This window comes from Bos javanicus, chromosome 22, assembly GCF_032452875.1.
Source record: "Bos javanicus breed banteng chromosome 22, ARS-OSU_banteng_1.0, whole genome shotgun sequence".
NCBI lineage: Eukaryota > Metazoa > Chordata > Mammalia > Artiodactyla > Bovidae > Bos > Bos javanicus.
The window spans coordinates 37,463,699-37,752,056 of record NC_083889.1 but is presented as its reverse complement, the minus strand read 5'-3'; the positions used below and the strand labels follow the sequence as shown (position 1 = coordinate 37,752,056).

The window sequence follows — 288,358 nt, the reverse complement described above, 5'->3', positions numbered from 1 at the left end:
TCTTTGTTTTCTTTTTTTTTTAAACAACACACATTTGATGACTTTTTTAAAAAATAAAAATGTGAAAGCATCCCACCTCTTTCTGGAATCAGTAAGCTGTAGCTGTATAACAATCCAATGGCTTTGATCGACTCTCATTCACTGTTGCAGTTCTCATGTCTGAGGATGGATTAAAGGTTAGGCAATCTAGGCCGGCCTTAACTGGGCAGTTCTGCTCCTTTAACATAGGCTCATGCGTCTGTAGAAGTGCTGGGGGTCTTGCTTGAGGCTGGGCTTGGGCCGGGTGGGGCCGCTACAGGTGGTGCGTGGGTAAGGCGTGGAGGAAGTAACTGAAAGTCAGCCAAGATGTTCTCCCCTTCAAACCAGAAGAGAGCCACAGGACACACAGAGGTTCTGAAAGGGAAGATTTCACTTTTGGAGCTAAAGCTCATTGGACACCCCCCACCCCCCACCACAAGAGAGAATGAGACATTAATCAATAATTAATTGATGGCATGTCAATCAATTAACATGGCATGTCTCCCTGACCCCCAAAGACCTATGGAAGCATTGACATGGTCTTAAGGAAGGTCCTCTGTCTCTGAACAAAGGAAGCCCTGTTGTCATGAAAGGTGTGAACATCTGCTTCAGCTGTACCATCAGCCTAGCCGGGAGAGAGAGCAGTGGCTCCACCACGGTCTCAGAAAATTCCATAGCAACTTGAACTCAGCCCCAAAGCAAATAGAGAAAAATGACAAGCCCAAGGGACCCAAGAGCCCCAGGAAACCAGGAACCTTAAGGAAGAAGATATATTCAGAGCATACCTCTCTGAAATAGACAATTGCAGCATAAGAAGATAATAAGGTGACTTGGGTTCCATGAATAATGTGCATGTGTGCACACCTGCCCTACACACACACACACACACACACACACACACACACACAAACCCCTTTCTGGAACTAAAAATATGATTTTGAAACTTTTACAATTCAGTAGATTAGCTGAAACTGAGTGGTCACTGGTGAGACCCAAGTGACCCAGAAGATCAAGTGAAAAAAAATCTCTGAAACAGCAGAGCAATAATTCAATGTGTTAGAAATCATGAGCGGAAAAGAAGGGATTAGCTGCTAAATCCTGGAGACCTCACAGAAGAATAATCAATTTCACAAGTAGAAAAAGGCAGACAGAAGAGCAACAATAATTATACAAATCAAGGAAGAAAATATCCCAGGCAATGAGAAAGTTTCAAGTTGATTGGAAGCCTAGTTTCAAGTTGATTGGAAAGAAAAGCCTCAGACTTCTTATAAAACTCCAGAATAAAGTATTAAAAAATAAAATGAACGTCCTAAGTTCTCACCACCAGATAATACCTACTTACATTATTAAAAAAATAAAAATAACATGTAGAAGGTTAGAAAATTCAGTGGTTCATAAAACTATAAAACTAAGAAATTTCCTTCATCCTCTGCATTTCCTTCCCCCAGACTTTCTCTAAAACAAACAAACACTGGAGTTCCCTGTGATTTGTCACTGCCCCCTAAAGTTTTGGGGCATCCCAAGTGGTGCTAGTGGTAAAGAATCTCCTGCCAGTGCAGGAGACGCAAGAGGCACAGGTTTGATTCCTGGAGCAGGAAGATCCCCTGGAGTAGGAAGTAGCAGCCCACCAACATATGTATCTATACAGGTGCTTAATTTCTATATATGTATGTTAATAAGAATTCTGTAATTTGCCCAACTTTATCACTTTATGTATCTTCCATATCAGTATAGGCCTATTTCTTTTTAACAGCCACAACATACATTCTGTAATATGAATTTGAATACAACATGGTTTTCCCAACCAATGCCTTTTGAATGGACACTTTGATATTATTTGCATTTCTCTTACACACAATGCTACCACCAGTTGCCATCTCAAAAAAATGTTTTGTAGATCTTTTTTAAGTGTATCTATAAGAAAATTCCAATCAGTAAAAACTACCAGGTCAAAGGCATTTTTATTGATTTTTATTGATTAAAGGCTTTGAAACAATCCTAGCAGACAGTAGGTACTCAAATATTTTTTAAAGTATAATAGTCATACTGTTCACCAGAAAGAGTGTATCAATTTATATACACTGTATTAAAGACTTTTAAAATTATTGTCTTTTGTAGAATGATAACCCTCAAAGACATTTGTCCATGTTCTAATTTTCAGAACCTTTGAAGATGACCTTATTTGAAAAAAGTCTTTCCAGATGTGAGTAAGTTAAGGATCTAGAGACAGGAGATCAGCCTGGATTATCTGGCCAGGCCCTATATCCAATAACAAATGTGCTCAGAACAGTGAGTCTGGACAGAGTAGCACTAACATATGTTACTACCATGTATAAAATAGGTAGCTGGTAGGAAGCTGCTATATAGTAGTTCAGCTCGGTGCTCTGTGATGACTTAGAAGGGTTGGATGTGGGCGGTATGGGAGGCAGGCTCACAAGGGAGGGGATATATGTATGCGTAGAGCTGGGTTCACATTGCTGTACAGCAGAAACAGCACAACAGCGTAAGGCGATTATCCTCCAATTAAAAAAAGTGAGGCAGAAGGAAATTTGATAGATAACTAGAAGAGAAAGCAATATGAAGGCAGGCTCAGAGAGGACAGAGCTGCAGCCACAAAGCTAGGAAGGCCAGGGCAGCCCTCAGAAGCTGGAAGAGGCAAGAAAATAATGTTCCTCTGGAGCCTCCAGAGGGAAGAGGGCACTGCCAGCACTTCAGTTTTAAAATTGTAGCTTCCAGAACTGTGAGAGAATCAAGTTCTGTTGTTTTAAGCCACCATTTATTGGCAATTTGCTATGGAAGCCTTCAGCAAACTAATACAATCATTATTAAACCTCAGGAGAAAAGAACATCTCCAAGTTTGGAAGCAAGTTGATCTTGACCCAATAGAGATCTGGAACCCTCTGGTTCCAGAGTCGTTCCCCCTGAAAGCAGCCCTTTTTAGCTTCCTCCCAAACAACCCTCATCTTATGGTCACCACCTCGGACATTCTTTCTTGGCCATGTCTGAGTGGTAAACAGTTTGCCTACAGTGCAGGAGACCTGGGTTCGATCCCTGGGTCGGGAAGATCCCCAGGAGAAGGAAATGGCAACCCACTCCAGTATTCTTGCCTGGAAAATCCTATGGACAAAGGAGCCTGGCAGGCTACAGTCCATGGGGTTGTCAAAGAGTCAGACACAACTTAGTGACCAAACAACAGCTACCAGTCTGAAACTGAAACCCAAAACAGCTCAACAGAAGAAAGTAAAGACTCATCTTGCCATGTTCCAATATTTCTTGGTTTGGGCAGAGACAGATTAAGTACTAATTGATCCATTCCAGACTTTGAAAAGGAAGTTTATAAAGGCGTCTTCTTTTTCTCTTCAAAAATGCAGGTGATGGCAGATAGAGACTCACATATCTACTTCCATCTGAGCATAATTGATCCAGTGAGAGCCTTGCTGGAGAGGGGACGGCATTTTCCCAGGCAATCTTTGGTCTCTCCCCTGGTGAAGAATTATCATGCCATCTGGAACAAGGCAATATATTCCTTTCACAGAAGTTGTGGAGCTAATTATCAACCAATTCCAACATAGACTGGCTTAGAAACATGCAATGACCATCTCTGTATTCCAAGTCACTCCTCTCAGAGCAGCCAATTTTGACTTAATGAAATGATTGCTATTTTATACTTAAATAGTGCTTACAGTTCAAAAAGAGCTGCCAAATGTAGAATCTCAACTGTTTTATGTTGTTTCTCACAACAGAACTATGAGATTGAAATGGGCCAGGAATGACAGTTTACATTTTCTAAAAGAAGAAAAGCAAATTTGTAAGAGATGTGACTTGTCCAAGCTCCAGACTTCATATCCACTGGAGTCTTCCATACCAGCACCTCCTGAGGATCAACCCATTTGAGCTACGTAAGTAATTTATGAGCCTGTTTATCTTCAGGGACTCTCTCTTGTTGGGAAGTGAGGTATTCTTGTACTGAAAAGAAATCTTATGTGTGCACACGTGCAAAGGGGCATAAATACATATGAAGGCTGATATTTCTGATCATTCAAGCATCCATTATCCTCTGACTCAAATATGTATTAATTCTTTGCTCATGGGGGCTTCCCTGGTGGCTCAGATGGTAAAGAATCCATCTACAATGCAGGAGATCCAGGTTTGATCCCTAGGTGAGGAACATCCCCAGAGAAGGGACTGGCTACCCAATCCAGTATTCTTGCCTGGAGAATTCCATGGACACAGGAGCCTGGCAAGCTACAGTCCATGGGGTCTCAAAGAACTGGACATGACTGAGTGACTAACACTTTCTCTTTCTTTTGCTCTTGGTGTGCAGTGAGATTTGTTTTAAAACAGTTATCCCAACTTGAACTCTATTTTGGGTTAAGTGTGGATTTACCCTCTACCATCAACAATCTTTTCTTCTGTCACTGTGTCTTCTACAACTTTGGAGGATCATCAGAGAGTTCCTAGTATTTAAGAACTACCTGTCTAAGTGCGTAGCTCTCAAATGCCTGGATGCCAACAGTTCTTTGGCAAGTTATTAATAAGTAAAGTTTTCAGATGGTCCTTCTTCAGAGTGCTATAAAAAGAAAATTAAAAGCAAGATCAATTGTGCTTTTTAAAAATGCTGAGAAAAATCCTGCATTTTTTATGACTTCAGAAACCAAGAAAGGATAATTCCCATTTCTTTTCCATAGTCATAGAAGAAACAAGTAATGTGAATTAAACACAAGAATTTGAATTTATATATTCAAATGTATCTATTCACCATGTATTTGTAGAGGCCCCACTGTGTGCCAAGCATATGCTGGAGCTAAGCAGTGAGCAAAACAAAGTCTCTAGTCATAACAAGCATATCTTCCACTGGGCAAAGTCAGACAATGAACATGTATCAGTTTAGTCTCTAATTTCAGCAAAACATACTCAGAGACTCAAGGTTGACACCACCCCACCTGCCCTCCACTGCTGCCCTCAGTCAGCACTGAACTGGATGAGTATAGAAGGTTATAAACACAGACACCAAAAAAGCAATCATTCAGAGACACAGGAGAATGCTGCCCTTGCATAGGAATATTTAAGAATGAAGACTCCTCAGAAGGATGGGCCTCGGGGAGGCAGTATGTGTTTCCCAGGGCCCCCTCCTGGTGCCTGGGGGTGCTTCTTCCACTTTCTCACACCTATTCTGCTGTTATTCTCATACACATTCCCAGAAACTGTGGGGAGAAGGACTGCAAACAGATAAAGTGAATCATAATGAACTCGCAAAGCATTTATTCTTCCCACAAAGTCTACTGAGCTTTTGCTCTATAGCCAACCTAGTGATGAGTTGCTCATCTTCTCAAGTTTTGCTTTGCTACCAAAAGGAGAATTGGAAGGAAAACGTGAAGCAGCATGTGATTCCATATGCATTAAACATTGCCTCTTTTGTGCAAGAGAGCACTTTATGGTGAAGGAACAATTCTTTATCTTGACTATGGTCATAGTTAGTTAAATCTATATTGGTGATTAAATGTCATAGAACTATACTCAGAGACATATAAAAAATAGCTAGTGTTTCATGAATTTCAGTTGGGAAAGATGAAAAAAAATTCTGGATATGGACAGTGGTGCTGATTGCACAACAGTGTGAATGTACTTAATACCACAGAAATGTACACTTAAAATGGAAATTTGTATGTATATTTAACGGAATAAAAAATAGGTAGCTTAATAATTACCAAGTTCTTAAGAACAAGCCTAATACACTGAAAGTGCTAAAATAGGTGTTTGTTAAATAGTATTAATACCATTTTTAAAAATTTTAGATGGAAAGAAGAAATGGCATATAGTAATTTTTTATTATTTTTAGTGATAATAATAAAGAACAGAAGAAGAACCCAGAGGTCTGCTGCAGGCCACTCCGCCATTCTTGCACAACCCTCCACCCACTGTGGGCACGTGACAGTCTTTCCACGGTTCTTGTAGCCAAGTACCCACCTGTCTCCATCCATCTGCCTCTGTTTTACCACAGTTAAGATTCAGTCTCTGTTCCAGAAGCTCCACCAACTTTTCTCCTTCCTTTCTCTGAAAGGAAAGAAAGCTTTGTGAACCTTCACATATTCCCTAACCTCTCTGAGCCTCTGCTTCAATGTGCATAAAATAGACACACTACTTTGATGGAGTCGAGTAATAACCATGTCCCCCAAGTATCAGTTGCTATTGATGATTGAACGTACTGTCTTAGGAGGCCCCTTTAAGTCATTTATTTTACCTGCCTGGCCCTTGAATGATTTGCTTTAGGACAGAGTCCCATTATGCAAAGCCTAATGAATAATCCGTTCACACAGTTTTGCATCCAAATAGACAAAATGAGCTACACTCAAAAGATAACTCAAGCACCATACCTGGATCAACAGCTTCTCCATCAAATACAGTCTCATACACAATGGTTTCCTTTTAAAAAGCACAAAAGGTTAGCAATAAAGTCAACTTGATGAAATTAGTTTTGACATATATTGAGAACTTCGAGCAGATGATTAAATTACCTCATCTCTCTAGGGTATAGAAGGCTAGCAGCCTAGGATCCCCAAACTCCTTGCTCTTCTTCTCTTCTCCCAGGCCCAAATCCCACTCATTCTGCCCACCACACTCTCCCTGAACTCAGGTCTTTGTACTGATGTGAAGTCTTTTACTTGGATAGGAGGTGTTATGGGCCAAATTGGAGTCTCCTGAATTTCACATGTTCAAGCCCTCCCTCCAGTACATCACAATGTGGAGGCAGGACTTTAAAGAGGTGATTAAAGAAAAATGAGGCGACATGGATGAGGCTTAATCCAATATGATTGATATTGTTATAAGAACAGGAGATTAGGACAGAGACAACACAGATTAGGAAGAATAAATTGAGGACACAGGAAGAAAGCACCATCTTCAAGCCAAGGAGAGAGATCTTGAAAGATGCTAAACCTGCCAACACCTTCATCCTGGACCTCTAACCTCCGGAACTGAGAGAAGATAAATGTCCGCTGTGGAAGCACCCGGTGTGTGGTGCTTTATCATGGCAGCCTGAGTGAACTTATACAGGCCATCAGCTACAGATTTCCCCATCTGCTAAGGAACACCAGGGCTGAAGAACATACACAGCTCTGTGACATAAATAACCTATTTTTCAAATCTAAATCTTATTTTTAAGAAATGGTGGAAAAGGCTGGATTTCCATTTGTCTAGCGTTGTTTTTGCTGAATACACATAAAAAATGTGTATAGCAAATTTTGACCAAAGCCAAATTCTAAGACTGGATCTGAAATCCCAGGTTTTTAATACGCAGAGATCCAGCAGAAGCAGATGAATTGAAAGGATTGTATCTCGTTTCTATAATGCCTGAGTAGATTGACCATATGTTAATATGGAAGAACTTTCCATGGAGCCATGATTACAGAGACAATGTAGTGCTCTTTCTTCCTCTGGGCAGGGATCACAAAAATCTACTTACTGCTAACACTTCTAGTTTTTTATTTCTGTTTCCAGTAACAACCATTTCCTTTTGATTTCTGTCTCCTATTCAAAAGGTAAATAAATAAAGGGAAGTTATCAGACAAACGGCTTTTTTTAGAATCACACAATTCAAAATAATCTTGTGACAACTAGCAAGCTGGATCTTACCTGCCATATGCTTTATTTCTCTGTAGAAAAAGAAAATTTGACAAAACACCAGCTTCATTATGCTAACATGTGGCAAAAAAAAAGAATTTCAACTTTGCACAGCACATGACTATTATCCAGTCTTCTCCCACTCCCATTTTTTTTTAAATGCTCTATGGGAAATAATAAACGGATCTCATTAACCTTCTCTACCCTTGATACACACTCTGAATCATAAATTGTCTCTACTTATCTAATAAAAATTCATATCCAACTCTATTTTGAAGCCATGGCATTCTGCACCCTGAAGAACTATTTTCAGATGATGATGAAAGCAGCTGCATTTGTTATCCATTTCTTTGGCCTCTCTTCCCAGCTTCACATAGATTCAAAGCAAGTATAGAGAGGGTACCTGGCTTTATCACCGGCCTCTGAGCTAGTTCCCAGTGGTTGTCAACCACTGCCCATGTGTCAGCATAATCTGGGGAGTCGTTGGGTTCGTCTGCTCACAATTCATTTGTTTAAAATCTATTCTCATGGAAAATCTATTTCAGATGCTCTGAGATAGAACCCAAGACTATATTGTTGGCACTTTTTACAGAAAGCTCTCCAGCTGTTTCTGAGTATAGGTTTGAGTAATAGTGAAAGGGACCATTGAGTTTTGTACCCCAAATACTTCCTCTGCGTCCTTCAAAATTGGCAAAATTAGGCAGAAGCTTTTAGAGTAAGATTGCCAAACCCCAGATGATTCAACTCTTGACCACAGAAGCTTAGAAAGAAAAATCATCTACGTGGGTTTTGTCATAGAGACTTCCTTGCCCATTTTCTGACTGCATCATATAGCCTTTCCATACCTCCAAAGCAGGAAACATATCCAGGAAACTAACCCAGCAAAGAAAATAGCCATCAGACTGAAGACGAAGGGAATGTACCAGTCACTGGATTTGTATGTGTTGATAGCTGTGTACACAATGGTCAGACCTTTTCTTTGTTGGGAAAAATTATTTCAGAGAAAATGGAGCATTAGTCTCAGTTTTTAGAGAGCATCTGTTTACACATAATAGCATCAGTATAGAGTGATGGTCCTACAGACAGTAGGGTATTGACTCAGACACAAGGAATTTTTAAATACCACAGGCAATAGTATGAAAGACACATGCCTGGAGATAGCACCAATTTAAGCATCTAAAGACTGGGACTCAATGCAATGACTGCTCTGCAAACTTGAATAAAACCATCCCTCCTCTTTGACCTCAGTTCTCTCATCCGTAAAGTCAAGGAGTTGAACTAAATGACACCTGAGGTTCTTTACGCCTCTGTTACCCTCTGGATGCAGAATAAACCCTTTTGTGCAGCGTGAGAGAACGTGTTTTCTTGAAAATCAAATATCCTGGTGGAAAGATTTATCATCCATGTTGTTTTTAAAAATGCCTCTATTTCAAAGGCTTAGAAGACAGTAAAATATACTAACCATAAAGTCTTCTGAACAGACAGTATCCTTGGCTGACTGAGAAATCATTCTGGAGTTCTGCAGAGGCTTTATGTATCTATTTTTTTGAAACAACAAGCTACTGAAGGGTCTGCTCTACTTCATGGGGTTAGATTGAAGATTAGATGAGACAAAGAATATAAGCCCTGGAGCACAGTGCCAGGCACAGGATTGGTGCCCATTACTGTAAAAGACATGGCCCTAGAGAATAACATTTGAAAGTGCCCAGTTGGAGAGGTGTTTAACTGAGAGAATTCATTGACAAGTGGGTCTTTCTGGTGGGCAGGACTCTCGGCTCATTTAGATGCCATCCGTTGCATGCTTATGCTTCCCCAGTAATGAAACAAATTCTCTCTCCCCTACACAGTGGATTCTCAGAGATGCACATTCTAAAATGTGCCTGGTGGCTGGATGGGGTGGTGCCCCGGTGAAAAGGCCTAAGGATGGAGGCACTGCCTGAGTAGCCTTTTAGATGAAAGCTGAATTTGCAGTGGACATTTCCCACACACAGAGCCAGATTAAATTCCATAACTCCTTACTTCAGAGCTGGTGGTTGGAGGAGGTGGCATGTTGGCCCTTGTCACATAAATATCTATAATAGCAGTGCCTGTCTTGGGCTTTGCCGTTATTTCAGGTTGTCATCAATTATGTGCACTACAAGATGGTCAATTATGTGCACTACAAGATGGTACTGCCTCTGCAGTTTAGCTCCAGATTCAAAGTTAAAAGGATTCTTCACAGTTAATTTCAGAGTATTTGAACCCCGAGTTGGGTCAAATCCAAAATGATTGTTCACATTTCCTTTAAAAGGGAGAAATCGAAAATTAGAAGTATTTTAAGGTACATTGAAAGGTTTTCTCAGGCTACCTTACACAGCTTTTTTAAACACGGTAAATATGCTACTACTACTACTACTAAGTCGCTTCAGTCGTGTCCGGCTCTGTGCGACCCCATAGACGGCAGCCCACCAGGCTCCACCGTCCCTGGGATTCTCCGGGCAAGAACACTGGAGTGGGTTGCCATTTCCTTCTCCAATGCATGAAAGTGAAAAGTGAAAGTGAAGTCGCTCAGTCGTGTCCGACTCTTAGCGACCCCATGGACTGCAGCATACCAGGCTCCTCTGTCCATGGGATTTTCCAGGCAAAAAAGAGTACTGGAGTGGGGTGCCATTGCCTTCTTCGATGGTAAATATAAGTAAGTATAATTATATTATTTTCTGATTCCTTATACATATATAAGGGTTACAGTAAAATGAAAATCAAGTAAGCAGGAAATTCAGTTGGCTGGAAAAAAATTTGTTCTAAAGATTAATTAAGATCCTGAGTGTGATCCCCATATGTGGTCAGCAAGCTTCACACTATTATCAAATTATTCTGCCTAAATGTGTTCCTTTCCTTCATCTCCTACTCAGAGGATTTTATTCCCACTTTCAGGGTAGTATGGATCAATATCAAATAGGCCAGTCAGACCACAAATATCTATTGAGTGCCTACTACATTTTAAGTCAGGTGTCAGTGGTCCTGGAGACCCTGTTGTTAAGAAGATGCGCACTAGTAAGAGGAGCGACACTGAACCAGCCTGTACAGTTATTTGGGAACGTGAACCCATGTCCATGGGCCCATTCTTTCAGTTGCGTGACAGCAGGTCTGACCTCCATACTTTAAGTACTTCTTCTTATTCCCTCTCATGATACCCAGGAGTTTTCCTTAATAAAACTTGCCATGCTTTACAGTTCCGTAACTGTTGATGTTACTACTAGTTTAATGAACCATGAATTCCATGAATACAAGGTCCACATCTGTCTTGTACAATTCTGTGTACCTTCCTCCTGGCACATATTTGATCTTCAATAAATTTCTTCCATATGTCCCAAGACATGACTGAAGTTGACATGAATCTGTGAAAATCCAATAATAATGCAGGAGAAAACATCTATCCTGGTGGATCTGTATTAGCGTCACGTGGGAAATGGCTGCTATTTCCAGCCAGTACCATGAACAGTAGACCTAGTTACTTGTACCTTCATCTTGCTGATCCAAAGTCCCTTCATTATCAAGTATCATTGAAGTCATAAATTGTTCCACCATAGGAGGAATTAGATAGCACATATGGAAGTGAAAAAGATTCCTTGAGGACACCTAGCAGCATAGATAGGAAATAGTTTAATCTTTGTAAACATAGTTACTTCTAAGATTATGTTATTTATGTGAAAGAGGTTTTATCAATTCAACACATGCTCACGATCAAAAGAAAAAATAAAATGATTCACCAGAAACCATCTCAAAGCGCATTTCAAAATCCTGTGAATCTCTGTCATGACAGTTTAGTTGGAAACCGTTGACGTTTGTCCCAGCAACAACATTGTCAAAAATGACTGCCTGGTATACAGAAGGTGTCCAGACAGGAGCTTCATCATTCTTGTCTAAGATGTCAACCACGACCTGTCAGCAATGAGGGAGGAAGAAGCATCACATCCACGTCATGTGACTATTTATACACAGAATCAGTAAGAAGCATCTGGCTAGAGACAGATCATTTAGAATTATTAAATAAAGAGTCTAGGATTTGGAGTGTGAAGAAATGTTCCTCCAGATGTGGGTTCTGGCTGCCAATCAACTAGTCAGTTACCTTATTATTCCTGGGTCAACTGTGACATTCAGTGTGGCCATTAGGGAGAGTTTTGGGCTTGTTGGAAGAACCAGTGGAAAGCTCATGAGTTACATAAATGGTAAGAAAGGAAAGCTGGAGAATGATGCCTCTAAAAATTGTAATCCCTTGAATCTTTTAACTGAAGTCTCCTAATGGCAAACATAGCCTAAAAGGAGGAGAAGCTTCCTCCTTCTCAACTTAGGGGCCTCCTCTGCAGCATTCTCTCAGGCACAATATATTTTTTAGTAACAATATGATTGCTTCAAAATATGCTCTGACCTTAATTAGGGGCTGTTGTCAACCTTTTTCTTAATTAAAATACCATGAACTGGGAAACTGTGATTTACATGGGAAAAGATCAAAATATCAAGGATTTTAAAATGTCAGTGATCAAATGCCAGTCAGCCTAGAAAGGTTATCTGCCCACCTCTTAGATGAGTAATAACTTTCTCAGCAACATTCACAGAAGATTCTCTAGGGTGCTCCTATTTGCAAGCACTACCTTTTAAAAATGTTTTATGAAATGTTTTAACAACACAGCTAAATTCCTGGGGAACAATTCATTTTTAATGCTACTTCTATAAGTTGAATAAAGCTGTGTGTTCTATTTAATATGATTTTAGGAAGATTGCTGTATTATAATGCAAACCGCACAGAACTTGGAATCAGAACTCTTTATAAAAACCTTGGGCCTTCCAGTTGGCATATCTTTTTTTGATACAAGGGAGTAAAAGTCATTTTGCTCATCTGCAAAAGGGAGAGCTCCTTCCTCCACATCTAGGATTGTTGGGAGGATAAATTCATCCATTCATTGGATATTTATTTAACACTATGTGCTAAGCACTGGTCTAAACACAGAAAATACAAAGGTAAATCAAAGTCCCTCTCTATCACAATCGATATTCTAAGTTCAGTTCAGTTCAGTCACTCAGTCATGTCCGACTCTTTGCAACCCCATGAATCACAGCACGCCAGGCCTCCCTGTCCATCACCAACTCCCGGAGTTCACTCAGACTCACGTCCATCGAGTCAGTGATGCCATCCAGCCATCTCATCCTCTGTCGTCCCCTTCTCCTCCTGCCCCCAATCCCTCCCAGCATCAGAGTCTTTTCCAATGAGTCAGCTCTTCACATCAGGTGGCCAAAGGACTGGAGTTTCAGCTTTAGCATCATTCCTTCCAAAGAAATCCCAGGGCTGATCTCCTTCAGAATGGACTGGTTGGATCTCCTTGCAGTCCAAGGGACTCTCAAGAGTCTTCTCCAACACCACAGTTCAAAAGCATCAATTCTTTGGTGCTCAGCCTTCTTCACAGTCCAACTCTCACATCCATACATGACCACAGGAAAAACCATAGCCTTGACTAGATGGACCTTTGTTGGCAAAGTAATGTCTCTGCTTTTGAATATGCTATCTAGGTTGGATATAACTTTCCTTCCAAGGAGTAAGTGTCTTTTAATTTCATGGCTGCAGTCACCATCTGTAGTGATTTTGGAGCCCAGAAAAATAAAGTCTGACACTGTTTCCACTGTTTCCCCATCTATTTCCCATAAAGTGACAAGACCAGATGCCATGATCTTCATTTTCTGAATGTTGAGCTTTAAGCCAACTTTTTCACTCTCCTCTTTCACTTTCATCAAGAGGCTTTTGAGTTCCTCTTCACTTTCTGCCATAAGGGTGGTGTCATCTGCATATCTGAGGTTATTGATATTTCTCCCAGCAATCTTGATTCAAGCTTGTGCTTCTTCCAGTCCAGCATTTCTCATGATGTACTCTGCATATAAGTTAAATAAACAGGGTGACAATATACAGCCTTGATGTACTCCTTTTCCTATCTGGAACCAGTCTGTTGTTCCATGTCCAGTTCTAACTGTTGCTTCCTGACCTGCATACAGATTTCTCAAGAGACAGGTCAGGTGGTCTGGTATTCCCATCTCTTTCAGAATTTCCCACAGTTTATTGTGATCCACACAGTCAAAGGCTTTGGCATAGTCAATAAAGCAGAAATAGATGTTTTTCTGGAACTCTCTTGCTTTTTTCATGATCCAGTGAATGTTGGCAATTTGATCTCTGGTTCCTCTGCCTTTTCTAAAACCACCTTGAACATCAGAAAGTTGACGGTTCACATATTGCTGAAGCCTGGCTTGGAGAATCTTGAGCATTACTTTACTAGCGTGTGAGATGAGTGCAATTGTGCAGTAGTTTGAGTATTATTTGGCATTGCCTTTCTTTGGGATTGGAATGAAAACTGACCTTTTCCAGTCCTGTGGCCACTGCTGAGTTTTCCAAATTTGCTGGCATATTGAGTGCAGCACTTTCACAGCATCATCTTTCAGGATATTCTAAAGGAGGAGGTAAAACAATAAATAAGTAAACAAAACTGTATAGCAGGCACTGTCATATGGAAATTGGTGCTCTGCAGTTAAGGAGATAAGGAATAAGCCCAGTCCACTGCTTTATTACAACATTCTCATTAATGTCCTGTTTATTTGAGATTTTTCAAAGAAATTCCCTTCAGCACCCATCACAATAGTTTTATTTATACTCTTTATATCCTTTCAAAATGTTTCAAAATTGTCTTACATGCATTGATGTACATGATTCCCTAAGACAACAGACTACCAACCCAGATTATATCACCGCAAACCAAAATGGTGTTGATTTTACATCTATAACAATTTCCTTCATTTGTTTATGTCTATTCAGTGATTATAGCATCTGCGGGGGGGAAAAAATGTTTTCAGTCCTAGAGAAAAGTATACTCCTAAGCACAAACTTGATTTATTTAATTGACTTCTAAAAAAAAAGGAGATAGTGAATAGTTGATGGAACTATTTTAATAGAAGAAAGTCATGAAAGAAAGGCTTTCTTTGAACCCTCTATTTTCTTCCTTCTGCCCTATAATGGATACATGTCCTTAAGCAAGAATGTATCCTTGCAGCATGTTAGTGTTTGGTTACATGATTTTGATTTGCACAAATGATATTGTGCTAAAGATCTTTCCTGTTTCCTACTTTTCTCATTCAGTGCCATATTTTCTTGCTTTCTCTGTGTTGCTGCTTGTAGAATTAATTTACTATTTCTTTTTTTAGGGGGAAGGAGATCTGGTCTTTTTTTTTTTAATTTTTATTTACTTATTTATTTGTTTTTGGTTGTACCTGGTCTTTGTTGCTTCATACCAACTTTTCTCTAATTGTGGCGAGCAGGGGCTACTCTTCATTGCAGTGCATGGGCTTCTCACTGAGGTGGCTTCTCTTGTGCCAGAGCACAGGCTCTAGGCACAAGGCCTTCAGTACTTGCAGCTAGAGGGCTTAGCTACTCTAAAGCATGTGGACCAGAGATTGAACCCATGAGCCCTGCATTGTGAGCAAGCTACTTCAGAGCAAAAATAGGATTAAGGTAAGAATGTGAGTCACGTGGTTGGAAGACAAGCATTCCAGCCTGAGGCAAAGTCTGTGAGGTATAAACATTTCGGGTGTGTTGAAGACTCTGCAAGAAATTCACGAGTGGATTGAAGTAAGAGAGAAAGAGCTAGAGGAGCTGAACACAAAGATCTGGGGTCCAGATCACAAAGGGCACAGCAGACTTTGGAAGCAATCTTGGAGCTTTTGCCAAGTGTGATGGGAAGCCATTGGAGAGCTTTGAGGAAGAGGGTAAATTGCCTTTTGAAAGAATCATTCTGGCTGCTTTGTGAAGAGTAGATTGTAGAGCACAGGTGGAAGTGGGGATTCCAGTTAGGAGGCTACGGCCCTAGACCAGGAAAGGGACAATGGTGGCGCAACCAGACAGCATTCAGGATATGTTTTGAAAGTAGAGACAACAGGATTTGCTGATGGATCAGAGAGATAATTTAGGGTGCACAATAGTGGTTAGGTGCCCAGAATTAATCCTTCTCCCTCTTTCTAGCTGAATAAACTATACTTAACTTCTAAACCTTAGAAATAAAATTCTTCTGCCTATAAAGAGTAGTATCAGTAGCTACCTCATGGTTGGGATTGAGGCTAAACAAGATCTCACAGTCTTGCCTTTTATTGTGCATGCACGTTCAGTTGTATCTCACTCTTTGTGACCCCGTGGACTGTAGCCTGCCCGGCTCCTCTGCCTTTGGAATTTTCCAGGCAAGTATATTGGAGCAGATTGCCATTTCCTCCTCCAAGGGATCTTCCTGACCCAGGTATCCAACCCACGACTATTGTATCTTCTGCAATGGCAAGCAGATTCTTTACCACTGCACCTCCTGGGTAGGTTCTCAATAAATGGTGGGTGATGATAATGGTGATGACAACGATGATGACAGATTCCTATAATTTGGGATCTAAAGAACCATCTTCCTTTTCTGAACTCAAAAGTCACATTTGTCTATATCATCAATATACCAGTTCAGTTCAGTTGCTCAGTCGTGTCCGACTCTTTGCGATCCCATGAACTGCAGCATGCCAGGCTTCCCTGTCCATCACCAACTCCCAGAGTCCACCCAAACTCATGTCCATTGAGTCAGTGATGCCATCCAACCGTCTCATCCTCTGTTGTCCCCTTCTCCTCCTGCCCTCAATCTTTCCCAGCATCAGGGTCTTTTTCAATGAGTCAGCTCTTCACATCAGGTGGCCAAAGGACTGGAGTTTCAGCTTTAGCATCAGTCCTTCCAGTGAACACCCAGGACTGATCTCCTTTAGGATGGACTGGTTGTATCTCCTTGCAGTCCATGGAACTCTCAAGAGTCTTCTCCAACACGACAGTTCAAAAGCATCAATTCTTCTGCGCTCAGCTTTCTGCGCTCAACTCTCACATCCAAACATGACTACTGGAAAAACCATAGCCTTGACTAGACGGACCTTTGTTGACAAAGTAATGTCTCTGCTTTTTAATATGCTGTCTAGGTTGGTCAATCTACGTCAATATACATATACATGTATATTGAGGTATACATCACATCTACCTCAATATTCCTCAATCTACATCAATATTCCTGCTATATATAATTTAACTTTACCTGTGTTAAAAATTTAAGCTACCCGAAGCCATATATTGTCTGACATGTCTTTGCAACCCAGGAAATTGTGCACAGAGAAAACATTCAATAGATATTAGTTAAAAGAGGAAATGAAGAAGTTCCCGCTTTACCTTTAGTTAAATTAGAAACCGTGTTTGTAAGATCAGAGTCACTTGAAGTTGTTTTTTAATTATGTGCTTTCCCCTCTTATCATTTGTAATTAGTGGATGATAATTGCAAGTGAATGGCATCCTATACGATTTGAGGAGCTCATAAATTTCTACAGGAAAAACTACCACAGGTACCTAGGTCTAAAGATTATTCTCATAGGTACCTACCTGAGACAATCAAACCACTAAATCCTGTCCACATGACTGGAATTCAGTCCCTGTGAAAGTCATTCTGACTGTTGATGTCCGTAGACCTGGTGTTTTCCTCACAGTGACACACTCAGGAATCCTAATCACTACCTGAGCAGCAAGCCAGGGGGCTCTGTACAAAGAGGAAATAGACACTGAATCATCAGGCCAAATGAGGACCTAAAAACTCTTCAGTCCTACCTCTGTCTCTTCTCTGATGATAAAACCTCAGTCATTAAAAACACATTCCACATCATCAATACAGCACTATTCACTCTGAAGGTCTTTCAAGAGTCCTTTGATGTTGTGACAATAATTTAGAGCCCTACACTTCCTCCTGTTGTGATGTCGAAAAACACATTGTGGTTAATTACCTATGTTGTCAGCATCACCTCTTAATGAGAGGCAGCCTGAGTGTAAGTCCAGTTCTACAAGCCCTGTGTCATTTTACATAAGTTTCCCAAACTTTGTGCCCAAGTTTCCTCATCTATAGAGTAGAAATGATGGTAGTATTGTCTACTTTGAGGACTAAAGGTGAATATTAACTACATCAAGATATGAAATTACCTACAACAGGATCTGGCACAAGTGTTAGAGACATTCTGGCTATTATTATAATTCTTTAATCTCATGAGAATTATTGTTATTATTTGACAATTTCAATTGTAATAAATTAAAAGCTAACACATCATCTGTATTATATCAAAACATGGGACTTTCTAGAGATTGCCCTGGTGCTCCAGTGGCTAAGATTCTTTACTTCCACTTCAGGGGCCCAGATTTGATTCCCGGTCAGGGAACTAAGATATCACATGCCTTGCATATGGCACAGCCAAAAATAAATTTTTTTAACTGTTAAAAAAAAAGAAAAGAGAAAAACCTGGGACTTTCTACTTACCAGGGCCGTTGCTGTACAAGGATGAAATTTGTCACAGTCCACACCTTCCACAGTGAAGTATCAGTGAGGTTATCTTGCTTCACAGTCTTGTAGCCTGGCTGTGTGGTGAGTTCAGTCATTCCAGAGAGTGTGTAAATCCAGAATCTTTGTATAACCTGGATGTCAGCACTGCTTATCTTGTACGTCACACAGTTTGGTGGGTGGTCTTCATCAATGGCAGTCACTCTTACAACTTTGTAGAAAGCTGCCAATAATATTTATATTAAGATTCATTTTTGTCATACAGCTGCACCATTTTAAAAAGCTTAATGTGTCTTTGTCTACCAAATAGTATCATAGGTTTCTCAAAGGGTCCACCTGAATCTTTTTGGACAATGCAATGTGTTTGAAAAACAAAACTCTACATGTCAGAAAGTGGATTTATAGATGATCCACTTAAGCCACATGGCATGAGTGAGTTAACAATAACTTTTTAAAGATAATAGCTTGAAACATTGCATGTTTATTTTCTAACAGGCATTATGCTAAGATTAGCATCAGATAATGGTTCCCAGTACAGACTCTGAAACCAGACTGCCTAGGTTCTGAATCTCAGCTCTGACTCTCACCAGCTATAACTCATCAGAAAGTTCTAGAACCTCTCTGGGCCTCACAATCTTTATCTGCAAACTAGCAATAATAATAATATTATCTACCACATGGAATTATTGTGAGGATTAAATAAGTTAAAATACATAAGATACATAGAACACAGCCTGATGTATAGTAAATGTTACATAAGAATTAGGTATTATTTATACACATTATCTCATTATATCTCAACAGCCTTATGATGTATGTACTATCACTGTTCAAACGCTGTAGATAAGGAAACCACAGCCCAGCCGTACTCACTTGCCCAAGGTCACAGAGCTACTAAAGATAGAATCAGGATTCAAATCTGTACTTGCCAAATCTACACATTTTAAAAATTACTTGTTATAAGTCCAGTGTGTAGTTTTCCCAAATAGTCTTTTAGAAGAAACATGGGTGTGATATGTGGATTGCATTAATATGTTCAAATTCTTTACCATTCTCAAGTTCATGCTCTTGTACTGTATAACCTTATAGTGCCCTCCCACACGGCTTGTTTTGGCTGATGGAACAGAAGCAAACTGGCCACCAGCAAGTTTGAAAACCACTTGTGTACCCAGGCTTGCCTTACTCCTGCATCTCTTCTTCTGCCCTGAAAAGTGCTCAGATTAGCCTGTTCGAGGAGAGAGGAGCCAGATCATCCAGTCACTCCTACTGAACCAAGGTAGATCAGCAAAAAGCCAACAAATTCCCACAATTTTGAGCAAGCTCAGCCACAACCATAGGGACAGCCCAGCCAATTCTCAGACTCATGGGCTAAATAAATGTTCAGTTCAGTTCAGTTCAGTCGCTCAGTCCTGTCTGACTCTTTGCGACCCCGTAGACTGCAGCATTCAGGCCTCCTTCCCATCACCAACTCCTGGAGTTTACTCAAACTCATGTCCTTTGAGTAGGGGATGCCATCCAACCATCTCATCCTCTGTCGTCCCCTTCTCCTCCCTCCTTCAATCTTTTCCAGCATCGGGGTCTTTTCAAATGAGTCAGCTCTTCACATGAGGTGGCCAAAGTATTGAAGTTTCAGCTTTAGCATCAGCCCTTCCAATGAATATTCAGGATTGATTTCCTTTAAGATGAACTAGTTGGATCTCCTTGCAGTCCAAGGGACTCTCAAGAGTCTTCTCCAGCACGACAGTTCAAAAGCATCAATTCTTCGGCTCTCAGCTTTCTTTACAGTCCAACTCTCACATATACACATGACCATTGGAAAAACCATGGCCTTGACTAGATGGACCTTTCTTTGTTGGCAAAGTAATGTCTCTGCTTTTTAATATGCTGTCTAGGTTGGTCATAACTTTTCTTCCAAGGAGTCAGAGAAGCCCCAGCAGTACAGTAGGCACTGGAGCGGCAGCTGTGCAGCACTGGAGCAGCTGTGAGGAGATACACCACATCCAAGGGCAAAGGAGAAGCCCCAGCAAGACAGCAGGAGGGGCGAATTCACATTTAGAATCAAACCCCATTCCCACCAGAGACGCTCAGAGGGCTCAAACAAACCTTGTGCACCAGGACCCAGAGACCCCACAGAGACTGAGCCAGAACTGTGTTTGAGGGTCTCCTGTGGAGGTGTGGGTTGGCTCTGGGTGCAGCAGTCTTGATCATGGCATAAGCCCTCTTGGAGGAGGTCACCATTAACCCCACCATAGAGCTGCCAGAACTTACACAGGGCTGGGAAGTAGACTCTTGGAGGGCACAGAGAGAACCTTGTGTGTACCAGGGCCCAGGAGAAAGGAGCAGTGACCCCACAAGAGACTGACCCAGACTTGGCCGGGAATGTCCAGGAGTCTCCAGCGGAGGCGTGGGTCAGTGGTGGCCTGCTGCAAGGTTGGGGACACTGAGTGTAGCAGTGCATGCATGGGACCTTTTGAGGGAGTTACCGTTATCTTCATTACCTCCACCATCGTTTGGCCCCAGGTAAATAGCTGGAAGGGAACACAGCTCCACCCATCGACAGATAATTGGATTAAAGATTTACTGAGCATGGCCCCACCCATCAGAACAAGACCCAGTTTCCTCCTCAGGCAGTCTCTCCCATCAGGAAGCTTCCATAAGCCTCTTATCCTTCTCCATCACAGGGTAGACAGACTGAAAACCACAATCACAGAAAATAAATGTTCACTGTTGCTTTATTCTCCTTTTCTGTAGTTTTCATTATTCGGCACACTTTTAGCAATAGATAACTGATACAATGAGGTCTCCCCTGGTGGCTCAGTGGTAAAGAATCCCCCACAGTGCTGGAGATATGGGTTTGATACCTGGTCTGGGTGGTCTCCTGGTGGAGAAAATGGCAACCCACTCCAGTATTCTGGTCTGGAGAATCCCATGGACAAAGGAGCCTGAAGCGGTACAGTCCATGGGGTTGCAAAGGAGTCAGATACAATGACTAGGCTAGCCACACAATGACTGGGCTTAACAACATATATTATCTAGGACATTTGGGTTGCTGATAACCAAGAATGAAAATTAGGATGAAGAAATCATTTCATGTGCTGGGTCCCCACCCCCTTCAACCTCATGGGTTTTTTCTCTGTTTGCAACTTTGTTTACCAAGATTCATCAGCCTCTGAAAATGTGTCATTAAGCAGGCAATGAACATGACTCAGAATACCAAGAACAGAGAAAACACATTTGTGAAAAGGAACTTAATGTTTCATTATGACAAGTCCAGAATATAAAAAGTCCAACCTACTGTTTCTGTGAAAGCATCACTGTTAGAGAAGGGTGTTGTAACTGATACAGGACCATGTAAAATAGGTTACAGATGACCTTGCCATCTCCAGCCTACATTGCCGGGCAAAGAGGGTGCCATTTTCACATTTAACACCTGGCAAAGTATAATGGGAAGCTTATTTGTCTATAGGTGAAAAATTAACCTTTCAGTAAAACTAAAAGCTATCTTGAGCATCTTTAGCCAAGTTTAAAATAGAGAAATTATGAAACTGTAATTCTGCCAAACTTTCTCGTCAAAAAACTACTAGAAATCAAACATGTTTTTCTTCATGACTTGCAACCCATAGTGATTTAATTTTCATGTGTTTTCTCCTCAGTCATTTCTGATAGTTTTGATAAAGGATTTTTTTTTTTTTTTTGCCTATGCCTCCCTCTCTTCAGAATCTTTCTGTCAATGAGAGTTTCAGGTATTCATTACATATCAGAATTTTTTTTTTTTTACTTTAATGATGATAGGCTCTCATAATTTTTTTAAGCTGGAAAAAATGTAGTCCTCAAGGCACACTCAAATCCTCTGTGCTAATCAACACAGCATGGAAAAAGACCTCCACAGTAATAGATTTTTGATATCCTCAAGGTCTACAGGCTTAATGTTTGATATTCTGAGATGAGTTGATTTTCAGAGTAGTATTAATTTTCTAATTTCCTCCTCTAGAGCAAATTGCCACTGAGTTCTGAAAATTTTGTCTCCTGTAATGGGTATCACCTCAAAACACTAACCCTCTCCTAATTGTATTTATCATGGTAGGGAAGATCAAGGGACAATTTTAAAAAGCAAAGAAAAGGTTCTAGCACACTGTAGGCACTCAGTGAATTTTAATGGTTGTTTTTATTATTATTGGCAATGCTGTCATGGCTACTGTTAAGTATGTATCATGTAGTTTACATACCTACAATGATCAGTTTATCATCATCTCTACTCCATGATGTAATGACTACAATCTCCATTCTACCAATGAGAGCTCAAAAAGACTTGAAAGTTATGGGACTAGCCTGATACTTTTCAACTGTGGTGTTGGAAAAGACTCTTGAGAGTCCCTTGGACTGCAAGGAGATCCAACCAGTCCATTCTGAAGGAGATCAGCCCTGGGATTTCTTTGGAAGGAATGACACTAAAGCTGAAACTCCAGTACTTTGGCCACCTGATGCGAAGAGTTGACTCATTGGAAAAGACTCTGATGCTGGGAGGGATTGGGGGCAAGAGGAGAAGGGGACGACAGAGGATGAGATGGCTGGATGGCATCACTGACTCGATGGACGTGAGTCTGAGTGAACTCCGGGAGTTGGTGATGGACAGGGAGGCCTGGCGTGCTGCGATTCATGGGGTCGCAAAGAGTTGGACACGACTGAGCAACTGAACTGAACTGAACTGAAAGTCATTTAACTGACAATGGCTGATGAAGAATTTGAATCCAATTCTGTTTGGTATTTCTGTTACATCATGTTGCTTTCTTATGAAGACCTAGAAGTCTTCTCTCTGGTGGAGCAGGTCAGAAGCCAGCTATTTGGACAATAGTACACATACGAACGACTCATTTATCTTTTTGTATGAACTCTCAGCACTTGTTTTCAGACTTCTGGAGACCCCAGTCATCAAAATCCATCCCCAAAAGCAGCCTGGAATACTAAAGGGAGAACTGGACCAGGAAGTTGGAAGTCTGCGTTCAGCTATCACCTCTGCCACTCACTAGCTGTGTGACCCAATTCTCTCTCCAGCCTCGGTTTTCCGCATAGTAGAACAAAGAGGTTCAATTTTTCCAGCCCTCCTAAACCAGAGATGCTATAATTGAAAAACCTAAATCCTTCTCCTCAGCCATCATTAGGTATTAAACTTTCCTTAAGAAAATGTAGAAGTGTTCGATATGTTTAGAAAGTTTTACCTTCAAAATATACAATTACATTTCAGAAAAACTTTGGATAGTTAGAAGAGAAACTGACATAAAACAGTTGATCCCCATAAAGCAACTGTTTTTTTTTTCTTTTGAATTTTTTATTTTGTACTGGGGTATAGCCCATTAACAATGTTGTGATAGTTTCAGACTAACGGAGAAGGGACTTAGCCATACATATACATATCCATTCTCCCCCAGACTCCGCTCCCATCCAGGCTGCCACATAACACTGAGCAGAGAAGCAACTGTATTTTTAAATGCCAGTCTTAAAAGGCAAAACTATAGAGAATGATAAAAAAAGAGCAGAGGTTTTCAGGGTTTAGGGGAAAGGGAAGAATGACTAGTGCATAAGACTGTTGGGGCAGAGAAACTATTCTGTGTGATACCGTAATGGTAGATACATGTCATGATATGTTTGTTCAAACCCATGGAATGTGCAATGCCAACAGTGATCTTTAGTGTACACTCTGGACTTTGGGTGATAATGATGTGTCAATGCAGGTTCAACTGTAGTAAGTGTACCACTCTGGTGGGAGATACTGATGGTGAAGGAGTCTACGCCTGTATGAGGGTGGAGGGTATATGGGAAATCTCTTTACCTTCTGCTTAATTTTGTTGTCAACCTAAACTGCAATAAACTACAGTCTACTGTTTTAAAAATGCAAGTCTCTATTTTAAAATCTAGATTGATTGTCGTTAACTTTGGAGGATTATAGAATACATTTGATGGTTTCATGAAGGTGGATCTTTTCCCTCAGGGACCCTCAAAGCCAATGTTCAGACCCTCTGGTCCAGATTCACAATTTATAAGCTAAGAGATAATTAGAGAATTATCAACTATTTAGCTTCTGCATAAAGACCCATCATCATGTTCCATTAACTCTAGACCTCCCTAGAGCTAGAAGGCCACCACAGAATGGAGACAATGCAAAGAGAGGAAAGGAGCTATGGTAATGAGCCTCCCTCAGTGCTCAGAAATCAGTATTTTAGTACTTTTGAAAAAAGAGCAAAAGTCCATTGTGGGGAAACCAGGATCAATCCTGTGATAGTTTTATATGCATTTTTTTCTGAAATTGTCTGGTCATATATTGTAAGATACAACTGTGTTATATTTCTAGAACTAGAATATAAAAAGTGTGCATTTATTTTACAGAGAGGTTAAGGACTTGTCCAAAACTCCATGATGACACGAAGAACTGAAATCCAAATATGTGGGTTTTTTATTTCCTAGTCTCGCCTCAAAACAACTGTCTAATGAATGTATTTGCCTGCCAAGGAAATAAACTGGTTTGAAGTAGTGTGGGTTCCGCCCAATGATATGCTGGCGGATGTTTAACAACCAGCTCTCTGCGGAAAAAAAGAATAGAACGTTAAGTGTAATGTTAAGTGTTGTTAAGTGTATCTGTGAATATATATTCACATAAATACACGGACGTCTTACCTCCTGAAGTTTCTGGAATGGAGAATGAATAGTGCACAGCTTTGAATACAGGGCTGAAATCATTGGCAGGAGCAGTTTCTGCAATGATCGTCACTGTTACTGAAAAATTAAACAGTAAAAAAATGCTTTGCGGTGGTGGTGGCTTTATTCTAGACACTAGTCAAATGTGCCCCCAGGAACACGCTTCGGGGAAGATTTGAAATTATGGGGGGATGCTCCTTGCTCCCAGTTGATTCCTGTTTCCAGACTCTGCATTCTCAAGGAACATAAATGAGTTCTAGGCTAACCAAAGCAATTAGTTAAAGATATATAATGTGCTGCATGCCATGTTTTATTTTATAGGATAATGATAGATATATACATGTTATATATAATATATGAATGTTTAATTATACATTTTATTCAAGGGAGTTTATTATATCTATCATGTGTATGCTTTCTTCCATTAACGTTTGTTTGGGTGTTACTTTCAACCCAGCATATGACTTTCTACACTCTACATTTAATATATCCTAGGAGGTGAAATGGAAAAAGACTCAGAAAACCCATGTCCAGGGATTGGTTATGACATGCTGAATGGCCTTGAACTAGCTTAACTTCTCAGAGGCCCAGATTCTTCATCAGTTTCAATCTTCTATTTTGTAGTGTGTAAAAATGAGATCATGCCCAAGATTTTTTCCCATAATTGGTTAGTGAAATGTAGTTATTTAATTTTATTCCTCTCAGGCAGATGTTTGTATATTGCAGGTTATAGAAAAGGAACTCTATTTTTCAGACCAAGCTCAAACTAACCTATCAGAAAGTTGTCAAAAAAGAAGAAAAATATTCAAATACAAAAGCAAGGAAATTTCAAACCAGGAGATTTTTAGCATTAAAAATAAAGTAATAATTAACCTTTACTGTGCAAGGTGCTGACTCAGCAATAGTGTTAATGTCTCCATTTTACAGAAGAGAAAACTGAGGTTCACAGAGTCATGTTCTTTGCCAAAGGTCACAAATCCTAGTAAGTCACTGAGCAGGTATTGAATCGACTTGAGTCTGCCAACATCTCCCAAAATGTCTCTTCTGACATGCTAATATATCAAATGCAAAATGCCAAGTTAAACAAATATTAAAAGGTTTCCTTATGGCAAAACTTCTTAGGATTTCTCATATGTCATTCTGTATTTTGAATCTCCATCTATGCATTGCTTCTGTAGACTAAAAAAAAAAAAAGTGTACAACATGAAAGTTGTGAGGTAAGTTTTATTTGGGGCAGAATGAGGACTACAGCCTAGGAAACAGCACCTCAGATAGCTCTGAGAGACTACTCCAAAGAGGCAGGGGCAAGGTCAGTATAAATGTGATTTTGGTGAAGGGGGAGTGCATGCAATCAAGCACATTTTTTTTTTCCCCATAAGGTTTCTGCTAGTCTTGCGAAGCTTTTGCTAGTCCCAAGGAGTGGTTGTCACCATGAAGGATTTTAATGGTTTTCTAGATATGAGGAAATACAAGAATTGGGTTCTTAAAATCAGCTCTTGAAAATATCTATTGGAAGACTGTCCTGCCAGTTTTTCCCTGAGCACTGCTGCTGCTAAATCACTTCAGTCGTGTCTGACTCTGTGTGACCCCATAGACGGCAGCCCACCAGGCTCCCCCATCCCTGGGATTCTCCAGGCAAGAACACTGGAGTGAGTTGCCATTTCCTTCTCCAATGCATGAAAGTGAACAGTGAAAGTGAAGTCGCACAGTCGTGTCTGACTCTTAGCGACCCCATGGACTGCAGCCTCCCAGGCTCCTCCGTCCATGGGATTTTCCAGGCAAGAGTACTGGAGTGGGGTGCCATTGCCTTCTCCGTTCCCTGAGCACAGTGTACCTCATTTCTGCTTTCCACCCTGAACTCCTTTCAGGGTGTGTTGAAAATCAGCTTTAATCCTTATAGAGGTAGATGGCAGCTGCCAATGGCAAGTGCCAATTTGTAGTTGACACTTCCCAAATGTACTTGACCGTGGAGTTTTTTTCTAGTTGATCATCTTGTAGAAACTATGCTCTGAAGAATACTTGTATCTTGTCTCTCTTGAAAGTCTATGCTATGCATTTTCAAACAAGACAATTTAATCTGAGACCCATAGAATCTTGATTTCAGAGAATCTGTTTCATTCCTTATATTTTGGTATACATTATGTGTGTTTTCCTAGGTATAGGGTCTAGAGGTTTCTCAGCATCTCAAAGGTATGTGTGACCACCAAGAAAGAGTAAAAAGCACTTTGCATGGAGACAGGTGATTTATGTGAAAACCTCTATATTTCCCTCAATAAACTCCATTTATGTGCCTTAAGAACAGATGCCACTTATAGCTTTGCCATACTATGATTTTTATTGCACCCATAAAGACTCAAAATTGTGCTAATTGATTGGCCTATAAAAATAGACTGAACCACATGTGGGGTGTTACAAGCATTCTTTATGAGCAGCTGCTGGGAATATACTGGGGTGTGGGGACCAGAGAAGATGTGGATTTATTACCATGAGAGATTTTTTTTTCTCTTCTTCTTGGAAAAAGGCTCAACTCTGGTGAAAAGGGCAGATTCTATTTTGATTTGTGAGGCCATCAGGATGAGTAACTACAAGAAAAAGCATTTTTCCTAAAAGGTTTGTTGGGCTATGTTACAGGCTTTTGCATGAACCAATGAAACTCCACCAGTGGGGAGCAGAGAAGACCTAAGAAAACTTGTGGGCATACTGTCATGCTGTGTCTCTGTCCTGTACAGATCATTTATCCGCATAGTTGGATCACGTAAGTCTACAAATGACATTTGTAAACGGAATCCTATTAAAACTCTTACATCAGAGAGTCAAGAGGGATTAAAAGAGCTCTAGACCTGTTGCTGAACGTTCAGCAATAAATTTTTTTTGGTTGCAAAACATATGGATGCTGCCATGATGCCACCTGCTTAATTCCATAACACAGTGCTCTTTGCACTGCTTTCAGAGGCAACCTCAGAATCCTTCTCAATTCAATGATCCAGGCGACCACCACCAATTGCTTAGAGATGGCACAAGACATAAAACATGAAACACAAGCACTGTCCATGTTCCAGGCTCTCATTCTACTAGTAACCCTGTGTTCTCCACCCAAACACTCACTTCTTTTTGGACATCTTTGATGCCAACCCACCTCCTAGATCACTTATTACCATACTTTCCATATAAAATAGACGGCTGTCATTAATAATAGACATATCTGGAAACTTGTGCAACCTTATTTTCACAACTACCTCTACAGATACTAATTCACTCTTAAATGTGATAACATGTTGTTGAACACATAAATGACCTATTGAGCCACTTAATGCATGTTCTCATTTGTACAACAATTAGCAGAGAAGCAGGTGTCTGGTGATTGGCTAAGCTCATTTCACCAGCTAGGCACTCTGCTCTGGCTCCACAGCACACAATTTAAATCTGTGCCCGAGGGTGTTTTACAATTAGCAAAACCAGGACTCTTAAATCCACAAATGTCAAGGGACTCACAAAGGGAATGAGCTGTGGAATCTGGCACTGTCCCACCGTTTGCATTAAAAATGGCTCTACCTGTATCACGTAAAATAATGATACAGGCAACTCCCCCCCCCCAAAAAAAATCCTATTACTCATATGTGTGGACTACACGTGACCCAATATCTGGCTCTTTCCAAATAAGAGGTATTTGGCATTACTAAATGCTATGAACTGAATGTTTATGTTCCTCCAAAATTTATATACTAAAACCTATTCTCCCGCTGTGATGGTATTAGGATGGAGAGGGTCTTTGGTATGATGACATGTCATAAGGGTGGAACCCTCATGATGGGATTAATGCTCTTAAAAAGACACCCCAGAGAGTGCCTCTTGCCTATTCTTCCATGTGAAGTCACGGTGAGAAGACAAACATCTAAGAGCAGGATGCAGACCCTCTATAGACACCAAGTCTGACAGTGCCTTGATATGGACTTGCCAGGCTCCAGAAGAGTGAGAAAAAATTTTCTGTTACGTTTAAGTCCCCCAGTCTGAAGTGGAGACACTACTGACAGAAAATCGTTTCAGTAACAAGCATTAGGATTGGGCTCTCTGTGTCCCTAACACATCCCACTTCCAGCTCCAAGGATCTCTAGCCAGACTTGCATTTAAGAATTGTGTTTTGCATAAGGTGTGCTAAGAGATGAACAACACTCGCAGACCTAATGATAACTTCCAACATGAATCTAAGTCTCCCCTTTCTCCTTTGTCTAGTTTAACGAAACTGTCCCCAATATAATGAAGTTTTACATTTTAAAATCTAAAGTGCACAGTCTAAAGAAAAGACACTTAATGTTCCATGAAATTTATCAAGCTTACCTGTACGGAAGGGATGTAAGTCATCAAATACTGAAATTGTCATTTCATAGATATGGCCAGCTGGAACTATGTCTGGGTCCTCATAATCCAATTCTTTTACAACCTTGCAGAACAACATTATTTCAGAGAAAATTATTGACTTTTTGTTTAATGTACATATTTTAAGTAATAGATCATTCTGGAAAATGAAAGGGCACAGCCATTTTCATTTAATAATGATAGCATTAGAATATTCTTGAGACTGGTCAAAACTGACACACAGAAGTAGGCATTTTGGTGGAACAAAGGGACATCTTTGATCTTCCAAAGTAGCTTATTTTTGGAGAAAGCATCCTAGCATAGTAGAAGGGAAGCATGGGTCATGGCCTGTCTTTATCGCATGCTAATTGTATGATCTTGAGCGAAATATTTTAAAAGAGAAAATGTTTTGAAAGCACTTTGGAAGTGATAAAGCATACTAATAAATATAGCTACTCCTATTATGACAAGTCACTCACCATTTAAAAAATATTTACTATTAATTAAGTGCCAAGTACAATTGTAGGTATTAGGGATATAGCAATAAACAATATGATCCCACAACAGAGACTTGAAGACAGTCCTCATGTAATAGTATTGGCATGAATCTCAGCTGGCATTAATTGGAATTGGCCAACATGACATCAAGTACCTAGGTGTTCGGGACCCAGGTTAAAAATGTTTTAACTACATTTTTAAACTGAGTATCTCATTCATTAAATCATTCATTCATTCATTAAGTTATACTGAGTACCCACTATGCACCAAGCACTATGAAAGGTATTGAAACACAGAAATAAACGACTCAAAAACATATGTAAGAGAACTTAGCAGGTTCAAATAGTAAAAGAAAGCTTTCAGGAATGAATGACATTTAAGACCCAAAGGATAATTATGAAAATATAGAAATTAATGAGAGGTGGGCAACAGGTGGAAGGAGTTGTTCAGAAGCAGAGCAAGCATATGGAAAGGCTCAAATGTTAGCATTGTGTTTACAAAACTGCCATCTTTCTCCAAATTCTCTTTTTAAAATGATAGTTTTGCATTGCATTTCAAAATGAACATCAACTCAGGAAACCTCTTGGCTCAGTGGCTAATCTTAAAAATTCATAACATATGCAAACGCTCAACTTGTAACTTGTGGAGTTTTCCAGAAAATTTAGGGTGGGTTTGGACCCAAAAATGAGAAAGATCATCAGTGTCTTTCTCAGCCATGTCTTTTGGCTGAGAAGGAGTGTTTGGTGATGCTTTGGTTAAGGAACAATTATGCCAACCTAACCGGGATCAGTATTTTTTTTTTAGGGGTTGGAACTTTGAGGGAATAGAAAAAATAATAGAGCTGTGGAAATTAGAAGTTAGAAGGAGGATTCTCCCAAAGCACAACTCGATCTTGCAAAGGGGGAAAAAAAAACTTACTATGTCCCCCCTCTGTCAGTGGAAACTTTATGACCTCTTAAGGGTGGAGAAAGAAGCTGATCTCTCACTCCCAATGCCAGAAGGATGAGCCATCATCACACATGTAGTCAAACAGACTTATCTTTGAGAAAATCAGCATCTATTTTAGCCTCTGATTCATTTCCGCAGCTAAACAGGAAGTCAATTATTTTGTGCTAATGGTAAGATGATGGTGTCCGGTATCAAAATACTGAAGGACTTGCCCGAATGCCTTCCAGACCCTTCTCTGCTGTGTCCCAGCTCCCACTGCTGAATGCACCCACACCAACCACACTGTGGCCATGAAATGACTCCATCTCCTCGGGAAAATCCCTGGAGAAGCAGCACCTGGTGCTCACCTGGATGAAATTTCCAGCAGTTGGCACTTGCTCAAAGAGTTTTCCAGAACCAATTGGCCGCAAGCTCAGAGCATAATGTATTGTATCAGGAGGTTCATCAAGGTCATGACACTGGAGTTTTGCAACTACTGTGTCTTTTGCAATCATCTCTTGGCCTGTGTATCTGTTTTATCTTTTAAGGAGGGGGAAGAAAATGCTTTAGATGGATAGTCTTAAAGGTAATACTTTCCTCATAAACATCCACTAGTTCAGATAATGTACACGTGTGACAGCTCTACTTATCCTAGAACAGATGGTTCTGCTTTGGAGCATCATCTGGGAGTCATTTCCCAAAAGGTGCTATGAATGTGGTCTGACTGCTCATTTTCTGGGAGTATTTCTATTCTCCACCCAGATTGGTACTTGTTTGGAAGGCTATCAAGGACATCACCTCAGTGGAGAAGGCATGAGTTGGAATCAGATAATTCTTGAAGATTGTCCAAGTCTAGAGCATCTACATGATGTGGTCAAGAGAGACAATCTTTACCCAGTAGTTACACTGGACTTATTTCCATCTCTGTAAAGTTTCCCATGTCTTCACTGGGGCATCTGCCCCAGATGCTCACTGTTAAGCCTTCACCCTCTAAAATCCTAGTCATTCTTCACAGACTCAGGTATATCTCACCCCTTCAGGAAGCTCCCCCGAATGCTCTAGTCCTGCATATTCTTCTTTTAACAAGGAAAGCACCACACATATAACTTAATATTAAATTATCTTTTTTTTTTTTTGCTTTATATGTATTCACCATATCATCATAACAAGAGACAACCTTCTTACAGCTGAAGACCATAGCGAATACTCCATATCTCCAGGGACTATAGGACTGGATTCATCATAGGGTAGGTATTTGATTAATTAACTATGATCCTGGAGAAACAGGGTGGATAAGAAGGAGAAAGAAAAGGAAAAGGAAGGTATCATTTAGTGACTGCCAACCTCTGTACAGAACAAATTCTAAGCATTGCTATGAGGTAGGTGCAATTATCATTTTCATTTGAAAGGTAGAGTAATTGGGGCCCAAACTAAACCACATGAGTAGTAATTAGCAGAAACTAGGCTTTATTTATCATTAGATAATCAGAGATAAAGTTTAGGAAACAGGAGGTAGGCTGGGGGGCAACTGTCTCACATGTAGTTGAGAGTTTGATTGGGATAGGGGAGGGGAGACAAAGAAAGTCACAGAATTGTAGATTTGGAAACTGAGCTTCAAATAATAAAAATAGCCATACTGACAGAAACTCAACCCCATAATCCCATATCCAAATTCCAAAAGCCCGAAACAAGACTTTCTCATAATTTACTGAGATCATCAAAGCCTGACCTAACCTGACAAGCCAGATCTTTCTTTGTTCCACTTAGTTTGAGTATTTCTGTGTTTCACAGCAGAGATATTTATGAATTTGAATAGTGGGTAATTGCATAATATATGGTAGACACGCCATATTACCTTTCTAAAATTCAAAAGTCTTTGTCTTGAAATACAGCCAGAGCAAAAGGTTTTCAAATAAGGGATTACGAAACTGTGATAAACGGCATTTATGAAATTCACACCACATGCTCAGCACTATGCTGAGAATGTTATATAAATTATCCCATTTATTCTAAAGAGTACCCACCCTAAAGAGTAAGTAGTATTGTCATCCCATTTTATAAAGAAAGAAATTGAAGATGAGAAGGTTTCAGTAAATTACCCAAGATCACAGAGCTCTTGTGTGATAGAACCAGGAATCCAATCCAGGGCTGTGACTCCAAAACTTAAGCTTTTAACAACTTACTGTCAGATCCAGAAAACCTGGATTTCAACAAGTGATTTCTGAGAACCAGAATATGAGACTCAATAAGCATCAACGTGATGATCAACCATGGGTCTGGTTGAGCCAATAAACATAGCAATACAATACCTCTGCTCTCCACTCACTTGAAATTCTTACCTCAGCCACCTGTCTCAGCTCACCTAATCAGATACTGATCATAAAAAGGTGCATTGTCATTCATGCAACAGATAGACAGTCACCAGGATGGCCACACACTGCCAGTCACCGTCACAAGCTTTAATTGGAGAAGGACTGATCACGTGCAAACTCAGCTCTCTCCACATCAAGGCAAGACATGGTAACCACTGTTCCACGCTCTGCAACAAAACAGCACATCTTGCTGCAAACTGGCCTGTGTGTCATTTTCAAAATTACTTTATTACATAGCGATGGAAAAAATAAAGTGTGAATTATGCCCCACTCATTAGAATTAAGAAGCTGATTCAAAATGTAGACACAGTGTGTAATTGTTTATCACCAAAATACCCTCATTATTCTACTAGCAAGTAGCAAAACAAAGTTGTTTTGGGCTTAGGGAAACAGGGAAGATTTTCTAGAAGGGTGGTCTTTATTTTAGGCCTTGAAGGATATATCAGATAAGGAAAGAATGGTGAATGGAGATCATTCCCAGCAGAGAGAACATCATACATGAAAACACATTAAGGGGATCATAACTCATCAGACTTCTCCCACCCAGTCCATCCATCCATCCATTCAATTTGAACAAGCATATATGGAATGCCAGCTATCAGTTGGAAACTGTCTTGAATACTGGATGAGCCACAATTAAATCGCTTCCTTTACAGAATTTACAATCTGGGCTGAGAGGCCAACACTAAGCAAGTATAAACAAGAAAAGAATTTCAAATAGACGTTCTTAAGGAAATGAAAAAGAGTAGGACACAACTTAGCGATGGAACAACAACAAGGAAATGAAAACTGTGATGTGATTAAAAATAATGTCTAAGGGTGAGGTCCTGAAAATGCAAGGACAGAGATCCTAAGGCAGTCAGTCATTTGGCGGTAGTATAATAGACAAGGAGGACAAGGAACAGGATGAGGTTGGAGGGAGAGGCAGGGGCCAGGGAGAGCAAGGTCTTGGGGATGAAATCAGAAGTCTGGATTGCGTTCCAAGGGCAAAGGAAACTTACAGGATAATTTTGTATGATGTCATTTGACTTTTTCTTTTTCCTTCTTCTTTTTTTTTTTTTTTGGCTGTGCTGCATAGCATGTGGAATCTTTTTGTCCAGGGACTGAACCTGTACCCCCTGTAGGGGATGTCCAGCATCTTAACTACTGGACTGCCAGGGAAGTCCCCAGCTTGACTTTTAAACAAATTCACTGTAGCAGCTCTGCTCAGCAGAAGCCCAGTTAAGATATCTATGCAGAAATTCAGGTTGGAGGGGATGGTGCCTGCCCCCAGGAATAGAACCCAAGACGAGAATCTGAGTGCAAGTAGTTTATGTGGGAGCAGATCTGGAGCACTGGGGGATGGGCGAAGTGAGACAGGAAAGGAAAGGCTGCCAATAAAAAAGTTCAGTCATTACCAAGCAGGTTACCACTGTGGGCAACTTGCAGTTTAATACCACTGGGGAACTCTGTAAGCCAGTGAGAAGCATGCACTCAAAATTTTCCCTCCAGGGACTTCCCTAGTGGTCCAGTGGTTAAGACTTCACCTTCCAGTACAAGAGGTGTGGGTTTGATCCCTGGTGGGGAAGCCGAGATCCCACATGGCTCATGACCAATAAACCAAAACATAAAATAGCAGCAGTATTTTAACAAATTCAATAAAAACTTTAAAAATGGTCCACATCAGGAAAAAAAAAAAAAGAAAGAAAGGTTTCTCCAAGGGCAAAAAACGGGAGTATTTGTACACCAGTTCTCTTTAGTCATTGGTTGAAAGCTTGTGGGGATAGGTAGTGTTTTTTGAACATTTCCAACCTGCTCTTTGCAGAGGAGAAGGGCAGACCCCAGGCAAAGAAATCAAGCAAAGAAATGCAGATCCTGGCAGCTGGAACTCAGGCCACAAGAATGTTAAGGCCTGAAGAGACACAGACAGCATCTGCTATAATGGCTTAAGCTTGCAGATGTGCTAGAGACCACCTTTGTTATCTGTTCAGTCCCCAAAGAAGTCTTACATTCCCCATAACCTGATCTACCCACAACATGACTGGGCAAGAAGGGAATGATGGATTCTAGAAAGTCCAGAGAGATTCTCTCTCACAAAAATGTGACCATGGAGCAGAGAGGGAAGTGATTTCAGCCTAAAAAGATGCGCTAGAAGATCGAAAGAGTGGAGAGCTGGCCTTCTGTGGCAGCCATGAGGACCCATAACTTAGCTCACGAGTGGACAAAAGACAAGGTTTTCCCGAAAGTTATGCAAGAGATGCATATTAAGGTCTACCATGTGCTTCTGTAGGGGTTCTGAAAATGCAGACAATCTGATATCTACCCTCAAGGAATTCAGTCTTGCAAAGGAGACATAATACAAATGATAATAGTAGAAAATAAGGGAGAGAATTTAAGAACACTCAAACCTACCTTTGTCAACTGCAAAGTATGACTTCCTTGGATCTAGTTCGAAGGTTCAGTCACCCAAGTAATCTTTGGCTGCCTGGCAACCGTTTTCCCAGTTGGAATTTCCTCATCCAGTGTGATGTTGACTTCATTGGGCAGAGCTGAATTTGCAGAGGTAACACTCAAAATAGCATTTTCCATATTGAATGATCTTGATTTAAAAGAGAAGACTATCAGAGTGGCAATGGTTTGGTGTGTGTTGTTTTCCACTTGTTCTGGTGGTAGAGGGGTCGAGGCTAGAGGCAGTATGAGGGTGGAAAGTATGGACCTTGGAGTTAGCCCATTTATTGAATACTTGCCTAGAGTTTAGACTCAATGCTAAGCACTTTCCTTGTGTTTCCTCATTTATTCCTCATAGCAGTCCCAGGAAGTAGGTACCATTTTACAGATGTGGAAACAGATTTTAAGAAAGTAAGTAACTTTCAGAAGTAAATACCAAGGTGTCTAAGAGAGGATTTGACCCCAAGGCTATCTGGCTCTAGAGACTATGCTAAACCACTGAGCTCTTAGCTCCCTAGTGTAAGCACTAATTTTTTAGAAATGCTGTCCCTTCAGTATGGTTTTATAAAATTCTTGGTGATAATTATCACCAGAATTTTCCTTGAGAGCAATAAGAGAGAATTCAGCCAATCAGATATTAAGAATATTTTGCATTAATACCTAATTCTATTACAATTTCAATATGTTTTATACATTAAAAAACTACTTTGCCTTCAGCTGTTAAGAAAGCCAGTCCAGGTTCAATGCACGATACTGGATGCTTGGGGCTAGTGCACTGGGACGACCCAGAGGGATGGTATGGGGAGGGAGGAGGGAGGAGGGTTCAGGATGGGGAGCACATGTATACCTGTGATGGATTCATTTTGATATTTGGCAAAACTAATACAATTATGTAAAGTTTAAAAATAAAATAAAATTAAAATTACAAAAAAAAAAAAAAAGGGCACTCATGAGCAAAAAGAAAGCCTTTTCTTTGCAAACTTAAGAGATTGCTTACATCTGACTTTTTTTTCTTTTTTCTTTTCCTTCTCAGGGGAGAAAGAAAAGAAAAGCTATTTCATTCTAATGGAAATTTCATAATGAATTTCAGAGACTACATTTTCATATTCAATTTTCAAGACCAATTTAAAAGAATACATTTATTTCCTTACCTTCAGGTAAGAATGGGGTCCTTATTGTTGACATTGATGAGGAAAATCTTTAGATTTCCAGCAGTAAACAGTCCTCCAGGATCAACCACATTAATAACTAGTGAGAAACTGAAAGGGTAGCCACAGGAAAAACAGCTAAGATTTTATAGTAACTGACAGGCTTTCACAGAAATAGAATTTGTTTCGCTTTAACTGACCAGTGAAAACAATTGATTCATTTAGTTAAAATGTCAGTCAAACCAGTTATTTTAACAGTTGGCAGTGGTTAAGAATGAAATTAGTCAAATCCGTTGAAAAGACAGGCAGGAATTTAGATAAGTCTGTTAATCCCCATCAATAATAAAAAATTGAAGGGAATTCCTTAGTGTGATAGAGCAAACAGAGCTATGGGTGTGGGCTCTCACCTTGAAACACTGACGTTTCAATTGGGAAACTGACTGACAAATACAAAGAAGATGCTAAAAACACTTCAAAGCAACATAATGACTATGAGAAAAGAGTAGGCCGGTTACAGGATTAAAAGGTTTTTATCTCAGCAGAAATGTTTATGGATTTGAAGAATGAAAGTATGAAATGTATCCTAATGGAAAGATGAATGTTCACATTCATAGTCTGTTCTACAGTCACCAGTGGTCTCAGCTTACCCAGGACTATCCCCTGAAGGAGGAAATGGCAACCCACTCCAGTGTTCTTACAGGGAAAACCCCATGGACAGAAGAGCCTGGAAGGCTACAGTTTGTGGGTTCAGATATAACTGAGTGACTAAGCATGCAAGATCCAGTGTAGCATGAAAAGTCCTACACACACACACCCAGAAACTGCCCAGGCAAACCAGGACTGTTGGTCACCTTTCCAGGAAAAAAAAAAAACAAAACCCAACTATTCTAACTAGAAGTATACTGATAATTGAAACCAGAATTACTATTTTCCGTTTATTTATCCTAAAAATAAAAACAGTTCTTATTTCAAAACCTCTCCTACAATAAAATGATTATTTATGAGACAACTCGACAAAAATCATAAAGCCAATCCACTCATAAGAATAAAGACATTTCTTTAATAATTCTAGAAAGAATCGCTACAGGAATAGAAGGAATACGATGTGGGCAGGATTTCATTTGGTCTAGCCATGTGCTGAAGAGGAAGAAATGGGCCTTGTTAACTCTTTCATATGGATTTGAATAACTGATTTCACAGCCCGTATGTCTCCTTAAAGAGAGAGAATTGTTTAGATTACTTTGCCAATGAGGCATTCCGAAATTTCCTTTACTCTCATTTAATGATCTGTTCAGTCTGGGGAGGCCTTACAAATAGCTGTGAAAAGAAAAGAAGCAAAAAGCAAAGGAGAAAAGGAAAGATATAAGCATCTGAATGCTGAGTTCCAAAGAATACCAAGAAAGAGATAAGAAAGCCTTCTTCAGCCATCAATGCAAAGGAATAGAGGGAAACAACAGAGTGGGAAACACTGGAGATCTCTTCAAGAAAATTAGAGATACCAAGAGAACATTTCATGCAAAGATGGGCTCGATAAAGGACACAAATGGTATTGACCTAACAGAAGCAGAAGATATTAAGAAGAGGTGGCAAGAATACACAGAAGAATTGTACAAAAAAGATCTTCACAACCCAGATAATCACAATGGTGTGATCACTCACCTAGAGCCTGACATCCTGGAATGTGAAGTCAAGTGGACCTTAGAAAGAAAGTATCACCATGAACAAAGCTAGTGGAGGTGATGGAATTCCAGTTGAGCTATTTCAAATCCTGAAAGATGATGCTGTGAAAGTCCTGCACTCAATATGCCCGCACATTTGGAAAACTCAGCAGTGGCCACAGGACTGGAAAAGGTCAGTTTTCATTCCAATCCCAAAGAAAGGCAATGCCAAAGAATGCTCAAACTACTACACAATTGCACTCATCTCACATGCTAGTAAAGTCATGCTCAAAATTCTCCAAGCCAGGCTTCAGCAATACATGAACTGTGAACTTGCAGATGTTCAAGCTGGTTTTAGAAAAGGCAGAGGAACCAGAGATCAAATTGCCAACATCTGCTGGAACATCGAAAAAGCAAGAGAGTTCCAGAAAAACATCTATTTCTGCTTTGTTGACTATGCCAAAGCCTTTGACTGTGTGGATCACAATAAACCGTGGAAAATTCTGAAAGAGATGGGAATACCAGACCACCTGACCTGCCTCTTGAGAAACCTATATGCAGGTCAGGAAACAACAGTTAGAACTGGACATGGAACAACAGACTGGTTCCAAATAGGAAAAGGAGTACGTCAAGGCTGTATACTGTCACCGTGCTTATTTAACTTCTATGCAGAGTACATCATGAGAAATGCTGGGCTGGAAGAAGCACAAGCTGGAATCAAGATTCCCGGGAGAAATATCAATCACCTCAGATATGCAGATGACACCACCCTTATGGCAGAAAGTGAAGAGGAACTCAAAAGCCTCTTGATGAAAGTGAAAGAGGAGAGTGAAAAAGTTGGCTTAAAGCTCAACATTCAAAAAAGGAAGATCATGGCATCTGGTCTTGTCACTTCATGGGAAATAGATGGGGAAACAGTGGAAACAGTGTCAGACTTTATTTCTGGGGGCTCCAAAATCACTGCAGATGGTGATTGCAGCCATGAAATTAAAAGACGCTTACTCCTTGAAAGGAAAGTTATGACCGACCTAGATAACATATTGAAAAGCAAAGACATTACTTTGCCAACCAAGGTCCGTCTAGTCAAGGCTATGGTTTTCCCAGTGGTCATGTATGGATGTGAGAGTTGGACTGTGAAGAAAGCTGAGCACCAAAGAATTGATGCTTTTGAACTGTGGTGTTGGAGAAGACTCTTGAGAGTCCCTTGGACTGCAAGGAGATCCAACCAGTCCATTCTGAAGGAGATCAGCCCTGGGATTTCTTTGGAAGGAATGATGCTAAAGCTGAAACTCCAGTACTTTGGCCACCTCATGCAAAGAGTTGACTCATTGGAAAAGACTCTGATGCTGGGAGGGATTGGGGGCAGGAGGAGAAGGGGACGACAGAGGATGAGATGGCTGGATGGCATCACCAACTCGATGGACGTGAGTTTGAGTGAACTCCGGGAGTTGGTGATGGACAGGGAGGCCTGGCGTGCTGTGATTCATGGGGTTGCAAAGAGTTGGACATGACTGAGCGACTGAACTCAGTGACTATGGAAACTCTGGAGGTTGGAAAACTGAGGAGTAGTCTGCTTTCTGTAGAGTTGCAGTGAAAATACATTGCAAAACTTTAGCAAAAGAATTATTTATTCAGATTCTTCAAGCAGAGCCAAATTCTTTCAGTGCCAGATCCTCTGATATCAAAGATTCTGAGAAAAGGGAAAGCTTTAGTTTTCGCTTTTTGTTAAAGAGTTAATATCTTAAACTCTCGTTAATAATTTTACTCCCATTTTTAACAAGTCTTAAGATTTTTAAGTATCTTGGATATACATAATTATTTTTCCATGAATATACCAGGCCGACAAAAGAAAAAATGGAATCTGGTACAGGCATGATCCATTATTCCAAAACTATTTATGTGATCAGTTAAACATGGGGGCAGAGGATTTTGAGAGTAAGTTCAGTTCAGTCAGTTCAGTTGCTCAGTCGTGTCCGACACTTTGCGACCCCATGAACTGTAGCACACCAGGCCTCCCTGTCCATCACTAACTCCTGGAGTTCACTCAAACTCACGTCCATCGAGTCAGTGGTGCCATCCAGCCATCTCATCCTCTGTCGTCCCCTTTCCCTCCTGCCCCCAATCCCTCCCAGCATCAGAGTCTTTTCCAATGAGTCAACTCTTCGCATGAGGTGTCCAAAGTACTGGAGTTTCAGCTTTAGCATCATTCCTTCCAAAGAAATCCCAGGGCTGATCTCCTTGCAGTCCAAGGGACTCTCAAGAGTCTTCTCCAACACCACAGTTCAAAAGCCTCAATTCTTCAATGGATAAAGATTCTGGCAATTTCTACCTCCCAAATAACGATAAATACAAATTTAGGAGCATTCTTCTCCTGCTGACTTCAGTTACATCCTATTTTTAAACTTTTTTTTTAATATATTGGAGTACAGCCAATTAACAATGCTGTGATAGTTTCAGGTGGACGGCAGAGGAACTCAGCCGTACATATACGTGTATCCATTCTCCTCCAAACCCCTCTCCCATCCAGGCTGACACATAACATTGAGCAGAGTTCCCTGTGCTATACAGCAGGTCCTTGTTGGTTATCCATTTTTAACATAACAGTGTGTACTTGTTGATCCCAAACTCCCTAACTATCTCTCCCCCAACCTCACCCACTGGCAACCAAGTCTGTGAATCTCTTTCTCTTTTGTCAGTTCATTTGTGTACATATATACGGAACAATGACATCCCATTTTTGAATCCTCGATCTGTTTTACTGAAGATGCTAACCCAGGATATATTTCATCCTCAACTTTCATAATCATGAAGAATGTCCTTATGAGATTCAGGAGCAAGCTGACTAGAATGGTTTAAAGGTCTATTTCATTTCCCTGTAAAGCACTTTGATGCAGAACATAAGACTGAAAAGGGTGGTCATAAAAACCATTATAAAAATAGAAATAAGAGCTGTGAACCGACCCTCTAGGGCAGATGTGGAGGAAATCAGGAGAAAATGTCAGTCCATTAACTTTTCAGAGTTGCTGGATTACATTGGGAATGAATTCTGTGCCCCCAGCCATCCAGGGAGAAGTCCCCCCACTGCCTTCTGTGGCAGGTCACAAATGCCATCACTGAAATCACCTTGATGCCTGGCTTTGAAGAAAGTGGATGATGAAGAGAAGGGCCCTAATAGCCACAGCTAGTACCTAAACCAATAACTGTGCAATTACAGTTTAGATGATGATTTAATATCTAAGGCCATCCCAAAAGCATGTTCATTTGGGAGCACACTGAAGCCAGATGGGGTGAAATCCTCTCAAAAAGGGAACTGTGGACCAAAGGGTAGGCATTTTGAGTAAATGAAAAGCCGCTAGCAGTATTTACCTTCCAGCTTCACTCTCAAAATCAGAAACTGCTGATGTAGAAATATTCCAATGCTGTCGATTGTGAAGCTAGAGCCCTCCAGGGAAAGGAAGTACTGTTTATTGGACAGGATGAGAAAGCAAAATATTGCAGAGACACTGAAATAACCAGATGATATGCACCTCCAAGAACCAGTCTTGAAATCTCTCTGTCCTCTGGGCCACCCGCCTCCCACCCACCGTATGTGAACATGCTCATGTTTGCCTATGACGATGCTGATGAAATTGTACTCCATTCAACCAACTTCAAGCCAGTTCATTTGCCCCTAAGTATTAAAAATGGATTTTTCTAATCTGATATATTCAGTATGTTATTTGAACATGTATGTCTCACAACACTCCAACGAAAGCTAAAGTTGAATGAAAAGGAGTTACATTTAGAAAAGAATACTGATTGTTTAATGAAAACTTGACAGATTGATTTCTATTGACTTGGTGATGCTGAAGGTACACTTTTTTCAGGGAGGGCTGAGAGGACAGAGAGCTGTGGAGGGGGAAAACAGAAATATTGAAATGTCTATTCATCTACTTGTATGTGTGTGGGTACCACCAGGGGCTTTCCTGATGGCTCAGACAGTAAAGAATCTGCCTGCAATGCAGGAGACCCAGGTTCAAGCCCTGGGTCAGAAAGATCCTCTGGAAAAGGGAATGGCCTCCTACTCCAGTATTCTTGCCTGGAGGATTCCATGGACAGAGGAGCCTGGAGGGCTACAGTCCTTGAGGTCACAAAAAGTCAAACATGACTGAGCGACTAAGCACACGCAACACAGAGGTACAAGCAATACTTTAAGCTGTCTGTTTTCCTTGACTTTCATTTATATTATCTTCTAGTTTTCTGTTAAATGCTTCAATGCATTGTGTTTTAATGATCATAACAACTCTGCCATAGGTACTGATATTATTCCCCATTTCGCCAATAGGAACACTAAAGCTTAGAAAATTCAAGTGGCGTGCCTCTAGTCTAAGAGCTGAGCTTTTCATAATGCTTCTTTACTTACCACACTGCATGGGTTTTGGGGGGGGGCGGTTTGGTTGTTGTTGTTTTGTTTTGTTTTGCCAAAGAGGGTAGGTGAGGTTCAAGTTTCTGCAATAGGCAAGAAATTATTAGAAAAAGCTCAGGCAAATAATCCATGGGAGGATTAATACCAGGAGTTAATTAAACTGAGCACTACTGGCTTAATAATTGTGTAGACCCGGAGATAATTTAATAGAGAAGATTAAACCCAGAAGGATTACAAAGCAGCCTAAAAATCATTTGGAGAAATTTGTGACCTTTTAATTTATTGATTTTCTGATGCATCACGGTGTTCTGATTAATTTAAATTCATGCCATCCATTTCTACACACATAAATAAGATAGAATTGAGTTCTGCTTTTGCTGTAGAACAATGTGGTAGAAATTAGCATTCAGGAACTGCAGAAGAATCCATCACCTATCTACTTTTAGGGCAAACACAGGAATAATGATGCCCATTTCATGGTGGGAGGACGAAGGACGGCTGGTGGTTACATTACTTGAGGGTGCTCAAAAGCACTGGTTATATATTTTAAAAATATATGATTTTTTAAAAGACACCTACATTTATGTGCCTAACCACTCAAGAATTTGCAGTTCTCAATTCAGTTTCTGTATTAGAGTTGTCAGCCACTGTTTGGGAACAACATATATTGGGAAGCTGCATTTTTATGAGGTTTAATTTTTCATAAAATGAGATAGTCTTTAAAAAAATTGATGGCACTGATATGAACAACTCCTGCCGCTGTTCAGAGAAGGTTGGAGCTGATGGTTGCTAAGCAGCCAGGGCCATCACTGGGAAAACCGCCTAAATGAATGATCCCCAGAACAGGAAGGCAGTCCAAGGGATGAGAAATTAACTCTCTGTGGGACCAGGCAACTTAGATTCATTTCTCCCCATTTTATCTGTAATAACACCATCAACTAGTAAAGAAGTATCTTGGCTATAAGAATAACAATGGTAGCCTCACTCCTAAGTTGAGAATTATTTCAACAGCTCACAGGGGGAAGTGTGGCAAGGGGAGTTTTATGTCTTTCTGGGTGGACTTAGCTTCCAAATCCACTTTATTCTCTTCTCTGAAAGGCTTGTTCATGACTATTTGCTTTCAGAGATGCTTGGGAATCAGAAATGTCAGAACCCAGACTTCAGGCCAAACCCAGCAAGGAGAATTAGGGCTTCCATGCTTCAAGAGCAGTGACAGGGTTCTTCTGGATTTCTCCGTGTTCATGGAAACAACAGTGAGGGCTACCCTCTACTCTGACTCAGATTCTGTGCTTAGCCTTTTTCCGTGGACTGTCTCATTTAATCCTTAAAATGATGCTAAGAGATTGGTACTCTTCTCAGCCCCATCTTACAGATGAGGAAGCTGAGGCGTACAAATGTCGAGGAAATGATCCACGAACACATAACCATAGTCCATGGTTAACCTGAACCTCAAGCCCACATCTTTCTGACTTCAGACCATCATTTTATACTGCCTGTCTTCTATTGAGGCTTCCCTGGTGGTCCAGTGCTTAAGGCTTTGCCTTCCAATGCAGGGGTTGCACTTGCTATCCCTGGTCAGGGAGCTTAGATCCCACATGCATTGTGGCCAAAAAATCAAAACATGAAATGGTATGTAAACAGTATGGTAAAAAATTCAATGAAGACTTTAAAAATGGTCCACAACAACAAAATCTTTTTTAAAACATTATATTTAAACTTGTTTTTAAATATTTAGGGGGGGGGGATTTAGAGCGTTTACACAGATGAAGATACAGTGACAGTAGAGTTGGACCAGAAAGCTGAACCCAGAAGAATTGATGCTTTCAAACTGTGCTGCCGGAGAAGACTCTTGAAAGACCTTGGACAGCGAAGAGATCAAACCAGTCAATCCTAAAGGAAATCAACCTGAATATTCATTGGAAGGACTGATGCTGAAGCCAAAACTCCAATACTTTGGCCACCTGGTATGAAGAGCCACCTCTTTGGAAAAGACCCTGAGGTTGGATAGATTCCGGGCAGGAGAAGAAGGGGGCGACAGAGGATGAGATGGTTGGATGGCATCATCGACTCAGTGGACCTGAGTTTGAGCAAGCTCTGGGAGATAGTGAAGGACAGGGAAGCCTAGCATGCTGCAGTCCATGGGGTCACAAAGAGTTAAACTCGACTTAGCAAATGAATGGCAACAGCTCAGTGTTACTGTTTAAAGGGAAATAAGGGAGGGAAAGGAACAAGGGCAAGGGAAAACTAAGATGAAGCCCAGAAAAACATTGGAAGATCTAACAGAAGGAAGATGCTGCTGCTGCTAAGTCGCTTCAGTCGTGTCCGACTCTGTGCGACCCCATAGACGGCAGCCCAACAGGCTCCCCCGTCCCTGGGATTCTCCAGGCGAGAACACTGGAGTGGGTTGCCATTTCCTTCTCCAATGCAGGAAAGTGAAAAGTGAAAGTGAAGTCGCTCAGTCGTGTCCAACTCTTAGTGACCCCATGGACTGCAGCCTACCAGGCTCCTCCGTCCATGGGATTTTCCAGGCAAGAGTACTGGAGTGGGCTGAAGGAAGATGAGCAGGGATAGAAAATCAGAGTAGGCAGAAAGATAAGAGAAAAGCTCAAAGAGTTTATTATCAAAGAAGAATTCTAACATTATCTATTATTGAATACTATCTGTCAAGCACTGTTCTAAGGCCTTTGCAGGTATGACCTTATCTAATCTTCAGAATCACCCAGCAGTGAAAGTGAAGTCGCTCAGTTGTGTCCAACTCTTTGGGACCCCGTGGACTATAGCCCACCAGGCTCCTCTGTCCATGGGATTCTCAAAGCAAGAATACCGGAGTGGGTTGCCATTTCCTTCTCCAGGGGATCTTCCCAACCCAGGGATCGAACCCAGGTCTCCTGCATTGTAGGCAGACGCTTTAACCTCTGAGCCACCACATTAGATAATGTATGACCTTATCTAATCTTCAGAATCACCCTGAGGTAGGTCCTATTATTAACCTCATTACAAATCAACTGAGGCACAGAGAGGGTGAGATTTGCCAAAGGTCACAAAGCCAGAACATAGTAAAGCCTAAACATCCACCTAGGCTGTCTGACATTAGAATCTGAGCTCTTTGCTGAAAGACTAATTTGGTAGTTTGTCCTAAGCTGATACTTTCTTGAATGAAATGAGTACACAAGTATGATCTGTGATAAATATTTTCTACATAACAAGATATTCTCGATGTTCTTAAAGCACAAATCCTGGCTAATCACAGATCACCTGGGAAACCTTTCTATATGAGAGAGACATTTTCAGGAAAGTACTTTCAAACTATAAACACGGATCTAGACTAAACATTAATTATGTTAGTATGGTGTTAGTCGCTTCAGATGTGTCTGACTCTTTGCAACCCTGTGGACTGTAGCCCACCAGGCTCCTCTGCCCATGGGATTCTCCAGGCAAGAATACTAGAGTGGGTTGCCATGCCCTCCTCCAGGGGATCTCCCCAACCCAGGTATCAAACCCACGTCTCTTACGTCTCCTGCATTGGCAGGTGGGTTCTTTACCCCTAGTCACCTGAGATGATCCTGCATTTTAATCCTATTAGAGCATTCTGCTACATTCACTCTTATAAACAATGGGCATAGTTTGCTACCTATATAGTTATATTTGGCAGTTAGCACCCTCATTCTTTTTAAAATAAAGCCTATTAACCATGTATAATACACTGTCTCAGTGGCTAGCTAAAGATTAAAGACCTTTAATCAAGCACTAATCATAGTGTCTTTGCCGGCTGAACCTAGACTGCCTCAGAATCCTTCTTATCCATCAGAGAGGGTATGCAAGTTGAAACTGATCTGCCATCCCTGACCAAGTCAGACATTCCCAGTGGACTTAGCTAGGTATTTATTATATACCTGGTAGCAGTCACAGCATCTGAAAAGCTAACTTGACAACCAATCTGCAATGTTTCTCAACCTGTGGCTTAGAGAGCACCTAGACATTAAGAACCTCCATCCATGAGTCAATTATTGAAGCAAAGATTCAGTGAGTATTCATTACACTGTTCTTTCTACTTTTATATACAGATGAAATTTCCATAATTGTTTATTAGATACACAGACGTACTTGTTTCAGAATACTTGGGGCAGGGAAGCCTGGAAACGTGAATTTAAAGTAGGCTGACCAGAGGGAATTTTTGGTACTCTGAAGCTGGTTCTTTTAGGCTGTACAGTAGATTCACGTGGGGAGCTTGAAACACGCCAACGTCCAGACCACATCCCAGACTAATGAAATTACGATCACTAGGGGCGTCACCTTGGCATCTACATTATACAAAACTCTTCGGATAACTTCACTGTGCGACACACTGATACAGCACACCCTACCTCTTCTCACACATCAGTAGTCTATTCAGGTCCCACATTTTTCATAGACTGAAAGATACAAAGTTTTCCAAGGGGATCTGGGAAGATCAGGAATATTATCTCGTTGTTGTTGTCTAGTTGCTAAGTCATGTCCGACTCTGCAGCCCCATGAACTGCATCATGCCAGACAACACCCCTGTTCTTCATTATCTCCTGGAGTTTCCTCAAACTCATGTCAATTGAGTCCATGATGCCATCCAACCGTCTCATCTTCAGTCTCCCCCTTCTCTTCCTGCCCTCTATCTTTACCAGCATCAGGGTCTTTTTCCAATGAGTTGGCTCTTCTCATCAGATAGCCAAAGTATTGGAGCTTCAGCTTCAGCATCAGTCCTTCCAGTGAATATTCAGGGTTGATTTCCTTTAGGATTATCTCGTATTTGTCTCTAAATCTTCCTTTGTTACAGTAGCTGAAAACAGTTGTTGGGTTGACTTGTGCCAGAAAGCAGAGTTAGTTACCACCAAACTCTTTCACATGTTTCCACCAGCTGGGCTAACTCTGCATGATGCAAAGCCTGGTTTATAGAGCTGCTCTTAGAGCCTAGAGGTCTTAGGTTTCAGCCTCTGTTGCAGGGATTCCCCCAAAACTGACTCAGTATGAAGATTTCTGAGCCAGAGATTTATTAACTAAGTACTCCAGGAAAACTAAGGTGGAAGTGAGGGAAACAGAAGAGAGAAGGCGAGGAAGCCAAGCAAATTGCTCCCTCCAAAGCCCACAGAGGCAGTCTCAGGCTGATCCCCAGTGGGAGCTCCTGAGGGGACCTCACACCCCTGAGCTTTACCCTCTCCAAGAAAGGGAGATGGAGTTTTCCTGCTCTCTCTCCCTCTCGTTCTGTGGTTAAGGATTACCCCAGGGAGATGGAAATTTCCAGGCACTTTCAGCCCTTTGAAGTGCAAGAAAAGTCCAAGGACAGTCCTCCTCGTGTGGAAGGAAGCAAAAGCACATTGAAGTTGGCAGAAGCTGTAGAGCATCAGGCAGAAGAGGTACAAGGTTTCCAAGGAGATATGCTAAGTGTATGGATATTATGCCCTACAGTCTCTGAAATGTCCTTTGTTACAAGTAGCTGAAAACAGTTGTTTGGCTGACTCATGCTAGACAGTGGAGTTAGTTACCACATTAAGAAACCCATCTCCTTCGACGGAACAACTCACTCTGTCACATATCCTTTGATAACTGTGATATCAAGTAGGATTCATATCAACTCTGAATTGATTGGCAAGAGCTTCCCAGAGCATTTTTAAGACTGTGAACTCTGGTTGGAAAAGTGCCATATTTGATTAGTGATGCCTGCCACAAGCAAATGAGTACACAATTACAGTAGTTACTTAAAAAAATGTTTTAATGGTTTTGCTTACTTTTAAAAAATATTAAAATTTTTATTTCATGTGCTGTACCCATCTCATCTGTGGCACACAGGAGTTTTAGTTGTGGCATGTGAACCCTTAGTTGCCCCTTGTGGGGTCTAGTTCCCTGTCCAGGGATCAAACCCAGGCCCCCTGCATTGGGAGTACAGTCTCAGCCACTGGGCCAGCAGGGAAGTCCCTCCACAGTAGGAACTGCCAGAGAACTTTGACGTCTGAAGTATCACTGGAATGCCTGGGTAGGTTTTTAAAAAATGCTGATTCCTAGATCCCACCTCCAGAGATTCTAATTTAATCTGAGAAGAGAACCTGGCATCCCAAGTGCCCATATGATTTCCACAAAGGTAAAGAACCACAGTAATATTCAGATAAATCAACATGCTGCTTCGCAGTTGTCCCAGGAAATGTCCCAGGCATACTTCAAAATAATCAAATAAATTCTCCAAAAATGAAATATTTTATTCATAATTCCTTTCTTACTCTGATAAAAATTTCTTTCTTACTTTTCCAACATGAATAGCAGAACACTTTTGTTTGTTTTCTCTTGTCTTGAACCTTCAATACAGTGTGAACTTTGAATAGGCTAGTCATAGTCAGAACTTCGTTTGCCTTTTACACATGCTCCGAGCTAAGGTGCCTCGGTCGTGTTCGACTGTTTGTGCCTCCATGGAATGTACCCCCTCAGAGGTCCATGGGATTTCCCAGGAAAGAATACTAGAGTGGGTTGCCATTTCCTTCTCCAGAGGATCTTCCCAACCCAGGGACTGAATCCACGATTCCCACGTGGGCAGACAGGTTTTTTACCAGTGAGCCACCAGGGAAGCCCATAGACTTAAGATATTGATTTCTATTCATGCATATCTTTGAAAGGGAATGGTCTTTAGTTATAGAAAACATTGTTTGAATGTTTATATTTGCAATTTGTAAAGCGAAAAAAAAAAAAAAGAAAACTTATTCTGTAATGTGATTCGTTGTTATTGCTTGTTACAAGATCATTTCGCAAAACCAAAACTACTGGCTAAAGTATGTTAAAAAGTTGCATGCCATCTTCTGGAGAATGGTGCAAGTGGTATAATTACAAAATACTCCCAAAGAATATTTATTAAAGATATGATGGTGGTTTTCTCCAAACATCTGTCCTTAATGTGGAGAACTACAGACTTTTTCTAGGTAATTAAAACTTCTCTTAAAATCACTTTTCCCCGATTATATAAGTAAAATTATTCTTTAGCTTGAATAACCCAGATAATTGCCTCAAATTCATTTAGTATACGCCTAAACTAAATATTTCATCATATACAAGAACTTGACAAGAATCTCATAATGTAGGATTTAATTCTTTTCCCCCTTTCTCTTGGTGTCACAAAGAAGTGAATTTTAAGTTAGGATTAAAGACCAGGTCATTAGACCAACTCAGAAATAAATGTTTTGGATATATACCCTGAAGTGAGATGGCTAAATCATATGGTAGTTTACTTTTAATATTTTGAGGAGCTCCTGAACTGTTTCGCATAATGACCATATCATTGTGCGTTCCCATCCACAGCGTACAAGCTTTTCAGTTTCTCTGCATCCTTGCCAGCCCTTGTTGTCTTGGGTGTTTTGTTTTAAAAATAGCCACCTTGACTATTATTAGGTGATAATTGATTATGATTTTGATTTGCATTTCCCTGATCATTGGTGACATTGAGCATTTTGTTAAACATCTTTTGGCCATTTATATGTCTTTTTTGGAGAGATGTCTGTTCAAGTACTTAGCCCATTTTTAAATTGCATTATTAGGGGGTTTTTGCTATTGAGTTGTAGAAGTTCCATATATGTTTTGGAGATTAACCACTTATCAGGTATGTAGTTTGCAAATGTTTACTCCCATTCCATAGGCTGCCTTTTCACTTTGTTTCCTTTGCTGTGCAGATTTTTATTTTTATCAATAAAAATCTGTGAAGATTTCTATTGATAGCTTGATGTAGTCCTCACTGTCTATTTTTGCTTTTGTTGCTTATGTTTTGGTGTCACATCTATGAAATCATTGCTAAGATCAATGTCATGAAACTTTTCTACTATGTTCTCTTGTAGGAGTTTTACCATTTCAGTTTACATTTAAGTCTTCAATCAGTTTTGAGTTGATTTTTGTGTATGCTGTAAGAGTCCAGTTTCATTTTTTCCCAGCATCATTTGTTGAGGAAGCCTTTCTTTCCCTGTTGTGTATTCTTGGTACTCCTGTTGAATCTCAGCTGACTATGAATAGATTTACTTCTGGGCTGTCTGTTCTATTTTATTGGTCTACACATTGATGTTTATGTAGTACCATGTTATTTTAATTTTCTTTGTAATGAATTTTGAAATGAAGAAGTGAGATACTTGTAGCTTCATTCTTCCTTCTCAAGATTGTTTTGGCAATTCCTGGTCTTTTGCGGTTCCCTATGAAATTTTAGAATTATTTTTTTTATAAAAAGTACCACTGAGATTTTGATAGTGATTCCACTGAATCTGTAAAACTGAAATCAAGATATCAAAGAGATATCATCACTCTCAGACTGCAGCATTATTCACAATAGCTGAGATATAGAAATAAGCTAAATGTCCACTAACAGATAAAGAAAATGTGCTATATACATATAAAGGAAAATAATTTAATCTTTTAAAAGAAGAAAATCTGGCAGTATACAACAACATAGATATAACCCAAAGGCATGATGCTAAGTGAAATTAGCCAGTCACAGAAGGAAAAACACTGCATGATTCCTATTGGGTATCTAATCAAACTCATAAAAGCAGAGAGCGGGGTGGTGGTTACCAGAGATGGACAGGAGGGGAAAATGAAGAGTTGTTATTCCACAGTTTTAAAACTTCAGTCATACAAGATAAGTTCTAGAAAGGTGCTATACACCCTTGTGTCTATAGTTAATGATATTGTATTGTACACTTGAAAGTCCATTAAGAGAGTAGATCTCACATTAAGTGTTCTCGCACAATGAAATGAAAATTTTAAAGCAATAAAATGAATTTGTCAAGTTATCCTGCAAAATTTTTGAGAGTCCTCATGAATCAAGAACAGCCACTGCCTGTTTATATATAAAAAAGACACAAATGCAGATAATATGAGTACTGATACATCTATACTACCACAAACCAATTATGCAAAAGTCAGTCATTCCCTTGCTATCTTAATAATTGACTTCGAGCAGCCAGAAAAAGTTAGTTTTTCTATTAGGTGCAAAAGGATTTCCATTTTAATGAATTTGGGCTGAGATCTGTATAGAACAGCCATTATCCGGATAAAGTGATGTTAATTTCTGGTTAACTTTTCAAATATGAACAGCAAGAGGGTTTTTTGTTGTTGTTGTTTTATCTTGTTTTGTTGGATTTCAGTATGGCAGCTTTTTGTTCTGTGCTACTGCTACTGCTGCTAAGTCACTTCAGTCGTGTCCGACTCTGTGCGACCCCACGGACTGCAGCCTACCAGGCTCCTCCATCCATGGGATTTTCCAGGCAAGAGTACTAGAGTGGGGTGCCATTGCCTTCAATAGTCGTAAATTAGAGATTCTCAGGTGCTGGCTCCTGCCATGGTGTCCCCTCCCCAACCTTTTGACAAGAACCACGGCAGGTTTTAGAGTTCCTCCTGCTTCCAAAACTACAGCCACCCTTTTCCTCCCCTTAGGAGCTACCCTACCTATTAGATGTGTGCCCTCCTTCCACACACATGAAACTTAAAAAGTTGAAAGTGATGCCATTCAAAGGAAACATGGGCCTTTTCCCTAAAATAATTATACTTAAAAACAAGCCATTAAAAGCCTAATTGCCACCCCAAATTATAAAGCAAAATTTACATATTCTGGTTTCTCACTCAATAGGCTCATCTTTTTCTCCTCTTGAATGTTTGTTTTTACAGCTGAGTTATAAAATAGGAGTATATAATTAAAATCCTTAGGTCCATAATTATAAACTCGACTGCAGTATAATTGTTGCATCTTTTGATAATTCCGTCACTAATTATGCCTCTTAGAATATCCAAATATCTATCATAAAAATCTGATCATCGTCAGCTTTCAGTCAATACACTTGACTGAATGAAAAATATTGCTTATTTCCAGATAAAATCTGTGGCTTACAATGGTTCATTGCACATGTTTTATCAAAGAGGGAAAAATAACAAAACCATAGAAACAGACTTCTATTTATCATTAAGTGGTATATATTTTATCTTTCAAGGGTTACCAAACATCCAGAAATTATTCTTTATTGGAATTTTTTAAAAATCTTCCCAGCAAGTTATCAGAATGCTGGTTTATGTTAGCTGATCCTTTTCTTACTCTATTACATAATGCCCAAAAGAAAATAAAAGTTTACTAATGAAATGACAATATATATTTAAGGTCTGTATTCTAAGAGTTGTTATTAACTTTGGGATGCCTTTTACATGTAGCTGTCCAGTTTTCCCAGCATCATTTATTGAAGATGCTGTCTTTGCCCCATTGTATATTCTTGCCTCCTTTGTCAAAAATAAGGTACCCATAGGTGCATGGGTGTATTTCTGGGCTTTCTATCTTGTTCCATTGGTCTATATTTCTGTTTTTGTGCCAGTACTGTACTATCTTGATGACTGTAGCTTTGTAGTATAATCTGAAATCAGGAAGGTTGATTCCTCCAGCTCCATACTTCTTTTTCAAGAGTGCTTTGGCTATTTGGGGTCTTTTGTGTTTCCATATGAATTGTGAAAATTTTTGTTCTAGTTCTGTGGAAAATGCCACTGGTAATGTGATAGGGATCACATTGAATGTGTAGATTGTGTTTGGTAATATAGTCATTTTCACAATATTGATTCTTCCTACCCAGGAACATGGAATATCTCTCCATCTGTTTATGTCATCTTTGATTTATTTCATCAGTGTCTTATAATTTTCTGTGTACAGTTCTTTTGTCTCCTTAGGTAAGTTTATTCCTAGATATTTAATTCTTTTTGTTGCAATGGTGAATGGGCTCAACAAAATTTTAGCAAACAGAATTCAGCAACACATCAAAAAGCTTACAGACCATGATCAAGTTGGGTTTATTCCAGGAATGAAAGAATTCTTCAATATACACAAATCAGTCAATGTGGTACACCATATGAACAAACTGAAAGAGAAAAACCGTATAATAATCTCAATAGATGCAGAAAAAGCCTTTGACAAAATTCAGCACCCCTTTACGATTAAAACTCTTCAAAAAATGGGCGTAGAAGGAACCTACCTGAACATAGTAGAGGCCATATATAATAAGCCTACAGCAAACATTATTCTCATGGTGAGAAACTGAAAGCATTCCTCCTAAGATTAGGAACAAGACAAGGGTGTCCACTTTCACCACTATTATTCAACATAGTTCTGGAAGTTCTAGCTACAGCAATCAGGGAAGAAAAAGAAATAAAAGGAATCCAGTTCAGAAAAGAAGAAGTAAAGCTCTCACTGTTTGCAGGTGACATAATACTGTACATAGAAAACCCTAAAGATAGTATCAGAAAATTACTAGAGCTAATCAGTGAATTTAACAGAATTGTAGGATACAAACTCAATACCCAGAAATCACTTGCATTTATATATACTAACAATGAAAAATCAGAAAGAGAAATTAAGGAATCAATTCCATTCACCACTGGCATATCTTGAATGATATATTTTACATTCACATAGAGTGATTAAATCTTATGTCATGAAAATAGTCCCATTTTATCTTTCATCCTTCTCACCCTTAACCCTTCACTCATCTTACCTATGGTCCCATGGTTGCTTGTCCTCAAAGCCAGGACATATTTTTACAAGGTGCTAATTAACTGTTTTGATAGACAAGGCATAACAAGCTACTTTGAAAAGCAACTATGAGGGAGTACGTTCTTGAAGAAAGGAAAAGACTGAATACATATTGAGCAAGATAACTCTTCCTCCCCAACACGCTTCTTATTCATGACAGTCAACTGTCCCAGAAAGTAGGATTCTTAAGGCAGAATTAAACTGATATACTCTACACAGATGTCTAAAACTGCCTTTCAGTGTATTAACAATAGAGAAAGCCACATGCAACCCTCTTACCACCACTAGTCCCATCACCATGGAACCAGGAATGTTAAGATAGATGGAGGAGTGGTAATTTGGCTGGGATGACATGGAGAGTTGGGGTAGACCTGAAACCCAGGAAAGCATTGGAAAGACCTCTGAGGTGAGGAGTAGGTCAGCTTCAAGTCACCCAGGGATCTCATTACTGTGGGGTGGGGAAGAAGGGGCATCTTCTATCTGCAGTCATGTTTTTAATCATCCCTAGACAGACCCTAAATATGGCTGAGTTGCCCTTTATGGACATTCCATAGATGCCTACTCCCCATTTCCTGTTTGAAATTAATATAGCTTCTCCAGCTTTCCTGGTGGATCAGGTGGTAAAGAATCTGCCTGCCCTGCATCGCAGGAGACCTGAATTCAAACCCTGAATCAGGAAGATTCCCTGGAGGAAGGAATGGCAACCCACTCCAGTATTCTTGCCTGGATAACTCTATGGACAGAGGAGCCTGCGGGCTACAGTCCATGGGGTCGCAAAGAGTCAGACATAACTGAGCGACTAACACTTTCACTTTTTTTTCACTCCGGCTTTACAGGGATTGATGTCAATATGGTATCTTTTTCCCATTCCTTTTACTGTTAGCCTATTTTTGAGTTTTTATATTTAAAGTATGTTTCTTTCATACATCATATATTAATAGCTGGACCTTTTTTTTTTAATCTACTCACAATCTGTGTCTTTGAATTGATGCATTCAGACCATTTGTTTTAGTTGAATTAATATCTCCCACATTTGTAACTATTTTCTGTTCATTGCAACCTTTTTCCCCCTCTTTAATTGAATTGAATATTTTATATAATTCCATTTTGTCTCCTCTAGTAGCATATCAGTTTTATTTCTTCTTAATTTTTTTGTTGTTGCCTAAGAGTTTTCAGTGTACATTTTTGACTAATCTAAAGGTAGCTTCAAATAACACTATGTTGCTTTTTAGAGAGTATAGCAGTAACAGTATAGATAGTGTATAATAGAATAGTCCCAATTCCTCTCTTTTCCTACTTGTGGTATCACTGATATTCATTTCACTTAACGATATACTATAATCTTCTACTACATTGTTACTATTAAATAGAATTATTTTTATGTCAATTAAAAGTAAAAACTACTTTAAGTGTTTCTTCTCTTGTGCTCTTCCTTTCGGGATGCAGATCTGAGTTTTTACCTACCTTATTTACCCTCTTGCTGATGAACTTTAACATTTCTTGCAGGTCGGGTATGCTGGTGATTCATTTCCTCAGTTTGTGTTAGGCTGAAAAAGTCTTTATTCCTCCCTAGTTTTGGAAGGATAATTTCAAAGAATGCAGACTTCTTGATATTTTTCTTTCAATTTTAAAATTATTCTACTCTCTTTTTTGTTTGCATGGTTTCTAACGAGAAGCCTGCTTTATTTCTTATCCTTGTTCCCCTAGAGCTATGATGGTTTATTTCCCTAAGCATCTCTCAAGATTTTGTCTTTAGGTTTCTAAACCTTGAATATGATTTACATAGGAGCATGTGTGTGGGTGTTTGTATCCCAGATGAGGTAAGGTTCAGAAAAAGTCTTTTCCCCAAGAGCATAGGCTTTGTTAGGAGAAAGTTCTGGGTTTGTTTCACAAAGATTCTCTTCTTTCTCTCATTCTCCCCAAGACACAGGGCAATCTTTTTGGAATCTTCACTGTGAATACTTGTGAGTTCCTGGTGGTAAAAGCTATGAAAATATGGGATTCCCCTAAGACTGTGGCACCCAGCACTTTGTCTCAAAGTACTTCACATTCAACCTCCAGCAGTTCATCAAAATTACCATGGTATGTCTGTATACCTGCTTAGACTTCTAGCAGTTTCTGCTCCAAGTAAGCAGAACTTGGCTGTGACTCTCTATCTGTCCGGATTTTGGAGGACTGGTTTGTCCTCATGGTAAGTAAAGTCTTTGATTTTCAGCTTGTTCAGGATAAGAAATTTAACTTTTTCTTTCTCTAAGAATAACACATGAACCAGAGTTTCCAGGATCTTTGAACATGTACAGTAACATTCGTGGTCAAGCATGAAAAATCTTAGTCCTGGAAATTAGTGGGCTATTTAAGGATAAAATCAATTTTTGGTATATTATTTATTATGGGCCAGGACTTCATCTGAAATTTAATCTTTCATCATTGTAACAATGCCAGAGATATATGTCCAGTTTTATCAATATACCAGCAGGAGCTAGTATAATCTTTCTACCCTGTGGCATACTAGTTATGCATTACATGAAATGTTAACAGGTGTTACATTTCATATAAAAAGTGCTATGAACAAACAATTATAACAAATCTGATTAAACAAACATCTCTCTATTAGAGAACTCCTAAGGGAATTTAATATGCTGGGTGTTGTGAATTCAGAAGAGATAAGCAAACATCATTTCCCCAAATCATTTAATCATAGAATTTTTTATGTTTCTCTTGGAGCATCTGGTGGGACTTGTATTTTATGGAATACACTTTGGTCAGGTTTTGGTTGTATGAGAAGAAACACCCTGGCTTTAGAGCAAAAGGAACATGAGTTTGAATTTCAAGTACACTAATTGTTATTCAGGCAAATTGCTTAATCCTATTACCCTAATGGGCTTCATCTGTAAATTAAAGGCATAATACATTAGTTTATTGATCCATTACTTAATATCATTGTAGGCAATAGCTTCTACTTCAGTGATTAATATAGGGATTCAATGATAGGTGTGTGCCTATCATCCAGTAAAAACAGTTGTTTTTCTAAGCATAATTTTTAAAATGCATTTACTTCTTTTATTTTTGGCTATGTTGATTTTCATTGCTGTCCACAGGCTTGCTCTAGTTGTGGCGAGCCGGGGCTACTCTCCAGTTGCTCAGCAGTTGGGGCACACGTTTAGTTGCTCCATGGCATGTGGGGTTTTCCTGGACTAGGAACTGAACCCATATACCCTGCATTGGCAGGTGGATTCTTAGCCACTGGACCACCAGGGAAGTCCCTTAACAGTTATCCATGTCTTCATTATCATCATCCTACATCAGACTCCAAAGCAGTGGTGAGGTCTTTCCCAGATTGCAACCAGTTTTTCTCTGCATGAACGTGAAGTCAAATACAAAAGAAAGTTGTTGCCCAATCATGAATACTTGAATAACACATCTGGTCTGATCTCCTGTGTTAGAAGGATGTGTGTAGGAGTGGATCTAAATGTAAGTTTCCACAGCCGGTATCAATACTGAAATGTCATTCCATGTTTGGTAAAATTCACAAAGAACATTTCATGAGACTTCCAAATATGGCCCAGGAAACCAGTTCTCTTCTGAGAAAAGTATAGGGCCAGGACCAGAAACATTTAATCTCTATGAGCAAGCCTTTGGGAGTCTTTCCTTTGACATGAATTACTTGCATTAATTGGCTAGTAAGTCATTGTTGTTGCACATTAAAGTCACAGCTAAACCCTATTGGAACTGTGATGTGTTTTCCACCCTAAAAATGTCAACATGGTGGGTGAGCTGTCATAGAGAACAGCAAGGAAGCAATTGTGATATGATATCTGATACCCATGTGGTTGGAGTAGCTCAGTGCTGGATTCAATACTATAATCTTGAACATGTTGATTTGGAGCAGTATGCATGATTAGGTGGCTTAATTGCATGTTGTACAGGAAGCTGTGACCTTTCCAGTCCCATCCTGGATGTGGTATTGTGCTCTGGGGAGGAAGAGAAGACAACGTGTGTGGGGGTGCTTGACAATAGCAGTGTTCATTCATGTAATTACTTGTGTGTGTTCAATACCTTAAAAAACCACACGGATAAGGCCTCAGATACTAGTGGCCATCCATTGTTTAAAGACAATTTTATGAAAGTCAAGTCACCTTGGATAAAGACCCCGTAGTATCACTCGTGAAGTCGTAGAGTCACTCAGTCGTGTCTGACTCTTCGTGACCCCATGGACTGTAGCCCACCAGGCTCCTCCATCCATGGAATTTTCTAGGCAAGACTACTGGAGTGGGTTGCCATTTCCTTCTCCAGGGGATCTTCCCAACCCAAGGATTGAACCCAGGTCTCCCGCATTGCGGGCAGACGCTTTACCGTCTGAGCCATAGGGAATCGCTATAGTAATATCACTAGTACATTGTAAATGTTGAAAGTACAGCATCAGTATGGACAATTCTCTAATTTTTCACCAATTTGGAGAACTAATACAACATTCAAAATTAAAGGCCATGATATTCTTTTTTTTCTCCCCTCGGTGCACCAAGGCATGCAGGATTTTAGTCCCCAACCAGGAATCACGTGCCTCCTGCAACCACTAGACCACTAGGAAAGTTCAACGCCGTGACATTCTTGTCTGTCGATCCATTAGCTAAAAACGATAAAGCTGAATAATGTCATAACCAGTCTGGTGGTGGTGGTGGTTTAGTCACTTCAGTCCTGTCTGACTCTTTGTGATCCCCATGGATTGTAGCCCACTAGGCTCCTCTGTCCATGGGATTTTCCAGGCAAGAATACTGCAGTGGATTGCCATAACCAGTCTATATGGCATCAAAAATTCATACTGAAATGTAAATCCTGTCATTTGCAAGATATTTCACAATATAAAAACTGCTTTTTAAGTCCATTACAATATGAGAGAAAGCAGTATGAGAGAAAACAAAGCAGATGTCCTTTTTCCAACTTTACAGCTGAAACATAGAAGCAAGCATGGTAAAGGACTTACAGCAATAAAGCTGGGACTTAAATCCAAGCCTCTAGGGTCTAAATCCACAGTTTCCTCCCCCTCCCACACTCTCTAGACATATTCTAGAGAATACCTATTCTACATAAATGCATTCTTAGGGCTGTTATCAACCCTGAGGACCAGGCTTAGCATTTTCAAACAGCATTTGAAATCAATTCTGCCAGGAAGTTGTTGTGTTTGTCAACAGTATGTGTAGCCAAAATCCCCAAGAATGAACTAAAATGCTTGGCATCTTTTTTCAAAAGTTACGTAAGGATTAGGCTGGACCTGCATGCACAGAGTGGAATGTCCCAGAAAGGAAGTAATTGCCCAGACAACCCAGTTTTGAATCATCTTCACCTGCAGTGTCCTTATAATTGACGCAATAGGTATATCCAGAACCTGAATTGTGGATATAATTGACCTGATTATCTCCATGGCTTTATTTGTGAATGTAGTTGCACATAAAACTACCAGGCACTGACAGTCTCTGCCCTAACCATAAATTACCTCCAAAACAGCATCCTCTGGATCCTTAGCCACCGCTCTGTAAATGACTGTGTCAGGGGCAGTGTCTTCTAGGATATAAATCTCAGTAACTGCCAAAAAAATGTAAAATAGATGTGCTTGAATGAGTGTCACCATTATAAGGCCAGAAACTCCTCATTCAATCCTAGATCTTAGACAAAACTGAATGCATTATGCTTACTGTGTACAGATGTTTGTATAGGGTGATTCCCATTCATCATTATCATCATAATGGTAGACACCATTTATCTGTTTGTCATGTATCAGGTGTAGAGTTGATACATTTAGACAACAGTGATATTGAACATTTCCTGAGTGCTTTTAATTGCTAAGCACTCCAAATCATTGGTAATTAGTATTTCCATTTTACTGAGGATTAGAAAGAGAAACTAACTCAAGATTACACAGTTAATTACCTTACTAGTATCTGATTATTAATGCCTATCCTTTCCTGCAGCAAGGTATCATTACTTTTGTTATCATAATTCTCACTATCACTCTTAGAGCCATGATGCTATGAGAGGGCATGGCATCAACATACATGTGTCCACAGGGTCCTTCCTTTCCCAAAAGAAGAGCTCTGTACCTTGGTCTCCCTGAGCAAGGGATCCCATGAAGATGGGTGGTTCATTCACATCTTGAATCTGGATTAAAATGGTTTGTGATGCTGTTGCCTGTCTGTTATCTTTGGCGTAGATTACCAGGGAGTACAGAGCCACCATCTCAAAGTCCAGCTTGGGTACTCCAGTGGTGAATAATATTTTTTAAAATGCAGAATAATGGAATGAATGACTGGCATCCTAAGGATGTACACAGCATGTTTTATATTGATAATCCACAATATGAATCAGCATTTTTAAAAAAGACAGAAAAAAATCTCATACTTAAAAAGTGGAAGCAAGGTGATCTGATTTCTTAAAAAACCTACATGAACAGACAATTCACATATGTAGTATTAAATGATTTCCCCTTCATCCAGCCTGCTTTCCCACATTATTCTTTCAAACATCAAAGTTGATCATATCCCTTCTCTAATTTGTCATAGTTTATCCTACAGTTTAGTTAAGTTGCTCAGTTGTATCCAACTCTTTGTGAACCCATGGACTGCAGCACAGCTGGCTTCCCTGTCCATCACCAACTCCTGGAGCTTGCTCAAACTCATGTCCATCAAGTCGGTGATGCCATCCAACCATCTCCTCCTCTGTCATCCCCTTCTCCTTCCGCCTTCAATCTTTCCCAGCATCAGGGTGTTTTCCATGAGTCAATTCTTCATATCAGGTAGCCAAAGTACTGGAGTTTCAGTTTCAACATCAGTCCTTCCAGTGAATATTCAGGACTGATTTCCTTTAGGATGGATTGATTGGATCTCCTTGCAGTCCAAGGGACTATTAAGAGTCTTCTTCAACACCACAGTTTAAAAGTAACAATTCTTCGGGGGCTCAGCTTTCTCTACAGTCCAACTCTCGCAACCATACATGACTACTGGAAAAACCAATGCTTTGACTAGACAGACCTTTGTCAGCAAAGTAATGTCTCTGCTTTTTAATATGGTAAGCACTTTACGAATAGCTCATTCTGTCCTTGCTATGGGTGCTATTATTGGGTGCATCCTACACATGCAGAAATTGAGGCTTGTAGAGGTTAAACAGATTGGCCACATTTTCACAGAGAGAAATACAGACCCCATCTGATTTCACACTCATATTCCTGTTCTTAACCATTAGCCCAAACTGCCTAGCACCTCAAAATGGAAGAAAAATGAGCATAAGAGTCTTTTTTCATCCCCCATTCAGTCACCCCGAGCCTCCTATTGTATTTTCCATGGTTGTTTCATGCTGGTTTTTGAACTGCTCTCTTTAGGGATCCCCTAAAGTTGAAAAACAAGAAAATTGGATTCAAATCCATGTTCAGTAAGAAATGGCCCCAAGACTTCAACCACGACCCTTTAGGTCTCTAACTTGTGTTCCTTCACCCTCATATAAAAGCCTTGTATGTTCTGTTGTTCATGTCCTTTCCACGTCTGGCATGGTGTGAGTTGGTTGGGTAATTCTTGTTTCAAAAGCTTTTCTTGTTGGTAAAGTTACAGGGGGAAAAGGGGTTTTTTTGGGTAGCAAAACTCACTGGAAAGGTTGGCCACGTGTCTTTGGACATTCTGTGTTAAACCATGAACCCCTTACCCGTAATGATGATGGGTTCTAAGGCAATACTAATAGCTTAGTGTACTGAGCACTTACTCTGTACCAGCTGCAAATATTTAATTTGAATCATTTAACTCTGAAGAAAAAGTGTTATTGGTACTATTAGTATACCCAGTGGACAGATGAAGTAACTGAGGCTTAGAGAGGTCACCAAGCAAAGAACAGAGGCAAGATGTGAACTCAGGTTTTTTGCACCAAAGTCCGTACTCTTTAACCACAATGTTATGCTTCCAGTGGGTCTGCCTTCCCAGTAAGCGAATAACCAACCCTCAGAAGAAAGGATCATCATACTATCCTGGCAGCCTCATGCTAACAAGGGCTAACATTTATTGAGCACTTTTAATGCTCTTAGCTTCTTACATAATTTAAACATCAAAACAAACTCAGGAGGAAGATAATATCATTATCCCCATTTCACAGACGAGGCAACTGAAGTTTGGACTATATAATATACAGCTCGGAAAGTCATGCTACTGAAAGAGGCAGGACTTGGACCTGACCCTTGCCAATGTACCCCGGAGCTCTTGTACTGACCAACTCCGCCTCTGGCAGTAATACCTGAATGTTTTCCTCCCACTACCATGCTGCTGCTACTGACTACCATGAGACGTCAGTAATATATTCTTATTTGACACCACTCCTCTGCTGAACACTTATCACAGGCTGGACACTTTATCTTGTCAGTTCTCACAGTTACTCTGTGGAGCAAATGCTATTAACATCCTTATTCTACCAAAGAGGAAACTGAGGCTCTGAAGTTAGATGACCAAGGGAACATGGCTAGGAAGAGCTAAGATGTAAAGCTATAAAGTCTTCCTGACTCTAAAACCTGTTTTCTTTTCCTCACACTCAGATGCTTCCTGGTAAGTTAATACTTTATCCTGATTTGAAGATGCATAGTATTTTCAAGCTGCAGTTAAGCACAGTCTTGTTCTCAAGGACTCTCTTAACCAAGAAACATAGCCCTCGGCTCAGGCTGGCCCTCATGGGGTGGTACACTTTGCCTTGGAAGCCCTATGGAGGCATCAACTGTGTCCTTCTTACTCCTTAGCTCCTTCCACAGTGTTAGGCTCTTTAACAAATACTCGCTGAATTTTTAAAAATGCAAATGGTATTCTTTACACTTCACAATGGAAGAAGACAGGAAGATGGTTTAAGTGTTCCTCTGGTTGATTACTCCTGTCCAGAGAACAGAAAGTGCACACACAAAGGCTAACTTGAATTCCTTTTGCCATCCTGCCTATGTGACCCCACTTAGATTACTCAATGACAGGTAGCAATTTGAAGATTACATAACTGGAGAACACCTTGTCTCACTTCATTGATGTATCTATATAATCGGATCACTTCAAGCTTTGCTATTGTTTCTTCAGGAGATTAGTTTGGCACTGGATTTTTTTCCCCTCTCTTTTGGTTTGACTGCCTGCCCAGTTACCCCTCCCAAGCTCAGTCTTTTGCAAACCAAACAAGTATATATTCTGTAAGAAAGGAAGTTCAACAAAGGATAATGATTTGCTTAACCTGTAAAGAACAGTATATGCCTTCCTATACAGTGATACTGTCAAGACAGATATTAACTCATTTAGTTGTGTCTTTCTCTGTAGATTTACTTTCATGCTATGAAACTGTTTCATGATTGAAATGTTTCTAAAGCTATCTAGAGCTGGTCTATGACATAATTATGATAAATGACCACCTTTCTTATAGCTTTTTATTCTCTGTAATTTAATCACACTGTTGCTGAATGTTGAAGTATATTTATTTTAGTAACACGTCCAGTGTGTAAATTGCTCCTTATGGTCAAGCACTAAACAACATTTTGCATTTATTATCTCGTACGATCTTCTTACCAACTCCTGAGTGAGGTGGTGTTATTATTATTAGTCTCTTTGTACAGAATAGAAAAAGTGCAGAAAAGTCAAGTAACTTCCCCAAGGTCATATTGCTATTAACTGGAGGTACTGCAATGCAAACCTAGCATTCTCAGATCACAAAACCTATGCGGAGAACAGCTATGGTTCCTCTGATGCAGTGCCCTTTTCCTCGAGTTCTTTGGGAGGAATGTTAACACCTTAACAGAGCCTCCTCCTTGCTTTCTCAGTTTGGATTTCTATGTCAGTAGCTCTTTGTGTCAACCTCTATCTAGCCTGGATCACCATTATAAAAAGCATAACTAATACTGATACAGAACTGACTGACTACCAGGCACTGTTCAAGCACTTAATGGATTTAATACTGCCCATGAGGCAGCTGTTGTTCTTATCCATATTTTACAGATGACAAAAATCAGAACAGACAAGTTAATTCATTTGCTCAGAGTGATACAAAACCAGGATTTGAACACATGCAGTTTGGCTCCACAGTCTGCAGTCTTACCCTATCTCATCCTGCCTTTCCTGGTTCACCACAGCTGCCATCTAGCCATGTCTTCCCCCTACTGGTTTTCTGGCTCTGGTGGTAGGGAACCTGCTTGCCAATGCAGAAGACATAGAGTTGCAGGTTCAGTCCCTGGGTTTGGAAGAGCCCTTGGAGAAGGGCATGATAACCCACTCCAGTATTCTTGCCTAGAGAATCCCATGGACAGAGAAGCCTGGCGGGCTATAGTCCATAGGGTCACACAGAGTTGGACACGACTGAAGTGACTTAGCCCAGCACTCTCTCTTTTGGTTTCAGAATCTCTTAAAGCCTGGAGCCAATGCAGATTTCCCCAACATAAGGCTGTTTGGTAGAAATCATACATTGCTATTTAGGTGTTTATTACCCCCAGCCCAGCAAACAGCATGTGCTTCATGCTTTCCTATGGGCTCTCAAGTCCCATGGGAGCAATGCGGGGTGGGGGTGGGGGGGCAGGTGAATGTTGTGTGTGCAGTGGGTTTGCATCATATTTGAGGAATCTTGAGCTTTTCTTATAATCTTGTAAGTCTGCTTGAACTTTGCCCCAGAGGGGAATATTGGCTTTATTATACTGGATGGTAAGTAAGACTTGATAAGACAGCTCACAAACCCTGCAGGATCTAGCCCCCTACCCCCACCTCCTTTATAATCTACTCTCTCTCTCCACTCCCCCATTCAGCTCCTGCCACTTGAGCCACCTCCCAGGCCCTTCTCTTCACTGTATTTTTTCTTGCCACAGAGCCTTTGCACGCGTTGTTCTCTCTACCTGGAGTCCTCTCTCTCTCTCTCTCCGTCTATTTAGAAGATTGTTTCTCATGCTTCTCATGTTTCTCAGGGAAGCCTGACTCAGTCAAATGTCCCACTTAAGTGCTCTCACAGACCTGTGGGCCTGTCCTCCATGACTCCTATTATACTCGCCATGTTACACGTGTGTATTGACTTAAACAGTATCTCTCTACAAACCAGTAAACACCATGAAGGCAAGGACCATATTCCATGAGAGCCCCACTGCCTTGCCCTGTGTCTCAGGAGGTCCTCGATAGGTAACTGTGAGATAAGTGCATCTTGATGTCCACAAGGATTTTTAGAGCATCTGACACATAATGGAATCCCAGAGAGTAGGTGCGAGGTTAATAAGATACAGTGGAAGGTAAGAACGGAAATGGTGATGGGTTCCTTTTAGAACGCTTGTGGTACCAAGTGATGAGAGTTTGCCTGTGTACTTACTTCCCACTGATATGTAAGTCTGCAAGACAGCACAAACGCGTTGATGTTTACTGGATCTCCAATCAAAGAAGTGTGGGGTGAGACAGACAGTGATCATGGCAACCCATGTGTGTTCAGAAGCATTTTCGGGAAGAGGGCTGGCATTTTTGATGACAAAATTTGGAAAGGCTAGAACACCTTAGAGAAAACACAAAATTGAACTTTTTCTTATAAGGATTTCTGCAATGCTTCCCAACTTCTTTCATATTTTAAAACCACAAAGGAAAAAAAATAAATACGTACAGCTCCCTTTTTAGTGAAAAGTCCTAAAATCAGCTTTTCATTCCAATCTCCTATGTTGAAAAGGATATATCTTTTTTTTGGTGTTAGTTCTAGAAGGTCTTGTAGGTCTTCAGAGAACCAGTTAACTTCAGCTTCGTTGGCATTAGTGGTTGGAGCATAGACATGGATTACGGTGATGTTGAATGGTTTGCCTTGGAAATGAACAGAGATCATTGTGTCATTTTTGAGACTGCACCCAAGTAATGCATTTTGGACTCTTGTTGACTGTGAGGGCTACTCCGTTTCTTCTTAGGGATTCCTGCCCACGTAGTAGATCTCATGGTCATCCGAATTAAATTCACCCGTTCTCGTTCATTTTAGTTCACTGATCCCTACAGTGTCAATGTTCACTCTTGCCATCTCCTCCTTGATTCATGGACCTAACATTCCAAGTTCCTATGCGATATTGCTCTTTATAGCATCCATCAGACTTTACTTTCATCACCAGACACATCTGCAACTTAGCATCATTTCCACTTTGGCCCAGCCACTTCATTCTTTATGGAGCTATTAGTAATTGCCCTCTGCTCTTCCCCAGTAGCATATTGGTTAGGTCTCATATCAGTTAGGTAGACATGGTAGGATCACTAAGAGCCGTGAAGAATCTGAGAACTTAACCCTAGGTTCCCATATGGCAAGTTAAGTCTGCCATAGTTTCACAAATGCTGGCAGAGGACTCAAGACTCCTACATCAGGGACTGTGATGGTTAATGTAATGTGTCAACTTGACTGGGCTATAAGGTGCCCAACATTTGACCAAACATTAATCCGGATGTGTCTGAGTGAGATGAACATTTGAATTAAGGATCTTGAATTAGGGCGTAATGCAATGGACTGAATTGTGTGCTCCCAAAATTTGTATGTTGTAACTCCAATGTGACTACATCTGGATACAGGATCTTTAGGATGTAATTAAGGTTAGTGAGGTCATGAGGGTGGGGGCCCATATCCAATAAGACCATGGGCTTATCAGAAGAGGAAGAGATCTCTCTCTCTCTCTTTCTCTGACACATGAGGCCAGGAAGACAGCCTTCCCTAGAACCTGACCATGCTGACACCCTGATCTCAGATTTGCAGCCTCCAGAACTGTAAGAAAATCAATGTCTGTCATTGAAGCCACCCACTCTTTGGTACTTTGAGGTGGCAGCCTGAGCTGACTAATACAAAGACGTAGGACTTGGCTATTGATGGTACAACAAGCAGCATGCACTTAATGTTCACATCAATCTCCTTTGCTCCTGAAGCCCCAGGGGCAGCAAAGAGGGATCCAGGTGGACATGAGTGTGCACGAGGCTTATGACACAGTTGAGAAACCCCGTGCTCAGGGAACCCTAATCTTTAAAATGAGGCATAAGCCTGCCGATCATTGCCCTAGAGGGAGAAAATAGCTTTATTTTAGTCCATGATAAACAAACATTCTCTGCTCCACAGAGAGACACTGTCTGTATCACTGTTTAAACATCCTTGTGGAATGGTGAAACAGTGCATTCCTGGGATCAGAGAGAAATGAAGAAATGATGTCCCCTGGATTTTTTGTGCCTGTGAATGTTGCCATCACTGCCTGTGCTCTATTTTTGGTTACGAATGTTGGGGTTGCCACCTGCATTTAGGAGAAAATTGTGTTCCATGCTTTCCTGGTATCTTGTTCCAAGGTACTCTAGTTCTGTCTTTCAACCAGGAAAACAGACTTGTGGTGTTTCTTTTCTTGAACTTTTAACAGTCTCCTTAGTAAATACAGGTAGCTGAATGACTGTTCCAAAGTGCAACAGAGGGCAAGCTTCTTTTCTAGAAATAAGGCCTTTATTGACAACTTTGCCACGTATAACAGATCTTTTTTGTTGTTGTTATTGTTATTTTTACCCCCTGTGTTCTTCCAAACTTCTGCTTAGAGAAAAAGAAGAAAAAAAGGGGGGAATATATCTGAAGTCCATTGGTGTTAACTCCCTGTGACAGGGATGAAGGAAAATACTTTAATATTTAAAAGAATAACGCTGAAAGCTGTCCATGAGAGACTGAATGTAAATGTAAAAACATACATGGTTGTTTTTAAAAAAGGAATTTTTGAACATGTTTATTTTCTATGCACTTTTTAAATTAAGTGATAGTTTAATGAATAAACATGTCCAGCTTATTGCTGCAAAAAAACTTAAAAATAAATAAACATCATTGAAAACATAGTGCAGACACGGGCAGCCATTACCTTCACTCACAAGATGTACAACAAGGAGAGGGGTTGTGGAGAATCATCTACTAGGCAGGGTTGCTATTTGTGTTTCTTTCTTTTTGCTTCCAAACTTGTTTAGAAATGTTCACAGATGCTAAGGGCCCTGCCTCCGTTCGGTCCATACCCACTTCTCCATGCACAGGGCTACTTACTGAGAGCATTTCTAGTTCTGCCAGGTTGTCAGCGTGGCCCAAATTCAGGGTGACACAGAGGGCCAGAGAGTTCATGCTCCTGGAAGCAGCCCTCCACCGACGGCCAGCAGGGACCTGGTGGTTAAACAGCTCGACCTCCCCATCCTCAGTAACTCAAACTGTACCTCTCCGTTGGAGACCTGAGTCCCAGGGGGGTTGAGCTCCAGTCGCCCTCAGCACTCACATGCTTGATCACATGCCTTTTACTGGCTGGCTCCACTCCTCATTTCCATATCCCCTTATTGATGTTTTTCTGGAATCATCTCCCAAGTAAATCTGCTTGCACTGGAACCCTTCTGTTGGGCACTGCTTCCAGGAAAATCCAAACTAAGACCATATGATATAATCATTTTTTATAACATACATCAAAATGTAAAGATTATTGCAATGGTCGTTTTCTGTAAGAAAAGAGCATGAGGGCACAACACAGAGGGTCCTGTGAGGATGCTGTGCTTGCACAGTTCTTGTATTGAAAAGTAAAAGTGTTAAGTCGGGCACTTTCGTTGTGCCCGACTCTTTGCAACCCCAAGGACTGTAGCCTGCCAGGCTTCTCTGTCCATGGGATTTCCCAGGCAAGAATACTGGAATGGATAGCCATTCCCTTCTCCAGGGGATCTTGCCAACTGAGGGATCAAACCCAGGTCTCCTGCATTCCTCGCAATTTCTTTACCATCTGAGTCACCAGATCTCATATTACATTTGAACAACTCTCCTTACATTCTCTGTTCCAGTTATCCTGACCTGCTTTCCATTTCTCTTGACCATCTCTGGACAATTACATAAATTGTTTCTGAAACATTTTTTGATTCCCTCAAATTCTACCCATCCTTTGGTTGCCCCTTAAATATTACTTCCTTCAGAAAGCCTGCCCTGACCTACCCAGGCTGGATTAGATGCTTATTCTCAGTGTTTCCATGCCACCCCACCACACTAGACACATTATGTTCCAATTTCCTGTCACTCGTGTGACTCCCCTTGCACTTAAAGTTTGCAGAAAAGTACAAGAAATGTATCTATTCAGGACACTAAATAAGAATACCTGAGAGTATTTGCTGAATGAATAATAAATAATATTAATGACCATTTATAGGACACTCCTTCATAGAAATTTTGTAAGTCTTTCTTGAGTTTGTTACAATATTGCTTCTGTTGTGTATGTTCTGCATTTTTGGCTGCCAGGCATGCAGAATCTCAGCTGTCCGACCAGGGATTGAAACTGCACCCCCAGCATTGGAAGGCAAAGTCTCATGCACTGGACCACAGGGAAGTCCCATATGATTTTTTTGTTTAATCCTCACAACAGCGCTAGAACAAGGGGTAGGATTATCATCATGTCCCTGTGCACATAAGAAAACTAAGGCACAGAGAGACCAACTGGCCTAAAAGTACACAGCTAATAGGAGTATAAAGATTGGAACCTGAAATTTTGATGGAACCAAATCACATATTTTTAAATGATAGAGATGAGTTCATGATTCAGAGTAAAGTTCTTTGGGGTAGAAATTGGGAAAGACAAATGTCCTCAAATTTCAAATTTTGAGAAAGCCCTCACCAAAAAGCTCTAGTTCTAGGGAGAAAGGAGAAGGGACCACATCAGGAGTGGACTTTTAAACCAAGCAGACAGACCTTGACTCACATCCCAGGTCTGCCTCTTAACTGGGCGTGTGACCCTGGGCAAGCAACTCATCTTCTCTGAAGGTGGAAACCAACAGCTTCTCTGAAGCTGGAAACCAAGCTGTTTGATAAGAAGCTTCTTTGGCTAAACCAAGTCAGGGAGCAAATCACTGTATTTAAGAGATAAGTCATTTATTCTGTAAAGCAAGTATCCTTCAATAATAAATAAATAAATTTAAAACAATAAAAAACAAGGACAAGATAAAAAAAGAGAGATAAGTAAGTTAGATTATTGACAAAGATTTGCCATTCACTCATGAGAGATGTAGGATTTCTTTCACATTGATTCATAATGTTTTATTAGACATGATGCATGAAATGTGAACAAAAATAGTTTCCTAAATGACATTGTTTCACATGACTTCTATCTAACCCCTCAGTGCCAGGAAATTACTCAGTGCTCGAAATCACAGTACATTCAGAGACAAACGTCATTATACGCCCTACTGGGCCGACCTTCTTCAGCTCTGTTTTCCTATCTTTCCTTCTTTTCCTCCGTCCTGTGTGTTTTCTGCTGCCCTTGAATTTCAGCTGAGTCTCTTCTTAATGGTGAAGATTTTAGCTAAGGTGGACTAAGGATAGCCCCTGGAGGAGGGCATGGCAACCCACTCCAGTATTCTTGCCTGGAGAATCCCATAGACAAAGGAGCCTGTGGGCTACAGTTAATAGGGTCACACAGAGTCAAAACGACTGAGCACGCACGCACGCATGCAGACTAAGGATAGACTCAAACACTTTGCAAAGACAGTGCCCTGAATTCAGGTCCTGTTGCTTCTCCACTCTCAAATTAAAATTCTATTGCAGTTTACTTGGTCATTAATTATTAAGTGCTTAGCACAATTATTAAGTGCTAAGGAGGCAGGCCAGGTACTGTTGTAGTGTCATCTTTTGCAATGAGCAATAAAACTTAAAGGACATTCCAGTGGCCATTCACAGTAAGATAACATATATGTATATATATATATGCCCCTACACAGTGATGAATAGGGCCTTTTAACGGTTCTTCACTATCACCCCGGGCTCTCTCAGCCAGATAGAAGGTTTGCTGTTTCCAGGAGGAGGAAGGAGGCGGTTTCAATGCCCTGCCCGTTTCTTGGTTGCTTCTCACCATTTCAGTGCACGCAAGCCTAATTCCTTCCGTCAGCCCCTGCACCTTGTCTGATGGTGCCCTCTAGCGCCAAAGTGCTGGAGAATTAGTGTTTCTTTCTTTTGCTTTCTTTTTTCTTTTAATCTCCATCCAAGGAGACTTTCTTGACTCAGTTATTTCATGAACCTGTTTCTAAATATGTTTGCAGGCTTCCCTCCAGTCATTGATACTCCACTATCCTCTTTCCTATATTGACAAATTCTCTTCTGCTTTCAAAGGTGTCCTTCAGGCCACAATATAGGCCTCCCGTCTAAGAAATTATCTGAAAGTTTCTGAACCCTGAAATTCGTCGATGGAAAATTTTAATTTCTGCTCATTGATTTCCCTCTGGAACAGCATGTCAAAGTCTTACTCAATTTTTTCTCTATAGCTGAAATTTGCACTCCACAAGGGATGTATGTGTATCCTGGGGTGGGGACTGTGGTTGCTTAGCAAAATACAATGCTTGGGGTCTGGGATAGAATAATGACCCCACCCCACGGATACCCATTTCCTGATCCCCAGAACCTTTGAATATGTTACGTTACATAGCAAAAGTGGTTACATTGCCAACAAGATTAAGTTAGGGATCTTGAAATAGAGAGATGGACCTGGGTTATCTGGCTCAGATCCATGTAGGCAAAAGGATCCTTGAAAGTAGCAGAGGGAGACAGAAAAAGAGAATCAGGAGATAGGACGAAAGGTCAGAAAGACGTAAGTTGCTGGCTTTAACGTGGAGGAAGGGGGTGACCAGCGGAGGAAGGGGGTGGCCTCTAGAAACTAGAAGAGGTAAGGAAATGAGTACAGCCCTTGAGAGTCCAGAGGAAAATCCAGTCCTGCCAATACTTTAATTTTAGCCCAGTGAGACCCATGCCAGACTTCTAACTGGAGAACTGTAAAGTCATATATCTATGCTGTCTTAAGGCACTTCCAAGTTTGTGATAATTTGTTACAGCAGTCATGCTAATTCAGGGGTTCTTTGGGTTATGTTAGAAAATACCAACATGTACCTTTTACAGGATTGAGCAACTCGAAGTGGAGGTGACAACATGATAAAACTGAAGTCAGGTAACACCATGCTTTTTCTCAAAATCCTATGACAGCTTTTCATCTCACACAGAGTGAAAGCCAAGTTTATATGCTGGCCTCCAAGCCCCACAGGATAGATGAGTCTTCCTTCATTTATCTGGCTTCATATTCCTCCACTCTTGCCCTTACTCCCTCTGCTTGATCCACATAAACCTTTCTGTTCCCTAAACACATCAAGCAGGTCCTGCCTCGGGCCTTTGCCTTGACTGCACTCCCTGTCCAAATGCATCTTCCCTGGATCAACACAGCTCCTGTGGACTCATTTCCTTTTAGGACCCTGATATAATGTCCTCGTATCAGAGAGGTCTTCCCAGGCCAGCCTTGCACAAAAATAGCATTATGTCCTACCCCTGCAGGTGAAAAGTTTTAAATTTTATATATATTATTTCCTTATTTTTTGTCATATTATACATTTACTTTCAGCTTCCTCTCCCGCCACGTCAAATACAGGCTGCATGAATTTGGGGATTTTCATCTGTTAGATCCCTGCTATGTCACCAGGAAGAAGAACAGTGTCTGGCCATGGTAGGCACTTAAGAAATATTTGCTGAATGAATAAGTGAATAAATGTATGAAGAAAATGATTTAAAATTTGGATAATTAAATTTTAAATTCTTGAGTTTGATTTCTTAGTTTAATGTAATACATGCTCACTTAAAAAAAAAATAAAACAATATAAAGTATATAAAATGAGCATCTTTAAACCTTCTAGTTATTCCTCCTCATGTCTGCTGCTCTATCACCATTTTCAGTCCCAATCTCCAAAAACACATACTGTTAACTCTTTGGTGTATATTCTTCCAGTACATCCTATGCCAGCTTGCATGTGAATATAGTTGTTTTTTTTTTTAAAGAATCTTCTTGTAGTCACAGTTTTAGAACATCCTGTCTCCACTCCATAGTACACTGAATTATCTTTTTATTTGCACATCAGAACAGATCTGCCTCCTCCTTTTCATGGCTCCAATGGCCATATTATGTCTGTGTCTACAGACACAGTGTTTACTCTCCTATTGATGGCCATATAGGCTGCCTCTAGTTTTTGCTCTTACAAATAAACCTACATATATCTTTCCATCATTCTATGAGTATTTCTGTAGAATAAATTCCCAGAAGTAACACACTGGCTCTGAGACAATACAGACATCACATGCTGGTAGATGTTGCCAAACTGCCCTCCAAAGGACTTGTACCAGTCTACACTGATCTCAGCTGCATCTGAGAGGACATTTGAACTGAAACTGACTTTCTAATGGGGCACAGCCTAGAGTACTTGACAACTTCGCAAGAGTTCAAGTTATTAAAGACTGTCAAAGCAAACCAAATGTTTATCCTCAGAGGTACACGATGAGTCTAAAGTTACAGATACTTACCTGGGGCAGAAATCAATACAAAAAGCACCTGAAAAAAAGACATCCTTCCTTGAAAAGCCTCTTACCACTTCAGAGACACTATGCCCCAGCCCCAGCCTTCCCAGACCGCTAGGAAGTGGCAGCCTCTAGGTAAGGAGTCCTTGGGTGAAGCATTCTGTCTCTAGGTGCCCAGTATACACTTCCTTGTGGAACAGTACTTGCTAAGTGACCTGTAAAATGTTACCTTCTTCTCTCAAGTGGGCAAAAGCTCCAGTAAGGAGATGTGCTCAAGCAAAAAGGAAAATGTCCCCAATTCATATTTCTCTACATGAAAGACCTCCTAAGCCCTGGTCAGTCTTGGGTGAGTTGAGTGAGTGAGGACTCTTCACCTTATTAGAGCATTCATTTTCAAAGGGATTCCATTTTTAAATGACTCCACTAAGATAAAGGCTTCCCTCATACCTCAGTCAGTAAAGAATCTACCTGCAATGCAGGAGACCCAGGTTCAATCCCTGGGCATGATGATCCCCTAGAGGAGGGCGTGGCAACCCACTCCAGTACTCTTGCCGGGGGGAAATCCTGTGGACAGAGGAGCCTGCTGGGCTACAGTCCATGGGGTTGCAAGTGGAACACGACTTAGCGACTAAACCACAGCACCACTAAGTACATCATCCTGCCTGTTCTATGCGTTTCAGTTCAATTCACTTCAGTCACTCAGTCGTGTCCGACTCTTGTGACCCCATGGACTGCAGCACACCAGACTTCCCTGTCCATCACCAACTCCCGGAGCTTGCTCAAACTCATGTCCATAGAGTCAGTGATGCCATCCAACCATCTCATCCTCTGTCGTCCCCTTCTCCTCCATCTTCAATCTTTCCCAGCATCAGGGTCTTTTCAAATGAGTCAGTCCCTCTCATCAGGTGGCCAAAGTACTGGAGCTCCAGCTTCAGCATCAGTCCTTCCAATGAATATTCAGGACTGATTTGCTTTAGGATTGACTGGTTTGATCTCCTTACTGTCCAAGAGACTCTCAAAAGTCTCTGTGTTTATCACACCCAAATTTGAAGTAAGACCTGGAATCTCTGCTTACCAAGTTTTTGAGAATTTACACATTCATAGGTAAGTTTAGTACGAAACCAGATAGAGATGAGATGCAAAAACAATGCAATAACTAGCCCAAAGGCAATAGAATGCAAGTTAATACATTTAAGTTAAAACTTGGAGTGGGGGAAAAAAACTTGGAGGAGGATGGGAATCAGCTTTGGGACCACAGATAGGAAAGATCTGCCTGACTGAATGGAGAGTCTACATAAAAAGACCTTTGGAGTTAGCAAATAGGTGACCCACAAGCTAAATAGGACTTGCAGACCACATTTTTAAATGCTGGAAGAGCCTTAACAATTTGAAGTTCATTAGCATTTGATTGGTCCAGCATTCCACACTTTACCAAAGGTGCTTCCCCTCCTTGCTACACCCTGCAGCTTCTCACATTTACCTGCCTGACCACACAAGCTTCTCTTTTGCAACTGTTGTTATGGTTACCTAAATAGGATCATGTGATCTCAGATCTGTTAGAAGGATAGAATAGAAGGATAATGTTAAGAACAGGGAGATTGTGTTTCGACCAGGCTTTGCCCTGCTCTGGCTTTTGAAAGGGACGTTTACCAATGTCTAGGGAGTGATCCTGGGAGAAGGCAATGGCAACCCACTCCAGTTCTCTTGCCTGGAAAATCCCATGGGCGGAGGAGCCTGGTGGGCTGCAGTCCATGGGGTCTCGAAGAGTTGGACACGACTAAGCGACTTCACTTTCACTTTTCACTTTCATGCATTGGAGAAGGAAATGACAACCCACTCCAGTGTTCCTGCCTGGAGAATCCCAGGGACGGGGAGCCTGGTGGGCTGCCATCTATGGGGTCGCACAGAGTCGGACATGACTGAAGCGACTTAGCAGCAGCAGCAGGGAGTGATCCTATGGGTTTGATGCCAAGCCATATCCCAAGGACGGTTGGAAAGAAAAGTAGACTTATGGGGGACTCTTAAATCAGTGCACTTCTCTCTACCTCCATTACCCCTATTAAGTTAAACCACTCCAGGAACTTACCTGGCAGTCTAGTGGTTCAGACCCCATGTTTCCAAGGCAGGGGACACAGGTTTGATCCCTGGTTGGGGAACTGTAGATCCCACAAGCTGCACAGCACGGCCAAAAAAATTTTTTTAAGCCGCTCCAGTCTCAGACTTGAGCTACTGCAACAAGCTAACTTCCCAGTCTAGTTTTTCCTGCTGTCTACTCACCACCACTTGACATCGAGTTCATTTCAGTATGATACTTCCTAAATATTCCTTGAATCTCTGCACATCTGTCTCACTCTATGCCTAACCACCAGCATCTCCATCCTGGATCAATTGCCTCTTCAGCCATCATACTATTTTCCAGTGCACATTGCAAGTGGCACGCAGCAATCTTTTCTTTCTTCTTCTTTTTTCTTTAACTTCCTGACCATGCTACATGGCAGGCAGAATCTCAGTTTCCCAACAAGGGATCAAATCCACACCCTTGTCTTGAAAGTGCCGAGTCTTAAACACTGGACGGCCAGGGAAGCCCCAGCAATCTTTTTAAAAGCAGAAACATAAGGTTGCCTTCCTTTGTCATCTGAATTCCCACCACCGTGGTCTCCTTCCTGCCCTCCAATCTGACCTAGTGCCCACCCACCTCAGAACTTTTGCTCTGGTCATTTTTCATCTTTGGAATACTTTGCTTTAGAACACAGATCCGACCCTAGTTTATGTCCTTTCCAAGGTGAAATGTCTCACCTCAACTACCACTGCCTTGAGAGGTCTTTTTTGATCACCCTGGTAGAAGCAGTCACTTGCTACACTGTTTTCCTAGTTTTTTCCTAGCATTCCTTGTCGGTGTCTGAACGCTGTATCAGTTTACTAACAAGTCTGGCATCTGTGCCCTCCGCTAGAGTGTAAATCTTAGGCAGGGGTTCCAGTTGTTTTGTTCAACGCTGGATTCTCATTGCACAGAAGAAATACATATTGCCTAGCTCCTGTAACCCAGCAGGACCCTCTGAGGCCTTCCCAGAATAGTCCCCAAGCCACATCCTCCACCTGCCTTTTGTCTGTAGAAAAGCTTTAGTCAAAGAGTAAGTTCAATCACAGAAGTGAGAAAAATGCAGAAAGAAATGAAAACAGTCAAGCCAGACAAAATAATAATACTTTAGCCATTAAACAGGTCAGGAAACTTTATTTCTTCCCCAGGAACTATCGATAATATTCTCAGCTCAATCTTTTGAACTGTTTTGCAGGTACAGAAACCTCCACCGAGGTGAAGAAGGTAATTGTATACTGCCCACAAGCATGTAGACCCCAGACTGATTGGAACCAGAAGGCTGATGATGCTGACTCCCGGTTACCTCACCACCAACCATTCAGAAGAATGTCCAGGAGCTGATCATGCCCTGTCACTTTAACACTGTAAGACCCCTCTCTGCCCACTCCAGGGTGGGACAGTCTTATGAGTGCTAGCTTGCTGTGGCCTCCTTTGCTGGGCAAAGCAATAGAGAGCCCTTCTCTCCCAGTTCAAAATTCTGTCTCTGAGATTCAATTCAGCACTGGTACACAGAGGCTGGGTTTCAGCATCACTCCTCAAAAAGTGTCATCAAATTCATACAGACAGAGTGCAGCCATCTCTTGGACTGGATGTAGCAATAACATTTTTTTCATTGTTGAGAGCTGTTGAATTCAGTCATTATCCCAAGAACTAAAAAGAGTTGGTTCTGAATTCAATTCAGAAATCAAAAGTTTTGAAATTTACCCCCAAACAAAACAGAATTATCATTTGGCTTTATTTTTGCCCTTCAGTTATCTAATGTACGGGTTGGATGAATAAAGCATACACAGCTATAGGCTTTCTACTTACCTTCTGGGCTTGCATTAAAATGCTGTTCACCCTCATACCCTTCTCCTTAGCCCTTCCTATTTCTTATGCGCTCTTCTTCTGTACTGCAGACTTGTGTCCCTATTGTACAAAGAAATTGGGATATATATTTTCATGGTAATTCATTTTTGGAATTTTGTCACCTTATGTAGTGACTTCTTCCAAGATACTTTTTTCCAATTAAGAAAAATTCATGGAGACAGAGAAGTTATTAGGAGTTATTGTTTAATGGGTTTTCAATTTCAGTTTTGCAAGATAAAGTTCTGAAGATGCTGGTGGTGATGGTTGCACAACAATATGAACACACTTAAAAATGGTAAATTTTATATAATGTATTGGAGAAGGAAATGGCAACCCACTCCACTATTCTTGCCTGGAGAATCCTGTGGACAGAGGATCCTGGTGGGCTGCTGTCCATGGAATTGCACAGAGTTAGACACGATTGAAGCAACTTAGCATTCACGAATGCATTGGAAAATGAAATGGCAACCCACTCCAGTATTCTTACCTGGAGAATCCCAGGGATGGAGGAGCCTGGTGGGCTGCTGTCTATGGGATCACACAGAATTGAGCATGACTGAAGCGACTTAGCAGCATATAATATATATTTTACCACAATTAAAAATTTTTAATTTGTCTTTAATTTTAATGATTAAAAAACCCTCATCAGATCAGATCAGTCGCTCAGTTGTGTCCGACTGTTTGCAACCCCATGAATCGCAGCATGCCAGGCCTCCCTGTCCATCACCAACTCCCGGAGTTCACTCAGACTCACGTCCATCGAGTCAGTGATGCCATCCAGCCATCTCATCCTCTGTCGTCCCCTTCTCCTCTTGCCCCCAATCCCTCCCAGCATCAGAGTCTTTTCCAATGAGTCAACTCTTCACATGAGGTGGCCAAAGTACTGGAGTTCAACCCTCATAACTTTCCATTATTCTGAAGATCCAAAATAATGTTACAACTTTCAGTTGTTCTGTAGGATCCAGCCGGCTTGGCCCTGCCTGTCTCTTCAGCTTATCACATACATTGCCTCTTCGATGTAGCCACCCTGACTAAGTTTTCAAAGACATCAGACTCCTTCCACCTCAGGGCTCTGGTGCCTGCTGATTAATCTGCCAGGAGCAGACAAATCCTCATGCAAGTAACCCTTTTTTATTTTGTTGAGCTCTCTGGCCCACTGCAGAGAAGGCAATGGCATCCCACTCCAGTACTCTTGCCTGGAAAATCCCATGGACAGAGGAGCCTGGTGGGCTGCAGTCCATGGGGTCACTAAGAGTTGGACACGACTGAGCGACTTCACTTTCACTTTTCACGTTCATGCTTTGGAGAAGGAAATGGCAACCCACTCCAGTGTTCTTGCCTGGAGAATCCCAGGGACGGCAGAGCCTGGCGGGCTGCCGTCTATGGGGTCGCACAGAGTCGGACATGACTGAAGCGACTTAGCAGCAGCCCCAGCAGCAGCTGGCCCGATGACCTCATCAGGCAGAACTGCTGCAACAAAATCTGCATTTTAACAAGATCCCCAGGTAATTTGTGTACACATGAAAGTTTGAGAGTCCAGCTCCAGATGACTGATGAGTACAAACACAGAAAACAATAATCATTATATCCCCCAACACTTTTCAGGAGTTTTCCTTCTTAGCTTCTAGTTAGTTCAGACTGAAAAACTCAAAGGGCCAGAAGAGGATGGGAATAAACCCTAGTGTCTGCTGCCACCTTGTGGTGAGAAGTTCCAACCCAGCGAGAATTTGCTCTCCTCCAGGAAATAAAGTGAAGTCGCTCAGTCATGTCCGACTCTTAGCGACCCCATGGACAGCAGCCTACCAGGCTCCTCTGGCCATGGGATTTTCTAGGCAAGAGTACTGGAGTGGGGTGCCAGGAAATAAACCAAATGTCAAAAGGGAGGGGTGGGCTCAACTTTCTCAGCCATGTGTTTTGAGAGATCACTACAAAATAGCCCAAGGGGTGTACTGTGAGAAAGCCAAATAAAAACTGGACAGAGAGCATTCATCAGTTCCACATGAAAGATCTAACAAAAGCTGGGATCATTGGAATTAGTGTTGGTGGTCTCAGTTCTTCCCTCTTTGGAATGCAGACATGCACATTTGAATGTGATAATCAGTTGGTGTGTGATTATTTTATTACCAACCCAAATGGCAGTGGTTAGACAAGCAGGTCACCTATTCACATCTGCTTTGCCCTGGAGTCCGCAACACGACTGGGAATTTCCCACTGCTCTGTCAACTGCATCATTGATGACCTCTGTAAAGTGGTAAACAAGGCTGGTCCCACAAATGATGTCTGTAACACCTGGAAGGGAATAAGGAAGCACTTCCAAAAATTTTCCTACATACTTTACCCCCAAAGAGCCCAGGAGTTAAAAGCGCCTCGGTCACTGGATGATTTTGTTTTGTAGTTTGTGAGCCTAAGAGCTAAAGAAATTAACAACAGCTACTGCAGGTGAGGTTGACAGCAATGGATCGCCCTCACCTATGTACTCCAGAGCGCTTTAAGGTTGCTTACGAAAGAGCTGGCCAGTACCGAAGATTTCAGCAGCCCAGAAAGAGAAACGACTCATTCAAAAGGAAAGGGATTGAAAGGTAGGAAACTGGGACTCATTTTCTTCTCTCTTCAGTGAGATGCTTTGGATTTTGCATTAAACAATATTCACTGTGCTGATTAGAAAAAAGTAGCATGTTTTCAAGCACTGCATTTAGAAATGAAGGCTCCGTGTGGATTAGAGGGAGCAGAGACAGCATATATAGACAGCATATATACATTGGCTCAGGGAATCTAGTACCATGATGGAAGCCTCGTTTTGTGATCAAAAAAGTCTTCATTGTAATGGGAAAACCTTTCCTTTCTACCTGAACTTGAGATTTAATGTCACATATGATATTAAAATTAGTAGATACTAAGTTGATATTTCAGTCTCACAGTTTTAGACAGCAAATACTATTATTTTGAAAAATCAATAGTGCATTTTTCAAAATAAGTCCATGATCAGTGCTCTTTCCATTCCCTTTTCCAGCAATTTGGGCTGTTGTAATGTGTACTAATTATATTTTACCCATGTGCATGCTCTTTAATGTAACCTAAAAACTGTCTTATACCTCTTATTTCTTGTTAGTGGCAAAACCATGAAGACAAGCATGGAATACTCCAAATGTAATACATTTTAATTTGGAAAGGCAGTGAGATGATTGTTTTCCAATTTGGGGAGTATTCTTTTTTACCAGATTTATGAGCAATAGCTCAGATAGGTAGAAAAGAGTCGTTTTCATGAGGCCTGAAGTATCAAAGACCAGACTTCTGAACTTCCATGGGCAAAATGAAATTTTGCAGAGATTTCCACTTCCAATAAAAAATAGGGGTTAAAAGGAGAGGCAATACAACCAAATAAATTCATAACCAACCAAGATACTTAAAAGGTTAGGAAAGAAAAGATTCTTTTCATAACAGCAAATCATCTTATTAATTATGTTATAAATAGATTGGGAATGAGGGTGAGGGGATGGAACTAGGAGATACATTTTGGAGATTCAGAAACTGCTTAGAGCTGGGCTTTTTACTTGATGGGGGTTGCATGGATGACCTTGGGGGTTCCTGAGCCTCCTACATTGTATTCTCGTGTGTGTGTGCATTTATGGTAGTAGAAACTGATGGTTTTATTAAAAGTTCTCCTAAGAGTCCATGGGAGATTAATCCTAGCCCATAAATGATTTTTTATCTCGAAATAGAAGACTGGTTTTTAAAAATCCCTGGAATTTTATGGATATTATTGCTTTGGATGAAACTAACATCAAAATAGTTAATCAAGGAAGAATATTAGGTAAATAAGGGTATCATGGAACAGGTGATACTCACTTAGCACAGAAGCTAACAGAATAGACTTTGGGGTCAGATTATCTGGGCATAAGTTATTTAAGCTTTCCAAGTTTTAATTTCCTCATTTGTAAAATGGAGATAATAGTAAGAGGATTAAAATATGTAATACATATGAAAGAACTTAGATGAGTGTTTAGCACATAAAAGTCTACTAAGAAATATTACCTATTTTATTACTAAAATGATGAAGATATTATTTATTTGGAATTTTTGAAATATGCATTTATAATTACTTTCTCTAAATCAGTATTCTGCATAAAATGCAGCATTTATAGGACCTTGGAGAATATATTTTGTATTATCTACCTTAGCAGGCACTCTCATGTCTCATCACATTTGGAACCATATTTTGAAGTCCAGCAAAAAAGAAATCTCAAACTGTGATTGAAATGAGATCACCAATTTGCCAATATGAGGTAATATATTCTAACAGTCACAAACCAAGATTAAAATCTGCATTCTATACTCCATCAATTAAATTAATCTCTCTGTGTCCCAGCTTACTCATTAGTAAACTGAAGATAATAATATAAACTACCATCTCTGAGGATTAAATGAGATAGTGGCCAGAATGCACTTCTAGAGTTCAGCAACAAAATATCAAGTATTTGCTTTGGCTTTGGATGTGATGCTTGGTCTTCAGTTTTCTTTTTTGGAACTGTATAATTTGTTCACATTTGCAGTTGATTTTCATGATTCCAATGTTTCATTTTTAACTCTTCAATTTCCTTAACACAAATTATTTTTCCTTTGTTCAGATGGCATGAAGCTGTGTCTACCAACTTAGTAAACAAAATGTATTGGTCCCCAGAGAGGAGTCATCCAGTGTTAGTGACATGGAATTTCACAAGAGCCAGCAAAATCAGAAGAAAAATTTGGTGAGGAAAGTGAAGAGTGTTTGGGGGAGGATGCTGTCACACACGTACAGAAGCAAGCCAGCAAGTGTCAACGAAGAGGGTGCCCCTAACCACAAGGAAACCCTCCTTCCAAATACACAGAGCCTTCTTCTTAGAATTGTCAAGGAGCTTCCATCGCCCAAGTTATTTACCAAACCAAGAATGAGAAAGGTCTCCCAGAATGGTAATCCAAGTCAACATATGGTCCAATGTCAAGGCCAAGAGAGAAAATGAAATAGGACAGCTTTTGTTGCTACCCACAGAATAGCATTTCTGGGGAGCTTGTCTGAAATGCAGAAGTTAAGGCCCCCACGCAGGGCTACTGAGTCAGAATCTGCCTTTTAGAAAGATCCCCAGGTGATGTGTGTGTGTGTGTGTGTGTGTGTGTGTATACATCTTCAAAAACTCTGAATTAGATTACATTTGAGGTCACTCCCAGTCCAATTAATCAGTGGTCTCATCAGTCTAAAACTACTTTTCATTTAAATATTAAATGTGTACATAGGTGTGTGTGTATATATATACACACATACATATACACATATCTTAGAAAATCAAACCAAAGTGGAATTTTCTGGTTTTGTTTCTGGAGAAAGAAGTGAGGCAGATTTTCAAATGGCTGCTTCCAAAAGACGAAGGTGTGGGGAGAATTCTATTTTAAAAATGTATGATTGGTAAGTCGTAAAGGAAATTTTATTTTATTATATCTACTTCCCACATACTTTGTGAAGAATTGGCGTTTGAACTGTTGACAGTTTCTTCTGTGACATGGTAATGACGTTTGGTGGGGGGTCTTGTGAGTGACGACTACTATTTGCATTCTCCTTTTTAAAATTGATAGACTTTTTTGTAGAGCCGTTTTAGGTAAACTGGAAAAATTGAGTGGAAAATACAGAAATTTCCTCTATGCCTCCCTCTCCTTACCCCACCCACACAATTTCCTCTATTATGAACTTCTTGCCTTAGTACAGTACACTTGTTAGTCGATGAGCCAATATTAACATATTATTATTAACACTAGTCCATAGATTACGTATCACCGACTCGATGGCCGTGAGTCTGAGTGAACTCCGGGAGTTGGTGATGGACAGGGAGGCCTGGCGTGCTGCGATTCATGGGGTCGCAAAGAGTCAGACATGACTGAGCGGCTGAACTGAACTGAACTGATAGTTTACGCTGGGCTTCCCTGGTGGCTAAGTTGGTAAAGAATCCACCTGCGGTGCAGGAGACCCAGGTGTGATCCCTAACTTGGAGAAGAAATGGCAATCCACTCCAATATTCTTGCCTGGAGAATCCCATGGACAGAGGAGTCTGGCAGGCTACAGTCCATGGGGTCACAAGAGTTGGACACAACTTAGCGAGTACACAGCCACCATGGTTCACATTAGGATTCACTCTTTGCCCCCCACAGTTCCGTGGGTTTGAAAAACCCACCATGTAACGTGTCTCTCGTTACAATACCATACAGCAGAGCTTCAGTGCCATAAATACCCTTTGTATGTTCCTAGTGCCCTTTACAGTACAGCATTCAGAAATATATAGAATACTTACGTATATGTAGGTGATTCATACGTATCTTCAAATTTCACATCATGATAAGGCTGCACACCTGGTAGATACTTGTTCCAGGAAAAACAAAAACTGATGGCCTCCAGCTGACGCATTGCCCTTTCAAACAAAGTCTATCTTCTGGAAAAAAGACAACTAATACAAGCATCCAAGCATCTAGCAATTACCTGGCATAGACTGACCTGCCTGTTTCTGTTGAAAACAGCAAAGAGGGCACAGTCCTCTACGGACGGGGCTGGAGTTGGAGAGTCCAGTGGAAAACAGAGGACCAGAACCTGCTACCACGTCCCACGCGTTGGCTTATTTTTATCATAGCTGAAATAACAAATCTCTACACTAAGATTTCTCCAAGAAACTCACCCAGCTTTCAGGCTGCAGCTCAAACATTCTGATTCTCAACTGTGGCCGAAAGACAGTTGCTCGTCCCTGTTGATCCTCATTAGACTTTAAAACAAATATGTAGTAAATACTTACTATGCGGCAGCCACGCTGTAAGGGATAGAGCAGCAGACAGTATAGGCATGGTCTCTGCCCTCCTTGAGTTACAGAGGGCATGGAGGGGCTGCAGATATTTACCTCTGATGCAAAGAAAAAGCACAGGCTAGGGTGGGTACACGTCATCGATGCTGACTTTAGGGGAGGGGGCTCGAGAAAGCCTCCCTAACGAACGAACAACTCAGAAGAGACCGAAGGACAACTAGAGTTAGATAAGGAAAAAGTGGTGAGAACAGTTTTCCAGGAAGAGGGTAGAGCATGTTCAAGTTCCAACGTCAAGACAGCACTGGGCATAATTAAGGAATGAAAGTAATCCAGCCAGGGAGAGTCTGCTGAATAAGGTGATGAGGGTGTTTGTAAACCATGTTAAGAAATTTTAACTCTTCCTAAGGGTGGTGAGATACTTTCAAGCTGGGGATGTATATGATTTGAAGGGCATTTTTTAAAGGTAGCTCAGACTGCAGCGTAGAGACTGGATTGGAGGAGGGTAAGATCTGATGCAGGAGGAATAAACAGGCTCTTGCATTCATCCAAGGCAAGGGATAATTTTAGCTGGGGCTAGTCGTGGCAGTGCGGGTGGTGAGGTTGAAGAGGATGTTCAGTGGCAGGAGGTGCAAGATTTGGGCAAGAGCTGACAGTGGAGGGTGGGGGAGAAAGGAGCGTCCCCCTAGGTTGAGCATCCACTTTGAATTTAAAGCCACCAGTCCCTGAGCTGAGGAGCCATGGTTCCTCAATGCAGTTATCAAGTGGCCTGAAGCAGATTAAATTGATTTTAGGTGCTGTGCATAGCATGAAAACACTGAAACATAGACCATGCTGCACACCTCGCTTTTCCCAGTGCCTTTTTGACCCCTTTCACTACATCAAGGAAAAAGTCTCATCTCCTTCCCTTTTTCTATCTTAATAAAAAAGGGAGTAGCCTCAAGTTTGCTGCCTTCCGTTGGCAATAACATGATTTTGGTTTTACCATACTAGTCTCAGTGTCTATGATACTGGTTTTTGATTTATGACAGTGTTTTAAGTTTCCTTTATGTTTATTGTGTTAAGAACTGATTTTTTTTTTTTTAATGAAGATGCTTTTTTCCCTTATCTTTTGGCTGTGCCACATAGCCTGTGGGATCTTAGTTCCCTGACCAGGGATAGAACCCGAACCGCCTGCATTGGCAGCGAGGGCTCATAACACTGGACCACCAGAGAAGTCCCAAGAACTGAGCTGACAGAGAAAAATATTAAGGACTCTAGGATTCACAGGGCTCCTAGTATGTGGGAAAAACTGTTAAGAAGGTATATGAATGACTGAGCCTTGAGCCACTTTGCTGCAGAGTACGCTTAAACTTGTCTTCAGTCAACAGCAAGTAGTCGTTGGATTGTTTTCTATGTTAGAGGGTACATTTTCTAATTCCACAAGTTACAGGGAAAAACAACAGAGGGCAAAAGTGAAGTCTCAAAGACAGTTATCAACCACCTTGTCAAGATGGGTTGTGACTATGGAGGTCATGACCACAAGAAAAAGCCAAGTGTTCAAGAGAAAGTGTGAGATTCAGCAAAGCAAGTCCATTTTCAATTTTAACCCCGAAGAAAAAAAGCCACTGAAATCGCATGTGATGCTTGCTTTTCAGGAGACTTTCTAATAGAAAGCATATGTTTATTATTGTGATCCTTCACGACTGTCTGTTTTTTTCCCCCTCATTCCCTCTAAGCAACTACACAACTTGACGCTGTTGAAGCAGAGACAGAGGCGATAACCCAAGGAAGTACACTCCTCCGAGCCAGGAGAACCACCTAGCGTTTATCTGTGACATCATTCCTTCAGGAATGCAAAAGGTAAAATGCTAAAACAAACTTGCGTCTAAAGACTTACACGGAAGTCAACGTTCAGGGCTGTTGTAAAAACCAAGTTCTCTCCCGTTTAAAGCTGCCCTTTGTGTCTCCACTCCTAGCATTCAGGGCACAAGACGTGGACTTGCCAGGTCTGATTCCTCTACTTCTGAGCTCGAATGGTTCAGCTTCTGCTATAATCTGGGCAACAGTAGGGGTTGCAGCTTTAGATTGACTTGGTCAGCTGTTCAAATATCAAGTCGGTATATTAGCATCTGGCATATCATGCATGCTCTGTGGAAAGATATTCTCCAGACCAACCCCACAGAATTTCCACAAGGATGCAAACATTTGTCCACAACAGTAGCCATTAGCATGTGACTTTTAAGCCTTTGCATGTGGCTGGTTGTTGTTCAGTCCCTCAGTCATGTCCGACTCTTCACAAGCCTATGGACTGCAGCATGCCAGGCTCCTCTGTCCTTCACTGTCTCTGGGAGATTGCTCAAATTTATGTCCATTGAGTCCATGATGCTGCATAACCATCTCATCCTGTGTTACTCCCTCTCCTTTTGCCTTCAGTCTTTCCCAGCTAATGTGGCAGTATAACTGAGGAAGTGAATTTTACATTTCATTATAATTGAAATTAAAATACAAATAGAACGTGTGTATAGTATGACAGTGCAACACTTGATGATCCAGGACACTCCAGCCCAAAGCTTGTACTTATCTGTATTTAGATCAAGTTTGTGCCTAAATTGCCCATGCTATTTTTTAATAGAATCTGAAGTATTGTTTCTTCTGACATAATAAGCATTTATTAAAGCTGACTATGTTCCAAACCCTCTTCTAAGTGCTTTAAAAATATCAACTCAGATATTCCTTACAACAGCCCCGTAAAGTAGATAGCAATAGGTTACTACAATAAGTAGGATATGATTTTAGGGATGGCAATGAGAGGTTAAGTAATTGGCCCAGATAATCAGAAGAGCCGGGCTTCAAACCCAGGAAGATTTGACTCTACCAGTGCTTACTCCTAATTACTATGCTGTTCCTGCTGTGCTCAGTCGTGTTGACTTTTTCCGACCCCTTGGACTATAGCCCGCCAGGCTCTTTGGTCCATGGAATTCTCCAGGCAAGAATACTGGAGTGGGTTGTCATTTCCTTCTTCAGGTACTCTTCTCAACCCAGGGATTGAACCCAGGTCTCCTGTGTTTCTGCATTGAAGGCAGACTCTTTACTGCTGAGAAGAGTAAAGCCCTGGGAAGCCCACTAATTACTATGCTAGGTTCTAATTGTACTGTCTATTATGGTAGCCACAGAGAAGGCAATGGCACTCCACTCCAGTACTCTTGCCTGGAAAATCCCATGGACAGAGGAGCCTGGTGGGCTGCAGTTCATGGGGTCTCGAAGAGTTGGACACGACTAAGTGACTTCACTTTCACTTTTCACTTTCATGCATTGGAGAAGGAAATGGCAGCCCACTCCAGTGTTCTTGCCTGGAGAATCCCAGGGACGGGGGAGCCTGGTGGGCTGCAGTCCATGGGGTCGCACAGAGTCGGACACGACTGAAGCGACTTAGCAGCATTATGGTAGCCAATAGTCACATGTGACTATTTACATTAATTAAAACTAAATAAAAAGAACAGTCCATTCCCTTCACTGCACTAGCTACATTTCATGTGTTCAGTTAACACATATGGCCAGTGGCTATGGTATTTGACAGCACAGATAAAGAACACTTTCATTTTTGTGGGAAGTTCTATTAAACAGCGCTGCTCTAGTGCACTGCCAGAGTGTACCAGTATTAGTTTTGAATTTTGCCTCTTGAGTGCTAGGTTCATATTTATCATATTCCTAATATGTGCTGGGCAGTTTCTACGTTTGGGGGCTATAAAGGTGACCCAATGGCCCTTGTCCTGTTTCCATGGAACTTATAGTTTGATGGAGGAGACGGACATTAAACCATGGCACTGTTAGCTCTCAGAACATTCTCATATATTTGAATCAGTTGTCCACGTTTCGAAATTAGAATCGTTCAAACAAAAGTCTGGATTTTCAACTTCCTTTTGAAAAATAAGAGGATTTGGCAACATGGAGCCTGCAGCTCCTCCAGCAACAGCAGAGCTACACAGAGGCCACCCCCTTTGCGGGAGGCCCGTTCTCTCCAGTCCATGCCAGACCAACTGAGCCTGTTTCTCAAAACCTGCCTGACCCTTCAAGACATTTGACTTTTTAATAATGGTATTCAATACACAGAAATAACTTAAGTAATTACCAAGCTAGTGCTTAGTAGGAAAAAAAAAAACAAAACACTGGGTTTTATGAGAGAGAAACAAAAGGAGTTGTGCTTTGGTTAGATTGGGGAAGGTTCTGCAACTGACACTGGAGCCGGGGTGAGCTGGCAGGGCTTCCCAGATAAAGAATCTGCCTGCCAATGCAGGAGATGCAAGTTCCATCCCTGGGTCGGGAAGAACCCCTGGAGGAGGAACAGCAACCCACTCCAGTATTTTTGCCTGGGAAATCCCAAGGACAGAGGAGCCTGGCGGGCTATAGCCCACGGGGTCACAAAAGAGTCAGACATAATTGAGTGACTGAGCATGCATGCAGGAGCCAGCAGGGCAGAGTTTCCACAGACTCATTTGTAAACTCGGGCAAAGGGCAAGACCCAAATGTGACTGCACATCCCACTTTGTGTAGGTCTCACAGTAGTCCTCATGGTAATTACTAAACACAGGGGAAGGAAGAGTGAACCTAGTAAGACTAAAAAGGCCATATTAGCCAGGAGCCACGACCTAGGAATGAGTTTTAATAGCACAGGTACTTGTAACCAGCAAGCCAGGGACCATGGGAAGGGTATCAGGCATGCAATGAAAAGAACCCAGAGCTTTCTTTTTTATGTTTGGAAACATGTCTGCCATGAAAATAAGGAAACCTGCAGAAAAGACCAGATTAGCAACTGGATCCAGTGATAATGAGCTTTCTGGGGCACTCGTCTACAACAGCTCCACACTCTGGCTGTGCTCAGCGGCTACAGAGGCAATTTCTTCTTCTTCCCCTTACAAATGACCTGCTTTTTTTCCTGACACTGTATATTCTTTCAGAACCAGACAATCTCATTTCTCTGCACCCTATAGATCTCTTCAAAGAGAGCTCTGGGCACAAAGGAGATGCATGGGGCGTGGAGAATAATATGAATACAGCCTCCAGTCCAATGTTGTTATGTGGCAAATATTCAGTTTAAAAGAGGATGTCGCAAGGGTAAGAGTGTTCACTGAAGCACCGTCACAGAAATAATGGTGGCACTTCTTAATCTGATGTGTTTTTTACATTTTTATGATAGGTTCCATATTCATCAAAAAAGAGACCACACTTTCCGGTATTTAAAAGAAAGAAGCACAGCATGGAAAACATTCTCCAGAAACCAGATTTGACAGTGGGAAAGCTTCAAATGCAGGTAGTGGACAAAGGTTTTTACTTTGTGTTTCAAAAGCATCAGAGGCCTGGGCTCAACTGAACGCACAGCCCTGCTAGACAGCGTGGCTGTGGGACGAACTAATGATTAGCATGAAGGCATCCTGTTAGTGGGGGGCATTTGAGAGTGGCTACAGGATCGCTGAGGGCGCTGAGGATGATGCTGTGTGCCTACTAAATGTTAAAGTGAATTCAATTAAAATGAAGGCGCACACACACAAGGGTTTGAGAAGAAATGAGACTGTCTTTAGCACTGGGTGGTAAAGGCATGTTTTCAAGCTCTGTTTGCTGTGACTTGAATTAGAATAATACTTTGGGACTTGCAGACATCCACCAGTTCCTGAACTCATCCCTCAGGAAAAACAGCTCTCCCTTCGGTGTGGACAAGGCTTTCTAACACATGGCTTCGTTTCTTTGTTCTGGGCTGTTATAGGTGGATGACCTCATAGAAACAGTGACAGATAAATCCATGAAGTTATTGGCCCAAAGACATGCTGAACTTCAACACTGTGAGTTTCTAGGGGATGAAGTTCTTAAGTCTTCCAAGCAGTTCCAGAGGATGTCCAAACGAACCATGAGAAAGTATAAACTGAAAAATGTGTGTTTCCCATGTACCTGGTGCTGCTTCTGATTCTGTTTCTGATGGCATAAAAGTTATGTACATAGGGCTTCTTATCTTTTGGTACATAATCCTGAATAAATTTCTCTTAATCAATTGGGGGGGTGAGTTTAAAAATATTCTGCCCAACAGTCCTTATAAAAATATTTTGCCCAACAGTCTTTTTACAAAAATTGATTTTTAATTCTGAGTCAATATAAGCAATTTTTTGCTTCATAATTTTTACTAATAATGGAAAATAGAAATATTTACCAGGGCATACCAATTCTACAAAGAAATTTCTTCCATGATTTGCCAGATGAAATTATAGGAAGCACTTAAAGGTATTTTGACACTTTCACTGTGACTACTATTGAGCTAACTTTAAACCTTTGTTTTTAAAGAGAAGAGTTCTTATTAAAATTACAAAAACATAACATTATTAAGATATGATTCATGCAAAGAGTCATGTTTCTGAACTAAAATGAATGGATAAGGATGGAACCTAGCAAGTATTAGACATATAATTCAATCCTTAAAAAAAGTACATGTGATTCAGACTTAAATTTATAAAAAGATCATGAAATCCTTTCTTGCAAGACTCTTGAAAATTACTCCAACAGAAGAAAACAATAGAGAGAAAATGTTTTACCAAAACATTTACCAACCATATATCTCAAGTGTTAAGGACAGAGATCTAGAAAGTAATACACACTGATTGACTTTGCATCTTATACACCACAAACATTCTGTACATAATTTAACAAGTGTACAGCTCTCCTGAGAGCCTGTTCATGGTCTTCATTTTCAAAAGTGGTAACAATTTCCAAAAGTTGACTCATTTTCTCATGTACACTCCAGAAATGTCACCTTCTCACTATCTTCCATTTATTTTGTGAGCAAGTCAATGTTACCAATTAAAAACTATCTAGAATGCCAATGAGCACAAATATATTTGACTTAAAAACATTTTATTCAACATTTATTTTGGATGTTGCTTCCCACCTTTTAAATACAAAAAAGACATTTCAGTAAAAGCAAATATATAATGAAGTCATCTTCCTCTGTGTGAAGAAATATGAATGAACTCTACATTAACATTTAAAAGCAAAACAGTTCATTGCCAAAACTTTACATATCTCTAGAGCGCAACAAATTCTAAGCACACTGAGATCACACTGCTAATTCACCACTCTTGGGAATGGACAGTGATTACTGGTCTATGGTTTAGGATCAGTTTCCATGCTTGCTTCTTGAGCTTCTTCTACCTCTGAGAGCTTTTCATCATCTGCAGTTGAAAAAGAAACATAAAACTCTAATCAAATTTGCTTAAACTATATGTCTGATGAATATATGAAAACATTTTTGTCCTTTATAAGTGAATATATTTAAAGCAAAAATGGCAAAATGGCAGCCTATGATTGCAACTGACCCACACAAGGGGGTTTGGTTTTTAAAAGTTCTGCTTTGGTTGTTGTTATTAGTTGAATTCCTGGAGGAGGGAATGGCGGCCCACTTCAGTGTTCTTGCCTGGAGGGTCCCATGGACAGGGGAGGCTGGTGGGCTACAGTCTATGGGATCGCAAAGAGTCGGACATGACTGAGTGACTAAGCACACATTAGTTGAATCAAAATGCAAAATTTATGTAAGAGACTTCAATTTAAAAAGAAGTTCCCTTGGTCATTAAAATATCTACATAGGGACTTCCCTGGTGGTCCAGTGGCTAAGACTCTGTGCTCCCAAAGCACAGGAACTGGGTTTGATCCTTGGTTAGGGAACTAGATCCCTCAAGATGCAACTAAGAGTTGGCATGCTGCAACTAAGACCTGATGCAGTAAAATAAGTTCATCTTTAAAAAATAAAATCGACATGAACATTCATTTTACGGTCATGCTACTTACTTTCCAGTGTTTGCTGAAGTTCATGGATGGTACTAAGAAGAACATGAAACTGTTTCCGTCTCAATTCCAGCTGTGTTAGTAAGAAAAAAAATTAATACACAAATGACCTATAAACCAATACAGAACACAAAGACTAATACATATCACATGCAAATACCTTATCTTCAACACTTTCTTTAATATGTGAAAGATGTTCTAATTCTTTTCCCAGAGCCTCTAGTTCTCTGAAAAAAAAAGTGAAAGTGTTATATTTTGCTAATTGGGAGAAAAGAATTCATAATTAATATCTAACTTTTTAGTTACTAAATAATAGTATTTATTATAAAGGATAAGGAGTTCTAACGTCCATTATGATGAGACTTTTAAAACTAAGGGTGATTCCTTAGCTTCTAAATATGTACTAATTTTCATTAAAATTAAATTTTAGATAATTTTTAAAGTATAGGATAACTTGACAATAGGATATCAAACCCTTTTAACATTTTGTCATAATTCAAACTTTTTTTTGTGTGTGGGGGGGTGGGTAAATGTGCTAAATTGCAGAGGTTAAAGCGTCTGCCTGGAATGTGGAAGACCCAGGTTCGATCCCAGGGTCGGGAAGATCCCCTGGAGAAGGAAATGGCAACCCACTCCAGTACTCTTGCCTGGAGAATCTCATGGGTGGAGGAGCCTGGTAGGCTACAGTCCATGGGGTCACAAGAGTCGGACACCACTGATCGAATTCACTTTCACTTTCACTTTCATTTTCCTCTGAACCAGGCCTTTTTCCCTCCTCTACTTTCCATTCAGGCAATCCTTATATTATACCAATCCTTTTTTATGCATATATTTGTATCTCAATAATATACAGGATCAGTATAGAATATTTGGAGGGCTCTAAGTTTTATAAATGATTATTATTCTGTATATATTTCAGAAACTTAGTAATAATTTAAAGTTCATTATATATATCTTCTGTTTTCCTTTTCACTGATTGTTTTTTAAATTGGTGTTTGGAAAGTGTTTATTTCCAAATTCTCTATAACTCCTATTTAGTATTCTATATAAGTAGACCACGGAGAAGGCAATGGCACCCCACTCCAGTACTCTTGCCTGGAAAATCCCATGGACAGAGGAGCCTGGAAGGCTGCAGTCCATGAGGTTGCTAGGAGTCGGACACAACTGAGCGACTTCACTTTCACTTTTCACTTTCATGCATTGGAGAGGAAAATGGCAACCCACTCCAGTGTTCTTGCCTGGAGAATCCCAGGGACAGGGGAGCCTGGTGGGCTGCTGTCTATGGGATCGCACAGAGTCGGACACGACTGAAGCGACTTAGCGACTTAGTGATAAGTAGACCATATTCTGTTGCTGCTGCTGCTGCTAAGTTGCTTCAGTCATGTCCGACTCTGTGCGACCCCATAGACGGCAGCCCACCAGGCTCCCCCGTCCCTGGGATTCTCCAGGCAAGAACACTGGAGTGGGTTGCCATTTTCTTCTCCAATGCATGAAAGTGAAAAGTGAAAGGGAAGTCGCTCAGTTGTGTCCGACTCTTAGCGACCCCATGGACTGCAGCCCACCAGGCTCTTCCGTCCATGGGATTTTCCAGGCAAGAGTACTGGAGTAGGGGTGCCATTACCTTCTCTTATCTGTTTTTGTATTGATACATATTACATGCATTTATTTTAGAACTATAGGCAGCAAGGTTAGCAGAAGGAAAAATCTCATCAAGTGGTATTAGAATCTGTAATTTTTAAGGTTGACCCCTATTTTTTGAAACATATGATATATTCCCATAGAAACGGAACGTGTAGACTAGTATGTAAACATTTATGTATAAAGATTAGTTCTTTTCGGAGTAAAGCTCTAGACTTACTTTAATGTCTCATGCCTGTCTGGATGATGCTGGATCACTTTTGCCAGTGCATCATATTCTGAAAGATACAAAAATATTTACCAAAATAAGATATGTCAAACCTGGATATCAAAACAAAATGTCTAACATCACAAATCTCTCCTAATTATTTTCCTAGTAGATAAAGAAGTGGAAACATTGAAGGATATGCGGAGTATTGCCAGCTTCCTCTCATTCAATTATAACTGCAACAATTCATGACTTCAAAAGTATGTTCCAAACAAGGATTTTAGCTCCTACTCTGTTTCCATTTACGCATTCCTGGGTAGAATACAGGGGCTGGCATAAGAGAAAGTGAACTTAAGTCATTATTGATCATCAACTAGACTGAGTCTGAACATAAGAGAATCTTATTATTTGCCCAGCAAATAGAAGACCAAGAAAGTGAAAGTGAAGTCGCTCAGTTGTGTCCGACTCTTTGTGGCCCCATGGACTGTAGCCTACCAGGCTCCTCAGTTCACGGAATTTTCCAGGCAAGAGTACTAGAGTGGGTTACCATTTCCTTCTCCACAGGATCTTCCCGACCTAGGGATCGAACCCAGGTCTCCCGCACTGCGGGCAGACACTTTACTGTCTGAGCCACCAGGGAAGTCCAACAAGGTGATCTATAATTAATTAACAAGGTATCCTACAATTAGTTTCAAATCTTAGACAAGGGGAAATTATACTTCTCACTCATTTCAAAGGTAAAGATCTCATAAACTTAGAAATGATTTATAATTCAGGAACTTTGTTTCTGCTCCACTAAGACCTCCAAGGTAAGTCATGTATCTCTTGTTAACTTTTCCTATGAAATGATATATGGCAGCATTTACTTAAAAGCCTCATTAATCTACCAAAACACTGTAAAATTTTTTTTACAATTGATATTAGTTCTTAAATAAGTTGGTATATCCTGCTCTAAATTGGCCACTGCAACCTGACCACATGCATTTTAGACTGAATTAAAAAACCATCTTTTAAAAATAAGGAATTGAACATCATCTTAATTAACTCATTAAAAAGTAAAATTGTTTGTTGACAGTGTATTAATTCAATATAAGTGTGATTTTTAATAAAATATTTTTGGACTACAAAATAATACATGTTCAATATAAATAACAACAACAAAACCTAAATGATAAAACTCCACAACTCCAAAATAATCATTAACATTTTCTACATCTTTCATGTATATGTCACAGTTGTGACTTTACATTATATTTTTAATCTTCCTTTCAAATTACACTATAGGAGGAGCAATGCCTCTGCCATTAAAATTATTTTGAACTAGTTGATATGAACTAAAATAAGGCAGACCTTAATTAAGAACAAAAGAGATTGGAAGAAAACAACTTTAATCTTCCTATTCTAATAAAATCCAGGCAGACTGTAAATGTTTGCTTGCACAGTCCTTAATAAAAAAAAGTCACTGGGCTTATATTATTTCTTTTTTTTTTATGTAGTTCCATTAAACACACACAAAACACAAAGTCCTAAATCTAATGTACTTGTATAACATTATTTAGGCAAAGGGGTATGAGGGCAGTAAAAAAAAAAAAAATTGAATACTTAAAAACATACTTCTTTAATCAACACAGTCCAACTTTTTTTTTTTTTTACCATGGCCTTTCTTCTCTGCTATTTTAAACAATAATATAGTTTTAAAGAATTAAGTTTGTCTCCTAATTCTTTTTTATAATTTAGGTCGATTCTAGCTGAAGGTTTCATCTCACCACATTAAAAGCTGCATGAAAATACTAGTCAGTAATGAAGTATTTGCACACTACATCCCACAAAACCCTTACCTTGCCGATTTTTTCGTATTCGTTTTGCTTGAAGAATTTGCTTTTTGCACTCAGCAATTTTTTCATGGGCTCCAGCAATGCTACATTCTATATAAAAAGGTTTTTTTTAAGATACTTTATAACAACATGAATAATCTCCATTTTCAGTTTTAAAATGCGTTTTTAAATTTAGTTTCCTTGCTAATAAAACAGATGCTGGCATTAATACACAGCTGTAACTCAAAGAATAATATCATATTAGAACATAGTCTTTCTATTAATGTTATTATTCGACCACTAACCAGAGAAAAATGTTAGTAAATATTGTTTCCCTTAGCCCATAAAAATTAAAATTACAGACAGAAACAATTACTTTGTTTCCTTACCTATCTCTTTGTAAATTTTTTCATAATTTTCCATTTCTCTGAGATTCATATCATATACCAGCAAAGTTTTGCCCATTGAAAATTCACACTGGGACAGCGTGCTCAGCATACGTTGGTACTGGCTGTATCTAACATAAAAGAGAGAGAAAGAGAATAAACATTTTGTGGATTTCCAGCTGAATCATTACAATGCAGGCACACCTTTGTTAAGTTAATTATGCCAGGTTCTGAGAGAATATGCTTTATTTAAAATAATTTGAAATATCTGTCCCTTAGGTTTTCTTTTTCCAAATGTGGTTTACTTGAATTTATAAACTGTATTAGTTACAAATGTAAAGATGGGACTGTAGTTGTTAGCAATATAAGTTTAATTCAAACAACTATTTGTTGAATTTTGCTTAATAGCCTTTTTAAAATGTTTTAAGATAGTTTTTATTATCACAATTCTGTTCTCAATTTTTTCACTCTATTTATCTATGTGAAAAGCTAATTCAAATGATGAAAAAACTCTTTAAGTTAGAAATTTATCAAATATATAAAAGCTTGCAGCAACTTTATTAGTACATTTTTAAAAAATAGAGAAAATTTCATTTAAGTATTTTGTCTTACTACACATTTATCTGCTTTTAAAAGGGACCAAAGTAATAAGTCTGAATTTAACCCTCAATTCTTATCACTGCACCTTCTGCACATTTTAATAAACACAAAAGTAGCCTCTGAAGGGAAGGCCAGAAAAACCTACTCTGGACTCTGTTAATGAGTGAAAATATGAAAAACTGACAGCACTATATGTATGGTCTAAAAAAAAAATCACAGCAGGACATTAGTATAGAAACGGCAGCAACATGAAATACCCCTCTTCCTGAGATCCTGAGTTGCACCATTTAATGAAACTTTTCACCAGCAGATTAATTCTCCGATCATCTCCAGCACCATCTCCATCGATTAGGAGACGCTTCCGTATGACTTCGTCTGGAGGACAGAATAATGTGAATTAAAATGACTATCTGGTTCCTGTTCACTTTCAGGGACAAATAAGCAACACCACTACACATTCATTTATCTAGAAGAAAACTACTGAAATGTAAGTGTACTTGATGCCACTGAACTGTACATAAAAGACTGTTCTTAAAAGAATTAAAATGGTCAATTTTACGTTAGGTAGGTTTTAATATAATTTCCATATATATATATGGGAAGTTATTAAGTGTCTCATGTTAGGCACTGTTTTAGGGGCTGCGGTTATAGCAGGGAAAAGCCTTGCCCTCACAGAACGGACATTTTATTGTCAGGCTGTAGAGTAAAAATAATTTTCAGGTACTACCAAAGAAATAAGTCAATAATTCTTGGAGAAACTTTTTGGGCAAAACCTGTTCAGACAGAAGAAAGCCTGAAGCATTCATGTCGTTGAGTACTGTAAGGTACTAGTAAAAGGAACAGAGAGAAAAGATCGAAAGACATAGTGGGAGACTGGAAAAAGAGAATGAGGTGTGTCAGAGAAAAAGAAATTTTGGGGGGGTTGTAATTTAGTAATTGTAACGTTTCTTTCCTCGTGAGGACTTTTTTTTTTTTTTAATGTCTGTCTCCCTTTTGCTACAAGGAAAAGAAAAAGAGAAAAAAGAATAGAAAAGCAGTGCAGATGACAATGCTGAGTAAAAAGTAGGGCCGCAGTGGGCTTGCTTGGCAGCCCTGAGCTAGTGTTCCTCCTGGACAAGATAATGCTGGATCATAACAAGAGATGTGCAAGTTGAAACCACAGTAAGATATCATTTTCATCTTTCAGATTGGTAAAGATCAAAAGACCTGATAATAAGTGATGGTAAGTGTGTTGAGAAATCAAACTTACATACACTGATAGAATGTAAGTGGTGTGCTCTTTGCAAAGCAGCTGGACAATCAGATAATCTTCCAAATACATATAGCTTTTTGACCCCATTAGTCCAGTTCTAGGAAATCATCCTGTAGATGCATGTGCACCCATGCACCAAGATAAATGTAAAAGGATTGTTCTTAAGAGTGCTGCTTGTAGTAGGAAGACGGCAAACCTAAACATTCACCAGGAAGAGACTGGCTAAATATAAAACAGTTGTTAAGTGTAATAATATGCAGGGACTTCCCCAGCAGTCCAGTGGTTAAGATTCCATGCTACCATTGCAGGGGGCATGGGTTTGATTCCTGGTTGGGGAACTAAGATCCCACATGCCTCGCAAGGGGGCCAATAAAGAAACAGACATACATACATACATAGATAATTGCTGAATCACATGTTTTTAAAAAGAGGTAGTAAGATTCAGCCAAAAAAAAAAATAGTGTGGATGTATATATTAATATCATAAAAATCTCCTTAGCTATGTTAAGTAAAATGAAAATAACACAGGTGCAGAGAAGCACGTAGTTTGCTGCCATTTGTGTAGAAAACAAGGAGGCCAGCTGTGTATCGCCCATCACACACGCTGTGTGATGCGCCCATCACACACGTGTCTATGTATTCAGCAAATATCTTTGGAAGGATTCATAAGAAACTGGTAATAGTGGCTATTTCTGCTAAGAGGTATTACAGAGGATGAGATTTAATTTTTATGATTTTATAGGATTGTCTTTTTTTTTTTTTAACCATATGCAGGCATTTAAAAAATAATTTTTAAAGTGTGAATAATTCCTAGAGAACCTGCATGATGAATCAACAGCAAAATCTTGAAACAATAGTTCCTGTGTGTAGGTGGAAGTATTTTTGAGTGCAGGTGCAGTGGAGATAAACTTTGGAAGGCAGATGGGTCCAGTTTTTTTTTTTTTTCCCTAGTTTTAAAATCTATTCTGTGACAACATCAGATAAACATGTTTAGAATTGGGTTTTGTTCTCAGAGTCATGGCTGTGACAGACGGCTCAAGCTATGGATTCATCAAGTGTTTTAATTTTACACTGAAAGATATAAACTAATGGTTTCCTCTTTTAACCACCAATAATGTTATTTGAGGAGAAGGCAATGGCACCCCACTCCAGTACTCTTGCCTGGAAAATCCCATGGATGGAGGAGCCTGGTGGGCTGTAGTCCACGGGGTCGCTGAGAGTCGGACGCGACTGAGGGACTTCACTTTCACTTTTCACTTTCATGCATTGGAGAAGGAAATGGCAACCCACTCCAGCGTTCTTGCCTGGAGAATCCCAGGGACGGGGGAGCCTGGTGGGCTGCCGTCTATGGGGTCACACAGAGTCAGACATGACTGAAGTGACTTAGCAGCAGCAGCAGCAATGTTATTTGAGGAGACTGAGGCAAAACACAGTCCTGGCAGAGATTAAAATTCAGAAAATGAAATTGATTTTTTTATAAAGTCACAATTGTGTTTTAACTTTGTTAAAAGTAAACGTTCAGTGGGTGAGCAGTCCAGTGGTCAATTGATGCTATTTAGTTTATTTTTGATCTTCCTACCTCTACTCTTTCAAGCCCCCAAGAAACCCCATCTTCCTCCCAGATAACTAGGAACCCTCCTTTATGGAGGACAATGGATGTCAAATGTAAATGAATGTAGGAAACATGAAGTAGGGAAATTGAGGATTGAGTACCTAAAGTGAGAGGTTATGACCAGATCTGGTTTTTCAAGGGATTTTTAAAGTTTGGTGACTAACTGAAAATGTTTCCAGAACATTTTGTGATCTTTTCAGCTGTATACTTAAGATCTGTGCACTTGTTTTACATATGTATGTAATATCCCAATTACAAAAATTTTTGAAAAATGTTTAAAGCATTATACAGGCCAAATAAACTTGGGGAAAAGGTTCACTGGGACCCATCCTATGTCCTGTTCATTCTGTTTCCTCTTCAGTCTCTCACACTGTATCTTTACATTTCTGATGCTCAATAAATATTTTAAAATTGGATTTGTGGTGCCTGCCTGGGAACATCTGCCCTCCAAATAGCTTTGTCTCAATAAAACACTAACAAGGACAAACATGGAACCATCCTATCTTCAGGTCCATAGCAGAGATTTCCCTTCCTAGACAAAAGACATGAATATCTGATCAATGAGCAGCAGTGTCCATAGGTGCCAGCCTAACCTCTTGAGGACATGAAGTAAAGACAAGCGTTCCTTCACTCTAGCTGGAGACATAACACACAAAATGAATGCACACGCACGCAGAGGAGGCTGAGATAGTTAAGTGATACCGACACATGGCAGGAGATTAGGAGAGCTTCCTTTAGCTCGGGGGGAACAGGGAAAGAGGATTTTAAGCTGCTTTTCCCCCCCTTTTTTTGGCCCTCCCCCTTGGCTTGTGGGATCTTAGTTCCCTGACCAGGGACTGAACCCATTCCCTGGAAGCATGGAGACTTAACCACTAGACTGCCAGGGAAGTCCCTAAAGCTGCTCTTCTGATACATGACCATCATTGGTCAAAAAAAGAAAAAGCTAAAAGGCATTTTAACAGTATCTATTCTTTGACCCCCAAAATCCTAGATATACTTGCCCATATGCAATATGACATGCTCATCGGCAGCAGATTAAGTATATAAATTTTGGTATAAGAATATGATAAAATAATATAAAGTTATAAAAAACAAAGAATGAGGAAAACTGTGTATACTGAAAGGAAGACCACTTAATACAACCTGTTAAAAGAGCAAGGTGAAGAATCCTGTTTATGGCATGTTTCTTTTCATATAAAAGTAGGGAAATAAGTATATTCATATGTGCTGATGTTCACATAGATATACTGGAATGATATACAGGAAACTGCTATAAGGAGTTACCAAAGAATCGAGCAGTGTAAGTTGGGTAGCTGGAGGACAGGCTGGAAGATGTCTTATATTACTTGATTTTTGAACCAGGTCTTATATTTTTGAAAATATGTCTTATATTCATTTTTGAACCATATAGTACTCAAAATTTGTTAGTTGATGTTTGCAAAATAAAGAAAGCTATGACTGTGGTGATGGTATCATAGGTGTTTGTATCTGATAGCTCAGCTGGTAAAGAATCGCCTGCAATGCAAGAGACCCCAGTTCGATTCCTGGGTCAGGAAGATCCCCTGGAGGAGGGCATGGCAACCCACTCCAGTATTCTTGCCTGGAGAATCCCCATGGACAGAGGAGCCTAGCGGGCTATAGTCCATAGTGTTGCAAAGAGTCGGACACGCCTGAGTGGCTAAGCACAGCACACGACTGCATCAAATTATACACAACACATGTAGTTCTTAGTGTATCAATTATACTTCAACTAAAGTGGAAGGAAGGAAAAGAAAGCAAGCAACCTAAAATCATGTCTTTCTCCACCTCACCTACAACAGGCAGGGAGAAAGCTGTGAGCTAAGGCAGAGGTGGGGATTGCAAGGCTGGGTCTGGGATGTGAGCACTCTTCTAGGACACTAAGAAGTCTGGGGGCCTGGAGACTGATGTCAAGACCCAAGTGCATACAGGCAGTATGCGCTGACCTCTGGGTCAGATTGTGGAAGTCCACAGTAGTGAGTGACACACTGGTAGACTCAGATCCTATTGGCAGGCAACAAGTTGGAGTTGCTGGAGATTTGTGAAGGGAAAGCTAGGAGCTAGGGAAGGGAAAGCTAGAAAGCTAGGAGGATCAAGTGTACAAAATGGGGTGCAGCTGTGAAGCGCCCACAGGCAGGGAGGCTAGTTAGGAGGCTCCCAAAGCATATGCCCACCGAAGGAGCTAAAAGGGTGTGAATTAAAGCAGAGATCAGAGTCACGGGTCCTGGAAGGCAGACGAGGGCTCAACAGAGACTTGGTTAGGAAAAGGCAGGAGCCAGGACCAACTGGCTGGCACGAGCAGTGCAGGCTGATCAGTTCTGTAGCACAGGGGACGTGCTGTCCAGGCCCTCAAGGTCTCTCTCCTGCTGGAGCCTGATCCCTCTTTCGTCTACAGAACATTTCTTCACAGCCAGACCCCAAGTCCAAAACTGGGGCCAGTGTTCTGGTTAGTCCACAGTGTTTAGTTTGTGTGAGTGACCAACTTTTAACTTCATCTGTAAAAATGGGAATAAAACGATCCACTTCATAGGACTGCTGTGAAACCTTATGGAAATAAAGTATACAAGGGCCTGTTCACTATAGGAAAACAAAAAAGAAAAAAAGCAGTTATTCTTATCTTCATGTTAAATTTAATTCCCAAAGTAATGTGAAACAGTGAATAAATGCTGGAGCTGTATCTATAGATACACCTATGTACTGATACATAAGATGCATAGAAAGTTCTGCACAGTTATGACTTGTCACAAATTCGCTTGTCTCAAGCTTCATGCTGTAAGGTCACTGTATTTCTAGCTTAAACAGCATAAGTAGTTGCTGCCTAGGAAAGTCTGTGGGGATGAGGAGGACTGAAATTATATATATAAATATATATAAAAAGTACAGAGCATAGCTCCAACAGCAACAAATTAAAAGGGTAAGTTGCCTGTCTGAAATTTCTCTGCTCTTTTTAAATTTAAGGATGGCCAGCTGCTGATGGTTCCTGGCATGTATGACATGAGCATTGTTTAATTGTACCTCATCAGTTAGCTCTAGACTGGACACACTAAACATGTGTCCAGTCTAGAGCTAACTAAACTAAACATGTTCTGTTTACTATATGCATTGACTTCATAAATTATCATCATGCCTGAAGCTCTCTGTAATCAATCTGAATAGTAATATTAAATCAGGAGGCCCTTGGTGTACCTGTAAGAACAGTGAAGTTGGTTTAGAAATTATTTCAGTGGTGTTATCAACGTCATTCCTTAGTTGTCACGATCACTTTCTTTATTGAGTACAAGGATCAAAACCACCTCGGAAAAGCTTTTAACTCCAAACACCTAATGTCTGCTCCGAGAACGGTGGCCTTCCACTAGATTTTAGGCTTGTGTGAAGACTTCTTATTGGATTCAGTTATATGGGTACCATAAGTATACCCTGTAAAATGTCTGCCATTCAAAATCACTTTCAAATCAGTTATGACACAAGCATGATGATAAGCAAATATTTATTTGAAAAACTGGGATGGATTTTTTTAGACCCTTTTCTGTCTTATATCCCATCCTCTAACTAGAATACAAAGCTGCTTAACATGCTAAATAGGTCTCAAGAAAGCCATTTTACAGGGTTAGATTTTAATACCTAAGTCTTCATAAACAGGCTGGAAGCAATGACTCCTTTACAGTTATTAAACCCGCTCTCCATTTCCAAGCCTCTGGCTGACTGACACAGCCATCGCAGTTGTTTTCTCATTTTAGTGTGGAAAGGACAATCTCTCATAAACCCATACTAACACTGCTTTCACAAACTAATTGTTATTCCCTCAAAGTGGCTATTAAAACCTTGATTACAGAACAAGTTTTCATAGCCTCTTGGAGCAGATGTTCAAAAAAGGAAAGAAAAGGACAATTTGGAAGATAATAGTGGGCTAAGTTCCACAACTCTTGCTTTAGGGACAGGTCAAGGCTTGACAACAGGTAAGAGCCTGTCATTAACTTCCCCCTAGGGTTAAGTGAAGTCACTCAGTCGTGTCCGACTCATTGCACCTGATGGACTGTAGCCTGCCAGGTTCCTACGTCCATGGGATTCTCCAGGGAAGAATACTGGAGTGGGTTGCCATTTCCTTCTCCAGGGGATCTTTCCAACCCAGGGATTGAACCCAGGTCTCCTGCAATGCAGGCAGACGCTTTAACCTCTGAGCCACCAGGGAAGCTACTGTCAAATGTGCCTCCCAGTCTGCTAGACCTCACAGCTCCCAATCTCACCTGGTTTTCAGAAATAGCAATTCTGTGATCTCTCAGTGAGGATCAGCATTTCCTTTCTAAAGGCTCTTTAGCAAGATATTCTGAAAGTACACAAATGAACCGCTGGCTTTTTCTTAGTGTTCCTAAACACTCTGGATACAAACTGAAAACCACAGGAAGGGATAACTGGAGATAAGATTACAGAGGAAAAAACAGCTGGCTACTAGGAAACCAATGTAGCAATTTGTATTAAAAATACAGATACTTTTGAAACCTGTCTTCTAGAAGTGATTCCCACTGTGTACAAAGACAACTATGCAAATATCTCCACTGTCATACTATTTATAAAAGTTAAAAAAAAAAAAAGGAAAATAACAAAAAACATTTAGAAGGGGATTGATTAAAAAACTAGTAGAATATCACAAAAGAATAAGGTAGGAGGAGCCCCAAAAGGTATTAGAAAGAACTCAAAGATGTATCATTAATTATGGAAGTATAGTTCAGAACAGCATGCAAATATTTGTGTAAAACTTTACATATGCATACTGGTTCACCAACTAACTAATGCTTACAATATGCTCATTTAGTTTCACAAGAGCCCGAAGGGACTGGAAGTTACTTGTGCAAATTAAATGCCACAAGAAGTAGGAGTGGAGCTGGGACTCACACTCAGGAGTTTGACACCAGAGAAGATGCTTTTTACCTTTGATGGCATTTAATAATCATTCTGGAAGGGTACACAAGAAACACCTTACAGTAACTGCCACTGGGGGCTGGGCTGAGCTGTGGAAGGTGAAGAGGGGAAGGTTTTCACTGTCCCTTGGGGCATTTCTTCCTGGATTTCCTGACATGTACCACTTTTCTTCCTCACAGTATTAAGAGTCGTTATTTGATAGAGAACTTACTGGTCATTTTGAGGTGTTTTTCTTCATTTTTTCTGTATTGAAAATTCTCATCAGTGTTCTTTAGTAAATCTGTGACATGTTAACAACAAAAAAGAAACTGGTTTGATCTGACCTATTAACAAGAGGAGGGACTAAGCCATATCAAAACAACATGTGTGCAGATTCCTGTTATGTTCATCACTAGATCACCACGCCTTATGGATTATTAAGCTGCATTACGTATATCCCACTGCACTGGATTCCTCCTGGTGAAATAATACCGAGCCCCTCTTTTCAAGAAGCTTAAAATCATTAAAACAACTATGCCACCAATGTTAAGACACAAAAAAGTCAAGTGGATAGAGTAAGGTGCTTTGATTCATCCATGAAAACAGGGATCTCTCCAGAGACACTTAGGCCCAGTCTAAATAAATTCCTGATACCAAAGTAAATGACAAAAGCCACAATTACATTAAAAATGAAAAAAGAAAAGCAGAAAAATCAATGCTGAGGTCCTTTGTTTTTCTCTGTTGTCGCTATTCTGTCGCCAAGTCGTGTCCGCCTCTTTGCGACCCCATGGACTGCAACGTGCCAGGCTTCCCTGTCCCTCACCATTTCTGGTTTTTCTCTAAATATATTTAAATGTTTAGAATATGACCCTAATCAAATCACGGTTGAAACTCCAATCCCACTTTGAGATGCCTTTTATCTTGGCTAAAGAAATATTATTTAATATTTGAACTGCTTCAGTAACCCCTGTGCTGGGACCACAGAAGAGAGAACAAAGTGGGCAAATCCATTGGTACTTGTGGAAAAAAAAAAAAAGTCAAACAAACCCTTTGGCTACAAATGTTTAATTAACATTGGATCAACAACTGAAATCGGAACAGCAGCAGACACAGTGTTTGTACACTCCTATTTGATGACCATACCTCCTGCTTCCTTTCACTCTGAAAAGTGTCCTGGTTTGGACAATCAATTAAATGGCCACTCAACTTTGAAGTGCTTTACATATATTAATCACACTTCATCCATGGAAAAACCTAATGAAGTATGTATTATTATCTTCCTTTTACAGATGAAAAGTGTCATCTCTGTAGTTAGAGGAAAATATACACAACTACATTATTAGAAAGTCACAGTGGCATTCCGTTATTCTGTCATGTTGTTCACGGGCATGTTAAAAACCATTATTTCAAGTTTTAACAGGCATATTATCCATGCATTATACTTTCTAATTAAAAAAAAAAAAAGCAACACTTGTCAAAACCAACAAGCTCTATTAAACGGAGTGTACAGCCACATCCCGCTCCCCACTGCCCTTCTTATCATCCATCTGTTGCTCTGGCAGATCAAGACATATACCTAATGTTCTCTGTACTGCAAAAAGTGCTTCTGAAATGCCTTCTATTAGGTTCTAACACTGTTTAACACCCTTTAAATTAACATACAAAATACAAACTGTGAACATAGTTTACATTAACAGTGACAACATCTAAACTGTTTTTCCTGTTAGCCAAAATGCTGGGGTGGCAACAAGGAAGGAGAGAGAATGGCTTTGTGACGATAAGCCATTAACTTCCCGGGACCTCCACTTGTCCATGCACAGATGATGCTTCTAGGGATAACACTTATAGTTCAGTTGTTGCTGTTCAGTCACTAAGGTCACTAAGTCATGTCCAAACCTTTGCAACCTGGTGGCAGCAGCACGCCAGGCTTCCCTGGTCTTCAGTCTCCCAGAGCTCGCTCCAATTCATGTTCATTGAGTTGGTGATGCCATCTAAGTTCAGTATCTATAGATAACAATATAGTATCTCTTTCCTTCCCTTAGAGGAGGGCAGATTATTCCTCCAATTAACCATTGTGTCCTTGCACAGGATATAAAGACTTTCTCTTCCAAGAGCTCCCAGTCCACTTGGATAGGCAAACCCGGATGTAAGGATTACATGAAGGCACAGCACCTGACCAGGCACTCAGATTGGCGAGAGGACATCCGCCCTCCTCAAGTCTCCAGAAACAGGTACTGGAACTTCTCCAAGAACCCTTCAGGAGGCTGAGGATGTGGAGGCCACCACTCTCAGTCGTCCCCACTGCCATCATCCTAATCAGAGCCCACCTGGTTTCTCACTTGGACCACCTCTCCTTGGCCTCCCTGCTTCCATTCTTGCCTTCCTACAACTCATTCTCTACACAGAAACCTGGAATGATCCAAAAGATGACCACTTGAAACTCTCTGATCACTTCTAAGGCCCACCTTGTGAGGCATGTGGGATGTTAGTTCCCCAACCAGGGATCGAACCTGTGCCCCCTGCATTGGAAGTGTGGAATCTTAACCACCTGACTATCAGGGAAGACCCTATCATCCATTTATTTTAATGTTGTCTCATTATAATTAACTGCTTTAAATATTTTCTGGAACACACCATGTAAGTAAATTAAGTATATTGAGGGATATAGCAGAAATATAATAAGATAATGTGGTTAACAGGTGAAAGATCAACTGGTTTTTGAAAAGAGCAGAGAAGACTATTTGATATGGGTCCTGAAGAATAAATGGCCAGTCACCAGGCAGAAAAGGCAGGAAGGGGAAATCTACACAGATAAAGAATGGGAGAAGGCACAGTCCTCATCAAGGGAAAGTAGAGGAGAGGCAAGTAAACCAACTCTGACATTTAACAGCATTTACTGGACATTACTGTGTATCGGCCTCAGTGCAAAGCACTTCACAAATTCTGCTGCATCTAACTCTCAAAACCAGCCTGTGAAGTAGATTTTATTATCCACATTTACAAGGAATGAAACCGAGGCTCAAAGAGGTTAATTAACCTGCACAAGGTCAGACTGCTTATGAATGGAAGAGTGGGGATTCTGATGGTCTCTTTGGATATAGTGGGCACCTGACTGCATCAGTGCATTAGAACTCATCTTCCCCTTCACCTCCCTCTGACAAAAACATCTCTCTCCTTCGCCATTCTCTACCTCGATGAATAGAGCCCTAGCACTAATTAGCACAAAGTCACTCCAGTCAGAAACCTGGACTAATCCTTGGCCCTTCCTCTCATATCCACTCAATCTCCTGACATTCAACCTCATCAGTTTCTTTTCCACCTGTCTGCTTCTCTGCCATTCCTCTTGGTCTCAGTCCCCATCCTTTCTCTCTAGGAATCATGGCAGCTGGTCCTTTGGCTTTGAGCTCAGGTTCTATAACTTGCTACCTGTGCAACCCAGGGTTGAGTTAACCTCCTTGTGTTCCAGTGTCATCTGAAAAGTGGGGATGGTAATCAGAACATGCTTGGCATACTATCAATATGCTATAGATGTTAGAAAGGAGAGAGGCCAATTAACGCCTCACTTTCCCTTCCCTTCATTATTATTCAGAGTAGAGTGTGATTGTTGTTTTTAATGGCATCTGATAACATCACACCAATGCTAAAATCTTTCAACGGTGTCCCATAACCATCAAAAACGTCTGGCTCGTAACTTTCTAACTTCTAGCCAATACTTGTTATCTTTGAGTTTTCCAAAACCTTGTGACCTTTGCACAAGTGGTTCTCCACCTGGAATACTAATGCAACAATTAATACACCTACTTATCCTTCAAAAGTGAGATTAACAGTAACTGTTTCAGGGAGGTTTTCCGATCTCTGAGGATGGATGAACAATTTCTGTTATGTGTTTCTACAATTCCCAACCTTCTACTTCCTCTGTAGTAACATTTTCCACCATGAAAACTTATTATCTCATGTGTCTTTCCCACCAGACTGTGATCTCAGAGAAGGAAGAGGTCTTGCCTGTTAGCTCGGGGTTATAATCCCAAGATTTAGCCCAGATGGGATACACACCTACTGAAAAAAATTAACTGGAGTGAAGCTAAGCTTTAACTGGACCTTGAAGAGCCTCCATCTAACTACTTCCTGTCATGATCACAAATCTGGGCCTGTTAGTCTTCTGCCCATGGCCTGGTCCTTTCATGTGGAGACCTTGCCTACCTCCAATTTTTCAGAAATGGCCTCTATAGGCATCTACTGGCCACTCTTCACACAGACTCAGTGCCCCTAGATCTCCCCTTCCCAAATGTCAACGGACTTCTTTACTCTGTAACTGGATAGCTTCTTAGGTTTTCCCTCCAGTTGCCCATCATGCTTATGCCTGTCCACCTTCCCCAAGGTGTCATTCTAATTCTGCTCCCCTCCTTACATGGGTCCACCTTCCTAAACTGACCTCACAACTTGCCAGAAACTCAGCCCCTACCTCTCCCTCCCCACTCCATTTCAGGGGACAAACCACCCTCCCCAAGACATGCACACACAAATGAGTCTTCCACCCGAGGTGGCCCCATCCCTATACTGGCTCTTCTTTATCTCCTAGGCACAGTCCCTGGCAGTCTTCCAAACACTCCGTCCACATCCACTCTTTTTTGATATTATCCCCACTTCCCTCTCCCTACCCCCAATCCAGGGCTAGCTCCCAGGCCTCCGTGCGATCCACTGTCTAGGGGACCTTCCCAGACACTTTCCAGGTTTCACCCTCTGTACACCGACACCCCTGCAATACTGTCCGGAGACCTCTCCCAACTTTCCAACCTGGCGCGATCTCCACCCCACCCCCCGGCCACCTCTTCGGAGTTCGCACTCTTCTAACCCCTCCTTAGGTCCTCCGGACCCCCATCGGCAAGGCCTCCAGCCCTTCTTCCCCTTCGCCGCCCCTCGGACCCCAGCGCCCCCACCCAGTGCTCCCTCACCACATCCTCCGACAGCCTGGACCCCTTCCGGGTACCACCCTCCCGCGCATCGCTGGCTGCCAGCCTGCTCAGGCCCCCACGTGTGCTCGCGGCCCCCAGACGATCCTCCCGGCGCACCCGCCCCACGCCCCGCGCGATCTCGGGAGAGCCGGACGGGGAGCCCGAGGGGCGCTGTGGGGGGACAGGGAGGGCTCCGGGGAGAGGTTGAAGAGCTCGGGGGAAGCGGCCGGGAAAGCCCGGGTCTCCGAGGGACCCGGTCGGGGAAGCCGAGGGGCTCCCGGAAGCGGCGGGGGAGGCCGGGGGTCTCGAGGGAGGCGGCGGCGGGGGCCGGGGAAGCCGCGCGGCTCCAGGGAGCGGGCCGGGGCGGCGGCGAGCGGGCCTCACCGTCAGTCACGGCTCCCATGGCGTGCGCGGCGGCGGCGGCGGCGCAAGCAGAGGCGGCGGTTGGCGGCGGCGGAGGTCAAACTCCCACAATGCAGCCGGGTAAACAGCCATGGAGGAGGAGGCGGCGGCGCCCGCGGCCGCCCGCTCCACCGCCTGAGCCGCGCTGCGCCGCCGCCGCCGCGGGACCCGCGCTCCCCGCACTCCCCGGGGGCGGCCACGGCCAGCGCGTGTGGGGCCAGGCCAGGCGGGCGGCGGCGGCCCCGGTGCAACCCCGGCCCCCGCAGCCTGCCCCCCGCCCCCTGCCGCCCCCGCCCGGCCCACGCCCAGAGGCCGCCCCGGAGGCCGCCAGACGCCAGGTGAGCTCGCCCGGGCGCCGCCGGGGCGGCTGGAGCCACGCGGGGTCCGAACCCCCAGCGCTTCCTGGGGGACGGCGACCGCGGCCCCCGCCGCCCCATTCCCTCTGTCGCCGCTGGGGGTGGGCTCGCTCTCCTCGGGGGAGGCGCGGGGAGAGGGGGCGCCCGGCCCGGGTTGAGCCCGAGAGTCGAGGGACCCGGGGCACAGAAGGGGCGCCTCGCGGGGGGTCCCCGCGAACTTTAGCACCCACGCGCGCTTGGGCGGGTCTGGCACGCGGGCACTCGCGCGGGGCGCGGTCCTCGAGCGAAAAAGGCCCCGGGTTCCAGGTGGCGCGGATCCGGCCCGGGCGGTCGCCCCCTTCCCCTCTGGGCTCGGGCGGGTGCTGGAAAACGGGGACGGAGAAACTTAGCGACCTGCGGGCAGAGTTCGCTTAGCGCCAGGGTGCGGGGTGCCCGCCTTCCTCCCCGGGCGCCGGAATCCCCGTCGGCGACCGGGACGGGATGCTCTTATTTATTTCTCTCTCTCAGATTTTCAAAAACTGTCCCCATCTTAAGGGGAAGTCGAAAGTGAGGGGAGAGGGAGGTGCTCAATAAGAAACGTTGACTAGCGTGTAATTTCCGGAGCACACTGCCGGAGATACTGGCATCTCTTTCCAAAAGTCACTTTGATTCAACTTCTATGAGTTTCTCGCAAATGGCAACATTTCGATGGTGATGGGCGAGAGGAAACGGGCAGCAGTCCGGCTGATTTGATCTCCAGTGGGGTGGATTCAGTGAGCCCCAAGAAGCGGGTCTGAGTTTTCAATCCAGGTTTGATATTATTTTCCAATATTTCTGCCCACCCACACCCCCGCCCCAAGTACCTTGCTTCTTCGGGATGAAGCTCTTATGGAAGACGGATTTTGTTTCAGTTTCCTTAGTCAAATTGAGTTCTTTCTCCTGGTTTTCTGTGTTTCTGAGAGGAAGAGCTGTACATGCAAATATGTGACAGTGAAGGGTGTATCACCTCTAGCTGGAAGTCAGTGTGCATAAAATTTTATTCGCATATATGAAGTAAAAAACTTCAGTAATGCTCTTCAACAGTGCTCTAAAGAGTTAACACCTGTGACTTTTAACACAAAGGCCAAAAAAATAAAAAAAAGGAAGCAAGTTACCTTGAGTGAATATTTTGATGTATAACTTGCTCTCCCCCACAGTGCGAAATATCTCCAGGCTTTAATACTGGCATAAATTCTGACTGTGCATGAGTTGGTTCATTTTCTTGGTTTAGCGGGAGAGAAGACACTAACCACAAGAGGAATCACTTTAAATCTTAAGTGCTACAGATTGTAAATTTCAGGCATCAGTTACTTGTCTGTCTCCGGTGGCATTTTGGCAGTAATCATTGTTTAAAAAGTAACTGTCAAGTGGTGAAATGATGTTCTTTTTGAGTTACTTATTATTTGGCCTTATCATGATAACACTGATTTGGAAACAGTATCTAGTGACTTGAAGTAATCTTAACTGTTGTTTATGGGAAAGTATCTCTGCCCCCTGTAACTTAAGTTTTCAGGAGTCAGTGTATCCTTCAGTCATAGATGGAGTCCTAACTTAAGTTTTCAGGAGTCAGTGTATCCTTCAGTCATAGATGGAGTCCTGACCAAACACTTATTAAGTTTGTTTTGTATTTTGTTGGGCAGTGTTAGACATTTTCTGAATCAATCAGACCAAGAAAGATGGAAGGACTTTAGTTTGAGGTATACCTGAAACTAAACATTCCTGAACATTCTTATCTCAGGTGGTGGTACTTAAGCCTTTTTGAACTTCATGAGGCTGACCAGGCAGATTTTTTAACTTAACTGGCAATTGCATTGACACAGATCTTTTGTGTTGAACGTGTAAGAATTATTTTAACCAACTTTTCTTCATCTCATATATAGTGAGAGAACATCTTTTAATAAATCTTACAAGTGGTCTTCTTTAATACAATTTATTGTAAATTAACATATTCACGAGTGCTAAAGTCGAAGACACTCAAGCTCTAGTCCATACATTTCTTCCTTTCCAAAATCTCTATGAACAGAAAGAAGTTGTAGATTTTAAACTCTAACAAAACTGACGTAGACTTTGAACATATATGGCTTTAGGTTTGGGGCTTTACTTGAGTTATTAGGTTGGTTTTTTTGAGAGTATGAGAGTCTAGTTAAGAAAGTTTCTTCGAGTATTTATTTAATATTAGCCTCTGAAACTCTAAAAGATGATGAGAGAGCTAGCTATGTGGTCTCTACCCTGATCCTGTAAAATAGGGATTTCTGTGTTTTGCTTTCAGAGCAAGGATTATCCTGGGGTCTGTGACTCTCAAGGGGTCATGGATGGCGTTGAAGATATTCCTGAACCCCCTAGAGTTGTGACCTAAACTGTGTGTGTGTGTGTATTTTTCTGAGGAGGGGGCTAGAGTTGTTTTATAAGAGAGATCTTGAGCCCCCTAATTATAGATATGTTTTTTTATTAAATAAAGTGGGAGTTAGAACAAAAGAGAAAAAATAAAAACGTAGATCTTTCTGCTTAATACTTGCCTTTTAAGCTGTCTTTAACCTAGTCATGTGGTCTTAGAGGTACAAAAGCTCTGCCATTTTGTTCCCACAGCAAAGTGTTGTCTGTCAATTGATAAACCATGCACCGCAGAAAGGGCTTGACAGTGCTAGTCCTGGGTGCGTTGTGGCTGTTTTTAAATTATGTTTAAACGTTTAGACCGAATAGATGAATGGTGGATAAGCAGAGGCTTGAGCTCGACAACCAGCTCCTGGGGAGAGTGGTTCATTCAGCCCCTCTCTCTTACTGCTCTCAAGCAAAGATTTTGGAAGAAATGAATTGTATTTTTTCTTTAAACATTGATGGAAGAGAGTATTATGGGGGCGGGTGAATAAAATGCTCAATGACATAAAAAGGAACTTGCTTCCACTGTCCTGTGGTCTTTCCTCTTTCCTCTCATTTAGTCCTGGTGAGCATTTTTGTCCTGTGCTTTCAAGTTGGAGAGTGGTTGGAAACACAGGCTTTAGAGTGGAATCTGGATTTTTTTTTTTCCTTTTTTTAAAAAATTTTATTTTATTTTTAAACTTTACAATATTGTATTAGTTTTGCCAAATATCGAAATGAATCCTCCACAGGTATACATGTGTTCCCCATCCTGAACCCTGCTCTCTCCTCCCTCCCCATATATGGAACCTGGATTTGATTCCCATTTCCTGAGCCAACCAGCCTCTCTGAGTCTAGAGAAGATGACCATTCAGTGCGATAATAAAAGCAAAAGGCTTTGCTCAGTCCTAGGCTCCTAGTAAGTGCTCAAAGGTGGTAGCCATTTTGAGGATGGTTTTCTTCTCATCTGTAAGAGATAGCTAATACATTTGTTCAAAGAGAAAATCTTTAATCATACTCATTCCCACATAAACCTGGGACCATCCTACTTTCTGGCTTTCAACCAGAAAGCCTTGCACATCTTTCTGGTTACCGTGGGCAGTTACCTCTGCATCCATAGGACCTATTAGACCTGTCTGCTGTTCTTAACAATGGGGTTGCATTGTCTGTTAGGCTGGCAGGTTATGTCTAAATCCTGGGTATGTCACAGCCAAACTAATAGGCATGCACCAATGTTTAGAGCTGTGAACCATTCAAAAGCGACTGGACTTTATGGCCTAGAACAGAGATCAACAAACTTTCTGTAAAGGATGAGACAGAAGATGTTGCTGGCCACCTGGGTGCCTGTCACACCTACCACCTCCATCAGTTCATGGAGAAAGCAGCCATAGAAAAAAAGGAGTGGGCATGACTGTGTTCTGGTAAAACTTTGTGGACTCTGATGTTTGAATTTCGTATAATTTTTACATGCCATGAAATATTTTTAAAATTTTTCAACCGCTTAAATATGTTGTGTACTGGCAGTGGCTCATGGCATGTTCAGGCAGAGGCTGGATTTGACCTGTACAAGGGCCACAGTCTCCTGACCCCTTGCCTAGAAGAATGTTAGACCTGTAAGTCCTGTAGTTCTGTGGCGTCACCAAGCAGCCCTCCCCCCTGCCATTTACTTTCTCAAGAATTTAGTACTTTTGACATGGAGGCTTTATCTCCTGCCCCCATTGGCCTCATTAGCAAGAGACTCCGGTAGGTTGGTTGGTTGGTGTTAGTTACCATGTGTGGCCTTCCCGCCTTAGCACACACCTTGTATTCATCAGTAAATTATTTATTGCTAAAAATGTTCTCACGTTGCCCAGTAGAAATTGATGGTTGAGCCCTGTCTTGTGTGATGGTTTTGACGGGAATCAGTGCTTCTGGAGCTGTCTTAAGCCTCAAGTTCCTGTCACCCTCTCTGTGCCCTGGTTGTTGTTTAGTCGCTAAGTTTTGTCTGACTCTGCCACCCCATGAACTGCAGCATGCCAGGTTTCCCTGTTGCTCGCCATCTCCTGGAATTGGCTCAACCTCATGTCTTTTGAGTCTGTGACACTATCCAACCATTTCTTCCTCTGTCACCCACTTTCCCTGCCCTCAATCTTTCCCCAGTATCAGGGTCTTTTCCAATGAGTCGGCTTTCTCCGGAAAAGAGCAGACTGTGCCCTGGAGGGGAAGTAATTGATACGAGGCCCTCAGGCTGCTTAGGTGACACCCTTACCTGTAGGCGGCCTGCCCCACCCTCCTCTGCGTGATGTCTGGTTAAATCAAGCACACAAAGATTCCTCTTGTGTTCTAGCCCCTGGAGATAGCTCCAGGATTGGTGTGTTCTGCGCGTTTAGATGCATATGTCTGTGTGTAATTTCATCTGGCTGGCCCTGAAGCTCCGAGAGTTGCTTCTTCTAGTTTTTGCCTTTTCTCTCTCTTGACCCTTTTCCCTGGGCCTTTGTATAGGATGCAGAATTGGTGAATTGGTGGCTGCTGTAATTATTATTATTATTATTTTTGCTTCTCTTCCTGCCTTTTTTAGGATTCTCTACTAATTGCTTCTTTTACAGCAAATACGTTATTTTCAGAGTTTAACTTTTCAAAACAACACTATACTGAAAATAAAACACACATATTGGTTATTTTAGTGTTTTCCCCCTCCAGATGTAAACCTAATGCAATTTGATCAGAATTGACATTTTAGACATTTAGAGATAAATTGCAGTTTTAAAGTTTCTTGGCCATTCAATCTGAATATTAGAATTTTTACATTATTATTCTTAACATTTAAGGGTTTCCTTCTTTAAAAAAAAAAAAAAAGGTTAATTTGGTACGTATTTTCTGGATGACACTTGGGGCAGTGTAAATCCAGAGTCATGGAGTGGGAAGCTGAAGTGTAGGGATTTATCTTAAAACAAAGGTGCATAGATGCTTTTGTAATAGCAAAGCATAGAAAGCGATCTGAGTGCTTATTAATAAAGGCTTGATTAAGTCAGTTAGAGCCTACCCATACAGTAAGATACTGAGCAGTCTTTAAACAGGATGTGCGGGTTGATATTTATTGACGTGGGAATGATGTTTAAGAAAACAGAGAATAGCGTGAAAATATGTGTGATGTGTAATTTTTAAGGTGGACAAAAGCCCTGTGTATAGAAATCTAAAAGGATCTGGAAACACCAAATACTAATAGGAGTTGATTATCTCTAGGGAGTAATAATTGTGATGATCTCTTTCCTTTATGTTTTGTCATTTTTTTTTTTTTCTGGCTACCATGTGCTGCTTTTATAATTAGGAAAAAATGATAACATTATTATTAAAGAATAAACATGCAGATTAAAAACATCTCGTACTTGTGGCTGATTAAGGCCTCACTCCCCAAGATGACCTGTTGTATTAAATGAGAAGTGAACTAGGCTTTCTCATATGTCGTTAAAAATGTTTTCTATATTAGTAATAAGCAAGAATATTTTCCAGACTCTTCCAATAGGAAAGAAAAAAAATTCTGTACAGGACTAAATAAATATCAATTTCATAAGTAAGCCGTGTATGGAGGGAATATAGGCTGGTGGTTACAAGCATGAGCCTCAGTGCTTAGTGTGTTGCCTTTGTCCAGTTAGACCTCAGTCTCCTCATCTGTAAACTGTGCTAATACTTTGATAAGCTGTTGTGAAGGTTAAAAGAGGTAAGTGCTTAGCAGAGTGCCAGATACCTGGCAGTAACTGAGGAGGAAGAAGTGGTGGAAGGTGTAACAATCACAGGATGATAGTGATAATAGTGCTGCTGATAAGGACAGTATTAGCTGCTGGTGTTTCCCCCTTCTGAATATAGGTTTGCATGAGGGCAGAGCCTTGTTTGCCACATTCAGCAGCCTAAACCCTCTAACCAGACCAGGTGCCTTGACCAAGACAGGTATGTGGTCTAGTTTCATCCATTCATGCTCCCTCTATCCTCATATCACTATCAAAAAAGGAAGGGAAAAAAAAAGAGTGCTCAGAGGCTCACGGGCATAGAGTCGGTACTGTTTAAATATCAGTAGTTGTTGAACAGAAGGTGACCTAAAGCAAGCATTTTCTCTAGATAGTGTGTGGTGAACTTTTAAAGAAAGGTTTTGAAGTATGTGTGTGATGAAGGTACCTTTCAAGTATGTGGAAGGCAGATCCAGGCACTAACACTGGTAAAGGGAGAATACGTCTTGAGTTCTCTAGTTTTGAACGTAGCCATTTTGCTTCATCTTTCTTCTCTTAGTCACCTTCAGTTGCTGTGTCCTTGTGGTGTAGCTATGATAATTTGAGAAAATTTTCGCTTTATTTTCACTGGAGTCAGCTTGGCCATGGGTACATTCTGCCTCCTGCCTGAACCTCTGTGTTCCGGCTGAGGTGCATTTCATTGTTTCTGTGTAATCAGAAACACGGACCTGACTGCAAAATATGTAAGAAGTGTAAAACCACATCTAACTGTGACGCAGTTATTTGGAAACACTGGAGCGTTGAGTTCCTTCCTAGGAAACTTTAAGCTGTGCATGGAATAAAAGAATGTAGACATACTATGATTTATCTATTGGTGAGTAATAACAACCTACTCCAAAACTTGGTGGCTTAAAACAGTGATCATTGTTTTGCTCACAGTTAGGGCAGGGCTTCTTCCACAGGTCTTGCCTGGCCTGAGGTCAGATCCTGAAAGTTAAAGCAAGTTAATCTCTATATGGTGCTGCTAAATTCTGCATGAATTTTGTATTCTACTCCATGATTATGCCTTTGTTTTACCATAACATTAATAGTCTAAATTACTTGCCAGTCAAATTTTCTCTTCCAAATCTTTAAGAAAATTGATTCTTCTCAACTCAGAGTAATAACTAATCAGCTTAAAATCCTTGGCTGTAAGCAACAGAAACTAAATCTGGCCACTTTAAGAAAAAAAGGAGGTTGCTGGAGGATGCGGTGTAGCTCCCAGCATTGACAGTAGAGCTGAAGAACCAGGCCTTAGAATGGATCAGATCCAGGGCAGCCTCCGGGAGTTAGGTAGCAGAAGGACTCAGTGGAGAATGTCCGCAGGGTGCCAGGCTTCATAACTTCTCCAGTTGTTTTTAACCCGTCTCCCTACTGTATTGCTCAGGCTCAGACTGGGTGCTGGCGGGTGCCTTGGTTCCTGCCTCACCAAGAAAGTGCCTGTTGGGCCAGTTGTCACTGGGGACAGTCCAAACATTTGTGGGTCTCTCTGGGGGTTACTTTGTGCATTATCTATCACATTTCATATGTGCAACACTTCTCTCCCTCCCAACCGCATATGCCTCTTAAACCTCAGTTTGAGACCCAGTCTTGTGGCTGCACACCACCAGTTTCTGCTTCAGCTAATCAGCACTTACCTCTCTCTATAAGTGCAGCAGTAAATGTATCTATCCATTTCTTATGTGGTGATCTTCTATAAAACATACATTTCACTTGTGTTTTAGAAGGAAAGCACATGGACTGTCACTGAACCCTTCTTTGGTAACAGAGTCCCTGTTAAGAACGTTTTTACCCAGCGCACAGCGATCCCTTTAGGACACAGTGAGATATGTACTGTTATTCGCCTCTGCACTAAATGTTTCACACTGCCCTGTGTTTGTTTCTCTTCTTGAAGTGTCTAGCTGCTTTTACTGCATCCTTGCTAATACCTTAAACATTTTAGACCTTCCAGATAAGTTGAAGGCTCACCCTACAGTTATATAGCCTTTAGAATATGAGTTACACCATGCTTCAATCAGTAAAATGTGCAATACAAGGTGATTTTATTCAGAGCATTTTCACATATTTTCCTGTTTTGTACTGTAATATTTTGAAAGCAGAGAAGAGCATATGTCCCCCAATTTTTTATGAGAATATGGTTTAGAAAAGGTATACAGTTACCCCTGCTGTATATGACAGTTTGGGCAAGAGGACCCCTGTATGCTTTGACTACTTTGCCTTTGTGGAGGGTGGTGCTAGAATGGTGGTTTACCAACTGCAGCAGCCCTTTTTCTGGTTCTCCAAGGTCCCAGGCTGACCTGGAGACGGTGAACCTATGAGTGCCCACCGTTTTACTGTGGGGACACTGGTGTGTGGTGAAGGTACCTAATAGTCACCTTGCTCCCTTGCGGCTGTTTTTGTTTACTCTTGCTTTGGAGTCCCAGCATCTTTTTATTTCCCCATAGATAACCAGTCGAGGAGCCGATTTACCCCAGCTCTTCTTCCCATGATTAGCTGGTTTTGAAGTACCTCTTGGAGCCCTTCAGTCTGGCCTTTTTTCCTTCCTCAGGGTGTAATTACCACCTTTGGTGTAGTCACTTGTCCTCCTCCCAACCCCTGGACTCTTCTTTTAAGTGATCTGCTCTGTTTTCTGCTATTCAGGTCCAGCACTACGTGAAATTTTGAGAGGAGCCCTTGACCCTTTCATTTAATTAAGGTCTCCAGACTGTGTTCTGTTAACAGTCCGGCTGTATGTTAGGCCCTTTCCCCTCAGCATTAAAGTTTCATTGTCATCTGAACCATTAACATGATCATAATGGCAATATGGTGCTTTTTGTTTGGCCGGATCTTGTAAACTGATAAATCACAAGACTCTTCGTGGCTTTAGAATCTCATTTTAGCATTTAACACTAGTTTTTAAATTGTCTCTCTTTTTCCAGTTTGTTCAGATACTGATTTCTACAACTTCTAAACATACTCTGTTAGCGCTAGTCAAAAATGTAATTTGTCTCATGGTTTCATTTTTGCAAACATTTTGAACCTTTAGAATCCTTGAACTTAATTGTAAAGAGTGCTAGCAGAGTAATGCATTGAAAAAATGTATATTTTTTCATTTCTTTGTATTTTATTCTCTTAAAAAAAAAGTTTTAATATACTGAACACAAAAGGAGATTAAATATCCCCTCTTAGCTACTCTTAGTTGCTCTAAGAGGAAATATTTAAAACTCTATTCTCTCCTCCCTCCACTCCTCATCCTGTTGATTATTGTTGTCCTGGTAGTTATAACTATAAATCATTTGGAAATTGAAGTTAGAAAAGAGACCATTTACCATAACATCAGGACAGTTTAAAAGGAATCACTTGTTCAAATTTACTAGCTTCCTGAAGCTAGTAAAGATGTTTATGGTTTCTAAGATTCCTTGTTAATTTCAACCCTACAAGACACTGAATAACACATGTTTAGCCATTATAGATCATGAGAAAGGTAGCTCCTCGAAAAGCTAGTACACACTCTAGGTTTCTGTTTACAATGTAAGTGCCACTGAATTGAAAAATCAGTTGTCACAGTGAACAGCAGTCATGATGCAGTAGCAGGCAGGTTTCTGAGTGTGTCTGTTGCTTTAGCTAACTGCCAGCAATGATCAGCTTTCTTTTCCAGAGCTCTGGTGTCAAGTATTAATCAGCTGTAGACTGGAAAGTTTTTATTGGCTAGCATTTGTGGTGGAAGAAACACCAGTCTGTTTTTTATCTGTAGTCTCTTAGCCATATCATTGCATATGATATCGTCTGTATGGTATTCTTAAAAAAGAAACAGTTCCATTTTTCATCTGTATTAGGAGCACCACAGAGTATGAAAACAGTGAATTTTGAACTTGAATCTAAATTATCTCAGGTTGTGATGCGTCCCAGAAAAAAATTTGCGTGTTAAATGCAATTTCATGTGCTGGTGTTTATGTTGTGAACCAGTTCTTCATTTGAAAACATGGTTCATAAAATGATTGTACTATTGAAAGTCTTAAAATACACAAAAGCCCAGAAATGTCATTTGGATTTTGAGTTTCAATAATTACATAAACTTGATTCTTATGGAAAACTAAAATTCCAGAATCCATATAGGGTTTTTGTTTAATAATTTTTTTCAAGATCGCAGGAATCATAGGTGTTTGTAGAAATTTGGGGAATTTCTCAAATACACAGAAGGACATAGAAATTACTCACATTTCTACTACCTAGAGATACCATTTGATGTGTAGTCACATAGCTGCATAGAGAGTTTTCCAATAAAATGTTCTCTGACATGAACACCCAAGAGTAACAAATATTAGAAATGGATATACGTAGTGAGAACCAAGTTTTGTTCATCCCACTGCATTTCAGTGTTACTCTCAGGCTGAAGAGAGGGGCTTTCCCGCTGGGATGGGCCATGAGAACTATCTTGCTCTTTGGCCAGCCTGTCTTGAGGGGTACCAGAGCATCTTTTCCACAGTCTGTAGTGTATCTGCCTGTCTTTATCTTAGTAATTCTTGCCACCAGTTCTGAATGCCTGCTGGTTGCAGAGGGAGATGTTTGGAGTCTGTTGGAGTGCCTTGTTGACATAAGCCACATGGGTTCTTATCAACCTCTTAGAACAATTCTTTATTTTTTTTTTTAATTTTATTTTGTTTTTAAACTTTATATAATTGTATTAGTTTTGCCAAATATCAAAATGAATCCATCACAGGTATACATGTGCTCCCCATCCTGACCCCTCCTCCCTCCTGCCTCCCCATACCATCCCTCTGGGTCGTCCCAGTGCACTAGCCCCAAGCATCCAGTATTGTGCATTGAACCTGGACTGGCATCTCGTTTCATACATGATATTTTACATGTTTCAATGCCATTCTCCCAAATCTTCCCACCCTCTCCCTCTCCCGCAGAGTCCATAAGACTGTTCTATACATCAGTGTCTCTTTTGCTGTCTCGTACACAGGGTTATTGTTATCATCTTTCTAAATTCCATATATATGCATTAGTATACTGTATTGGTGTTTTTCCTTCTGGCTTACTTCACTCTGTATAATCGGCTCCAGTTTCATCCACCTCATTAGAACTGATTCAAATGAATTCTTTTTAATGGCTGAGTAATACTCCACTGTGTATATGTACCACAGCTTTCTTATCCATTCATCTGCTGATGGACATCTAGGTTGCTTCCATGTCCTGGCTATTATAAACAGTGCTGCGATGAACATTGGGGTACACGTGTCTCTTCAACTCTTGATTGATCAAAAGAACGCCCCAGTGTTTAGAAATACAGTAACCTCCAGGCTACTCATGCCAAGTGAAAGCAAGGTGGCATGTTTAGAGGCTCCTAGGTGATTTCAATTAACATCTAACCTCAAATCCAGTCGCCTTGGTAAAAGAAAAATCTGAAGGAGCTCAGAGCAGATTATGGTATAAACCTATGCCTGTCCTCTCCATTGGAAAAGAAAAGTGCTAATCTGGTCAGATCTGTTAAAGAGACAGGCGAGGCTGAGCAAAGCAGAATGTTCTCATTCGGCTTGTCTTTTGCCTAGTGCAGAAGAAAGATTTATCCTATGAAAGAAGGAAAGGTCACAGGCAGTGGCTAGTATTACAAGGTGGTTGGCTTGCTTTCTGTGTGCCTTGGCTAGTGGTAAAGCAGATCCTTTGGTCTGAGAAACTAGCAAAGTGAAGTGACACACAGGTCAACTTCCCCAGGCAGTGATACAGCTTCTAGGTATTTGGCGTGAAAATGCAGTGCTGACTTTGATTCCACACCCTCATCGAGAGGAAACCCAGGGAGAAATAGGAGGAAGCAGCATCTCTTTGTAAACATATTATTTTTGACATGCAGCACAGTCCTACCTAGAGAATGGTAAGTGTCACCACTCCATTCTGCCAGCTGTTTTCCAAGAGCACCCTTCCGTGTTCTCCTGCACTGACCAGTTTAAAAGGTGTCATTTCTGCCTGAGAAACATAAGAGCTTACAGGTAGTGCCTGGTGTGAAGGAATTGCTCTGGAAAATGAATAACCTTTGTGATAACTGCTCACATGCAGAGGAGGGAGATTGCTGGTTTTACAATTCTGTGGTTTGAATTCTTAGTTCTGGCAGGAAGTAGTCCAACTCTAATGGTTCAGGACTTGAATGAAGGGGTTATTTTCAGAGAGCGGAAAGAGTTAAGGGTGACAAGAGGTTCCCATCACCCAGAAATGATAACAGCAATGGGAAGCCTTTATCACTGCTAGGTCCAGAGGAGCAAAGAGAAGACATAGCTTTCATTCCTGGAGTCCAGTGAGGGAGCTGGAGCCAAAGAGGAGGGGCTGTCTGACAGGAGCTATAGTCCCGGAGGGATTTAGTCACTGCCAGAAAATGCATCCCAGACTAGGGAGGGAAGCGAGAAGCAATACTCCCCTCCCCCACATTCTTTCCTCCTCCTTTGATCTCCTTCCAGTGCCTTCTATTGGCCAAACCCACCTGGAAGCCTGTCTGCGTGAACCCAGTGATGCTACCCTTAGAGGTCAGCCTTTGGGGCACAGAGCAAGGTCAGAATGGTGGAAAATTTGTCTGGGGAAGGAAAAAGGATCAAAGAGAAAATTACTAGCACACTCTAGTAGCATATTCATAATCCCAGTTTCATCATTTTATCGTATCATCCTCATCCCCCGAAATCCCAAAATAAACCCTCAAGTATATGGACTATTGATTATGACTCAGTTCTGTCTTTTAATATAAATAGCCTAAACAGTTACCCTACCCTTATTAGAGTAATTAAATATTCAGAGAGAGAATCTGAACAATTTTCAGAAGAACTGGAAAATCACTGAAAGACCTTCTGTTGGGGCATTTTGTTCTTGGTTAAAATTAAACTAAGATTTTTTTTTTTAATGCATGTGAACTGTACAAGTGATTTATCCTGAAATATAAGAATTGTACTTTTAATCACACAGTAACAGAATGGATTTTTTATATTAAAATTATGCTTCAAAAGGAAAGCATAACTTTTTTTTTTCTTTTTTTAAGTCCTTGGCAATTATCCCTTCAGGTCTATTTCCCTAAGGTAGGATGAAGATTCTTACTCAGGCAATCGAGAAATGTCAGAGGAAATTTTTGGCTGTTAAAAGAGGATCTGTTTCAATCCATAACTGTTGATCATATGGCTTTGAGAGATAGAAAAATAAATAAGATATTTATTCTGCTTTCCAGAAACTTATGGCCAGACAATGAAAAGAGATCCATACCCATTTATGATAATCAGCGATAAGAACTTTAATAGAAGCATCAGCTGTGAAATTAGAAAGAGGGAGAAATGGTTTGTCTTTACCAAAGATTCTCTCATATGGCTCACAAATGTTTATCAGAAGTATATTTGCTGTGACCTAGAAGTACAGACCATAAAGAGATACCAAATGACCCTGACATCAAGGAGCTGGGGTTAGAATAAACATTTTACTACTGTTTCATTACAGGCAGCCAATCTTTTGGTGCCTTCCCATTGCTTCAGTGATGGATGACATCCAGTATCCTTACCATGTTCTGCTGTGGTCCTCTGATCTCGCCCCGCCTGCCTCACCAGCCTTTGCAGGTGCTCTGGCATCTTAGTTCCTCAAATATGCTTTAGAATCTTGTCTCTTGCCACCTCTTCATTTCATGGAAGCTTTCTCTGACCTTCCAGACGAATTCCAGGGATCTTATTACATGGGGTCAAACCCATTTGTATTCAGGCCCCCTGCTCTTACTCCTTCAAGCACCTTTCCACTTGTGTAAAGGTTCGGTGGCTGTCTTCCCTACCAGGAGGTAAGCATCAAGAGCAGGTACCTGTCCGTCTGTTTCACAGTTATGCTCTTATCGCCAGCCATGGTGCTTCAAATTGATGCTCAGCAGAGTTGGAAGGAAAAAGAACTGGTTTCAAGCCTGCCCCCTACCATTCACCAGCTTTCTGACCTTTGGTGTTTCACAACTCGGAGCCTCGATTGCTGATCTGTAGCACGGGAACAGTGGTGATGGTGGCACTTTGTCTGTGCCAGGCACTGCACGTTACTGCTCTCATCTCCATTAATCCCCAGTCGGGAGAGGTGAACTCACTTGCTTGAGGTCACACAGTTTGTAAGTAGAAACCGGATTTAAATCCTGGTCTGATTTCTAAAACTGATTGCTCTTCTCCATGCCTATGACTGTCCTAGCAGTAATTCCAGGAGGCAGGAGCCCTGGATACTAAGTAGCTGGGATGCTGACATCAGTGAGGAAGCCAGCTGGAGTGCTTTTACACCAGTTTAGGGAATCAGTAGTGGGATTAGCTCCATTTGGATGAAGAGGTAGTGACTTCTGAACTGAGCCCCAAAGAAGCTAGCTGGATTCAGAAGCAGGCCTGCAGTGTGAACGCTCTGAGGCCATCTCTGGGACTGAAGAGTGAATAGCCTTGCAAGCTGGGCGGGGGAGCGGCTTTCTGTAAAATGCTGCAGGGAGACTTCACTGGGTTTTTCTTATTAACTACATTTTGGAAGCAGCAAGTCTCAGTTTGGAGTTCTTTTGAGGGTAGAAGTGTTGGAAGCCCTCTCACTTTGGATCTCTGTAGCAAAGATACATTTTAGCTGATTCTTTCATTCCACTGTAGCACCCAGCGCAACAGTGTTTGAAAAGGGTAAGGGTCAGACGTTTACGTTCAGGTGTTTGTTATCACACTGTTGTTGTTTGTTCTGTTGTTTTTTGTAAGAGTAGGTTGCCTAGCCCAGATGCATGGCACCCATACATGAGTTCCTTCACCTCTCTAGCCTCAGTTTCTCATTTGGAAATTGTTCTGTTGCTAAGTAGTATCTGACTTTTTGGAATTAGGGACAGTTAAAATAACTATTTCATAGGCCTGTTGTGCTACATCTACATAGCATCTGGCACAAAATAAGCTTTCAGGAAATGTTAGCTGTGATTGTTGTTAATATTTCCTGTCATTCTGGTCCATGCCTCTTGGATGAATGGGCATTGTTTATTTATCAAAGACAGGTTAACTGGGGAATAGGGAATTGACTTTTTTTTTTTAAGATTACGATTTTAGGGTTTACAAAGATAGTAAAATCGGCAATGAAAACAGGTAATGGAATACTTCAGCTGGGCAGGCCTACTGTGTTTCTTAGACGCGAGTATGATGAAACGTGAAGCGTGAACACGAGCCAGTTCTTCCAGAATCTATCGTGTGAGCTTGGGCTGTGCTTCCCATGCATTCTCCTTGAGAAGTAGGTTTGATTATATCTGTTTTACAGATGGGAAGTTGTAATCTTTTCTAAGATGTTATCAGACAACTGCAGAAGTAGACGCTAAGCCATGTGCCCTCCAAACCATTTTGCACCTTCAGTATTGTCAAGGCCTGACTTATTTTTCAACAGCTTCAGCAGCGCAGCTGAGAGGGAATAGTGGGAACAGAGCTCTTAATTTTTTTTTTAATCCATTGGATTAATTGGAAGCACTAGGCATATTAGGCTGTGTAGTGCACAGAAGAGGCTAAAGAAATGTTTACTGAATATAAATCTTAATCAGATAGAGTGAGAAAACAATGACAGAGAAAAATCAGTATTAGGTCCTGGTACCAATCTATTTTCTATTTAAAAAAGAGGAGGAGGGGGAGTGAGGTCACCAAAGATTTTATTCACATAGTCTGTTTACACAGACTGATGGTTGGAGTCAGAGGTGAAGAATTTTTCTGTGTGTGTTGCATGGGATTAACTCCAGTTTGCGTGGTTCAGTTTTCAATGGATATATGTTTGTTTCCCACTAGGCGTCCCCACTGCAGAGTTCTGGCTCTGTCCTTGTGTTCCACTGATTAGTCTCAACGAAGATAAACTAAGTGTAACATTAAAGTATTCAGACCATAAATAGGAAGGTGTAGCTGCTGTCATAGGTCATCATCAATGTATTTCATAGCTAGATATGATATTTGTGTTTTCCTTTAGCTTAGGTAATTAAGAGCTCACATGAAGGAAGTAGCATTTAATGGTAATAAGGGCGAAAAGGAGGAGACCTTGCATAGAACAGAAAGCATGCCACATTTAATTCTAGATTTTTGTTCCCTGCCCCCAACCATGGAAAACAAACAACTCTATTCTCTTTCTTTCTCCACTTCTCCCAGCCCCCAGAAACTTCATTATAATAAGTCATTTATTGTCATATCAAACCTGAAAGTTTGGCCCGTCAGAAGGCAGTTTGATTACTAAGCATCCTCTTCATGATTTAGCATGTTATGCCGCAAAATGAAGGTATTAATATTTAATGAGATAATTGTGTTGATTTACTGTACAAGTAGTTCATGTAGAAATTTAGAAGTGTCAAACTTGAACAGAGTTTGATAAGCCCCAATTCCCCGATCTTGATTTCTAATACCATTTTCCAATAAAAGGAACCAGACATAATTCTACAGCTGGGGAAGGTAATAAGCAAGATGAGCCTGGAGCATATTTTAATGCCAGAAAGCAAGGAGTAACAAAAAAACCCACACAGATGCATAACACACATTGATGGGGTATGTCAAAGGGACACAGGAGCCTAAAAGGGCTGCCGGTGGTCACAGCTGGGATGATTGAACTAAATAATAGTTTTAAATTGTAACTCAAGATATAAAATAAATATAAATAAGATATACAATATACATATACTACATTCTAGTAAAATATATAAATAATAAGTAATATAGCAAAATAATAATATAAAACACATACCTTTAAGTCTATACTGATACAAATAAATGACTGAATAATAAGCAAATGAGAGAGACTAAATTTTCGATATGGAAGAGTTCCAAACAATTTTTGTCAATAATCTCCAGAAAGGAAGTGAAGCATAACTGCCCATCCCGTAAATGTGGGCTTTGCACAGTGACTTCCTTCCCCAGAATACAGTATGGAAAAGAGGGGGGGAACCTTTACAGTAGAGAAACCTGACAGATATTACATCTGGCAAATGATGAAGTTAACACAACCAGTGACAAATGAACACTTGATGTGAAGTAATGAGGGTTGCACTTCAGCTCTGTGGTCTGCCTCCCCCAATTCAATAATCTCATTATAATTGTGAGAAAAACACTGGACAAGCAATTCAACTCTTTCTCCAAAGTACTTTACCAATAGTCCTCAAGACTTTTGTCAAGGTTATCAGAAACGGAAAGTCTGAGAAACTGTCACAGTCTAGAGGAGTACAGGAAACGGGACAACTGAATGTAATGTCATATGGATGGGATCCTGGAGCAGGTAAAGGGCATTAGGCGAGAACTAAGGGAATCTGAATGAAATATGGACTTCAGTTAATAATAATGTGTCAATATTGATGCATTCGTTGTGACAAATGTGACGGTAAGAGATGAACGATGGGGAAACAGGCTGTGGGGGTATATAGGGATTCTCTGTTTAGTCTTTACAACTTCTCTGTAAATTTAAAATCACTCTAAAATTAATAGTTTCTTTTTTTAAAAAAAGGGTGTTGCAAAGATGTATCTATGGTTCAAGTTTAATTTTCATCATGCTGGGACCCTGAAGTAAATGAAACAGCCTATAGTGTCCTAGGCTGATTAGAGTGGAAAGTGGAGCAACTTCCTTGCTGTTGTCGTGTGAAGCCATGACAGTTTGTTTGCAGAATCAGAGAATGAAATATTTCTAAATGTTCTCTTGTGGAATTTCCTACCGACATGACTTTTTTCCCCCTTTGCTTCTGCCCAGTAGCAGTCCCTTGAGTGGCATTTGCTGTCCTAGTTAATCAGAGGGTAGGAGAAATGAAAAACTCTCCTCTTCCCCCTCCTACGAAGTTTCAATGGGCACTGGAAATGTAGGTCAAATTGCATCACTGTAGGAAGGAGCGAACAGGAAGGTATTTATGAAGCGCTGCCAACCTCTCTTTAGATTCCGAGTCATGATGAACCAGTGTTGAGCCAGCTTAGGTGTGAGATACAGGGAATCAGGGAGTCGTGTTTTTGATGTAGTCCCAGAATGTTACATTTTAATCGGTGATAAAAAGATCCCTGTCTAAAGCCCTAGTGAAAATAACTGACAGTGGCTTCGTTTAATTTGCATCTCCCACCTTCTGAAATTCTTTTTGTCTCTTATTTATTATCAGCATATTGCAGCAATTTATATTAATTTAGCCAGAGAGATGTTTGAATTGTAGAAATGATTGCCTTGTGTACATAAAAAATAAATTTCATATTTGATAATCACATACGTCTAAGAATACATTTTGCAAATTACATATAATCATATGCTCAATAGGATCTTGATTAGCATACAGAAATCACAAAATAGGTTAATAAGTTATATTTGAAGTATTATATTTGATGGCGCTCTCTCTCTCTCTTTTTTTTTTTTGGTGGCAGAATCTTACAGATTTTTAAAAAAGTCTTTAAATACATGTCCTTATTTTTTATATATTGTATACCACCTATATTGTAAGATATCTGGATGTTGACTGTCAGCGTGGTTCATGTTACTGACATTGACCTGAACAATAAGCATCCTGACAGCAACATCAATTCTAAAACCTACTCTATTGTCACTCTTTCCTAGGTTTTGTCAAGATAATCGGTAGTTCATTTGTATATAGAATGGAAAATTAAATGATGAAATATATTTGCATAGGCTTGGGCGTTATTTAATCTTTTAAGATGAATAAATTGCTCTATGAAATAGATTTAACTCCGACATTTAACTTTTTTTTTAAACAACTTTTATTTATTTTTTCACTGTGCTGGGTCTTCATTGCTGTGAGGACTTTGCTTCAGTTGGGATGAGCGGGGGCTACTCTTTGTTGCAGTGCACAGACTTCTCACTGTGGGGGCTTCTCTTGTTGCGGACCACGGACTCTAGGGCTTTTGGGCTTCAGTAGTTGCGGCTCCTGGCTGTAGAGCACAGACTTGATAGTTGTGGCTCACGGGCTTAGCAGTATGGGGGATCTTCCTGGATCTGGGATCAAACCCATGTCCCCTGCATTGGCAGGTGGGTTCTTTATTGCTGAACCACCAAGGAAGCTCTAGCTATTTTTCTTGTTTGTTTTAACTTGTAACTTTGAAATAATTCAAGATTCACAGGAAACTGTGAAGGTAGTACAGAGAGGTCCTGGTTGCTCTCCACCCAATTTCTCCCATTGATTACATCTTATCTAACTATAGTATGGTAGCAAAACCAGGAAATTGACATTGGTGTATAAAGTATGGGTATAGTTCTATGCTGGTTTATCCCGTGCAGAAGCATGTAACCACTGTAGTGATCAAGGTATGAAACTGTCCCATCACTGCAGAAATCTCCCTGTTCTACTTCTTTACAGTCACAGTCATTCCTGTTATCCTCACAATCACTAACTCCTAGCAACCACTAATCTGTTCTTCAACTCTATAATTTTGTCATTTTGGGAATGTTACATATATATGATCTTTTGAGACTGTTTTTTTTTTTTTTGGTCAGTTTTTTTTTTTTTATGCTTATAACTTTTATGGTTTCTTTTTTTTTTTTTTGGTTAATTTATTTATTTTAATTGGAGACTAATTACTTTACAATATTGTGGTAGTTTTTGCCATACATTGACATGAGTCAGCCAGGGTGTACATGTGTCCCCCATCCTGAACCCCCTCCCACCTCCCTCCCCATCCCATCCCTCTGGGTTGTCCCTGTGCACCAGCTTTGAGTGCCCTGTTTTCATACGTCAAACCTGGACTGGTGATCTATTTCACATATAGTAATATACATGTTTCAATGCTATTCACTCAAATCATCCCACCCTCGCCTTCTCCCAGAGTCCAAAAGTCTGTTCTTTATATCTGTATCTCTTTTGCTGTCTCGCATATAGGGTCATCGTTACCATCTTTCTAAATTCCATATATATGTGTTAATATACTGTATTGGTGTTTTTCTTTCTGTAGGTCAGTATTTTAAAAATAATTTTATTTTAAAAAGAATATATATGTTAAACGTCTGAGCGACTTCACTTTCACTTTTCACTTTCATGCATTGGAGAAGGAAAGGGCAACCCACTCCAGTGTTCTTGCCTGGAGAATCCTAGGGACGGAGGAGCCTGGTGGGCTGCTGTCTATGGAGTCGCACAGAGTCCGACGTGACTGAAGCGACTTAGCAGCAGCAGCAGCAGTTAAACGTCTTAAAGAAATATTTATTTTTAAAACAACTTGTGGGCTTCCCTCGTGGCTCAGCTGAGAATCTGCGTGCAATGCGAGAGACCTGAGTTCAATCCCTGGATTGGGAAGATCTCCTGGAGAAGGGAAAGGCTACCCACTCTAGTATTCTGGCCTGGAGAATTCCATGAACTGTATAGTTCATGGGGTCACAAAGAGTCAGACAAAAAAATTGACAAAAATAAAATAAAACAACTTGTTATCCAGAGTTTGATTCATGAATTTTCAAACCTGTGTTTTTCTAGCTTGGATGTTCTTTGCTCTGTGTTGCTATATTTGAACAGCGGCTAAAGTCGCATGTGCCGACCTAATAGCTGATTATAGCATTAACCTTATTGCCTACTGTTAAGGACGATACCGTGAAGTTAAAGGGAAAATTACCCTGGGAAAAGCCAATTCCATTGACAAAGTAAATACTACAGTTGATTACTGAGCGAGAGTAAGAAGCCCAAATATATACTTTAATTGTACCAAATAAAGTAAGTGACCCGCATCTGTATTCCATTTGATCCTGAAAGAACTCTTTAAAGGAGAGAGATTTTTTGGAACAGGGTATTTAAATAAACAACAGTTGAACTCTTCACATTAATTAACTAATGTAAAGATTGTTGTACAGGATTTTACTGTATGTGGTTAATGTGAGACGTCATCATAAGAAAGTCTGTGTCTGCATGATGTTAATAAGATTTTTTGGAAATGGACTCCTATGGGTGAGTGAAGGTGGGAACAAACAGCCTCAGAAGGAAGAAATCTTCCTCAGATGCCAGTGTGGTGTTTTCTAACAAAATGTAAAAAAAAAAAAAAAACTCCTCTGGGAGCTGTAGGAGGACAGCTTAGTGTTTGGCTACAGCTAACCATACCATGGCTGTAAGGAGCCCAACGTGGGGACTTACAGAACTGTAATTGAGCAAATAGAAGGTGGGTCCCAGGGCACCATTCTGAGCTCACCCTTGGTGAAGGAGTGAGCCTTGCTCCTCGGCTTGCATAGAGGTCCTGCTCCTGGACAGATATTTACAAATGGGATACTCATGTAACTGGCATTTGGTCTCCATTTGACTATAGCTCCTGGCATATTAGACAGTCTTCCTCCCAGATAGGAAAATATCCTTTGTAATTAAAATCAGCCTCTATTTACTGACGTTTTTCTTTTTTTCTTTTTTCCTTCAAGCAGCATATGACCCTACTTAAAGTAGCTGTTAGGATGGAAGAGAAGGGAACAATCATTTCTTGACCATTGAATATATGCCAGCCACTGTGCTATGTATGTACAGTCACATATGGAATTACAGTATGGAGAAACTGCATTCATGACACTCAGTAAGTGACGGGTCTGAAATAAGCAGCGTACTAGGTAACTCTTCAGAGCATATAGGCCTGTTTTCTTGGTCAGGTACATTTAAGAGGCAGTGGCCTGAAATACTATATATATAAATATATAAAAAATGTCATATATATATATATGAAACTTCATATATATATATAACTTCATATATATATATATATATAAAATATATATCCACTCCAGTATTCTTGCCTGGAGCATGGATAGAGGAGTCTCGCGAGCTACATTCCATGGGTCACAAAGAATCAGACACAACTAACACTTTGACTTTTTCACTTTCACACACATTGTATAGAGAGATAATTTAAAGAATATATATCTATTAATTAACTTAAATATTTATACAAAGTATGAAGTAATACAGAATTTAAAGATGTAAGATCTCACCTTCCTGTTAGCAGTTTTCTATCCAGGTGAGGAAAATAAATTATAAGTACAAGAAAAACCAACTAAGTACAGGAGTGAAAATTACTTAACCTATCAATACAATGTGTATAATAAGGCAATCTATAATTAATTACTTAATAAATCTTTCAGATTGTAAGTGCTGTAATTGTTCAGAGGTAATGATTATTCATCTCTGACCCTTGATTTTGTTACCTGTAACATGCATATAATACCTATGTCATAGTGAGAAATAAATAAAACAGGCATGTATTGCTCATTACTTAATGTGTGAAAGTGGTCATTGCTGTTTTATCTGACTCTTTGCGACCCCGTGGACTATAGTCTGCCAGGCTCCTCTGTCCATGGAATTCTCCAGGCTGGAGTACTAGAGTGGGTAGCCATTCCACTCCAGGGGATCTTCCCCACCCAGAAATCAAACCTGGGTCTCCTGCATTGCAGGCATATTCTTTACCATCTGAGCCACCAAGAAAGCCCATTACTTAGTGTACTTTAAATAAATTGTAGCTGTGCCATTGGCAAGGAAAATGCTGATGATGTAGTGACAACAATAATACTGTATCAGTGTAGGTTGACTGCTGTCACTACCCAAGACCTCGGTAGTTTAACACGACCCATGTTTATTTCTCACCCAAGTCACAGTTCTGTGTGTGTTGGCAAGGAGGCTGTCACTTTCCCGGTCACTCAGGGGTGAGATTTTGTGGCTTTGCTCACTTCTTGGTGCTTGGAACCCTCTCCATTTGACCAGCAGAGGGTATGAGAGATTGAGGATTAAGAAAAGGAGGTTTCTGTGGGCCAAGCCTAGAAGTGGCATCCAACATTTCTGTTCACGTTTTAGGACTCAATCATATGGTTATACCTTACTACAACGCGTATTGGGAAATTTAGTCTAACTGTGTGCTCAGGAGGAGGAGAATGTGAGTATAGGTGAGCATTGGCAATCTATCATAGATAATAATTAGAGTAGCTTAATAGAAGAGGAGGGATTTTTTTTCTGGATCTTTTAAAGAGAGATTTGTAATAGACTATTCAGCCTGCCTTTAGGTAGCATTATTTCAAGAGGAAGGATAGAACTTAAAAAGCCTGCAAGCATTGTTCATAAAAATTACGCTTTTGTCCCATTAGCCACTGCCTTTATTGTAGGCCATTTTGTAGTGACCTTGGACAAGCCATCTAACCATTTTAGACTCCTATTTCCTTCCATATTAATATTGTCCATAGGACTGCAGTGAAAATCAAATAAGACTGGGCCTGGCAGATACTTAGCACTGAGTCTAGCCCAGAGTAAACACTCAATGAAAGTTATTATTGATAATGTTAATATGTATGACCCCAGAACTAAATAGCTGCTAGCTGTTCATTTATCTTTCCTAAAGGACCACCTCGAGTAGCAAAGAATGACTTGACTGAGTTTATTTACATGAAGTTTAGAATTCTGGAACCCCAGTTTGGTAATAGGAGATTAATGTTCCCCTGGCAGAATATTAGAGGAGAAACCCTCTCTGTCTCCCCAGGCTTGCATCCTTCCATTTGACTTCACAGACTTTTTATTCCTCTCAGAAGAGGATAACAGGAGTATTGGGCTGTAATTTATTCCTCCTGCCTCCTTCCCAGATCTTCCTCAGCTCTATTGTGAATTTGTCTGGGAAGAGTGAGGTTAATGTCAGAAGAGCTACTTTTTGCTCAGGCCTGATGGCAAGTTCTTAGCAAGAGAAGAACATCCCTCCCAGGTCCGTGTTACTTTCAGTGGAGGGATAATTGTCAGAGCTTGTGGTTCCATTTAACCCAGTTCTATTCAGCAGGTATTTATTAATAGCCCTGGGGAAACAAGATTGAAATGTTGCAGACCTTGCCTCTAAGAAACCCCCTTAGGGAGGTGAGTTTCTTGAAAGGTAAGAAGAAAGGAATTCTAGGTGGCGGGAAGAGCAGGTCTGGAAGAATAGAGGTGGGAAGGGATGACACAGGCTCACCTCATGGATGCACCTGCCTCAGGTCTGCCCCTTGTTGGCCTCTCCTCACAAGCCTCAGTTTTCTCTCTGTTAAAGGAGTAGAGTAAAAGTTCCAACATCATAGACCTAGGAGGATCAAGTTAGATGACACACATAAGTGTTACTTGCTCAGTCATGTCCAGTTCTTGCCTGCCAGAGTCCTCTGTCCATGAAATTCTCCAGGCAAGAATACTGGGGTGAGTAGCCATTTCCTTCCACAGGGGAATCTTCCCAACCCAGGGATTGAACCCAGGTCCTCCCGCATTACAGGCAGATTCTTTACCATCTGAGCTACCAGGGAAGTTAATGATGTGTTAATAGTACTGGGCACATGGTAAGTGCTTAGTACATGACAGCTGCTACTATTGTTACTGTTTTTGTGTGCTTCTGTAAATCAACCTATAAATCCACTGACTTGACCAAGGATTTTTCACAGACAAATTAGGGCACTGGGAATTCTATTACACTTTTGGTTCTCTCTTAGGGTTCTGGTAAAATAGTGTACTGTAGTCACCATTGATGGAAAAATGGCCTGCTGACGCCTGAGCTAAAAGGATAGAGAATCCAGTATATCTCAGAGAGGTCTGGGAGAGTTGGGACTTGAGATGGAAGAGCCATGAGACCTGAAAGGGCAAAGGGAATGAGGAATGACTATGTTGAACCCTTTGGGGAAGAAAGAGGCTGAATGTGGGTGTACAGATAGAAGCTGTCAGAAAACAGAGGGTCTTTTAAAAATGTTAAGACTCCACATAAAGAGTTTCATGGAAGGTCAGGAAAGCCCACAACTGACTGCAGGGCACTAAGATGTGTCCTTGAAACCTAGGCAGAGGTGCTGCAGTTCTTCCTAGCAAGTGGCTTCAGCTCCTCCTTTACCAGTTCTGTTTTCAGGCTGTTTTGGTGTTCACTGGAGTGAGCCTTAGTGAGTCCCTGTGGCTCAGGAGTTACAGAAACTTGACGGTGTCCATGGGGGATTGGGTCCAGGATTGCATTGTGGACCATCCAGTCCCAAGGTATCCACTGGCTCTGCATCCACAATTTCAGCTGCAGATTGTAAACACAGTGTCGGATCAGATCAGTGATGGTGGAATCCATGGATGAGGAACCTGCGGATGAGACAGTCAACTGTGTAGAGTTTCATTCTTAAATTTGTTTTGCCAGGGAGAAAACTGGTCAGGGTGAAAGCGAGGTGGAGCTTGGGTCGGAGGACAGCTGCTGCTGCTGCTAAGTCGCTTCAGTCGTGTCCGACTCTGTGTGACCCCGTAGACGGCAGCCCACCAGGCTCCCCCATCCCTGGGATTCTCCAGACAAGAATACTGGAGTGGGTTGCCATTTCCTTCTCCAATGCATGAAAGTGAAAGGTGAAAGTGAAGTCGCTCAGTCGTGTCCGACTCTTCGAGACCCCATGGACTGCAGCCTCCCAGGCTCCTCCGTCCATGGGATTTTCTAGGCAAGAGTACTGGAGTGGGGTGCCATTGCCTTCTCCGAGTAAGTAAACTAAGGACCCCATTTAAATCATGTTTTTGGAGAATATGCCCACAGTTGACAAACAGCTTTAAAATTTTTGGTTTATGGTTTTTCAATTGGGAGACAGGAAAGCAACAAACGCTCAGAGTCACAAGCTTGGCTTCTGACAGGGGACAAGCCTGGAAGGAAAATCAGTGATGTAGCCAAGCTGCGTACTTTGGGAGGTAGATGCTCAGTGACAAGAGGCAGCCCATGACGTGGCATCGCCCCATGCAGGAGAGCTAGCCTTAGTAGCCACGTTTTTGGAAGAGAAAGTAGAAATATGGAATTTTAAGTGGATTTCCCCACTTTTTAAATATTATCAACAAATCCCTCCCCACCCTTTTCCTGTAAGATCACTAAACAGACAGACAAAACAGTGAACTATTTTAGGCCCATGGTCTTTGGAGTGAGAGTTGAAGAATGGAGAGAAGAACGTGTAACCTAGCAGGCAGCTCAGATTCATACACTCCTGGATCCTGTGCTTTCGGGGCACATCACTGGGCACAGGGCACATGCTCCACACGTTTTCACTGAATAAATAAACCTGCTGGGGTAGCCCTCTGCTGAGACACGGAGAGTGAGGAGTCGGCCTTCCCTCACCCCCAGCTTAGAAGAGAGAGTCAAATCAGAACCTTTGTGGTCCTCCTTGTGGGCCTGCTTTTCAGCCCCTTCTCTTCTCTTTCACAGCCTCTCTGCAAGCACCTGGGGCACATTCTTCCTCTAAAGCTCCAGAGTTTGCCTGGAAGTGAAGAAAATTTAAGAAATAAAAAGAAAGTGTATACTGTCATGCTTAAAAACAGGTCCAACTCAGTGTAGCGTGTATTTCCTTTCCTCTATCAAGGTTAGTGCAGTTTTGCTTAATTTTGATAGACTCAATTATATAACAAGAAGTGATCCAGATTATGCCTTAAATTGCAACAAGGCTCTCAGAGTCTTAAAAGGACATAGAAATGTTACTCCTAGAAAATGAGTTCTTTTCTTTAAAACTGATAAGATGCTGCCCATGTAACAGTGTGGGCTTTTTGCTGTTTAAAGTTAATGAGAAGACTTTTCTGAACCCTTGGGCATTCCACAGGATCCTCTTTTATATAAAATTCTGCTGGATATCTGCCCATTTATTGATTTCATAGTACAAACATATTACTGTCTTTTCTGCAAGATTATTTTTGTTGCAGTTATCAGAAATCAATTCCAAAAATTTAAGCTCAGGTTAGGGGGCCATTTACCCTGCAGGTCCAGGGGATTCTTAGAACGCTACAGAGGATGTGCTTGGATCCTCTGGGAGACTATATGTGGGACAAGAAAGCCCTGGAACCCCTTGGGCAGAAACCAGTTCCTTTTTTGTCCTCGGGGGTTCCAGGGCCTCCTGGGGCTGGTTTACTCTGAGCAGCATCTTCACACATCAGTCTGCTCACTGGTCTTTTCCTAAACACTGAGAGCACATGGGGGAGCTTGCAGCATAAACCAGAATAGACCCTGTTCATCCCAGTTTCTAGTTCTCAGGAGAACGAATTGAATGTCTTAGTTTGGATCATGTGTCCAACTTTGGCCAAAACAAGAGGAGTTTGGAGTCCCATAGTACGAACATGACTTGGCATTGGGAAATATGGTGCTTACAGAATCACCATGGGCTCAACAGCCACTCTAGACAAAAGGCATCGTCTACAATCTCCATCCCCACCCTCCAACCAAAAGAAAAAGAAAGTAAATATATGCCTCTCAGGACTTTGGAGAACATTCAAATTATGTCTTTTCTTCTTGTTTCATCTCCTCTCCCACCTGTAATGGGCTGTCACTTTTAGAAAATCTTTAAAAATTATATTTATTGAATGCTTGTTATGTAATAGGTGGTGAATGAGTAAAAGCTATCAAGTTTTATGTTTCTATTGTTCGGAAATATTCTCCAGTCTTCCTTTTAAATTATCTCTCTTTCTCTTTGCAAAACAAAATAAAGCGGCTGTTTAGACAGTTTGGTGTACTGAAAAGGGAACTAAATAGCACCAAAGGCCTCCGTTCTGGTTCCAGTTTCAAACCATTTATTTGCTGGGTAATCTTGAGCAAATTATGACCTCTCCATTTGTTTCCTCAGTAGTAAAATGGAGATCATAATAACAGCTCTTTTGAACACAGTGTTATTGTGAAGATAAAGTGAAAGAACATATACAAACGTGATAGTTTTTTTTTTTTTTCTTTTTTCCTATTGAAGAAAGATTTCTGACCCCTATTCTGAGAAAAGTTACTATTTTTAAATGCTTATTTTTAGTAGCTGCCACTACCATTTTTTCTCCAAGAATAGGGTTTCTCTTAAAGCATTTTTACAGTATTCAGGCTAGTAAATGGTGAATTCTTTTAAAGGCAAACACTATCTTGGGGGAGATTTTACAGCACTCAAGATCTGATGACTTCCTTGAATACTTGGAGATCTAGATGAAGTATCCTGATGGAAAATTGAAAGCTAGCTTGACCTGGAGAAGTAAGGTCAAGCACATACGATGCCACTGTTACTCTGTCTGCGTCTCCAGCCTACCTTGAGGGAATAACCACTGGGGAGGTGGCTAGTGGCTGCTTCTGTCCTGGGAATTTGTAGGTTCCCTTGGAGTGATTTGGCATAGCTGTAAAATTTGGCATAGCTGTTTAGGATGCAAAGAAATGAATTTTGGCTCAGGACACACATGTTAAACAGGATAGTGGCTTTTATTGGAAATAAGGCAGAAAAGAAACACTAAAATAGAAATCAGAGAAAAATTTTTAAAAGGTATGAGACTGGGATGCAATTAGAAATCTGAGAAACAGCTGGCTTATAAAGATTGTAGGAATGATTACATTGCTGAATAATATTCTGTGAGTGAATAAAACAAACAGTTTAAAAAGGGAGAGGGGAGGGATATGATCCAGGAGCAACTTAAAAGCCAATAAAGGTAATTACGAATAAATGTTCAAACATGGCGTAGAATTTCAGCCACTGAGTTTTGCAGAAGCTTTATTAGCACCTCAAACCTTAGAAATACTTGGCTTGCCATCTTCGAATGTATGATAATAAATATGAGTTGAGGAAAGCAGTATTCCTGCCTCCCGACCTTGATGAATAGCCAGTGAGGATTATAGGAAGAGAAGTGTATTCGCTAGTGAATTTTTCACATGAAAGCAGCCTGCCTTGTGCTTTATACTTGAGCAGCATCTGTGCTGTAGTTGTGTCGTTGCCCATGTTTGCTGTTCCTTCTCTCCTGCTGCCTGTCAGTCTTGACACCAGCTTAATTTCTAACTCTGGCTTGTTAATCTCCGGTCCCTTGATTCTGTACCTCAATGCCCCCCCCCCCCCACCCCGCGCTCCCAAATTAATTTGAATAGTATCCACATTCTACTTTAAATGTGCATGTATGCAAGTACAAAAATACATAGATAAGGGAGTGGGTTTGTGTGTGTGTGTGCTTTTTAGAAAGATGGTTTAACTGAGCTTTTGTTTCCTGTCTGTACTATTATAAATTGCTTTTATAAACTGCTGAATGATAAAGGACAGAGAGAGCTCTCCAAATAATATTCTCACTCAGTATGTTGTGTGTGTGTGTGTGTTTAAATCTGTGATTCTGACAGGTTTCATAGGAGCAGGCTTCCTGAATAGCCATTTTAAAAATTAAGTGAAAACTCATTAGTGGCAAATTACACACAATGATTTTAAGCCCCAGGAGGCTGACTCTATGTACATATTGAGTAGTCATTTGTTCTTAGTTTATTGTGTAAATATAGCCAATTAAATTCTTTGTAAAAAAAAATTGAATTGAGTTTGTTGTAAAACTGGTACAGTGCCTCGCATTTTAACACTTTGACATTTTAAAGCACATATCATAATTTGGGGACACTGGCAGCTAATGAGACTAGATTTCTGATTCATTTTATCCTTTGTTTCATCGCTTTGCCTGTTTTCTTTCTTTCTTTTTTTTTTTTTTTTGTAGGTCTGAACAAAATTAAGAAGAAAGAGCTGCTACAATCACAGCAGATGAAGATCCACTAGTAAATTGATCAAGATTTTTGGCCAGCCCTCCAAAGAAAAGGTAACTTGCTCTTTCACCATCAGATCAGATCAGTCGCTCAGTCGTGTCAGACTCTGTGACCCCATGAATTGCAGCACGCCAGGCCTCCCTGTCCATCACCAACTCCCGGAGTTCACTGAAACTCACCATAGCAGGGCTGAATACTGCAGTGCGTCTGATTATAAGAGTTTTAGTTCTACCAAAGGATGGTAATTTTTAAAATTTAAGGTATCTGAGTAAGATCTTCAATTTTAAGCATAACCACAAATATGATCATATTAATGTGAAATGATAGTGAATTTTAGAGTACAGTATTTTTAGATGTTTGTCAGATTAAAATCTTCAAAATAACCCTCCCTCCCCCAGATTCAGTGAAATTTTTGGAATACTTTGGAGATAGGAAATCCACCCCCCCCCCACCCCCATCTATAGCCACCTTTTCCTGTGAAGCTGTCTAAAGATGTGCTCTTGTATTTTGTCCTGTTTCACTTTGCCAAACTCCTGTTTTCTTCTCTCTACAAGCAATGTAGACCCAGCTGCCCAGGGCAGGGGAGAGTTTAAGGAAATTGTAAAATAGGCAGGAGGACTTCAGGCGCACTTCCTGGGCCCAGGGCCTTTGCCCAGCCTGCCAGAAAGCTCTCTGCTCGTGAGCAGTCCCAGATCTTCACAGAGATAGCAGCCACCGTTGATTGAGTTTCTCACTACACGATTGTGATTTTCCTCTTACTATCTGGGGAGGAAGGTGGTAAGTTTCAAATAATGTGAAAAAGGAGAAAAATTGCCGGAGGAATTTTTATTATTAAAAAAAAATAATAAAAGATCTATGCTCCCGTCTACTCTTAAAAGAAATGAGGGGGCTTCCAAGTTAAGATGCAGTTTAAGATGAGTCACTGAAGAATAAACCTGAAAAGAATCCAAACAGGAAAGACCAAAGGAGTTTCAGCATCTGAAACTGATCAGCTTACATATTTAGATGACAAATTGCAGTGCTTCCATCAGGTTATAGGCATCTGTAGCAAAGATAGAACCACTGTGGACAACATGAACATGTGTCTTGACCATGGCGAAGCAGAAACGGGAGCTTCTAGAAGGATGTGGTAGTTGTGTTAAGGTGTTTAGAAGAACATAAGACTGGATAGCTATGCAGTCTCAACCTTCAAAACAGGCCCTTAAAATTTTTCCGGCCCCAAACTGAAAGGCCAGTAGTGCAGAGGTATCTTTCAGTGATCATCACAGTCATCACCGAGGATGGTATTCTCTGTGGAATGTCTGAAAAGTGCCAGAGAAGAGAGAAGCAGGACTTTCCTAGATGGTGATCAGCAGCTGGCAGGGGTGGGATATGAGGAGGTGAGAGGAGAAAGTAGAGAGAAAACATATCTGACAGAAATGCTAAAGGAGCTCGTTAGTCCATAATTGTTTATTGAGCTTCTACTGTGTGCAGGATTGTCCCTGAGGAGGAAAAGAGAGCAATAGGAGGTGATTTTCACAGACTACTATTCTGATGAAGAATACAATACAATAGGATTGTTACTGTTCAGTTGCTAAGTCATGTCTGACTCTCTGCAACCCCATGGACTGCAGCACGCCAGGCTCCTCTGTCCTCCACTGTCTCCCGGAGTTTTCTCAAATTCGTGTCCATTGAGTTGGTGATGCCATCCAACCATCTCATTCTCTGCCGTGCTCTTCTCCTTTTGCCTTCAGTCTTTCTCAGCATCAGGGTCTTTTCTAATGAATCAACTCTTTGCATTTGGTGGCCAAAGTATTGGAGCTTTAGCTTCAGCATCAGCTCTTACAATGAATATTCAGGGTTGATTTCCTTTAGGGTTGACTTGTTTGATCTTCTTGCAGTCCAAGGGACTCTCAAGAGTCTTCTCCAGCACCACAATTGAAAAGCATTAATTCTTTGGTGCTCAACCTTCTTTATGGCCCAACTCTCTATACTGAACTGTGTTGGCAAAGTAATGTCTCTGCTTTTTAATTCAGTCTAGGTTTGTCATAGCTTTTCTTCCAAGGAGCAAGTGTGTTTTAGTTTTTGGCTGCAGTCACTGTCTGCAGTGGTTTTGGAGCCCAAGAAAATAAAATCTCACTGCTTCCACTTTTTCCCCTTCTGTTTGCCATGAGGTGATGGGACCAGATGCCATGACCTTATTTGTAATGTTGAGTTTCAAGCTTTTTCACTCTCCTCTTTGACCCTCATTAAAAGGCTCTTTAGCTCCTTCTTGCTTTCTGCCATCAGAGTGGTACATACAATAGGGCACCAGGAAGCCAATGACAAGGGGTTAAAGAAGTATCAGACTCGAGTCTGCAGGGGTCAGATGTGTGGAGGAATGAAATGTACCAGGTAAAACTATGAGAAACTATTAGATTCATGACCAGTCGCAAAGGGCTTACCTTTTCAGTACCAGCTGACTGTAGGCCCCAAAATCCATTCAGCAAGTATTAATGGAGTGCCTGCTTACATGCAGTGCTCTTCTGGGCACCGAGTATTAATTAGTAAATAAAAGGAACACAGGCCTCTGCCATTGTGCCACTGGAACAGATAACAGGTAGCAAATATAATAAGTAAATACAGTGATCTGCCTTCTATTTTAATAAAACCACTCTGGCCACTCTATGTATTCAGTTAGGGTATAGAGAGCAAGGGTAAAAACAGTGAGAGCAGTTAAAACTGTGGTTACTGAAATAACCCAGACCCATCAAAATGTTAAGAAAATGGAAAAGCTAACCTTAATGAATTTTTTTGATTGTTTTCAAAGTCAGCAATGTAAGAAAAGAATTTGAGTCAGCCTAAATAAGTCTGTGGGATTCTGCCATGTGCTGACACTTGCTGCTTTGGGTATAGAAGTGATAAAGGAAGTAAGAGAAAGGTGAGGACTTCGGGACAAGGCTAGCTTGGGAAAGGTTAGAGTGGATTTGAACTTCACATGAAAGCTTGATTTTGATTATCGCATGAAGCTGAACAAAGGGAAAAAATAATGGCGTGCAACTAGTCACAGAAGTAAAAAGGTGGAAAGAACCTGAACATCTGTCAACTGATGAATGGATCAGTAAATGATGATATATCCACACACAGTGAAATTTTATTCAGCCATAAAGTAGAAGTTACAGATATGTGCTCCAACCTGGGTGAACCTTGAACCGTATGCTAACTGAAAGAAGTCAGACACAAGAGGTCACACACCGCATTGTTTCAACATTGTGAAATATCCAAAATAGGCATATCTATTGAGAAAGAAAACATGCGGTTTCTAGGGGCTGGGGGAGGGATGGGAGAGGGGGAGTGACTGCTTAATGGGTACAGGGTTTCCTTCCAGGGTGATGACATGTTCTAGACAAGGCTGTGAGTATGATTGCATCACATTGTGAGTGCACTCAGTGTCACTAAGTTGTACATTTAAAATGGTTAAAATGGTGAATTTTATGTTATGTGAATATTACCTCAATTTTTTTAAAAAAAGGATGGCATGTGGAAAAGTATTTGAAGGATATGTGTTTTACATCTTGTCTAGCTAGAGTGGAGTCTTTGTAAGGGGGTGTGACAGATGATAAAGCTAGAAGAAAAAAAAAGGATGTTGAGTCAGATAGTGAAAGTTGTTGACTGCCAGGCAGGCAGTTTAGATTCTCTTCTGTTGGCAGCTGTAAAACCCAGCAGGGTCCGCTCCACAAGTTGTTAAGAAAGAAACTGAAGCAAGGTTGGTGCTTTGGGAATTGCAGCCTCTGGGTTGCAAAGTAAAGCAAGCAGTCCCTGGCTTTATCAGTCTAGGATATTTCTGCTCACCTCATGGAATTTTATGATACTCTCATGGAAGTCTTAAACAAAATTAATTTAGAATTTCCTAATCTTTAAAAAAAGCATTCTTATTATAGTTCCTGATTATGAATGTTTGCTATTAAAAAATATTAGGTAACTATGTGAGGCGACTGATATGTCAGCTAACCTTGATTGTGGTAATTGTTTGGAGATATATGTGTGCATGCTTAGTCACTGTTGTGTCCAACTCTTCGTGGCCCCCCTAGACTGTAGCCCGCCAGGCTCCTCTGCCCACGTCATTTCCCAGGCAAGGACACTGGAGTCGGGGGCTACCTCCTACTCCAAGGGATCTTCCCAACCCAGGGATAGAACCTGCGTTTCTGTGTCTCCTACTTTGGCAGGCAGGTGAATTCTTTACCACTGGCACCCTCAGTGAAGCTCTATGTATCCATATCTGTGGATCTTTCTCAAGTATCTCAAATCTTCACATTGTACACCTTAAACATACATAATCCTTTGTGTCAATTATATTTCAGTAAAGCTGGGAAAAATGTAAACATTATATAAACCCCAATAAAAAGCCCCTTTAATTACATTCCTTCCCTCTCTACTACCTGTAAGTCTAGAGTTATCTACTGTTTTCTATACATAGATTTGTTGTTGTTATATTTATTTTCACAAAAGTGGCACATATTATGCATAGTATTTTGTATATCCCTTAAAAATATATCTTGGCTGTCTTTCTACTTCTTTCTTTTGGATTGCTATATTACATGCTAGACCTCCATTTGTAAAGACAACAACAAAAAAATGAAAAGCAAATGCCATTTACCTCTTATTACAAAGAAAATGCAGTGTCATAAAATGTAAAAGTGACCAACATGATGAGCTCTTACTATTTGCCAGGCATTCTTCTAACCATATTAATTTGCTAACTCCTTGTAACAACCTGATGATGTAGATATGGTTTGATCCTCCTTTTGCAGAGAAGTTAACTGAGGCACAGACAAAATGTGTCCTATTACATTTTGGTAACAGGTCAATGGATTGTCAGTGGCAGAAACGGGCTCCAAGACCAGCCTCAGCTCCAACTTGTTCAACTCCATCTTGTTATGAGGACCTTGTGGTCAATGGTATGAGATCATAGAGATTTTTCAAGAGAAGTCAATCTGAAATTTTGTGTGAAATTTTCCAAATTTTAAGGTTGGCTTTAAAAAATAGCTTTATTGAGATGTAATTTAAATGCTGCAGATTTACCATTTGAATAGTTTTTAATACATTGACAGTGTTGCACAGACAGCACCTCTATATAGGTCTAAAATTATTTCATCAGTCCCAAAGGAGACATTGTTTCCATAAAGCAGTCACTTTCCATCCTTCTCTCTTCTCTCTAACCAGATCCTGGAAGCCGCTCATCTGCTTTGTTTCTGTGGATTTACCTGTTTTGGATATTTCACATGAATGAAATCATGCAATATGTGACTTTTTGTGTCTGGCTTCTTTTACTTTGCATGTTTTTGAGGTTTATCTGTATTGCAGCATTTATCAGTATCTCATTCCTTTTAATGGGTGAATACTACTCTATTGTGTGGCTATACCGCATGTATTTAGGCATTCTGCAGTTGGTGGACACCTGGTTGCTTCCACCTTTTGGCTTTGTGAAAAATGCCCTTATGAACGTTGGTGTACAGGTATCTCTTTGAGTCCCTGCTTTCAGTTCTTTGAGTGAACATCTAGAAGTGGAATTGCTGGATCATATTGTAATCCTTCGTTTAACCTTTTAAAGGACTGTCAAACTGTTTTCCACAGGGGCTGCACCGTTTTACTTTCCCATCCACAATCTACGCTGATTCCTCCACATCCTCACCAACACTTGTCATTTGCTGTTTTGTTTGTTTTTATTTCCTTAGTGGCTATCCTAGAGGGTGTGGTGTGATATCTCATTGTAACTTTCGTTTGTATTTATCTTACGACAAAAGATGTTGAGCATCTTTTCACGTGCTTATTGGTCATTTGTATTATCTTGTGTGGAGAAATGTCTATTGAGAACTTTTTGAATTGTGAAAATTGGATTATCTGTCCTTTTTAGTTTTAGATGTAAGAGTTCTTTATACATTCTACATAAAAGTCCCTTATCAGGTAAAGGATTTACAAAAATTTTCTCCATTCTCTGGGTTCTTTTCAGTTCCTTCAAGGTGTCCTTTGAAGCACAAAAGTTTCATGATTTCAATGAAGTCCAGTTTATCTATTTGGCCTTGTTTTGTAAGAAATACTTAGTAAGTTGGATTGCAGCCTTCTAACCATCCACTTGTGACTGCAGCTGCGCTGCCCCTTTCCCCAGAAACCGATGGGGAAAAATGTTCTGTGAAAATACCTGTTCTCTGGAGTGAAGACAAGAAGCTCTGGAAAGCGGCAAAGTCGAGTCTCACCAGTGGTGGTTTTGTTCTGGTTTACCTTTTCTGCTCCTGAGGTTCCTTCACTTTGAGCAGTTGGGTGGAGAGGAGGATGCAATAGAAAGTGGAGAGCAGGATCAAGGTCTATGTGTCCTGCAGATATTATGCTGGTCAGAAGCATAAAACTGGTTAAAATAAAAGGTTGAAACTTTGCCTTAAGTCATAGATGGTGCCATTTAAAATCAAAGTTGCCATGAGAATGAAGTAATTGTGTCTTTCTGGGAAAAAGGGTTTAGGGACCATGAAATCTAGAGAGTCATTTGGGTTCAGGTCTCTCCCTTTGTATAAGAAAATATTTGTGTGGGTTGGGGATTGAAGATAGGGACCTGTATTCATTTGCAGCCATTCATTCACATGTTAGTGAAATGTAGTTAAATCTGCATGCTCTCTCTCTCTACCAAGGAAAAGAAGGTTTTATGTTAGAGGTGGAAAGGTTCCACAAAGGACCTTTGTGGAACAGTCTGTCTTTGGGGAACCCAGATGGGTTCCTGAATCCATGTATACGAAGGGTGTGGCAGTTAGGGGAGTTGTGTTTGCTGGATCTATGTCTTTGCTTAGGGCTGGAACTTTGCTGCAGAGAAAGGGAGAAAAGAGCTGTGTTATTCCTTCCTGCTTGTGCTATTACACTTTCAGTTAGTCCTAGAGTTCAGCCCTAAGGCATTTTGCTGACCAGCTTGGGGACCTGGCCACCATACATCTTACAGTTTGTGAGGAGGTGGTTTCCATGTTCCAAATGACACTCTTATGTTGGGAATGCAAACTGTTAATCCATGGGAGACTAAACATATTTCATTGCCACCATGATTTCAGGACATATACTACCCTTAACCTCGGTCCAGGAGGTCCAGTTTAGATTTAGAGGTGTATGAGATCCTGTGAGCTTAGTGTGAGAGATCAGGAAAGATTTTGTTAAGGAAACAGAACGTGAAGGGGGGATGTGACTGTAGGATTTTAGCCAAAGGAGAGTAGTTTTATAGATGGTGTGATCCATGTGAACAAAGACTTGAGAGCTGGGATGTGGAGGGGGAGCATACTCAATACTATGATTTGGTCATTTTGGCCAGACTGTAGGGTACCTGCAAGAGGGAACGCTGTAGATGTGGCAGAGCTGGGCCTGGGGCCAACTGTGAAGGACCTGAAGTGCTATGAAAGGAGTGGTTATGAGTTGAGGAATCGGTGCTGAGCCCCTGAAAGTGTTGAAGCAAAGACTGACATAACTGACGCCATGCTTTACCCTGCAAGAATGATGACAGCATAGCATGGCTAGAGTAGAATTGGGGCTTTCTATGTGACAGACGAGGTGCTAGCAATAATAGCTGTAGAGTAGGGTGTGGTGTATGTGTGCTCAGTCGTGTCTGACTCTTTGTGACCCTATGGATTGCAGCCGCCAGGTTCCTCTGTCCTTGGAATTTTCTAGGCAAGAATACTGGAGTGGGTTGCCATTTCCTTCTTCAGGATCCAACTCATGTCTTTAGCATTGGCAGGCAGATTCTTTACCTCTGTGCCATCTGGGAAGACTGTAGGGTAGGGTACTTTTGTACTGATAACTTTCTTAATACTCCTCATAAAGTAGATACTCTTGTTTTACATCATTTTATAAATGAGGAAACAGGCCAAGAGAAGTTCAACTTTCCCCAGGGTTATACAGTAAATAAGTGGTAGAGCTGGGATTCAGCTTGGGCGTGTTGGCTGTAGAACACATCCTCTTAACTGCTGGGCCCAAAAGATGGTGATAGTTGACCGTCTTCAGTGACAGCTGATTGGTACAAAGGTGACATGGGGAATTATTTTTAACAGTGGGTTTACTCTTTGCATTTTATTGCATCTGAGGCAGTGTGCTAGGACTATGACTATACAGTCAGCCTCTTTTTATAGCTAAACATTAGTCCAGTTTTTCCATTCCATTTCTATAACTTAATCCTTTTCCTCTATTTTTAAAAGAACTCTTTAACCTTAAGGCTCTAAATAAAGATTTTAAATGAAATTTGTGAATCATTTAAAATTACAGGCTAGTATCAAATTCCTAGAAACATTTGGGTGTTATTCAGTTTAAAGTTATGTGTTAATACCTTCTCTATGTGTATTGTTAAATTTTCTCTCTTTCAAAGCACTATTATTGATGAATTATTCTTTGGGAGAACTTGTACGAGCTACACTCGTATGATTAAGAAAACAGACCAAAAATTTAAAGCTTTGCACTTTTGGGCAAATGACATAGTCTATAGAATGACTACACATACAGGTTAAGTCTTTTATATATAATTTTGAGTTGGTTATTTTTGGCTGTGCTGAGTTTTGTTGCTGCGGGCAGGCTTTCTCTAGTTGTGACGAGCTGGGGCTACTCCCTTGTTGTGGAGCTTGGGCTGTAGGGCACATGGGCTTCAGCAGTTGTGGCTCGAGAGCATGGGTTCTGTAATTGTGGGGCGTAGGCTTAGGTATTCTGCAGCATGTGGGATCTTCACAGACCAGGGATGGAACCAGTGTCACCTGCGTTGAGAGGCAGATTTCCAATCACTAGACCGCTGGAGAAGCCAAGGTTACGTCTTTAAAAAGATAATTACCTTCATCTTTAAGTCTCCACTTTTTCAACTGTCTTTATTATTCCTAATTTTGCACTTGATTTTCAGCAGTTCCAGCCACTGAGCTGATGAATTCAATTTTTTCCACTGTTCTCCCCCTACTGGAATACTCATGTATCCATAACAGGCCAGAAGGTATTTCATTAGAGGGAGCACAGTTAAGGAGAGGCCTGGCCTGGACATACCCCTTATGCAGAAGAGAGCCCTGGCTCTGTCTGGAGAAGAAAAAAGGAAAGAAAGGTGGTCAGAGAAGGGAGAAAGGCTGTAAACAAAGGCACAGCCAATTTTAGGAGGAAAGAAACCCATGGCAACACATTCCTAATTCAGTAGTTCCGAGTTTCTTGTTACTCAAATGATTGCAGTCCTTTGGGGTTGATGATGGAGAATCTCTGTTATCAACCCTGTAATTTGCACACATAAATATACTGTAGTTGCTAGTTTTCAGGTTTATTAAAATGTTGTATTGGGACTAGTGGTTCTTTCCAAACAAAAAGATTGGTCATGTGGGGTCTTGCATCTTAGAAAAGTTGTAGACAGTTTCAGCCATTTTACGTTAAACTGGATTTAAAGATTGTTCTGTTGTTTCGTTTTGCATTTAGTGATGCCTTTGGCCTTTGAACAAAGCATTTTACAAGTGAATCTGCTGTGCAGAGAATCGTTTTTGTAAAGAGAGACCTTGTTACCCTTGGCACCTACTGGGAACGTCCCTAAATTTGGATGGTGAAGTAAGGCCACCTTTTAAATACATCCCTGGAAGGGATGAAATGCTCAAAACTTGGCAGCATTTCACTTCTGACGGCCTAGTTCTTAAGCCACATACAGTCTAATTGGTGGTGACAGCTTTTTCCATAAGAGCATTTTGATGAATTAAAAAAACTTCTCCTACTTCTCATGTCCTCAGTGAAATTACTGTGTTGTGTTCAACCCGGTGCCTAACAGAGCGCCTGATACGTGGTAGGTAAGCAGAACCTGTTTGATGAGTTGAATCTTCATTACTCAAACCTTATAAAACCTATCATTTATCTGTGCAGACAGATACTGAAGATCTTCAGAACTGAAAGAGCATCAGAAGTATACTGGTAGAACTGATTGATAGCATACAAGGAACACTGTTATATGGAAATAATAATAAATGAATGTAAATTGTACTGCTTATGGTTTTACATATTTTTTTGGGTGCAGAAGAGGGGTGTTTAGGTAAGAAGTCATCAGGTCATCCTTATTATCAAACCAAGTTTTTGAATTTCTGTTGTAATCTTGGTTATAGGGAGTATCTTTGATATAAGAACACTTGTTAAATGTTGCCTAAATTTGAGTTTCAGAACACTGTACTTTTCTCAGCTAGCACTTTTGGCTTTTGTTGGTTACTCATTCAAACTATTGGGAAACCCAAACCAACTCTGGATATCAGAAACTGCGTGTTCTAGAAGGAGTTAGGACTTTTCATGGGTGAAGAGGATCTGGTAAAAGGCACTGGCTGCAGGGAAAGAGAGATGGCTAGAAATTGCCTGTCATTCTCTTGGTGCTCACATCTTCAACTTGGTAATGCAGTTCTCAGATAAGAATTTATCTGAATTGCTCAATGTGATATAAGATACCTGTTTATAGTATTTGTTTTGTCTTTTTTTGTGCTTTCCATGTATCTTTTCATGCAGTGCTCAGAAGGAACCTGGCTTTATCTCTGTTTTACAGGTTAGGAAACTGATGGTCCAAGTAAGTTAGGCGACTGGCTTACATTACATAGTTTGTAAGTGAAGAGCCACTATATGAACTCAGAAAAAATTCATAGGGACTGGCTCCAGAGCCCTCCCTCATTTTCCTCATCTGTAAACAGTAATACAACTCCTGCCTTACACAGTTGTGAATATTAATAGAGATAATGCAAACCTCCAACAATGCTTGGCACCTAGTAGGTACCCAATAATTGATAGCTGCTATTAGTAACCATTTCTCTTAATAACTATCATAATGCTAAGAGGATATTTAGTATTTTTTTATTTTAAGCCCTGTTGTGTTTTCTTTATTGAACCAGTCAAAAAGAGGGGGAGGTATGAAACTGGAATAAGGAAGGAAGTTGAAGTATTACAAATTGCCATATTGACCCTCATTACCTTGAAGTCATATTAGTGAATCTTGAAGTATTTTCACATGTAAAAAGGGGGAAAGCGAGCAGTATCTTGAAGCAGGGCTGTCCTTCACTCTTCCCCTTATTTTTATTTTCATCCTGTACTCTCAGAGATCAGAAGGGCTGAACTCAATAGGCAAACTCTCTTTGGAACCTACATACCTGGGTGGCCCTAAGCTTTTCTTTTTAATGGCATCTCCAAATGCCATAAAATTCAAATTTTTGTTTTTCTTAAATGTAGAATATTGCAAAATACAAAATAATCCATAAATTGTGTGCTTTAGTCGCATAAAATCATTAAGTTAGGTGTTTTTTAAATGTATTTCTGTAATTCTACAGATTTTTCAGTCATTTGGATGAATGAAAAACTGAAGGTCTACATTGGTGACATGAAGATTGAGGGCCTTTGTTACAAGTTAGGTACTGAACTACTAAGGAAATTATGTTTTACCTATGCATTTTTTCTCACTGATCTTCTTCTGTTGGAAATTAAAACTTTAGAAATGATTTTTTATCCTACCAATCATTTCTACTATTTTTGGTTATTCTTTTTTTTTTTTTTCCTCTGCTTCTTAGATAAGGACAGGAAGCATCCATAACTTCACTTTTGGGAACTTTTGTTTGCATGTCATCCAGGAAAAAATTTAGACTTATTTCTAAACATTTAAAAAATAAATTCACATACATATGTAATTAAAAAAATTTTTTCCACTAAAGCCCTTAAATTTTGAACCTAAAATAAGCACTTTCCGCAGGAGCCCTGGGTTAAGTTTAGGATGCAATAAGTTTCATTATTTTTTACTCTTCTTTAAATATCTTTATACTTCTGAGGGTTGAACTTTGTTTCTTTTCCAGATAAGTTGGCCACCTCTGTAACATCAGATGATCCAGATTAAGAAAAAAAACATGAACAATAATTTTAAAAAATGAATAAGCCTGCTTTTTCCCCATCTAAAGAAAGCCTCTCTAAGCAGCTATGACACGCGTGCCTCAGGAGTGCGGATATTACTGCTATGTGAAACATGCTGATTAAAATCATTGTTTCTGTCTCAGGCTGCAGATTTTTCACATCAGTTTGAAGGAACAGTAATGCTAAGAACACTTAATTAAAAGCGCTTGATGTGGTCTGCTACTGTTTCAAGTACTTCAGGTGCTTTAGTTCATTAAATAGCCCTTTATTTTACCATCTTTACCCATCACTTGAGCAAAAGCTTTACGCGCAATGTGTGTATTGCGGAAGGGTGCTAAGTTTTGTGGGCCAGTGCTTGAGTGAACAATATCTAACAGAAAACAGTATTTTCTAGGAATGCTGTACATTCACCTAAGCCCTAGCTTCTCGCCCTGCCCAGGCAAAGAAATTATAAAGAGGGAGGGAGAGACCAACAGCTTGAATTAAAACTAATTAGACTTGGGGGTGGTGGGGTGGTGAGGAGGGGATGGGGGTGGTAGTAAATGAATCACTTCCAGGAGCATTGGAAAGGGAAATATAGAAATTTGGAGTCGTGTCTCTAAAACATGTAAACGGATTCGCCTCGGTCTCTCTCTCCTCCACTGCATCTTACACTGGTTTCATGGTCTCCTCTTTGCTGAACGAGCTCAAGTAACCCGGGAGCACGCGCTGATCTCCCGTGGTGGGCTTCGGGCCGACACCTGGGACAGCACCTGGGCTGCATTTTCTCGCCTGCCAGTGGTTTCCTCCGCGCTAGGCGTCCGCTCAGCGGCGGCTTCCCATTCATGCTTTTGACAGCCGCGCGGCCGCTCGCGAGCTGAGAGCGAAGAGCTCCTTGAACCCGCCCCTGCTCTCCGGATCGGACCCGGGCGGGAAGGCCCGACAGCTACGCCGCCCGCTGGTGCCCCGGGGCCGGCCGGCCGGCTGGTTCCTCCATAGGTGGCTGCGTTTCCGACTTCGCCCTGGCTCCACTCCGGGGGCTTGACGTGCAAACTTCGCCCGAGCGAGCTGAGAGGGAGGGACCGGCAAGGGGGAGGAGGCGGCGGGAGGCGCCTCCGCTTAAGGGAGCCGGCCGGGCGCCGCCGCTCGGACGGACGCGCGGACGGAAGGAAGGAGCGGGGCCGCCGGGCCCGGCCCAGGGATGCGAGCGGCCTCAGGGTGGGCAGCCTGGGGGCCGGGGGTGCGTCTCGGGCCTCCCCGCCGTGGGCCGCCGCGGCGAGGCGCGGGGCTGAGGTGGGGGCAGCTCTGGGCGCCGGCCTCCGCGCCGGGTCTCCGCGGCGGAGGCTGGCTGGGGACCCTACGCCGCGGTGGCGGCCCGCCGGCTCTCGTCCCCTCCCCCGAGGGGCACTGGAGTCGAAAGCGAAAGCGAGCCCGCGCCGCGGACTTTGCGCCCAAGGCGGGGGATGGGGGTGGTTGGAGGAGGAGAGCTGGGGGTCTGGGCGGCCGGGGGCGCTGTCAGCGCGCCCCACCCGGCCCGCGGGCCGCGCACGCCGCCGGAACTCCCCGGCGCCTCCTTAAAAGCAGCCCCCGCGCGACTCTTTTCCCCCTTTTTTTGTTACATTGTAGGAGCGGAAAGAATGTCGGAGCGGGCCGCGGATGACGTCAGGGGGGAGCCGCGCCGAGCGGCGGCGGCGGCGGGCGGAGCAGCGGCCGCGGCCGCCCGGCAGCAGCAGCAGCAGCCTCCGCAGCCCCAGCGGCAGCCGCCGCCGCCGCGGCGCCTACGGCCGGAGGACGGTGGCCCTGGCGCCGCCTCCACCTCGGCCGCCGCCGCAATGGCGACCGTCGGGGAACGCCGGCCCCTGCCGAGTCCCGAAGCGATGCTGGGACAGTCGTGGAATCTGTGGGTCGAAGCTTCCAAACTTCCTGGGAAGGACGGTGAGTGTCCACGCCCTCCTCTTCCCCGCGCAGCCCCCATTCCCCCATCCTCAGACCCGTCTCCCCTCCCCCGTCCCGTGGCCCGCCCCCTCGGGGGTCAGAGATGCTATCGGCCGGGTTGGGGAACGCGGAGGTGCCCGCACCTACTCCGTGCGTGCGTGAGCGTGCGTCACACTCTCCGCAACTGACCTGCCTCTCCCCTCCTCCTGTGTGTATCTCCTAGGGACGGAATTGGACGAAAGTTTCAAGGAGTTTGGGAAAAACCGCGAAGTCATGGGGCTCTGTCGCGAAGGTGAGTCCAGCCCTCTGATGGAGTTTGTACAAGTCCAGGGAAAGTATCCTGGCCGGCTGGCCAGGGCGGTAGCTTGAGCCCACCTGAACCACTCCGCTCCTCCCACGCGAGGATGCTGTCTGATAAAGAAGAAAGGGGAGGATGGAGCGTTAGGAAAATCCGGTTTCCGGGGGCTTCGTATATCCGGGAGCATCGGGAGCCCTTCAGTGGAGGCCTGGCTGGGTGCAGTTTAAGCGCATTGCTCAGTGATGCACTCTGGGACCAGTAGTGAGTTTAACCCAAATCTCTTCAGGTCTGACCCCTTATGGAGAAACGCGAGGAGTGGAGGGAGGAATTCAGCTTCCAAAAGCGTCTCCACGAACGGCTTAGGGGGTCTGGAAAGGACACCTTGCCACCTGTAATTGTCTGCCAGCAATAAAAATGAATTTTAAAAAAGACAGCACTTTACCTGTACAGCCTATTTCCATAGGATTTATGTTACAAAGGTTCATCAAAAGGATCATCACAACCAAGGAGCTGTTGATCGGATTTTTTTTCTTTTTTGTATTTTTATGAAAGTGTCAAAATCAGCGGGGGTGGAGGGGTCACAGAATTTTATCTGGTGAAAAAAGCTTTTGGTGCGCTTAGGTAGTGAAATCAGAGTCTAATTATTGGTCAGTTTTTAATAAAAACTGTTTGGTAGAAGGAAATAACTGTAACTAAACGTGTATCTCTAAATGAAAGATATCTAGGAACTGTCAGACTTTTACTTCAGGTTTTCTTTTTCTTTAAATAGTTCCCTTTGCTGTCTCTAAGGCCTGTGTCGGTCCTGGGCACATGGTGGTCAGAAAGGTCTAAAGGAGTCCAGTCATCTCTAGACTGAGTTCAAGCTGTTCCTTCAATAGTAGTATGGACAAGGACTTGAGTGAGGTTTGGTATCCAAAATATTGAGTTTATATTCCCAGCAGAACTTTATTTCTCAGTGTGGCCATTTATTTTGGCATTGTTATTGTCAAGCGCCCAAGAATAGGTACAGCTTTGGCAAGTGAAACATTTTAAAGTCCAGAGTTGGCCCATTGTTACTCTGTCTCCACACTTCTTGTTTTTAGTACCTGTCTTGTTTTCATGTTCACAGTTTTGGTTTTTTTGAACTAGCTTTTTGTTGGCTCTTGGCACTAGGAGGAAGAGTAATACCAGTGGCAACTTTCTGAGAGCTTACAATTGTAACAGATTAGAGAGCAAATTAGTTGATTTTGCAAAGGAGAATTGCTGTTTGAGAGCAAAGGAAAGAGAGGGAAAGCACAGGACTTGCTGGCGATGTTGCAATAGGAAAAATCAGTTGTTAGTCCGGTTTTAGTGTTGAATTGGCAGCCTGCCTGGGCTTAAAAAATTTAAAATCACTAGGTGGTAACTCTCCTTGGAAGCAGTTGGAGTAGAGCTTTAGAGGACCTGACCTGCTCCTGTTCTTAGTTTTTCTTCTCTGGGTGTGGATATATTTCCCATAAAGAGTTTCTAAATCTGTGTGAAAACAGGGTGCTAATTATTGGTAATTCCCCTATAGAGGTTGAATAAGTATGTTTGTATTTCATTGCACTACTTGGTCTGGATAGAGACCCAACCTAATGTAGTTGTCTGGACCCACTTTTTGCTGTATTTATTATTTTCCCTTCGGGCATAGTCATTAGTGTATTTTACCAAAAAAGATCTAGGACCTCTTAATTCCTGTCTTGAGGCACAAAGGGATCATAAATTTGGTTTTCTGTGCTTCTGACCTATCAAATTATTAGTGGCTGTTAGCGATACCATTTTTTCCCCTAAGCTTCTCTAACTATTCAGAAGATGCTAAAGCAGCCAGGATGGCTGAATTTCTGCCTCCCAGTTTTAAGTAGAGACTGAAATTTCTAATTCAGTCAGTTCTTGATTCATATGTGACTTTGTGGATTTTCTGGGATAAGTATAAGGATGTCCAGCACTTTAGACAGTGGGCCTTTGTTTTTCTAACAAATAGTTCATGTCAGGCTGTTTAAGCATGAAAATACATTTTAAAATTATCAGACACTTATCCTTTGTCTTTGATTGAGATTATCTCCTACCAAGGAAAAAGTGTTTTGGAGTTAAATTCTTACTAATTCTTCTTGTCAACAAAGTTAAATTGAAAAGAAATATGTAGGTAAATTGATACTATGAATGAAGCACTAAGTCAGAAACTCCTTGTCTTGGAAGATATTTAGGAATATTGACCAGACTTTTTGAATTCTCCAGTTTATGATTGTGCACCTAAGAGTTAGAAACCTAGGTTTGAAGTTGGTAAACATTGCATTTTACCTTTCAGAATCTAAATTCCTCTTTGTCAAAGGAGATGATAATACCTACTTCCCATGGAGGTTGTAAGGGTTGAAATTAAATTAGATAATGGAAAATGACTCTATACGCATTACTTCTTTTCAACCCTTTCAACTGCTGATAATCTTAGGCCTGATCTCCTAATTTGGTATTTATCTAGGTCAGAAATTTTTAACCTGGGGCTTGAATTGGCTTCAGGGGATTATGGTTGTCCTGAAATTGTATGCAAAATAGTATGTTATGTCCACTTATGAGGGCAGGTGTCCCCAGCTTTTCTTGGGTTCTCAAGGATTGTTCGCTTATCTTTACCTTCAAAATTTCTAAGTTAGAATCTCTTTTTTTTTTCTTTTCCTCTCTTTTTGCTCTTGTACTTTATTTTGTCTAATTCCTTCATGATAAGACTGCCCAAGAGTTAATGCTGTGGGAGAGATTGGAACCTTTGACTTAGGTGGAACTGAGATTATCTGTGGTTTAGCAACTATATCATCCCCCTGTTTTCCTTTTAGCACAGTTAGATAAATGTTAGGATAAAATATCCCTTATCTTTCAGAGATCAGCCTGTTTTTCATTTATATCATCAAATTTTTATTGCCTTGCTTGTTTTGTTCTGTAATATGTAATTTTATGGCACAGTTGGTTTTACTGGGAAAAGATGGATAATACATTTTTAACTTTCAAAAGACTAAACGCAGAAAATTATCTTTTTCTTAAACGTGATTTTTGAAATTGTATAAATAACATTAATTATGTTTAGATGGAATTAATTGGTATGAGTAACTGATTAAGGTTTTCATATTGGTACCTAAGCTTGGTACCTAAGTCCTTAAGTGTAAAAACATGACATGCCTTCACTTGACAGCAAATCACAAATAAAACATTGTAGGAGTCGACAGTGAAAATAGGATGTTTTCTTTGGAAAGTCATTCCTAACTTTTCTTAAGCCCTCCTCTTGTGCACTATCAAAGTGCCCCATATTTTTCCTTTGTCTAAACTCTCTTCCTATCACCATATGAAGATGTGTGGTATGTGATGGCTCTTTTATTAGAGTGCACGCTGCTAGAGGACAGGGTTGTTATTGACCAAGAAATATTTAGCTCTTGCACATTGCTTGTGTTCAGTGAAGATTTGCCCCCAAAATAAATGAACTGGGCTACTAGGAAGATTGAAGAGTTCAAGTGACCAACTTTCCATTGTGTTGTGACTTAAAAACAGGTACCTATTCTGTGGGGGGATGTGCTTTCTGGCCAGGGACTGTTGCTGAGCATTTCCTGTGTCTCTGACCTGAGTTTAGCACTTTTCCAGAAAGAGTGCAGGCAAGACACCACCTTTTTTATCACTGATATTTAAGCGAGTGAGTAGGAGGGTGACCTCGAGTGATATCCACAGTTGATGACAGGTGACCTCCCTGTCAAAATAACAGGGACCTAATTGAGCCTAGGTCAAGATGGAAGAGGGGTTGGTTGACACCTGCAGGGAGCTAGGTACCAAAGGAAAAAGAGAAACTAGGAAGGTAGGTAGCCTTAATCAACAACAGATTGAGTCAACGTACCACCTTTTCTTTCCTGGGGGTAAAAATTGTTCATAGTCAGCTAACTGAAAACAAACAGGTATTGGTGGGAAGGGCTATTAAAATAACTGTATTATGGACATAAAGCCTCTCTGAAATAAAGAGCATCTCTGTTTTTCTCTAGGATTTCTCTTAATGTCCACCCCCTGCCCCGCCCCAACTTTTCTGATGCACAATTTCAAATACACAGAAGTAAAGATAGTATTTTAATGAGCCTCCTGATGTCTTTCCCACAGCTCATGAGTCCCTGCCCAATCTTGTTTCATCTCTGCCACACTCCCCACACTGCAACATGTCTCAGACACCATATTTCTTTTGGTTTTCTTTTTAATGCTTGCATGGACTTCAGCTTGTCTCCTGGCAAAATGGAGCCTTCCTGCACTCCGTGTCTTCTTTTGAGGCAAAGCACGCTTCCATGAGCCTGTAAGGGTTCTGCAGGCAGCAGGGCTTGCAGTCTGCTGACACCTTAAGTAAAGACCCAAAGTAAGCCTCAGACAGGAATCAGTGTGATCTGGGTTCACTGCCTCCAAATTGCACTCACACACATTCAAGGAGGGCGGATGGTGGCGTTGGAACGCCCACACTTGACGCTCCGTGAATGAGCACTGTGGCTCCAGGAGGCAGTGTCCTTGCTCACAGTTCCTGCTTGTAACTCTCTGCCTATGAAGTCTGCACTAACCCAGGAGTGAGAGGGCCTGGGTAGACCTAGAGACACTCCTAAAGAAGCAGTCTTTCCCCTGACCTGAGCATGGCTCCTTAGCTACGTCACTGCAGATCGCGGCCTAGCTAAGAATGCTTTTTTTTTTTCTTTTTAAAGAAGTTTTGTTACTTATATTTATTTTTGCTCTGCTGGGTCTTCGTTGCTGTGCAGGCTTTTCTCTAGTTGTGTCGAGTGGAGGCTACTCTAGTTGCGGTAATGTGGGCTACTCGGTACGATGGTATCTCCTGCTGTGGAGCATGGGCTCTAAGGCATGCAGGTGTCAGTAGCTGCAGCTCCCGGGCTCTAGAGTGTAGGCTCAATAAATGTGGCACACAGGCTTAGGTGCTCCGTGGCATGTGGGATCTTCCTGGATCAGGGAACCTGTGTCTCCTGCGCTGGCACGTGAATTCTTTATTACTGAGCCACAAGGGAAGCCTCTGAGAATGCTTTTTACATTGTTGAGTGGTTGACACAAAAACTGTAAAAAGGAGATGTTTAGTTCCTGATTTGTGGGAAAATATGTGAAATTCAGATGTCAGAGTCCATGAGTAAAGTTTCACTGGAACATAGCCACAGCCGTTCATGCACTTAATTTTTTTCTGTGCAGCTTTTTTCTCTATGCAGTGACCTGTGGAGTTGAGGTGTGACTGAGGCCATATAGCCCACCAAGGCCAAAATTAACCCTCTGGCTCTTTACAGAAAAAGTTTGCCATCCTTGTTCTAATGGGTTTCTTGGTTAATGAAGGGAAACCTTTTCTGCAGAATGTGATTCCATTACTCCTTGAACATTCTGTTTTGAGGGGGAAAATCTTAAAAGTAGTAAAAAAAAAAAAAAAAGGCAAAAACACCATTCACCCAAAAGTTATTTCAACACTGAAGAAATACGTTGAGGCAGAAAGAGAGATACACGTGAAGGTGTAAGGTTTTGTGTGAGAAGGCTCCTATTTGTGTCACTTTTGTCACTCGCTGCCACTGTTCTAGGCATAGACCTGTGTCTGGGCGATGCAAATATAGGACATCAACAGAGCTGGTACTGTCTCAGCTTTGCAGAGCTTTGGGTGTGAGGATGGGGCCTGGCTTCTGTTAAGCTCCTGTATTGTATATACATCCTTGGGAGAAGGGATCTGGAACTTTCATGGGATTTTCAAAAAGGGACCTGGCACAGATTCTTGACAATTTCTGCCCTTGAGTTGACTTTGGGCAGCTGAAGCCCCGTGAGAAGCCTTGGAACTTGGCTCATAAGGCAGATTTACCAGGAAACACATCTACATTTTGATTAATGAGGAGGGCATCCCACATCCTTCCATCTCACAGCTTTGATTTTGTGCTTGTTGAGAAGTGTCACACCTGGCACAGTCCATGTTGAGTTCCTCAACCCAGAAGACTTCACAGTAAAGGAAACCATGCATGTTTCCTATATAGGATGCGGCCTCCAAGCTGAATGTACTCCTTTTAAAGTTTTGATTAGTTCTTGTGAACTCTGATCTCAGGAGGGAAGCATAGGAAATTTATGCCTCATTATTGAGTATGACCTATTTGTTATGTGGTCACATGTTTCCCTTATAACAGCATGTTGCTTCCTCCTATCCACATCTGACAATGTTCCGACATGTATGATGGCAATTCAAGTTCAGTGAGAACTTTTACTCAGTGCCAGTACAGGTTTTACCTTATGTATTTTTTACATCTGTTCAGTGATGCAGGTATTACCATTATCCCCATTTCACAGATGAGGAAACTGAGGCCCAGGGAAGTGAAATACTTCACCAAGACCCCAAAACATGCAAGAGACCTTGGGACTCACATATGTCTAACTCCAAAGCTCACCTGCTTAACCCTCTGCTGTGTTGTTGGAAAGATCCCCTGGAGAAGGAAATGGCAACCCACTCCAGTACTCTTGCCTGAAAAATTCCATGGACAGAGGAGCCTGGTAAGCTACAGCCCATGGAATCGCAAAGGGTTGCTGTGCTGAGCCCATTCCAGGATGTGCATCCACAGCACAGGCTGCTGTGACCTTTGTTTTCCTTATCTTTGGCTAGAAATACTGACTTTTATCTCAAAGGGGGAGACCTTTTTTTTTTTTGGTAAGTAAAGCTATCAGGAGCCCTTGCTTTGGTGTGTTTTACAGCACTCTCTATGTTGTGTTTAGCAGTTCTTTTTAAAAATCTTTTCTTTGAGGGGGAGGGAAAGTATGCACAGTTTGCATTAGAAATAATTGGATTTAAAAAAAGATTAGGTAAAAGCTAAAGTTGCAGCAGATAGCATACACAATCATCTGGGATTTGTACCATTTTTTAAAAATCCTTTAAAAAAAGGAGAAGTGAAATTTTACTGTTTAGCATTTCAGTGCAAGATTGCTTTTAGTCACATTGATATTCACAGTTTATGATGGTATTTCTAATAAATGTACCCATCTGATTATTAAAATATTTTTGATTGAAGTTCTAAGAAGAAAAAGAAGCCCGTTAGTAGACCTAACAGTTGGAGTTACTGTACTTTTGAGAGGAAGGCAGAGGATTACATTTGTATTCATCGTGTACAGCAGGGATCATATAAATGAGCTGAAGAATGATTTTTGCATTTCAGGCATTCATAACAAAACTAGATTAAATATTCTTGTTCCTCTTTGTAATAAAGACCCTGCTAACATGAAATACTTTTTCTCTTATATATAAATTTATGGCAGGGAGAAAGTAATAGTTCATTTAGAGTCGTAATCTTAAACATACAAAATATTCCCATCCCAGGTGATACTGATGTCTTCTATAGTCCTGAATTCCAGTAATGCAATTAGAAAAAAGGAATGCTTTTAACCAGTGGTCCCAGGCTTTTATATATCAAACCAGAAAGTTTCTAAAATATATTGGGGCTCAAACAAAGGGTTGCTAGCATTTTAGAATATATAAAATTAGACATTTTAATATATATAATTCTTACCATCATAAAAGCGTGAGGGCTGTTATTCTGGAATAAAGGACAGTTCTTTAAATTTGAAGAAAATTTAGGTTTAGGAAAAACTCATTGCATTTTCTTTCTTTTTCACGTTTCCTTGTGGACTTTTTGAAGATCGCTGTGTATTTTGATATTTGATAATCACTGCTTTAAATTAGCTTCCCAAAATGTCTGTCTTGTAGCCCTGCTTCTGTGTGCTGTTATTAGAAGGTGTTATGGAGAAAATAGGATTCCATGTGGTAAACTTGCAAATGGTAGCTTTAAGTAGAGGCTATACTGAGAACTCCAGTCGAGAGTTAAACCAACCTGGGTTCAAATCTCAGCTCCACTAGAGGAGTCACTTGAGAAAAACTTACATAGCTTTGCTCAGCCTCAGTTGACCTACCTGTGAAATGGGAATCGTAGCAGCACTTTATAGTGACTGGGAAGATGAAATGATGTAATAGCGTTTCAGCCTTTTGTATGTTATCTGGCAGAGTAACTGTTCAATAAGCATTACTTGCTAGTGTTGTTAATTTTATCAATCATGAAAGCGCAGTGTTGGGAGCATGCCTCAAATCAAGTGGTTAGCCAGGACTCTCAGGAGAGCAGCAGGAAGCAAAATGCCAGGTTTTCATTTGCAGGCAGTCTGTAGGCATGAGAAGAAACCTCAGAGTGCTCAGGACAACAGCGTGAGCGTAGCAAGTGAACCCCAGCTCCCAGCTTTCATGAATGTGAGTGAAAATGAGAAGTGGACACTGACACTGCTTATTTCTGCTGTTAGTCGTCTCTTTTTGGACTTGTGGAGAGAAGCCCGGTGTGGGGTTTGACTTTGTTCTGTTGTATAAAACCGTGCTTGCTTCTTTCCTGGAAGCCCGTAGTTGCTGTCTCTTCTTGGAATGCTTTGCAGAGTTCTTTCTACAAGAAAGGTAGGCAAGAAAGGTGAGTTACAGCCACCAGAATAAAGCCCTCCTAGGTTGGGAAATGGGTCAGAGATAACTGAGGCTGCTACTTTTAAGATTTTGTGTATGCTTAGTGGTAGTCATGGGGTTTTCTGTCTGATGAGGGAATTTTAAAATTGCCTTTTCAATGCTTGGAAATTTCCATTTAAATTTGAAGCAGTTCTCCATATAAATCACCTTATTCTCTTTGGAAACTGTATCTGCAGATACATTTTAATGGAGGAGGGGAGTATTATTGAAGTTAATACATATTCATTGTACAGATTTTACTAATAATTTTACTAATTTTTTTCCATACTAATGATAGTATGAAATATGAAAGCCATCATTCTCTGTAATCTCATTCTAGGCCAATTTTTAAATCTTTAGTTATAGGATTTGGACTTGGGACAATTCATACCTGATCAAGGACATCCATGTAACTGCTTAGGGCTCTTGGTAACAGGCAGGGCTCCTCTTTGCCAGCCTAGTCGTCCCAATTCCTGTCAGAGTGGGCAGGCCTCAGGATATCTTGTCCAGCAGTGATTCCTGCCTTGAGACTCCTCTGGCTGTTTTGCCTTCGTTCATTTGCTTTATCCCTCAGACATTTGACAGGCACGTTCTCTGTGCTTCTTAATGGGGTTAGAGTCCGAGGGTATAGCTCGGTGGAGTGAAGGCACAGTCCTGACTGGCAGGCGGTTGCTTAGCAAGTGGTGATAGAATTAACCTGCTAAGTGGTAGGTTCTCTCCTGGGTATTGGGATAGAGTGACACACATCAGAAACAGCCCCTAACCTTGAGTGAAGTGAGACCCAGTCAATACACAGATGTTTCACAAGAAGATTGAGTGCTGTAACATCAATAAAGTAGGCTAGTGAGTTGATGGCGGAGGAGGGGGTTCAGGCTAACATGATCAGGAACAGCTTCTCTGAGCTTTAACATTGGAGCTGAGGTGGGAATGGTGAGAAGCAAGTAGGCACTGAGTTATCTGGAAGGAGGAGCAAGAAAAAGCGGGTATGTGGCCTCTCTGAGATGAGCATGGAGCACAGTGGAGGGAAAAGAGGCTAACAAAGGCCAGAACACAGAGGCCAAGTTCAGAAATTTGAATTTATCTGAACTTTAGTGAGAGACTACTGGGGGGCGGGGCAGTAGCTTCATCCGGGTAGTGGGTGGATCTGGTTGGTTGGTGAGTGGATTGGGGGAAGGGTGTAGGGACCAGTCAACTAGGTGAGAGGTGATAGGGGCTTAGATCCTGGTGATGGTGCTGGCAAGGCAGAAAGGTTGTCCTCTTACGGACTTGTTTTGGAGGTGGAGTTGATGATTTAGTGAAGAATCAAAAGTGGGTGAGGGAGGGAAATGAAGATGGGGATCTGAGATGCGAGCAGCTGCGTGGTACCATCTAATGAGCGGAGGAACGGTGAAAAATGGGGAGATTCAGGGTCAGGAGCTGGTTTTGGCCACAATGTGTGAGGTCGTGGGCATCCGTGCAAAAGTTGAGTATACATCCCAGAGCTGGAGGAGCAGCCTGGGCTGAAGCCGCTGGGTGAATTTGTCATCATTGTGCAGAGGACAGGGAGAGCTGGGCGACAGGCGAGTTCTCTTGGGTTCGAGGGTCAGTAAAGTACGGAAGAAGGCCAGCGGCTCAGCCCTCAATAAGGGGATGTGAGGGTAAGGAGGAGTCAGCAGGAGTGGTGAGGAATCTCCAGTGAGGCTGGGAGGGAAGCCAGGTGAATGTGAAGTGTGTAGGGTTCCAGAGAAGAAACAGGTAAGTGAGGAGTGATGGCCTGGGTCCCCTGCTGTTGCGAAGTAAAGGCAGGCCAGGGAATTGATCTCTGGCTGGGGCAGTGTGGAGGTTAGTGCCCCTAATCAGGAGAGTCGGGGAGCCACATGCCTTTTTGGAGTGGGGTTAGATGACCAGAGCTGGAGGAGTTGGGAGGGCAAGGGTGCGCAGGTCTTCAGATGGTTTTGCTTTAAAGAGAATGGAAGAATAAGTTAATAGCAGGATGGAGACATAGATAAAGGCAGAAAAGGGAAAGTTTGTTTTATTTTGTTTCATGTTATTTATTTTGGATAGTATTAGGGCACATTTGTCTGCCACTGGAAATTATCCAGGAGTGAACGATGATTGATGACGTGTGAAAAAAATGGATCATCATGAAGATAATACCTTCAGATGGGAAAAGGCAATGAACGGGATCACAGCCTAAGTGATTCAGTTCTGGGTCGAATCACAGACTTGTTCCTGTTGTAATGAGAGAAGGAGCATGTGGATCAATTGTGGGTAAGAATGTGGAAAGTTGGGAAGATAAGGTAGAGAATTCTTTCCTGCCATTTTATGGAGTAAAAGAGAAGAAGACGGGTAGAAAGAAGCATTTTGTATGTCTTGTTTTCAAAGTATCCAGACTGGGCTGGTGGGGAGGTGTTAGCCAAGTAAACGGGCAGTTACATAACCTTTAGAAGCCTCTTTCTTTGGGCTTCCCAGGTGGTTCAGCGGTAAAGAATCCACCTTCCAATGCAGGAGACACAGGAGATACAGGTTCCATCCCTGGGTCAGGAACATCCCCTGGGGGGAAGAAATGGCAACCCAGTCCAGTATTCTTGCCAGGAAAATCCCATGGACAGAGGACCCTGGTGGGCTACAGTCCATAGGGTAACAAAGAGTTGGACACAACTGAATGGCTGAGCATTCATGTGCACACACACAACACACACACACTGCATTTAGAAGAAAAGAGCTTTGCACTTTGTCCAGAGGGTGAGCCCAGAAACAATGTCATGGTCATAGTATGGATGGTGAGTTGGCAGTGGCTGAAGTATAAGTTGGGGGCCATGGGACCTATAGCATCCCTCCTTAACGTGAAATCCTCAAGGGTTTGCTGCTGCTAGGTCCCTTCAGTCGTGTCCAACTCTGTGCAACCCCATAGACAGCAGCCTACCAGGCTCCACCGTCCCTAGGATTCTCCAGGCAAGAACACTGGAGTGGGTTGCCATTTCCTTCTCCAATGCATGAAAGTGAAAAGTGAAAGTGAAGTCGCTCAGTCGTGTCCGACTCTTAGCAACCCCATGGACTGCAGCCCATCAGGCTCCTTTGTCCATGGGATTTTCCAGGCAAGAGTACTGGAGTGGGGTGCCATTGCCTTCTCCGCCTCAAGGTTCTAGGTAGGAAATGAGATTTTAAAATGTAGCTTTTAAATGTAAAGTGGATCATTTCTCCATCATGAAACTCTTCAGTGGTTTCTCTTTGTATTCATTCATTCATTGAGTCAGTGTGTATTTGTTGAGCACCTACATTGAGCTAGGTATGGTTCTAATTTTCAGAAAAATAGTAAACATTGTATAACTGCCCTCACAGAGTTTCTACTTTAGTGCAGGAGATAGACAATTTTTTTTAAAATGTCAAGTGTGTGTGTGTATATATATGCTAGTTGGTGATGGGTGGTCTAGAGGATTATGTTAGAGGTGTACAATTTAAAATAGGTTGGGGGAAAAAATAGGGTGAGAAGGAGTTTTCTGAACAAGACTTTCAGGGCATGAAGGCTTGAGTCACGTGAACATGGTGGGTGAGCCTAGGGCAGAAGAGAAGGAACAGCGAATCCAAGGGCTGTGGTGGCAGAGGGTGCTGAAAGGCTGAAGAACAAACAGCAGGGGGCAGGGTCGCTGGAGGAGCGTGAGCCAAGGGAGTGAGGCCACAGAAGTCAGCAGCTGAGGGCTTGGGAGGGAGTTGGGGAGGCAGATCACTCAAGGGCCTCATAGCACATTGAAAATCCAGACCCCTTTGCTTCGGCCCACCGGCCCTGCTGGGTCTGGCCTCTGCCAGGCTGGCCAGTACCAACTTCTGCTATCCCCTGGGCCCTAGGCGCAGGGCTTCCTTCCAGTTCTTGCACCCTGGGCTCTTCGCAGCTTCTGAACCTTTGCATGGCCTCTTTCCTCTCCTTTAGCCCTCACCCCTTCCTTAAGTCAGGTATCATCATCATGAAGGAATCCTCTACGTCACTGTTGCTTTGTGACCCTTCTCAAAAACTACCTGTTAGTATCTTACATTGATAGAAAGTAAGCCATCATTACTATGAAGATGAGTCATTACTGTTAGATTTGGGGTATGAATGCTGGGAAGAAGGAATTATGGCCAGTTTTTACATAAGTCTCGGCTAAATTTGCAAATTTGACCTTAAGGGGAAAAACAGTATAGAATAACCACTAATGATGTTCTTCAGCCTCTGGTTGGTAGTGTTCGCTGCAATAACATTTCCTTCCCCTATTGATAATAAAGTCCGATAGACCATTGTCCATCTTTATTCCCAGTATCCCAGCACCCACTTTTTGGTTGAGTAACAATATGCTGTGAAGAGAGAAATGGTTTTGGTTTTAGAATGACTGGTTGTGTACGAAGAAATGACAACGTGCCCGAATCCTCCTGTTACATCACTGGGGTTTTCTTTCCCAAGATAAACTCTGTGCTTTTTTCAGCCTCTGAATAGGAAATTTATTTTCTGCCTTCCCTTTATTCCTGTTTCTAGGCCTTTTTCTGTCTCTCTGAAGCACCACTGTACTGGGGACAGGCTCAGAGTTTACTGTAGACTTTGTGTGCTACACTTTCTATTCCTCTTATCTCACTAAGCCCATGTCTCATGAGCTTTTCATTGTTAACTGGCAGCTGCAGTGACTGTTCCTTTAAAAGATCTTGTGTTTGGTAGATGTTTTCTTAAAAGCTGGTGGCTGTTGCTGATAATAATCTGTGTTGTGTGAGTGTATAATCTATCCATGAATCATAATCCTCTCATTGAACAGAATTATGGCAGGGTAACAAGTAAAACAACTGATTTTTTTTTTTTTTTATCATCTAAAAATCAAACCCTCCAGATAGATCAGTAAAGTTGGTAAGCTCTAGTATTCATTAAGTGCTGGGTAAAGTTAGGAAATACTAGTATTTATCAAGATCTTATAGAAATTTCAGAGATTCTTGTTTCTTTTCACTAGTAATTCTGAAATAAAAACAACTTCCGTAAAAATAAGAATTCGATAGATGGCGCTTAAGATTTAAGAAAATATGTTGAATCCTGATAGCAATGGGGTTTGCATACCAATTTAATTTGAATGGGATTTTTAGAAAGTGTTAAGAGAACTTGAAAAACGCTTGAAAATTTGAGTCACTAATTTTTATTCTCTCTCTCACCAGACAATGTCCTGCTTGACATTAAGTCGCTCAGTTGATTGGTCTGAATTCTTTCTTTTTCTCCCCATCTCTGTTTGTCTGGATGGTGGTACTTCCCCAAAAAGGGAAATAGGTTTCAACAACAAAACTTTGCGTCACTTATTTTTCTCTGCTCTGGTCGTATTGCATTACTGAGGCCTTGCCTCCGTGTGTGCACAATTGGCACAAGGCAAATGGGAGTTGGCTCAAAGGCCAGCCAGCCTGCTCTTCTTGGCTGTGGAGCCTCTCACAGCATGCTGGCCTCTCTGCACACAGTGGGTTCATGCAGCCTGCTGTCGGTGAAGTGCCTGAAACGTCGTGGAGAGATGACTGAGAGGCATCCCATCCATCCATGGCGACTGGGAATTCCTGGCTCAAGAGCATCTGGCAGGAATCATTTGAAATGGTTATGACCTAAATTGAATGTAATTTAGGTTTCTTTTTTTTTTTTTTTTTTCTACAGAAAAAAATAGGTCTTAATGTATATTTCAATGGTTTTTGAGGAGTATGGGTCACATTGGAGAGGTCAGACTTCAGTGCCTCATTTTGGTAAAATTCAGCAGTCCCCTGTTCAGAGACAGCCTTTCCTTCCATTTAAAAAGATAACAAGTTTTTCTTTTTACTCTCAAATCCCCAAGAAATGTTTAAATGCTGTCAGCTTTATGAAAAGGTAATTAAGGAGTGAGTGGGGAATATGTCTTGCAAGCAGTTGGTTTGGCATCATCACTCAGGTTCTTAGTTGCCTGATGAAAATGTCTTCTAATAAGATCCCTGTGCGCGCAGCCCCTCTACAGCTTTCCCTGGAAGTCCTTGGCCGTAGTTACGTCTGTTTGTGGGCACTGTCAAATGAAGAAAGGAGCCAGGGTAGAAGAATAGCCGCTGAATCTTTATCAAACCCACAATTTAAAATTAGGGGTGGTTCAAACATGCCCCTGTTGCTTTAAAACCTTTGTACCAACTTCTAAGGCTGCTTCTGTGGAGATATAGTAAAGGCTTGCTTGTAGATTTTGTTCAGTCTGGCTGTTGAGTGTCTTATGAGGCTCAGACAGTACAGTGGTGCTGTTGCAAAGAACTGTGAGGCGTTAAAGTGAAGCAGGGGTCTAGAGAGCTCGGGAATCAATGGAATGCATGGTGGAAGTTCTAACTTCTTGTTTCAACTGTTGATCTTCCTTATGAGCAACCTCTGCAAAAGGAAGGAATAGTCGTAACTGAGCTCTGACAAAGGTTTGGTGAGTGGTACCTGTGGATACTCATGTGTAGGATCAGTTTTTATTGGGTGTCTGGCCTTGATAGAAAGTCCCTGAAGATCAGAGAGGGCACTCATGGACTTTCTCCTGCTGCTGAAAACAAGCCTCCTCCCTTGCCTGTGAGGCCAGTGACAGACCTGGTCAGGGTTCCTTCTTCCTTGAAGCCTTTTTTCCTGCTCTTCAGAAAGAATATACATCGATGCCTTTTTTTTTTTTTTTTTTGCTTTGTTTCCAATGCTCTTGGCTGTATATCTTCAGTTTAGGTAGTCTCCTTTGTGAAAGTGTTAGTCACTCAGTCATGTGCAACTCTTTGCAACCCCATGGACAATATGTAGCCTGCCAGGCTCCTCTGTCCATAGAATTCTCCTGGCAAGAATACTGGAGTGGGTTGCCATTCCCTTCTCCAGGAGATCTTCCTGACCCAGTAATTGAACCCAGGTCTGCCACATTGCAAGCAGACTCCTTACCATCTGAGCCACCAGAGAAGCCCTTTGTATATCCATACCTTCTTTGAAATGACCTCGTACCCCTTTAAGACTTACTTTAGGAAAATAATTCACATTATATCTTGCTTTCTTTTAATGTCTCTCATCTTACATCATGACGTGGGTGCTGGATGTAAATAGTGACTGTGATAAGCCAATGTCAAGAAAGAAAAGCCTTGAGTGTAGAAGTGGAAATAGACACACGCAGAACTAATTTCTGGTCTTTGGAGTTAGAGGTTCTCAAACAGGGCTTATTTGAGCAGTGTACAGTCCTTGAACCCCTTCATAGGTTTGTGCAGAATATCGTCTATAGTTGTGTAAGTATGGTTTTCTAGAGACACGATATACATGTCAGCAGATGTTCAAAGACCTTCATGATCCAGTAGTGTTCAGCATCACCAATGAAAGTACCCAAGCTTATTTTATAAGATCTTAGAATGTCTCCAGTATTATTTTCTTTGTAGTTAAAGCAGGTTTTGTATTCCAGTTCCAATATTCAAGATACATAATTTTTTAAAATTTCCCATTCAGTCTCTAAATGTTTTGCTTAATCTTTTCACAGCAATATTATTTTCTATTAATATAATTTTCCTTAGAAGCTTGTAGTATTCTGGCTCCATTAAAGGTGAAGAGTCATAAGTGGGCCAGCCTGAGAAGATGGCCATGTGGAGGTGCTTTGTTTCAGATAGAAAGAGTGATGCAAATCCTGACTGAAGTCTTATTCCTGAACCTGTTTATAAATCAAGGATAAGTGTGGGACAGACTTGAACATGAAGTGGCAGCCACAGTGATGTGTGTGAAATTCACACCTAATAGTGTTCATTATGACTTAGATGATGGGCTCTTGAGTAACTGACTTCACTGATTGCTCTTGCTGTCAGCATGAAGCTAACGCTGTGACGGCTGCTGAGTAAGGTTCTGTTTGCCTGGGGCCAGCCCAGCACCCCGCCCCCCGGCTCCTCCCTCCAGATTCTGTGCTGTTCCCCTGCGGGGACACTGCTACCTGTGCCCGGACACCCTCGCCTCTCCTTCTTCCTTGTCTCCCCTAACCCTCTTCCCCAATAGAAGAAAAACTGACCTTCATCTCTCAGGTTCAAGCTTCAGCATCAGGTCTTCCAGGCAAACTTCCTGGACCCCTGGGCTGGCTTTATGTTTGCCGTGTGCTTTTTGGGTTCATCCACAAGGACATCTCCCCATGTCATTGCATATAATTCTGCCTGGGTTTCTTTAAACTAGTGCATAGTATTTTGTATTACGAATATACTATGGTGTGTAGTCAGTCAGTCAGTTCAGTCGCTCAGTCGTGTCTGACTCTCTGCGACCCCATGGACTGCAGCACGCCAGGCTTCCCTGTTCGTCACCAGCTCTCAGAGCTTGCTCAAACTCATGTCCATCGAGTTGATGCTGTCCAACCGTCTCATCCTCTGTCATCCCCTTCTCCTCCTGCCTTCAATCTTTCCCAGCATCAGGGTCTTTTCAAATGAGTCCATTCTTTGCATCAGGTGGCCAAAGTATTGGAGTTTGAGCTTTAGCATGAGTCTTTCCAATAAATATTCAGGACTCATCTCCTTTAGGATGGACTGGATGGATCTTGCAGTCCAAGGGCCTCTCAAGAGTCTTCTCCAACACCACAGTTCAAAAGCATCAATTCTTCGGCGCTCAGCTTTCTTTATAGTCCAACTCTCACATCCATACATGACTACTGTAAAAACAATAGCTTTGACTAGACAGACCTTTGTTGTCAGAGTAATGTCTCTGCTTCTTAATATGCTGTGTAGATTGGTCATAGCTTTTCTTCCAACAAGAAAGTGTCTTTTAATTTCATGGCTGTAGTCACCATCTGCAGTGGTTTTGGAACCCCCCAAAAATAAAGTCTCTCACTGTTTCCATTGTTTCTCCATCTATTTGCCATGAAGTGATGGGACCAGATAGTGATGGGACCAGATGCCATGATCTTGGTTTTCTGAATGTTGAGTTTTAGGCCATGTTTTTCACTCCTGTTTCACTTGCATCAAGAGGCTCTTTAGTTCTTCACTTTCTGCCATAAAGTTGGTGTCATCTGTGTATCTGAGGTTATTGATATTTCTCCTGGCAATCTTGATCCCAGCTTGTGATTCATCCAGCCCAGCATTTAACATGATGTATTCTGCATATAAGTTAAATAAGCAAGGTGACAGTGTACAGGCTTGATGTACTCCTTTCCCTATTTGGAATCGGTCTGTTGTTCCATGTCTGGTTTTAACTGTTGCTTCTTGACCTGCATACAGATTTCTCATGAGGCAGGTAAGGTGGTCTTATGTTCCCATCTCTTTCAGAATTTGCCACAGTTTGTTGTGATCCACACAGTCAAAGGCTTTGGCATAGTCAATAAAGCAGAAGTAGATGTTTTTTTGAAACTCTCATGAGTAGTATGAAAAGGCAAAAAGATATGACACTGAAAGATGAACTCCCCAGGTTGATAGGTGCCCAATATGCTACTGGAGAAGAGTGGAGAAATAACTCCAGAAAGAATGAAGAGATGGAGCCAAAGCAAAAACAACACCCATTTGTGGATGTGACTGGTGATGGAAGTAAAGTCCGATGCTATAAAGAACAGTGTTGCATAGGAACCTGTAATGTTAGGTCCATGAATCAAGGTAAATTGAAAGTGGTCAAACAGGAGATGGCAAGCATGAACATCGACATTTTAGGAATCAGTGAACTACAGTAGACTGGAATGGGCAAATTTAACTCAGATAACCATTATATCTACTACTGTGGGCAAGAATTCCTTTGAAGAAGTCAACGAAATAGTCCAAAATGCAGTTCTTGGGTTCAGTCTCAAAAATGACAGAATGATCTCTGTTCATTTCCAAGGCAAACCATTCAGTATCATAGTAATCCAAATCTACCCCAACCGGTAATGCTGAAGAAGCTGAAGTTGAATGGTTCTATGAAGACCTACAAGACCTTCTAGAACTAACACCCAAAAAAGATGTCCTCTTCATTATAGGGCACTGCCATGCAAAAGTAGGAAGTCAAGAGATACCTGGAGTAACAGGCAAATTTGGCCTTGGAGTACAAAACAAATCAGGGCAAAGCCTAACAGTTTTGCCAAGAGAACACACTGGTCGTAGCAAAGACCCTCTTCCAGCAACACAAGAGAAGACCCTGCACACGGACATCACCAGATGGTCAATACTGAAATCAGATTGATTATATTCTTTGGAGCCAAAGATGGAAAAGCTCTACACAGTCAGCAAAAACAAGACCGGAAGCTGACTGTGGCTCAAATCATGAACTCCTTATTGCCAAATTCAGACTTAAATTGAAGAAAGTATGGAAAACCACTAGACCATCCAGGTGTGATCTAAATCAAATCCCTTATGATTATACAGTGGAAGTGAGAAATAGATTCAAGGGATTAGATCTGATAGAGTGCCTGAAGAACTATGGTCAGAAGTCTGTGACATTGTACAGGAGGCAGTGATCAAGACCATCCCCAAGGAAAACAAATCAAAAAGGCAAAATGGTTGTCTGAGGAGGCCTTACAAATAGCTGAGAAAAGAAGAGAACCTAAAGGCAAAGGAGAAGAGGAAAGATAATACCCATTTAAATGCAGAGTTCCAAAGAACAGCAAGGAGAGATAAGAAAGCCTTCCTCAGCCATCAGTGCAGAGAAATAGAGGAAAACAATAGAATGGTTATGTAAATCCAACCTTTCTGGATGGACACTTCTGTTGACAGTTTTGCTGTCTTTACCAACAGTGCCACATTTGAAGTACTTCTACAAGCTTCTTAGCACTGGTCAAGTTTTTATTTGCTTGTTTTTTTTTTTTTAATAAATAGACAAACGGAGAGTATGTTTAAGTAGCTACTGCCGAAGTGCCCTCCGAGAAAGCTTTTCAATTGTCAGTCCATCTAGGTGAGAAAGTATGTTGATGGCTTGGGGGTGCAGTTTCTTCTTTCAAAGTTTGTCTCTCCTTAAGGAACTGGTAGGATGCAGCTGTTTTCCCTGTGTTGCTACTCCCCGTGTTTTGGGCTGTTGAAATTGCATTCTTCTGTCCTGTAGACATTTAGAGCTCTGTGATTTGAAAATGCAGTGTGACATTCAAAGTGTTGTTAAAGGAAGAATCAATTGTAGGCTTCCAGTTAACAGAAAGGTTCATCATCTGAGATTCACGAAGTACTACCTAAGGTATTCACTCTTTATTCTACACAAAATCCAGGGTACAGATTTTGCCACATTACTGTTGACTTTGTTCATCTGCTCTTTAAGCCCTGGCCTCTGCAGTCTCAAACAAAGGCAAAAGCTGCTTTCTACCTCCCTTAAGAAAGTCCATGATGAGTGAACATCTCATAACAGGGTTTGGGGTTGAATTCAGAACAGAATGTTAAGTGACTGCAGTCTAAACTATTTTTCTTTCGCAGAAAAAGAGAAACTATAATTTCCCTGTGATTGATAATCTTCCTTGTTCTCCCTCTTGATAAGGTGATATTCTTTATTGGGTATTGAAATAAATTTACACAAAGCAGTTGGTTAGATGGCCTTTGCAGGGAGAGGGTGGTGCTTGCTGCTGAGGGATGACGATGTCAGTGCCTCACAGGTGCCTGGTGCCTAGGTGACTTTTGTTTTTCCCAGTATTTGACATATTACCATCAGTTTTCCTAAAACAATGTTTTAAAAAAGTTTTTCATTAAAAAAAAATGTTCAGAATTCTTTCATAGATTTAGTGCTTAAAAAGTTACTGATACTCATCCATATTTTCAGAATCATCAATTGCCCTAACTCCTTTGCAGCCGGTGGTCAACACTAAATTCATATTGAGATGCCAAAGACTAATTCCTCTAGGAGCTAGGAAAGCCCGAAAACCACCTTCTTATATCCTGTCCTTTCATATTGGCCTGCCAGGTGGTGGCTTCCCACCTCCCATAGCCTCTTCCTTCCTGCCTACTCCGAGGCTACGATTGAGTCTGGCTTTCTTGGCTCTCACCCTTTTGGGAAGAGGGTTCACAGAGAGAAAGAATCACCTGGTTCCCTCGGTTCTTGGGCCAGGGAATGTTTTTGTTTATGCTAAAGGGAAGCACACTGAACAGTGGAGAAATGAGGGATCAGACAGTCATGTACTCACACACCTCTGTCTAAAGATCAAGATGAGGTAAGGGAGCACTGGGTGAGAGACAGCCTGCGTGAGGGGCAGAAAGGGAGTACTTTTGGATGGGAACTGCGGGAAGAGAGGGTGAATGAGTATTATGCCCTGTGAGTCTGTTTTAAGTACTTCTTCTCTGGGTTTCTGTGATCACATCAAGAATTTTGCAGGGTGCTAATGCTTGTTGCACAGCATCGCATTTCGTTTTACAGAACAGTCCCTGTTCTGTAGCATCTCTGGTGACCTTGGGAAAGCTCTGTAACACCTCCTGACTCAGTTGCCTCACAGGTGGGTATGGATCAGAATAGTGTTTCTCCCATAGGGTCGTTTTGAAGGTGCAGGGTTTCTCCGCTGACATTTGGGGTCAGGTCGTTCTTTGTTATAGGGGGATGTCCCGTGCCTATAGGACGTTTAGGAGCGTGTGGCTTCTGCCACTGGGTGCCAGTACCACTGCTCCCTCCAGTTGTCACAAAGAACGTCTCCAAACTTTGCCAGGGTCCCCAAGAACCATTGCTGTAAAGCCCTCATTCAGTGCTTGGCATATAGAAATGTTCCTCAGTGTTAATGCATAGGAGGTGTGTGATAAATGTGTGAATGTGTGAATGCATGTTGGTGTTGCTGGTGTTATGGAATTGGAAGAGTGCTAGCTCCTTCTATAGAAGTCACGTGGAGGAGGTTCCTAGGTGATTCTTGTGGCACTAGGGTAACTGAGTTCTTTGGGGCCGGCTACCAAGAGGAGCCCTCCTTCCTCATCCTGAGTTTCACTCGTGTTGCACAGTGGCCCCCACGAAGTGCCAGAGTAGCTCTTAATGTATATGCTTGATTCCAAGATGCCTGTTTTTCTTGTGTTTCATTATTCCTGAAATCAGAATGGATTATGAAGTCATAGGGTATATTGTTTTATTCTTCCCCAAAGGCTGGCATTCACACACACTTGATGGCAGCTTTGAAATTAAGGAATGGGGTATTTCTGTGTGTGTATGGGCTTTGCAACTAGATTGGAACCTCTTTATGGGTAGAGGCTGTCTTACTTGCCATTTCTTCCAGTGTGCAGTGCAGTGCCTCATATAGTCTCCAACGTTTGAACAGCCTGCACTTTCCACTTTTCTGTGATGATGCTCTTAGACTGCCTTTCATGTGGTTTTGGACCTTTACACAACTTAGGACAAAAACCATTGCAGCCTCGGTACCAAGAGTATTATTTATTTATTTTTTTTTTCAGTAGCCGCTGTTGTGTCCTTGCAGCAGTCTTGAGTGGTTGAGGCTTTACTGTATTTTGCTTACTGTAAGGATGAGTATACAGAAAGAACTAGTTTTCCAACACTGGTAGTAAGAAACAGATGTCTCAAACTTTTATAGGAGGGTTGCATCATAAGTGCTTTCTAAGTTATGTGAATTCTACTATGTGATGGTACAAAAGAGAATAATGGCGTGGTGAATTTCACTAGTCATTCAGTGCATATTAACCTGAAATGTGTTTGAAGTAGGAGGTGTGAATCAGCACAGACATAAGTTCCATGAGAACAGAGTTTTGCTCACTGCTGTATCTTCAGCATCCTGAAAGAATGCTTTGAATATAGTAAACACGGAGAGAATTATGGAATATTGATTGCTTTCCTTTATTTGGTCACAGTTCCTGCAAGTGTCTCACAGTGTAAGCATCTCATTGTCCTGTGATTGTGGTGTTTAATTACTTGGATTTTTCCATACAAGAAGGTCCCTAAACACTAGCCAACTATTTAATCTGGTAGAAACAGCCATCTGTTCTGACATCAGTGACATAACTGACTGTGTAGGACTTACTGGTCGGGCTCCATGTGGTGTCTGAGAAATTTTCAGGGATGATTTTTAAGTGACTTTAGAGACTAACCAACAGATTCCTCTCTTAAAATGGAACTCTCCACCATCACAGTTGAGACAGATGAAGATCACTAGGCATGCAAAAAGCGACAACTCAGGTGGGCTTCAGCAGATCAAAGACTGTTGTGTTTACCTTAGAAGAGCCAGAACTCTACCCTTGTAGACAGTCTTTCAATGGTGATCCCTAATTAGAAATTTTGTGGCTTTTGGTGATCAGTAGTGGATTCCATTGATCTTTTCTGTTTGACTTTCTCATGTATGGTTTTGGGTAGGAAAGAAGGAGACTGCCTGTGGTAGGTTCTGGGTAAATATTTGTTGATATGTCAGATTTCACATGATGTCAGATTTCACATGATGAAAGAGATGAAGGTCTCTCTGGAATAGAGCGTCTATTTCTTCATTCACAATTCTGCTCAGCCCATAATTTGTGCCCTTGACTGGTGGGTCAGTTTTCTCTTCTGCCCCTTTCATTCCCAATTGATGGTTCATGCTGAAGTAGTGAAGAATGGAAACAGCATCATTTTGTAGTGACCTTAATCTGATTTGTGCATGTTTTGCAACTCAAACCCATGTAAAGAAAGGCAACAGACCCTATGATAAGAAATCACAGGAAGAGTGGAAATTTTCCCTCTTTAGCTCCTGTAATTATTTTTGCTGTTCAGTTGCACAGGCAGGCTGCCAGAGATAGGGGTACAAATTAATTAACCAACTGTTTGGAGAGATACGGCCATGTCATTACTGATAAGTGTAGATGTAAGTAAGGCAGTGTGTCGGCTGTTTTTCTAAAATGTGGGAGGACAAAAATATGTTACCTCAAATAAAATAGACCAGATGCTTAGTTGGGGGGTGGGAAACTATACTTTCTGTGAGTTTCCATTTATAAGCACATATATTTCTTTCCCCTTGTTTTCTAAAGTGCTTCCTAATGTGCTGAATGCAGGGAGAAAGCATGGATTGTCATGTTAGTCTTTTAAAAATACAGTTGAATGTACTTTACCTCAGTTGAACATATTTGAATTCCACCCCCAGCCCACTAAAATTATTTCCATTATAACTTTAATTCACCATAGTTTAGAGTAATTGGAATTTGATAAGCCAGTGGTGAATTTTAAGTAGTAGTGTGTATAAAGTATGTATTTGTATGTGAACAACCCAGACAAATGTCTTAAAGGAAACAGTTCTCGTGGTATAAGCAGTTCTGTAAGGACTGATTCTGTTTGTTTCTTATTTAGTCTTCCTCAGAGGTGACTCTACTAGGACCCCCAGTTCATAGCTGTTGGAGCAAGAACTGAAGCTCTGTGACCAGTGACATGTCGTTGCCTGCTGGTTAGGGACTGTGCTCTGGAGTCAACTGGATTTAACCTTTAACCCCAGCCCCACCTCTTGCCAACTGTGTGATCTTGGGCCAGTTACTTAATCCTTCCACACAAATGTTTCCTCCTGTGTAGACTTGGGCTAATAATAGCACCTGTACCCCTGGGTTGTTGTGGGGATTATGCAGTGTACAGCATGCAGAGCCTCGGCACACTGTCTGGTCTAGTGAGTTCTCCATAATCGTGTGACAAGATGGCTATTGTTATTATGTTGTATTCTGAACATTTGCCTGACCTTTTACTTTGGAAGCGCTCTAGAAACCAAACACACAAACAACTGGGGAGACATGGGTTTTGAACTCGAGGCATCACTCTGAACTGTGGCTGCGCGCAGGGTGTTATCTGCCAACCACATCTGTTTGCATATGGTTTTGGTAGGTGAGCTTTGAGTTCGTTGTTCAGGTATGTTGACCAGTTTCCTCTGGAAGGACAAGGAGTGAAACTATGAAGTCTGAAGAAGCAAAACTGAGATAAGAGAATGCATAAAACTTTCCTGTGAAAGTGTTGCCCATTAGGTCAGAAACGAGCTAACAGTCAAAACAAACTTGAAATACTTTAATGTTTCCCAGTGGGAACAAACTGCACCTCATCTGTTTTAAACAGAACAGACCGTTGTAACATTAACAGATATTAGGAGTAGAAGTAATTAACCAGCAGTCAACCCTTCCCTTTCCTCCCCTAGGGTTCCCTTACACATCTAACCCTGCCCAATTCTGACCAGAAAAAGCAGCTGTACAAGTGAATTTCGCGCATGAAAGAGAGGCCTAACAGAAAGGATTACAGAACAAAAAAACTGTGATACTCTGACAAGTTGGTGTTGAGACCAACAGCAATTCACACTGCAGGGACCTGGTCTGACCTATTCCCAGCTGTCTCCTAGGTCTGACCAAGTGCTGTCAAATAGGAAGCAGTTGAGTATTTATGGAATGAGCGGAGGCATGAATGAATCTGATTGATTTGTTTTCACAGGCATCAATGAAAACGGTAAAATGATGTGTGCAAGAGGGCAACAGAATCTTTTTAATCACAGGCAAGATTTATCTTTACTTTTATTGTAGCTTCTCTTTAAATAAAGCTGCCTTTGGGGAAGCTTTAATTTCTTTGCACATAAGCAATGAATAGTTTCAGACATTTGTGCATGGCTCTTACCATTCTTGGAGCCATATTTTTAATTCCTTGGTGACGTTGAATTATTGGCATTTAGTATACAAGCCTTGCCTTCCCCCCCACACTTCATATAGAGGAAATAATGTTTTAGGAGTTGATTTATAAAACATTTCTCTAAAACTGGGGGAGAGTCTTTAAGATGATGGCTTCCTTGTTATCTTCTTGGAAATCTCAGAGGCCCCTGGATTTCAAATGTTGCCAGTGTATGTTCCTCATTCTCAAACCTGGCCCTCTTCCAGTCTCAGAGACTGGTCCCACCCATCCATCCTGTTCTACAAGACAGGAAGCTTGGCATCATTCACTGCACCACCCTTGTATCCAGGTCATTACCAAGTCATGTCAGCAGTTCCTTCTAAATATCTGTGAATCATTTCTGTGCCATCTTACTGTGATCTCCAGGTCCAAGGTGCCCAGATCTCTTACCTGTACTATTGCAAATGCAAATGACTGGCCCTCTCACTTTTGAAGCCTGAACTTCCCTTCTGTTCTGCAGTCTTTGAGTAGGGTTGAAAATAATAAGTCTGATAATGTTATCCTCCATTCCAGAGAATATTTCCAGGACTTCCCAAAATCTTTTCTTCTATAAAAATAGTGGGAACACTGGCAAGAATTGACAAAATTAACTTTTTCAGAACTCTAAAAATTAAAGGCTTGCAGGATCTATTGAGCATTTATACAAAACAAAGAACTAAATCTCTGTAAATACAGGCAAACTCTGAGGTATTTTACCTAACTCTATTTTAATGCTGCCACACACCATACCATGCCGAGCTCCACAGTAACTTTGAAAACCTGTAAACCTCACAACTGTGGTAGCTGTGAAAACCAGTAGTTTAGAACCTATTAGACTGGAAAAAATAGGTTTGGAGCTTCCCTAAAGCTTTGTGCCCAGAAAATTGTCACTGTTTGAACTTTCTAGTGGGTCCCTAAAAAGCTCCATTCTCACAATTTGTCTGTATCAGAGCTCATTCTGTACCCTATCCCTAGGGCATTTGTTGTTGTTGTTTAAAGTAGCAATCATTGTACATTGCAGTTGTCTAAGGCAGTGATATAAGTTGAGTCTGACCAAAAAACTAAATGAGATGTCAACTGAGGGTTTTGAAGGGCCCCAACATTTTCAAGATTCCTGAGAATCTAGAAAACCATGTGTATTAAATCAACTATGCTTCAATTTAAAAAAGAGAAGAAAACAGCATGCATGTATAGGGTTATCTGCATGTCCAGGAATGACCTGAGAAAACCTTAATCTCTCAACTCTGGCTGATTTTGAGTTTCTATACAAGCAGGAAATGAAGCCTAAGGTAGAGGTCTACATTATTGCTAGAGCATTGAAGATGTCCCAGCATATGCCCAGAGCCACTTGGCAAAGCCTGGGAGACTCACTGGTTCAAAATATTTAAGGAACTCCCTGTGCAATACTTAGCTAACTAAGCTCACACATAACAAAGAATACAGACTTTACACAATTAGACCAGGTAAATCAATAAACAAACCAAAAAGGAAGGTGGATCTTATTTGTGGAATGCCACATTATATTATCTATATTGTCTAGTTTTCAACCAAAAATTACAAGATAGTCCGAGAAATGGCAAAATACTTCCTATATGTTGGGGACGGTTTTGGGGGAGCACAAAGTGGAGCCCTGTCTAAGCAGAGTATTAATAAAATTCTGTTGAAATTAAGTTGATTTTATTCAAAGTACATTATCTGAAGTTAAGATGTTAATTGTAATCCCCAGGAGAACTACTAAGAAAATAACTTAGGTAGAAGATAGTAAAAGAGAAGAAGGGAAGTTAAAAAAGTATATTCAGTTCAGTTCAGTCACTCAGTTGTGTCCGACTCTTTGTGACCCCATGAATCGCAGCACGCCAGGCCTCCCTGTCCATCACCAACTCCCGGAGTTCACTCAAACTCACGTCCATCGAGTCGGTGATGCCATCCAGCCATGTCATCCTCGGTTGTCCCCTTCTCCTCCTGCCCCCAATCCCTCCCAGCATCGGAGTCTTTTCGAGTGAGTCAACTCTTCGCATGAGGTGGCCAAAGTACTGGAGTTTCAGCTTCAGCATCAGTCTTTCCAAAGAACACCCAGGACTGATCTCCTTTAGGATGGACTGGTTGGATCTCCTTGCAGTCCAAGGGACTCTCAAGAGTCTTCTCCATCACCACAGTTCAAAAGCATCAGTTCTTTGGCGCTCGGCCTTCTTCACAGTCCAACTCTCACATCCATACATGACTACTGGAAAAACCATAGCCTTGACTAGACGAATCTTTGTTGGCAAAGTAATGTCTCTGCTTTCGAATATGCTATCTAGGTTGGTTATAACTTTCCTTTCAAGGAGTAAGCATCTTTTAATTTCATGGCTGCAATCACCATCTGCTGTGATTTTGGAGCCCAGAAAAATAAAGTCTGACACTGTTTCCACTGTTCCCCATCTATTTCCCATGAAGTGATGGGACCAGATGCCATGATCTTCGTTTTCTGAATGTTGAGCTTTAAGCCAACTTTTTCACTCTCCTCTTTGACTTTCATCAAGAGGCTTTTGAGTTCCTCTTCACTTTCTGCCATAAGGGTGGTGTCATCTGCATATCTGAGGTGATTGGTATTTCTCCCTGCAATCTTGATTCCAGCTTGTGCTTCTTCCAGCTCAGCATTTATATTAGAATCTATCAATTCAAACAAAAGGATGTAGTGACAAATAGGGGAACAACAACAAAAAAAGACATGTATTAAACAAATAGCAAAGTCATAGACTTAAATCCTACCTTATCAGTAATTGCATTAAATGTGAATAGACTGAACACTACTCAGCAGGCAGAAACTGTCAGATGGATTTAAAAAAATCATGATTTGGTGATACGCTATGAACAGGAGGCATAGTTCAGATTCAAAGTTGGAAATATATTGTAAGTAGAAAATATACAAAGAAATAGTAGTCAAAGAGAGCTAGCCTCGCTCTACAAATATTAGACAAAATAGATGTTTTTTAATAAAGTCATTAAAAATAGGATATCTTATAATCATGAATGAGTCAATTCATCTGGAAGAAATAGCAATTACAGAGATGCATATGCCTAGCAAAGCTTTGAAATATATGAAGCAAAAAACTTACACTGTGAAAGGAAAAAAAGGACAATTTAATAGTAATAATTGGAGATTTCAGTAACTCACTTTAAAGCCTGGATACAACAGCTAGGCAGAAGAGCAATATGGATGTGAAAGGTTTGAAAAACATAAACCAGTTAGACACAACCAGCATTCTTTTGGAAGTAGTCCATTAGCATTCTTTTCAAGTGCAAATGGAATATTCTCAGGATCATATGTTAGGCCACAATAGAATAAACCTAAATAATTGTAAAAGAACTGAAATCGTACAGCATTCTCTAACCACAATGGAGAAAATCAGAAATTAAAAACCAAAGGAAATTTGGTAAATTCACAAGCATGTGAAAATTAAACACCACATTCTTAAATAAAGTGGGTCGAGGAAGAAATCACAAGAGAAATTGTACTTCGAAATTAATGAAAATGAAACACAGCCTACCAGAACTGACATACTGTGATTGAAGCATTACTTAAGGGAAAATTTATAGCTGTATAAATTTTTTTTTTCTGTATTAAGAAATAAGAACCTTCCTTCCTAAGAAACTAGAAAAAGAATAAGCACAAAGCAAGCAGAGCAAAGAAGACAATGAATTATTATATGTGAACTAGACAATAGGAAAAAAAGGATAAAAAGCACTGAAACCAAAGGTTAGTATTTTGGCAAGATTAGAGTACTTTGATTATGATAAAATTGACAAACTTGTAGGTAGATCTCACCATATTACTCATATTATTAAAATCAGGAATTAAATATGTAATGTCACTACCCACCTGACACAGATACAGTTATAAAGGGATACTGTGAATGACTCTATGCCAGCACATTGAATTTACTAGGTGAAACAGATAAATTTGTAGAAAATACGGTCAAACTATCAAAAATGACTCAAGAAGTATTAGAAAATTTGAATAGACCTAGTACATGAATTTGCATTAGTAAGTGTAAGATTTCCCCACCCCCTGCCCGCCTGTGCACACAAGCTCAGGCCCAGATGGCTTCACTGGTGAATTTTGATAAAACCATTAGCACTCACTCTGCACACATTTTCCTATAGAAATGTTTGAAAAGAGAACTCTTCTCAATTCATTCTATAAGGCCAGTACCAAAACCAAAGACATCACAGTAACTGGAAACTACAGACTGATTAACTCAGTATACATTACACTTGGGAAGCCCAAGAATACTGGAGTGGGTAGCCTATCCCTTCTCCAGCGGATCTTCCCAACCCAGGAATTGAACCGGGGTCTCCTGCTTTGCAGGCAGATTCTTTACCAGCTGAGCTACCAGGGAAGCCCATACATTATACAGTGTGTATTTATTATATTCTGTAATGTGCAAATACTAATTATAGTTAAGCAAAAATGTTCAATATGCCTTTAATAGATGGATGACTTGGAAAGAGTCTGGATAATATATGAATAATTTCTCCAGTTTGGTCACAGTTTTCAAGTTTCAGTCCAGATTAAATGATGTTTTGTTTTCTACACTTGTCAAACATGTATGTAAGTCACTTGGGAATCTTGATAAAATGCGAATTCTGATTTTCTGGGTCTGGATTGGGTCCTGAAATTCTCTAATTCTAACCAGGTTCTCAATGATACAGAAACAGTTGTATTTTAAGTAGTGAGGTTTTATATTGAGGAGGAATATAGAGTTGAGTGTACCTTTCTTTTCATTGTGACCATTAGTATAGAAGATCTGAGGAGCGTCTTCCCTCTGACTTGAAGAACCTGAAACAAACTCAAGACAGTTATTAACGTTTTAGCTTTCTATTCTGCATAGAGTTCTGCATCTTCTGAGGCATGCTTTTGGTAAGATATTTAGAGACTTTACAAATATGAGATAATTATAACATCCCTTTTAAGGAAGTTATGAAAGATATAGATTTCATCATAGCCACATGGCTGTTGGATAACACTCAGCTATGCCATAAAGCAAATAACTTGCTTAACATGCCAGCTGAAGGCTAGCCATTTGATTTTGGTTTTCATGTGTTCATTGCAAATATATAGAAATAAAGTTGTTTTTTTATGTTGATCTTGTGCGCAGATTGAATGTCTGAGTCCCGTTCCCCCTTCTACCCCGCCTCCACACACAAAATCATGTGTTGAAATCTAACCCCCAGTGTGATGATTTTTGGAGGGATGAGGCCTTTGGGGAAGTAGTTAGGTCATGAGGGTAGAGCTCTCATGAATGACATTAGTGCCCTTGTAAAGGAGGCTTCAGAGAGCTCCAGCGCCTCTTCCTCTATGTGGAGGACACAGTGAACAGAGGACTCAGAACCAGAAAGCAGGCTTTCACCAGACACTCAATGCACTGGTGCCTTCATCTTAGATTTCCCAGCTCCCAGGACTGTTGAGAAATAAATGTTTGTTGTTTGTAAGCCACCCAAACTACGTTATTTTATTAAAGCAGCCCAAATAGACTAAGAAATTTTGTGTCCTCTGATGTTGCTAAACTGGTAAATTCTGGGAGGTTTTTTGGTAGACTTTTGTGGTTTTCTGCATAAGACCGTCAAGTCTTCTGCATATGCAGAAAGTTATATTTCTGCCTTTTGAATCTGGATGACTTTTGTTTCCTTTTCTTGGCTGATTGCTCTGGCAAAAACTTAAGTGCTTTGTTGAGAGAGAGGGTATCCTTGCCTTGTTTCTGACCTTAGGAGGAAAGCATGCAGCCTTTCTCCTTTAAGTGTGATGTTAGTTAGTTGTAGGGGTTTTTGTAAATGTTCATTATCAAGTTAAGGAAACTTCCTCTATTCTTGGGTCTCTGATTTTTTTTTTTTAAATCATGCGTATTTTTTCTGCATCAACTATTATGATAGTATGGTTTGTTTGTTTTTCTTCTTTAGCCTGTTAATATCACAGGTTACATTGTTTGGTTATGGATTATTTGAAGTGTCTTATTTCTGTAAATTTTCTAGTATCTTTCTGTTACTGGCTTCTAATTCAATTCCATGTGGTCAGAGAACATACTTTGTATGATTTCAATTTCTTTTAAATTTGTTGAGGTTGGTTTTCCGGGTTAGGCTATGGTCTATATAAAGCTAACCACTTGAAAACAGGCAGCTAGGTCAGTAGGTAATAGCATTCCATAGTTAATGCTGTTTTTAGTTATGTGAAGAGTTGTGGGTTTGGGTTTTCTGCATAGAAGATATTTGGCAGATGTTGCGTTGCTATATTGACTGCCTTTTGAAGAAAAGAAATCATGAGTTTATAACTGTAACGTTAACAGTAATAATAATGATGATATTGACACTACTCTTTATTAAGTCCTTACATACACTCTGCTTACTATGTTGAGACAGATTTAGAACTAAGCATTATACATGGGTTATCTCATTCAATCCAAAAATCTCCTGACATAGATATCATTGTTTTCACTGATTTTCAAATACAGGAAGTGCATTCTAGAGGTAAGTACCTCTCTTGAGGTTATACCAACTAAGTGGAAAACTCTCTTACAGCCCATATTTTTTTATAGTCTACAAGCTTAGCTGAAGGATAGTCATGCAGTAAAGATTCCCTAAGGGTTTTGGAAGGTGCTTCTAGATTTAGGACACATTTCAGGTTTGGTTTCTGATTGAAAAGTTAGAATTTGTTGGCAACATTTTGAGGAGCTAAAGGTACCCATGAGGCGACCTGTCATGTATGTCCCCTCTATAGCCCTGCCTGGCCTTCCCTAACCCAGATCCCCTAGGATTTTGATATTTGCTTCCTCTCTTCTTTGCCAGGTCCTGTATCTCATTTGCAGTACAAGTAGTGACAAAAGTAGCACTTACAGCTTACCTATGGAAGGTCACTATAAGGTTGGCCACTTTTAGCCAGGGATTAATAACTATTAGAACTGTTTTCTCCTAGCTTTTTGGTCTTTTGGTCTTTGGTTGGTTGCTTTACATTTTGGCAGGTTGTCAACTGACCTTTTTGTGTGTGTGTGTCTGATTGGTTCTGTCATTTAATGTCTTATGGTCAAAAGAAGGTGCAGATCCCCTCTCAGAACAGAGAATATGAATTTGGGAGAAGTTTGTATAGAAGGTAGAAATAAAATTCTGTTTTATTTGTGTGCAGTTAAGATGTTAAAGCTCATGTCACAGCAATTAAAAACTTTTTTATCATATCACTGACATTCCTTTTGATTATCCAGAATTGATAGTTACCATTTGAAATAAATTTGAAATTGAACATAATAAAAGCTCAATTATGTGCAGACCAGCCTTCCAAGTCAATCCATCAGGTTACTTAGAAGTGTTTCAGACACTAATGGAGCTGAAAATCCTAGTATCTAAGGAAACCATTGCGTAGCAGAGAATCAGACAGTTCAGAGGTAACATGAGAAGTCTGATGTGCGATAGGATGTCTTGTTGACTCTGATTGGACAAGGTGGGAGACGGGGATGGCCCTGGGCAGTGCTGAGGATCTTGTGAGGTGGTGGAGAGCACGTACTTGAAAGTAGCCTACCTTCAGCTCTCAGCTCCTCCAAATACTGGCTCTGTGACTTAAGGCGGATAATCTTGTTCCTCACTTGCTTCATCTGTAAAGTGCAGATAGTGACCCTGTAAGGTGGGTGGTATTGTGAAGAGGAAGTGAGCTAATAATACTCAGCACTGTATCTGGAACATAGGAAGTGCTTGGTAATTAGACTCTTGTTATTTTTGTTGTACGTACTGCTTCTCAGGTGCCGTTGCTGTTGTGATTTTTTGTTCACTGATGTGTACCCAGAACCTTGAATCACGTCTAAGCATAGTAGACATTCGGTACATGAATGAATGATGTATGTAGAGTATTTGCCATGATACCTAACATCCAGTGAGTACTTAATACAATGAGTGTACAAAAGATGGTAGCCGTAGACCAGCAAAGTTTAGAAACCATGGCCAATGTAACCCACTGACAGTAAAAATGGAAATATTCATAATCATAAGAGGTAAGATGGTAAAGAATCCACCTGCAATGCAGGAGACCCCGGTTTGATTCCTGGGTTAGGAAGATTCCCTGGAGAAGGGATAGGCTACCCACTCCAATATTCTTGCTTGGAGAATCCCCATGGACAGAGGAGCCTGGCAGGCTACAGTTCATAGGGTCACAAAGAGTCAGACATGACTGAGCATCTAAGCACACAGCACAGCACATGCTGTGTGCCAGACATGGTTCTCAGAACCTTGTGTATGCTAACTCATTTCATCCTCGCAACTACCCATTAAGGTAGCTACTACTGTCATCCCCATTTTACAAATGAGGGTCCTGAAGCCGAGGACTTGCCCAAGTTCATACTCCTAGCGAGTAATAGCATGGGAGTTTGAACCCAGGAAGTTCGATCCAAAGGCTTTTCTGAAATTCTTTAGCTGAGAACCTAGTGTGTGCCAGGCATTGTGACATGCAGACGCGGCCACTGCCTCTGGGGATTTATATCTTAGGGTTATAGCCAAAACACAAATTATAAATCACTAATGAGTGAAGAGAGAGAAATGTCTGAAGAGATAGGGTCCTGCTTTAAATTGGGTGGTCAGGGAATGTCTCTTAATGGAATATAAGCCAGCCAGGCAAAGCATTCTGTACAGAGGGAACAGAATTAGCCAAGGCCATGAGGTGGGAAAGTACTTGGCCTTTGGGTATAACTGTCGAGGAGATAGAATTCTGGTGTGGATGAGGAGTGACCGTGTCTTATGGTTGCAGAGATCAGGCTGGGCCTTCTACGTATTGATTTTCCTTCTGACTACGTTGGAGTAGTTTACATAGTAAACTATTAAAGGGTTTAGTCTGAGTAGGTGATATTTGTGATTTAAAAGCATCACTGCTTACTGTATGTGTATGGGTGGGGAGTTGGAATAGGCAGAGGGGAGAACAGCCACTATTTAGATCAAAGACCAGAGACAGTTATTGGAAGATGATAAAAAATGGCTCATGTTTACAAAGTACTTTGCGTTGTTCCAAGCATCTTACATCTGTTCATTAGTTCTTCCTACAACCTGTTAGATAGGTGCTCTTTCTTTTCCCATTTATAGATGCGGAAATGGAGGTAAAGGCTACCGTGTGACGAGGCTGGAATTTGAATGCAGTCAGTGTGGTTCTAACAGCTGTGCCTTTAACTGCCAGGCTCTGTTCCCTTAGCAGGCTGAGTTTTCCCATCTGTGTCTCCCACCATCCGTGCAGCCACAGTAGCTGCAGTGAGCAGGGAACAGACTGCAGCCCATCTTTGGTTTCTTCCACTCTGCCTTACCCCTTGGATGGCCTGGTCTCCCTCCCCGGCTCTTCGTAGAGTTCTCCAGAGCATGTCTTCAGTCTCCTCTCTCCCATCTTCATCACTACTTCCTGTCTTGCTCTGATTTTTACATCAGCCCTTGGGGATCGCCCTCCTACATACTTACCTTGGTAGATCCACACTTATGCCAGAATGATCTTTTGTATCATGTGGCTTCCCTCCTTAAAACTGTGGCTTCTTCCCTGCTTTCAGGGTAGAGCTTAAGCTCCAAGACTTGGACTTGGATCTTCTTCATGGGATGCACCCGCAAGTCTCTTCCACCTCTCCCCTGCCTCTCATTGCTTATAAGGTGGAGCAGCAGGGGCTGAGACCCCTGGAGAGTTAAGCTCACATTGTAAAATAGTTGCCATTTGGTGTGTATATCAATCTCCTTTAGTGTGTGTGATGTTGTGAGTTTTTGTTTATTTTGCTGAGTGTTCACTATGTGTTCAGCACGGAATGCTCTCCACGGATTAGTTCATTTCATCCTCACCATAATACTGTGAAATGTAGGTCCTGTTAACTCTGTTTTACAGATAAGGAAAGTGAAGTTCAGAGAGGTTAATAATTTAATGGTGTTCACATAGCTACTAAGAGAAAGAATAGGGGTTTGATCTCAGTTGTCTGACTCCAGAACTGCTTGGAGTTACTGCGCTGCACACGCTAGCAAAAGAGAATTTGCCAGTGTGCATATTTGAGAATCAGACCCTGAAACACAAAATTCTACCAGAAAGTAGCCCTAGAAATAGGATCATGTGTTCACGGGAAGCTTTCTCACCCTTGAACTTTTGTCTTACTGAGTGGACACCCCGTTCTAGTGGGTGACTGTGTGACATTATGTGACATAAAGGGGCAGTTATATCCTGGACTTCGGTGGCACCACAGAGACTTCATCTAATACTTAGTTACTGTCCACCCATAATGTTAGTGCATGCATTAGTTGTTTGGAATTCATGGCTCAGATGTTAAAGAATCTACCTGCAATGTAGGAGACCCGGGTTTAGTCCCTGCGTTGGGAAGATCCCTTGGAGAAGGGAATGGCTACCCACTCCAGTATTCTTGCCTGGAAAATTCCATGGACAGAGGAGCCTGGTGGACTGTAGTCCATGGGGTTGCAAAGAGTTGGACACAACTAAGAGACTAACACCCTCACCCCTCATCCTTCAGGTTAGGCATTGTTAAGCACTGTCACTGGAGCAGAAAACAAGACAAATGTGGAGCTTAGTCTAGTGGGAGGAGGTTAAGGCTCTCACAGTTAGATGAGTAGTTACAAACGGGGCTCGGTGCTGTGTGGCAAGGCAAAGGCAGGGCTGTGAGAGCAGACAGGGGCCTGACCAGCCAAGTCTCCACGGATGTGACATTGAGGCTGAGACCAAATGAAGTGAAGCAACCAGCCAGGTGAGGATCTGGAGGAACAGGGTCCAAGCAGGGGGAACAGCCGGCACCATGCTGCTGTGACAGGAGACAGCGTGGTGTGCATCAGGGACAGAACAAAGGCCGTGAGCAGGGCGCCAGCCTTGTCAGGGACCTTAGTTTTTATCCAAAGAACAACTGGAAGCTGTGGGAAATTTCCAGATGCCAGACATTGCTTCACCATCACACAGCGAGAGTGCACTTCTCAGAATCTGCTAAGCAAGGCAAGGGGTCTGCTGTCACACAGAGCTACACAGTCATCCACGTACACGTTATACTCAAAGTCCTCATCAGTGAGTGACAGACCGTGAGGGATGTGAGTATGAGCATAGCTCTTGTTGAATAGTGGGGATTCCAGAAAGAAGAGAGGAAAGCTTTCTTTGCTGCAGGCACAGTTGTGTCCACATAGGACTGCAGAGAACAAGAAGGTTCTGAGAAGACCTGCACAGCCTTGAGTCTAGAGCAGGCTGACTCCACCTGGAGAGCTGTGAGGACTCAGGGTGCGAGGCCCGTGCTTATAGAGAAGTAGGTCAGGGTTCCAGTGCCACTTGGCCACTTGGGAGGCAGCAGAGGCGTTCAAGGAGAGGAGTAACTTTATTACTCTGTAGGTCGGTGGCTTTGGTGGCAGAGTGGAGGAGGCTGAAGAGGGTAGAAACTCAGGAACTCCGTCTGGAGCTCTGTACTGGTGTGCAGAGGTCACAGGGCTCTGGCCTTGGGCACCGACAGTGGGCGCACATGGGGAAGGCAGCTTCTGGCTGTTTCTGGGAGAACACTGGGAACTGTCTGGACTTTGGGGTCCAGCAGACCCGGGTTCACATCTTGACTCTGCCACTTACTGGCTTGTGAAATCTCAGTGTCTGGGTGCCTTAGTTGGCTGAGCAGTATGGTGAGGATGCATGACTCCTACCTCCCAGGCTGCGGGGGACATGAGTGAGCACTTCCTGGGGTCTTCTAAAGCCTTTCTACCCTCGGAGGCACCTGGTGTGATAGGTAATATGATCATCACTGTTTGACATACGAAGAGACTGAAGTTCAGAGAGGTTAGGGAACTTTCCCAAGATCACATTGGATTCAGAGTGCTGGGGAGTGGCCCACACTGTTAGCCACTCTGCTTACAAGGCCTGTGACTGAGCGTGGTTGGGGAGGGGCTGGAGATAGCCCTGTAAAGAGATGACAGCTGGGCTGAGCTCTGATGTGTGAGAATGCACCAGGCATCATGTGAAGAGCAAGGGCAGCGCCTGGCAGAGAAAAAGCTTTAGAAGGAGAGAATGGAGGTCAGTGTGCCTGGAGCAGAGAGGGCCAGGGGCTGAGGGGACAGGGAGTGGAGAGCGGGGAGGATAAACCTCTGGCCATGCCTTGAGGGTTATGGTAAAGGCTGGGATTTTATTCCGTAGGAGTGGAAGTTTCTTGGGAAATTTTAACAGTCGTCACATGATCTGTTGGAGAGTGTCAGATTTACTCAGGCACCCATGTGGAAGGGATTGTCAGCCGTATGGGAGATGTCTTCCACGGTGCTCAGGAAAGGTGCTGGGGGCAGGCTTTACAGTGGGGCCTAAACAAGGGAGAGAAGTGGCCAGCGGCAGTAGAGTGACCGGACCTGCTGGTGATATGAGGGAAAGAGGCGTCAGGGGCAATGTCCGGGGTGTAGCTTCCGAAGATGAGAAGGGTCATTGACACAAAACGGGGATGATCTTGGGGTGGGGGGTGGGAGACAGGCAGGGTGGGAAGCACTGCTCTCTTGGACGTGCTCGTTTGATCGGAGATGTATGAAAGGCATCCAGATGGCGGTGTCTGGGAGGCAGTTGGATATATGTGAGTCTAGACAGAGCTCAGGAGCCGTCTGGGCTAGAGACAGAAATGTGGGCGTTGTTGGCATGTGGAAGTCCGGGTGCGTGGGAGAGGGGAGGCGCGCAGGGGACTGCAAAGGTGCAGTGTTTGGCTGCAGCGTCCATTTGGTCGTTGAGCGCAGTCCTCCAGGGAGGGCGGCAGCACCGAAGTAACTGGTCAGGACTGGCTTTGGGCAGAGGGCCGTTATTCTGCACAGGACTGGGGAGGCTCTGCTCACGCGTCCGTGGAACTGGACCCAGTCCTTCCTGCTTTGCTGGCCTGGGGTCTCCAAGGGTTGATACATGATGGCCTAGATGTGGGTGCCGGGCCACTCACTAATTGGAAGGTTGGGATGACCTGAATTCTGAGAAAAATTTCGGACCTACACACAATAAAATCCATTCTTTCAAATTAGGTCAGAGTCCATGGGATCAAGTACGGTTTTAAAACTTTTTATTGTATTTCATATAATGATTTAACTTGTGTATTTAAAGACTGTTTTGTAAACTTTTTTTTTTTTAACTCAATAGGAACTCAGTTTAGCTTGATAGGAACTCTTTCTAGATTTCTGTCATAAATGAAGCTTTTTTTTTTTTTTTCCTTCTTGCATTTGGGCAAGTTCCATATGTTAACTTATAGATGGCTGATTGTGAACTTACACTTTAAAAGTATTGGGAAACTGTTTCTCACAAAAATTATTTCATTTTCTCTGTTACCACAACATTCCACACGCTGTTCCTGTTGCTAAGGCCTCTGGAATGTCTCAGTGCAGAAAAAGGATATAGAACTCCTTTTTTTCCCCCTGAAGAAGACATTTAAATTATTTTGTATCTCCTAGTTTACGTCTAAATATGGATATCTGGAAGAATTTAGAAAGCTAAAATTCAAGTTGCTTTAGGTTCAAAAGTCAAGTTGCTTTGGGTTCTTCTCACAGGAACTTGGTTTCATAGGGTAGCATGAAGTGTACTTCAGTGTACTATCATTTCCACGGGGATTGTGTGAGTGCACATGCGTACACATGCTGGCTTTTTAGGGAGATGTGACGTGCTACTAAGAGCTGAAGAACTGATTTCAGAGATGGTGCAAACCTAAGTTTGAGTCCTGGTTGTACTTTCTTGCTGGGTGACACTACACATGTTCTTGTCTCCATTAGTAAAATTAGGCTCCTATTGTAGGATACACCTTATAAAAAGTGCTTAGTTCAGAACTTACCACATAGTAGTCTCTCAGTAAATTCCATATGGTTATCATCATTATTGTCATCATCAGTTGCAAAAAATTGTAAGTTATTGAAGAAATTGAACTATTTGCAGAAGTATAGATTCCTGGTGCTCACAGGATGACCCCTTACTCTCTTAGTTTTATTAGTGTTTCCGAGTCTCACAAAAGGATGAAAGGAATCAGAACAGAAAAAGAGCAGTTTTCTACATAAGCCTCATTGTGGCCAGTCACATTCTTATTATTTGAAAGGATGGATACAGTTTTTGTTTTTGTTTTTGTTTTTGTTTTTTTTACAATTGCCTTATTTATAAAGAGGTGGGGGCTAATTCCCAGCAGTATCTGCTTCTCTGGCAAAGTGACATTATCGTATACACATAGCTTGACATAGAGTGCTGTGAGACACCACGCAAACCAGGCACATCGCAGAGGCCCAAGTCTAAACTGAATTCAGTCTCAACTGAAATCACTTATTTTTTTTAATTGGAGGATAATTGCTTTACATTGCTGTGTTGGTTTCTGCCATGCAACAGTGCAAATCAGCCATAATTTTTTATATATATATATATATATATATGTATATATCCCCTCCCTCTAGAGCCTCCCTTCCACCCCCCACCCCCACCATCTCATCCCTTTAGGTCATCACAGAGCGCCAGTGTGGGCGAGATCACTTAATTTAATGCTTTAGCTACTGTTTAATTAATAAAACTAATTAAGTTGATTTCATTAATGAAACTATTGATTTTATATTTATAGACATTTCATATTTCTTAGCTGTAAGTTATGAATGTTATGCCATTTCTGTAATTCAGCTTTTCCATCTTAATGGTCCTGAATCAGAGTCATTTAACCTAGGGGTATATGGAACCTAAGGTAAACTACTAGTCTAATTTTTTTTTTCAATGAAATGTCATGTCAAATGTAGCCATGGAAAGTAGCTATTACATGTGGATCACTGCGTGGATTTCACCTCTCCCCTCTCCCACGTGCGCTATTTTTAACTCAGTGTGGGCTTGCTTTCGAGGAAAATAGCACACCGTTTGGCTCTTGTCATGAAATTGTTAAGCTTAGTCACAGAAATCAGCAATCTGTTAGAACCTTCTTATGTTCTTCTCTCAGTTTATACGGTCAAAGGTGTTCAGCCCTGACAGTCAACTTATTGGAGTTGGCATCTGGAAAGAATTTCTAGAAATCGTATTCCTCTGGTCTTAAAGGGACCAAATTCAAGCCACTGTTATGAGTCAGAATGAAATCTCAGGTATTGACTTAGACAAAGTATTCACCTTTCTATGAATCAGTGTCCTCCTCTCCACAGCAGGGTTATAATGGTATCTGCCTTAGTAATTGCAAGGGTAAAATGAGATCATAGCACGAAGAACGTGTTTGGTGCTGCTCCTGCATCCCAGAATCGTGTCCCTCCCTGGTATGTTTCAGATTCAAAGGCTATCTGTGTAGTTCAGCGCAAATAGAAACTGTCTAAAAATCTGAGCTATAGCCAGGTGAAGATATTAGATCAGGAATTTGATATTTTAGAGATTATCATCACTTTACATCACCTCAGGGCATTTTCTGTTTCCTTTAAAACCACCCAGTTCACCCAGGGTGGAAAAGGCTGAAATTAAATCTTACAGGAAAGAAAGCAGATGCTAATCAGCTTTTTAGATCTTTTCCCTCCCTTTAAACTTGGTATTTGGTTTACTAAAAAATTTGCCCAATTGAAATGTGCTAATTATCCATTCATTGCAGATATTCTAAGTAGTGCATCTAGTGTAAAATACCAATTCTGCAATATTTAAAAGAGTTAAGATTCTGGATTTGAAATGTTCGCTCTGTTCCCTTGGTTGTTGCAATTTTTATTAATTGTCTGCAGTTAGGATTTTTTGGTTAACCGTGTGTTATCAAGTATCAATTAGTGTACTTTCAATTTACACATATATGCAGGTAGACTAGTTTTATGTTTAAGTTCTCACTATAAAAAAATCCAACTTGTATTTTGCCCTGTTCCAGTAATTGAACTGAGATTAATGTTTGCAGTGTTATGCTTGTACTGAAGTTCTTTCTCTCCAGTGGCATCAGTATGTAAACAAAAGGACTGGAGGTTAGTTGTGACCAGAAAAAAAAAGTATGAAAATAGTTTTCTTTGTATTACATATTGACGAAACCAGCAATTTTCCTCTAAGAGAAACCTCTGCTTCCTTTATTAACTGTTCCATAGAACTTGGAGACTTGATGGCTGGAATAGAATGCATAGTTAAATAAAACCATTAGATGGTACTGCTTTGTGAATTCCTAGACATTTTCTGTGGTTACAGAGTCTTCCTCATAACCCTTATTAGACTTCTCCTGAAGTTGCTTTATTGTGTGAGGGGATTCATGGATCGTATTTTAATACATTGGTCTGTTTTACCTCATACTAATGATTTCTTGTGCATTTTATTTTAACCCTTTATAATGGTGTTTCTGTAAGCCTGATTTGATTTCTCTCTTCATAGTCATGGTGCATCACATCAGTTACTTTTAAACTGGAATAACTTTTATCCTGTGCACTTTATCATAAGGCAGCTTTTTTAGGAATATCACCACCCCAGATGGTTTCCTATTAATGAGAACCACGTGAGTGAGTGATGCTCTCTGTCTTTATTGCAGACATGCCAATATTTGGTCTCTGTCCAGCCCACGATGATTTCTACTTGGTGGTGTGTAACGACTGTAATCAGGTTGTCAAACCACAGGCATTTCAATCACATTACGGTAAGTGCTTAACCATTTAAAAATCATTATTAGAGGGTAAAAAGGTAGAGCAGGATTAAGCTGTGACAGCAAGGGTGGGGTATACTACTCCTCCCCTCTGTCAGGAAGTAGGTTTTTAATTCATTGAATGGGTTAATGCCTATCAGATGTTAGGTGTTTTCTGAATTTTCTTGAAAGGAATGTGCATTTTTCTGATTTTTATTAAAATTAGGGGAAAAACATATTTCATAAAATCTTTATTGAAATACTGCATCAGTGGAGTAAAATATTTGTTTTCTTCTAGATACCATGGTTGTGAATTTAGTGGGTGGTAAAATTATATATAGATACAGAGTATAGAGACATGGCTCTTTTTAAAAGAAATGTGATTTTGAAATGTCCAAGTTCAGTAGTTCTAAATCTGTCTGATGTTCTAATTTGTGAATATGGTGGAACTATGCTGTCTTCCCCCATCAAAATGTGCATGTACTTAAAATGAGGCATTGTGACTTCAGGGGTTTCACGAACCTCTGAGCCTTCCCTGGGCTGTGAGACTCCAGGCCTGTTGTTAACTGGGTGTCAATCATGGGAGACTCCAAATAAGGTTGTTTTGCATTGTCATACTGGTAAAAAAAAAAAAAATTCTGATCATAAAGTTTAATTTTATACCCAGTTAGAGTCAGTAGCAACTCACAAGTATTTGAGTGCTCACCTTGTTTCAGGCATGGGGATGTGGTTATCATTTCTACCTCCATGGGGTTCAAAATCTCGCTGGAGAGAAAGGCAAAACTGGACGTATTTTTTTTTTTTTTAATAACTGCAAGTTGTTTCATTGTTGTCCTCACAGCTACAAACATAGACTTGAGACAGAGAATAGCAACAGGGTCTTTCTGTTTAAGCAAGGCCTCTAAGGCGGTGATCCTGGTGACCCGAGCCCTAAGTGATGAGAGGGGGTCACCCATGCAGGGATCTGGAATAAAAGTGTGCGACAGAGGGGAGCGCCAGTGCGCAGACCTGCAGAAGGCTCGTAAAGTTAGTGAGGGAGGTAGAGACACGGGAGTCAGCCTTCTGGGTGGGGCCCTTGTTCTTGTACAGGCTTGTAGGCCCGAGGAGGAAGCTGCCTGGGGGCACTGGAAGGCTTCTGTAAGGGAAGAACCCAGGACCATCTCTCTCGCTAGGGCAGACTGTGGGAAGAGGGTGCAAGCAGGAGAGAGTTCAGAGGTGAAGATGACCCCAGAGTAAGGCTGTGGGAGCAGCAGGGCCGGAGACACAGGCCAGCTTGGAACCTGCAGGGCTTTCTGTTGGGCTGGGCTGCCGTTGTTCGAAGTCACACCTTCACGGTCACAAATCCCACCATTTTCCCCCAAGGAATCTTTTCTGTAATCATAAAAAGGTCCTTTGAGTTTTCTCTTCTGGATGAGGCCCCAGAGTAGGCACCAGAGTGAGCACCAAGCTGAATAAGATATGGTCTCCCTGCTTAAGACTCCGCAAGTGGCTGGTATTGGAAAAGACAGTTAGCCAGTTGCCCAGTGCTTTGGAGTTATGGGTTTTGAAGCCAGACCAGACTGGATTTACATCTAAACTTGCAAGAACCATAGGTTAGTTGTTCGCTTTGAGCAAGTTTTCCAACCTGAGCTTCTTGTTTATAATGTCGGGACAGTGATAGCAACCTCATTGGTTCCCAGAGAGGATGAAGTGCAGCAGTGTCGTGTAGCCCCTTGTGCATACCTGACACTTGACAGGTCTGCGAGAGAGGGGAGGTGCCGCTGTGGGTACAGAAAGATGTGTGTCGGAACTCACAGAGCAGTCCAAAACCTTAAGAAGAAGGAGCGCAGATTGCTCCTTCCGCTATAACTCGGGGTAGGCTTCTTAAAGGAAATAGCCTTCTTCACATCAGGCTATTCCGAAGAGTAGGATGCATTGTTTTTCCCATGTGCAACTTGTCCCCGTCAGTTTTTAGGTGTGGAATACATGTCCATTGTGGAAAATGCAGAAAATATTTAAAAAATCACCTACGATCCTCTAAAATGGGGTGTGTTTTGATGGGGATGGACAGGGCCTTCACAGTAGCACAGTTTGTGCACTGCACAGCCATATTTGGTGGCGCCAGGTTGGCCACAGGGCTGATGGGAGCAAACGCGGAGGCAGGAAATTCCAGGCTGTCTGGAATGTATTCCACAGAGTCTCCATTGGCCGGAGCTGATGTACCCCGTGGGGAAGAGCTGTGTGCCAGGGCAAGGCTGGGGCTGCTCAGAGAGATTCAGTGCCATCAGACACCCCGGGCTTGCTATGTCAGTGGGAACCTGTTGCAGGGTTTTTAACACCTAAGTGATTTGGCTTAGTGATGCAGTGTGAAAACAGCTACTGTTTGCATCAAGCCCACTTAGGGATGTTCCTTCTTCCAGGCCTTCCCTAGTCAGGAGGAGGCCCTCTTGGTCCCCTCTTCCAGAAGCACTTCACTCAGTTACAGCACGTTTCTTGGAGATGATTTTCTTTATCTTCCTCTGTGTCTCATAGAATGAATGTCTGTATATTGGGGGTGAGGTAGGGGAGGGGAGAGTGTCTTGAAATCATATTTCTTCTCTTTTTCTCTATCCGTCTGTAGCATACATAGCATCTTCTAATAAGATACGTGTTCAGTGACAAAGGAATTGTGCTGACTTCCAAAGTAGAAGAAGGGGTGGTGTGAATGTAAGACTCAGTACATATTCCAGTGCCTTCTGAAGGCAGGCAGGAAGTGCAGCTGACACAGGCCACTGGGTGGGGGCTTTGGTCCCTCTAGTGGCAAGGGAGCTATTCAAGCTGTAAGAGGCAAGAGGGTCTCTGGTGGAAAGAAGAGGGCCAGGTGCTGACAGAGGGATTCAGTTGGGAAATGTAGAAGGAGGTTCCTCTTTGGGGTCAGCAGCCAAGGGAAGGCTGATGGAATAAACAGGAGGTTTGGAGATGGTTAGGTGTATGGGCCTGGGGGAAACTTCATCAAGTGGAGGAAGGCACCATGTGATGTCCCTGGCCTAGTTCAGGGGTGATAGCTCACTCATCTGGAAAAAGAGAGGTGGTCAGGGGGCCAGGACCAAGAACCATTCCCAGTGTTGCCACTGTGTCTTCTGTCTTTGGGGTGAGGGGTTTTAGCAGAAAGAAGTATTTGCAACCCATTCTCCTTTGCTGTAATTCTAGAAGGCCTATTGCTACATGTTTATTTTCCAGAGTTAAAAGCAAAACCTGTTTTTGAAATTCAAGAAATTTCTAAGTAGCCATTGCAAGCTGTTTATCACTGTATTGGGAAGAACTGGCACCTGCCAAAAGAGAGATTCTACTGTCTTATCTTCTGATGAACTAGGTGAAGATGTTTGGGCAGTCTTCTGTGAATTCATGTCTTACTGATACTCATCTGTGACTTTTATGAACAAATGAGCAGTTGCTATAAAATTCAGCAGACAGTTCCTTTAAAACCACTGCTGTCTGGCAGTGACAGGGAGGAAGCTACAGTAGCAGCACGGCTTATCACTCAGTTCATGTTGATAATGTTATTCTGAATTTGTGAGCAGGTTGTTATCCAAAATAGTGAGAGACCTGCAGACATACCTCACTTCTTGCATTTTGATTTATTGTTCTTCACAGAGAGTGTGTCTTTTACAGACTGAAAGTTGGGAGCAACTCTGTGTCAAGCAAACTCCTTGACTCCCATTTTTCCAACAGCATCTACTGGCTTCATGTCTCTGTCACATTTTGTGAATTCTTGAAACATTTCAGACTTTTTTATTGTTACTGCGTTATTGTGATTTTTGATCAGTGATTTTTGTTGCTGCTTCAACTTGCTAAAGTCTCATATGATGGTTAGCGTTTTTAGAAACAAAGTGGAAGTCGCTCAGTGGTGTCCGACTCTTTGTGACCCTATGAACTATACATTCCATGGAATTCTCCAGGCCCGAATACTGGAGTGGGTAGCCTTTCCCTTCTCCAGAGGATCTTCCCAACCCAGGGATCAAACCCAGGTTTCCTGCATTGCAGGCAGATTCTTCACCAGCTGAGCTATGAGGGAAGCTCTTTAGAAACAGTTGTTTTTTTTTTTGTTTTTTTTTTAACTAAAGTATGTATGTTCTTCCCTGGTAACTCAGCTGGTAAAGAATCTGTCTGCGATGCAGGAAACCTGGGTTCAATCCCTGGGTCGGGAAGATCCCCTGAAGAAGGAAATGGCAACCCACTCCAGTTCTTTTAAGTCATAATGTTTTTGCACACTTAATAAGCTACAGTATGACACAAAACGTAACTTTAAGTATTGGGAAACCAAAGGATTTGTGTCACTTGCTCTACTAAGTGTTCACTATATTGCACTGGTCTGGAGCCACACCCGCAATGTTGTGTCTGTACTTTTTTGCTAGCCGAGCTGCCATTCACCAGGATTTCTACTGGGTCTGTGATGGTGAGTGACTGTAGTGTCATTCTAGCATTTCCATTTTGTAGTCTGATCACTCTTGTCGTATAGATGACTCTCTTGGAAACTGTATAGTAATACCATGCTTTCTAGTTGTTGTTTTAATGTTTTGAAATAGTCCCAGCTGCCTCGTACTTCTATTTAGTTATTCAGTATTTTTAGGAGTGAGATGTTTCTTACTGCTAATTTCAGATTTTCAACATACAGTTGAATCAGTGGATCCAAAACCTCTTGGGCTTCCAAATCAAAGGGGAGCTGCCTAAGTGGCCCCTTCCTCCTACCCACTGCAGACTGGTGGTCTGGGAGGAGCCAGAGAGAGGACCTAGGGGTCTGCATTCCACACGGCTCCCTCGGCTGATTGTGACCCAAGGGCTGGCCAGGATGTGTTGTGTTCACAGCCAATCCCCTCCCTCCATGGGGCTGCTGCTTTGTATTCCTGTGCTTGGCATAGGGACTGACGCAGATCGGCGCTCAGAGATTTGTTGAGTCTAGCAAGGATGGCATGAGAGGAGGCCCCTGCTTTTTTTAAACTGATTTTTAACTTTTTGTATCATGTCCTGGAAATCTTGCAGTAATTGCCTCTGAAACCTTAAGTATGAAAGAGGACTAAGATGATGACATTCCCTGTGGCCAGAAACACCTTTCTTTTGAGGTTGTGTTAGCCAGGTTGGGGATCTGAGTAGATACTTCCGTTCATAGTAAGTGTGTTGGCCCTAAATTGGCTCCTGAATAGCATAAACTGTGTATTCCCATTTATATACATTTACTATGGATCTGAACAGGTAGGGTCAGCTGATGACTTGCAGGGGGCCTCTGGGGTTCTGTGCTGAAGGAGCTTTGTAGGTGATTCTGAGAGGCTGTGTGCTGCACTGCTTTGCACCCTGCCGCTTCTATTTGAATTTGCTTGTGAAGAATACCATAACTTCTGTCAACATGTCTTAGGCAGACATGGGCTGATCCTACCTAGGTGAAATACATGAGTGATGTTAATTCAGCTTGGACAGGTTGTCTGTTTAGCATCTCTGTAATTAATGGAAGCCCTGCTCGAATGTCAGCTGCCGAAGTATTTTGCCTCATATGAGTTAGGCTGACCCACTTTTTCACCTTGTGGCTCGGCCCCGAGTCCGAGTACATGGACTGTGGCCACCTTTTCCCCAGTTGTTCCCTCTTTATGATTTATTTACTTCCATTTAATTTTTTTTTCTTAAAATCAAACCACTTCTATTTAAATCTCTCACAAAGAAAACCTCACTAGAGTCATCAGTGGGAAAACTGATGTCCTTTGCCATAGGTGCTGTGTGTGAAAAGATTCAGTTCTTTGTTGCTACTCTTGCCAGGACCAGCACTGAGCCCCGAGGCCTGCTGCCTTAGTTAGAGGGAGACTACTACGTTTTAGGCAAGTGTCATCCACAGAGTGGCGTGATGTTATCACAAAAAGTAAAGGAGATTTAGGAAGGGAATACGTTTTCACTTGAGATTTAGTGTTGTTAATGCTGGAGAGCAATAACTACTCCATGTTTGGGGAAACATCAGTTGAAGCTGTGGGATTTGGTTTCCTCTGCTATTCAGGGAGCTGTCTCCCGAGGCCAGTCCTAGTCTAGGAAATGCCTTACCTCGGGAGCAGAATTCTCAGATCTCATGTTGATCTGCATAAGGATCCCAGATAAGTACCCTTTGCCATTTATCCATTGACACTATGTGTCGTGTGCCTCCCCATTGCTGTAAGTGACATGCAAGTCTGGGCTTGGGGTAGAACATGTGCCCCTCAGCCTCTCTTCACAGATGGGGATGTCATAAATCTGGCTTTTTGATGAAAGTATCTTTCGCCGACACTCCTCTGCAATCTTAGAGCTTTCTCCACTTGTAGGTATTACAAACCCTGTAATGTTAACAGCCACGTGCATAGTTGGGACTTAATGCACTAAGGTGGTGGATTTTTTTAGGTGCTAGCATAAATTATATTTTTCTGAAAAGTCATTTTCATCAGAAGATGAATAAATAGGAATTACTCAGTTTTTTGAGCTAGTGAATTGGATTCAAAGAACATGACTGTGTGAGTAAAACAAATATTACTGTATGACATCTCACGGGCTGTCTCTGCAAAAATGCCAATCCCACTGTTGACAATAATTTAACATAGTTGTGACCAGTGATTGCTGTTGTGTAATTAAGTGGCTCTGCTTCACAGAGCAAAGGTTTTGCTGTTCAATAAACACTTTCTCCCTCTTGTGATCTGATGGAGTTAGGTGTAGAAAGTAACGGATTCAGGAATTTTGAATGAGTTGTTTCATTTGGCTATTAAGTAACTTTGTTTTTGGATAAAGAAAAAAATGTTTCTTTTTTTCTCTTCAGTTGTTTGGGTCTTATTCTACTCTGAAACTTTCAGTGATAATTTAATCTTTTTAGGATTGATAGTAATTTAAAAGTCCACAGAGTCATGATAATTTGTAGTAGGACTTGACGATTCACAAAGTGTTTTTGCATTATCTTATTTCCTCTTCTTAGAGACCCACTGAATTGATGTTTTTATTACCAGTTTACAGATCAAACTCCTAAATTCAGTGTCATTCACATAGATAAAATGTCTCAGGCTTTATTTTCTGTCTACCTAACATCTGTTTCTATAAAGAAAGTTGAGTGTCGAAGAATTGATACTTTTGAACTGTGGTGTTGGAGAAGACTCTTGAGAGTCCCTTGGACTGCAAGGAGATCCAGCCAGTCCGTCCTAAAGGAAATCAGTCCTAAATACTTATTGGAAGGACTGATGTTGAAGCTGAAACTCCAATACTTTGTCCACCTGATGCGAAGAGTTGACTCATTTGAAAAGACTGTGATGCTGGGAAGGATTGAAGGCAAGAGGAGAAGGGGACGACAGAGGATGAGATGGTTGGATGGCATCACCGACTCAGTGGACATGGGTTTGGGTAGACTCTGGGAGTTGGTGATGGACAGGGAGGCCTGATGTGCTGCATCCATGGCGTTGCAAAGAGTCAGACACGACTGAGCAACTGAACTGAACTGATCATCTGTTTCTTTTGCATATAATAAGGATGTATAGAGTTAAAGGAGAATCTAGAGAAGATGTAATGAATTCCACATGTCACAAAACTGTCATTAATGACAGAGGTTGTAGCTCAGGTGGAATTGAAAGTTTGCCTAGAGTGACTGGGTCAGCAGTGTAAACCCGTTACCTCAGAGAGAACATTTAGTAATTTGAAGATGTAATGGTCATAGGTAGATACTTGATTTAGCACAGTCATTGGATTTCTCTTCGGCCTGTTCCACTTTATTTAACCCTAAATCATAGTAAATATCCAAAGCGAAGCTCCTTCTCTTTTTGTTCCAGCCTTATGACATTTTGTAGCTTCTCTGGCGAATTGGTTGGCATATTTTTGCAGTCAGTATAAAGACTGAAATTTGTTGCAGAGCCAAAAATACTTCACTCTTTTGCTTCAAAGACGTATGCTGGGCGTTTCTCCAGCAGCCAAGGGCTGAACCAGGGAAGGGAGCAAACCAGAGCAGGCACATCAAAACATGAGCAATGTCAGGGTAGATGTTACTTTAATTCTCGAAGGAAATTCCAAGTTGACTGTTTGATCTAAGCTTCTTGTCACTGAAGAGCATGATGTAAAATTAATGCAGTGAATTCAATTTTTCTCTACCACCAGCCAAACAGTGCAAGTTAAAATTTTCAAGTAACTTCAGTAGCATCAGATAAAGGATCACTTTATCCCTAACTAATATAAGTTTATCTTTTTTTTTTCCTTGGTTATATAATCAGCATGTATATTTTAAATGGTATTGTTTATGCCATTTGTAGGAGCTACATTTTAACTTCTAGTTATAAGATACATTGATTTTTCTTTATACTGAAATCTTTGCCTTTATTAATATCTGTGCCTTTGGGACTTTTTAAAAAAGCCATAAATTGGCAAGGATACTGTTCACTCATTAAGCAAATATTTATTGAGTACATCCTGTCTAGGCATTTCTCTCCAGTGAACTAGGAAAGCAGTCTTTGATTTCATGCAGCTTATATTCTGTTTAAGGAGGATGGAGTGAATAGAATGAAATCAAGTAAAATAAGATGATTTCAGATAGTGATAAAGGCTTGGGTTAATGTCAGGGAAAAAATGGGGCAAGACACTTTAGGTAAGGCTTAGTCAAAGAAAGCCATTCGGAGGAGTTGATGTGGAAGGTGTGTGATGAAAAAGAGCCAGCCGTGTGAAGATCTGGAGGAGCAGTGTTCCAAACAGAGAAACTGGCAGGTGCAGAGATCCTGCAGGAAGGCCAGAGAGGAGGCGGAAAAGTAATGCGCGGGGAGGAGAGGGGGCCAGGTTGAAGTTGGAGAAGGGGGTGCTGGGGCCAAATGAAAGGAATCTGGATTGGCCAGTGCAGACTGTACAAAGTCACTGGAGGTTCTTGAGTCAGAAAGGGTCTTGACCTGATTTGTGGTTGCTCAGTGAAACAGAGGACAAGAGCAGAAGCAGGGGGAGGGTTAGTGGGCTCCACTGCAGTAGACTAGGTGAGGGCAGGATCTGGAGAGAATGCTTGGGCTAACAGGGCAGCAGCAGCAGCAGAGGCTGAGAGGTGCGGCTGGAATAGGAATCAGCACAGAAGTAGGAGGCCAGCAGGGCCGGCTGATGAACTGGAAAAGAAGAGACAGAGAATGGCTCACAAGCAGCTGGATGGGTTTACTTAGCTTGTGGATCATGGAGTTGTTATTTCAATTTGTATATGGGCTTTTGTTGTTGTTGTTGTTGTTTTTCAATGAAGTATAATGACCTGAGCAAAAAGTCATGATGTATTATATGCATTAAATCTTCAGACATTTTCCAAAGATTGTAGAGATAGAAAATAGTTATTGCAGTGATGCAAAACTTGGGAGTCATTTATTCTTTTTGGGTTTTTGTTGCCTTTTTAAAGTGGAACAGTAATTTAGTCATGTAAACCTGGAAACAAAAGGATCCTCTCGTTTGGGTAGTAGAAACTTTCTAATTAAAAAGGAAAAACACATGTATTTGAGGGTTTTTTTTTTTCCATTATTAACATGGTAATGCACATCATATAAGAAAAACATGAACCAACAACAGAGGACACATATGCAGCAAGAATAAGTAAATAAATCTCTTCCATCTTACTTTCCAGGGGCGCAGGTTGACATAAACACTTGGAATGTGTCTAGACCCTGGACAAAGCAATATTTGGCTGTATGATTCTTGTTCCCTCACACCCGTGAAAGATTAGATTTATTACAAGTTCACTTTTTTAAACTTAGTGATCTAGCTTATTTTTCCATGTTAGTGCACATTACTTCCTTTTTTAAAAAAGATTGCCTGTTATTTCACTTCCTTAATGTATTTAACTTCACCTGTCCCCTGTTGGTAGACATTCAGATTGTTAGTGCTACATTATCACATGCATTCTTCTTTGAGAATGTCTGTCAATATCTCAGTGGATTGATTTTCCACCTGGAGGCTGATCAGAGCTGCCCTCCAGGTTAGTGCTACTCTGATTTAACGAACAACGTCAACAGTTCTGATTTGTGGCACCAGAATGAGGCAATGAAATGTGAGTGTCCAGCAGCATAAATCAATCAATAAATTATTAATATTCAGCAGTGCCACTCTTGACTTGTCTGCTGCACCTAGAAATCATTAGGATGGCTGTGCTTCAGATTTTGAAGAGGACATTTCAGGATATAAATCCATATTTTAGTTCTATTTGCTAAAAGATATTTCTCCTGACAGTCATTGTTTCACAAGGCCATTTTGTGACTAGTGTTGACTAGTTGAGATATGCACACACCTGCTGTGTTGGCCCTGTTTAGCTGTGGTCTTATGTCTGACCAGAAGAGGGAGTTTTTTTTTTATCTCTTCTGAATGCTGTAGCGCCTACTACCTGACTGGGGTAATGCCTCCCATGCAGTGTTCAGGCCCCTACAACTGGTTTGGGACAGTGGGCAAAGGTTGAATTCACCTGTTGCCTTCCTCATTGCTTATTGTGTGTATAGAAATTCCAGTATTTAGATTTACTTCTGTGTTTTGCCTTTAAGTCAACAGTTCTCAAATTGAACTTCAAAGAAATCGTATAGCTTTTCCTCTTGTGTGCTCTAAAGTTAATGAAAAGAGATCAAGGAAGGTAACTATCTCAATTTAAAATAAGCAGTCAGCCCCTTATCACACATGATGTAGTTCTTGATTTGTACTCTCCTAGGGTAAAAAATAAACTCCAGTATGAACTTTATTTCATTACTTCTTAGGCTTGATAGTTTTAAAAGATTGTTAAAACTCCTGCTGTAGAAGATTTGTAGTGAGCTTTAGAAAATTAAGGTGTTGTTTCACAAGAGTGGCTAATAGGCATTTTCTCCAGGTGATGTTAGTGGTAATGAATCTGCCTGACAGTGCAGGAGACATAAGAGATGAGAGTTCGATCACTGGGTCGGGAAGATCCCCTGGAGAAGGGCATAGCAACCCACTCCAGTATTCTTGCCTGGAAAATCCCATGCACAGAGGAGCCTGGCAGGGTACAGTCCATGGGTTCGCAAAGAGTTGGACATGACTAAAGTGGCTTATTGTGCACACACTGTGTGATTCTTACTGTGCTTTGTCATGTTGCTGGAATGACTCAGTCTGCATAGCCAAACAAATGAAACGGGTACCATAGTCAGGATAGTCCTTTGATTTAATACCAGAGTTTCATGCTGTTTAAAATTTTCTTCTGCTTTCTTCACAGTGCATTTTTTTCTAACAAAAACTTGAGTCAGTTTCTTTATGGATTTTTTGACTGACACCTGAATATATGAGGTGCATTCATCTGTCATGTATATTTACGTAGATTCCCAAGTGTAATAATCTCAAACATGCTGTTTTCAGTTCAGCCTACTGCCTTCTTATCTCATTGGCTCTTTCTGCTTCCCTGCCTTCTCCAGTTGTACTGGTCCTCTCCGCTCTGTAATCCATCTGTGTAACTTGGTACATTCTTCATATGTAACTTAGTATACATCCTTCTATATTTTTATCATGCTCATAACTCTTTACAGGTGCATATAATCCCATGTTTCATTAGCAGGGGCTGCAGGTCATAGTTTTTACCAAAAGAAGGATCCTGTTAATAAGCACACTTCTGCTGCTCCTCTATTCAGCAAAACCACAAAGAAATCCATCCAGATCCCAGGATAACACAAATCCCCTTTTTTAATGGTTGCTTAAGGTTTTAAGGTGCGGCTGTGCCATAACGTCCTCAGCCAGGCCCTCTGTCTGTGGGCATTCACTTTGTTTCTTGCCTTTTACCTCCAGGAAGAAAGCAGCAGGAGCCAACCTGCTAAAGGCTACACGCATTCATTTTGTTTCTGTGGGATAAAAGTCTCAGGAATGGATTCTGGATCAAAAAAGATACTTTTTTGCCTTGTTTATAGCTGTTACTAGATGGTTTTCCCAGAAGTCTGTTAATACTTTGTATCTCTACTAGCCACATAGGCCAGTACTGCCACCAGGAGTAGGTATTTTATTTATTTTTGTAAGCTTCCAGTTTTTTTCTAAAGCCTCTTAGGGTGTTTTACACATTTATTCACAAATGTGATTAACTGTAATTTGACTTTGAAGTCCATTTCTCAAACAAGGGCAAACTTTTTTTACTACCAGCGTAGCATGTATCTTCACTGTGTGATATGAGGCAAAACGTTTTTCAAAAGGAGTGATGATTTTTCAAGTATTCATTTAAACAACTACAGACGGTTTTCCTGGCATTTATGGGAGATTTCTCTTCACTCTGATTGGAATTTATCTTAGGGCAGAAATCTAGTTCTGTTAGGCTGAGATTCCTCTTTGCAAAATGTGTAGACTTGTAGAAGACAACAATTTCTGTTGAGATCAGTTGTGGGGCCAGTGAAAACTATTGTCAGTTTTACTTCTGATCTCATTATCCTCCTTGAATTTGGTGTGATTGGTCACCTTTTAACAGTGTTCACTTTGTGTCTCAAATAATGACTGGGCTGAGGTCAGACTGTGGTTCACACAAAGCCTATGTAAATCAGGCCATGAGGTTATACTTTATTTGGCTGCCTTTGAACAATCTGAACAGCTGAAAAGGGACACACACACCCCAAGTGTGGCTGAGCCCTGAAGGCGCATCCACCAAACAGAGCGGACGATGCCAACCAGAGGAAGGCTGTGTGCCATGAGCCCCCAAGGTGAATGATCCCATTTAAGCTCTCATCTCCCACCTCTCCTAATCCTGCCGGAGCACCTAATGAGCACGGGATAATAACACAGCAGCAGTTTCTTGGTGAAGCTAATCTGATTCTGGACAGCAGGCGTCCCGGCCCACAGCTGAATGAATTGCTTGGTATTTCCAAGTTTGAAAATACTTTCTCCCCCTTTCAAGTGCTCCTTGGCAGCAGGTAAGGAATGTTAAAGCTCCTGTAAGTGCCAATTAAGGCCAATTATAACTCGCCCGGCCTGCTGAGACACTGAAGTGGAGTGAGTGGAGGCTTGTTGTGCTCCTGTAAACTGGAGAACTGGCTGCGGCCGGTGACAGGAACACAGGATTTCCCAACTGCCGACAGCTCGTTTGTTGCCCTGCAGAACACCAAATGACACCGCCGCTGGCTTCTCGGGGTTGGATTTAGGAAATCCCAAGATTTGTCGGGGACCTCACTAATTTTCATCACAGAAACCGCTGTCATTATCTCAGTCTTCCTTTTATTTCAAGTGACGTCCGCCATCCAGTTTCTCCTTCCTGATCGTAATAGCCAACAGTTACCGAGCATTTCAGAGGTGCTAGGTACGCAGCACATGTGTCACCTTCTTTACTCCTCATCAAGGCCCCAGTAGTGCTCCCCAGGGGAGGACACAGACCCCCCAGGGCAGAGGTCCCTCGCCCAAGACTACACAACGAAAAGTGCTGAGGCCGCGGCCGCCCAAACCCAAGCCCTCGTGGCCCCTCCCAGCTGCTGCTGGTTTGCCTGTTTGCTGCGAGCAGGCTAATTCACAGAAGAATTTGTGTCAGTTCAGGACTCCCTTTGTGCAACCAGAGTAAAGCTGATGGTGCACACCATCCACACCACAGCCAGTACCTATAATTTTTGGTCTGTAAGGCATGGATGTTATTCTATTAAAACAGTATTTTAGTCTGTAGTCTTTTTTTAGTCTGTAGTCTGTTTACTTATTTATTTTTTTTTCACAAGAAAGAAGAAATGTGACCATGTCCCCTGAATGAGCCATCATAAGGAAATGTAATATCAATATAAACTTTATTTGGTTAGGGTTTGAAGAAAAGTAGTAATGCTTTCCAAGCAGAACAGGGTGGCATTAGGCTAAACATTTTCAATTAGGGCATTAAGAGAGATGTGTGTTTAAAAGTTCAGTCTGAGCTGTAGATGCTCAGTTTTTGTGTATATTCTTATTGTGTCGATTTTTATTTTTCTAGCTTGCACTATCATTCATCCCCTTTTTGATGTAGGTCTTCAGAACCAATTTGGATAGTTTCTTCTTGTTTATATATGAAAACGTAGGTATATTTAAGAATACTTTGTAGTTCTTAAGAACATTTGTAGTGTGTAGTATTTAAGAACATTTGCTGAAGTTCACCCTGAAATTTTTCAGGGTTACAGAAAGACTTTGTTCCCCAAATTGTCGTACTTTGGTTGGTTCTCATAAGAATTGTTTTCCCCACTAGCACCAGCACCATCTACAAAAGGAAGCTTTAGAAATGCGAGCATTTGTGCTGGGAGACCGGCAAGGAGTCTGGTGTCCAGGCTTCAGAGTGCAATGATGTGCAGCTGAGACTTAGTTTGCGTAGGTCCCCTTCCCTCAGTTCAGTTCTGCCATTGGCAACATCAGGGAGCCTCTTCAGCTCCCCTTGGCAGGGGTAAGGGGGGCAGTGGGTGCAGTGAGTGATGCGTTGCAGTCAGGTCGTTCAGCAGTAGGATGTTTCTGTTTTGTTTTTCTGCTAGCTTAACAAACCCTTCAGTGAATTAACCTAATTGTCTTATTTTTGCATATTAACTTTGGAAGGATTTGCTCATTCTGTGCTTCTACTTCTTGCTGATGGCTCTTTCCTAGTGTCCTTCTAATCTCCTAATTTTAAGAACCCCCATAGTTTTGCATTGTTAGAATCAGAAATCTAGGGAGGATGGGGAACAGTTTCAGAAGCCCTCTAGATCCTAATATTGCTGCCATGGTTTGGATACGAATGCTTGCTGTAAAAACAAAGCAATGTGGCTACTACTCTTTTGTTTTACAGTAAATTTAGAATTTGTGTCTGTTCTAACAGAAGCCATTTCCTATGCCTCACAACTCTTTCCCACCCCTTCCAGGCCAAATCTTTTCCACACATGTAATTCATGACTTTTTGCCAAATAGTCTGTGTTGGGTGATGGTATTTTGTAGAGGAATTTCCCCCCTCCTTTTGACATTTAAAAGTGTTCATTCTGAACTATCAGGCATCTGAGTCTGTTTATGTGTGCAGCCTTTATTATCATAAAACTCATATCAGTTGGCTGCTTTTTTCCATGTCTGTTTGATAGTAAGATTTGGCGATTAACAGGACGAGGAGTAGTGATGCGGAAAGTGTAATACGGCGGAGACAGGCAACCCGTTTAAGCAGGAAGACATGGTTTTCAAGGATCCACTTAGAGAAGTTTTTGGATTAAAAGCCTAAAAGGTCCCCAGCGTTCATCAGTTATCCAGCTATTCAACTGTGGACAGTAACGTGTATATTTTTCTGAAATTAGACGTATTTTACAAATAGGCACAGAAAATGGGTGAAGATTTTTCTTACTAGATTTAAGGAAAGCTATTCTTAGATATAATAAACTTTTGTTTGTTTAAAGTATAGATACTGGAGAAATAAAATGTGGAAAAAGACTGCTGATATTTGTAAAAATGTATAATATTAAAAACTTTTAGGTCTGTCTAGCCTTAAGGTATAGATATATAATGAATCATTTAAATTTCCTAATTTACCTGATAGTAGTTGTCAGTTTAAAGTTATGCAGGAAAATCAGGTGTGAGTAATTCACATTCTAGTCGGTTAAATTCATAAATTCCAACTTCCTCCAGTTTTGGCCAGCAGCCTTTCCAAGAGAAGGATTAATTTACACCAGCCAGGACGCCTTCTATGACCATATTAGATGAAATTAGACTCCACCCCTTGTTTTCTGTTGATCTGCCAGGACCTTTGTAATTCAAGTGCTTTTTACAGTAGTAGCAAATGTTACATAAGACCAAACATGGAGCATATTTGGAGTTGGTGGGCAGACCCAAATCATGATGCAAGCCTGCAGTAGCAAGTGTGCAATGAAGCACAACCAAATTATGTGAATGGAAGGTGACAAGAAGCCTCCTCGGAGCAGCCCTTCCTCCGCACGGGGGCTGGAAACTCTACCCGGTAAGTTTTCCGAGGCAGTTCTCAGAGGCTGGGCTTGGCTGGGGGCCCGGTCCTGGACGAGCATGCGGAAGGTGGGCTAGGTCTTTGGGAGCAGAACGGAGCCCCACGCAAAGCAGAGCGGGGCGAGCTGGCACAGGCCCCCGTCCTCTGGCGGCTGTCCCGCCCCGCCAGCAGGCCCGGAGCTCTTTGAGCTGAGCGGTGGTGAGTGCGCCTTGCAGTCCCGCTGAGCAGGGGGGTGATCGAAACAGGAGGGATTAGCTGCCGCCCCGCCGGCCGGCCAGCCACAGGAGCCATGCTGAAATGTCATTCGAGTGATCTGGCCAAAGGTCAGGCACAGGCTGGAGTTGAGTTTGCTATTAACTCCCACAAAATGCTGAGGTTTGCACCCAACGGTTCCCATATCTCCAAACAGGGAGAGCAGTGGTTACGTCGCTCTCTAAAAATGGAGGAACGTTGTAACACGCTTTGACTGTTTGTTTTTTATCTCACTTGCGGTGAGTGAGGTTTCATGACAGGCAGTTCACAGTGTTTCCTGTAGAATGTGTTTGAAAGCCGTTTTGTCGGATTCTTCAATTCCACAGCAAAGTTGCAAGCAGAACATTGTGTCAAGAGGAAGAACAACTTCAAAATACAAACAGTAACCCTGGGAAGTCATTCAGTAACTTAAATTGAGTGTATAAAAATTTAATTACCGACTGCCTGCCAGAAAAGACTATTTTTTTTTCCCTTCAGTTGTGTTATTAAGGTAGCCAGTACAGCCAAGCTGATTCTGCTCTGGTGGGTTGGGCGGCTGTCTCAAAGTTACCTTAACTCTCTCATGCCTCCTCTGCAAGCAGGAAGCGAGGTGACAGTTGAGATCTTTAGTTTTCGCTGGATTCACATTTCATGCCTCCTGCAATAATGTGCTTCACCGGATGGTTTTAATTGAGGATGAACTTTAGCTGCCGGTTTTCGGGACTTGAAATACAAACAGGATTGTAAACCTTTATTCAAACTGCTGTTCATTAAAAGAAAACAAAACACAAAACTTTTACTTCTCGTCAGGCAGTTTTACAGTTGCTGTTTTCTGGTTTCGTTTTTGAATATCGCTTTGGTGTTGATTAGTGGACAGCCCTGGCCTGTAGGTGGGGCAGATGCTGTTTTCTGTCTTCGGTGGGGGGGAAAAAAAAACACGTGCTGCAAACTCATCAAAACATTGGCATTGTTCAGTCGTGAATCACCCATTCCTTATTAACAGAGCACATTTAATGAGGAGGCTTTAAGGGCTGTGTTGTGATTTTGAGGTTGTTGTTGTTCCCAGGTTCATGGTCTTCTCACCCCTTACTCTCCTTCCTCCCAATAAAGTGGAATGTAAAGGCCACAAAACTAGTGGGAAACAGCAGTAAAGATGTGGCTTCCCAACTTGGTGCGGCACTCTGCAGCAGATGGTGCCGTCATTCTCTTGCACCTTGGACTTGATGCTCCTTTCTGGCCTCAGAGGACAGTGTTCCCTAAGGGGATTCCTGCATGGAAGTTTTGTTTTTAAAAAAAAAAAAAACAAGAAGGACTCCTCTGCTTGAAGTTCTGCCAGGTTGCTTTAATTTTTTCTCTCTCCCCTACCCTTTGTGTGAGTGTGTAAAAATTGGATTGGAGTAGTAAAGACGTTGGAGCAGGAAATGGCAACCCACTCCAGTGTTCTTGCCTGGAGAGTTCTGTGGATGGAGGTGCCTGGTGGGCTGCTGTCCGTGGGGTCGCATAGAGTTGGACATGACTGAAACGACTTAGCATGCATGTATGCATTGGAGAAGGAAATGGCAACCCACTCCAGTGTTCTTGCCTGAAGAATCCCAGGGATGGTGGAGCCTGGTGGGCAGCCGTCTATGGGGTTGCACAGAGTTGGACACGACTGAAGCGACTTAGCAGCAGCAGAGCAGTAAAGACATAGTTTGTTTTTCTTAATTCTTTGTGCATTTTGGTGATAGCCTTGAATCTCTCATTAGAGAAAAACTGGAACCCAGACCCAACTGTAGACCAGACGTGACTACAGACGTGTTTGTATAAGGACTGAGGGTGTTGCCGTTTGATCCGCACATGGTGTTAGCACGTTAGAAGGCTAAACTTAAAATGATTGTTCACTGAACGTATAGGATGCGTTTCTCCCAACAGATAAAGGATTAAACCAAAAGTAACTGAAGACTGGTGGATTTCTTGTCTTGGCTTTTTGTTCCTTGTCATACATTGATACCTGAAGCATGCAGACCTATCAATTCAGTGGATGGGAGGGAGACCAAGGGGTGCATTCAGGGAATGCTGTGCATCGTTCAGACCTCGAAATCGGGTTTGTTTCAGGTGGGGTGAGTGCTTGCTGTACTCTGTCAGGATCATTTGCTTGACACCGTGCGTCCTGAGGACAGCAGAGAGAGGTGCTTATGACTGTTAGCAAAGTAGAAGTGTCAGCCAGCATGTCACACACTGCATGATATCCCTGCTGTAGTCTGAAACGGTGATGGCAACATCACAGAGGTGGCGTCGTTTGGTGGCTGCATTCTGCTCAGAGCAGTGACAGCCTTTTCCCCAAAGTTACATATGCTGAGAAACATCTGTGTGTGTTTGTCTGAGATCATGATGATAACTCTCAGTTCAAAGTCTGCACCTTAAGCAGGAGCATAGGAAGGGCCCCCTGAAGGAAATGAACTGGTTTTTTAGACCATTGAGTTTTCCTTAAGCAAGATGTCTTGAGAAAACAATGATGAAGAACTGATACTATTCTCCCAGCTGAGACGATCAGTAGTTATACCGTTTGGTCTCCCCTCTTTTTCTTTATCCTTCCATCTCCTTTAATAAAGTATTTGGAATTTTGGAAGGCCATTTTTTTTTCCCCTAATGTTTGCACAGAGCTTCAAGTTAAGATGGCAGGGGAGGGCTACCTCCAGATATTCAATAAGTTCTTCATATTTCTCACATACTTGAAAGCAAAGTTCAGAAAGAACAGCCCCCCTGGGAAGAATTCCTGGCGAGAGGATTATCTTAGGTTGCCATATTTGTGGTCCTTTCTTAGCAACATTATTTACAATCCATTCACGCCTGTCCATTCCCCCTCCGGAGTTGGGGAGTTGGGAGTCGTTCTCCCTTGTAATCTGCCCTTTGTGATCTGTTCTCTTTCATCAGCCAGTGTGAATGGGGATGCTGCAGGGCTGCCCTGCCCAGAGACGTGGAAATGCCAAGGGACCTGGAATACTTTAGTGGGCCTTTTATTTCCGTCATAAAGCACTGACTTCAAGAGCTTGATAATTTGATTATAGACCTTGGCTAAAAGTTGTTTCAAGTGGCCCAAGTGTTATAAATGACTCTCATTTCTGCACTTTCCCCCTATGTTTGAATTTTAAAACACCTCTGCGTTAGGGGGAGGAAAAATGCATTTGGCAGAAGTTGCAGTTGGAGACTAATTTGTTAGGGCAGCCAGTGTTGAAATCATCCTTTTCAGTTAAGTCTCTCTAGTGGAAATGATGCCGCGGGCTTTGTGGTAAAGACTTTTCCTTCCTCGCTGTTATCCAGTGCCATTGGTAACCCACCTAAGCATGCTCTGAGAGGGCCTCCTGGCTCCAGTTTTGGCTTTTGGCTCACTACCCTTTGAGGTACTGCACGTCAGAGGTCAGCACTGGATCCCCCAGCTTGAGATTTGAACATTCCAGGCACAGTCCCACCGATTTGCTTCCTTTTTAGCATCAGACTATGCACTGGTTGCTCTGGAGTATTCCAATCAAGTCCTTGGGACCCTCCAGAAACTGAATCAAAGAAAAAGCAGATTTATGGTTAAAAGATAATATGTAAGGACAGGAGTAGAATTGGATTGTGTTTGTTGGTCAGACATGTGATACTGCTTTTAGAAAAGAACAAGAATGTTTACAGGGAGAAGTTGAAGGTGAGAGCAGTGAGGAGATATTGTTAAATGTGTTATGTCTACTTCCAGTCCGTGATGTGACTTTAAAAGTGTGCTAATTTTTTTTTAATACTTACTAGGGAAAAAAATAGTTATGTCAAACCCAAAGTCATGGTTTCACAGATACTGCTTAGGACGTTGCTTAACTGGGTATGCCTAGTCAGTTGCTGTAATATATATATATAATATATATTATGCAGGCTTAGATATAGTCTGCCTCGAGTCCTGATCTTTGATGTTTCATAGGGGTCGTACTCCTTATGAAACACAGATGATGCCAGTTTGACACCTTGTAAGTTGTGTTTGGTGGCCCCAAAACTGAAATATGATGGTTACTTTGGGTTAATTAGGACCTATGAGTGCCACATAGCAGTTATTTCCAACCTGAATGTAAAATAAGCAATTTAAATTTTTGAAAGGGCTGCTTAATGAATGACCCAGCGTTTCTAAACTGAGCTTTTGGTGTATTCAGTTATTACTTACTATGTCTGGCCAAAGGATCTGTGTTTTACATTTTATAGCCATATGTAAGCTTGATTATTAAAAATCCTTGCTTTCAATGGGAGTAGTTATAGAGTATTAGTGGAATGGGACTGTAAGAGACACCATGAAATCTTACATTCCTTGACCTGTGGGTTGGTAGTTCTCATAAGGCCTTTCTAGGATGTCCCTAGCGGTCCAGTCATTAAGACTCCACACCTCCACTGCGTGGGGCATGGGTTCAGACCCTGGTTGGGAAACTTAAGATCCTGCAAGCTGTATGGCTTGGCCAAGAAAAGAAGGGGAAAAAGGTCTTTCTGTAACAGAGTATTCATTCTGTTTAACCTCACCTGACCTAACCCACCCAAAATCATGAGTTTCACTTAGAGAAAAATTTGGGAGTTTGGGGAGCCATTGCTTAGATCACCTACATAAAATGCCACCTTTGGATCCGTAAACGACCAGCACTTTTCTTTTCACCTTCAGTTCTTCCTAAGTGACTCAGTTCTCTTAGGAAAATGGGCCAGCTTTTTAATTATAAAGTAATTTAACGTGAATGAATGTCTTTTTTGGGTTGCTTTATGAATGTATTCATTTTTAATGAATTGTAAAAGTTCTGAGCTCTCCACTGAGATGAGCTTAGTATCTTCCCGGACTGACATGTAAACTAAATCTATAAACTTCAGTGTTTACCACACTGGAGAAGGTGCAGTGGGTTTGCTTTGTTCTTTAGTGATTTCTGCCTGCTTAAATAATGAGCAGGCCTTTCCCACTTGGTGTCTGTAAGTGTCACCACCTGAACTTAACAGGGAGCCTCTGTCTTCCTGGCTATGGAGTTCCCGGTCCCTGGTCCACAGTGGGCTTTACAACTTACTTAAACCCTGCAGCCCTGCAGGTAGGCTTGACAGATGAAGAGTCCGCCAAAGTAGGTGGAGTTAGGGCTTTGCCCAGGGTGTCACCCAGCTAGTTAGTGACGGAGCAAGGATTTGAACCCACGTGTCTCTGACTCCAAAGTTCTTGCTGTTTCAAGTGATCTACTAAAAAAAAAGACGACTTTTTTTTGGGGGGGGGTTTACTTTGGATTCTATTCAAACTGGTTAATTAATCGAGAGTTTGTCCAACAGACTCTGTCAGAAAGATGACCGGGAGCAGAGCGTGACTGCAAGCGTGCCTTGGCGCTGGTCAGCAGGGGGCCAGTCTCACCCTGTGAAACAGGCGTTTGCTGCTCCTCCTCATGGGTTCTTTGTAGCACATAGGCGTCTGGGAACTTTGTAAGTGATTCTTTTTAGCCAAGCCAGAAAGGCAGCCTGACAAGCACTTTCTAGAAAAAAAAATCATTGTTAAAACCATCTTAAATGTTTCCCTGAGGGGGCGGGGTGGGGGGGGTGGGATGAACGTAACACTGACTGAGATCACAGCCAACCTTTAGGTTAGCAACTTCCAAATAGACACTAAATCCACAACAACCTGGTTTTCCCTTGAACAGATTGTGGCTCCCCACCCCAAATTTACCAAAGCTTTGTCTTATACGTGTTGTATGCTCTGACTGTGCAGCCCTCTGTGCAGCCCGAGCAATAGCCTGCACTTGCTGAGCGCTTGGAAAGAGGATATATGACCCGCCATCACCCTTCCCTTCAGCCTGCCTTTGGACTGTGCATCGTGGTCTGCTCATAACGCCACTTAAGGGCAGGTGGACTGTCCTGGCTCCAGCCTGGGCACTAGAGTCAGCCTCCCTGGGCTCGCATGCTGATCCTGCCTCTGGGTTAGCTAGGTGATGTTGGGCAACCAACTTGAGTCCTTTAAAGCCTTGGCTTCTCCTCTGGAAAGGGGGGGTCATGGAAGTGTCTGCTCTGTAGGAAGATGGTTAGGGCTAAATGACATAGCCCCTGTAAAATTTTGTTGTGTGGTGCCTGTTGTGTGTGGTCTCTGCCTGATCAACTCCTGTTGCTGCTATTGTTGAAGGTGAGACTTAACATTAATCAGTTGTTCAGACCATAAAAGATGAGCAAAAGGTTTAATAAAATACCAGAAAAGGGCCTTGAGTAAAAATAGTTTTGTGGGGTTTTCTGAGCTGTTCACCGCTGTGCCTGCTCTTTCATGATGCTTGTGAAGAGTGAGGCAAATTGATACCATGCTTGGGAGTGATAATAGGCCTTGCTTTATTTTGGCATGTGTGGAACTGAGGCCAGAAGACCAACTGATCTCTCTTTTTTAAAAGTATGTGTTTGATAAACAAGTAAACCATGTTTGTTATAGAAAAACAATATGCAAATGTTTTTCAGAAATAGACCTGTAGGCCAAGGGATGACCACTTAACAAATGACAGATATTTTTGTAGACTTTTTTTCAAGCATGAATGATTTGAAGTTAACAGTGTTTTTTGACTGCATTTTAGGTTTGTATCCTAACTTTGACAGTTGTACATCATAAGTTATTTTTAGGTTTGTTTTTTTTTTTTTCTCAAAGCAATATATATGGCTTTTAAAGATCTAATTATTTGCTTTGAACTCCTTTTTGGTTTGTACCTAGGTGTCAACACTTATATATGCATTTTGTTTTTGAACCTCAGTATAAATCCACAATTAATTATAAGCTCAGTATTCTTGGTTACTTTCTGTTTTGGAAGACTTACAATTGTCCTGTCCCCTACCCATCCCAGTATCCTACCCTGGCCTGCAGTGGCGTCACAAGAGAAAGAAAGGCCGATGCACCCGTCTCCTGCTGTCTCTCTCTTGCTCCCTCTGTCTCTGACCGCACATCTATTTGCCTGTGTGGTCGCCCCCGACCCGCCACTGCTACACAGGCACTGCGCCCTCACCCACTCGTGTCTGTCTTTCTGTCTGTGCCCTGTCTTTTCACTGTGTCTGTGTCTGTCTGTCTGCCTGTCTTTCCTGCTTGCTGGAGCCCGTCACAGGGCCCTCCTCACTTTGGGACAGACTGTGCTTTTTCTGGGTCAGTGCTAGGCTCTGGAGAGAGGAGTGCTGTGAAAATTCAACTCGGACTCTTCACCAAACCACACTGCAGTCACGCTTAGCATCTGGCCACCAGTTTGTCCACTTAGGATAAGGTCCCTAACCCTACCCATAAGTTGCCCATTTCCCTTTTGATCTAGAAACAAAACATGTTTAAAAATCTTAAGAAAATTAAGGGCCCAGCTTGAAAGGTTGGGGAGAGTCCAACACAACTATAATTTAATTTGGTTTTTTCATCTTTATTTTCTTGTGAAGGGAAAGCCAGATGCCGCCCTTTCCAGTGAATAAGTTAGCAGACCATGATGTGAAGGAACAGCTTAATTCAGCAGCGTGACGAGGGTTTGAGCTGGCACTTTTCAGCCAGGATCACATTTATACACACACACACACACACACACACACACACACACACACAGTCTGTTTCAAGTTTTAGTGAATGAAAGAAATTCACATGATAGATTGCCATTGTAAATTTTTAAGCAGCTTTTATTGTTGCAGTAGGAAATATAACTTTTTTGATAAGTTATTGGTACATCAGCTGACTTTTTGTGTTTTGAATCTGGATTTTTCTAATGCAAAATCCCATATCAAGAGTTAATAGACAAGGAAAAAAAAAAAGCATTAACTGAAGAAAAAGGGAGAGTGGACTATAATGAGAATAGAAAACTGAAAGGGCAGGAACTTCCTTGGGGTCCAGTGGTTAGAACCCTGTGTCCCTCTGCCAGGGGCACGGGTTCAATCCTGGCTGGGGAACTGAGACCTCATATGCCATGCAGTGTGGCCAAAAAAGAAAATTGAAAGAACAAACTGAAATTGCAGTCAGTTCTGCTATAACAAAACATGCATTCCTAAAAAATTACTGCACTATGCAAAGTTGTGCAATAAAACCCACAAGAGACTCATTAGAAAAATGGGATAATGGGCACAAACGGTCAAAACTTAATCAGTGAGTGACACTGAGAAAGGTAGGACCCTAACAAGAATGGTAGCACAGTTGCGTGTGTATTAAATGCTTTGAAAAATGCCTAAATACTCTAATATGAGTTTTCCTTGAAGACAGCCTGGCACGCGCTTCTGAAGGTCGAGGTCAGCAGGGTTTCAGGTTGTGAGCTGCTGTGAAGTGGTGGAAGGAAGCCTATCCGAAATGGAGGGAAATGTCGCACCAGCTGTGGGTGGCGTGGCTCCTCACGTCCGTGGTGAACTGGGGTGGCTGGTGGATGTTTGGTGGGGGTGAGCAGACTGAGGGTGTGTGCTTTTATTTTCACTGGCTTAGTTCAACCAGGTGTCGTTTTCTGTGTCCACCTAGTGCTTCTTACAGAGGAAATCTCACAAAAGCAAATGCAGAAATTCTTCATGCTGAAATCATTCCCTAGTAGATCAGTGGCTTCAGAATTACTTTCTGTCTTCAAGATGATCATTACAGAAGATTAATTAGATTGATAATTTACATCATTTGATATAAGAGAAAATACATCACTTTCACTCAGAGACACTTGAGAATTCTGATAACACGTCAAATTGTAAAAGGAATGTATTTCCTAGAAGTCAAAGATCTGGTTGGAAGTTTTTTCCCCTCTTTGTATTACAGATATTGTGGTATTCCTTAGTACTCTTCCACTGGGGATACACAGGATGATTTTTGTGGCTGAATATGGATGAATATTTTTATATTTAATTTATATCAGAAGTGTAATGTATATTACAGACTTTTAAAACCTATTTTATACATACTATTGTTTGGGGAAAATATCTCTCAACTGAATGATACCCTATTTCATGCTAGGCCATCTGAAAATAGATTGGGAAGGGCAGTTTTGATTGGGGGTAGATTCAGGTTGCCCTTGGTGGAGTGGTACCATTTACTGGTGATGAGGGGCTCGGGGAACAGGAATTTTAACCACCCTGAGGTCCTGTACGAGAATTGTTGTGTCCAAAACACCAGTGATATCCCCATAAGAGACTGGTGAATATTGGATTAGGGAGGAACAGTGGAGTTGATCATTTACATAGAAATGTTGAGTGAAAAATAGTATTTTATGTGGCAGATGTGGACTTCCTCAGCTGTGGTTAATGGTCCTGGAGACATTAGCCTGGTGTTAGGCAGTCTCTCACCATTGGCTGAGCAGTGGAATCACACAGAACTTGTAAGCATCTGAATGCCCAGGCCACAGAAAAATCAGAATCAGAATCTCTGAGAGTGGAAGTGAAGAAGCATCAGTATTTTTTTTAGCTCATTAGGTTATGCCCATGAGTAGCCAGGGTTGAGAAGTACTGGTCTGGGACCATGTGAGAATCACTCTCTCCACAAGAAGAGCTGCACCAGTCAGGCCAATGTTAACTGAAGGCCTACTCTGTGCCGGGTTGTCAGGGGCGGCCAACTGAGGCAATAAGCTCCGTCATCCAAGGGAGTCGGGAAATGGAAACAGATTTTCGCAGTCCTGGCTGACAAGGGCTGATGCTTGAAAGTACATTCAGAGTATCTGGGGATCACAGAAGAGAAGGAAACTTAATTTTTTTTTTTTTTTAAAGAAATCCTCAGATGCCAAATTAACTTATTTTGGCTTTCCCTCCCTTACACACAACTGTCATATCTGAGGAAGAAAGCAGCAGGCACTTATAAATGACTACCAGTTAGGCCTTCCTAACTTGGTTGTAGCCTTTGTTCTAGTTGGAGAATTTGAATTCTGTTTATAGATAACATAATAATTTTGTCCTGGTGTAGAGCAGGCTCTTAGTACCTCATAAAGCATCAGTGACCAGATGTCCTTCTGCGAATAACTAAGCACAGCTTCACTGGTTAAAAAAGACATTTGGAAATAAACCATTTACATGATGGGAAAACAATGGAAACAGTGAGAGACTTTATTTTCTTGGGCTCCAAAATCACTGCAGATGGTGACTGCAGCCATGAAATTAAAAGATGCTAGTACCTTGGAAGAAAAGCTATGACTAACCTAGACAGTATATTAAAAAGCAGAGACATAACTTTGCCTATAAAGGTCCATTTAGTCAAGGCTATGGTTTTTCCAGTAGTCATGAATGGATGTGAGAGTTGGACCATAAAGGAGGCTGAGCGCCAAAGTATTGATGCTTTTGAACTGTGGTGTTGGAGAAGACTCTTGAGAGTCTCTGGAACTGCAAGGAGATCAAACCAGTCAATCCTAAAGGAAATCAGTCCTTAATATTCATTAGAGGCACTGATGCTGAGGCTCCAATACTTTGGCCACCTGATGCAAAGAACAGACTCAGTAGAAAAGTACCTGATGCTGGGAAATATTTAAGGCAGGAGGAGAAGGGGACCACAGAGGATGAGACGGTTGGTAGCATCACTGACTCAATGCACATAAGTTGGAGCTAGCTCCGGGAGTTGGTGATGGACAGGGAAGCCTGGTGTGCTGCAGTCCATGGGGTGGCAAAGAGTTGGACACTACTGAGTGACTGAACTGAACTGTAGTCAAATTGATTCTAATATGCGATTTTTAAAATATTCATATAGCTTCCATGTTGTGAGAAATAGATGTTGAGTCACATACATTTTTAAACCTAAGAGTTAAGCAAACATGCCATTTTAAAGTACAAGTTTAACTGAAGGTAATTACTAAGCTACCAGCATAAGGTACTTAAGTAGATAAAGTTACTAAATAATGTACTTGTTTCTGATGGTAACATTCTTCAGCTCTCGATTTATTTAGTATGCATTGCCTTACTCTGAGAGAACCTGATTCTCTAGTGGATAGACTTATTTTCAGTTAAACCTGTGTAGTTCTTGCTTAACCATGAATTACTTCCTGGTTTATAAAACAGGCAAAGCTATTTGTGGTATTTTTGTCTTGCGCCTTTGGCATCTTAGTGGTGTGAACCAGAGCTGTGCCATCTGTAGTCAAGTAAGATTATTTTAAAAGTGGGGGAGGGGTTGGGGGAGGGGAGTGAAGTGATTCACTGGAAAATTTCAGCACAGATTCATAAGGAATGATAAGATAACCCTAGAAACAGTCTTATTTGGTGTCATGTGCTGGTGGGTAGTGACAAAAAAATAAAATGAAAGTACAACTTGTTTCTTAACACTTTGCTGTTTTGAAAATTGGAGATATCCTGCACTAGAAAGGAAGAAATAATTCTGTGTGGTGTCAATGAACAGAGTTCTGGAGATGAATGGATAATTTTGCCCTCTCTGACTACAAATTGGAGTCAGTGAGGTTTATTTCTAAAATGCAAAACCCAGTAGTCTCAGGTTTAAAGTGGCTATTTAATTTCCTAGTGGTTATCTATGTATGATAAACCTCTTTATGGTGAAATGTTTTCTTAAGCAGAAGGACCAGTTCCTAGAATCCAGAATAAGTCTGTAGGGCCTAGATAAGCCATTTCTGAAAGCTGGTGAGTTTAATATATTTTCACTTAGTGACACATTTTTTGAACCTAAATGTGTTGATTTCAGGGGACTCCTCCAGGGTTCCATTGAAGACTTGCCTGAAACTGTTTTTTCTCCACCCCCACCCCCCCCCACTTTGTTTTCCTTTTCAGAAAGAAGACATAGCTCATCCAGCAAGCCTTCTTTGGCCGTTCCTCCCACTTCAGTGTTTTCCTTCTTCCCTTCTCTGTCCAAAAGCAAAGGAGGCAGTGGAAGTGGAAGCAGCCGTTCTTCCAGCGGAGGTGTCCTGAGCACATCCTCGTTAAGTTCCAAGTTGTTGAAATCGCCCAAAGAGAAACTGCAGCTCAGGGGGAACAGGCCAATGCATCCCATTCAGCAAAATAGAGTCCCCCATGGTAGAATGTGAGTATGGCTCAGAGGGTTCTTAAAGCTCACCGGCCGCAAGTGGAACTGTGTACACAAGTAGCCTGTGAGAGTGTCTGTGGATAATGTAGAAGAAAGCCCACTTTGGGGGACATCCAGATACACGTTGTTGTTTCTTTTTGTTTCCCTATTACAGCTTGGGCAACTTTGCAGAGTCATGATAGCAATAATGATCAGGTTAATAATACTTATCTACTGATCCTTTCTTCTGTGCCAGCTGTTGAGATTTAGTTGCGTGTATTGTCATTTACTTATCACAGCAATCCTGTGTAATAGATACTGTGGTTATCTCCTTTATGTGCACAATGAGAGGGAAGCATGAAAAGATTTAGCCATGGGACTCTCCAGTCGAACAGGCCTGAGGTTCAAATCCCGCCCCTGTCACTTGCTAGCTGAGGGGCCTTAGCCAAGGCCCTGTTTTTCTCGGAGTTTAAAGACCATGGCCCCTGTGCAGGGTCGCTGGGACGGTAGGATTCATGTGTTAGAGTCAGTTAGCCAGTCAAGGCTGCTAGTGTCAGCCCCGCAGGAGACTGTGCAGGAAGGGGTGCTGGTGCTGCCGCCACTGATGCTAACAGTGAGAATAAAAACCAGAGACCCCCAGAAGCTGTTCTAGGGTTTTCTGGGCCTTGCAAAGCAAATAGGGAAGCAGTGCTTCCTCCCACCCCCTGACTTGGGTTCACGTCAGAGCACTGATGAGGGGAAGCTGAAAGAGGTTCCCACTACGAGGACAGGCCTTGACAAGTTTCCGCGGTGGCTCCATAGCTGGCAGGCTCTGTGTGGTCACGTGAAGAGCAGCCACTCATGGAAACCCGTCCTGCCGGCTCACGGCATCCCTCGGCCTTGGTGGCGGGTGGCTTTTCCCTGGCCCGCCTCCCTGTGGAGGGTATGCCATACGTCTCAGTCCCAAGGTCTGATAACCTGGTTAATCTTCGGGCAGCGGCCACACCTGCTGTTGTGCACAGACCTTGCCAGCTTGGAGAGGCCATGGCATCTTGTGGTGTCTCTGCCACTGTCGGGCTGCTCCAGGTACAGCTGTTTGGTGCTGTTTGTCCTGGTTGCTAAGCCCCCAGCCTCCACTCATCTGTCAGAAGCGCAAGTACAGCGGGCTTGGCTTTCGTTCCTGGAGCTGTCAGAGCGCCAAAGAAAATGCCAGTGCAGCGTGTAAGTCACTCGCCAGCTTAACAGCTGTTAGAGCACTGACTGCGTTGGACAAAATGTACAAAACCTCACTGGTCCAGATTTTCTGTGTCTGTAGCTGGGCTTTAGATGGGGACCAGGCCAGCTGTTAGCTTCGAAGCAGTGTTTGCCACCCAAGTGACAGGATCGGTAAGACGCCAAGAAAAATCAGTTCTTGGTTAGTGATCCAGGTATTCATTGCTCACGAGCTGGGTGCCAGGCACTTAGATTCCAGGCTCCTGTCAGGGAAGCCTTCTTCAGGGTCTGGAGAATTACCGCTTCAGTGACACGTCATGTCCTAATTAAACCTGGATCTTCCTCGTTGACAGGGGCAGAGAGGCTCTTCTTGGAGATAAACTATAAGGCATCATTCAGTTCTTCCGAGTCCATAGTGACCTTTCTTGGAAATGTTCTCTAATTTCAGTTGCGCTCTTCTCTACTCACTCATTTTACTTCATTTTGATGGATCAGTTCTTAAAAATGACAGTTCTCAAAAGATATCCTCACAGGGTCCTGGAGTAGTCTCTGGTCCTTTGAGACCCTTTCATATTTTGCTGCTTGCAGGAGTTGCATTGGGTAACAGGCTCATGTGTAAGATTGTTCTGGAATGAAGAAAGGCCACGTAAATGTGATGGTTCCTCTGGAGCTCTCTGCCTCTCCAGAAAGGCTTATGGATAAAGGTTTGCTGAGTTTTCTGCATAGTCCTAACAGATTGTCCCAAGGTGCCTTTGGGAACCTAGCTCTGCATGGCACATAGGTAGACCGAGGTTCTGCCTCATCCCTCTGGCTTGCCAGTCTCCTGGGGCTGCAGGGCACTCAGGTGCTGGTGTTCTCACTTCCCCTACAACAGCATGACGCCCTCTATCAAAGTGGAAAAGATTCATCCGAAGATGGATGGCACACTACTGAAATCCGCGGTGGGGCCCACCTGTCCTGCTCCTGTGAGCTCCTCAGTCAAGCCTGGCCTTAACTGCCCCTCAATACCAAAGCCAACCTTGCCTTCACCTGGACACATTCTGAATGGCAAAGGGCTTCCTGCACCGCCTGTTCTGGAAAAGAAGTCAGAAGATTACTCCAATAACAGGAAGTTTTTAAATAAGAGATTATCAGGTAACTTCATATTTTTTCTCTCAGTATTTCTTTTTGTATTAACTGGGCACTCCTGGGGGAGCAAATCAACTATTATTAGAAGTCCTCCTTTTAGAACTAGCCAACTTCAGCTTTCAGATGGAGTTCCCTAAGTTGTGTCCTTGACCTCCTCCTCCTTGGTTTTAAAGTGCACGTGTGTGTAGGCGACATAAAAGTAGCTTTCTAGTGGCGTGTTCTTGAATGAGTAGTGAGGAACGCTGGCTCACATGGTCCCTCTTCTTCGTCTGGTGACTACAATGCCCATCCTCTCAGTGATGTCGCGACTTTTTTTTTCAGTGCTCAAAACATTTTATTTTTTCCATTTATTGATAATGTGATAGAGTTGCTTCAAGTTATAATTTGCCTGAAATAAGAGAATCTCAGATTACTATTTTCAGAATAAATGAAGGAGTGTTGAAGCCATGGTAATGTCTGTGTGCTTTTGACAGAAAGAGAGTTTGATCCTGACATCCACTGTGGGGTCATCGACCTCGACACCAAGAAGCCCTGCACCCGGTCTTTGACATGCAAGGTAGGGAGGGGCCCTGGGGAGAGCCCAGTGCTCCGGGAAGCTGGGGGCCGGGGCTGCGCAGCGCTGCCCCCCCAGGTCTCTCTCACCCACAGGGCCTCTGTTCTGGTGACTTTCCTGGATTTTTAAGGGCGGTGTTGGCTCTGTTTTGATGGAGAACACCTCCAATTCAGAACACGTGGGGCTGTTGTTATAAACTGCTGTTCTGAACTGCCCCCAGCGGGCATTGTTGTTTCCAGGAGGACAGTGTTTTCCCCTAATCAATCTGTTATCTTCAATGCCTTTAATTTGAGAGGCTCCCCTTTACTGTGTTTTGAAGTGTACTGACATAGGATACATCCAGAAATTTCCTTTGCATGTATGGGTAGATTCTTAAAATGTTTGTGTGATTCTTAAAATGTTTGTGTAATCTCTGGTTCTTAATTTTACAGCAATTTAAAAAATCTGTGACTTTGAGATAGTGTTATTTTTTTAGTTTTAAAAAACCTATGTCACGTGTAATCCTATATCTGTGTGTGCACACACACACAAGTATGTATATCAGTGTGTGTATACATATGCATCAGTTTGTTCAGTTGCTCAGTCGTGTCCAACTCTTTGTGACCCCGTGGACTGCAGCACACTGGGCTTCCCTGTCCATCACCACATCCCTCCTGGAGCTTGCTCAAACTCACGTCAGTTGAGTCAGTGATGCCATCCAATCATCTCATCCTCTGTCATCCCCTTCTCCTCCCGCCTTCAGTCTTTCCCAGCATCAGGGTCTTTTCCAATGAGTCAGTTCTTCGTATCAGGTGGCCAAAGTATTGAAGTTTCAGCTTCAGCATCAGTCCTTCCAATGAATATTCAGGACTGACTTCCTTTAGGATGGACTGGTTGGATCTCCTTGCAGTCCAAGGGACTCTCAAGAGTCTTCTCCAACACCACAGTTCAAAAGCATCAATCACACACAGGATGAAAATGTAAAGATTCTCCCTTTCTTCCTAGAGTTTTCCTTAGAAAACTCAGCCAGTGTGCTCATGAGAAGGTGGTGTATTTACTATAAAATTAGTGTGGATGTAGGGGTGGCTTCAGTAGACCCTCTGTAAATGAGCATATATGTTTATGTCCCCAGCTACCCTGCAGATGGGTTCAAAAAGTATTCAGAATCATTGCCTTGAAGTAATTTTAAAGCCATTGTTTGGCGAAGGTTAAAAATTATAGAAGTTAGTGGTGTTCACTACAAATTAATAAAGTTTTTGATGTATTATAGTAAATGTTACCAAGGATTACGTTTGAATAAAGACATTCAGGTTCCACTTCATCCACTAAACAGTGGAAGAATATTAAGATCTTCAGAAATGAGCAATGTTAGTTGTAGATCTTATTAATATTTAATTTTAGTGTGTGGGTTTTATCTTGCAACAAGGTACTGAATATTTTGAGGAAATTGATTGGTCAAGAGCACCTTTAAATATCTAATTTTTAAAGAATTATGGATCCTTTTCTCTGAGGAAAACATACATACACGTGCATGTTCTGAATTTTGCATTTTATCACAGAGGTCATTCCACTTCAAATTCGCCTTTGAATCTCCCAGTTAAGAACTCCTCAGGACAAATTGCTTTGCTTTCCGTCGTATTAATTGAACACTTCGAATGGTGTGTTGTCGACGGTAGCCATTTGAGCTCTGTTACACTTGTGTCCCATTCAACGTGAGCGTGTCCCTCAGCCCTGCTCCACACTGTATCACACTTGCCAGCCTCTCTCCACTCTCTCCCTGCCTGCCTGACTCTCAGCCACATAGATTTCTCAGTGTTGTGATAACTGTGGTTAGTGAAGGCTGCTTACTTTACCCAGGATGCTCTTCTTTAATTATCTGTGAGGCATGCTGATGAACCAAAAGCCTTATCAACTCCAGTTCTGCAAGGGATTTGCCCAGTCTTCTTCCTGAACCTTCAGTGGCTTTATGTGGATCCTGCCTTTTTCTCACGTCTCTTCGAGTTGTGCTTGCCCTTCACGTGTTCAGTTAACGGGTCTTGAGCGTCTAGTAGGGTGCTTAGCCTCTCTTTGCATTAGTATGTATCCTTACCCAGGCGGGGCACAAGTGCACCATAGAACTGGCGGAGCACGCAGCATGGCGACCGGCCTGTCCTGGCACAGACGCCCGTGCTTTGCTCTCGTGGTCTGTTGGTCATTGCGTCTCCCTTTCCCTTCCTCTCTTAAGCCATGGGGCTGAACACGCTTGAGCGCCCCAGCTCAGTGTCCCCCGGCCGCTGTCCAGGTCTCTGTTAGGCTGAGGACACTGTCTGCTCTCTTGGCTGTCAGGGCACCTGCCGCTGCCCACTCCTGTCATTCTGTCGTCTGCCTGCCAGCCTCGCTATCCCCTCCTCACTTCCTCGTCTATCCAGTGTTCTGTTCTGTGTCCTTGCATGTTCATACAGGTAGACTTGGGCTCCTCTCCGTGTAGAAACAGTTACTGCACACACATGTGGGCACAGACCTTCCTCTAGGCCCCAGGATACAGGCTTGAACAAGGCCTGGCTCCTACCCTTTATGGTAAAAGTTACCTCTGATGAGTAATACAAAGAGAGGCCAGGGTAGTCGCAGTCTTCACTAGGGGAACTGAGTCGGGGAGGCTCCTTCACCTTAGGCCTACTAGGCTGAACTTCTTGGGGTTTGTCTGGGCAGAAAAGGGGTGGAAGAAACAGCGGAGACAGTCGGTGTGAAGGCTGTGGGAGGAGGGCAGAGCAAACAGCTTAGGGTCCACAGGGCAGCCTGGGGGTGGGCAGGAGACCGAGCAAGCAGCACCTGGTGCCAGAGGCGTGGGGAGCAGGGAGCACGGGTGTTAGGGCAAGCCGGGCCCCGGGCCGCCTTACAGTGGGTCTTTATCTGTGGGCTTCAGACAGTTCCCAGAGTTCTGATGGGCAACGTCAGACTGTTCTTCAGAACCCAGTGGAAATGCTATTTACTCTTCAAACCAAGCTTGGGAAATATCCATCGTCTCTGCCTACTTTCTTCACTCGGTCTTGCCATGCTGGGCACCAGGGGACGCTCAGATGAGGAGTAGCTCCTCCATCATCTGTCTGAGAGACGGGCGGGTGGACCAGTGACATCGTGCATTCATGTGTGCGTTCAGCGCGTATTGGAGGGCCACTGTTTGTATCTGCTTTTCGTTTGAGCCGTTGATGGTGTGCCAGGTGCTGTCCTAGGTGTTTGTACAGCACTGAACAAGACACAGGTTCTTGGCTTCATTTGGGTTACTTTGGGATATATTACATATTAAAGAAAAACAAGTAAAAAGTTTTTTAAAGCCCTACTCACGTTTCTAACTGTCTGTGCCAGGTTACATTTGGGCAGACATAGTTGCAGTGTGACTGATAAGGACTGGGTTATGTTACTGAATTGCACAAGGGAATGAGAAGTCTGACTGTCCTTAAATCCTTCCCGCTGCAGCAGACATGTAAGCCTGTAGGGCAGTGTACTTGTATAATGTGTGGACAGTGAGCACACGAGAATGATCATTTGTAGTGCTGCGGTGGCATGCATGAGGGAAGGACTCGACTCACTCATATTTGGGAGGTGTTATTTGGGCCTCTGTGGTTAGTGGCGCCTTGCTTATTTATTTATTTTTTTAATACCGACAGGGGTCCTGACAGGAAGGAGTGGTCAGGTTTACTTGACCTTTCTTCTTCTCAAGAGTAATTCCAAATTTCTAAAGATGTGACCATTTTTGATTCTGAGATTACACATTGTCTCCAGTTTCAGAAATGCTGTCTGTCCCATTTTCTTGATTTCCATAGTGAGTGCATGTTCATGGGGTTTCACGCTGCTGTGCATCTTTTCCTGTTCACAGTCTGTCTTCTCTTGGATTCACACTCTTTAATTCCCAGATCTCCCTCTGCCGCATCAGCCCCTGTTTCTAGGGTGTCTTTAGCCGCTTCCTCTGTCCTTATGGCATTGTCTCTGGAATAAAGAAGCAGTTGTATTTGATTTTTACTCTCTGGCAGTTACTGAAAGAAGACTTTCTGATACATGTTTATGGGATGTATCATCCCATAAAAGGGAAGTGTTTCTTCCCTTTTAATACTGAAAACTCTAAGTGGCCCAAGAAGAGACTTTCTAGTGGGGTTGGTGACAGTCCTGATCAATGAATTGCTCCAGTGACACAGAACTTAAGGACCTGTCACCTGTTTGTATCGTCTGCCCCTCAGTTACACACCAGGTGGCATGGTTGACTTTTTTTTCTTCTGGTGGAAGTGACATCACCAGAGTCTTATACATTTGGAGCCTGGAATATCTGCTGCTAGCTTTAAAAAAAAATAAAATTCATACTCTTAAGGTTTTTCCCTTATCAAATGCTAAGCAGCCTTTGATTATGCTAACGGTCTAGATTGCTTTTTTATTGGCATCGGTGTTCTTTGATATATGACATTAAAAAATTATTAATGACATTCCTCCATTTCTGTTTGTTTTGTTGTTGTTTCTGGTGTGTAGACACATTCCTTAACCCAGCGGAGGGCTGTCCAGGGTAGAAGAAAACGATTCGACGTGTTGTTAGCCGAGCACAAAAACAAAACCAGGGAAAAGGAATCGATTCGCCATCCGGACTCTCAGCAACCAGCGCAGCCTCTCAGGGACCCACATCCCACCCCTCCTAGAACGTCACAGGAGCCACACCAAAACTCTCACGGAGTGATTCCCTCCGAATCAAAGCCTTTCATAGCTAGTAAACCTAAACCTCACACCCCCAGTCTTCCAAGGTAAGCCGCATCCTGCAGCTCTCTCCCTCCTTCAGAGAACAGGTGTGCAGCCTGTAGAGTCCTGGTGTGTCATGCTGTTGAGGACAGGCATCAGGCTAGTTGTGAGAAGAGGGCGTGTTTCCTACTTGGGTTTTATTTTAAGAGGAAAAAAAAATTGTTCATCAGTAAGTTTCAACCAGGGCTCTTCGTGGCCAAACACAAGCAGCAGAGTAAAGCTAGAGCTGCCTGCTCCACATGCGTGTCTCCTGACCCTGCAGAGCAGGGCTGAAGCTGGGTCCTGCCTGTAATAGCAAGGGGGACACCTCACATGGCTTTGGCACCAATTTCCCATTCATGTGTCTTGCTTCTTGCAAAATACAGTAGAAGGGATTCTTGCTAGGGCTAGGCATTCAGCCTGAGTTTTTATAGCATCCTTTTACATGTATCTTCATTCATTCATCTGGGACTCTGGCCGGAGTGCACATTAGGCTTTGGAGCTGTGCAGTGAGCAGCAGGTCAGAACTTAGCCACATCCCTCAGACACAGTGATGGTGGGCTGAGTAAATGCCTGTGTGTGCTTGTATATTTAACCAAGTTCAAGTAAAGGACTTTGTATCCAGAGAGAAGGGAAAAAGGCACAGATAACGGAGGGTCTTGTGTCTCGACCATCAGTATTGGGGCCTTCTGCTTAGGAAAGTGCCGACCCTTGGCTGCTGTTGCTTAATTAACCTTTTCCCCTCACATGTCCGATTCTTGAAATGGTCGCATGAGGGGTGGAAGTGCCTCCCTGTGGAAACCTGAGTGTGTGCCTGAGCCTGTCCCCACGTGAGCCCCTTGGTTCAGCACAGTGGAGGAGTGTTCCGAGCAGGTGCCCCAGAATGCGCCCAGGGCCAGGCCGCTGATCCTTAGCAAGTCCTTTCTTTGGCCACCTTTTCATTAAAGTGCCACCATCTTAAACAAAGTGGGCTTAACTCTAGAAACATGAGGCCTTTCTGTGTTGGAAAAGCACACTACTGTCCATGAGTCCCACCTTCCAGATCACCCACATGAGCCCACCTTCTTTTATCACCTCCTGTCCCTGTTGTTGTAGAGCACGTTACCTGTAATTTCACTGATCGCCTTAGTAACCCAGTTCCAAGTGACATTTGAAGAGGAATCAAAGAATTCGCTTAAGTTCCACATACATCTTGCCTTTTTTGGGGAGAATAGGAGGACCAGGTGGGAAGGAGAAAGGTTGTAAGTGACTTTGATTAGACCTGGCAGAAAGCTCCATTTGACATCGTGCGGTTCAGGAGAGAGACCCCTTCGCTCCAGGCACCCTGGATCTGCATCTGTGTACCCAAGGGCTAGTGGTGGCGCCCAGAGCTCCCCTGGTGGTTTTGGATACATGGTTGTATCTGAGTCGAGGCGGCTGATTCCCAGACATGTGGTGTGATCTGATCAGTGCTGCACTTTCTGCTCACCAAGGCCTCCAGGCTGCCCTGCTCAGCAAGGTGGGAGTGCCCCCATTGACCCTCCTCCAGTCTATGAGTCTCCACACCCTCCCCTGCCTGCCACTGAGCCAGCTTCTCGGTTATCCAGTGAGGAGGGAGAAGGCGATGACAAAGAAGAGTCTGTTGAAAAACTGGACTGTCATTATTCAGGTCATCATCCTCAGCCAGCATCTGTAAGTTCCACACCCGCCCCCGTGCCGACCCTCCCCACGCAGCAGGGACAGGGCAGTGCCGGGGGGCGTGCCGGGGACCGCAGCATGCCCTCATCCATGCGGGTCGCCCCGAGGCGGCATGCTCTCTGGCGGGCGCATCTGCTGCTGCTCGCAGTCTCTTCCATGACGCTCAGGGCTAGGCATTGTCACATTCATGCTTCACAGCCCGCGGTCCTCAGTCAGTGCTGTCTGTCCCGGCCGCTCCTTCCCGGGCCGTGCACCCTCAGAGTCCGAGAGCCCAAGCGTTTGCTTTCTTTCTTTGCAGTTTTGCACATTTGGGAGCCGGCAGATTGGAAGAGGCTATTACGTGTTTGACTCCAGGTGGAACCGGCTTCGCTGCGCCCTCAACCTCATGGTGGAGAAGCATCTGAACGCGCAGCTGTGGAAGTGAGTGCCTGTCCGCCACCTCCGGGGCGGGTGGGGCCTTGGGGCTGCATCCTCTTCATTGCTTAAGGGGCTGATTTAAGGAAGGTCATCATCTCTCTGATGAACATAAGGGCTTGCGCAGCCCTGGAGGAAGGGCTTCATCATTCGTGCATTCACTCCTGCAGCAGATGTGTCTCGTTCTCGGTGCTGGGGTTTCAGGCCGAGGGGCTTCCAGATGGACGGAGCTCAGGTTCTAGGGCAGGGAGAAACGTGAAAGCCAGGCAACAGAGAACAGACATCGTAGCTTGTCATAAGGGAGAATAACAGAAATGCTTATAATCTGTATCTCTTACTGAGATGACTGTAGGCCAGACACCGTAGCAAATACAGTTTTCATAGCTCCAGGCCAGAGGGCTTCATGGAGAACCTGTGTGAAGGGACCCTTGTGCTGAAATGAGTGAGTGAGAAAGAGTAGTCATGGGACGGGCCAGGAGGAGTGGGTTCCATGCAAGGAGAACAGTGCACATGAAGGTCTTAAGTCAGAAAAGAACGTGGCTTATTTGAGAACCAGCGAGGAATCTCTTGGAACAAGAGAAGATCCGAGAGGTTGGATGACACCGATTTAGAGCCCTGGGGAGAAGGGTTTCAGGCAAAGGAGCTGTTTGCGCTGGCTTTCAGTTGAAAGTAAGGCGATCGTGTTGTGTGGCCTTACACATGCTCCTGTTTCCCCAGTGTGATTTTAAGTTGAAGAGGAGTTCCGTGGCCCAAAAAGTTTATAACCCAGTCTTTCTGAAAGGAAAGTTTTTTTTTTTTTCTGAAAGGAAAGTTTTTGTTATTGCAGGACTTCTCAGAGCCTTTAATGAGTGCTGTTCGTTGTAACTCTCAAATGAACATAGGATGATATCATATATAATGTGGACTGTCAGGCTCTTGTGACCTGGGAACCTGTTTTAGGGGAGCATCTGGGAGACTAGTGTTGGATAGAACCGACTTTGGGAAGCACTGAGCTTTGTTAAAGCGGGCTGTCTAGTAGTACCTAGTCATCCCACGTCCTCCCTTTGGGCATCATTTACCCTAGTGCCTCCCTGAGTAGACCCTACAAGTACGTCTATTTGCCTCTCTGCTTGTGTTTCCTATTATAGTCAGAGGAACTTGTCAGAGACCTTGGATAGTCCACGATCCAGAGGACCATGTCTATGGTGATTAGTAGGGCTTACATTTGTTCATAGTGAAGACCAGCCCCATGGCAGTGTTACTCGGCTTTATTTCATGTTTGTTCCTAGTTCTTACTAGGTAAGAGCTCTAATGAAGTAACGGTGTTTTGACCCAGAGACAGACTTGGGCAGTGGTTTTGGAATATTTTTTGGTGGGGGGTGGTAGCCTCAGATCAGACAACTTTAAGATGCGTGAAATCTCAGTTTCTTACCCTGTGGGACCTGGAGAGCTCACTGAGGTTACAGATCTGTGGATTTAACATACTCGTCAGGGTTTAGAAGAGTCCCGGGGATTTCTATCCCTGTTACGTTGATGAGTGGTTTACGGCCAGGGTTTGGGTGAGAGACTCTGAGTTGCTTCTTGGTGGCTCCTGCGGAGAGACATCTTTGCACTGTAGTGTCTGAAGCAGCAGGGTCCCCTGGCTGACTGCTGTTCCGTCTCTCTGATGTGTCGCAGTCTGCCTGCCTTATCAGTCACTTGCTCCCAGTGAGGAGGAAACTTTCTTTCCATTACCGTGACCTTTGATTTTAAAAAATCAGTTCAGCAGAGACAGGCTGCTCAGTGATGAGCTGGCATACAGGCCTGGGGTGGGTAGGAGCTTGGAGAGAGGTGCCAGGCCAGATGCTTGAGGAAATGAGTGCTCTCGACACGGGATTGAGGGGGGCTGGCACAGGCAGCCCCTGGGATTTGCCAGGAGCCCCTCAGCACTTCTCAGCAGAGGAGAACTCCTCTTGAGGTGGCGTCTTTGAGGCACTCAAGGAGCCTCCTGATGCAGTCCGGGTCCCACGCCCTGACGCAGCTGCATGTCCTCTCTCCTGCGAGGAGCCCCAGCGCTGTCCTGAGCCCTCGTGCTTCGGTTGCTGTGGCTAAGCCGGGGGTGCGTGGGGGACTGTAAGCTGGCAGTGGTTCAGTGGTCCGCAGCGTGTGGAGGCTCTGGATGGCAGTGAGGGCAGCTGGCTCTTGCTCTGACTCAGCCTGCGTGCTCCGTCTGCTGTCTGTGTGCCGTTACCACCAAGGACGGGCTGGGATGGTCATCAGATTTTGATGTGAGTTTTCTTTTTTTTTTAATTTTTAAGACTGGCTAAAAAAGGAAAAATGGATACAAAGAGGCACATAGTAAAAAGTTTTACTTCCCCTGATCGCCATGCTCCTGTTTTCCACCCACTCCTCACAGACAGTTTTATTAGTTGCTTGTATGTCTTGGGATTATTCATGCAAACGTAGGTCAGTAAGACTGCCTAGTCTTTTTTTTTTTTTTTTGGTCTCTTTATGCAAAAGGTAGGAAATGACTTGAAAGAGCTTTTTAATGAGAAACTAGTAATGTCATCCAGAGTCCACATCCCTGCCCCTATGGAAGCCTTTCCTTTTCCCCAGGTTTGGTTCCAGCAGCCTGGCCCTGAGGCTCCGTCCTCCTAAGCCACCTGGTGGCCATGAGACGCCACTGCACCCAGGGAGCAGGGGCCCCTGCATTGAGTTTCAATCAGGGCTTCTCACAGGTGCCAGTGCCCCAGGGGTCTTGCTGAGATATACTGTCTGATGAAGGAGGTCTAGGGTGGGGCCCAGGGACTCAGCATTTCCAATAAGCCTCTCCTGTAATGTCAGTGCTTATCCTTCGTGAGTAACATGGGGATAGAAGCCCAGCTTCTCAATCAACCTCAGCATCTGGAGAAATCTAGAAGTTACTAGTGCCTGGACCCCCACCCCCGTGATCCTGGTGTGGCCTGAACACCACGGATGATTGTGACGTGCAGCCACGTTTGGAAGCACAGACTTAGAGTAGGAGCCGCACTCTTGCTGGGGGAAGGTTTTAAGGCTGGTGTGAACACTTGCAGTTATTTAATTCCTTTTATGAATAGCTATAGTTCGTCTCAGCACCCTACTCCAGCACTCTTGCCTGGAAAATTCCATGGACGGAGAAGCCTGGTGGGCTGCAGTCCATGGGGTCGCTAAGAGTTGGACACAACTGAGCGACTTCACTTTCACTTTTCACTTTCATGCATTGGAGAAGGAAATGGCAGCCCACTCCAGTGTTCTTGCCTGGAGAATCCCAGGGACGGGGGAGCCTGGTGGGCTGCCGTCTATGGGGTCGCACAGAGTTGGACACGACTGAAGCGACTTAGCAGCATAGTTCGTCTCAGAAAGCATCGAGAGAGATTTGGCAGCGATCTAGGCCAGCTCTCTGACTTGAAGGCTGAGGAGCACTGCTGGTAGTTGGATCAGCCAGAGCTGCCGCGTGAAGTGTGGGGCAGGGCAGTCTTGGCAGCTGACTTCTAGTCAGGCCATTTGCTGTTTTGCTACCTGAGTGTTAATTATGCTATAGGGTTTTTTGATATTTTGGTGCTGTTAGATTTTATAAATCATAGCTAAAATAAAAGTGGGGAGGGTCCCTCATGTGACTGTTTGAATAGATACCCAGATAGTATTGTCAGAATCCATTGTCAGAACACTGACCAGAAATCCCCTGAGATTTGGGGCTTCCCAGCTCTGCAGGCAGTATCTGGGACCTGGCAGTTGTTACTAACTAGCTGTGTCCTTCCTTTTTCCCTGTTTGTTCATGAGTTCTCTTAGTGTTTGAGTGCCTTTGTGTCCTAGACCTTGTGCTGGATGGACAGTAGTAAATCAGCTGTGAATTGCTCCATCTGCAGAGACGCTGGACAGTAATCCTCAGTCACACTTTTTAAAACTACCAGAGCCTTCCCAAGTCTAGGAATGGGGCAGAGCGGGAAGTAAGCAAGTTAGGAAAGTCATATTTCCTAAGAAAGTGATGATGGGCCAAAACGGAAGGATGAGCAGAAGTTGGGGTGACCGTGTCTTAGGCAGAAGATACATGAGGTCTAGCGCCATGACCTGGTTTAGGAAGAAGGAAGATCAGTAGCCAGAATCAGGGCGTTCGTGGCGCTGGATGGAAGGATGTGGTATGAACATGTGGCCCCAGCGCATGGACTTAAGGCCAGTGTTCTCAGAGCACAGGAAAGTGTGAAGAGTTTGAAGTGACACTCCTTGTGGCTCAGCATCTTGGCGCGATCCCTCTGACCAAAGGATGTATTCGGTGCCAGAGGTGTAGGAGGTCTCCTTCTGAAAGTTTCCACGAAGGGCCCTGGTGGACGCTGCTCATGCCCTCTTCTGTTTTGCAGGAAGATCCCGCCCGTTCCCAGTACCACATCGCCTGTGTCCACACGTGTTCCTCACCGGACAAACTCTGTGCCGACGTCACACTGTGGGGTTAGCTACCTGGCAGCAGCCACCGTGTCACCTTCCCCTGTCCCGCTCTCGTCCACCTGCGTCTCCCCCAGCAGTAAGTTGGTCCCAGCTCACGGAACCACACTGAACGCCCAGCCCGCCGCCTCCGGGGCTGTGGACCCTGTGAGCAGTATGCAGTCCAGACAAGTGTCTTCCTCCTCCTCCTCCCCCTCCACGCCCTCCGGCCTGTCCTCCGTGCCCTCCTCCCCCATGGCCCGGAAACCTCAGAAGCTGAAATCCAGCAAGTCTTTGCGGCCCAAGGATTCTTCTGGTAACAGCACGAACTGTCACAACGCCAGTAGCAGTGCCGGCGGCGGCTCAGGAAAGAAACGCAAAAACAGCTCCCCACTGTTAGTTCCCTCGTCCTCCTCCTCATCATCCTCGTCCTCTTCTTCTCATTCCATGGAGTCTTTTAGGAAAAACTGTGTGGCTCACTCTGGACCTCCCCACCCCTCAGCAGTAGCTTCTGCCCCAGGCATCAGCCTCAATTGCGTGGCCAGCCGAGCGAACTCGGTGGGTGGCCGGCACGAGCAGCCGGGGTGCCGGGGCACCTCCAGCGGGAACCCCTGCGAGTCCATCAAGAGGATGAGCGTGATGGTCAACAGCGGCGATTCCACACTCTCCCTTGGCCCCTTCGTGCACCAGGCCGGCGGCGAGTTACCCGTCAACTCCCACGGCGCCTACCCGCACTCACACACTCCTCTGGACAAACTCCTAGGAAAGAAAAGAAAGTGCTCACCCGGCTCGAGTGGTGTCAACAGCAGCGGCGGCAGCAGCAAGCCCACCAAGGTGGCCAAACTGCCGGCCGTGAACAACGTCCACGCGAAACACGTGGGCCCCAGCCCGGGGGCACCGGGGCTGACGAACAGCTCCCTCCTCCATCAGGTAGGACAGGGCCTGGGGGCCCCGTGGGGAGGCTCGTGGCCTCTCCCTTGACATGGTTGATCAACTCAGAGATCTGTGCGGTCGGTTTGGTGGGTTTGCCTAAAAGCAAGTGTCCGGCTTCACGGTGTCTTTTAAGAAAAGGCCGAGTTGAAGGCCAGATGAAGGTCACACGGGCGCCTCTCTGCCAGACTCTGATGACTCGGAAGATGCTCCTGGCTAAGGAGGCCACACCAAGCGCATTTCAGCAGCTGGGGCGGTGGACACCGTCCTGCATGACGGTGGGGCCCTCAGTGTCCTGGAGCGCAGTCCTTTCGTACGTTTTTCTGAAGAAAGCTGGGCGAAAATCAAGCTGATGTAGAAAGGGGTGATTTAAATTTGAAAAAGGCTGTTAATATTTTTCCCATCAAAGAGTTTCAGATTTTCATGTTAATTCCCTCCCTCTGTGTTTTCCTTCCTGTTTTCCAAGGAGGCAGGGAAGCAGAATTTAACTATGGCAGAGCAGAAGACTAATATCTCATTGAAGTTAACAGATTGAAAAGAAACCTGAATGTGACCTGTTTCTAGAAAAGGGCTTGTCGGGCATCGGATTTGTTACTGACCGTGGTTTCTCTGGCTGTGTCTTGTCTCCTCCCCACTCCTCCTCCGGCTGCTGTTTGCTCCTGTGGCCAGTTCCTCCACCTTCCTCTTTGTTCTGTCCAGCTCCTCTCTCATCTTGTCATTTCATTCAGCAGAGCACTTTCTGTCTTTGCTTACAAGCAGGAATTTCAGCAGTGTCACCCTCAGAGCTCTGCTTTAAAATGTGAGGCTCTTTTTGTTTTGTTTGGTTTTGTTTTCCCTTCCTCATCTTCAAAACTGAACATAAATGTCAGACTAGAACTTGTCCAGAAAATACCAAGAAGTTTCTTCATGAGACAGAAGTTTCCCTCCAGTATATGTGTGAATGAAAACTCGGCGCCAAAGGTGTGGGGAAAATAATGACGCATAAATTTCAGTAGCAGCTGCTTCAGTTCTTCTCTTTGAGCCACAAATACATACGGGCTATTTGTGTGTCATTTGGGCCTTTGAACAGGATTCCTGGACAAGTGAAAACTTCTTGATTTATAGTTTAATGATAAGCATAAAAATGCACTGCAAACCCTGTAAGAATCCATCCCTTAGTAATACCCTTCTGAGCATAGTTTCCCGATTCATGTGAATCCCGGGAGGGAAGTCCCACTGCACGCACCCCTGTCACGGAGCGGGCCGTCTTCACACGGAAGCCGCTGCAGACCAGACCGCCCCCGGTGTCAGGGCAAGGTGGAGTACTGGCGAGTGGGCGCCTCGTCTGCACAGAGCGGCGACTCCCAGAAACTTGCTCTAATTTCAGAGAGAAACTGCGCATCTGAACCTTCATGAGAAATTTAACCATTTTCCAAAACTCTGTAGTTTTTTTTTTCATTTTGTCTTGATCTGGTGAAGCCCACACATCTCTCAGCTAAGTTTGGCTCAGGAGCTACCCATTTGCCACCTCTCATTTCCACCATCTGAGGAGGACTACGTCCCCCTTGGACAAACAGCCCATGTTTAGGTTCTTTTCCTTAAAAGCAGTTTCACATCATGTTTGTATTTGAGAAAGGTTTTCTCTGTGCAGTGCAATACTTTCTGTTACGCTACACAAACTCGGTGGGCGGGGGGTGTGGGGCATGGCTACAGACCACAGGATGGACGAACTGCCCAAAAAAGTATTGCATATTTTTACATCCCTGATCATTTAGCTGCAAGAGGCAACCAGTAGCTTTCTTCAGACTATCAAAGGGACCCATGCCTCCAAAATGCTGTACAGAAGTCTGCTCTTAGACCACTAGGGGCCTGACCTCGCTCTTCTCCATGGAGCAGATTTTAGAGCCGAGATAACTGGGCTGGTTTGAGTCCCTTCAACAGCAGAATCGGGGACCTGCTGGGGAGCCTGGGAGATACTGCTGAGTGCCCGCCCAGCCCCTGAGTCAACTTGTGGGCTTTGCCACCAAGGACCTAAAAATAGCTCACTGCAGGCCAGCGAAGGCCAGAGTTCCCTCTCCCTGCCTCCCCTCCGCCTTGGGTGTGAGCTTTCACACCTGTGTGCTCGCCCATTTGACCTTGTTCAATTCTCAGTTGACAACCTGGAAAAGCCTCAAGGAAGCAGCATCCGTAAATAGAACCAAAAGGCAAACATGTGAGCCTTTTCTCTAAGCTAGAAACCCAGGCTGCATCTCTTCTGGACTGTTTTCTGAGAGCCAGTCTCTTAGAAGGGTTGTGCCCAAGGTCGTTGGAGACTGTTGAAAGCTAAAACCAAGTTCTCTAGCTGCCTGCTCCTGGCACGGCCCGGGCAGAGGAGACATGAGCGGTGCGTGGTCTTGGGAGTACCTTTTTAGAATCAGGGCAGGGCTGGGGACAGCCGCTTACTTACCTTTCGATGTCTCCCCACCCCCCTCTTTTTTGAAAGCCAAAGGCCCATCCCTGACAGCTGGAAATAGCATGGGGAGGAATAATGTGGACACTTTGGACGACAAGTTACACCTCCACTCAGCACTCTGGATTCCACGACACCTTTGAGTCTGTTTTCCCAGCCTCCTGTGGGCCTCGAGGGTAGAAATCTGCCGGGCCGTTGTTTTAATGAGGATGCCCCTGAAGCTTTGTCTGTAGCAGTGAGTACTCGTTACAGGACACTGGATCAAGTCCAGCCACCAGGTTGCTTTTATCAGTGTTAGAGGTCTGGACAGCTTGCTGCCACCTGTGAGAAGTTCCTGTCTCGTTGTTGCACCTGCAGTGTATCACCGAGCCGCTCTTGGAGGAGGCTGGCTGGCGCCAGTGTCTCGGCAAGAGTGTGACTGTAGTCTTTGCTCCCTCTCTCCCTCCCTCACTCTCCCTGCCTAGGTCTTCCCTCACCCTGGCATCTGTAGGCCCCAGGTCCCTCTCCAGCAGTCAGATACCGTAACTGGAGAGACCTCTGGGGGCAAGCAGAGCTGCACCCCGAGCAGCCCTCTGGAGAAGGGAGTCTGTGGCTAGGTGTTTACATCTGGAGTCCGGAATGGAGTGTGGACGTTAGTGTGAGGCGCCGTGATAAAAGAGCCTGTGTTTTCGCCCAGCCTTTTGCAAGTAATTCGGGATCAGAAGCCGTCAGAAGTTTTTCATGTGTGAACTGGTTTAAAAGCCATTGATGGCCAGAGAGCAAGGATACACCAGTGTAGAGGCTTACTTTTCATGGTACAAAAGCAATTCTGTGTGAATTTAAAAAAGGAAAAGAAAATGCAGACAATTTTGATATGGAAAGCCAAATTTTGATGGGAGGGGGCAGATAAAAATCATTGTGGGGGAAAATTTTCCACAGTTTCCAAAGAGATTGATTTTTTTTTTAACCTTTGTTTTCATGTTAAACAATATGATTAGGCCAGTTGTCCCGCCCAGGCTCCTGTTTTTAAAAATTGCCTTTGTAACATGAAATAACTGGGATGCAGCAGAATCTGTCACTCACCAAGTCACTGGAATACTTAGATGTTTCCGAGGCACTCTGTGTGTTCCCCTCAACCTCTTTGGATCCTGTCCTGGGACTAAGTGTCAATTTCTGTTTGGAGCACTCCCGGTGTTGTGCGTATCTACACCCCGTATCCTGCCGCTGCACACGTTTCTGGGGATGCCATTGAGGTGGGCAGCAGGCACCCAGCGCGGGGCGCAGGTGACGGCACCCATGTGGAGGTGGTGGGGTGCTCTGTGACATACCTCCTTTCTTGGGATTAATGCCTGTGATGTTCCTGAGGGTTTCAGAGACCACCCACCCACCCCCCACCCACCCAGAAGGTTTTTTCTAGTACGCCCCAGAGAAAGAGTTTGATAGGTTAAGGCATCTCTGCCTGAGAAGGTGCCATTGAATTTGAGGGGATGAGCTGGAGCTTTTCAATAGTTGATTCCACCGGCACCTCCTGAAAGGAGAACCAGGCATTTCACTTAGAGGAACACAGGAAGTTGCCAACCACAGGGTAAATTTCCCAAGGCTCCAATCATGGCCCCGGGTAGAGCCAGGACAGAGCCAGTCAGTGCATCTATTTTCCTTACAATTCTTGGGTTACAAACTTCAGATTCAGGGAATTTTCAGTCAACAACAGGTAGAATGAATAAATACTTGGTTACCAGCCTAATAATGTGAATCGCTACAGAATTATTATGTAAGATAACAAAGTTTATGGAGATACTTTAGCTATAAATTGATGTAAAATATTGATTCTTTTTTTTAAAGGAAGGGGAGAACAGTATCTTGTTTAGTTATTATGCAATCAATTAGTAAATGTTTTTAAAATGATACTGTAAGAGAGCTTGTAAGAAGAGTGCACAGATGGGCCCATTTGGTGTGGTTAGGAGAGGTTGGTCTGGTTTTTCATCCCAGGAGAGGGACAGAAGGAGGTAAGAGGAAGTCAGAACGTACCTAGCTGATTCCTCAGTGACAAGTGCAATGGGGGATGGGTAGAATTTATTTTCAGAGCCAAGGGGACTTGATGGTTATAAATAAAGTTGCTTTTAGTGATGGAATTGTAGACAGATCATGTTGTTCCAGAAGATGTGAATAGGACCCATGATAGAAAGTTGACTCAGAATAATGTAGATATTTAGATAAGCGAATCTTGATCCTTTGATTTCTTAGATTGAGGTTTTAATTTCATTATTGTCTCCCGGTAGTACACAGAGCATCGGGATTAGGAAATTAGCCATTTTGGACTCTGCCTGCCACAAACAGACCTATTCTAAACAGTGCTATTAAATTTTAGACTGTTGTTCAAATATTTTTATTTTCTCCTACAACTACTTTTTATTATAATGAACAAGTAAGACCATTTAAAACACGGGAGTACAAGTATTTTTTTGAACTGAATTAACTTGCAGAAACCAAATTTGCAGTGGTTGGGTTGTTTCTAGACAGACTTTGGTATCAATTTAAAACCAAGATAACTTTTATATTCTTTCCAATAGAATTCCGTGACAACTCCTGCAGTTTTCTTAACTTACAAAAAAAGAAAAAGTGCTGCAATGATGAACAAAGAATTATACGAAACCTACTTTTGTATCTTTATTTTGGAATTTCTTGTTCTATTATAAATATGGAAGTATCCCTATTTGAGAAGACATATTTTGTTAAAAATGAATTGTACATATTTAAATATGTATTTTTGCACAGGTCTTTTTTTCTGATATCCTGTTTTGGTACAGTTGAGATCATCTAGTATTTATTTATTAATTAATAAAAGTAAATACCTTTTTATAATTTGAAGTGGCTCACTGCCAAGCCAGTAGTTCTAGGACCTGCCTCCTTTACCATGTAAGGGACGCCTCTGTTCTGTGAAAGTCTTCTGTCCCTTTCAGTGTCTCGGGAGTGGATTCGTGCAGATGAAGTGGGCATTGCTTCTCCCTAGTTGCTTGATTTCCCTGTAGACTACATGTAACAAGTGACACACTGCTTTTCTTTTGTTATGTGTGAGAGTGAGTGTGTGTGTGTGTGCGCCCCGAGCACACGGGTGTTAGTATGTGACGCGATTAAAACAAATGGGAAAAACACAAAACTGAAAGTGCCTGAACCTAGTTTTAAGCTTTGACAGATTCTTTAAAAAGACTTGAATGTTCAGTTGAACTTTTTTGGAGTTTGCTTTTTCCACCTAAATATTGTTACTTAAATTTTAGGGGAGGAGTTGAAAACCACCAAATGCTGGTAATTTTATAAGGTATTTTAAAATCAAGACCTTTTGGTTCACAGGAATTCAACTGGCAATGAATTGCCCAGTGGCACCAAGGGTTACAAATCTTCTGTCAGCCAGCAACTTAACAGCGTGTCCGTTTTGTTATTCACTCGTGAAATGCAGAGTTTAAAATAGAATATTTAAAATATTTTGTATTCCAAAAAATATAATACAGAGTACCTCTGAGAACATTGAAAAAAAATGTATAATTTGAAAAAATGTAACTTATAAAGGCAGCTGTCTTCCTGCAAGAGTTCTGTTGCCAAGGAATTTCTTAATGTCTCTCATTCTGTCCTGCGGTGGGGGGGATAGTTGGGCTTTGGAAAAATGATTGTTAAAAGTTTCATTATGTTTAGCAGAAAAATAATCATTTTTACATTTTGTGTAAAACCTTTTACATTTTCAGATCATTTAAATGAGCACTACATACTGTCAGTGTGAGTGTAGGGCCTTGAAAGCATTTTGCCGGTTTCTTTCTTTTTTTTTTTCTTCCCTTTGAGCTTGGTTATAAAAGCAATCTCCTGTTTAAAATGTGTGAATAGTTTGATCATTTGTACACATAATCAAGAGCATCTCAGCTGGACTTTTTGTTGGCTGCTGTATAGAACATGAACAAATGCAAGGGATAGAGGATTACTTTGGATATTTAAAAGAGAAGAAGAAATATATAGTCTATTTGTTTTGTAACAAGTTCTGTAAATAAAATAATTTATACTATTTATAAGAAAAGTTGTGCTTTGCTTTATGAGAAATTAGTTTGTGGAACAAACATGTTAACGGGCAATAAAACTAGGATTTCTCAATAAATAAGGTTGGCTGCATGAAATATTTTACATGTTTCTGCCTCGTTGTGATCCTGAACCTCTCCCGATCTAGTCTGACTCTTCATTTTTAACATCAGACACCCTTGTAAAGCCCCTTCCTTCAGCTTCCCTTCTGTGCAAGCTACAAACTTTAAGGGCTTAAGATGTTTCCCTTCTTGGGCACAGAACTTCACCGTGGGTAAATTAATAACTGGCTAAACAGTGAGCACCACTGTATTCGCGCCCTGTAGGTTTGTCAGCAGAAGGAAATCGATAGGGTGAGAAATGCATTCTGTTTGTATTATTTGATGGCATGTGGTCAGTTTTGATTGCAGGTAAGTCTGTGTGTGTGGGGGGGGGTATTTAATCTTCATTTTACATTGGAGTATAGTTGATTAACAATGTTGTGTTTGTTTCAGGTGTACAGCAAAGAGGTTCAGTTACATGTATACAGGTATCCTTTTTCAAATTCTTTTCCCATTTAGGTTGTTACAGAATATTGAGAGAGGTAAGTTTTTATCCCAAGTGGGTCTGGTTTCTTTCTTTCTTTCTTTCTTTTTTTTTTTTACATACCTCCCTCTCTGGCAATACAAGTATATTAGTATTAGGCACAGCATAATCTTTCATCTCAAGAAATTTGGCCATTTTTACCATTTGCAAACCATTCTTAAAAATTCCAAATTATTTTTGTTGCTTAAAAGACTAAGGGAAGCAGTGGATCTGTGGACTGGAATAAAGGTGAGTAATTACAGGAAGGGGTCAGGCTGGCTTCAGTCCCCACTGCCCTGCTCCATGGACTTACATTCCATCCTTAGATCAGCTGACTGTTCAGACTCATTCTTAATAAATTCCCTATAGGTAACTCCTTTCACTTTGGATGTGCCCCTGAACGTCCCAGGAGAAGGTTCACTCACTCGTCCTCTCGTGCTTTTCTCACTTCTGTTCTCTTGCAGGTAACCTGACCCGGGACAGCAGGAGATTACCCCAGTTCACTGAGCAGGGGATTGGCAGTTTTGGATCTTGACCTGAAGGAATCAACCGGCAGAAAGGCAGGTGAGGTCATCCCAGGCGGAGGGAGCAAAGTGGGCCAGCACAGGTGGGAAGACACACAGACTGGAGGAAGGCTCTGGCTGAACGGGGAGGGGGCCGACAGGGTAGGAGCAGGTGGCACCAGATCGTTCAGGACCTTTCATGTCAGGGGGCCTGCATCCTTAGGAGCGTGCGATTCAACCAGATGTCACTGTCAGAGCCCAGAGATTTTCACAGCCTAGTCCTAGCATTGTAGCTGCCGAAGGTGAAAGCCATTCACGTCTGTACTGGCGACCGTGGAAAATCAAAGAAGCACTTAAACCTCTTTCCCTTTTTCTCACATTTTCACTCTTGCCTAATCTCTGTCCTTAGCCTTTACTCTCCACCCCTCAAGTCCTCCTCATAAAACTCTGCCCTAAATCAGAGCTCAGGTTCTGCGCCTTCTGACTCCACTGTCTGCTCTCACAGTCCTCTCTTTCTCGTAAGAAACACTTGCTCCTATTGCAAGTGGGATGTATTAAATGAGTCTAATATGTATATTTTAATCTCTACCACATAGGACCCTCCCAGGTCAGAATGGGCAGGTGAGGACAGAATGGACAGATGAGAACCCAGGGACAAAAATAACTGATAAAGCTGTCGTAGTGATCCAGATAGCAGCCATTAAGTTTCTAAACTAAGACAGTGACCATGTGAATAAAGTGGAAACTTATTCAAGGATCTTTTAACAGTAAAACTAACAGATTTTGAGGTCTCATATGGGGAAGAGGGAGGCTAAGGTAATTTAGAGATTTCTGGCTTGGCCAGGTCGGTTGAGCCTTAAATGAAATACATGCTGTGGTGACAGAGAAGGAAGACACTGCCATGAATTTGAGTTGCCTGTGTAATACCCAGTGGCTATGTATGTACAGTCTGGAGCTTAAGAGACGGATTTGAGCATAAAATAGAATTGTAGGGTTGCCTTTCACTAGGAGTGAATGAGTTCATCTAGGAGAAATAGGTAGCAATCTGACTTGTTATTAGTTTAATGCTCATCAAGTTGGAGGCCGATGCCCCAGATGTGGTGGTGAGCACTTCGCATCCCTTCTCTCTCTCAAATCCCCTAACAGAGTACGTACTTGAGTGCTCCTTCTCCTGCTGATGAGCAGCTTCCTAAAAGCTACGTGTCTCTGCCCCACAGGGCCAGCCTTTGAATTCAGGTCTGTCAGATCAGCAGTTCTTAATCTTTTTTTTTTCTTTCTATAGATTCTCAGGATCACATGAAAGAAATCATAGCTTCTGTCTGACAGAGGCATGAGCACCCCACCTTCTATGTTCCTTTTCCATAAGATTTCTTAAGATTTCACAAACTTAAAGCCCATGCTCCATGGCCAGAGAGAGAAGACCGCCCAAAATGAAACCCTGGAAAAGAGAGTGTTTTGGTGAAAACAAACAGAGGCAGTACCAGAGGCATCAGGGAAGGCAGAGAAGGATGCAATCGAGTTGGTTTAATTAGAAGTTTAGACTGTTTTATCTTATTTATCAACCCTATCCACCCACTTAGGTGATTTTTCTTTTTTTTCTTCTGCTTCTTTCTCCAGGATAACTGGAATCAGTGTTGAGATGAAAAGTTAGACCCTGGCCTGGGCAGGGAGACTGCTGAAGAATTAAAAATATGAGTGTGGCCAAGTGACGGCCTCATCTGGGTATTCAAGGAAGAATGGGGAGCTGCCATGTAAGTCCATACAGGCCCCTAAAGATGTTGTATTTGCACTTTCCCTCTTGTTATGTCTTATGATCCTCCTGGGTAACTTGTCTATGATCAGATCAGTTCAGTGATCGTTCAGAGTTACGGAGCACGGTCCACGTTCAGTTTTATATGGCCAGTAGTGAAGAAGGGCTCTCTGTGTCCAAGACAGATCCAGAATTAGCACGGTGACACACGACTAGGTCAGGAAGCAAAGGCATAGGACAGTAGGGTCCAAGTGGCAGTCCAGGTTTCATTTTCAAAAGCAGGGCTGTTCAGAGGTGTTTGTGATTCCTCGGTCCTGAGTGAGACCCTGACGGTGGATAGAAGTGGCGTGGAGGAAAACAGCACTGGAGTGAAGGCTTGGGAAGTGAGCTGTCACTGTACAGGTTGTCTTTTCCAGAGGCGTTAGAGTTGAGAGGGAGTCAGAGCCAGCTGCTCAGGTTTGGAGTGAACGGGACATGGTGGCTTGGAGTTCTCAGGGTGGTGAGCACAGTGAGTGCTGGGTAGTGAGCAGCTTCATCGAGAAGGCATTTTGAATGAGGGTGGAAACTTAACGGCCAGCAGAGAAGCAAGGCAGTAGGGAACCATGGACATCATCTTGGCCCCAAGTTCCTGAGGTGTAGATGAAAGAAGATCCTCTAAGCCAGAGGGTTTCAAGAAAAGTAGAGTCCTCAAAAAGCTAGTATAGAGTTTTACCAGTACCCACCTGACCTGCCTCTTGAGAAACCTGTTTGCAGGTCAGGAAGCAACAGTTAGAACTGGACATCGAACGACAGACTGGTTCCAAATAGGAAAAGGAGTACGTCAAGGCTGTATATTGTCACCCTGCTTATTTAACTTCTATGCAGAGTACATCATGAGAAACGCTGGGCTGGAGGAAGCACAAGCTGGAATCAAGATTGCCGGAAGAAATATCAATAACCTCAGATATGCAGATGACACCACCCTTATGGCAGAAAGTGAAGAAGGACTAAAGGGCCTCTTGATGAAAGTGAAAGAGGAGAGTGAAAAAGTTGGCTTAAAGCTCAACATTCAGAAAACGAAGATCATGGCATCCGGTCCCATCACTTCATGGCAAATAGATGGGGAAACAGTGGAAACTGTGGCTGACTATTTTTCTGGGCTCCAAAATCACTGCAGATGGTGCTTGCAGCCATGAAATTAAAAGACCTTTACTCCTTGGAAGGAAAGTTATGACCAACCTAGACAGCATATTGAAAAGCAGAGACATCACTTTGTCAACAAAGGTCCATCTAGTCAAGGCTGTGGTTTTTCCAGTGGTCATGTATGGATGTGAGAGTTGGACTATAAAGAAAGCTGAGCGCCTAAGAATTAATGCTTTTGAACTGTGGTGGTGGAGAAGACTCTTGAGAGTCCCTTGGACTGCAAGGAGATCCAACCAGTCCATCTCAAAGGAAATCAGTCCTGAATATTCATTGGAAGGACTGATGCTGAAGCTGAAACTCCAGTACTTTGGCCACCAGATGCGAAGAGCTGACTCATTTGAAAAGACCCTGATGCTGGGAAGGATGGAGGGCAGGAGGAGAAGGGGGCAACAGAAGATGAGATGATTGGATCTAATCTCAAGATGAGATGATTGGCATCACCGACTCAATGGACATGGGTTTGGGTGAAATCTGGGAGTTGGTGATGGTCAGGGAGGCCTGGCGTGCTGTGGTTCATGGGGTTGCAAAGAGTCAGACACGACTGAGTGATTGAACTGAACTGAGAGTCCTCAAAAACCTAGTATAGAGTTTTATCAGTACTAATAATCCCAGTGATTGCAGAGGCTCTTTGGAAAAGCAGATCTCTGGTAACTTCCTAAAGAGAGGGTTGCTACAGTTGTCAGGGCGCCACCTGGTGGTAAGACTAGGTGATCACTCCCACAAGGCGGTGTCAGGATGTATGATACATAATTGCTGGAATGAAGGCTGACTCATCACTCGCTAGTTGTGCCTTCTATTTCTCACATCCAGTGTACACAGGGTAGATTATGCCATTACAAGAGATTTCTGAACGACAGGACGTCACCTTCCCCCTTGACCATGTACTTCAGGGTTATAATGGCCTGGACTGAACTGACATGCATTCTTTATAATTTTTTTATCACTCTTTTTCAAAGCATTTTTAAAATGTTTAATTGAAGGATAATTGCTTTACAATGTTCTGTTGATTTCCGCCATATGTCAACATGAATCAGCCAAAGGTCTACATATGCCCCTTCCCTCCTGAACCTGCCTCCCGCCCCATCCCACCCCTCTAGGTTGTCACAGCCCACAAGGCTGAGCTCCCCGCATTATACAGCAGATTCCCACTGACTGTCTCTTTTGCTTCTGGTCACGTGTATGTCTCCATGCTACTCTCTCAGTTCATCCCTCCCTCTCCTTCCCGCACTGTGTCCGCAAGTCTGTTCTCTGTGTCTGCATCTCCATTGTTGCCCTGCAAGTAGGTTCATCAGGACTGTCTTTCTAGATTTCTCATATATGCATTAATATATGCTATTTGTTTTTCTCTGACTTACTACTGTATGTAATAGGCTGTCCGTTCATCCACGTCACTAGAACTGACTCAAATGCATTGCCTTTTATGACTGAGTAATATCCCATTGTATGTATGTACCACACTTTCTTTATCCATTCGGACATCTAGGTCGCGTCCATGTCCTGGCTATTGTAAACAGTGCTGCAGTGAACACTGGGGTACGTGTGCCTTTTGCCATTGTGATCTCGGAGCACGTGCCCAGTAGTGAGATTTCCTGGTCATATGGTAGTTTTATTCCCAGTTTTTAAAGGTCTGTCCATGTTGTTCCCCATGGTGGCTGTATCCGTTTACATTCCCACCAACAGCGTGTCACGCGTCGCTCATATTGTTTGTAGGTCTTCAAAAATGGAAGAACAGTGTACGCCTGCGACTCTCTGCCTTCAAAGCCCAAACCAGTGATTATTGGAGCATTTCATGTATTCACACAGGAATGTAACTTCATTTCCCCATAGCTGCTTTGAAGGTAAGAGGTTTGTCATTAACAACTGTGAGTTTTTGGAGCATTACGAACGTGCAGGATTACAACAGCCTCCTGTCTTTTCATCCTGAAATCAAGGACCGATGTCAAGTGTCAACTCCTAATCATCTTCAAAAACAGGTTCCCCTCCCCACCTTTTTTTTTGTTCAGTAGTTTTTTAAATTGCACCTTTTTCCTTTTTTAAATTGAAGTATAGTACATTTACAATGTTGTGCCAGTCTCCCTGTGTAGCAGTGACTCAGTTTTACACATACACATTCCTTTTAGGTAATCTTTTCTGTTATGGTTTATCCCAGCAGACTGAATATAGTTCCCCGTGCTGTACAATCGGATCTTGGCGTTTATTCATTCTGAATGTAATACTTTGCGTCTCCTAACCACAAGTCCTCACTGCATCATCTCCCGTCTCTCAACCGTGGCAACCAGAAGCCTAGTCTCTCTGTCTGTGAGTCTGTTTCTGTTCTGTTGATGGGTTCACTTGTGCCGTATTGTGGATTCCACGTGTGAATAATATAATCCTTTATTTGTCTTTCCCATTGGGAATTACTTCACATAGTATGGTAATGTCCAGTCGCATTCATGGAGCTACAGCGGCATTATTATGTTCCTTTACAGGCTTAGTCATCCTCCACTGTATATACACCACCGTCTGAAGGTGGGCGCTGGTTGCTTCTAGGTCTCGGCTGTGTAAATACTGCTACAGTGAATACTGTGGCGCCTGTGTCTTTTCGAATTATGTTCTCTCTCCACTGAGAGGCCCAGGAGTGAGATGACTGGATTATGTTGTAGCTCCATTTTTAGTTCTTTGCTGCTGCCAAGTCGCTTCAGTCGTGTCTGACTCTGTGACCCCATAGACGGCAGCCCACCAGGCTCCCCTGTCCCTGGGATTCTCCAGGCAAGAACACTGGAGTGGGTTGCCATTCCCTTCTCCAGTGTGTGAAATTGAAGTCGCTCAGCCGTGTCCGACTCTTAGCGACCCCATGGACTGCAGCCTTCCAGGCTCCTCCGTCCATGGGATTTTGCAGGCAAGAGTACCGGAGTGGGGTGCCATTGCCTTCTCCATTTTAGTTCTTTAAGGAAGCCTTATACCATCGTAAGTAAGTGGAAGTTGCTCGGTGATGTCCGACTCTGCAACCTATGGACTATGGGATTCTCCAGGCCAGAATACTGGGGTGGGTAGCCTTCCCTTCTCCAGGGGATCTTCCCAACGCAGGGATTGAACCCAGGTCTCTTGCATTGCAGACAGATTCTTTACCAGCTGAGCCACGAGGGAAGCCTGTTATCCATCATGGCTGTTACCAATTGACATTCTTTGAAATGGCATAAGAGGGTTATCTTTTCTCCAGGCCATCTCTGACATTTAACATTGGTAGTCTTTTTGACGATGGCCAATCTGAGTGGTGGGAGGTGATACTTCGTTACAGTTTTAATTTGCAGTTCTCCAAAGGTAACTGACTTGGAGCCTCTTTTCATATGCCTTCCAAATAAAAGGAAAGCAACAATAACAAAAAACAATCTGCAGTAAATTGAACTCTTAAAGGTTCACCATGTTTTGCGCTGGTGTTGAGTTATCTACCTAAGGACATGCTTAAGGAAGGATGTCCATCACACCCCATGTGCTCAGTCACTTCAGTCATGGTGAACTCTCTGTGACCCAGTGCACTGTAGCCCTGCAGACTCCTCTGTCCATGGGGTTCTACAGACAAAAATGGATCTCCTCCTCTCCTCCAGGGGATCATCCTGACCTAGGAATGGAGCCATATCTCATGCGTCTCGGGAACTGCAGGCGAATTCTTTATCCACCGAGCCACCAGGAAAACCCTTACCCACCAAAGGCCTTGCAATTTGAAGTGCTACTAAACATTCATTTTTAAGTTGTTCTTATGGGAAGAATCGGCAAGGCAGCGTAACTTTCTCAGGCCACTTTCGAATTTCTTGGCAACCGGAGCCCTAGAGAAAAGTCATGTTCCTGGGTTGTAGATGAGAGTGGAATGTGCCAGGGCTCAGGCCTCCTTACATCTTTCTCCGAATCAGCCTCAGACAAAGCCCAAGCCTGCACAGAAGGCAGTGCTGGGGAGGCCCTGGTAGTCAGGTGGGGAGATGCTGAAGTAGGAGGCTGAGGTGGGGACCCACCTCGGGGAGACTGGACAGCACGTGCCTCTTCAGAGCTCTCTCAGCCTAGAGGGTCCACTGGCTTTTGAACACACCATGCACACTGTGGTTGAGCTGTGGAGCAGTCTGCCTGGATCTGGAGTGTGGGGTCCAATCCCCCACGGACCAGGCTCTCCAGGTCCAAGGAGGGCATCTTTTTGGCACATCATCCCCAGCTCCCTCAGCTCCAGCTCAGTCTGGCCTTGGGTCCCAAGTCTGCTCAGGCTTCTGTGGTTTGAAAGCAGCCCAGGGTCCCCAGGCCTGAGCGGAAGACCGTTCAGTTTGGTTTGTTTTGAAAGTTAATTTTTCTTGCATGGTGATACAGTTCATTTCCAGTGCCGTGTGTGTTTTAGGTGTAGTCACCTGATTCAGTTACACCTGTTTGTAATTACAGGCTGCTTAGAATTCCCGGTGCTAAAGGCTAGGTCCCTGTGGATTATTTATTGGATTATTTATTGTATGTATATGACTGTCCATATGATAATCCCTACTTCCTAATTTACAAAACTGAATTTATAAGTATGTTCATTGGTATCAGTTTTTAGATTGTACCCAATGGAGTTAAACAGCTGTCCTTCTCTGACTGACCTCCCTTAGGATCATCATCAGCATGTCTGTTCATGTTGCTGGAAAAGACTTTTTCATACTTTTTGATTGCTGCATCATTTGCCAGTGAATATATGCATATGAGTGTGTGTGTGTGTGTGTGTGTGTGTGTGTACCACGTGTTTATCCATCTCTGAAAGTGGATACTGTGTGTGCATGCAGTCTTCAGTTCAGTTCAGTTCAGTTGCTTGCTCGTGTCCGACTCTTTGCGACCCCATGGACTGCAGCACACCAGGCTTCCCTGTCCATCACCAACTCCTGGAGTTTGCTCAAACTCACGTCCATTGAGTTGGTGATGCCATCCAACCATCTCATCCTCTGTTGTCCCCTTCTCCTCCCACCTTCAGTCATTCCCAGCATCAGGGTCTTTTCAAATGAGTCAGTTCTTCGCATGAGATGGCCAAAGTATTGGAGTTTCAGCTTTAGCATCAGTCCTTCCAATAAGTATTCAGGACTGATTTCCTTTAGGATGGACCGGTTGGATCTCCTTGCAGTCCAAGGGACTCTCAAGAGTCTTCTGCAATACCACAGTTCAAAAGCATCAATTCTTTGGCACTCGGCTTTCTTTATAGTCCAACTCTCACATCTATACCTGACTACTGGAAAAACCATAGCTTTGACTAGATGGACCTTTGTTGGCAAAATGATGCGGTCTTGGGGTGTGATAAATATCGGTGCAGTGAGCACTGGAGCATAGGTGTCTTATCAGATGGTCTGTTATCCACATGCAGAGGCCTAGCATTGAGAAGGCCAGAGATTGTGGTAGCTCCCATTTAGTTTTTGGAGGGACCTTCCTCCTGTTCTGTGTCCTGGCTGTTCGCAGTTGTTGTTACCCAAAGAAAATATGAAAGGGTTCTGGTTTCTCCAGGCCCTCTGCAGCATTTATTGTTGGTGGTGTTTTTGTGAATGACTGTTGTGAGTGGTGGGAGGTGGTACCTCATTGTAGTTTTGATGTGCTGCTGCTGCTGCTAAGTCACTTCAGTCGTGTCCGACTCTGTGTGACCCCATAGACGGCAGCCCACCAGGCTCCCCCGTCCCTGGGATTCTCCAGGCAAGAACACTGGAGTGGGTTGCCATTTCCTTCTCCAATGCATGAAAGTGAAGTCGCTCAGTCGTGTCAGGCTCTCAGCGACCCCATGGACTGCAGCCTACCGGGCTCCTCAGTACACGGGATTTTCCAGGCAAGAGTACTGGAGTGGGGTGCCATCGCCTTCTCCGAGTTTTGATGTGCAGTTCTCCATTAATGAGTGATCTGGAGCCTGTTTCCTGTGCTCTAAGGTGACCTCTTGAGATTGTCTTCTTGAAGGTTCCCTTTGTTTTGATATGCTCTCCGATTACCCATCCCAGCACATTGCTTGAGGAGAGGGGTCTCTACAGCCCCACAAGCTTTGTGAGTTTGAAGTGCTCTAAAACACTGATTTTTAAGCTGTTGTTACCAGAAGTGCCCACAAGGCGGCAGCACTTTCTCAGGCCCATTAGAAGGCCTGCCGTCTTGTGGACACATTCCTTATGGCTCAGCTGGTAAAGAATCTGCCTGCAATGTGGGAGACCTGGGTTTGATCCCTGGGTTGGGAAGATCCCCTGGAGAAGGGAAAGGCTACCCACTCCAGTATTCTGGCCTGAAGAATTCCATGGACTGTATAGCCCATGGGGTCCCAAAGAGACACGACTGAGCAACTTTAACTGGCAGCCAGAGCCCTAGAGACAAGTTGTGTTTCTGGGTTGTAGATGAATGGAATGTGCCAGGGCCTGGGTCTCCGTACATCTTCCCCTCTATCTGTACCACCCAGACAAATCCCAAGCCTATGAAGAAGGCGATTCGGGGATGCTGTGGTAGCCACTTGGGGACATGCCGAGGTAAGAGGCTGTGCTGGGAGCCCATCTCAGGGAGACTGGAACCAGCAGCCTATTTGGAGCACTCTCTGCCTAGAGGGTCCACCGTTTGTGGGGTGTACTAGGCTTGGCTGAGCTGTGGGACAGCCTGCCTGGATCTCTAGCGTGAAATCCCTTCGCCATGGTCCAGGCACTCCAGGTTTGAGGAGGGCTTCCTTCTGGTACACCATCCCCAGCTGCCTCAGCTCCTGCCCAATCCAGCCTTGGGTCCCGGGGCACTCAGGCTCCTGGACTGTTAGAGCCGAGGGGCCCCTTGACTGGGTGGAACACCGTCATATTTGGTTTCTTTTGAAAGTTCCTGTTTCTTGCATGTGGATGCAGTTCATTTGCAGTGTCCTGTTTCCTTTGGGCGTACAGCCGCTGGGTTCACTTATGCATAAATGTCTTGCTCTTGGAACTGTTTTTCTGGGTAGAGAGTTAGAGGCTGCAGAGTAGAAACCCATCTACAATATGCTAGGTCCTTGTGCATTTTTTATTGGATGTATATGACTGTCCCTCTGTCAGTCCCAAGCTTGTAATTTATAAAACTTGGTTAATAAATGTGATCATTGGTATCAACTTTCTCATTGTACCCAATGGAGTTTTCTTAGGCAACTGTTCCTTGTCTGACTAGCTACCATTAGGATCATCAAAATGTCTGTTCATCTTGCTAGAGAAGGTATTTTGCATACTTTTTGATTGCTGTGTCATATGCCAGTGAATATGTGTATATGAATATGTGTGTGTGTATATATATGTGTGTATCATGTGTTTATCCATCCATCTCTGAAAATGAGCTCTCTGTGTGCATGCAGTCTTAGGCTGATAAATATTGGTGCGGTGGATGCTGGGGAGTAGGTACCTTATCGGATGATCTGTTCTCCACCTGCAGAGTCCCAGCGCTGAGAAGGATAGATACTGTTGTAGCTCCTGTTTACTGTCTGAAGGACGCTCCCTCCTGTTCATTGTCCTCGCTGGCCCCAGTTGATATTTCCCGAAGCAGATGTGGGAGGGCTCTGGTTTCTCCAGCCCCTCCTCAACACTTATTATCTGTAGTGTTTTTGTGAATGACGGTTGTGAGTGGTGGGAGGTGGTACTCATTATGATTTCGATGTGCAATTTTCTACTAATTAACGATCTGGAGCCTGTTTCTTGTTCTCCCCAGACAAGCAAGCAAACAAAAACACTATTGTGCCTTAAAGTGAGCTCTTGAGATTGTCTTCTTGAAGGTTCCCTTTGTTTCGATATGCTCTCCGATTATCCACCCCAAAGCATTGTTTCAGGAGAGGTGTCCCTACAGCCCCACACTTCAAAATTTGTGAATTTGAAGTGCTCTGAAGCATTTATTTTTAAGCTGTTGTTACTAGAAGTGTCCACAAGGCGGCAGCACTTTGTCAGGGCCATTTGATGTTTTCCTGGCAACCAGAGCCCTAGAGAAAAGTCATGTTCCTGGGTTGTAGATGAGTGGAATGTGCCAGGGCCTGGGTCTCTTTACGTCTTCTCCCTTATCTGCACCACCCCAGACAAATTCCAAGCCTGCACAGAACGCGATGCTGGGCATGCTGTGGTAGTCAGGTGGGAGATCCATGGTGTAAGAGGCTGTGGTGGATATCCACCTTGAGGAGACTGGAGACGAGGTGCCTATTCGGAGCTCTCTCTGCCAAGAGGGTCTACCCTTTTGGGCGTTCTAGACTTGGTTGAGCTGTGGGACGGCCCACCTGATCTGGAGCGTGGCGTCCCGTGCCCATGGACCCGGGTGTCCAGGTCCGAGGAGGACTTCTTTTGGGCACGTCCTCCCCAGCTGCCTCAGCCCCCGCCCAGTCCGGCCTTGGTCCCACGGCTACTCAGGCTCCTGGGCTGTGAGGGTGCCCAGGGACCCCAGGACTGAGTGGAAGACCGTTCACGTTTGGGTTCTTCTGAAAGGTGATGTTTCTTGCGTGGTGGATAGAACTCGTTTCCGGTGTTGTGTTTGTTTTGGGTGTCCAGCCACCTGATTGACTTACGCATAAGTGTCTTCCTCTTGGAACTGTTCTGCCCTGTAGGTAGAGGCTGCTGAGTAGAATTCCCTCTGCTGTATGCTAGGTCCTTGCACATTTTTATTGTACGTATATGACTGTGACTCCGTTAATATCAAGCTTCTAATTTATAAAACTCAGGTGATAAATGTGGTCATAGGTATGAACTTTTAGATTGCACTCAATGGAGTTTTGTTAGGCAGTTGTTCTTACTCTGACTAGCTTCCCTTAAGATCATCAGTGTCTGTTCATGTTGCTGGAAAGGCATTTTGCGTGCTTTTTGATTGCTGTGTCATATGCCAGAGAATATATGAATAAGGATGTGTGTGTCTGTGCGTGTGCCACGTGTTCATCCATCTGTCTCTGAAAATGGACACTGTGTGTGCATGCAGTCCTGGCCTGAGATAAATATTGGTGCGGTGAACTCTGGAGTGTAGGTGTCTTTGTGGGTGACACGTTCTCCGCCTGTGCAGTCCCAGCATTGAGAAGAATACATAATGTGATAGGTCCTGTTAAGTGTTTGGCAGAAGCTCCCTCCTGTTTTGGGTCCTGGCTTTCTCCAGTTGACAGTTCCCAAAGCAAACGTTGAGGATTGCCGTTTCTCCAGGTCCTCTCCAGCTGTGTCTGTAGTCTTTAGTGAATGAGCATTCTGAGTGGTAGGAGGTGGTACCTGATTAATAGTTTTGATGTGTGGTTCTCTGTTAATTAGCAATCTTGAGCCTGTATCCTGTGCTTTCCAAGCAAAAGAAAAAAAGAAACATTAATATGCCTTAAAGTGACCTCTTGAGATTGTCTTCTTGAAGGTTCCCTTTATTTTGATATGCTCTCTGATTACCCACCCAGCACACTGCTTCAGGAGAGGTGTCCCTACATCCCCGCAGTGTAGTTCACTCAGTCGTGTCCAACTCTTTACAACCCCATGGACTGCAGCACAGGAGGCTTCCCTGTCCATCACCAACTCCCAGAGCCTGCTCAAGTTCATGTCCATCGAGTCACTGATGCTATCCAACCATCTCATCCTCTGCCATCCCCTTCTCCTCCTGCCTTCAATCTTTCCCAGCATCAGGGTCTTATTTCTAATGAGTCAGTTCCTTGCATCAGGTGGACAAAGTATTGGAGCTTCAGCTTCAACATCAGTCCTTCCAGTGAATATTTAGGACAGATTTCCTTTAGGATGGACTGGTTTGATCTCCTTGCAGTCCAAGGGACTCTCAAGAGTCTTCTCCAACACCACAGTTCAAAAGTATCACTTCTTCGACGCTCAGCCTTCTTCATGGTCCAACTTTCACATCCATACATGACAACTGGAAAAACCAAAGCTTTGACTACATGTACCTTTGTTGGTAAAGTAATGTCTCTGCTTTTTAATATGCTGTCTAGGTTGGACATAGCTTTTCTTCCAAGGAGCAAGCGTCTTTTAATTTCATGGCTGCAGTCACCATCTGCAGTGACTTTAGAGCCCAAGAAAATAAAGTCTGTCACGGTTTCCATTGTTTCCCAATCTATTTGCTGTGAAGTGATTGGACCGGATGCCGTGGTCTTCATGTTCTGAATGTTGAGTTTTAAGCCAGCTTTTTCACTCTCCTCTTTCACTTTCATCAAGAGGCTCTTTAGTTCTTCTTCACTTTCTGCCTTAAGGGTGGTATCATCCGCATATCTGAGGTTATTGATATTTCTCCCGGCAATCTTGATTCCATCTTGTACTTCATCCAGCCCAGCATTTCACATGATGTACTCTGCATAGAAGTTAAACAAGCAGGGTGGCAATATATAGACTTGACGTACTCCTTTCCCAATTTGGAACCAGTCCATTGTTCCATGTCTGGTTCTAACTGTTCCTTTTTGACCTGCATACAGATTTCTCAGGAAGCAGGTAAGGTGGTCTGGTATTCCCATTTCTTTAAGAATTGTCCACAGTTTGTTGTGATCCACCCAAAGGCATTGGCGTAATCAATGATGCAGAAGTAAATGTTTTTCTTTAATTCTCTTGCTTTTTCTATGATCCAACGGATGTTGGCAATTTGATCTCTGGTTCCTCTGCCTTTTCTAAATCCAGCCTGAACATCTGGAATTGCTTGGTTCACATACTTTTGAAGCCTGGCTTGGAGAATTTTGAGCATTACTTAGTAGCGTGTGAGATGAGTGCATATTTGAAGTGCTCGAAAGCATGAATTTTAAGCTGTTGTTATGAGAAGTGTCCACAAGGTGGCAGCACTTTCTCAGGCCCATTTGAGGTTTTCCTGGGAACCCAGGGTCCTAGAGAAAAGTCGTATTCCCTGGTTTTAAATGAGAGTGGAACTTGCCAGGGCTCGAATCTCTTTATGTCTTCCCCCTTTTCTGCACACCCCAGAGAAATCCCAAGCCTACACAGAAGCAGAGCCTGCGATGAGTGGTAGTCAGGTGGGGAGATGCGGAGGGAAGAGGCTGTGGTGGGATCCCACATCTGGGAGACAGGGCCAGGTGCCTGTTCAGAGCTCTCTCTACCTTGAGGGTCCACCATTTTCTGGGCATATGAGGCTTGGCTGAGCTGTGGGACAGGCTGCCTGGATCTTGAGCGTGGAGTCCTGTCCTCCGGGGACCAGGCACTGCAGGTCTGAGGAGGGCTCCTTTTGGTACGCCCTTCCCAGCTGCCTCAACTCCAGCTCAGTCCGGCCTTGTGTCCCAAGGATGCTCAGGCTCCTGGGCTAAGAGAGTGCCCAGGGGCCCCTGGACTGAAGGGAATAATGTTCGTATTTGGTTTCTTTGAAAGTTGTCTTCTAGCATGGTGGATACAAATCATGTCCAGTGTTGCCTTTGGTTAGGATATATAGACACCTTCCCTTATACATGTATGTCTTCTTCTTGGAATTGTTTTTCCCTATAGGTAGGTAGAGGCAGCTGAGTAGAATTCTCTCTGCTATACTTGAAGTCCTTGTACATTATTTATTGGTATATATATGAGTGTCCCTGTATTAATCCCAAGCTTCTAATTACAAAGCTCGGTTGAAAACTGTGTGTTGATATCTGTTTTTAGACTGTACCCTCTAAACTGTACCAGTGGAGTTTACTGAGGTAGTTGTTTCTTCTCTGAGTTGCTTCGCCTGTCGTTAGCGTCTCTGTTCATGTTGCTGGAAAAGGCATTTTGCCTACTTTTTGATCGTGCTGTCCTATGCCAGTGAATGTGTGTATACAGATGTCTGTATGTGTGTCATGTGCCACGTGTTCATCCATCCATCTCTGAAAATGGGCTCTGTGTATGCATGCAGTCTTGGCACGTGATAAATAGCATTGCAGTGAATACAGGTGTGTAGGTGTCTTTTCGGATGATACATTTTCCACCTGCAGAGTCCCAGCATTGCAAAGGCCAGATACTGTGGTAGCTCCTGTTTACTTTTTGAAGGACGCTCCCTGCTGTTTTGTGTCCTGGCTGTTCCCAGTTGACACTTCCCAAAGCAAGTGTGTGACCCTTCTGGTTTCTCGAGGCCCTCTGCAGCATTTATTGTCAGTAGTCTTTTTGTTAATGACCGTTCTGAGTGGTGGGAGATGGTACCTCATAGTTTTGATTGCAGTTCTCTATTCATTAGCAATTTGAAGCCTGTTTCCTGTCCTTTCGATAAAAAAGAAAAGAAAAACCACATTCATGTGCCTTAAAGTAACCTCTTGAAATTGTCTTCTTGAAACTTCCCTGTGTTTTGATATGCTCTCCAATTACCAACCCCAGCACATTGCTTAAGAAGTGTCCCAGCAGCCCCGCAGACTTGGTGAATTTGAAGTGCTCTAAAGCAGATTTTTAAGCTGTTGTTACTAGAAGTGTCCACAAGCGGGCACCACTTTCTCAGGCTCATACGGGGGGTTCCTGGCAACCAGAGCCCTAGAGAAAAGTCGTGTTCCCTGGTTGTAGATGAGAGTGGAATGTGCCAGGGCTCGGGTCTCATTACATCTTCCCCCTTATCTGCACCACCCAGACAAATGCCAAGCCTCCACAGAAGGCTATGCTGGGGATGCCGTGGAAGCCAGGTGGAGAAAATGCTGTGGTAAGAAACTGTTGTGGGAACCCATCTTGAGGAGACTGAAGACCAGATGCCTAATCAAAGCCCTCTCAGCCTAGAGGGTCCACTTTTTCCAGCATACTGTGCTTTAGTGAGCTGTGGGGTGGCCCAGCTGGATCTGGAGCATGGGGTCCCATCCGCCAGGGACCAGCCACTCCAGGTTCAAGCAGGACTTCGTTTTGGTACCCCCTCCCCAGCTGCCTCAGCTCCAGTTCAGTCCAACCTTGGGTCCCAAGGGTTCTCAGGCTCCTGGGATGTGAGAGTCCAGTGACCCCAGGACTGAGGGGAATACTGTTCACATTTGGTTTTATTTGAAAGTTAATTGTTCTTGCGTGGTGGATATAAGTCTTTTCCAGTGTCATGTTTGTTTGGGGTGTACAGCCACCTAATTCACTTGTACATTTATGTCCTCCTCTTGGAATTGTTTTGCCCTGTAGGTAGGTAGAGACTGCTGAGTAGAATTCCTTCTGCTACACGCTAGGTCCTTTTGGATTATTTATTGTATGTATATGACAGTCCGAATGTTAATCCCAAGCTTCTAATGTACAAAACTTAGTTGATAAATGTGTGCATTGGTTATCAGTTTTCAGCTCTTACCCAGTGGAATTTTCTGAGGCAATTATTCCTTCTCCGACATGCTTCACTTAGGATCATCAGTGTCCATTCATTTGCCGCAAAGACATACTGCATGCTTTTTGATTGCTACATCATATGCCAGTGAATGTGTGTATATGGGTGTGTGTGTGTATGTATGTATGTGACTGTGTGTGTCCCACGTATTTATCACCATCTCTGAAAATGACCTCTAGGTGTGCATGCCGTCTTGGCCTGTGATAGATACTGGTGCAGTGGACACTGGGGTGTGGAGGTCTCTTTTGGATGATCTGTTCTCCACCTGCAGAGGCCCAGCACTGAGATGGCCAGATACTGTGGTAGCTCCTATTTAGTTTTTGAAGGAAGCTCCCTCCTGTTGTATGTCCTGGCTGTTCCCAGTTGACGTTACCCAAAGCAAACGTGGGAGGGTTGTGTTTTCTGAAGGCCCTTTCCATCATTTATTGTTGGTAGTGTTTTTGTGAATGATTGTTCTGAGTGGTGGGAGGTTTTACCTATTTATGGTTTTGATATGCAGTTCTCTATTAATTAGCAGTGTGGGGCCTGTTTCCTGTGCGGTGCAAATAAAATAAAAATTAAACCAATGTGCCTTAAAGTGACCTCTTGAGATTGTCTTCTTGAATGTTCCCCGTGTTTTGATATGCTGTCTGATTACCTTCCCCAGCACATTGCTTGAGGAGAGATGTCCCTACATCCCCACACAGGCTTTGTGATTTGAAGTGCTCCGAAACACTGGTTTTCAACTGTTATTACCAGAAGTGTCCACAAGGCGGCAGCACTTTCTCAGCCCCACTTGAGGATTTCCTAGCATATTCAGAGCCTTAGAGGAAGGTCGTTTTCCTGGGTTGTAGATGACAGTGGAATGTGCCAGGACTTGCTCTCCTTACATCTTCCCTCTTATCTGCACCACCCCAGACAAATCCCAAGCCAGCAACAGAGGTGATCCTGGGGACGCCATGGTAGTCTGGTGTGGAGATGCCAAGGTAAGATGCTGAGGTGGGAACCCACATGGGGGAGACTGAATGGTGTCTGTTCAGAGCTCTCAGCCTAGAGGGTCCACCTTCTTGGGGGGCCTACGAGGCTTGGTTGAGCTGTGGGACAGCCTGCCTGCATTGGAGAGTGGGGTCCCATCCCCTGCGGTCCAGGCACTCTAGATCCAAGGAGGGTGTGTTTTCGGTACCTCCCCCGAAGTTTCTTCATCTCGCTCAGTCTGGCCTTGAGTCCAACGGCTGCTCAGGTTCCCGGGGTGTGACAGCAGTAGAAGGCCCCCAGGCCTGAGAAGACGACTCTTCACATTTGGTTTCTTTTGAAAGTTAATGTTTCTTGTGTGGTGGATACAGTCCCAGTGTCCAGTTGTTCTGGGTGTACAGCCACGTGATCCACTTCCACATATATGTCTTCCCCTTGGAACTGTCTTGCCCTGAAGGTAGTTAGATGCTGCTGAGCAGAACTGCCTGTGCTATATGCTTGGTCTTTGTGCATTATTTGTTGTACATATATATGACCATCCCTCTGTGAATCCCAAGTTCCTAATTTACAAAACTCAGTTGAGAAATGTATTCATTGATGTCAACATTTAGGTACCAAATAGAGTTTTCTTAGGCTGTTGGTCCTCTCTGCCTTCCTTCCGTTAGGATATTCATCAGTGTATCCATTGTTGCTGGAAAAGATAGTTTTCATGCTTTTTTGATTTGTGTGTGTGATTCCAGGGAATATTTGTTTATGCATGAGTGTGTATACGCATTTATATGTGTGATTATGTTTGTTTACCGTGTTTATCCACCCATCTGAAGATGGACACTGTAAGGTGCTTGCAGTTTTGTTGTTACAGGAAGTGTCCACAAGGCGGCAGCATCCCCTCAGGCCCTGCTCTTGTCTTTGGCAACTGGAGCCCTACAAAAGCTCTGCACCTGTAAGAGTGCAGTGTGCCAGGGCTTCTGTCTCATTATCTTTCCCCTTATCCTGCACCCCATACACAGATTTGAAGGCTGCCTCAAGTGTGATGCTGGGGATGCTGTGTTAGTTAGGTGGGGAGATGCTTAGGAGACTATCCATGGGAACCCCACATATTCTGTGTATAAGACTGTGCTTATGTTAATGCCAACCTTGTAATTAAGAAAACTCGGTTTTTAAGTGTGTTCACTGGTACGTCTTTAGATTCTGCACGTAGGAGTTTGCGTTAGGTGTCGGTCCCTCTCTGACTTCCTATACCTAAGAGCATCATCACAGGATGGTCACTTAAGATCATTCACATCACTGGAAAAGGCATTTTGCGTGCTTTTTGATTGGTAGGTCGTATTCCAGTGTGTATATATTTGTGTGTGTGTATACATATATATGTTCTATACACACACATCTTTACCACGTTTATCCGTACATCCCTGACCATGAACTCTGTGGTGGCTTGCAGAGGTGGCTGGTGATAAATATCGCTGCAGTGAATGTTGGGATGCAGGTGTCATTTGGAATTACATTTGTTAACTTGGAGAGACTCAAGAGAAACCAGGCAGGAGTGAGAAGGCCAGAGTATGTGGTAGACCTATCTTTAGCTTAAGAATCTCCATGCTGTTTTTTTTTTTCCTTCTGTTAGCAGGTTACATTCGCTGAAAACACAATGGCAGTGTTTCTTTTTCTCCACGCCCTTTGGCTTGACTGACTAGATTTTTTAATGATACCCCTTCTGACTGGCATGAGGTGATACCTCAGCATTTCCATCTGTATTAGTCTAATAGTCTTTTTTGTCTTCCATTCATTTTTCCTTTTGAGAAAGGTTAAGGTTTGTCCTCATTTTTTAATTGTGTTGTTTTTGCTGTACAACAGTGGAAGGACTGTAAGTGTACATACACCCCTCCCTCCGACCCCCACTTCCTCCCGAGAAACCCCCCGCGGTGAGCTGGGCCGTCACGCTGCAGCTTCCCGCTGCCTGTGTCGCCCGGGAGCTGCTAGTGTCAGTGCTGCTGTCTCGGTTCATTCAGCCGCCTGTTCTCTCTCTCGTTTCCACAAGCGTGTGCTCCACCTCTGCATCTCTGTTCCCGCCACGCAAATAGTTCCACCAGAAACTTAGTAACACACAGTTTTTGACGGTATTTCCTTTCCTAAAAGACTACTGGTAAATTATAGTATCATCTACAGCTCTTCTTTCTCAAAACATTTTTCTCAGTTATTCTGTCGCAGTGTTATCCTAAGAAAGTCCGATGCCAAAATCTTCTGTGCTATTGTATGGAAGATTAAATTTTACTGTGGTGTGGTAAGACTACTCAGTGACTGATTGTCATTGGAATTTGATACTCCAACACAAAGTCTATAGTGTATTCAGAAGTCCAGGTTGGTGTCATGTCATTTTGATGTGTTATTTGCTTTAAGACTCCATTTTGCAATAAATATTTTCAAAGTTAAATATTCATAAGATTGTTCATCCCAGTGGATGCACTTTATACTTGGAGTGCATCATGAATGAGATTATGGTTTATAAAAGTGAGAAGTGTCCAGGTTTGATTAAAAACATTGAGCAAAAGGAAGAAAGCTTACGAGTATTTAAAATGGACTAAACACAGCTGTTCCCTCTGTCCCTTAGCAGGAAACTGTCATTTGATGATAATCTTGTTTTTGTATTGGGATGTGTACCCTTCATGAGTAAAACCTCAAAATTAGGACTTTAGTTCTTTGAATGGCTTCTCCTAGATGAACAGCATCTGCTTACCATCAGCCCCAGGTATACAGTACAGAGAGACATGCGACCTGGACAGGAAACTCCCAACAGCCGTGGGGCCAGGTGGGTAGTAGAAGCTAACAGGGCAGGAACGGGAGCCTGGCATTAACCTCATCTGTATTACAGCAAAGCTAGGTAAGTGACTTTGAATTGTCTTTTTATTTTTAGATAGCCGCCATGAATTTTTTTCCCAGAAATTTATCGGGTGGTGGGAGGGAGCTGGGGACCGTTGTAGCCTGTAGTTGACCAGTCTGCAAGCTGGTAGCTTCTGGAAGCCTCTCACTGGTCAAAAATCAGAGAAGCAAGGCTCAAAACCATCATCATTCTATGTAGTCTTAGTATATAAAAAACATAAGTGATGAAAAACATCAGTGAGATCACCAGTTTGGAATATAAAATGCAGCTTAAGTGGCCTCGGCAACTATGTGACGGCAGGTTCCTGCTAACAGGTGTGGTGATGCCCTAAGAAATACATGTTTGAGTACAGTGTTTTACAGTTTGTAATGTTTTTATGTAAATGAACGTCATAAGCTTGATTTTCTACTGCAGTCTAAAACTGAGGAAACAAGCTGAAGGAAATCTTTCCCTTCAGCATCAGATACCAGCATGAAGAGAGCAGAGATCAGAGTTTGGTTTTCTAGCCGCAGTGTTCAGGGCTATCTGTCCTATACTGTACGGCCTCCAAAACCTGGACTCCCTCACATCAGAATCATATTGCTTATGCACCATAAGGCAAGTTCCCTAGACATTTATCTGCAGGCTTGGTTTTCAGCTTCCCCATCTTGCGCTAGGAATGAACAGCATTTCTTTCTTTTTTATTTAGTGTCTCTTACCTATTACCCTCCTCTAATTTTAGGTGGTAGGGCTAAAATGGTTTAAAAAAAAAGCCAACATCCAGCCTACATTTCAGTTGAAATGCTTTGCTCTGTGATCACGTCAGTCTAGGTGGTTTTATAGCGGGGAGTTGAGGGAAAGTTATTTTAAGAAACTGACATTTTAATGGTACTTTTCCCCTCTAGCATGAACTGCAATGAGGTAACTGGCTGAAAACGAATCCTCCAGAAGGAACGCAATGAGTGATGCCTGTGTTGGCCTTAACGGACAGCACTGATCCTATGGTTGTGGATTTTGTTAAGGGTACTTACATTTCCAGTTTCTTGAAGAAATTAGTGATCCAAGTTGGTAAGGTTTTTAGTAGCCTCTCACCCATGCTTCTCTCCCCTTGATTTTACAGTAAAATGCTGTTGCGATTCTCTTGCTCTGGCAAAACTGCTCTTATCAAGATGAGCCTTCAGCCAGCCTGGACGCACTCTGTGAGCAACTCCCGCTGTCTCCACAGGCGTTCCACAGCAGCCAGCTCCGGGCCGTGCTGACACTCACACGGTGAGGCGGCCTGGCCACTCCTCTGCTGAAAGCCTCCAGTGCCTCTCTTCCCCTCAGTAGGGGTGTAGATGGTCTCTCCTTCCTCTTTATTTACAATCACCTCCCTGGAGAGGCTTCCATGACACCCGACAGCAGAGAGCTCTTCACGCCCTACTCATTTCACTGCCACCTTTACCGGGTTTTAGGTTTCTTTTTCCACGGCACTTAACCCCCTCTGATTCCCTAAGTGGGAAAAGATTCCCTATGCTGTATGTTTTAATGCCATCTCTTACTTTTGTTTTATTGAAGGGTCAGGATTTGAACTCAGGTAGTCTCTGTAAGTATTACATCCTCTGAATCTTTGGTTTATGGTATAAGTGTGATATTACTGGACCCCATCCTTAACGCTGTGCATGTATATAAGAAAAAGGTAAGTTGAAAGAAACAATGCAGTATTTATTTTTTACACAGTTCAACTGGGCACAAGTAAGCTATAAAAATTCCCAATAAGCGCTAAAGAAAACCCTTTGTATATTTGGTTTTACATATTAATTACTCTAGAAAGTTTCTGAACTCTGTTTAATAGCAGGTCTCCTTTCTTGATAGTTTCTTGGTACTGCCAGTTCTTGCTGTCAGGTCTATAAGTAAATCCAGGGAACACACGAGTTAGTTAGCAGTCACAGTAACGATAGCTGCCCTACTTTAAAAAGAAGGCACTCTGTTTTAGGAATGTCCTGTGCTGCAAGTATTACAAATGATACAGAAACTTACGTACCTGTTGGTTTCCACTACTTCATTCACTTTATCTATTTTGCAGTGTAGCCTCCCAGCAGCAATAAACCTGGAGAGTTCCCTAATTGAGAGAGAAGGGAAAAAGCGTTTAGCATTAGCCTTATAGAGAACTGTTAGAAAAATGAATTGCACTAAATACATGATTCAGTTGTCTTTTACTCAAGGTAATATTTGGACACACAGCAGCTGAGCTGACCCCCTTAAGGGGGACAGTTATTGAACACACCCCTCAACAGCAGCGAAGTGGAGACTCTCCGTCTGTCTACCGCCCTGTGACGTGGGGGAAATGAAACCCTTAGATAGCTACGAGAGCTGCACGAAGACAACTTTTCAGTAATACCGGAGAGAATATGTGGAAAGTTGACGCCTTTAAAATACCTATTTGTAATAGAACTAGGTTGAATTTAGAGATTCATATAAGAGTCCTCCTAATTAAGAAAAATTGTGACAGATGACTCTCCCCGATACTACACCATCTTGCTCCTAGCACAGAAACACCCAAAGTGCCATTTCAAGTTGGTGGGGAAACGTGGCTGAGAATGATGTGAAGGCAGCTTAACTCTCACAAATCCCAGAAACCAGGTAAGGAAAAAAAGATAACTTCTAGCTTCAAAGCGCCACCAGCTTATCTTAAATTAGTAAGAACTCTATGTTTACAGAGCGTGCTCTATTCCTATCCTCATTAAAAATACATTTGATTTAGTCACTACAACAGCCATTCTTTCAACTGTTAGTTTTTGAATCATGTTACTGAGTGGCTTTAGGTAAACTGTGAACATTTTTTTAAAAGCTCACTGGTTCTAAACTCACTTGCGGTCACTTTCCAGGTACTCACACAGCTGCGAAACCCATCTGCACTACTGTTCTGGGTCTGAGGCCCACAGGGCAAACTACGCAAGCGGACAGCCCCAGCCTTGTGAGTCCTACTGAGATCCACAGGCGAGCTGGGCAAACTCGAGAGAAAGCTAGGACAAGCTGCAGCGAGCAGCACTGCCCAGGCATTGAAAGCAGACTGGGACTCAGCGTGCCCTCTGCTGAGCTAAGACCGCGGGCAGCTGCTGCTTCCCCTGCCCTTCGTTTACGCCCTCGACTCTTGAAGGAGACTCCAGATGCACCACGGTTATCTGTCCCTGCTCATCGCTGCGGCTCTGCCGGCGCACGCCGCCACAGCCGCCCTCCAGTAAGCCAGGCTGGTGCTCCCTCCAGTCGTCTGGGCCACTCCTTCCACCTACGTGCCCTCATTCACCCTAGTTCCTGTAAAAATCTTAGACATGCAATGACATCCACTCTCAAGGCCCCCAAGAGCTATCTCAGCACAGCCTCCTTTCTGAAACGACAAAATTAACTCCTTCCTGCCCTAAATGGGTGCCTAAGTCCCATTCCCTAGATCCAAACTACGCTTTTGTTGTCTCCCTGTGTGCTAATCAAACATACCCCAAGACGACTCATCTTCTCCAAGCCACCCAGATACTGCCTCATATACAGGTGTCCGGTAAGAAAGAATGAGCCAAATATTTGCTGTGTGAAGAGAACCTAAAAACCAGAGTTGCATCCTAAGTTCCAGATAAAACACCTACCACCAAAATTATGCAATACAGCCCACGGGTATGGTTTCTAACCTTACATATGTCAGTAACAGATGTGTCTACTCACAGATGGCTTGGTCCTTTTCTCCACCAGTATCTTACTGAGTCTAAGGAAATGGAAAAACGAAGTACAAGTGTTCTTTAAACTTACAGAAAGATTTCACCTAAACTCATTTTATAAGGTAAGAAACAAATTTAAAGCAAGGCGTTTCTAGGTAACACCACAGCTCAGTGTGTGCTTGAAAGCTCTGCCTCTAAAGCTGGGCTGAGAACATGAAGGGAAAAACGAAATAATTCAAATACCACATACTGCAGCGTGTCTAACAATACTTCCTACATTATGCACCTTATCCACAGACAGCTGAGCCTCACCCTGCTCCCAGGGAGCAACGAACGGCCTTCTCACCACCATCACACTGTTAAGAAACAGCAAAGAAAGAAGCCAGACCAACGCCCTCTCTCCATGTGCTGCTCACCAGTGAGCTCCTCCAGTATGACCCCATGAGGAACAACTCATCGGCCCTCACCACCAGGCTTTTAACTTCACCAAGAAAACCAAAGCTCCCTGGAGAGCCCAGCCTGTCTTTTTTCTTTCAAAGGAAGAGAATGAGGAAATTTCTGGCTCCATAATTTGGTTATACTTTGTGTGTTTGATTGTAAATATTACTCTAAACTAACCCATAAATAAATATTCATGTGCATGCCAAGGTGACCGAGGATGAAACGTACTGATGTCTGTAACTGTCTCTGAAGTCGTGAAAAATAAGGTAAAGCAAACACAGTGTTAAAGATTTATACAGCAATTTCTCCATGTTTGAAATTTTTCGTAATAAAACATTAGAAAAAACAAACTGGCTAAACAGAGTATGGTCTTTTAAAAATGAAATGCCTTAGAACTTCATTAGAAACTACTATATAACCACCGTGAGCCACTGCAGACTAATCCTCAAAGCTAACAGTGAAGGACCACTTCTCACGAGATGCCACGTGGACAGCTCCCCCTCTGAATATCTACTTCGCCCTGGTTCCCCGCCCCCGTCCCCTTGGTGTGCGAAGACACACCCTGTTACTTACCCGCAGGCTGAACGTCCTCCAGCAGCTCCCAGGGCACCGGGATGACGTAAAGTCCCAGCTCCCCACCCCAGGCCCCGCACACCTATCCACCTGCCCGCCTCCCACCAGGCTGCAGCTGTGCATCTCTCTGCACCAACTGATTATCGCTGCAGACTCACTTCTATCTGAAATGACACACACGTTTTTGTGCATACTTGCCAACTCTCCCCAAAACTAGAATGAAACTCCATGAAGACAGACCTGGAATAATGCCAACCATACAGTAAGGGCTTAGTACCTATTTATCTGATGAACCTTTGAATCGAAGGCTCAAAGTCTTCGATTTTTAGCAACCAAAAAATTGAAGGCATTCTCACAAGAGCTAGGACCTAACGTGAAATGTAAGACAGTGAGCTAAGAGTCACTACTGTCGTAGCAGAGTGGATCTCCAAGACGTAACAGAGACCACTTTGCTACCACAGCACCAAAGCAGAAACACACAAGGAGAAAGTGTGCGAGTGGAGACAGTGTACAAGTTTACACATTCAAAGGTATAACTGTAGAGTAAACTAACACGATGCTGTTCAGACTTACTGATCAATGAACTCCACACCAACACCAAAAGCTTCTGCCATATAGCCCAGGGTTAATGACCTGTATGATTCCAGCAGCTGGCTGTACGCATGAATTCGCATTTCTCTTACGTAGTATCGATAATGAGGCGCAAAAAGCCAGTCCTTTTTCATTTCCTGTTCCACAATAGCTGCAATGAATAAGATGACAAAGTATAACAACCTCCCTTTGGATAAACTGGTAAACTAGAAGGCGGATTTATAACATGATAAAAATTACTAGCCTTGATCTATAAAGTGTACATAGAATATTAATGAGCAATCCACAGAAGTACGATCATTTTCCTGAATAATAGTACCTATCACCATTCTAAGTAATGAGCATGTGGTGGGAAACCACAAGATAAGGTCTCTGCTGCCACAGCAACTCAGTTTCCAAGGGGAAGAAGAGAGAAATGAACAAACAAGGCAGCCTCCCAGAATAACAACAAGCTCCATGAAAATAAAACTTGAATAGTGACCGAAGACAACACAGACGCAGCAGGCAGAGCCCGGCTCAGCCCTGGAACAGAGAGGAGGGCGGGTTCAGAGGGTAGCAGGGGGACAGCTATGCAGACAGGGAAGGTGAGCAAGGAGTCTAGCGTATACTTATTTCTGGCTAGAATAGATAAAAATCCTTGGAGAATTTCTCCTTTTTTGAGTTTTTGGGTGGGGTGGGGAGAGATTCAAACGTTACACTTTGGCGAGGTGGAGATGGACTCTCCTACTAATATCCAGGTTGAAGATCCCAAGGCCTGAGTCTGGTGCTCGCTGGCAGGTTTGGGGCTGGAGACTCACGTTTGGAAATCCCTGCCATGCATGTGTACTTGATAACAGAATACAGGTAGAGAGAAGGGCAATGACAGCGCCCAGGCCAGTTAGCCACTGAAAGGCCTAACAAAGGATGAGGCACAGCCGGAGAAAATACAGAATTCAATACACTGACGTACTAAGGTGCTGAAGAAAGGTTAACTGGCAGTTCCAAGGAGGTCCGCCTATTAGATCTGCCGCTACGTATACAGTGTCCAACGCATGCTGCTGCTAAGTCGCTTCAGTCGTGTCCAACTCTGTGCAACCCCACAGACGGCAGCCCACCAGGCTCCCCCGCCCTGGGATTCTCCAGGCAAGAACACTGGAGTGGGTTGCCATTTCCTTCTCCCACGCATGAGAGACACTTAAAAATACTTACTGACCCAATGCCCAGCTATATGTACGGAGACATGAAGAAATACTCGTTATATTTTAGAGAAAAAGGTACTTAAAAATCCTAAAAAGCTACTTAGAAACCTGTGTGTAAAATACACCTACGTATATTTAATGGTGCTTCGTGCCTGTGTCTCTGGACACAAATGCCCTTGGAACCTGAGCTCAGCGGTTGCCTCAAGAGAAAGAGCCCAGGCAAGCCAAGGATAGAGCGCCTCTTTCTTCTTTATGTGATACATTAGAAAATTTTCCACATATACAGAAAACCTCAGGGTTTTGGGGTGACTGCTACTTTCCAATTTTCCAAGTATGTAATGAACAGAAGTTCTGGGAGGATATATAACTATCTTAAAATGATTCTGGAACAATTCTGTGTAATTTGTAATACGAATTTGGACATTAAGACTTTCTCACCTCGGTTTATTTGTAAACTTCTGAAAACTAGGTTTTACCCAGAAAAGGATGTTACTTCCTCTTTCAAGTAAAATATTTCAAAGTACACAGTCTATGAATACTTAGCAAAGCAAAAAAGCTTATTACAAAGCCAAATAAATGCTACATATCTCACTACACAGGAGCAGACGGTAAATGATACAAATGGTAACTTGTCAAAAGATTCACCTGTCTGTCCTTTGCGTTTAAAATGCCTGGGAAATGGAGGGCGGTCCCAGGCCTGGCCCCGCCGTCCCAGGGGTGCCCAAGGGCCGCTCTGCCTGCACCCCGCCTGCAGGTTGAGTAGGCAGCAGACTGTGACACACACGCATCGAAACGCTACTCGGCAGGAAAACACAATGAGCCACTGCAAAGAAATGGCAGTAACATGGGCTTTAGTGCAAGAAACGTACTGGGCGCACCACGGGGCTAGTAGTCGGCAGCGTGGTGCTGACAGGTCAACGGACCACGAAAGCAAGTCCAGAAATAAACAGACACCTATGCCCAGTTAATCTATGACAAAGGCGGCAAGAACATACAATGGAGAAAAGACCGTCTCTTCAATAAGTGCTGCTGGACAGCTCCGTGTGACAGGATGAAACTGGAACCTTCCCTAACACCACACACGAAAATAAACTTAAAATGGATCAAAGACCTAAATGTAGGAAAACAGAACACTCTCTGACATAAATCACAGCAATGTCTTTTTTGATGACCTCCTAGAGTAAAAAATAAACAGGAGTTAATTAAAAGCTCCTTCACCTCAAGAAACCACAGAATGAAGAGACAACCCATAGAATGGGAGACATTTGCAAACAAAGCAACCTACAAGGAGTTAATCTCCACAGCACTCAAACAGCTCTTGCAGCCCTCGGTCAAAAACCAAACCACCCAATCACAAAACAGGCAGGATTTCCCTGGTGGTCCACGGTTAAGACTCTGTGCTCTCAATGTAGGGGCAAGCCTTTGACCCCTGGTCAGAGAAGATCCCACATGCCTAGCAGCTAAAAAAGAACAAATGGGGGCAGAAGATCTAAATAGACATTTCTCAGGGGAAGAAATACAGATGGCCACGAGGCACAAGAAACATCAGTAATTATCAGAGAAATGCAATCAGAACTACAATAAGGCATCACCTCACCATGATCTGAATGGCCATCATCAAAATGTCTACAATAAATGCTGAAGAGGGTGTGGAGGAAAGGGAACCTTTTTACACTGTTGGTGGGAATGTAAACTAGCAACAGCCACTATGGAGCAGGATATGGGCTTCACTGAAAAACTAAACAGAGAACTACCACATAATCCAGCAGTTCCCCTCGTGGGCATATATATATGTGGAGAAAGCCATAATCGGAAAAGATATATGCACCCCAGTGCTCACAGCAGCACTTTACAACAGGCAGGACAGGGAAGCAACCTGTCAGCAGAGGAGCAGATACATATGAGTACATACACATAATGGAATGTTCCTTCAGCCACAAAAAAGAATGAACTCATGCCTTCACCAGCAACGTGGATGGACCTGGAGATGATCACACTAAGTGAAGGAAGTCAGAGGGACAAAAAGCCTATGATATCACTTATGGGTAGAATATCAAAGTCCATACAGAGGACCTCATTCACAAAACACAAAGACGCACACACTTTGATAACTAGGACAAACTTCTGGTTACCAAAGGGGAAAGGTGTGTTGGGGGAGGGGAGGCATACATTAGGAGGCTGGGGTTTACACACACACAGTAATATATTACATGTATTTTACAAACAGATAACTGACAAGGACCTACTGTATAAGAGAACTCAACACTGTAATAACTAGACAGGAGAAGAATCTGAAGAAGCATACACATATGTATCATGTAACTGAATCAGTTTGCTTCATACCAAAAACACCACTGGGTAAATCAACTCTACTCCAGCACACAAAAAGTACTTAAATTTAAAAAGAAAAGAGATGTCCATGGTATTACCTGCAGGCCTGGGTGACCCGGGACGCGGTCACATTCCTGGAGCCTGAGCAGCCTGTTGCCAAGGCAGCGCTGGGGTGGAGCTGAGGGAATGGGGGAGACGTGCCTGCAATGGAGTCCCCCTCCCCTGGACCCTCAGTGCCTGGTCCCCTGTGAATGGGACCCCAATCTCCAGATCTAGGGGGGGCCCTCCGAGAGCTCAGTCAAGCCTAGAACACCCAGATTACGGTCGAGCCGCCGGGTAGGAAGAGCTTTGACCTGTCACCTGGTCTCCAAGTCTCCCAGTGGTGAGGCTCCCACCAGCAGCTTCCCTCCTTGGAGTTGCCCTACCCAAGTACTACAGCACCCTCAGGAGCACAGTTCACGGAGGTCTTGGGATTTTGGGGAGTACAGGAGAAGGGGGAAAAAGTCAAAAGACCCGAGCCCTGGCACATTCCACTCTAATCTACAACCCCGGAACACAACTTTCTCTAGGGCTCCGATTGCCCAAGAAACTGGAGGGGGGCATGGAGGACCGCTGCCGCCTTGTGGACGTTTCCTATAACAACAACCTGAAAACCGGTTAACAGATACCAAGGGACGCTTTCATGCAAAGACCGGCACAATCAAAGGCAGAAACGGTATGGACCTAACATAAGCAGAAGACATTAAGAAGAGGCGGCAAGAATATACAGAAGAACTATACAAAAAGATCTTAATGACCCAGATAACCACGATAGTGAGATCACTCACCTAGAACCAGACGTCCTAGAGTGTGAAGTCAAGTGGGCCTTTAGGAAGCATCACTATGAACAGACTAGTGGAGGTGATGGAATTCCAACTGAGCTATTTCAAATCCTACAAGATGATGCTGTCAAAGTGCTACACTGAATACGCCAGCAAATTTGGAAAACTTAACAGTGGCCACACGACTGGAAAAGGTCAGTTTTCATTCCAATCCCAAAGAGAGGCAATGCCAAAGAATGCTCCAACTACCGCACAGTTGTACTCATCTCACACGCTAGCAAGGTAATGCTCAAAATCCTTCAAAGTAGGTTTCAGCAGTATGTGAACTGAGAACTTTCAGATGCACAAGCTGAGTTTAGAAAAGGCAGAGGAACCAGAGATCAAATTGCCAACATTCGCTGGATCATAGAGAAAGTAAGGGAATTCCAGAAAAACATCTACTTCTGCTTCACTGACTATGCTAAAGTCTTTGACTGTGTGGATCACAACAAACTGCAGAACATTCTTAAAGAGATGGGAATACCAGACCACCTTAGCTGTCTCCTGAGAAACCTGTATGCAAATCAAGAACAAACAGTTAGAACCTTACATGGAATGACTGACTTGTTCAAAACTGGGAAAGGAGTATGACAAGGCTGTACACTGTCACCTGTTTATTTAACTTACATGCAGAGTACATCATGCGAAATGCCGCACCGGATCAACCACCAGCAGGACCAAGATATCCAGGAGAAATATAAACGACTTCAGATATGCAGATGGTACCACTCTAATGGCAGAAAGTAAAGAGGAAGTAAAAAGCCTCCTGATAAGGGTGAAACAGCAGAGTGACAAAGATGGCTTAAAATTCAACATTTAAAAAAACTACAATGATGGCACTGGGTGCCATCACTTCATGTCAAATAAAAGGGGGAAAAGTGGAAACAGTGACAGACTTTATTTTCTTGGGCTCCAAAATCACTGTGGATGGTGACTGCAGCTATGAAATTAAAAGATGCTTGCTCCTTGGAAGGAAAGCTATGACAAACCTATATTAAAAATCACAGACATCACTTTGCCAACAAAGGTGTGTATGATCAAAGATATGCTTTTTCCAGTATTCATGTACGGATGTGAAAGTTGGAACCATAAAGAAGGCTGAGCACCAAAGAATTGATGCTTTAGAACTGTGGTGCTGGAGAAGACTCTTGAGAGTCCTTTGGACAGCAAGGAGATTAAACCAGTCAATCCTAAAGGAAACCAACTCCAATGAATATTCATTGGAAAGACTAATGTTGAAGCTCCAATACTTTGGCCACCTGATGTGAAGAGCTGACTCACTGGAAAAGACCCTGATACTGGGAAAGACTGAAGACAGGAGAAGGGGGCGACAAAGGAGGAGATGGTTGGATGGAATCACCAACTCAATGGACATGAGTTTGAGCAAACTCCAGGAGATGGTGATGGACAGGGAAATGTGGTGTGGTACAGTCCATGGGGTGGCAAAGAGTCACACATGATTTAGCAACTGAACAACAATATGTAAAATAGGTAATTCACAAGGACCTAATAAATAACACAGGGAACTCTACTTAACACTCTGTAATAACCTAGATAGGAAAAGAATATGAAGAGGAATACATGTACGTATCTCTGTAACTGAACCAGGTTGCTTAACACCAAAAACAAACATCACTGTGTAAATTATCTCTACTCCAGTATACAATAAAAATAGAATTTAAAAAGAAAACAACAGAAATATCAACAGTATTCCCCTCAGGCCCGGGGACCTGGGCTGCAGTCACACCCCTGAAGCCTGAGCAGCCTTGGGACCCAAGGCTGGACTGGGCTGGGGCTGAGGGAGCTAGGGAGGATGTACCAGCAAATGAGCCCCGTCTGGACCCTGAGTGCCTGGTCCCCTGTGGATGGGACCCCAATTTCCAGATCCAGGCGGGCCCTCCTAGAGCTCAACCACGCCTAGTGCACCCCAGAATGGTGGACCCTCTGGGCTGAAAGAGCTCTCAGTGTCACCTGGTCTCTAAGTCTCCTGGGGGTGCGGTTCCTACCGCCAGCCTCCTTCCTGAGTTACCCCACCTAAGTACCATAGCACCCTCAGCAGGGCAGGTTGGGGAAGGCTTGAGATTTCTCTTGGGGGGGGGGGTGGGGGGTGCAGCATAAGGGGGAAGTCATGAGACCAGAACTGTGGTGCATTGCACTTTTATCAAAAACCCTGGAACACGACTTTTCTCCAGGGCTCTGACTGCCCAAGGAACCCGAGAGGGGCGTGAAGAAGTGCTGCCACCATGTGGACATTTCCCACAACAACACCTGAAAACAAGCCAGAAGGAAAGCCGCTCAGGTGCCTGATTCTCTGCGACCCCATGGACTATACAGTCTATGGAATTCTCCAGGCCAGAATACTGGAGTGGGTAGATGCTCCCTTCTCCAGGGGATCTTCCCAACCCAGGGATCAAACTCAGGTCTCCCACATTGCAGGCTGATTCCTTACCAGCTGAGCCACCTGGCAAGCCCAGCGCATACTGGCAACTCTTCAAATTCACAAGGCCTGCTGGGCTGTAAAGGACACCTGCCCTTTAAGCAATGGCCTAGGGCAGGTAATCAAAAAACAATTCAAAGCATGCTGGACCTTCAACAAGTCAATCTTAAGCGATCAGCTTAAGATAAACACTGCCTTTCCCCCCCACCCTTTTCTGAAAGCACATGAAAATATGCTCCATATTGCTAATTATTCAAGAAATAATTAGCACCAGTCTGACTGGTCATCATCAAAAAGACTACGAACAGCAGTGTGGGGAAGAAGCATACACGTGTTCGGATGCCAGAGCTGCTCTGCTGTGAACCTGAAACAGTCACATCTTAGTCATTAGTTCAACTCCAAAATCAAGTAAAAAGCTTAAAAAAACAAACAAACAAAAAAAAACGACTACAAACAGTAAATGTGGGAGAGAGCACGGAGAATAGGGAACCTGCCTATGCTTTCGGGGCACAATGGAAACTGCTAACAGTCACCAGAAGGGACACATGGAGGTTCCTTAAAGAAACTAAACACAGGCTGCCCATGACCTGCTCTCACTCCTGGCCTTGAGGTGGAGAAAAGCCTCACTTCAGAAAGACACGTGCACCCAGCATTCACTGCAGCACCATTTACACTAGCAACCAGTCCATCCTAAAGGAGATCAGTCCTGGGTGTTCTTTGGAAGGACTGATGCTGAAGCTGAAACTCCAATACTTTGGCCACCTCATGCGAAGAGTTGACTCATTGGAAAAGACTCTGATGCTGGAAGGGATTGGGGGCAGGAGGAAAAGGGGACGACAGAGGATGAGATGGCTGGATGGCATCACTGACTCGATGGATGTGAGTCTGAGTGAACTCCGGGAGTTGGTGATGGACAGGGAGGCCTGGCATGCTGCGATTCATGGGGTCGCAAAGAGTCGGACACGACTGAGCGACTGAACTGAATTCAACAGGAAGCACCCAAAAGCTCCAGGGAAGATGGATGGCTCAAGCGAGCGTTTCATACATGTACAATGAAGTATGACTCAGCCGAAGAAAAGGATGAGTTAATGTCATTTCCAGCAGCATGCATAGCCCTGGTGATGATCACAGTAAGCGAAGGAAGTCAGACAAAGAACGACAAAAAGCCTATGAGATCACTTACTGGTCTAGTCTACAGACTGATGTACATGAACTCATTTACAAAACAGAAACAGACGCAAGAGACTTAGCATAGACACTTCTGGTTACCAAAGGGAAGGGGGGGGTTGGATAAACCAGGAGCTTGGGAAGAACACACACACTATTGTAAGACAGTAAACCAACAAGGGCTGCTGGACAGCACGGGCAGCGCTGCTCAGTATTCTGAGATAAGCCGTATGAGCAAAGAATAAACAAAGAGTGAATATGTGTGTGACTGAGTCACTCTGCTGTGCCGCTGAAACTAACACAACGCTGTAAACCAACTACACTCCAATGAAGTTTTTTTTAAATTTTTAAATATCTGGGAAATGAGTAAATTTGGTACATATCCCAAGTGTCTCAAATTACAGACACTTTCACGAAGCACTTAATGACACAGACAGGCACTGTGCTCGTGTCAAGATCATTACAAAGAAAAAAAAAGTAAGGTCTGCTCCTAATAACTCTGGGTAGCAGTAGAGAAAAACTGTAATAAAGCATCCCAGAATAATTTGTTTTCAAAACAAGGCATATGTCCAATAAACACATGGAGATATTCAAAACCATCATGTATCACTGCACCCACTAAGATGCCTATAATCAAAAAAAACACACAATTAACATGTATTATGGTGGGGGCTGGGGGGATGGGACTGGGACTCACACGCTGCTGGTGGTAAAACGGCGTAGCTGCTCTAGAGAACAGTCTGGCAGTTTCTCAAACAGTTTCTCAAATAGTTACCATATGACCCAGCCATTCCATTACTAGGTATACACCCAGGAGAAAGTATACACTGTGTCCATACGAAAACTTGTATATAAACATTCATTACAACACTGTTTATGATAACGTCCATCACCTGATAAATGGATAAGTAAAACCCTGTCTCCATGCAGCGGTGTGTCACTCAGCTGTAAACTGAATGAAGCTCTGCTCTAGGCTACAGCACAGGTGACAGCAAAAGCATGCTGGCAGAAGGAGCCGAGCACGAGGCTCTGTGTAAACCCATTTATGCGCCATGTCCGAAATAAGCAAATCCATGGAGACAGAAAGACCAGAGGCTGCGAACAGGAAGGGGAGGTGACTGCCGATGGGTACAGAGCATCTTTTGGGTGATGAAGATGTTCTGCAAGCACTGGTGTGGTTGCACACCTTGTCAATAGATGGGGCACGAAATAAGAGCACCAGGAACGCAGACAAAGGGTTTATTAAAAACCTCTTCGGCCAAAGGAATAAGGAGAAAGCTCCACATTTGAGCAGAATACAGACCATGGGATCCATAGCCATAAAAAAGGGAGAAGGGCAATTCCACACTTCCAACTGTGTGGGCCAACATGAGAAGATAGGACCACACAGGTCCTTCCACACCTTCCCTGTTCCCACGCTGCCTAAAAGGGAGTATGAATCCCCATGGGGTTTCCCAGGTGGCTCAGTGGTGAAGAATCCACCTGCCAATGCAGGAGACACAGGTTCGATCCCTGGGTTGGAAAGATCCTGTGGAGGATGAAATTGCAACCTACTCCAGAATTCTTGCCTGAAAAATCCCATGGACAGAAAGAGCCTGGCAGGCTACAGTCCATGGAGTTGCAGAGTCAGATGTGACTGAGCACAGACACGTGAATTCCCACAAGGCAGCCGAACTTTCTAGGCATGGAGAAAGCACGCCATAAGCACTGGGCCAACACCCACTTCGAAAGTAAAAGATCATCATTTGGAGTCCTCCTTTCCCAAGTTTTGTAAATGCTGCCTATTTATATTAACCAAATACCTTCCGAAACTTGCAGCAGACAAGAGAATTATCAATGCCAAGTTGTTTTAAGTTTTAGGAAAATCTGGGAAGGAACCCTGGGTTGAACACCACAAACACATTCAACACATTTTCTCAACCAACATCCCTTGAAAATGATTTGCAAATCAGCACAAAGACTCAGCTAATGCACAGCTAACTCAATTGAAAGGAGAGTCAAATTCCCATACATCAGTCGCCAAAACACTCAATGCTTAGAACCACTTGCTCACTCGTGCTCAGGGGTCAGGCATACTTCCTCGGCAGAGAACCAGACAGCTGATCTCTCTAGCTGGTGAGGCCGCAGAACTGTCATGCATTTTTCTGTGTTCTGTTTTGTTAAATAATCCTTAAAAAAATGTAACCATCAATCTTACCTTGTGGACCACACAAAAAGATATTTGATCAGCGTCTAAACAAGAATGGACAAAGATTAGGCACGCTGACCAAAGAACAACAGCTATCTCTGCACACTGTATTTTTCATATATGTGAAAAATCATCTAAGGTTCTCCACAGACAGAGTGAGGAATAAGATGAAGACAGCCCGAACGAACAACTCTATCCTTACCTAACGACTGGAAGAAAACAGAGTAACGGCATTCGTAGAGTGAAAACAGGTACTGGCGGACGGCCGGCAGGCTGTGCAGCACCTCGAGGATCTCTGCCCCTTTAATCACCTAGGGGTTTTTCAAAGAACAAATGTATGCTTCAATGATTATGGTTTATTTATTCTGGAAAAGCATGGTGTATTCTCTAAACATGAGTATCAAAGACTCAGTCGTTACCTTTTCCCTGAGATCCGGTCTTTCTAAGGCAATCATGCTGACATAGACGGTGTAAGTCACAAAGGTTTTATAATCCATGAGTTCATAGGATGTAAATGTTGAAACTGTGTCAAGGAAGAGTTCAGCTGCCTGTTTGAAATCACGAATAGCTACACAATAAAGACCTTGATATACTTTTAGGCGGTTCCTCCGGTCCCAATCTCCTCCTTCCTCTATCAAGCTATAAAATTAAAACAAAAGTCATAATCTGGAAATAAACAGTGCTTTTTGCAAGCTTTGTATTATTATGAAAGAGAGAACAACTTGTCACAACTTAAACCAAAAAGTAATATATAAAGAGAATAGTTTCCTAAATAAGTACATTAATTATTTGACCAAGTGTACTAGTTGGAAACAAAAGAAACAGATTTCTTCTATCAATTTCTTATTCATCGCATCGTAACTTAGAGGGAATATACCCCCACCACTAAAACGTACCTTTTGGCCTTTTCTGTATTTCGAGTGATGAGGTCATTATCCATGTAAAATAAACCAATTCTAAGGAGATAGAACACAATATCCAGTCGGTGACCCAGCGCCACGGTTTTGTCATAGGTCCTGCGAAAGGCTGTCAGAGCACCTTCCTGTCAAGAGAACAAGGCGAACAGGTGAGAAAAGGTTAAATGTTTTGAAAGCTACAGCTGTCTAGGATTTTCTAAGCAAAAAGTGGGAGGAGAGGTAGGCGTGGAGACAGAAGAGTATGGCCATGAGATGGTAACTGTTGAAGCTGGGTGGTTACTATTCTCTCCACGTGTATAAAGTGTAAGAAATACATCAAATGTGTCTAAGCATATACTTATATTCTAGGGGGAAAAAACACATTCATAACTTATTCACCATTGTTTGAGTATTCTTCTTTGTTCTATATATTCAATATTTTTCCTCTAACAATTACAATATGCTACTTTTACTTTCCTGTAAATTATCAATCCTAAAAACTAAAGAGTATTAAAAAATTTTACCTTAATCACTTAGAATGCAACTGATTATTTAAATATACAATTCCATCTCAAATCATTGTGGAATAAAATGTTTTCATTGCTTTAAAAATATGAATATGTGGGACTTCCCTGGTGGTCCAGTTAGGATTAAGACTCTGCATTCCCACTGCTGCGGGTATGGGTTCAACCCCCAGCTGAGGAACTAAGATCCCACATGCTGTGTGACGTGGCCAGAAAAACCAAAAACAAAAAACAAAAAAGAAAAAAAGAAGAAAGAAAACGACGTGAGCCTGTGACATCTTGTTTTATGAGAAAATAGGGAAGACCAATGAGATCATGTCAAAAGGACAAAGAAACCATCTTAAAGGAACTTACACTAACAAATCTATAACAAACTGACCACCAAAAATAATAATGACTATAATCAATACAGTACAGTGAGAAAAATCCACCAAGTCGATCATTTAGTAAATAAAATAAAATATTAAAAACAAAGTAGGGCTTCCCTGGTGGCGCAGTGGGTAAGGATCCACCTGCCAATGCTGGAGACACGGGTTCGATCCCTGGTCTGGGAGGATCCACGTGTGCCACAGGGCAGCTAGCCCAGTGCGACACGACTGCTGAGGCGGAGAGCCCTGGAGTCCACGCTCCTCCAGAGAAGCCACCACAACAAGAGGTAGCCCCTGCTCGCTGCAACTCGAGAAAGCCGCACACAGCAGCAAAGATGCAGCATGCCAACAGTAAATAAAGATTAGACAAACAACAAACGGAGGAACGAGGAAAACTCCTCATTTTAGAAGAATGCTATTGCATAGACATGGACTATGTTATTAGAAGACCACCAACGGACAAAATGTGGATTCCAGCGTATCCTTGTTGGAATTCCTCAAGGCCTGAATCAAAAGCTTGACATTTCTCATTCATTCATAATACTGCATCCTGTTCAAACTATATTAGCTATATTTTAAACTGTTCTGTACTTTTCAACTTTTACAATAACCAGATCTTAAATCTATAGTCAGCAGGAAAAAAATAAACTTGTTTTAAATTTAAATCAAATAATAAATAACAGTTCAGATCACTTAACATTTCAGCACTTTGCCAAGGTACTAGTCTAACTCCTGTGCCCCTGGGAACTATCATTATTCCTATTTAATAGCTGAGGAAACTCATCCAGTTAAGTAAATCATGATTACTGAAGCCAGAAACAGAACTCAGGCAATCTGATCCAAGAGTCCACAGTACTCAATTTTTTAAAGTTAATGCCATGTTATCCATTATCTCAACACTTCAGGGTACACTGCTTACAGTCAAGGACATCCAAAGCCCATCCTCTTAACCACTATTATACAACAACTAGGTTAAAAAATTTAAAAGACCCAATACTTGCAGGTGCCCCTCTTACGCCGATAGCATAAGTTCGGTTGGCTGCTGGGCTGAAGAACAGTCACAGATACTAAGACAAGGACTGTTTTCTGTCCCTGAGATTTCATCTCAGGGTACACGCTGGAGAGACACAAGCATATGTACACAGAGGCACACACAAGCACAGTTTTACAGCAGCAGCTTATCTTAGCAAAAACAGCTGAAAACACCACAGGGGTCCAACCACTGAATAGTTAAATACAGCACAGCATCACCCTGCTACAACGGACTACTAACCAGCAGTCAACCAGAATGAGCAAGAGCTAAGCACTAACATGGACGGTCACCCAGACAGAATTTTGAAAGAAAAAGTAAACAGCACAGCATGAGTACACTTCGATACACTTTAAACCAATCCCTTTTAAACCAATACTGCCCAATTTCTACAAGTGCCTACACGTGACTACAAACGTACAAGAAGAGAATTAAAAAGATAATCTCTCAGGAGGCAGAAAAAAAGAAAGAGCAAATAAAACTTCAGCATTAACCCTAAGATTTTAGTTTCTTACAAACAGACAATTACTTGCGTAAAGCACTGGTTCTGGGAAGCACCAGAACCAGTGCTTCCCAACCAAGACAAGCTACAAAAATAAACTACGGAAACATCCAAGTTTGGCAACATCAGCAGACACGCATGTCCGCACACGCACTTCTCTGAATCACAAGGAGAGATGGGGAAGAATACACACCTGGCTGCTGTCTGGGGGGCCGAGGAGAGAACAGTGTAGCAAGAAAACCATTAACTTTTTCTTCGTTCATTTCTGCACTATTCACTAGTTCAGGTAAGCAGATTACCTGTGCAGTTTTGGGAAGAGGGTACTTAATGTTTAAAATGAGACCCTGAACAGTGCCCACTTCAGGCTACACAGACAGGAGAGACCACCTCACCCACCTTGTCGCCTATCCGGCAGAGGTACTCAGCCTTTGCCATCATCGCGTCTCGGATTTCGCTCTCCCCCAGATTCTTCTCTGCATCCTCCAGCTCCTCATCCAAACGTTTCAACTCGTCTTCGTTCGCCTTCTTCATTTTGTTGAGCAGGTCCACGTCCATCTGCCACTCCAGGGACTTGCACAAGGCTTCGTAATAAGGAGCCATGTCTGAGAGAGAGCAAGAGGGGTGTGACTTAGGCGTGCTTACCTAAGTGCTTACCCCCCATCTTCTTCCTCCCACACAAGCTGTGAGGTCGTCCGCCGGACCCCTGCCCATTAGCAGGAAAGGGCTGGGCACCACGAGGTGCTTGCTACTGGGAGGCCAACATCAGGACCAGGCCTGTCACCGCCGCCCTCTCCTAGGGCCGGGGATAGGGCAACCCTTGGTCTGCCTCTCGGTGGCTGCTGTACTGAGAGAAAGGGCGAGCTTGTTTATAGCCACAAACACCTCAGACCCGTGCACTTAAGGCTATAGCGTCCGCTGCCATCACTACTGGGAAGGGCAAAAGGAACCGATGCCAAGTTTACCCTCCACCGGCAATGCTAACGTCCCCGAGACCAGTCGCTAATGACAATAAGCCCTGTCTCTGGCTCGGTGCTCAACAACTCGGGATACCCCCAACCTGGTCCCAAGGCGGGAGGCGCACAGAGCCGCACACCACTCTGAAAGCCTGGAGGTGCTGAGAAAATGAAAGCCCCGAGGTGCGGATAAGCCAGGTCTGATCTCGGGGTCCCCGTCGGGGTAAACCCCTCAGGCTGGGGAGCGCGGGGCCGCCCGGGCCTAGGCCGCTGACTCGGCGCTCCCGCGGGCCTCACTGTTATCGCGGACGGCTGCCATCAGCTCGTCGCGGACCGCCGCGTCCCCGCGGTGCTCGGGCAGGCTGAGCAGGAAGCGCAGCTGCGCGATGCGCAGGTCCGGGTTCTTGGGCAGACCCTCCTCTTCCAGGTTCTCCAGCGGCATCGCGGCGGCGACAGCAGCGGTTCCGAACAGACGGCAACTCACAGCCGACAACTCAGCCGAGACCGGCGACGGCGGCGGCGGCGGCGGAAGTAGGAGGAGACCCCGACTGCACCGGGACGCCTCCAGCCCGGCTTCCGGTCCCAGCTCCGCCTCCGCCCGCAGCGCCCCCTGCTGGACACTCCCGTATATGCCCACCCCGGCCCCGCGGTTTTCCCCGCCTCTCAGGAGAGTCCCAGGGAGGGTGGTCCCCACCTCCAAAGTTGGATTTCCTGAACCTCTTTCTCCCTCCATTTTTTAGCTATTTCACTTTCCAATCCGTTTGTGATTAATAGAGGCTGGCAATCTTGAGGATTTTGAAAATATAATAATAACAACAACAGTAACCACCACAACAAAAAACGACTGCAGTTGTCTAGGCCCTACTCTTCCCCTTTCACCCTTCTTCTTATACCCATTTCTTAAAAGATATGGAAGCATAGTTGCTGTACAATATTATATAAGCTTTAAAGGTTATACTCCATTTACAGTGGGCTTCCCGGGTGGCTCAACGATAAAGAATCCACCTGCAATGCAGGAGATGTGGGTTTGATCCCTGGGTTGGAAAGATCCCCTGAAGGAGGAAATGGCAACCCACTCCAGTATTCTTGCCTGGGAAATCCCACTGACAGAGGAGCCTGGCGGCTGCAGTCCATTAAGTGGCAAGAGAGTCAAACGTGACTTAGCAATTAAACAACGACTCCATTTATAGTTATTATTTTTAAAAAATAGGCTGTATTCCCCATGTTGTACAACAGATCCTTGTAGCTTATTTTATATCTAATGGTCTGTCCCTCTCACTCCCCTCTCCTGAAACACCCTTCAATTCTCTTCCCCACTGGTAACCACTAGTTTGTTCTCTTTATATCTGTGAAGACTTTCACTTTTATGAGGAACTCATTTTAATTCTCTTAACACTAGGAAGTAGTACTGTTACCCCATCTTGTAGATAAGAAAAACAAAGCACAAATAAGTTAGGGAACATGATCAACCAAGAGTCTAAAATCCATGTTCCTTCCATGCTTCTCAGAAAGTAGCTCCCAGATTCCAGTCTTAACACCATAGCACCATATGTTTATTCATAATTTAAATCGTTGCATGACTATATTTTCAGCCTCTTTTTGTTCATATTGCTACAGTCTTCAGTACTGGTAAAGGTTACGTGAAATTCCACCCAGTGGATTTCCGTAATTTACTTTTACTCTTCCTTCCATTAGAAATGCCTTTAGGTTGTCTAAGGTTGTTATCTTCCTATTATAAAAACCAAGGTGAACACCTTGGAATGCACAGGGTATTTTGTATTTTACACTTTTTTCCCCTTAGCATAAATTCCCATTCAGGTTTGATCGGCACAAAGAAGACATGCTTTGTGATTTTCAGATATTGAATATTAAATGCTTTTCAGAGAGAGTTAAACCGTTTACACAGCCACTGAACCATTTGGAACCGTCACATTCTCACCAGCAGAAGGCATTACCATATGTTTTTAATATCGTGTCTGTTTTTGGTAAAAAAATAAATATTTTGAAGGCAACTCAAATGACAAGGAAAATGCTGAGAGCACAGAAAAAATCGCCAACACTCCTCCATGCTAACCTTCTGGAGCTCCCCAGGTGGTGCAGTGGTAAAGAATCTGCCTGCCAGCAAACGAGACGCAAAAGACAGGGGTTCGATCCCTGAGTTGAGAAAATCCCCTGGAGTAGGAGATAGCAACCCACTCCAGTATTCTTGCCTGGGAAATCTCAAGAACAGAGGAGCCTGGCAGGCTACAGTCCATTGGACTGCAGAGAGTCAGACAGGACTGAGCGACTAAGCACCCTAAGCACCAAGAACCTTGTAAACCTCTTTCATTCATTCATTCCACAAACATTGCACAGTTGCAAAGTACCAGGACAGACATAGCCTCTGGGAACACAGCAGTGAAGAAAATGTGGGCCCTGTCTGCATGGAGCTTACATTCTAAAGACACTTAGTTCCACTGAAACCCATCTAGGTTACATATTAATAGGCTCATTTTGAACGTGTACCTTATGAACTGCTTTGTTCACTCACCATGTAGGGTAGATGTCTTTTCATGCCAGTAAATATGGATTAACATCATCACCTCTAATGACTACACAGGAGTCCATTACTTGTATGTGCCAGCTTTTCCTCTTTCAATCCGTAACTCCTATCATCTGAATATTTTTCATTTTCTCACTCTCATTTTCAGATACCATCAAGTTGATCATCTATGTGCATATGTTTCCACATTTGGTTTGTTATTCCTTACCTCAAATCCCTAGAAGTAAAACTGTTAATTAACAGGGTCTGTACATTTTATATTTTGACATAGTAGATAAGGATTATATAAATTATTTTTCTAAAAATTAGATACCATCTCACATTCCCACCAACATTAAACAGAGAGCCTGTTTCCCTCTCTGCCAAGACCTTTTCTTCACCCATTTTAATCTTCAGCAACAAAACATGTTTTGCTTTCCATTACGTTTCTCTTATTATGAGGTTGAATTTCTTTTCACATTTGTGCTGACCTGTATTTTCCCATTTGCTAAACTCCTACCTTGCTTCATCAATTCCTCTACATAATCTTCCTGATTGATCTCTGAGCACTGTTCATATCTTCAGGATATAACTGCTTGTCAAGAAATGCAAAATTTCCTATAGTCATTTTCTACATTTTTAATGAATTTTTAAAACATAGATGTTTATAATGTTTATATAGTTAAATTTA

General features: G+C 42.5%; 3 protein-coding genes across 10 annotated transcripts; 1 reads left to right on the top strand and 2 right to left on the bottom strand.

The window, feature by feature from the left end:
* Window positions 1-90,995: 90,995 nt before the first annotated feature.
* Window positions 90,996-110,558, bottom strand: THOC7 (THO complex subunit 7). 3 transcript variants are annotated; one of them, XM_061396512.1, is made up of 9 exons: window positions 110,467-110,558; window positions 104,596-104,664; window positions 96,843-96,960; window positions 95,989-96,116; window positions 95,624-95,710; window positions 93,798-93,855; window positions 92,100-92,166; window positions 91,943-92,012; window positions 90,996-91,329 (listed from the first exon to the last, which is right to left on the bottom strand). In XM_061396512.1, exons 2-9 carry the CDS (start codon window positions 104,600-104,602, stop codon window positions 91,262-91,264), a joined length of 603 nt encoding a protein of 200 aa, XP_061252496.1. In that variant the 5' UTR covers window positions 104,603-104,664; window positions 110,467-110,558; the 3' UTR covers window positions 90,996-91,261. The 3 variants fall into 3 exon arrangements, with proteins under 3 accessions (XP_061252496.1, XP_061252494.1, XP_061252495.1); XM_061396510.1 differs by lacking the exon at window positions 110,467-110,558 and adding an exon at window positions 109,700-109,802; XM_061396511.1 differs by lacking the exons at window positions 104,596-104,664; window positions 110,467-110,558 and adding an exon at window positions 109,700-109,789.
* ATXN7 (ataxin 7) lies at window positions 106,452-269,898 on the top strand. 5 transcript variants are annotated; one of them, XM_061396501.1, is made up of 19 exons: window positions 106,452-106,594; window positions 139,507-139,605; window positions 153,008-153,316; window positions 153,540-153,608; window positions 194,965-195,069; window positions 222,764-223,013; window positions 225,061-225,320; window positions 225,788-225,870; window positions 230,341-230,606; window positions 232,053-232,251; window positions 232,556-232,677; window positions 237,006-245,590; window positions 247,147-247,280; window positions 250,172-250,299; window positions 265,305-265,442; window positions 266,327-266,444; window positions 266,542-268,641; window positions 269,142-269,229; window positions 269,405-269,898. In XM_061396501.1, the coding sequence occupies exons 3-12, from the start codon at window positions 153,019-153,021 to the stop codon at window positions 238,045-238,047; spliced, it is 2,694 nt and encodes an 897-aa protein (XP_061252485.1). In that variant the 5' UTR covers window positions 106,452-106,594; window positions 139,507-139,605; window positions 153,008-153,018; the 3' UTR covers window positions 238,048-245,590; window positions 247,147-247,280; window positions 250,172-250,299; window positions 265,305-265,442; window positions 266,327-266,444; window positions 266,542-268,641; window positions 269,142-269,229; window positions 269,405-269,898. The 5 variants fall into 5 exon arrangements, with proteins under 5 accessions (XP_061252485.1, XP_061252486.1, XP_061252484.1 ...); XM_061396502.1 differs by lacking the exons at window positions 106,452-106,594; window positions 139,507-139,605 and adding an exon at window positions 152,515-152,599 and having other exon boundaries at window positions 237,006-237,996; window positions 240,458-245,590; XM_061396500.1 differs by lacking the exons at window positions 106,452-106,594; window positions 139,507-139,605 and adding an exon at window positions 152,515-152,599.
* On the bottom strand, window positions 267,105-285,689 carry PSMD6 (proteasome 26S subunit, non-ATPase 6). Of its 2 annotated transcripts, none has more exons than XM_061396505.1 (8): window positions 285,444-285,689; window positions 284,590-284,795; window positions 281,770-281,915; window positions 281,293-281,512; window positions 281,076-281,184; window positions 270,695-270,863; window positions 267,445-267,522; window positions 267,105-267,307 (listed from the first exon to the last, which is right to left on the bottom strand). In XM_061396505.1, the coding sequence occupies exons 1-8, from the start codon at window positions 285,586-285,588 to the stop codon at window positions 267,211-267,213; spliced, it is 1,170 nt and encodes a 389-aa protein (XP_061252489.1). In that variant the 5' UTR covers window positions 285,589-285,689; the 3' UTR covers window positions 267,105-267,210. The 2 variants fall into 2 exon arrangements, with proteins under 2 accessions (XP_061252489.1, XP_061252490.1); XM_061396506.1 differs by lacking the exon at window positions 285,444-285,689 and adding an exon at window positions 285,251-285,437.
* Window positions 285,690-288,358: the final 2,669 nt, after the last annotated feature.

Coding starts and splice junctions, on each gene's coding strand:
- THOC7 (XM_061396510.1), bottom strand. Junction 95,711..95,988: donor AAAAATTTACAAAGAGATAG/GTAAGGAAACAA, acceptor CTTTTTATATAG/AATGTAGCATTGCTGGAGCC. Junction 92,013..92,099: donor AAGAAAGTGTTGAAGATAAG/GTATTTGCATGT, acceptor TTACTAACACAG/CTGGAATTGAGACGGAAACA.
- ATXN7 (XM_061396501.1), top strand. CDS start 153,019: ATGTCGGAGCGGGCCGCGGATGACGTCAGGGGGGAGCCGCGCCGAGCG. Junction 153,317..153,539: donor CAAACTTCCTGGGAAGGACG/GTGAGTGTCCAC, acceptor TGTATCTCCTAG/GGACGGAATTGGACGAAAGT. Junction 223,014..225,060: donor AGAGTCCCCCATGGTAGAAT/GTGAGTATGGCT, acceptor CCCCTACAACAG/CATGACGCCCTCTATCAAAG.
- PSMD6 (XM_061396505.1), bottom strand. CDS start 285,588: ATGCCGCTGGAGAACCTGGAAGAGGAGGGTCTGCCCAAGAACCCGGAC. Junction 284,796..285,443: donor GGCAGCCGTCCGCGATAACA/GTGAGGCCCGCG, acceptor GCTCTCTCTCAG/ACATGGCTCCTTATTACGAA. Junction 270,864..281,075: donor TGTTTTCTTCCAGTCGTTAG/GTAAGGATAGAG, acceptor TATTCATTGCAG/CTATTGTGGAACAGGAAATG.